Source organism: Rhineura floridana, chromosome 15 (genome assembly GCF_030035675.1).
Source record: "Rhineura floridana isolate rRhiFlo1 chromosome 15, rRhiFlo1.hap2, whole genome shotgun sequence".
NCBI classification, from domain to species: domain Eukaryota; kingdom Metazoa; phylum Chordata; class Lepidosauria; order Squamata; family Rhineuridae; genus Rhineura; species Rhineura floridana.
Window position 1 is genome coordinate 11734568 of NC_084494.1, and position 288358 is coordinate 12022925.

Sequence of the window (288358 nt, forward strand, 5' to 3'; positions counted from 1 at the left end):
GATCCAAAGAACTCTGTAATTCACTGTATGCAGCCAATAGTGGCATTGGACTTGTGCTTCAAAAATCAGCCAGCAGGGCACACACATCCTGCCAAGTGCCACAAGTAAACCATTTTGGAAGTGTCAAAAGCTGATTGTGATATGAAGTGGAGATCCTGATGCTCAAGGTCAGAAAATCTCATCAGCTGCACACAAGCAACATTGGTGCCTTTCTACATCAGTTCTTGGAATCCTGGCTATAAAGAATATGAGCCATAATGCCCAAGTAGTGTAAAACACAAAAATGCTCCACTGTGTAGCCGTGCTTTTTTCTTTTGCATAGCGTTTTGATGGGTTAACATTCTGCTCCATAGTGGCATTTGGAACAGTGCAGGGTGAGGGAAGTAAAAATAAAGGGATGGGATACTTGATTTGACATTGGAAGCACAAGCAGTCAAGTCAGTATCACCCCACAAGCTGTGAGGCATTTGCAATAAGGGGATGTGCTTACAAAGAAGGTGGCATGGCTATACAGGACACAGGCTAAGTTCAACTGTCCATAAATATAAAATATATCGTTTAAGACAACGATCTGAAGTGACAATGTGGTTTCAGTATAGGAGATTATTTCCTTCTCCCGCCACATACCTGCTTTCGTACTAAAATGGGACAAACCTGCCAGGAATGACTAAGTACAGGCCAGAAAACCTCCAACCTTTCAAGCACAAGATGCTTGTTGTTGCAGGTATTTCAGTATGAAATTCATTGTCATGGGGAACAGAATGGATTTCTCTTGTGAATACAAAACCCAAGATCTACATCAACATAACAGAAAAGTGCATGTTGTTGTCCTGATCCAAGGAAGAGCCAGGTGGGGTGTGTGTTTGTTTTGGCAAGGGGGAGAATCCCATTCCCTGCCCCAAATACATAAAAAAATAAAATGGCAATAATTAAAAGCATCAGAGACCATCGGGGTGGTTTTCAGAATATGACCTAAAACCTCTGGTAGGTGTAAGAAAAAGAAGCTGTTCAAGGAAAATACAGGAAAGAAAAATAAGGGCTTTGTGGATTGCAGCTCAATTAATGAAAAAGAAGCCAGCCACACACTAATCTCTATCACTCCAACTTTAGTACAAGCGCGGCCAAAGCAAGCAAGCAAGCAACATTCCCCCCCCAAACTCCACAATCCACCACATACGCTATATGAAAACTGCAAAGGCTTGAGAGATGGGGCTGGGGGAGCATAGTGATGTAAACACTGAGAATACGAGTGATCTGAGTAAGTTTTGGCAATAAGACTTGACATTGTATAAAAATAACACTTGGTAATAAAAAATTTCATCTGCATATAAAAAAAATCAGGACATCAGTTGATAATGGAGTTCTCGTTTGTGCTCACGAGGCAGGCAAAACATTCTCTTTTACATACCCCATTTGTCAGAAGTGTTAAATAAATCCACTCAAGAAATACATCAGAAACAATAAAATCAACATCAATTGAAAACAAAAACAACAAAAACAGGTTCTATCAGCAGCTCTCCAAATTCATATGTAATGTTAAAAGTGCACAGAATTTTAACCCATCATGAGGCTGTGAGCTAACACGAAACTGTAAGCTTTGTGAACATTATAAAGAGAACTCCTAACACCTTCAAGATGGAGATTTGGACCACCACCACCGAGACAAGAGTATTGTTGGTTTGCTTTTCTTTTTTCTTCCTTTGAAAAGTGAATGAAGGTTAACATTTTGCAGCGTTGCAGTAAGGCACTCGCCCATGGTTAAGTATGTGACTGTTGCATCAAAAGAGCAGGCAGCTAACCCACTTTTAAAACAGGCGGAAGACAAGTTTCCTTTTCGGCTTTGTGGTAAGTGCTGGGGGTGCCTTACATTATTATTATTACATATAAAGGGGAGAAAATTCATTTTTCTTCATGTGGGAAGGGTAACAGTGTTAAAATTAATCTATAAACTACTGGCTTTTTCTTCTTCACCAATTAAAGCATCTTGTATCCTAAAATATTAGTTTTTATAAATCTAGTCATCTGTTTTAAGGCTCTACAAAATCCCTTTCCCCACCCACCCACCCACCCAAAACAATAACAAACTAAACCTTACCAGCGTTTGATTTGGCATTGGAGAACCAAAAAAAGTTATTTCACAGTCACAAGTCTAATATTGCGTCCCCCGCCCCGGTAATGAAATTCTGTTTTCTTTTGATCGGAAGTTGGACCCCTTCCTTGGATTAAATACTTGTTTTGTGTGTGTTTGGTCAGGTAACTAGAAAGCCTGAAAAACAAAGACAGTCTCTTGCAATACTACAAAGGTGTGTCCATCCAGTTAAGCGGCTCTCTTGCATTTTGTCCCAGAGGATGCTGGCTTCCTGCCTCCAACGCCGTTTGCGCCCTGCAGTGATTTCTCATTGGATGCCCCGCAAGGTACTCCCAATGCTTCCTTTTTTATGGCTCCTACAAATCTGAAAGCTTTCTGGAGTGAGGTAAAAAAAGTTAGGCTTTCAAGCAAAGTACATGGTACGTAAAGTGTCCTGATGAACTTGTACGGCCTTGGCAAGGGCCTGAGGGTCTCGGCCATTGCTCTGGCCAGATATGTGACTGCCTTCTCCGCTGAAAGTGGAAAAAAGGGAGGGGGAAGAAGAGATCAAAGCATTAGTTGTTAACATATAAAACCACTGCTTATTGTTTCCACTGTATGTGTGTGTCTGGGGAGGGGGGATAAGTCTGCTAGTAAATCAATTATTTCTGTATGCTGTAGCAAGAAAACAGTCTTACAATATCATAAATATCCAGATATCCACAAAGAATTACCATATTGGTCTGAATATAGGCCACACTCACCCCATAAATCTGGTTTGTATAAAACCTGAGTATGGCCTGTAATCACACTCTTATAGGCAGAGAAGCCATGATTTAATATGAGACCTCAGGAACCATGCAGAACCTCAGTAGTTTTTGAAAAAGGATCACTCACCCATCTTGGCAGCCGGCACTGGTTGCTCAGTGAGTTATTCACTGAGAGACAAATCTAGAGGTCACACATGTTTTTTTACATGGTGAAAAGCACTACATGGTGCTGGAGAGTTACATTTTTGTTTTCTCCTTTCAAGGAGATGGAAGAGCTAACACAGCACCATCTGTTGCCCCCATCCAGCCATGCCCACCAGGAAGAAGTGGATGAAAAGACAACCCTGATTTGTAAACTGAGAAATAAACAAGGAACTAGCAACCTATCATCAGCTACTTTTAATGTTATCAACTCTATCATAGGATCTGGTATGATAGGCCTGTCCTATTATTTGAAGCAAGCTGGCTTTCCATTAGGAATATTGCTGCTCCTGGGTGTTGCTTACATCACAGATTATTCTATTATCCTGTTGATTAAAGGAGGGAACCTGTCAGGAATCTACCTGTGTGAGTTTCTGCAAGACCTGCTCCCTGCATTTCTGGCTGATTTCCACCTGGCCCGGAAGGGCGGGGCCCTGTCTCTCTCCAGCTACAAAAGCAGCAACTGCTGAAGGGGCCAGAGACCATCTACCTGTGTGAGTTTCTGCAAGACCTGCTCCCTGCATTTCTGGCTGATTTCCACCTGGCCCGGAAGGGCAGGGCCCTGTCTCTCTCCAGCTACAAAAGCAGCAACTGCTGAAGGGGCCAGAGACCATCTACCTGTGTGAGTTTCTGCAAGACCTGCTCCCTGCATTTCTGGCTGATTTCCACCTGGCCTGGAAGGGCGGGGCCCTGTCTCTCTCCAGCTACAAAAGCAGCAACTGCTGAAGGGGCCAGAGACCATCTACCTGTGTGAGTTTCTGCAAGACCTGCTCCCTGCATTTCTGGCTGATTTCCACCTGGCCCGGAAGGGCGGGGCCCTGTCTCTCTCCAGCTACAAAAGCAGCAACTGCTGAAGGGGCCAGAGACCATCTACCTGTGTGAGTTTCTGCAAGACCTGCTCCCTGCATTTCTGGCTGATTTCCACCTGGCCCGGAAGGGCAGGGCCCTGTCTCTCTCCAGCTACAAAAGCAGCAACTGCTGAAGGGGCCAGAGACCATCTACCTGTGTGAGTTTCTGCAAGACCTGCTCCCTGCATTTCTGGCTGATTTCCACCTGGCCTGGAAGGGCGGGGCCCTGTCTCTCTCCAGCTACAAAAGCAGCAACTGCTGAAGGGGCCAGAGACCGTGTGTGTGTGTATGTGTGCGTGAACCTGCTGCTCGGGATGTCTATAGACTACTGGGGTTTTGTTTTGTATTATATGTTATATTTTACTCTATGTTATATTTTAGTCTATGTACGCCGCCTAGAGTGGCCGTTAATTCGGCCAGATAGGCGGCCTAGAAATAAAATTTTATTATTATTATTATTATTACAGCTACCAGGCGCTGGTCAATAAAACGTATGGTTTCGTAGGGTACCTAATTCTCTCAGATCTCCAGTTTTTATACTCTTTCATTGCCATGATTAGCTACAACATTATAACAGGAGATACTTTGACTAAAGTTTTCCAAAGAATTCCTGGAGTTGATCAAGATAATTTGCTTATCGGCTGCCATGTCATCATACTGTGTGTTACCATCTTCTTCACCCTTCCTCTTTCTCTTTATCAAAATATATCAAAATTGGGGAAGGTAAATCATTATAGGAATTAAAACTTCTCAATATTAGTTAATAATGGAAATAGCCTTAGATCAGCCTTCCTCAGCCAAGTGCTCTCCAAGATGTTTTGGATCACATCATCCCCAGCCAGCACAGCCAGTGGTCAAGGATGATGGGAGTTACAGTCCAAAGCATCCAGAGGGTACCAGGTTGGGAAAGACTACCTTAGATGATGATTGGGTCAGGGTTTTAATGGACTCATGGGAGGGTCAAAAGTTAAGCAGATCTGTTATGTATTTCAAGTATGATCAAAGTGTCATGTTGCATGGCACAAAATTGCAGAAGGTGTTTCTGTTTATAGACGTGGTTGCAAATGCAATTTAGCTGGCTTTGAGGAGACTGGAATTTAACACAGAAAATGCAGTTACTTGTACCACGGATAAAGCCACCATTAAGAGCTACTATGTGTATTGGGAGGAATACTCCCCTGCTGGCAGGAAGGGCGGGATATAAATCAAATAATAAATAAATAAAATAAATAAATATAATTCCTTTCCGTTTCCTTTCACAACTACGATGCATTCGACCCCCAGGTGCTATTGGGCTTCCATCACACAGCAATTGTTAAAGAAAGAAGACAATGGTCACTGGGGCCCATTGGAACTGGTAGGGAAGGAAGCAGGGAGACCGAAACAAGCCAATGACAGGCAGAGCCAACTAATTCTAATTTTGCTTCTTCCCTGCTGAGTTCTAGAATGGCAACACTGAGACTAAGGAGGAGGAGGAAGCTGGCAGGCAGCATTCCCAAGCCCCCCCTGCCCCGGTTACAGGCAAGAAGGCAAGCAGGTGGGGGCTGGCCAAGTGTAGGCTGAAGCTGGTGAGGCAGCTCCCCATTTGCCCTAATACAGGAGCTCCTAAATTGTGGTCAGTAGACCACCAGTGGCCCATGACCTTCATTGGTGGTCCGTGGAGCGCCTGTGGATTTGTGATTTAAGAGTGGGACAGCCCATCTGCCACAGTAACTATTCACCCTTTTACTTGTATTTTTATTGCTTCTTTTTATTTCTTACATTGTATTTTATCGTATTACAGTTTGAATTCTACAGAATTTCAGTTGTAATATAATAAAACACAATAGGTAAGAAATAAAAAAGAAGCAACAAAAACATTATTGAAATCGATAGACAGCATCCAGCACAGAGCATTATGATTGCTGCAACAGGCAGGAAAAATAATTAAGGGGTCTGCGAAGACCCTCAGCAATTTTCAAATGGTCCATGTGCGGGGGAAGATTTGGGAACCACTACTCTGGTAGCTTCCGCTAAAAGCAGGTGATGCCAGAGCAACACAATTGTCCCGATCTACCCTGCTGCACAGATGGGAACAAACAAGAAGAGGTATTGTACACCAGCTGCTCACCTGTCATGCTCTTTGTCTACAAGATGATACCGCGCCCGAAATGCCACCAAGCGGGCATAGTATGCTGGTGCTGGGATAGAGACTGAACGGGTGCAGCGGACATAAGTGTGGCAAAGCTGGTAGGTGAGGATTTGAAGCTCATCTGCTGTAAACCGGTTGTCGTCCCAAAGAACGTAGTAATGGGAAGGTCTGCTTGTACCCTGGGTGGGAAGAATTGGAATCAGTGAGGTGCGGAGGGAGGAAGGATGATACCTTCCTAATGCAGTGAGCAAAAACAATCTTTGACAGCAGCACAGGAAACATGGTCTATCTATTACGGCAGGGGGATGGCTACATGTTTCAGTCTGAAGGCTGCATGCCACAGTTGGCTATGGCCAAAGTGGCCAATGCACACTCAGTCTGGCAGCTGGTGATGTTAGACAAGCCCTCCTCTCTCTCAGCTTCAGATCCCTGTCAGCATTATGGGTATACTAATATCAACCTATCTACCCTACCAAGCTATTGTAAAGATTATTGGGCAACACAGAAGTGTTTTGTGCATTCAGGAACCTTTGCATAAATGCCAACCATCATCACTTTGATCTGTAGAACTGGCACTGTTACAGGTGCCACATGATATTAGTTCTGCACTTAAAATAAATCAATCTTTTGGTGTGGCAGCATCTACACTTTGGAACTCCCTGCCTATTGACATCATGCAGGCATCTTTGCTGTACTCCTTAAAACATTTTTGTTTAGGCAAGCTTATCCAGACACACAGATGTTGACAAGTTTTAATCTGTTTTTAGCTCACTTTTAAAATGTTTTAATTACTTGTTTTGTTGTTGTTATTATTATTGAAAAACAGTGAGGGTTTTCCCCCCGAATCAAGCCATATATAAATATCGTTAAATAAATTACTGTAAATTCCAAAAACCAAAGACCACCATCTCAGCTTGGTCCCTTTGTTTTACCTTCCTCTGTGGTCACCTCCATGTACCAGAGCAAACTGCTACTCCTTCCCCGGATCTACAATCCTCACATTACCTCAGCTACAGGGGCCCACAGATTAAGCGGGTGCCCATACACCAGCTCCCTCCTCACCATTGCCTCCCTCCACAAAAAGAGAACAGAGATTACAGGAATGGTTAAATTGAAGTGCATTAACAAACACACACACGCATACAGAGCAAGGCTGTTAAAACAGTACCTGAATGCCAGCATGACTGCACAGGTAGAAGTCAAACTCAAAGGGATGAGTAATGTTTGTATCCACTGTTGTTCCTGCTGGGATGTTCCCACTTTTGCCAATCTGCAGAATTTATTACATAGAAAACAAAAGCATAAGCACTGCAGCAAGAGCAATTTCCTGGGGTGCTAAAGAAGGGTGGGGATCCTGCCTATCACTATCAGTTTGGGATCTTAAACAAGTCACTTAGGGAAGAGCTGTGGCAAACAAAACAAAATTTTAAAAGAGAAAAATTAAATCAGCTTCAAAACTTAAATCTTTGGGGCTTCATTAACATGATCAACCCTCCTGTGATAACCTTGGTGATATATATTATTTCATATACTGTGCTTATACAATAGAAGCACCAATTTTTTTAAAAAAAATAACTGAGCTTTACCCTCTCGTTCTTATCTGCGCAGAAGAGGCGAGTGTGATGTCGTTTCTGCACGACAATGTAAGTAATGCCCGGCTGGTAGTCCTTCTCCAGTTTGATGCAGGCATCACGGATGGCCAGCAGCTCATAATGAAGGATCTAAGAGAAAAGCAGCCGCAATACATTAAAAAGTAGAAGGTAGAAGAAAAAAGCCATACTGACTCCACTCCTGTGCCTAGAAAGAAGATAGCAAAAAATTGAGAAGTAAATAGACTATCATGTGAAGAGTAATTTTAAGCATTTTTTTAAAAAGAGAGAGACACTTCACCAAAACCATCTTAGCATCACTCAGGGTCACTCAGTGAAATGAACTAGAAGTAAATTCAGCACAACAGCAGCAGCAACAAGAATGTACAGCAATGCATAACTAATTTATGGAACTGACTACTTCAAGATGTAGTGATGGCACTAGCTTTGGTGGCTTTAAAAGAGGAGGAGACACAATCATGAAGGAACAGCTATGAAAACCTAAATGAAGCCCCCATGTTCAGGAGCAGTTTACCCCTGAATACCAGCAGCTAGGGAACACACAGAGAGGACTGCCACCTTCATGCTCTGCTCCTAGGTTTCTCGTAACATGTGGCCCTCTAGATTGTGTTGCATTCCAGCTTCCATCAGCCCTAGCCAGTATGGCCAATGGGCAGGGATGATGGGAGTTGTAGTCCAACAACATCAGCAGCAGCAGGGCCACAGTTACCTCGCCCTTAGACCAGATGGACCTTGAGTCCAGTTCAACAGAAATTACCTACCATTCAAAGCCCATCATTAACAACAATTCCTGACCTGTACCCTCTGTGTGCCTCTGCCCTTTCTGTGTAATGCGGACTGACACCATATATATGGAATCCTTTTGTGCATGTGTGTGCAGCACCTAATATTCTGCTGGTATTACTGAGGAAGAAAGGACTAATCCTCACCTGTGGGAGCTGTCCCTCTGGCACTCCATCACGGTAGAAGATGATGCGGGTGGGTTTGAAACGTGTAGACTTGTAAAACTGGATGAGGAGCTCTCTCACCATGTACGACAGGTCCTCGATGATCTCCTGCCGAGGCCGTTGAACCCGCACGGTGGCACAGTAGCGGCTCGGGTGGGCATCCATGCTGCCTACCACCTGCAACCGATAAAGAGCAAAGCAAAGCAAAGTGTGAAGCTTGCCTGCCAGTGAAATTGAGGAGAAATGGGTGGCGTTTAGAAGCAAAGCAAAAAACTTTGCCCTGCACAATTTCTGTCTTGCTTGGGGAGGGGGGGGCGCAAGTGTGATGGAAGTGAAAGTCTGTCAACTAGTGCCTCTCCTTACCACCGGCTACTTCAGAGGTGGCTCCCTAGACCTCAGTGCTAAAATACACCAACACAAAGCATGCGTGCCTACGCAAGCTCAGTAGATACTCACTGCACTCCATCCTGGGGAAGTAGGTTGGTGCACAACAGGGATGGTGGCTGATGAGAATGTGGACACCTGTCTTATACCGATGGCCCATCTAGCTCAGTACCGTCTACAGCAGGGATTCTTAACCCTAGGGGGCCCGTGGATAGGCTTCAGTGCAAAAAAATAAATGAATAAAAATAAACAAACAAATTCCCAATGCACCAAAACAAGCTGTATTTATTTATGGGGGTCTACAGCTTTCACTAGATTATCAAAGGGGTCTGTGACCCAAAAAGGGTGGTGTGATGTAGTGGTTATAGATGGGACCTGGGAGGCCAGGGTTCAAATCCTCAACAGCCATGAAGCTCACTGGGTGACCTTGGGCCTGTCACCGTCTCTCAGCCTAACCTACCTCACAGGGTAGTTGTAAGGATAAAACGGAGAGGGGGAAACCATGTACACCACTTTGAGCTCCTTGGAGGAAAATAAATGTAATAAATAAAATAATAGCAATAACCAGTGGCCTACATGGACAGGCAAGTACCTCTTCAGGGTTTCAGGCGGGGGACATTCCCAGATTGAAGCTGGGACCTTCTGTGTGCAGTGTAAATGCTCTGCCACTGAGCCACAACCCTTCTCCTTCCTGATGGTCAAGGCTGACCCGCCCACTACCTTTCACGAACCACGAAGTTTGAGGCAAAACTTACAGCTGTTATGGAGGGCTTCTTGCCATCACCTGCCGGCGGATGAGTCACATCAGCTCCAAGGAATATAACTGGCTGCTGAAAGACAGCAGAGCTGGGAACAAGATGGAGTTGAAGATTTAGTACCAAGTACTAACAGAGATTTCTTTTAACTAGTATTATTATTAGTGCTGGTAGGAACATTGCCAATGTACAAAGGCTAGTAGGCCAACATTAAAGCAACAGCTATTGATGAGCTAAATAGTCATGGTTGCATGCTTTTATCTCCCCCTTCTCTCCCCCCCCAAAACCAAATTCAAGTTCAGTCCCAAGGAACCGCAAAACAGCCCGCTCAGAATAAATTCCACAACACAGCCACATACATACATAGACGGAGGGGTCAAATTGCGCCGCAAGGACTGAGGGCAACAGAAATTGTGGGAAGAGGCAGAGTGTGGGGAGAAAAAACAGCCACATACATGTGCAGGCAGACAGAACTAACAACTGGGGGAGTTGGGAGGAACTGTAGAAGGCCCCTGCTCCTCTGACCATAAAGGCTTGTTTGAGGCTGAACAGGCAGGGCTGTGTGCATTACACTTTTGCAGCTGCATGATTAAAGATGGCAATATATGGTGTCTAAAGCAGCCTCTCAAAAATGTGTGTGTGTGTTTGTTCACGATAGGGGACCTACGATGGTTTCCTATTGAAAATCACACCTCCTGCCTCAGCTCCTATTTGCCCTCGAAAGGGGGGATTGGTGACCAGCCCTATCCATTCTTTCAGAATAAAAATGGACACAATACAACACACATGTAAAAAAAAATTGCATGGTTAATATATTTTATTTTATTTATTTATTAGCCGCCCATCTGGCTGGTTGTCCAGCCACTCTGGGCGACATACAAAATAAAAACATACAAATACATTAAAACATTAAAATCTCAACAGTAGTAATAAAACCTAACCCACCCCAAAAGCCTGCCTGAAGAGCCAGGTCTTCAAGGCCCGGCAGAAGTTCGTCATAGCAGGGGCATGACGGAGATCGTTTGGGAGGGAATTCCACAGAGTGGGCACCACAACTGAAAAAGCCGTCTCCCTAGTCCTCACCAGTCCAGCTGTTTTAACTGGTGGGATGGAGAGGCGGCCTTTTGAGGCTGATCTTGTTACGCGGCATCCTTGATGAAGCTGGAGGCGCTCTTTCAGATAGACTGGGTTTTAAAGGTCAAAACAACACCTTGAATTGGGCCCGGAAAATAACCGGCAACTAGTGCAACTTCTTCAGCACTGGAGTGATGTGATCTCGCCGGCAGCTGCCTTTGATCAGGCGAGCCACCGCATTCTGTACCAGTTGCAGCTCCCGGACTGTTTTCAAGGGTAACCCCATGTAGAGCGCATTACAGTAGTCTAGGCGAGAGGTGACCAGGGCATGTCCCACCGATGGGAGCAGATGGGTTGGGAAGGTAGTGGCACAGCCTCCGTATCAGATGGAGTTGATACAGCGCTGCCAAGCTCTCAGCCGAGACCTGAGCCTCCAATGGACAGCTGGGAGTCAAGAATGATCCTCAGGCTGCAGACCTGGTCTTTCAGGGGCAATTGTACTCCACTGAGGACCAGGTCAACATCCCCCAACCCTCCCTTGTCTCCCACGAACAGTACCTCAGATTTGTCAGGGTTCAGCCTCAGCTTATTCCTTCCCATCCAGCCACTCACCGACTCCAGGCACTTGGACAGGGTTTCTACAGCCAACCTCGGTGAGGACTTGAATGAGAGATAGAGCTGCATGTCATCCGCATACTGGTGACACTGCAGCCCAAATCCTCTGATGATTGCCCCCAGCGGCTTTATACAGATGTTGAACAGCATCGGGGAGAGGATAGAGTCCTGTGGCACCCCACAAGTGAGAGGCCAAGGATCCGAAACCTCATCCTCCAACACCACTCTCTGGTACCTACCAGAGAGGAAGGAACGGAACCACTGCAATACAGTGCCCCCTATGCCTAACCTCTCCAGACGGTCCAGGATACCGTGGTCAACGGTATCAAAAGCCGTTGAAGATTAAGGAGAACAAGGAAGGTGCATTCACCCCTATCCAGCGCCCTCCTCATATCTCATCCACCAAGGCGACCAAGGTCGTTTCAGTCCCATGTCCAGGCCTGAAGCCTGATTGAAATGGATCCAGATATTCCGCTTCCTCCAAGTGCGCTTGCAACTGCTGCGCCACCACCCGTTTAACCGCCTTGCCCAAGAATGGCAGATTTGAGACGGGGCAAAAGTTGTTCAAATCTTGGGGATCCACGGAGGGCTTCTTTAGAATCGGTTTTATTACTGCCTCCTTGAGGGCTGATGGTATTACTCCCTCTTCCAGGGAAGCATTTACCACCACCTTGATCCCCTCGCCCAGTCTATCCTTGCAGCTCATAATGAGCCACGATGGGAAGGATCGAGTAAGCAAGTGGTTGGCTTTAAGGTTGAAAGCACCTTGTCCACTTCATCAGAAGAAAGAAGCCGAAGCCGATCCCACAGCACCAGAGCACCACTGGCCGCCTCTGGCTCGCTCACTATGTCCACAGTGCACGGAATAGCACTCTTAATCCGATCAATTTTATCTGCAAAGTGCTTTGCAAACTCATCACAGGAGGCCTTAACATGTTCCATCAGTTCTGGGGCAACTAGACCAACCAGGCTCCGGACCACTTGGAACAGCCTCCTGGGACAACACTCTGCGGACGCAATAGAGGCAGCATAAAAATCCTTCTTTGCTGCCCTTATCACCACATGGTAGGCTGCTGCAGCTGCTCTAACCCATGTCCGATTGTCATCAGAGCGAGATTTCCACCACCGGCGCTCTAGCCGTCTCACCTCCCGCCTCAGAGTTCGCAACCGTGGAGTATACCATGGTGCTGTCTGAGCTCTATTCAGAGGGAGAGGGCGTTTCGGAGCCACCTGAATATGACATCTGCTTTGGTCCTGACACTGAAAACATGTGGACTGGACTGTTTCTTGTTACTTTTCAGAAGCTGGAGGAAACACCAGGAATAACTGCCACTCCTTTCGTGCTCCTCTGTCACAGGAATTGAAAGTCAAAACTGCATCTGCACTATGAATCACTTTTCCTCGCAAGGTGCATCAGGGCCCCTTACCAAGAATTTCCCATCACTAAGAGAAATCCTGACTTTTTCACTAAGCTTTTCCTCTGGGCTGATTTGCTCTGATTTTAAACTTTCAGGTGGCTCTTTTATTACTGTTTAACTGTAGAGTTATGACTTTGTAGAAAAAATGTATTTTTAAAAAATTCTGGATTGTAAATTCTGGAGAAATGGTGGAGAATGTGGCCAATGAAATATTAGTATTAATTAGTTGTGCAAAACTGAGCATACAGAATTCTACATAATATGCATAAAGGACACAGAATGTGATTTCTATGTTAAAGGGAACGGTTCTGCAGGTGGAGAATATATAGGCTGCAATCCTATGGTCCCTGGGAGGGCCTCCCAGGGACCATAGGATAGCACGGATCTCCTGCTCTATAGGGAAAGAGGGAGATCTGTGGGGTAGAGGTAGAAGGCTCACCCACAAAGGTATCCTTCTTGCAACCACAGCCATCTCCTTCTCTGCCATCAGTACTCCAACCAGGGGTGGGGGGGAAGAGATTACATTTCAGAGGAAAGGCAGGGATGGATCAAGCAAGGTCTCCTGTTCCCTCGAAATACTGGGGAGGGGGGGACAGTATACCAACCCTGGAGATGGCATACTTCTTTTCCCTTCCTTTGGGTTCAATGGGACAGAACATTTGAAAACAGGATGACAGAGGACAGGTTAAAAGGGGGGGGAGGCACACACACATACACAACCTCCTCTCTTCTGCCCTGCCGACACAAGCCCAAATGGGCTTTGGATTTGACAGCCTGTCTGCCTCTGGTTCCCCTTCTCTGACCTTCTTTCGGGCTGCTCTGCCCAAATGCTTTGTGTGACGATCAGGCTGATATTTTCAGGGCTGCCGAGTTCACATTCAGCTGTGCAGAATGGTAGGATGTGTCTGAGTGTGTGCGTGTGTCGCAGCATCACTTGGGGAAAGGAAGAACTCACAGAGAACAGTAGTGTAGTGACACATTCAGAAGTGCAGGGTCCTTTCATGATAGACATGTCATGCCCCCTCACTCACTCTCAGCTGTCATCTCTACACTCCTCAGTTCTTCCTACGTGCAACTTCTCCCACAACAAAAGTCCCTAGGAGCCAATCAGTATGAAAGGGGAGTGTGTTAGCTACTGAGAAGTGTCTTCTCAGTGGCTGACTCACCTCCTTTCTCTCCGATTGGCTCCAATCAGCAGGAAAGGACAAGGAAGCATGTTAGAAGACACTTTTCAGTGGCCAACACACTCCCCTTTCATGCTGATCAGCTCATAGGACGCTGGAGACATAGGGACCCTGCTCTCTAAGACTCCAAGACCCTGGACCACTACACCCCTGATGGGGAATAAATTGTGTGTGTGCATGCGTGCGGGGGGGGGGGACACAGAACCCATGGGTCATGAGGGAGGCTGCTTCCTTTCCTTTCCCCTCAGCAAACATACCGCTGGTGGGGTACCAGGATGTTGTTGATCCCTCCGAGCTTGACGTTGATCTTGAGGCAAAGGTTGGAAAGCGTCTGCGGCGACGTCTTCACCACGTTCTTGACCTGCACGCATTGAGTGGCCATCCCCAGGAGTGTGTCCCCCACCCGCTTGACCTCCGCTGGGGACAACAGAGTAACATGTTAAAGCAGCAGGCACCCTGTAGGTCCTCCTTGAAAAGACTGGCAGAAATATGGCCTCCTCTGCACATTATACCACTTTAAAATCATGGCTTCCCCGCAAAGAGTCCTGGGAACTATAGTTTTTTAAAAGGGTGATGAGAGTTGTTAGGAGACCTCCTGTTCCCTTCACAGAGCTACAATTCCCAGAGGGGTTTAACAACCTATCCCTCTTCCCATGGAACTCTGGGAATTGTAGCTCTGTGAGGGGACTCCTAAAAGCTCTCAACACCCTTAACAAACTACAATTCCCAGGATTCTTTGGGGGAAGCCATGACAGTTTAAAGTGGTATAATACTGCTTTAAATGGATAGGGCAGATTTGGTCTATAATTGGAAAGTTTGATATGTCGGGAGATAAGGCAACAGCTCAAGTAGGGAGCAGAATTCTAGAGCCGATTCAAAACATGCAAAAATATTTGTTAGACTTACCTGGGCCGTATCACTTCAAACTACAAACAGTGCAGAGGTGCCAATGTCAAATATCTGATTTTTTTTTATATTGAAAACATGCTCCTGAGCTCCCCAACTATAGAGGCTGGATTACTGTAATGCCCTCGATGCGGGGCTACCCTTGAAGATAATCCAGATGCAGAATAGTGCAGAATGCTGCAGTCCAATTCCTAACAGGGACATAAGAACATAAGAGCAGCCCTACTGGATCAAGCCAAAGGCCCATCGAGTCCAACATCCTGTTCTCACACTGGCCAGCCAGATGCCCCAGTGGGAAGCCTGCAAGCAGGACCTGAGTGTAAGAGCACTCTCCCCACTTGTGATACTCAGCAACTGGTAAAAAAAGAAAGCTCTTCACTACTTCCTGTACACTCTGCATTAGAAACTCCCTTGCATGGAGTCAGACCATCTAGCTCAGTGTTGTCTACACTGACTGGCAGTGGTTCTCCAGGGTTTCAGGCAGAAGTCTCTTCCAGGCTTACCTAGAGATGCTGAGAATTGAACTTGGCACTTTCTGCATTCACAGCATGTTCTCTACCATTAAGACACAGCTCTTCCCAAGAGGCTGGATTTATCACACATATTCTCAAACAATGTATGTTTACAATATTATCTCTGGTGCCTCTTCCCTTTCTAAATCCAATTTGGATGTCTGGCATTTCTCGCTCCATATATGGTAAGAGCCTTTGTTGCAGAATCTTGAGCATTACTTTACTTGCATGGGATATTAAGGCAATAGTTCGATAATTACTGCATTCCCCTGGGATCCCCTTTCTTTGGAATTGGGATATATATTGAATTCTTCCAGTCTGTGAGCCATTGTTTAGTTTTCCGTATTTGTTGACAAATTTTAGTCAGAATTTGGACAGATTCAGTCTCAGTAGCTTGTAGCAACTCTATTGGTATGCCATCTGTTCCTGGTGATTTGTTTCTTCCAAGTATTTTAAGAGTAGCTTTCACCTCACATTCTAAAATTTCTGGTTCTTCCTCATATGGTTCCTCCATGAATGAATGTCATCCTTGCATCTCTTTTATAGAGTTCGTCAGTGTATTGCTTCCATCTTCCTTTTATTTCACCTCGGTCAGTCAGTGTGTTTCCCTGTTGATTATTCAACATCCCTACTCTTGGTTTAAATTTCCCTTTCATTTCTCTAATCTTTTGGAAGAGGGCTCTTGTTCTACCTTTTTTGTTGTCCTCTTCTATTTCTATTCAATAACTATTGTAATAGTTCTTTGTCCCTACGTACTAGTCGCTGTATTGTTGCATTTAGGGTTCTGACTGTGTTTCTCTCTCCTTTTGCTTTCCTTCTTTCTTCAACCATTTGAAGAGTTTCTTCAGTCATCCATTGAGGTCTTTCTCTCCTTTTAACTAGAGGTATTGTCTTTTTGCATTCTTCCCTGATAATGTCTCTGACTTCAATCCATAGTTCTTCTGGTTCTCTGTCAACTAAGTTTAAAGTCTCAGATCTGTTCTTTATTTGATCTTTATATTCTTCTGAGATGTTTAAATTGTATTTTTGCATTATGATTGCTTTGTTGTTCTTCTTTAGCTTTACTCTGATTTTCAATATGACCAGTTCATGATCTGTATCGCAGTCTGCTCCTGGTCTTGTTTTTGCAGAAAGTATGGAACTTCTCCATCTTCTGCTACCAATTATATATGATTCCTATATTGACCATTTGGTGAAGTCTACGTGTACAGTTGTCTTTTCAGTTGCTCAAAACATGCGTTTATAAGAAACAAATTACTGGCTTCACAGAATTCCATAAGTCTTTCTCCTGCTTCATTTCTATTTCCTCAGCCCCATTTTCCCACAACTTCTACTTCTTCTCTGTTCCTTACTATTGCATTCCAGTCCCCCATGATTATCGGAATATCTTGTTTTGGTGTGTGATCAATTTCTTCCTGTACTTCTGCATAAAATCTGTCCAATTCCTCTTCTTCTGTGTTTGCCATTGGAGCATAGACTTGGATGATGTTTGTGCTAACAGGTTTCCCATTTAATCTCATTGATATCACTCGCTCAGACCTTGCGTTGTAGCTCCTAATTGCTTTTGTTACGTCACTTCTCACTATTAAAGCAACCCCATTTCTTCTTAATGTCTCATTTCCTGCATAAAATATTTTGTAGTTGCCTGATTGAAAATGTCACACTCCTGTCCATTTTAATTCACTCACCCCACATATTGTATGTTGATGTGTTCCATTTCTTGCTTGACAATTTCTAACTTTCCCTGGTTCATGCATCTCACATTCCATGTTCCTATTGTGTGTGTCGTACAACTCCGGACTCTCCTTTCGCATCTGTGCGCATCAGCCTCTGGGCTTCCATTCAGTTTTGAGACAATGGCATCATTAGTCACAGCGCTACTCGTACTTGTCCATTGTTCTTCCCCAGTAGCTCACTGAGTGCCATCTGACCTGGGGGTCTCATCTTCCAGAACTATCTTGTGTTGCATTTTAGATATTCTGTTCATAGGGTTTTCATAGTAAAAGGTATTCAGAGATGGTTTACCATTGCCTTCCTCTGAGTCTGGATGCATCTTAGTCTGATGTCTCAGCTTTGACAAGGTACCAAGGAAGAGGTACCAGAGATCATATTGCAAACATACGTTGGATAATGGAACGGACCAAGGAATTTCAGAAGAAAATCACCCTGTGCTTTATAGATTACAGCAAAGCCTTTGACTGTGTAGATCATGAAAAACTATGGAATGTTTTAAAAGAAATGGGGGTGCCACAGCATCTGATTGCCCTGATGCGCAACTTACACTCTGGACAAGAGGCTACTGTAAGGACAGAATATGGAGAAACTGACTGGTTCCCAATCGGAAAGAATGTGAGACAGAGGTGTACTTTATCACCCTATTTGTTTAATCTATATGCAGAACATATCATACGGAAAGCGGGATTGGACCATGATGGAGGTGTGAAAATTGGAGAAATATCAATAATTTAAGATATGCAGGTGATACCATACTACTAGCCAGTAGTGATTTGAAACAGATGCTGATGAAAGTTAAAGAGGAAAGCACAAAAGCAGGAATACAGCTGAACATCAAGAAGATTAAAGTAATGACAACAGAAGATTTATGTAACTTTAAAGTTGACAACGAGGACATTGAACTTGTCACGGATTATCAATACCTTGGCACAGTCATTAACCAAAATGGAGACAATAGTCAAGAAATTAGAAGGCTAGAATAGGGAGCACAGCTATGAGAGAACTAGAAAAGGTCCTCAAATGCAAAGATCTATCACTGAACAAATGTCAGGATCATTCGAACCATAGTATTCCTGATATCTATCTATGGATGTGAAAGTTGGACAGTGAAAAAAGTGCGTAAGAGAAAAATAAACTCAATTGAAATGTGGTGTTGGAGGAGAGCTTTGTGCATACCATGGACCGTGAACAAGACAAAAATTGGGTGTTAGAACAGATTAAACCAGAACTATCATTAGAAGCTAAAATGATGAAAGTGAGGTTATCATACATTGGACACATAATCGAAAACATGATTCACTAGAAAAGACAATAATGCTGGGGAAAACAGAAGGGAGTAGAATAAAAGGCCAAAAAAGAGATGGATTGATTCCATAAAGGAAGCCACAGACCTGAACTTACAAGATCTGAACAGGGTGGTTTACAACAGATGCTACTGGAGGTTGCTGATTCATAGGGTTGCCATAAGTCGTGATCGACTTGAAGGCACACAACAACAATTCTCAAACAATGTCACTGGCTCCCAGTCCAGTCCCAGGCTCAGTTTAAAGTGCTGGTGCTTATGTATACTGTTTGAGACCCAGATACCTGATGGGTTATCTTCTCTCATACTCACCTGCCCATGCACCAAGACATTCATGTGAAGTACATCTCCAGATGCCCCACTAAAGTAAGGCAGGCAACGACAGGAACCATGGAGCATGCCTTGCTTGTGAAATTCCCACTGGAGGAAGGCTCTCCTGGCTCCTACTTTATTGTCATCCAAATATCAGGCAGAAGTAGGTTTCTGCTTTTACTGAAGGCCATTTATTTATTTACTTACTGGTGTTGCACTGTTATTCTTGTGCTCATTTTGATGGGATTTTGTTTGTTTGGCTCAAGAAATGCCAACTGGCATTGAAGGTGCAGGGTAATTTTTTAGAAATACAGAAATGTAGCATGTCAAGGAAAAGGGTTTAAACCTAGTTGTCTCCCTGTTGCATTGTTACATGCAAAGACACAGATTATTCCTTTTTTAATATTTGAAAGTGGTGGATTAATAATGGTTCAATGGACCCTCTACCCTCTTCCCAGCAACGCCCTTCCTTCCTGTTGACGTACCATAAACTGGTGTCTTCCCTGGCAGGATGACTATGATGAGCTGGAGCCCTGAGTAGGTGTTCTTAAGGTGACGGAACATGGGCTCCACGCTGTCCGCACCTTGTGCATATTTACAGAAACAGGGCTGGCCCTGGATTGGCATCCCCGCATCCTTGGAGATTTTGCGCAGCTGGTCTGTGAAGTTCCTAAGGCAGTGGATAAAGAACACTGGGTTCAATAGGAGGGTGCACAAGGAGCTTCTCACAACTGCTTCTCACTCTACCAAGCAGTGCTTAAGCAGCCCAACTTAGAAGTACAGCACACAACGGGGACGGGGAACCATCAGCCCCAGTCAGCATGGCCAAATGGTGGAAGCTGTAGCTGTAGAAACATCTGGAGTGCCACAGTTTCCCCATCATTGGCACATAAATGGTCCAGGGGCTTGCAAATCCATCTCACAGGGTTGCTACTAGCCTTTGAGCCCACAGGAAGCAGAGGCGGCAGGGATGGCGAACCTGTGGCCCTCCAAATGAAGTTCAACTACAACTCCCATCCTCCCTGACCACTGGCTATGCTGGCTGGGGTTATGGGAGTTGGGACTCCAACATCTAAGGTGGCATTCAATGCAAGTCCTATTCAGAGTAGACCTACTGAAGTTAACAACCGTGACTAATTTAGGTTCATTCTGAGTCTACTCTGAGTAGGACCGAGTTGAATACAACTCCTACAGGGGAACCTGAGGCATGAAGGGACCATCTCCCAGAAATCACTCATAGGCCCAGACGGGACTGCTGACCATGTAACACCCAAGGAACAAGGCTCCAGTTCCTACAACCGCTGAGGAGCTGCTGCAGGCTTCTTCAACACTAGCCCTCCAGGGTCATCCCTAAACTGATGGAAAAAATGCTGCACACCTTTTGAAGGATGTGGATCACTAGGAGGCCATTACACTGCTGCTCGAATATGTGAACTGGCTCCCTATTAGGAACATATGAAGCTGCCTTACACCATTGGTCCATCTAGCCCTATATTATCTATACTAGCTAGCAGGTCCTCTCTCAAAGTCTTTTGAACTCTACCTGGAGATGCCAGGGATTGAACCTGGTACCTGCTGCATGCAAAGCATGTAATCAACCACTAAGCTATGGCTCTTTGACAGCCTGGTTTGGTTCCTTAAAAACACCACTCACTTACTTCAGAACTTCTTCCCTGCATTGCTTCTGAGGGGCAAAACAAGCGATGGCCCAGACTTTGATCTCAATTCCATTGTAGAACTGCTTCCCCCTCATGTCCCACACCCCCTGGTTGGGTGTGGCAATGGCACGGTTCTGTAGGACAAGAAAATCGTTTGTCTTCCAAAATAAGCATTTGTCAGCATCATGCAGAGTGTTGTTTTATTTATTTTGAGTAGAGATATGTTTGTAGTTCTTTCCATATTTTAGAATTGACTCTGTATTTGATTTTACTTATGTCTTTATATATACTTTTGCAGATTGCTCTCCACAAAGGATTATGTCAACACCCGAAACGCGTTGGGATGCAATAAAAATTCCTCATTTTTCATTCTCTGCTGTCTGCTGTTTTGGCACCTTGAGGGTCTCCACCTCTCTTTGGCTGGAGCATCATGGGGTGCCTCCCTCTTTGCTTTTTTGCTTCCAAAATAAGCCACATCTACCCAGGGTACCTTTGAAAATTATTTCAGAGTTTTACCCTACTTTTACACACAGGTAACCATTTTAAAGCCTGGCTAGTGGGGTTTATCTGGTGTCAGTTTACAAGATTAGTTGTTCTATTAAAAATATTCCAATATGTAAAATATAAATACAGGTGGGCCCCGCTTTATGGCGCTTCGCCTTTTGGCATTCCGCTAATGCGGCGACTTTCAATTAGGGAAAGTCCCTGCTTTAAGGCGCTTGTTCCACTTTTACGGCGGTTCTTGCTCATCACGCGCCATTTTGCATCATTTTCACATGACGTGCACCATTATCATCAATGGGTTCCACTTTTCGGCGGCAGTCTGGAACAGAACCTGCCGTATAAGCGGGGCCCATCTGTACTCACATTCTGCCGGAGCCCTTACTATATTGTTTTAGATGGCTGCTAAAATCTTTTTTGTTTGCTTGCTTGAGCAAATCCTACCCAGACACGTGATTTGGTTACCTAAATTTGTTTTAAAACTTTTACTGGTTTTATCTTTCTTTTTAATGATGATGGTTTAGGTATATTCGTTTTTACTTGGTTTACGGATTTTAGCTTGTTGTATTTACAATTTTATTTGTACACTGCTTGAAGATCTCTTTGATCAAGAGGCTTATAAATAATCTAAATAAGTAAATAAATAAAATCCCAACTTTTAGCCCCTCATAAAACCAACCAACACACACATGCACACCGGCAGCTCACAAACATCAGTTAACACAATATACAATCAATAAAGCAATTCAAACAAAGAATTAAAAACAAAAATCAGCAGCTAAAGATTGCAAAAGGGAAGAGATGCTGAACCTAAGCTGAAACAGAGAAGTTCCAACAGCGTGCTGAAAACCCAATTAAGAGGGAGCCAGCAACGGCAGCTGGGGAAGGGAGGCCTACAACCATGACACCAGGTTGAGGTTTACCTACTAAGAAACAGGTTGAATTTTTTCAGGGTGGGGTTCGGTAATCAGGGAGCAGCCTGACTTTATTTTCTGCAAGTTTTATTTAGGGACCTCCTCATCTGGTTCTTGCACAAAGCAAGACTAGACATAGGAGCAGGTCTAAGCCAAAAGGATGCAGTGTGTTAACCTAGGCCCCATCCTTACCTTACATTTAAAGCACTCTTATACCACTTGAAACAGTCATGGCTTCCCCCAAGGAATGCTTGGAACTGTAGTTTGTTAAGGGTGCTGGCTGAGAAGTGTTAGGAGACCCCTATTCCCCTCACAGTTCCCGGCTAACTGAACAACTCTGCTGAGGAGCCGAAACAGGACCCAAGAGATTCCAGAAGAAAAAGAAGGGAAAGCTGTACTAAATTCAGAGAGTTTGAGTGGCTTGAGGCCTTGCTACCTCTTTACCTGAAGGACCCCCAAGTTCTGGTTCATGGGGGATGGCACCTGCCACACCAGTCATTAATTTATTTAAAATGTTATGTCCCTCCTATCTGCCTAACAACCACCTTACCACCACCCACAAGGAAAAGGCCTGTGAGTGGGGTTGGGCCTGTGCAACATGAAGGATGGTCTTCACTCATACCAGCCTGCCCATACTTTTAAAGGTCAACAACAGAGGCCCTTCCCATGTGCCCCCTTCTAATAGTAGTTAGATCAGCAGGCACTAGAGAGACAGCCAGTGGTAATAGCTATGAGGACTAGAAACTTAGGGTTTTATTCAGCTAAATCCTACTCAGAGCAAACCTGTTGAAATTAATGAACCTAAGTTAGCATGTCCATTAACTTCCGTGGGTCTACTTTAAATAGGACTAGCATTAAATACCACTCTTATCTCCCCTCCTGTTTCCCCCCGTTTCTTCCTTATTTCCCCTTTCTTCTTTCTTTAATGAATTTGCAATTAAAAAACAAAAATAAAGTAAATAAAATAAATTAGCAGATGAGAGTCTCCAAATGCCAATTTCTGCAGAACAGTTTTGTTGTTTTGGGCCTACCCAGGATCTATGAGCCCTTCAAAACTGGATGTTATTTGTGGGTATATTCCACAACATGCCATTGACCCAGCAATAGTTCACCAGTGGCAGATTTATACTGGACCGTCCACACATTATTCTGTTTTATTACTTGTTCTGTGATGCTTCCCCAATGTTATCACACTACTGTTGCATGGAGGGGCACTCTTGTGCTATAGGGCAACACATAAAAAGTCACAGGATATCAGCAGGAAGCGACAAGACAGGCATTAACTGGAAATGAAGCTGTATGTCCGCCCCTGAAACTTCTGTAGGCGCAAGTAGTACTGAAAATAGGATTGTATATATTGCCCTAGTACCATCATGAGAGCAGATCATGAATGCACAATAAAAAGGGTGTCTGGAGGCGCTTTAAGACTAGCATCACAAACCACATAACCGGCACCCACAAGGAAAAGGAAGAGCACCCACAAGAGGCTCTTTCATGCTTACCCGTCCTCCATACTGCAAAATTGGGGCTGGCAGGACACGCCCGGTCACTTCAGTCATGTCATCCTTCACCTTTATACCAAACTCCTGAATGTACGGGTCCAAGTTGTAACTGGCATTCTTCATCTGAAAGGCAAGGAGGGTTATGTTTTATTGGGCACTTCAGTTTCTGCACCAAATTTCACCTTAGTAAATGGACTGCCTTCAAGTCGATTCCGACTTATGGCGACCCTATGAACAGGGTTTTCATGGTAAGCAGTATTCAGAGATGGTTTACCATTGCCTTCCTGTGAGGTTGAGAGACAGTGACTGGCCCAAGGTCACCCAGTGAGCTTCATGGCTGTGTGGGGATTCGAACCCTGGACTCCCAGGTTGTAGTCCAACACTCTAACCGCTACGGCACACTGGCTCTCAAAAATTTCACCTTAGTTGTCTTCTATTTTATGTGTTTTTTTTAAAAATTGCCTTTTTGCCAGTCTTTCTGCTTTTGTCCTTTTCTTTTCATTTTAAGGGATTTTATTGTAAATGGTATTTTGTATTTTATTAACTATATCAGGGGCAGTGAGCTAGATATTTAGCTTCCCCGACCCCCCCCCCAATGGGTCAACTCTTACATTAGGCAACTACTTCAAAGGGGCTTGCTCTCATCTACAGAGTTCAACAAGTTGCCAAAAATAACAACAGAAACAACACCGTAATACTTATGTTTTATGCTGGGTTTACGGTGATCTTTGGGCTGGTACAGGTGTTTTTGTATTGTTTGTTTTTTGTTTAGACTGTATTTGTATTTTATTGATTTTAAATGTATGAACCACCCATCTGGCATGGTTAATTGGGCGGTATATTGAAGTCAAATATAAATAACACAAGTTAAAATGTATTGATTTACATTTTAAATTTAAAGCATTCAAAGCACATCAAATAATCTGTTGCTGGACTTCCATAAAGTATTATTCATTGCTTTTTGCAACAAAAACAATGTTTTTTATAAATGTTATTTAAACACGACTTCCAATCCACCTTGGAAGGATTTCTATCCTCAAAGGCAGGATATAAATAACTGCAATAAAGCTTAGACAATATCTGTGTTTTATTGACAATTTTATTATTACACATGCCACTTAAGAGTTTTCTGATTAACTGATCTATAAATATTTCTAAATTTATACAGTTATGCGCTCTATGTGGGGCTACCCTTGAAGTTGGTCAGGAAGCTGCAGCTAGTGCAAAATGCAGTGGCGAGACTGCTCACTGGGGCACGGTACTGCCAACATGTCTCAGCTACTGAAAGAATTGCACTGGCTACCTATTAGCTACTGGGCTAAGTTCAAGGTTCTAGTTTTGGTGTACAAAGTCCTATACAGCTGAGGACCAGGATACCCGAAACACCATCTTATCCCTTATATACCCAGTCTGCATCTCTGTTGAAATTGCTTTCTTATATGTTTTTAAACCTTTTCTTTTTTTAGCAAGAACATGTTAAAGACGTTTTGTTTTAATATATTTTAAAGTCTGTTTTTATGATGTTTTAAAGTGTTTTTAGTGCTTTTGTTTGCTGCCCTGGGCTTCTACTGGGATGAAGGCGGGATATAAATCAAATAATAAATAAACAAACTAAATATTACCTCTATATGGGAGGCTGAAACAGGGAAAGAATGGCTTGTGTGAGACCACTTAGAAAGTACATGGTCAGAATGTGATTTGAAGCAGAGAATCCCCTGAGTTGCTGCTCACTCTTGCAGAGCAATCAAAACCTCAGCTAGGCGGCAGCAGAGCATGACACAACAGTGTAGTCACCTCTGCTGCCCTGTCACTCCTGCTGGTTGGGGAAGAAGACAGGAAGGAGAGAAAAGGCTGGTTTGGGTTATGCTGGCCTGGAACTAGCCTGGTGCTGTCAAGTGAAAACTGTGATCAGGATACAGTGAATCCCAGGCCAGCTCAGCCACTCCATGTTTCAGGGCTTTATGCAGGCTACTGCCAGGGGGAAGAACAGGGAGCTGCATGCCAATGGCGTGATGCTAGCATCACAGGAAGACCTCTGCCCCATCCAACACTCCTCCCCCCCCCAAGCACAGCAGATTGGGGGTTGAATCACACCCTTTGCCGCTAAGTTACAATCGCTCTCAATTTCTCAGTAGGGGTTCACAAACTCTCAACCCCAAGTTACCAGCCCAAAGAACAGAAAGCTCATAAGCACCCACACCCCATCCCTGCTTCTCTCCTGTAAAAGAGGAAGAGGCACATACCAGCCGGCTAATCTCCTCTTGCCTATCTGGAGCAGACCTCGCTGTTGCTTTGATCATGGTAGAGGTCTGATTGTCCGTTAGTTTTTTGATGCACCGCTGGCCAGCCACAATGTTACACACCTGCCAAACGTGGGCGACAGAAATCCAGGCATTTATTTTTAAAATGTATTACTATCCTGCCCTGTGGCTCCATAACAGGTCCTCCAGGTGGATCACAACATTGAAAGCACAAAAATAACACACATTTAACATACCTAAAACCCAGATCAATAATGACAGTAGCAGCATATAAGAACGTCTATGACAAACAGCAGCAGCATCCTGTTTTCTGGATCAGCCTGACCCAAACGCCTGGTGAAACAAGGAATCCTCAGTACTCCAGGACTGTTGCGCCTTCTTCAGAAGGAAGTTCTACAAAGCTGGCACCACTACAGACAAGGCCCTGCTTCTTGTGGCAGCCAGCTTAACCTCTGATGGTAGAGGAACACAAAGCAGGATCTTTCCAGGGGATTGCAATGTACAAGGAGATTCATGTGGCATATACATTAGGGGAAAACATGTACTTTACCTGCCTACAGCTATGGAAAGACTTTCAAAGAGAGCCAAAAAGTGTGAGCTTCGCTGCTGGGAGTTCCATGTTAATATTAAGCCATGTTTGCAAACAAAGCTACGGTTTACCATGAACAAGCAGTGTACTGATGCCTGTCACTAGATAGCACCCGCTTCACTCCTCCCTTTCCAGAGCCAGGAAACAAAGCCATGCAGAAGGTTACCATCTCATGCAAACCAGCGTTCATGGGTTTCTTCTCCCAAATAAACAATAAGTGGTAAGCTAAGAACAAATCTAGGCTTCTAGTAGTTTAGAGAGAAATCACAAGCACTGGTTCACACACAATGCTAAACCAGCCACTCTGTGGTTTCTGTTTCCTACTCCTGGAAAAGGATCGGCAAAGCAGGCATGATTCAGCAGCATGCACCAGCATGCTACTTGTTCCACAGTAAACTGTAATTTGTCTCAAATTATAACTTTTCAGTAGATGTGAACCAGGCCACTGTAACTGAGCATTAAGGAAGCTTTGTGTTCCAATTTGCCATGTCCCTACTAGTCATTGTGAAGTACTATCAACCACTGATTTGAGCTGGGCAGGGTTTGTGCTGGGCACTCCCCATGGAAAGATAGAAAGGAGCAAGGGACATTATGTTGTAGCCAATGTAGTGCTATGTTAAAAGCCACTTAGCGGTATATTTGTTCTTCTGGCAAAACATTTTGCACCAGAGGAATGTTGTTGTGCAAGAGAATGCAGAAGCAGCTCACTGGTAACTTGGTTGCACAACAGACTGGACAACCTGTTGCCTAATGAGTTTCCACTAGCACAACTGTTGCAAGGGATCCTACTGTTGTGCAACATTAGAACTCACCTGTCCGCTAACGCAAGAGCCCTTGTCCTAGTGGACAGAGAAGACACAGCCTGTTGGGTTGAAATTGTTTGCAAAGTGGGCTTGAAAAGGCGAAGTGAATGGGTTGGATTAGGTCTCCAATGGAAGACATGACTGCAGACATTCTTACGAAGGCGTTGAGCAAAGTCAACCACTGCAAGCTGCGAGACAAGATGAACCTCATGGGCTGAACCAAACACTCTTTGAGAAGAGGTGTTGGAAGTAGGGCAAGAGCTTGGATATTTGCAAAGAAAAGCAGGAAGGGATTTTAAAGATGCTTCCTTGCTTTGCCCTCTCTAGAACTCCCTTTCCCTTGTTATGTCTTTCCTTTTTAGTCTCTAACATGAGGGTTGGGCCTGTGTCTCATTTCTGATTGACTGAAGTTGCTTTGGAAGACAATATTTGTCTGAAATGCAGGATAAAAACCCAGCACACTTTTGTTAGCGCCAGGATATATATTTGTGACACAGAACTTCACCCCCTCTCATTCCGTTGTGCATGCCCCACACCCTTCCCAAATCTGCTATACAGACTTGTGGGAACCTACAGAACAGATCTAGGTTGTGTGGGGTGGGGGGAAGGAGAGGGGAGAAAGTTCCTTTGCACAAAGGTAACTCCTTGTGCTAACGGAACAAGTGACTTACTGCTACATTGGATGCAAGTCAATACACTTTAGAAGGTGTGCCAGGCTACTATGAGCCTATGGGATAGATTGGGCTTTATGTTTAAAGCAAGCACTCACGATTGGCTGAAGAACTACCTAGGCTGCCCACACAGTGGGAGGAGGGAGAGAGAAATTGCAGCTTGAGCTGGTGGGGGCCAAAGCACAAAAAGTTTCAAAAGGAGAAGGACACTTCTATAAGGGCAATGCCTTGCGGTATTCCCAAGCCATCTCCCCATCGCATTCTGAGAATGAGCTGTCACCTCCAGAGGCAGGTATGTGTGCTTCTGCTCTTGGCCGACTTGAAGACACGGCAAGTGAGGGTACTTCAGCTGGAGGTTGTATTTCTGCTTGAAGTATTGTGCTACCGTGCACTCCACTGTCTGACCGCTCTCCAGCTGCAAGGGGAACCTACGCAGAAGAAAACCGCAGCTGCTTAGAGAGCCTGTACACAGCTAGGAAGAGACTGAGCCCCCTCCCCCCGACAGGTGGATTTTGTGGGTGTATTGTACAACATGCACTAGCAGTGAATTTATATTGGACCATCCACATGTCATTCCACTTTATTAGTTGTTCTGCTATGCTTCCCCGTTATTGTCTGGAGGGGCACTCTTGAGCTACAGCGCAACGAAAGGAGGACTCCCACCTCACTGGGTTGAGGTCAGAGCTTGGAAGATTACTTTTAAAAACTAATAAATTACAGTTACATGGCCCAAAAAAGCAGTAATTACTGTTACAATTACAATTGCTCTGAAAGTAACTGATTACTTTACTTTTCCTCCAAAGTAATCACTACAATTACATTTCAGTTACTTTTTTAAAAAAATGCCTGCAAGGTGCTGGCCTTGGCTGCTGCACATCTAAGTAACCTAAAACAACATTAAAAATAAACACACAGATATAGAGGTAGTAGAATAATTATTTTTATTCATAAGATAGCAATGGTGGTGGGGAGGGATCCCCTGAGATGCAAAAAAGTTAAAATACTGCAAACGCAGCACAGTAGCCAGAGAGGGTGGTGGAGGCCACTTTGTGTGCCAAGTGCAAACACAGTATTCACACACACACACACACGCGTTGTCATCTTTCACCTCCACGGTTCTTTATCTCCATTCTGCTGCTGCCTCCTTCTCCTCCTTTATCTATGTTCTTGACCTCTGGATCCTTTTTCCCTCCACTCCATTCTTCACCACTACTATCTGTTTTTAAAATAATTGTTTTCTCCACTCCACCCGTCTCACTCTCCACCTCCTTCCTCGTCGCCTCCTACCCATCCACAGAGCATGAGGAAAGAGCGACACTGCACAGAAGACCAGTTTGAGGAACATGATTTTCATCTACAAATCAGAGGAGCAGAAGACTTCCCCTGCTCCCTCCCAAGTAATGCCCAAAAGTAATTCTGGAAAAGTTACAATTACTCCACAAAAGTAGTAAAATTACTCCTAGTTCTATTACAATCAAAATGTAAAGGAATTACCCACTCGTTACTCAAAAAAGTAATGAATTACAAGTAATTCGTTGCTTGTAACCAGTTACTTCCAAGCTCTGGTTGAGGTACACAATGAAATAAGTAAGATTGCAGAACAGACAGTCCAGCTGGTATCGGAATTAGTGTTGTTAAATCTATTCATAAATGAAAATACTGGATTGCGAAGTAAAAAATCACTGAGTTTTATGTTAGCAGCTCCCTGTCAGGTTATAGTGGGATGTTGGAAAGATCTAGTGGGGGTGTCAATAGACTGATGGTATGGAAAAATATGAGAGACAGCATTGTTAGAAAAGTTAACTCAGAAACTGAAATTGAGCAAAGGGTTAAAAAAGAAAGACACATTCATGAAGTGTTGCCAACCATTTATTCTCTTCACATCACATGCTGTTCACATCACATCACTCTTTATGTAATTGTGGAGATCATGATTACCTTGTGTATAAATTGTGAAATGAGTGAGAACAAGAAGGATAATGAATGATGAAGTGCAAAATATAAGGGTATGGATAAATATGGATATGGAGCAGTGTGAGGTGGGGACAGATGTCATGTATGGGGTGTATAAAACAAAAGAAAACCAATAAAGTATATTAAGACAACAACAAAAAGCAAGACAAAAAAAGCCCCAGAACATTTGTGTTATGGAAAGTTACAGGATTTCAGCAGGAAGCTACAGAACATGCAACTGATTGGAAGCAAAGCAGTGTGGCTGTCACAAAGCTTGCAGGGAATAGAGACAGCATGCCTCTGAATACCAGCTGCTGGGAACTTCAGATGGGAGGAAGTGCTACTGAGCTCCAGTTATGCTTGTGTGGGCTTCCCATGGGCATCTGGTAGACCACTGTGATCACAGGATGCTGGTCTAGATGACCCTTTTGCCTGATCCACCACGCCCTTACGTTTTTATCATACAGAGTTGGAGAGAATAATCTTGCCTTGAGCACAGTACAGTAGGCTAGCACCATAGGAAGATGCATTATACCAAATCAGACCACTGGTCCATCTTGATCAGTATTGTCTACACTGACTGGCAGCATCTCTCCAGGGTTTTGGGCAGGAGCTTTTCCTAGCCCTACCTGAAGATGCCAGGGATTGAGCCTGGAACTTTCTGCATGCAGAGCAGATGCTCTGCCACCGTGCTACGGCCCTTCCCATGAGTTTTCCTCACATTAACAGTTGAAAGAAGTCACCTAACAGCACAACATTCTTCTCCCAAGTGTATGTGCTTGAGTCAGCAACAGAAAAGTTGCAGAAGCAACTGTGCACTATACCACCAGCCCCTCCTGTTGAGTTCCCACGGCCTCCGTCATCATCAGGCTATCAGTGCTCTCTCCTATTCTCCTTCCTAAATGCTACCCAAGAGATGCTAAATGTCACTGTTATGTAAATTTGTATAAATGAGCAGAGATCGTCAACGGTCTGAGATGCGTGCATGCCACTGTGTGTGTTTACCTAAATGGCAGTCTTTTACCCTGCATTGAGATCACTGAGACTTAAGACTTAGTAAAATAAGAAAAGCTACTTTGTTTATAGAAATGCATAGTAGATAGGAAAGGTATACCTAGTTCTAGCTAACTAAGTTGGAGGTGCAGTGCCCAGACGTGGCTCAGGAGAGAGAGCAAAGACAAAGATGTCTCCTCTCTTTCGGACAGTCGAAGAACAGAAGAACAAAGGGCAGAAGGAGGAGGGGCAGATAAGCTTCCCTAAGCATATCAGTTGACAAGGAAGTTAGTCAAAGCATAACACAGGTAAAGGTAGGTAAGCCTAGCCAGCTGGAGGACCCGAACTCTATCTTCCTTCTGGAACACAAACAAAAGAACCCAAACAGGAATTGCTCTTGCCCCACTTCCAACAGTCACAAGGTAACATAGTCCCTCTCCCCGAAACACACATACACACCACAAGAGTCTCTCCTCACTCCCACCCTCCCACAGCTGGCTGCCTTACGTTTGGTGGCTAGCCGGCCGTCGGGTAACATTGCACACACGGTATTTCCTCTTCATCTGCCCACAGTGAGTTACCTCCACTTTCAAACCTATCGAAAGAAAAAGGCATCTGAAGTCAACGAATGAATTAGTCAACACATATACCCATTAGTGTACATAATAAGATAGAATTATCAAATATCTCTTAACAGATAGGAAAACATGGTTAGAATTATCTTCACTGCTCTCAACAGGAATTGAGCTATAGTTTCGGTAACGACCTTGTTTGTATTGGAAGGAAAACATAGTATTTGTCTGTTTATTATTAAATTTATATCCCACCCTTCCTCGCAGAAGGAGCCCAGATGATCTTCTAGGATTATAAAGTTGTTACGTGATCAATCAACTCTTTCTTGAGAGATTGATACAAAAGTTACAATCTAATATAAGGCGCTGCTCACTGTTTCAACTGCACGTGCAAACACTTAAGAGTTGCACTCTGCTCAAGCTATTCCCCGCTGCCTAATTTATTTTAATTCTTATTAAATTACAGTTTATACGGTTCCCAACCAAAAACAGTAACACAGAGAACATTTATTTATGTATTCATTTATTTAATATCTCACCCTTCCGCCAAAAAGCCTTACTGCTGGATCAAGCCAAAGATCCATCTCAGTTCAGCATTGTGTTCTCACAATGGCCAACAAGATGTCTGCCTACGAGGAACCCGCAACCAGGACATGATCACAGTAGCGTTATCCCCACTTGCGATTCCCAGCAAGTGTTATTCAGAGGCATACTCCCTCCGACAGAGAAGGGAGAACACTGCTATCATCACTAGTAGCCTCTGGTGTAGCCTTTCCCAACCAGTGTGCCTCCAGATGTTGTTGGACCACAACTCCCATCAGCCTCAGCCAGCATTGCCAATGGTCAGGAAAGATGGGAATTGTGGTCCAACGACATCTGGAGGCACACTGGTTGGGAAAGGCTGCTCTAGTGGCCTTATTCTCCATGAATTTGTCTAACCCTCTTTTAAAGCTGTCTAAGGTGGTGGCCATCCCTACATCTCATGGTAGCAAACTGCAAAGCTTATCTAATTTGACCCTCTTGTACTATTTTTAGGTTATTTGAAAGACTCAAGAGAGAATTGGAATAATCTTTTTTTAAAGCTTGCTGATGAAAACGGCAGGGTGGGTACAACGCCAAAGAAAGCCCTGCCAAAAATGATCAACATTGATCATTGGTTAATTTGGAAAATCCTATCATCAAAGGCAGGTATCATCAAAGGCAGGGAGGAGGCACTACAGCAGTTGTGGGGAATCTTTGGCCCTCCAGATGTTGCTGAACTACAGCTCCCCTCAGCCCCAGCAAGCATGGACAGTGGCCAGGGGTGATGGGAGTTGTATTTCAGCAACCTGGATGTCTAAAGGTTCCTCACACCTGCACTAGAGGTATGTGCTGGTAACCTCCAGGCTGGATTACTGTAATGCGCTCTATGTAGGGCTGCCCTTGAGGTTGGTCCGGAAACTGCAGCTGGTGCAAAATGTGGCAGTGCAACTGCTCACTGGGTCAGGATAGGGCCAATATGTTCCCCTACTGCTGAAAGAACTGCACTGGCTGCCCATTAGCTCCCAGGCCAAGTTCAAGGTGCTGGTTTTGGTGTACAAAGCCCTAGGTAGCTTGAGACCAGGATGCCTGAAAGATCATCTTACCCCTTATATGCCCAGTCGATCACTGCGCTCTGCAGGTGAGGGCCTCCTGCAGATACCATCTTATCAGGAGGTTAGTTCTGCTCAACATAGGAAACGGACCTTTAGTGTGGCGGCACCTACCCTGTGGAATTCCCTCCCTTTGAATATTAGGCAGGCGCCATCTCTACTATCTTTTCGGCGCCTTTTGAAGACATTCCTCTTTCAACAAGCCTTTTAAGTTGAGACCTATCCCAGTCTGTGTCTGTGTCAGAATTGTTTAATATGTTTTTAATAATGTTTTTAACCCTTTTTTAAAGTTGTTTTTTATTTATTTATTTATTGGATTTATTAGACGCCCATCTGGCAGGTTGTCCCGCCACTCTGGGTGACGTACAATAAAAATATCTAATACACTCAATATAAAAACATATACACAGAAATTAAAATCACAACTAATAACTGCAAAACCTGTGAAACCTAACCCACCTCGACAGCCTGGTTGAAGAACCAGGTCTTCAAGGCCCGGCGAAAGCACATCAAGGAGGGTGCCTGGCGGAGGTCAATTGGTAAAGAATTCCATAAGGTGGGGACCACAACTGAGAAGGCTCTCACCCTAGTCCTCACCAGTCTAGCTGCTTTAACTGGTGGGATATAGAGTAGGCCTTTCATGGTCAATCTTGTTACATGGCATCCCTGGTGATATTGAAGGTGTTCCTTTAGGTAGACTGGGCTGGCATCATAAAGGGTCTTAAAAGTTAAAGTCAATATCTTGAATTTGGCCCGGGCGATCACCGGTAACCAGTGCAACTCCTTGAGCACTGGAGTGATATGACCTCGGCGGCGGCTGCCTTTAATCAGATGGGCCGCCACATTCTGCACCAGTTGCAGCTTTCGGACCGTTTTCAAGGGTAGACCCATATATAGTGCATTACAATAATAAGCAAGAAGAAACCAAAGCATGTACCACCGAAGGGAGCCAATGGCTGGGGAGGTAGGAGTGTATCCTTCGTATCAGATGGAGTTGATACAGCGCTGCCCGACTTACGGCAGAAACCTGCACCTCCATAGATAGCTGAGAGTCAAGAATGACTCCCAGACTATGGACCTGGTCTTTCAGGGACAGATGTACCCCGTTGAGCACCAGATCGGTGATCCCCAGTCTTCCCTTGTCTCCCACCAGCAGAACCTCAGTTTTGTCAGGATTCAGCTTAAGCTTATTCCTGCCCATCCAATCACTCACCGACTCCAGGCACTTGGATAGAATTTCTATCGCCACCAGCGGTGAGGATTTAAATGAGAGATAAATCTGCGTATCGTCCACATATTGATGGCATTGCAGGCCGGATCTCCTAATGATATCTCCCAGCGGCTTTATATAGATGTTGATTAACATCGGGGAGAGGGTAGAACCCTGCGGCACCCCACAAGTGAGAGGATCAGAAGCCTCTTCTCCCAACGCCACTCTCTGGTATCTCCCAGAGAGGAAGGAACAGAACTACCATAGTACGATGCCTCCTATACCTAACCTCTCTAGGCGATCTAAAAGGATACCGTGGTCAACGGTGTCAAAGGCCGCTGAGAGATCAAGGAGAACCAGGAGAGTATATTCACCTCTGTCCAGCGCCCTTCTCATATCGTCCACCAGGGCAACCAAAGCTGTTTCTGTCCCATGTCTGGGTCTGAAACCTGATTGAAATGGGTCAAAATGGGTTTTTTTAAAAATGTTTTTAATGCTGTCTTGTTTTAATGTATTTTAAGATTTGTTTTTATGATGTTTTAAAGTGTTTTGGTGCTTTGTTTGCCGCCCTGGGCTCCTGCTGGGAGGAAGGGCGGGATACAAATAAAATAAATAAAATAAATAATAATAATAATAAATAATATACTCAGTCAATCACTGCACTCTGCAGGTGAGGGCCTCCTGCAGATACCATCTCATCAGGAGGTCTATTCCACACAACATAGGAAGCAGACCTTTAGTGGTGATGGCATCTACCCTCTGGAATTCATTCACTCCCTTTAAATATTAGATAGGCACTATCTCTGTTTTTCGGCACCTACTGAAGACCTTCCTCTTTCAACAAGCCTTTTAAGTAGAGGCCTTATCCCAGTCTATGCCTGTGTTGGAAATGCTTTTCAATATTGTTTTAAAGATTTTTTTTTAAAAAAGATGTATGTAAGATGTTTAGTTTTTAGATGTTTTTAGAGTTTTGCTTCTTGTTTGCTTCCCTGGGCTCCTTCTTGGAGGAAGGTCAGGATAGAAATTTACTAAACATCATCATCATTAACAACAATAATGTTATGTAGAGAAGATAGAATCTGTGGCATGCAAAGTGGGAAGAACAGAGAGGCTGGTGTAAATCCTGACTTTCAGGGCAAAAGCCAAGGAACTGCAGATAATAATTCAAGCTTGGATAGATAGATTGAGGAAGCACAGAATGAAAGGCAGAGATGGGGCATCTCATCCTTTCTACTATAGCCTCTAAAATACTGTCCCCCTAATTTTGCCTTTTCCTTTGCTTATTTTTCCTTCCTATCTTCTTTCCTTTGTGGCCTGGGAAGAAAACTAGTTGCCAACTTTGGGCCTCTGAGAGTCTCTGTCCTCTTTTACCTTTGATCTCCTTGGTGAAGCGAACTCTCTGCGAATCAGTCAGGGGCTTCGGTTGCTCATCAATGTTCCGGATGTCCAGCACCTCACACATGAACTCAATCACTGGCTGGGCCTTGTAGAATGCCGTTGCTGATACTGTTAAGGGGTTAACAGATAATAGTTATGGTCAGCCAAGACAAGACAAGCACAAGCCCCACTGTAATTTCTCACCCCTCTTTCTCTAGGGGTGACTCAAGACCAGCCTTCACCAACCTGGTGCCCTCCAGATGATTTGGAGTACAACTACCATCAGCCCCAGCCAGCACATGGCTTGTGCACTTTAGGCTTCTGCATTTAATGTGAATTCAAATGCTCTGTCACTCGAGCACAACAAATCCACTTTTTAAAAAAAGCCACAGGGAAATGCACAGCAAGCATGGAATAAACAAATGACTAACGGGAAGACATGTAAACGCTCCATAGGTAAAGCAGGATGAATGCAAAACGAATGCTTGTGGTCATATAACTGTCCCAAAAACAAATCAGATGAAATGCCCAATAAAGACCATACAGTCTAACCACCACACAAGCCTTGGGCAAGGAAATCAGGACGAATGCTGAACACACAGTCTGAATGAGCCCTAGATCCTCGTCGTTTAACAGAATGGGCAGGGTACACATCTATCCTTCCACTACAGCACATCTACGACTTACGTAACCAAAAATCCTGCAACCTTGCAGACTGAATTTTTGCTAGCTATTTATCTCAGAGTTTGCATGTTGCCTTTCAGGAGAAACCCTCCCAAGGCAAGTCACATCAGAATCAAACATAAAAAACCACTAGTACCAAGTTCATCATGAACATAATACAAAGCACAGTCAGAATTAAAAACTAAAAAACATTAAAACAGAAGGAGTGAACACACATTACAGAGCACCACGTATATTAATTACACCAAAGACTTCTGAGGAAGCTTAGCAGTCATGGAATAAGAGGAGAGGTCCTCTTGTGGATAAGCAATTGGTTAAGAAGCAGAAAGCAGAGAGTAGGAATAAATGGACAGTTCTCCCAATGGAGGGCTGTAGAAAGTGGAGTCCCTCAAGGATCGGTATTGGGACCTGTACTTTTCAACTTGTTCATTAATGACCTAGAGTTAGAAGTGACCAGTGAAGTGGCCAAGTTTGCTGATGATACTGAATTGTTCAGGGTTGTTAAAACAAAAAGGGATTGCGAAGAGCTCCAAAAAGACCTCTCCAAACTGAGTGAATGGGCGGAAAAATGGCAAATGCAATTCAATATAAACAAGTGTAAAATTATGCATATTGGAGCAAAACATCTTAATTTCACATATACGCTCATGGGGTCTGAACTGGCGGTGACCGACCAGGAGAGAGACCTCGGGGTTGTAGTGGACAGCACGATGAAAATGTCAACCCAGTGTACGGCAGCTGTGAAAAAGGCAAATTCCATGCTAGGGGTAATTAGGAAAGGAATTGAAAATAAAACAGCTGATATCATAATGCCGTTGTATAAATCTATGGTGCGGTCGCATTTGGAATACTGTGTACAGTTCTGGTCGCCTCATCTCAAAAAGGATATTCTAGAGTTGGAAAAGGTTCAGAAGAGGGCAACCAGAATGATCAAGGGGATGGAACAACTCCACTATGAGGAAAGGGTGCAGCATTTGGGGCTTTTTGGTTTAGAGAAAAGGCGGGTCAGAGGAGACATGATAGAAGTGTATAAAATTATGCATGGCATTGAGAAAGTGGATGGAGAAAAGTTTTTCTCCCTCTCTCATAATACTAGAACTCGTGGACATTCAAAGAAGCTGAATGTTGGAAGATTCAGGACAGACAAAAGGAAGTACTTCTTTACTCAGCGCATAAACTATGGAATTTGCTCCCACAAGGTGCAGTAATGGCCACCAGCTTGGATGGCTTTAAAAGAAGATTAGACAAATTCATGGAGGACAGGGCTATCAATGGCTACTAGCCATGATGGCTGTGCTCTGCCACCCTAGTCAGAGGCAGCATGCTTCTGAAAACCAGTTGCCGGAAGCCTCAGGAGGGGAGAGTGTTCTTGCACTCGGGTCCTGCTTGCGGGCTTCCCCCAGGCACCTGGTTGGCCACTGTGAGAACAGGATGCTGGACTAGATGGGCCACTGGCCTGATCCAGCGGGCTCTTCTTATGTTCTAATGTTTAACCCCCTGTACCACTACGATATAGCTAGCTGCATGCAATGAAGTTTCTCCTTGTAGACCAGAAATAGCCAGCTCCCATCATCCCTGATCATAGGTCTTGCTGGCTAGGACTGATGGAAGTTGTAGTCTACAATATCTGGAGGATACAATGGTGGCTATTCCTTTTCTAGACAGCAATTAAAAATATACAAGAACCTCCATTGCAAAAAAGACTGGCAATCCCTGGATTAGGAGTGATCCAGAATGGGATTTAGGTTGCATCTGCCCACCCCATCATAAATCTCTGCTTTAGCAAGTGGGAGCTTTTCAGTCCAAAACATTAAAAGCACATCTCCTCGGCAGCAAATTCCATAAAGCCCAATGGGACTCATTTCCCAGCATCTGCACATAGGGTTGCAACCTGAGACACGATAAATTATATGTCTGAGTAACTAACATCATTATATCTCCTTAGCTCTTGTGATATGAGTATCAAAATTCATAAATCTGCAACAAGAAACACTAAATTCATCAGCCAGTTTAGGATACACAAATCAATTCAATCTGCATGATTTCTCCAATTATGCACAATTTATTCTGCCTCCCATGGTGTGAAAGGTCACGGAGCCAAAACTTCACTTGCACCTCTGAAAACCTTATTCAGACATCCTTCCAGTATCTGAGATTTCAGAAGGTTTGCCCACATGCTTTTAATCATAGGTTCCAGAATTTGCTTTTTAAAAACAACACAACAATGATGAAGAAATCTCAGTTCTAGGGCCAACACAACTTTTTGTGGCTTTTCTGTAATCTCATGGAATTGTGGCACAAACAGCCCTGGTGATCTGTCAAAGTAAAGACATCCTGATCTGAAGCACTCTAGAACAGGGTTGTGGAATCTAATGCCCTCCAGTTATTGCTGGACTCCAACTCCCATCAGCTGCAGCTAGGATGACTAATAGTCAGGGATGATGGGAGTCATAGTTGTGTAATATATGGAGGGCCACAAGTTCCCCATCACAAGATCTAGAAACAAGATTTTTAAACAGATTTTTAAAGCAACACCACACTTGCAGAGAACCAGATAAGTTTATTTATATTTACTGAAAACATTTCCACTCTGCCTTTCAAGAGGCTGCTTAGTGAGACTCTAACCATGTATGCTGGTAGAAAGCTGCTGTAAACTGTGAAAACAAACACCATAATGGAAGCTGAAATTTGACCGGGGTCTTAAGCTCTACTGAACCTATCACAACAGTTAATCCAGATCTCTGGGGAATAGGTTCCTGCAGAACACAGAGGTATAGTCAACAATCCTTTTTCAGCCACAGACCCCCGGTTGGGTTTGAGTATTCTGAATGTTTCACAATGATATATATCAGAGTTACATTTCTGCAAGCAATAAGTTACCATCAATATTCAGCATCATCTTCCACATAGCAGGCCTGACAGACTGGTGGAAGCCAAACCAGACCTCCCGGCCACCTCCCAGTGGGTGATAGTATCCTTCAGGGGGAGAAAAGAAAGAACGGCCCACTGGCGTGTACCTGGGGAGGCCAAAGAAAATGAGGATCATTAGTCCAAGTGACACCCATGCAGAACAGCAAAAATTCAGTGAGGCACAAAAGAACTTCCCCAGGCTTCAAACTTCCCTCCTAACAGTTCTGCCACAAGTTGTTGCCTCCATATCTAGGCACTATTTATTTCAGGTAGGTGGACTTCAACATTGCAAATTAGGGGATTGCCTTATTACATACACGCCAATTCAATCACTTTGATCTGCAGAACTGGCACTTCTGCAAGTGCCACAGAATTCCATTCTTTATTTGTAAGAACTCATTCCTTTCATATGGCAGCCCCTGTCCTTCAAGAACTCCCTACCTCATTAGGCAGGTTCCATCTCTGTACTCTTTTAGATGCCTGCTGAAAACATATTATGATTTATTAATTTGTTGCTTGATATCCAAAGGTCCCGAAGTGACTTACACAATGTCAAAACAGAAACAAAACACACTATAACAATGTAACAATATACAACAACAAAACAATAACAACAGCACTGCCACACAGGAAGGTTTGGCAGCATATTAAAACAAAATATCATCTCAATCTATCAAATGTCTGGGAGAAAAGGCACATCTTTACCTGGCGCCAAAAAGATGTCAATGAAGGTGCCAGGCAGACCTCACTAGGGAGCATGTTCCACAGATAAGGAGTCACACCTGAAAAGGCTCTCTCTGCTGTCATCACCCTCCGAGCCTCCCTCAAAGGGGGGACCTGGAGAAGTGCTTCAGAGGAAGATCTAAGGGTCTGGGTGGGTTTCTGTTTCAGCAGGCCTATCTACACTCAAGATTTCATTACACTTCTTGTACTCAATTGTTTTTAAATATTTTTAACAGTTTTTTAAATATGTTTTTATTTTATCTTTAATTGTACTTTTTACCACAGATGTGTTTGCCGCCCTGAGCTCCTTTGGAAGGAAGGGAGAGATATAAATTCAATTTGTTCTTGTTATGTGCCTCCAAGTTGACTACAACTTATGGCGACCTTATGAATGAGCGACCTCCAAAAGCATCTGTCATGAACCACCCTGTTCAGATCTTGTAAGTTCAGGCCTGCGGCTTCCTTTATGGAATCAATCCATCTCTTGTTTGGCCTTCCTCTTTTTCTACTCCCTTCTGTTTTTCCCAGCATTATTATATTTTCTAATGAATCATGTCTTGTTGTTTTGTAGAACCCTGTGGTGTACCAGCTCGAGCCAAGTGCAAAGCAGTGGCTTAGAAAGCCGGGGTGGGGGACATGCAATCAGTTTACTAACGTCATCCGGGTTTGGATGTGAAGCATTTGGATACTGTTACTTGACCTATTTGTGAGAAGTATGATCACTTAAATTTTGATGAACTTTAAATGAGCTGCTAATAATTCTTGCTCTTAGTGTTTTGTCGTAGTGATATAGTTTTATTATGTATTGTTGCTATAGCACTGTGTTTTTACTTTGCTTTGAGCACAGATGTATTTGTGGAAAATGTTTATTATTTTTATGATGTACGCTGCTTAGACATTTTAAAAACATGTAAGTGGTTTATAAAAGCTTTTAATAAACCAACGTATAAAACAGTGCTTTTGTTGAGGGGTGGGGGAGTAAAAAATGAGGTGCCGGTACTTATACCTTGATAAAAGTGCTGTGGGTGCCAGCACAGAATGGCTGCCAAGGGCAGCAAAAAAAGGTGGCGGTACTCTGTACTGATGAATACTGTCACTAAAAATGTACCCATATAATTGAACTATGACTATCACTATGGCATGCACTTAGCATTAGGAACAGGGCGTGTCTATCAGCCCATGAATTTGTTTTCAGTACCGAAAACTAAGCTCACAGTCCTTTGAAATGAAAATCCATTCCTGATCCCCCTCCCCCAGAGGTTTCTTCACTTCAGCAACTTAATTTGAGGGGCGAAAGTTGTTGACATTGTTTAAAGATTTGGGAGTCAGAGATCCTTGGTGATCTACTAGAAACCACCCAGACACCTATCAGTAGATCCTGATCTGCCTTCTGCCCACTTAAAACACTTAGTCGTCACCCTTCATCATATTAGAATTCAGGATGTTGCATAAGGGTAAACACCAGTTTACATGCAGGATTTTAACTCCTCCACATGAATTCTGGGAAATGAAGTTCTGTGAAGAGGCTTGAGAGTTCTACTCCCTGTAAGAACCCCCGAGAATGCCACAAAAATACAGCTCTCAGGGTTCTTTGGAGGAGGCCATGTTGGCTAAACGGATATGATGTATGCGTGAAAACAGGAAAAAGATGGGCCCAGAGTCATGTGCATCTCCCCTTCCTTGCTTTAAAAAAAAATCCACAGCTGAGAAACAAAATTACCTCATGGAGGCCAGGTGCCTCATGGCAACATCAAGCGCCTGGACAGATTCCAGAGGAACAGGGATCTGCCCACTCACCAGGGCCTCGTGAAGCATCCTCCAGCTCACAATGGCCATCCACTTGATAGAGACCTTAAATATCCTGTCTTTGCCTTCCCCAGGAATTGTCACCTCAAAGTCAACCTTCAAATAGAGAAAATAAATATGAAAACTCTATTAAGCTCACCCGGGAGAAAGGCAAGGGTTTTGCACTAAACTATTCTGGACAAAAATAGTGCAATCTAAGGTTAGAGCAAAGAAACTGAGGTGTAGAGTTGTTTCCCTCAATCTTCCAATCTCTGGGGTACCCTTTTTTCTGAATGAACTTTTTTTAAAAAGCTGTTATTTAGCTTTTACAATATTAACAAGAATTTCTGAACTAACATTACAGACAAAACTCAAACACAATAAGGGTTACTTTCAGAGTACGGAAGAGAAATAACTTCCAACCCATGATAATTGCACAAATCGCTGTTCATTATTTAAGGCAGGGGTGGGGAAACCACTTTGGGCAGAGAGCAAGATCCAGAAGTGGGCAACCCTCCACGGATCACACTGACAAGTTTGCAGTCAGCACCAAATTTAAACAGCACTGAATGCAAGTTGTGGTTGAAAAGAAACAACCAGGAGTGCACTTTAAAGCTCCCAATTGCTACTTTGCAGCTGTGGTTTTACCTGTGCTGCACCTAGAGATGTGAAGGTCGGGGGGGGGAGGAATTGGAAAAATTCGGGGGAGAGGACAGGTTTTTTTCCTTTCAATTTTTCCATTCCCCCCCCTTCAATTTTCCAGGAAAAAAAACAATTTCCCCATTTTTTTCTGGCCCTTCACATCTCTAGCTGTACCAGATATCATATGACATCAAGTGAGCGTGGCCTGGCTAACCTGGGTGACCTATTGCAGGCTGGAGGTCTCCCTCTGCCGATTTAGGGGTTTGAGTGCACTGTGTCCATCAGTGTGCTGATGAAACCCAACTCTACTTCTCCTTTTCATCAAATTCAGGAACTGGTAACAGACTGGATAGTGACCAATAAAACAAAGCTCCATCATGGTAAGATGGTGATGCTGTTGGTAGAAATTTGTTTTAGGGGTGTGCATCAGAATCCAACAAATCCTCAATGGAAGCGGAATGACTCAGAGGGATTTTGGGTCAGAGGTGAAAAGGTATCTGTACAAAGTGACACAGGTCAAAAGCAGTGACCCCTGAAGCACTTTATGACACCTTGGTAATCCAGACATTAAAAAAAATCCCATGGCAGACAAGTGTCTGCTGAAAGCAACAGTAATATCTCTAAGCCTGCCATATAAGGAATAAAGCCAGATGGGGTGATAGGTGGAGGGAGAGTGTGGAGGGAGGAGTGTGGAAAAGGTGGAAGAACTCTATTGTGAATGACAGGACAAGCTTGCAATCAGAGGAGCTGGGAATGATTTTGGCCCAGGCATGTGGAATTAGACCCAGCAGGATCCAGTTTGGCCTGTGAGGCTGTTTTTTCCAAGCCATGCACACCAGTCCCACACGTGATGCCATATATGACATCATGTGTGGGGGAGGTAAAGATGTGGCTGCAAAGGAACAATCAACAGCCTTAAAATGTGCTTCCGACTGCATCTTGGCAATCAGAGCTTGCATCTACCGTCTTTTAAATTTGGCACCAATGCAAGCCCTATTGGAACTCCCGAGCTGAACTGATTCCAGACAAAAACAGTGTCTGAAGTCATTCCGTCATTCCCAGTGGGCTTGCAGTCACCTGACCGGCGCTGACTGTGAGCCCCTTTCGGTAGCAGTTTGAGTTTAAACCAGGCTGCAAAGGGAGAATGGGGAGCTCACAAGAGTATGCTCCCAATTCTTCCTTTGAAGCTGTGTCACCTGGCATCATGGTGAAGTCATATGATTCACAAGTGGATTAACATTTCTTTTTCAGTTATTGTCATGTGGGATAGACTGCACATGGCTGGAAAGAGACAACAATACGATCTTCAGGCTTTAAAAAGGAGGACACCGTAAGCTACCCACCCACCCAAGATAACTTCCTACTGGGAGCAAGGGCAGAATATAAATCTAATAAATAAATAAACTTTCTTAAAGTATTTATTGATTTTCAATGAAACACATTACATTAAAAAAAGATTAAACTAAAAAATCCTTCCCTCAATCCCACCTCTCCCCCACCCTTCAGCATCTACTAAGGAAAATATAAATTCAGTATTAATTTGAATGTTCACCAAATGTGACATAGAGTAAACTATAATCATATTAACCCATAATTGTCCATGTATCACTGGTGGAGCTATGAGACTCGCAGTATTACAAATGTTTTTAAAAACACCATTGTTCAACGAAGTCGTCAGAGTTGGTGTCGTTCCTTTGTGCTTTTGGCTGTTTTACTGAATTCCCCACAAGTGCTGTTGGCCAACTTTCTGAACCCACTGATCCCAAGTCAAGTTTGAGGCTTTTCACTGCCACTGCTCAGCACACCCGAGAGAACATCACCCTCTTACCCTTTCATTGCCAATGGGCAGGGCAGTGACAGTATAAATATTCTTTTTTCCATCATATACCGGCTTCCTGTCTCCAAAGATTTGAGGTTTGAAGTGTTGTACCATGTATTCCACAACCTCCCTGCAGAAAGACCAAGAGGGAAGGAGAGGGGGGAAGAGAGAGAAGCTAGAACTGGCTAATAGGTTCAACGTTCTCATAAATTACTAGTAACTTGCATGTAATTTATATCAAAAGCCCAACAAAAGGGAGATTTTACCCAGCATCTACATGAATGTAAAATTGTGGTGAGATGCATTTCAGCAGAGAAATCATTCAACAGACATGGAGCCACCACCAAAAATGCTCTGCCATGCACACTTGCATTATGTCTCCTTTAACAGAAGGACCACAAGGAAAGCCTCTTCTGCTGACCTTAATGCAAGGCAGGTTGATATGGGGAAAATGTTCTCTCAGATATTTGGACCCAGGTCATTCAAAACTTCAAATATCAACATAATCACACTGAACTGGGCCCAGAACATAACTGGCAACCAATGCAGCTGTTTAAGAAAAGGAGTTAAGAACATAAGAAGCTACGTTACAATTTGATTTTCACTGATGCAGTGATTTGCGTTTATGTTCTGTTGTGAGCCATTTTGAGCATATTTATATGGGAAAGCAGCATACAAATTTAAATTATCATCCTCTGACATGTTGCCCTTTGCCACTGATAACTGCTTTTATTCCTGTTTGAGAGATGCCTGCAGTAATAAGCAAGTGGCCAGTTGGGGGCACCCTTGCCCCTTAGCCTTCTGTAGCCAGCACTACCACACACCCGTTACCAGAGCGCAGCCAGAATTATTCATGTTAAAGAGAACTGGTGCAAAATTTGCTCAATTGTTGCACGTTCACACACACACACACACACACACATATATGTGCTTCAGAATTTTCAATCTTTTAGCACACATTACTCTCAGTCCTGACCTTCCCAAAGGCTTAGGACAAGTCTCACACAGCAGCACCATTTACCAAAGTTTAAGGGTGGCTATTTTAAAAGTCTGGGACCGAGGCCAAGATCACACAGCTGCTGTAAGCTGACCAGCGATCGAGCCCAAAGCCCAGTTATCTCCTGAGCTTCTGCCACCAGAGCATGGCCAGAGATGGAGAGAGGAGAGACACACAATACCCAGCGTGGGTGGGGAGGAAATGAGGAAAGATAGAGATGGTACCGGAAAGCCAGTTCACTGCTGGTCCAAGCATTGGCTTGCAGGATCAGCTGCCACCTGTGCAAAAGCAGCAACTTCAAGCAGGGCAAAGCTGAATAGCGCCACATAACCCACTAGGCAGAACCAGCTGCAACAGGTGTGATTGGGAGTGGGGGCTCTCAAAACCCGTAGCAAGGGAAGGGGAGAGAAGAGATGCAGGGGCCTTGCACACATTTCCTCCAAGGTGTTTGGCTTCTTCCCAGTTAAAGGGCTGGACGAGAGGAGAAATGGCTAAACGCTAATACTTGCCTTACCTGTTGACTCTGCGTGGGCACTTGTCTGGCTTGATGTCGACTTCATAGTGATAGACATCGATCTTGGGAATGTCTACTTCAAAGTAGTTTGCTAAAAGCTTGATGGGCTTCCCGACAGTTCCTATCCCGGGCCGGCGAGGAGCTTGAAATACCTGCTGCAGGGGTGGCAGGTAAGTGCCAGCAGCAGTTGCTAAAAAAAGGGAGAGATATTTGAAAACTTAACATCTGCATAATGCCTTAGAGTAGTCTTCAATCTTTTCAAACAGAGGATCCAACTTTAGCCTCCACATTGCCACTGGAGACCCCACTTCTTAATATTTACTATATATTTGATGATGGGTGTGCTGCTGTTGTAACCCATCAACCAATGAGTCCCAACCCACCAGCTGGACCAACAATTTAGAGCGCCGGTGGTTAACCTGTGGTCTTCCAGATGTCTCCATCAGCCCCAGCCAGGATGGCCAACAGTCAAGCATGATGGGAGTTGTAGTCCAACAACATCTGGAGGATCATGGGTTTGCCACCCTGGTTGTAAGGCACCCAAGTGCTTTGTGGGGTTATTTTTAACACTGGTTACATGCCTCATACACTAGTTGTCCAGGCTTTGCACATATCAGTTAAACGCATACAATAAAGTAAAAATCGACAATAATGTTAAGAATGTAAGCTGCTTACAGGCTTGTGTCTATTAAGAGGTATGTACATTTTGTTAAATAAATAAATAAAATTAAGATCCGACAGCATAAAACCCAAATATAAAAAGAAAAGCAAAATATAAGACACAGCACAGCAGCTAAACCACCCCGTAAATAAAGGAGCTAAAACTACAAGCGATATCACAGAGACTAAAATCAAAAGCATCTGCATCTCTGTTAGAATTGCTTTTAATATGTCTTCTTTAATTTTTTTTAAAACAATATGTTTTTAAAGCTTTTAAAAAAATGTTTTTAAAGCTTTTTAAAAAATGTTTTTAACGTTTTGTTTTAATGTATTTTAAGGTCTTTTTATGATGTTTTAAAGTGTTTTTAGAGTTTCTGTTTGCCGCCCTGGGCACCTGCTGGGAGGAAGGGTGGGATATAAATCAAATAATAAATAAATAAAAGATTGTAACTTTCCTGGGAGAACAAGAGAGTCTTAAGAGCACTTCCAGATACCTTTTTTATCGTGCATTCATGAGTTGTAATCATAATGGCAGTTACACACGATCTCACTTTCAATACAGTTGGCACCAGGAAAAGTTTTGGTGTGCTCATACTGCTTCCTTTCCAATCAGTGCATGTTTTATACCAAAAATGTTTGGGGGGAGGGGTGTCCTGCTTTTGTTGCGTATAGTGCAAGAGTGCCCCTCCCAACAGCAATAATGTGGTAACAATGGGGAAGCATCGCAAAGCAACTTATAAAGCAGAATGATTTGTGGATAGATAAATCTGCCACTAATGCATCAGTGACATGCTACAGAAGACACCTGTGAAAGGACACCGGTCTGGGCCCTTAGCCTGATGCTGAAAGGACAACAGATGAACTGTCGTAGGGAAAACGTTCCATAGCCAGGGGCCCACCAGCAAAAAGCCTCCCCCTCTCTAAGGCTACCCTCTCAACATCAGATTAAGGAGGCACTTGGAGATGGGCCTCTGTAGATGACCTTGGAGTATGGGAGGAGGCAGTCCATCGATAAAGAGGTTCCAAGCTGCACAGGGCTATAAAGCAGCCCCATGAGGATGTTCAGGTAAGAAAACATTGTTTTGGGTAAAAATGTACGCCACTGTTAGATTTTATTTAATTTAACTTTTTAGTCACTCTGTATTATTCTAAGTGCATTGATATTTGTTTAATACTCAATAAAAAGTTGGGGGGGTTGAGGGGGGGGAAGCAACACCAATAATTGGGTCCCAAAATGAATCACAACCTGCTGAAAGTAAGAAAGGACCAGCCTAACATTACCATCTGTTGCCTTCCAGATGTTGTTGGACTAACACTAACTCATCCCTGTTTGCAGAATGCCTTCCCCAATGGGGTAGGGAGTATCTTCATCACCCCCTATTGACTTTCAGGAGAAATTTGAAAACATTCCTGTTTACCATGGCATTTGACGGCTGAAGGGGACTGTTCCTGGTGACATGAAGATCACCAATTAAATAATGTTTTTAAGCTGTGAATATTTTTTAGAATGCTTTTCTTTTTCTTGCTCATTTGCTTTTGTTGATATGTTTGCCTCCCTGGATTCCTTGAGGAGGAAGTGCGGGCATAAAGTCAGTCCACCATCATCATTCCTGAAAACTGGCCATGCTGACTGAGTCTGATGGGGATTGGAGTCCAACACCATCTGGAGGGCACTAGGTTGGCAAAGGCTGGTACAGAGTGCAATACATTCTCACAGTTTCACATACTGAGTAAATATGAAACAAAATTAAGTTTACTTTTCGTTAAAAAAACTACTACAGTAACTTAAAATGTATTGAAAATGTGTCTAACGAAACCAAATTAAAAAACACAACACCTAATTTGGTTTTGTTAGATAGAAAAATGTAAATCTGTGTCTATTCATTCTATGTCATGGGCTTCTTTGGAGTCTTTTTATGTATCTCCGTTGTTTGGCTGGAGTGCCCTGGGTCCAAGAACATATCTGGAGGGTTGACTTTCCACCATCAATTATGTTGGTTACAGAGGCTTGGAGGCAGTTGGCTATGCAGTACTCATTTGACCCTTCCTCATATGAGGAACTCACTTTATGGTGTAACACCTGTATTAAAATTGGGGGCAGAATGATGTTATAGAAGAGTTGGGGGCTGGGGGGCTCTCTACCTTGGATCAGCTGATAAGAAAAGATGGGGAACCTCCCAAAACATCAGTTTAGGCTGCCATCTTCAGTGGAGTGGCAGCATTTGCAGCTGCAGCACCTCTTGGTCTCGACCTATGGTCCAGCAGCCTTGAGTGCTTCTGAAACCCCAGATTTGTTGCAGGATCTGATAGCTTCAATGCAATTTTCAAAACCCACAATTGGCTTTTATAAAACGTTGTTGAGTGCTGAGAAGTTTGATATGGGCGGCCTTATAGAGGACTGGAACATCCCATACATTTGAGAGAATGGCAATCAATATTGACCGCTGCAAGGTTCTGTTCTCTGGACCTTGGGCTACATCTTACCCAGCAGAAACTCATTTTTCAGGTTTACTGGATCCCCCAGTTACTTACTGGATCCCCACTTCTGTTAGAAGCATATTACATCTACTGATGCATGTTGGCATTGTAGCGAAAAAGGGGAATCACTGACACATACAAACTGGTCTTGCCCTGTAGTGGCCCCGTTTTGCCCAAAAATCCTTACTCACATTAACCTAGTCCTAGGAACATCTCTAAAATTTTCAGATGTTGATGTATACTTCACTATATCCCTATGTCTTGTGGTTTGACAGAGGGACCCCATTGCTGGATCCTGCATGCTTTATTAGTAGCCAAGTCTTACAGCACTGGCAGGATTAAACGTCTCCCCCGATTGTTCTTTGGTCAGAGGATCTTTCTTCCCTTGCAGCATATGAAAGAGCTACTTTTACTCAGAGGCACAAAGGACATAAATAATCTGAGATCTGGGGCTCCTACTTGCGAGTTGTTTGCATGATCAGTATGCCATGTGCGGCTCTGCTGGAGCCTATTTCCTTCCCTTCTCCTCCGATTTGTTTAATAATTTTTTTCTTTCTTCTCTCTCTCTTTTTAAAACCATACATATGATTTTCTTAATGGTATTATGACTTGGCATGTTTTTCCCCTCTTTTATTGTTCATGCTTGTTACTTGTATTGTTATAGAAAGATTTGCAAAACCAGTAAGCTATGCATAAAAAAGGAGAAAAATGTACAGTATCTCATGCGTACATGTTTTAAACACACACAAACATTTAAATTCTTGTAACTTGATAATTGTTTCATAGCATACTCTAGACTTTGTTATCTCATTTCCTATGTATGTATATTTATAGCGCCCCTGAGGAAGGATTTGTTCTCATTTCAAGTGCTCAGAATATTTTCCACTTAGGCGAAGTTGGGAGAACTGAGGGTGCTTCCAGACAGTCGCTATTTTCGGGTAGGACACAATTGCATACTGACAAATTCAAGTTCCGCAACTAGAGGTAATTGGAAGGCCTTGCCAAACAAACCTGCTTCCTTAAAAGATCAGACCTTTTGCGATAAGAAAAGTGATGGGAAAATGCACTTGAAAAGTGATGGGAAAATGCACTTGAGCGCGTGGGATAACGATTGCTTTGATGCAACATCATCTAACCTCCCCACACACAAGTCAGGATGAATCCTCGTTAAAGAGCCAATATTCCCCTAACCCATTCTTGTTGCATATACTTTTTTTGAATAAATGGCCGAATTGGATTTCTGGGCTGTTCTGGATTCTTAACACACTCAAGGGCTGGTTGTCCTCCCATATGGCTCAGGCTGCTTGTGCTATGCAACTAGGAGAGCAGAAGGGGAGACAGGCTGAAGTTGACAAGCAGGAGACTTGGAATTCAGGTCCCTCTACTCCCAAGGAGACCACTATAAGTAAGTAGGGCTCCTGCGCCCTTGCCACAGGAGATACATAAACCAGTGGTGGCAAATGAGGGAAGAATGGGAAGGATCCCCTGGGACTACAAGGCTACCCTCCAGGGTTGGCATCGGAGCAGGGGCTGCCCTACCATTACAGGGTACTGTGTATGTAAAATGCACCATTAACCTGTCCTCTAGGTAAACAGACTGTTCCATGAAGCCAGCTGCTTCATGTAAGAAGCTGTGGACTTTAAGCCGGCCACTCATGGACATTGAAAGAGGAGCAAAACAGGACAGTTCTGCCAGCCTCCTAAAATAAGAGTCCTACCATTAATTTCCCTGCAAGGAAATCAGGATGAATGCTCGGGTCACCTGGAAGCACCCAGAGAAGAGATTTTTTAAACTTTGAGCGGCAAGCTGAGGTCAGCCCCCCAAAAAGCAGCTGCACAACTGGAAAAGAAGAGCAGGGATGTGGCATGGCAGGACCAGGGAAAGGCTGAGAGGGCCTCTGAAAGAGGACCAGACTGGGGCTAGAATTGGAAGGTCTGGCCCAAAGCGTGGAGAGTTTTGCTTCCTTCTCAGGGACTCCCGTGGGGAAGGGTGTAAATCTCAGGGTAAGAAACCATCATTGGAGGCTGCTGGGAATCACAAATCTTGTGCTCAAGTCCTACTTGCGGGCTTCCCATAGGCATCTGGTTGGCTACTGTGAGAACAGGATGCTGGGCTAGAAGGGCCACCGGCCAGCAGGAAGTCTCCTCTTAGTTTTATGAATTGGCCTGTACTTGTGAAGTGCTACCAGAAGGGCTGTGGAGTCAGTACGCCAGACCTTCGACTCCGACTCCTCTATTTTTCTACTGTCCGACTCCTTCATAAATGGCAAATGTATATTAACTAGTAATAACAAATTTACTGTAGTAAAATGGTAGCACAAGGCATTTCATCACCACCACGCGAATCCAGAGCTTGGAAAAGTTACTTGTTTGAACTACAACTCCCACGAGCCCAATCCCTGGGGCTGATGGGAGTTGTAGTTTAAAGAAGTAATGTTCCCAAGCTCTGGATTCACGTGGTGGTGATGAAATGCCTTGTGCTACCATTTTACTACAGTAAATTTGTTATTACTAGTTAATATACATTTGCCATTTATGAAGGAGTCGGAATTGAAATCGGAACATTTCTACCGACTCCGACTCCACCCAAAATTGCTCCCAACTCCGACTCCACAGCCCTGGCTACCAGCACTTCTGCCAGCAACGATGCTGGAGATGCAACAGGCCATGGGCCCCTCATTGTCAAGTTTGGCCCTCAGTTCATGGGTGAAGCAACTCAGGGCTTTCAAGCTACCTAAATCCTGAGTCCTAATCCCTGATGCTCCAAGACGATATTTAAGGCCAGTACCAAAAGCATTAGAAATCAGTTGCTGGGGAATACAAATGAGAGAGTGCCGTTATACTCACGCCCTGCTTGCAAGCTTCCCATAAGGTACCTGGTTGGCCTCTGTGACTAGACAATCCTTTGGCCTAATCCAGTAGTGGTAGGTATTTCCCACAATTCCAGGATGCAGTCTTAGAACCCCTCTCGGGGAGTAGAGTAACTGAGCAATGGACACCCACAGAGGCACAATAAATCAGTCTGAATAAGTATGGGGAAAAGGGCAGTCATTTTGCACAGGAGATCATCAGGAAGGAGAAGCTTTTTTAAAAACACCATAAAGGCTCAGCCCTGTTAGAAATCACCCCCGAGTTTCAGTCTGGGCCTCAGGAGACCTGCAAATCCTTCAGGGCACAGTATGAGAACTGCATACCTAGAGCAACTTTGCTGAGCAAATGCTCTGAAAACAAAAATAAGGTGGCTGAATTCTAAGGTGGTATGAACAGTACTACTTCAGATGCAGACAGTGAGAATACAATTTTGTAAAAGCTCTTCTGTGTTTAATGAAAAAACACCCCGTAAGATGACATCTAGCACACCGGGGAGAAAGGGGTTCCAGACCCCTGACATGCAGGTTTTCCATGTGCAAGGAGCTTTTTTGTGTTGCATCCTCTGCCTGTAGTCTGAACTGCTATAGTCCCAATCTAAGGGCTGTTACCACCTCATCCTGTTGCAGGGGTAGATCAGGCCAACATCGATTAACAGGAAGAGTAAGAGTGCATACTACACATGTCTACGCAGAAGTATGCCCTGCTGAGATTTTATTTAAGGTATTTACATGCCATTTAATTACCAAAGTCCTAGATAAATGGGGTTAAGACTGTTGCCCCATAAAGAACATTGGCCAATTATGGGGCAGGGTACTATAAAGAGATGGTAAACCTGGAGTTCAACTCTGCCTTTGAGAAATAACCCCAACACTGAAAAGGGGGACAGCACTGGATTTTTAAGGCCGCACCTGCACTATGATACCACTTTATAACAGTGATGGCTTCCAGCAAAGAATCCTGGGAACTGCTATTTGTTATGGATGTTGAGAGTTGTTAGATCTCTATTCCCCCCTCACAGAGCTACAATTTCCCAACTTCCCTGGGAAGAGGGATTCCGAGCAATTCTCCGCACCCTTAACAAACTACAGTTCCCACAGTTTTAGAGGGGGAAGCGATGACTTTTTAAAGTGGTATCATGACCCTTTAAATGTATATGGCAGATGTGGCCTAATAAGCTTCCCTTTTCCAACTAATCCTGGCAGGATGCACTCCCACAGCAACGTTTCCTTAAATCTAGCAATCCACTGGATGGCTTTTGCCTACCAAAAGCAATTTCCCAGTTCCCAGTGTACTTTCCTGGGGCGTCTGGTTGCAAAGTTTAAACATGATCTGCACTGGGGGAATGGCAAACAAAAAACTTATAACGACAGGCTCTCTTCCCAGGCTATTTTTAGGGCTGTCAAATCTGCAAGTTGTGCTCAGACAGACATAATGCATGCACCTTGATGGTGTGCAGAACACAAACATGCAGTCTGGAAGGATGGAGAGTTGTTGTTCAGCAAATTTGAAGGCCAGGAAAACAAAAGGCTCACATCAAAGAGTCGAAATGGACTGATTCAGAGAACAAAAATGTACTAAAACAAAAAGCAACCCCCGAAGGTCTGGTTTTTAGGGAACTGGATTCAGAGCTAGAATTTCCTGGTGCCAACAATATTGCATAAGATCCACAGTGGCAAAGGAATCTGCCCAAGACACTAGGATTCAAACCACATCCTCACCAAAGGGTTCTTAATAAAACTACAAGCAAAAGGGTATGGGAGATTTCAAGCACAATTCCCAGATGTTGGCTCTGGATTGCTTGTGAAGATCTGGGCAAAGTGTGATGATGATGATGATGATTCAAGGAAGGAAGGAGAAATCAGCTCTCTTTGACTCCTCTTCCCAGAAAAATAATGCTTGGGAAGAGTCAAGTGTATGCTGTTCTAAGTTTCTTCCCCCCAACTAAGTCACGCACAAGTGATTCCAGGCAGCCATAGGTTCCACCCCACAATCAATCGCAACCTGCCCTTTAACCTAGCAGCTTCTCCAGTGAACTGATTGTGGAGTCTGTTCCCTTCCAATGTCACCCAGAGGTCAGCGTCCATCTCTGAAGCACCCTGTTCCATCCCATAAGCTGCTATTATCAGGCCTGAATCTCATTCACCGAACACGGCTCTCCAGAAATGCAACATGATTTACAAGCCTCACTGAGGAGGGAGGTTTGGTGTGGGCAGAGAAATTGCTGGGGGATGGGGTAGGGAGAAATATGTCACCTTCCGTGGTGGTCTCAATCAGTTGTAGGTCAACCTTTTTTTAATATGACATTTCAAAACCTCAAGTAAAAGCATTGTTAGTTGGTGGTGGTTATGATGGGTAGCTATTCGCTGGAAACACGAATCTATCTGTGCCCTTTGGAAATGGATGAATGGACATATGTATCTGGATTTTTAATACCAATGGAAAGAATAAGGGTTCGATTCAAACATCACAATAGACCAAGATTAACACAGCTTAATAATACTGTGAATCAGGAAGCCAAGGTTTACAATGTGCCAGCAAACTTGAAATCAGAAACCATGGCTTGAAGAGTTGTTGGGTTTTGCGCTAGTCATGGTTTGGTGCTTTGAACTAATAATCCATAGTTAAGATCAGGGCTGAGGAGTCGGTATGTCAAACCTCCGACTCCGACTCCTCTATTTTTCTACTGTCCAACTCCGACTCCTTCAAAATGGCAAATGTACCGTATATTCCGGCTTATAAGACGACTTTTTAACCCCGGAAAATCTTCTCCAAAGTCGGGGGTCGTCTTATACGCCGGGTGTCGTCTTATACGCCGGAATATACGGTACTTCGCCAACTGAGGCATTGCTGTCTTCTACAAGAAACAAAAGTGGGTGGGCCGAGGAAGGGCTCCCAAACTGACCCTGGAGACGCTTGGCGGGCAGGTGAGTCTAAAACATTAAGTCTACGGCTGCAAACGCCGCCAGAGTATCGCCGCGCCTTACACCCTACGGGTGGCGCAGTGGTCCAAACACAACTAAGGGAGGAAGAAGCCAGCCAAGGAAGGAAGGAAAGGAAGGAGCAGAAGTGGTTCGCGTGCCTGCGCATAGGAGGCGGGGGGGGCAGCTTGCGGCTGCCTGTGGTAGGGAGTTAAAAAAAAAAAACCAACCACAAACCGGCTCGCCGCTGTGAGGGAAAAAAGCACCAGGTGCCTTGGGCGGCGGTGGCGGAGCCTTCTCCTCCTCCTCCTCCCCGCTTCGGCCATGAGCGTCGCAGCGCTGGTTTCTCCCGCGCTGCTGCCGCCGGGGCCTCTGCCCCCGCCGCTGTGCTGCCCGCCGGCACGGGCCCCGCCGCCACCACTGCCGCTGAGAGCTTCGAGGAGGAGGAGCTGGACAGCCCCGCCGACGAAGAGGATGGAGAGCGCAGCGGCCGCGCGCGGGATTCCGACGAAGGTGAGGCTTTCTCCTTGTCTCTTTCCCGCCGATGACCGGTGGCGCCGATCCAGTGTCGCGCCGGCCTTCTCGGGCCGAGTTCTACCGGGCTTGCTGCCCGAGTCAGTGTGCCTGCGGGGGTGCCGTTCAGCCCTGCTTCGTCCTGACTCGAGAGTAGCCGCATGGAAACTAGTAGAGGTAGCTGGCTTAGTTGCACCAGTTTCAGTGGGTCTCTTCTGAGTAGCGTCGGATGCAGCCCTAAGCACCGCCAGGTACCATTGGGTTTACTCTTGAGTCAGTGCGCACATAGGATTTTATCCAGTGTTAGTTCTACCCAGAGTAGGAAACCAATGGGGCCTGTCTAACTGAGGCCCTTCAGTTGGTTTATGCCAAGTAAGGGCCGAACCCAGGAAAATCTTCTCAAAAGTTGGGGGTCGTCTTATACGCCCAGTCGTCTTATACGCCGGAATATACGGTATATTAATTTATTAATATTAATAAATTAATATTAATATTAAAATATTAATCTTATTTTGAAGCTGGAGTCAGAACATTTGTACCAACTCCAACTCCGATTCCACCCAAAATTGCTTCCGACTCCGACTCCACAACTCTGACTCCACAGCCCTGGTTAAGATTATTGGTGGAGCAACCTCTGGATGTGGGCTGTGAAGGTGGGGGAGCTTACAAATGTACAAACTTACAAAGGTGGGCACTGAGAGAATGGAAAACAAAGCAGAGCAGCAGCTCTAAACCATGGTTTGTCTGATATGTTTGGAAACTCAAACCATGGTTTGGGTTTTAAAACATGGTTAGTACAAACCATGTTCTCAAGCTGAATTGAACCAGTGTGGCCAGAAGAAAGTCTACCTACCCCAGCATAGCTTTGAAAATCCTGAAATACTCTTCTTGTTACAAGCTGTTTTCAGGAATCCTTATCCATGACTAGGCCTGGATGCCAGGCTTCACACATTCTGTGCAGTCTGGCATAGCCATCAAAATGCACTTTTCTAGCATACCTTATAGAATCACCTTCCAAGAATGCCCCTTCCAAAAGTACATATAAGACAGGGATAGCCAACTTGGTACCCTCCTGAGGTTGCTAGACTCCAAGTTCCATTGACTCCAGACATCATGCCTAATGGTTAGATTATGATGGCAGCTGTAATCTACCAACATTTGGAGGGCATCACATTGCCTACCCTGTTTCAGTCAACCCACAGAGCCGGTTCATGCTTAGCATCCCTAATTACCTACAATGCCAACAGCGGAAATCCACAAGTAAGACAGAGGCAAAGAAATAAATCCAAATAGTGCCAGGAAATATTCCAAAAGCATTAATTGCCCATCCAATGTGCAAAAAGAAATCCACCACATTTAATCCTGCGCTCCAACCTGGAACTTATATTGGGCCACATCCCATTCCAGCTGTGGATGTACAGGAAACAATGAGTTGGATCCAGCCCAAGATGGTTGAACTTAGTTCCTACTGAAATCAAAAGGACAAGTTAGTCATGACTTAAAATTAAGCCATGACTGACTTGCTGCTTGCTGTCTGCCAAGATTTTCCCAAGGATGATAAGGACTTGTTTTCTTAGAGGTAAAGCCATGTTCCATAAAGCAGGGGTGGGCAGAGGGTAGACTGGGATCTACTGGTAGATCTCTAGGTGATTTGCAGTAGATCAGCAAGGGTTTCTGATCCGCAGTTGTTTAACAATTAGTACCATCACCATGATTTTTTCCCGCCTAAATTAAGATGAAACGAAGAAAGCTAATCAGGAGTGGACTTTTGTGTAAAAAGACTGAGCTCATTTCAGCTCTGGAACTGAAAACATAAGAAAAACCTTGCTGGATCAGACCAATGGCCCATCTAGTCCAGCATCCTGTTCCCACAGTGGCCAACCAGATGCCCATAGGAAGCTCACAAGCAGGGCCTGAGTGCAAGAGCCCTCTCCGCACCTACGGTTTCCACAACTGCTATTAGGAAGCATATTGCCTCCAACAGTGGAGGCACAGCATAGCCATCGTGGCTAGTAGCCACTGACAGCCTCACCCTCCGTGAGTCCTCTTTTAAAGTTGGTGGCCATCACTGCCTCCTGTGAGAACATGAGCATACATGCTCAGAGGTACACTCTTCTTTAACTCAAACCGTACTTATTTTGCACCTGGCTCTGGTTGGTAGATCTCAAGGTTCTAGTAAACCAGCCTTTCTCAACCTTTGGGTCCCCAGACGTTATTGGATTACAACTCCCATCAGCCGCAGCCATCATGGCCAATGGTCAGGAATGATGGGAATTGTAGTCCAGCAATATCTAGAGACCCAAAGTTTGAGAAAGGCTTGATCCGACAAGCCTGAAGTCTGCTCTTTCATCTAGAGGTCATTTAAACACAATGCTGCAATACCTCCCAGCAGAAGTAGAAAGCTACTGGTTCAGAAGGTACAGCTAGCCATTTCTCTCCTTAGGGCAGGTTCCCAAGTAACACACACATTCACACATCCCAAGGACCAATTCTGGGATAAACTAAGAACGGTCCATTGACCTTTAAAGGATACTCCTACTGAGATGGCTGGTTTCTTACATCTGAGAGAGCACTCGATCAAGACTCTTGGCAGCTTTGCTCTCTTAATTTCTCACATCTCTTATTTTCTCCTTCCCACTTCAACATCAAAATGTACTTTACTGCATCAGGCTGTCAGCAAAGAAGAACTGTGCCAGTGCCTGGTCTGCTGCCCACACTGATCCACAATTTAACACCCTTACTTGGAGTAAGTCCTGTTTAATATAGTGAGGCTTATTTCTGAGTAAACACACATACTCATTTGAACAGTATGCCCCTGAACAAGCCATCAAGTGGCTATTTTGCCTACCATTACTCATACCTAATTCGTCCACAATGAAAAGTGTTGCACGATCTCTCAATGGCCATTTTGCACGCTCCCAAGGACTGCTTTTCCTGCCATTCCCACTACAGCTAATGCTTCTCTGTTAGTTGGTCTATAGAAGCCAAGAGCATCACTAAAGCCAAATGAATAACAATGCTGGGAGTGATACCAGAGCAAGACTAGTGCGCAGCTGGCATTTATGCACCACATTCCACCTTAAAAGCCCTCTGACCCCAACGCCCGAGAGGAACACGTAGAGAAAGTCAAGGAATCCTCTTATCCCAAGCCAAAATGCTGAACGGAGGTTTCTGGATTAGCATTATACTCTGGATTACTCTGCTGTGAGACTGCCATTACGTTTCCTTTCAACACACTCCAATTCCTCATTGAGAGCAGTGGTTTTCAAAACTTTTCTTCCCTGCAGATCACTTGAAAATTGCTGGGTGAAGTCTCAGCAGACTACTTAATAAAACCTTTTTGGTTCTACAAATCAAAGCACATATATAACTCATATTTTAAAACCCATAGTCTTTCTAAAGTGACAGATGTGCCTGTTTTCTGAGCTAAGATATTCATTCATATCTCTCTCTTTCACTCTCAAGAGCAAGGCCAAGTACACAGCTATTCTCAACTGTTCCAAAACTTTTCTGCAGGCCACATTTTGAGAACCACTGATATAGAGCAGGGGTGGGGAACTTTTTCTGGCTTTGGGGGACAGATCTTTATCTGGACCCATCCCATGGGCCAACTCTGACAGGTGGGTGGGGCAACCCACCTTTCAATCACACATCACTATACTATCATGATTGACAGATGGGTTGTCCCACCTACCTTTCAAAATCCCTTATGCAGGGTTCCCAAGTTTGGGAACCACAACACAAGGGGCTTCACCAGCCACCTAGTGCTTCTTCTTTCCACCTCAGGTGTCATGTATGTCATCAGGTATAAGGTGGGCAAACGTGGCTTCCCCAAAAAGGCCTTGGTGGGCCATATTTGGCCCACGGGCTGGAGGATCCCCACCCCAATACAGAGGCATCAGGCTCACCTTCCTCTCTGAAATTGCAACAGAGCCACCCTAAGAAGCATTGCTGGGAACATTTATTTAATTTACTGCATTTATATCCCACCTTTCTTCCAAGGGGCTCAAGGTGGCATACAAACATGATTCTCCCCCTCCCAATTTTATCTTCACAACAACCCTGTGAGGTAGATTAGGCTGAGAGAGGTCATCAAGTGAGCCTCATGGCTGAGTGGGGAATTGAGCCCTGGTCTCCCAAGTCCTAGTCTGACACTCTGACCACTATACTACACGGGCTCTCATTACAGAAGACTTCCCCAACCCACGGTTGTATTCAACTAAGTTCTACTCAGAGTAGACCCATTCAAATTAATGGACCCACATGAGTCATGTGCATTAATTTCAGTGGATGTAATTTGATTACGACCAGCGTTGGCTACAACCCTCAATGCCCTCTAGATGTTTATAAACTGACTGTTGGGTGCTTCCGCTGTTCAGTACAAGCTTATTTGTTCGTTCAGGCTTTCCTAGAACACAAGCACTGTGCCCTTCTGCTCTGTTATCTGTGATATTGGTTTAATCTATATTTTACTTTTGGAAACCGCTTTGAGCTTTCTTTTAATGTAAGCGGTATAGACATCAGGGCTGTGGAGTTGGAGAGTCGGAAGCAATTTTGGGTGGAGTCGGAGTCGGTAGAAATGTACCGACTCCGACTCCTTCATAAATGGCAAATGTATATTAACTAGTAATAACAAATTTACTGTAGTAAAATGGTAGCATAAAGCATTTCATCACCACCACTTGAATCCAGAGCTTGGAAAAGTTACTTCTTTAAACTACAACTCCCATCAGCCCCAGGGATTGGGATCGTGGGAGTTGTAGTTCAAACAAGTAACTTTTCCAAGCTCTGGATTCACATGGTGGTGATGCAATGCTTTGTGCTACCATTTTACTACAGTAAATTTGTTATTACTAGTTAATATACATTTGCCATTTATGAAGGAGTCGGAATCCTGGTGTACTGACTCCACAGCCCTGATAGACATATTACCAAATCAATAAATAAAATAGACCACCATCAGCCTCAACCAGCACAGCCAAGCACTTCACTGAGAGAAGCTAATTTGCTCCAATTGCCAATGACTTTTAAGAGACAGCTCACTTCCCATTCTTGTCCATTTCAATAAATGGCTGCTACTGTTAACTCATCTGTTTTTTGCTCATCTGGTTTTGATAGCATTGATGTTGTACATTACACACACACACACACACACACACAAAAACACAACCAACTGTAATCAGGACGCTTTTGGATTCTTATTCCATCTAGACAAACAACAGACATAATCAGAGTTCAAGGGCACGTTCCAGGCGGACAAAAATATACTTGAAGTGCGCAGCAGGGCCAGTGAGCGGTGTAGCCTGGGAAGAGTGCTGAGGGCCACATTCAGCTCCCAAGCCTGAAGTTCCTCAATCCTGACATAGGTGAAGTTTTTTTTTTAAAAAGGGTGTAATTTCAAAGCTCACCCTCACGCAAACACCCCGCAGCTAAGTCTCCCCTCTGCACCACGCCATCACTCCACACTCTGCAGGGCTGGATACAAAATACTTTGGGTGCAAGGATTTGGAGGGCGGAGGAGGGAGTTGAATAACAGAAATTATGTGGTCGGAACACACTTTGCAAGACTGCACGGCTAAGCTCACAGACTTTAAAAAAAGAACAGACTCTTCAACACACCCGGGGTGAGAACAATCTGTGGCAGGGTTCCTGCCGCGTCACTGCACACATTTGCAGGACAAAAATGAATGGACAAGGCACAGCTGTGGACTAGAGACACACAATGGGGACCAAACTCTCACTGATTCCCTCAGGGCTTCTTCTTTTCAATGGATCTTCCCTGCTCCCTCATGCTCCCTCCCCCCCAGCCCACCCTCCACCTGCAATACAGATCAAGTTGAAGATTAGCTGTTGCTTTTTCTGCAGTAAAAATCCCAGCCCGATGCTTTGGGACATTTCAAGGGTCTTAAAACGAGAGAGCCAGAAAGAGAGAGAGAGAAACTGCTGTGGGGTTGCCAAGATGCCGCAGAGTTTCACATAAAACACAAATGCAGATTTGCTCCTGCTTTCGGAACATCGCCAAGCCGTCTCTTGAAAGACTCGCAGATTAATTAATGAAGTCAAGGAATCAGTGCACAGATTAAAAGTGGTTCCCCGCGAACGACACAACAAGGGGCTGGCCGGTGAATTACGGCTGGCCGGCAGACAAGGACAAGAGGGACCATGATGCCTAAATTAAACCTCAGCACCCCAGCTGGCAAAATGATAGCCAAGGCATTAGCTACACCACAGAGAGCTTCGGCTATAGGGCGGTATATAAATACAATAAATAAATACACCACCACCGCCTGACATTCTAGGCCCCGCACCCAGCTGCTTCCTCACCCCTCTTTCTGCTGCCTGTTATATTGAACCCATTTTAGGTTACCTGCAGAAGACATAAGGGACTTGAGACACCACCAAGGAGCATAGGAAGCTGCTTTATACCGAGTCAGACCATTGCCCCATCTGGCTAAGTAATGTCTGCACTGACTGGCAGCAACTTGCTAGGGCTTCAGCCGGCGTTCTCTCCCAGCCCTACCTGGAGATGCTGAGGATTGAACCTGGGACCTTCTGCATACAGAACAGATGCTCTATCACTGAGTTACGACCCTTGCAGACCAAGATAGGGAACTGGTCCTGGGTTTCTGTACATTCTCCCCCACTCTAACACATGTGGAACGTATCCAAATCCAGATCAGGTCAGGGACCACACTCATTGGAACATATTCAAGTCTGAATGAATTTTTTAAAAAAAAAAAAAACCTGCCCTTGGTCCATTCAAATGCTGCACCAGACAAGGTGAACTCTGTGACATAAATAAATTATGCAAACTGATCACGTGTGCATACTTTACACATCTTTTGAATGATTTATTTGGCATTTTGTTCTTTTGCATAATTTATTTCAATTTTGCTACATGTGGGAGCAGTAAGGATGTTAAAGCTCAACCCCAATCACTGAACAGGTTGTTCCACCAGCTTTCTGGCTTTTCAAACACATACTTGCAAGTCATGGAAGCTAAGCAGAGATTCTTAGAAAGCTAAATCCTGTGCCAATACAAGATTTGGAACTTTGTTCAGTGCTCCTACAGAATCACAGCTCTGGTTACGCAGCATGCACAGTGGTAGGGGCAGAGAAGTGGGTGAGGAGGTCCGAGAGCCCAAGATCCACTCCTAATCTCAGCAGGAGGGCAGATTCTTTAGGGGAGGCATCTGAACAAGCCTTTTATGTCTTGTCAGGCTCCTAAGAAACCAAGCTTCCAAATCCACAACTGTGATGGCAAAAATACCCAAGGTTCCCAAAATGAGACAGCCAAGTTCAATTGGTTTTCTCTATTTTCACAAGGTAAAGATTTTTCATGGCCTGGCCACAGCATTTCAACTCAATCCTCAAGGCAACAGCTTCTGAATAAATATTGTGGAATAATAAGCCCAGTGATAAGGACAGAAACGGCCAACTGTTCATCATCTGCTACGTGCAGGAATGTGCTATGCAAATTATGCTCACTGCAATGCAATTAAAATGTGTTAGAAATATTATTTTAAAACCATCTTGCAGGAGTACCATAACATTTATGTATTTATGCATTTGGGGGTTATGATCTGCTTTTCAACTAAAATGAGTTCTTATGGCAGAGAATATTAAAAATGCATACACCATAACAGACACACACACTAAAACCCTAAAAATGTTCAAGGAACACATAAAACTGGCAATATTATAGCCATGGGACTCTTCTCAAAAACCAGATCAAACTTGATCACACTTGGAGGTTAAAACCATGCTTAAAAACAGAGGGAAGTCCCTTAATCCATCAAGTGGTCTCTGTTTAGATGGTCTGTTTAGATGAGAGGTGGAGGCCTGGCAGGCCCCCATTTGGCACGCAAGGCCATTTTCCCCAAACCACACACACTTGCCCCATATCTGCTGTGGCATCAGGTCTAGGTCAGGAAGAGACAAAGCAGCCGATCCTTGCAGAAAGCTGATAGGTAGGGAGTTCAAATATGCTTGGTCGCTATCTCCCCCCAACCCATCGGCCACCTTTTGACACGTGGGCAGGACAAACCAGCTGTCAATCACCTGGTATCATTAGGACGTCAGATGATTGGCATGTGGGTGGTCTCACCTGTCAAAGTTGGCCCACAGATTGGGGGTGGGGAAGGTTTCCCACTCCTGATTTAAATAGTCTATCAAGACTTTTTTTAAAAATAGAGTATGTGTTTGAATCTGGCCAATCTCTGATGATCTCTTAGCTGGAACTCTAGGACTCTAGAAATAAAAAGGGGATGATAATTCTAGAAAAATCATCCTCCACTTCTTGAAGGAAGGGCAGGAAGTTAAGTAGGACAAGCATTTTTAAAGATTTTTTTTACTGTCTTATCACAGTTGCATGCCACCCTGGGCTCCCTTTGGCAGTAAGGGTGGGATAGAAATTTATTTAATAAAATTAAAAGGTAAAGGTGTCCCTGCACTTGTAGTGCAAGTCGTTTCCGACTCTTAGGGTGACGTCTTGCGACGTTTACTAGGCAGACCGTATATATGGGGTGGGATTGCCAGTTCCTTCCCCGGCCTTTCTTTACCCCCCCAGCATATGCCGGGTACGCATTTTACCGACCACGGAAGGCTGAGTGGACCTCGACCCCTTTTACCGGAGATTTGACTTCCTCCTTCCATTGGAATCAAACTCCGGCCGTGAGCAGAGCTTCGGCTGCATTACCGCCGCTTACCACTCTGCGCCATGGAGGATCTTAAAATAAAAATAAATAACAAAAATAAAGACAATAGGGACTTATGTATCCCACTGTGTCATATATCACAGTGAGAGCCTGCCCTACACACCCCTCTCACTTTCTAGGCTTCAGTACTCTTATCTGTAACATGGGGGCCAATAACCCAATAGAATGGAATCATGAAGGAGGAAATCTGAACCACAGTGAGGTTACATTATCGGATGCAAACACAACTTCCTCTCATGCCCTTCTGCTCCATCAAGATGGGTGAGAAGCCCATGGCACATTTTTTTTTTTTAAAAAAAAGATTTATCACCTGATTTTCTAGCACACGCTCCACAAAGCTGCTCACTACAGAAATAAAATACAAAGCCAAATACAAAATAAAACCATTTAACATATTAATTTTATAACAGTAACCTTAAAATCCGGCACAAAATAGGCAATAAAACAATAGTTATAAAAGAAATCAGTAGACTTCGGCATAGAAGCCCCCATTCATAATCCCAGCTTATATTACATAAACACCTTAGCAAAAAAGTAGCTCTTCAAGGTCCATGTACAAGTAGCGGGGCCTGCCTAACTTCGAGAAGGATCTAATCCACACAAATGTGGAGCCACCAACAAGGCAGCCCCATTACAAGTGCCACCCCACCAAATCATCTTCCTCAGCAGGCCCTCTGAAGCAGATGAAGGTACAGGCAGGCCAAGGTGGGTGTAGGTGATGCTTGGGGTAACCCAGCCTCACGCTGTTCATGGCTTAAAAGGTCATAACCACACCACAACCACAGTTACAGTAACTGCATATGAAAAATGCAGGGACGGAAGCCAGAAGGAGACTGGCCTGCGACAGCCACCCCTTTTATCAAGATCTGCCCCTTTCTGCCTGGAAACAAGGGAGTGCCTCTCCCTGCATACCTCCTCTCACCATGGCAAAGTTGCATTAAGTCTCCATTTTGTCATGCAAATGAGTATGTCTCAGCAGCGGGGCAGACTAGGGGGTGGATGGGGTGGACAGAAGCCTATTTCCAGTTTGAGCAGACTTTGCCTTTGCAAGTTCAGCAGAAAACTTTTTCTGCTCACCGGAGGCAGGGTGTTCCAAAGAGAACTTCCAACTCTGGCCTTCCCGTGAAAACCACCCTTGTCCCAAACATCTTTATTTGGGTGTGGGGAGAATTCAAGGCTGAACCTCTGCTTCAGATAATCACCATCCTAAACAAAGGATTTGTCTTAACAGCTGCCAGCCAGCTCTAGATCAACAGCTGCTTGATGGAGGCTGCCCTTTTAGGCGGGCATGAAATTAACATGTGTCTATTTAGATTTTTGCCCCCCAACACGGGGGGGGGGGGAGAGAGAGAGAGAAAACGGGGATGCACCAATGATCCCAGACAACACAGACACATGGAGTAGTTTCTTTTCATAGCGGTGCTGGGATGGATAAACTGCCACCTCAGCCCAAACGCCTTCTCTCCCACACACTCTCCTGCTGTTTCAATAAATTAACTGGGGGAAAGGAGAGATGCAGGCTCCAAGATGTGGGCTCCCAGAGAAGAAAGGGGGCTTAACTCGCATCTGCAGGCACATCAATCACTCAACTAAGAACCGGCTCACAATCTGCAGGTCCAAATGCACACAAAAGGATATAAGGTGACGTTCCCCATTAATAGAAGGGTATCCAGCACCACTGGAATAAAATGCCCACCCTAACTTCTGGTAAGGCTGGTATATGAAGGCAGGGGGTCTAGAAAAATGATTCCTAATTCCTGCTACGTTCTAGTGTCCAGTTTTTAGAAAATGGAATCTCATTTTTTAAATTAAACTTACCCTGCACTCCTGGGCGCCCACGTTGTTTTGAAAAACAGGAGCAATCAGAGGTTATGCAATGGACACATTGAGTAATGAGCAGGTGCTATTTCTGATACCCCATTTGTACCTATTCGTCACTTAGTTAGGGGAAGTGGGACTTAACCTGCAGAGCTGATTTTTTACAGCTGCTCAGGATAGCTGCTATTTTATTTTCCCCAGAAATGTTGTTTTAGTTTATTTTAAATTTTTTAAAAAACATGATTTTCTTTAGAACATAAACTTGAAGTGGCTTATAAAAAAAGCTGAAACACACAGTATTTACAGTCCAAATTACCCAGAATGCCCCTAAATAAACCATTCTGGTGGGAAAACACAGCCACCATTAGGGGCCGCCATTTTTCCTCCGTGAAATGCCTCAGAGTGATGCAATGTCCAGGGAATTCTGGGATAATTAAGTGGTCACAGCTGAGGCAACAAAAGAGAACAATCTGTCAGAATGAAGGAAACATTAAATGAATGACTAGGAGAACTAATGTCATCTTTATGAATGAACAATCAAAGGACCGAGGTCTTTAACAAAGCAAAGAAATGAAATAACAAAACAAAAACATCTTGTACACCTTTGTCATCTAGGCACTTGGGATTATTCAGTCCTAAGCATAACATATAGCACAACCCAAAAGTTGAATATTATACTTTTATCCCGTCTTTTTTCTACAGAGCTCAGGTAAGCATAACTGGCTTTCACACCAATCTCATTTCGCTCTAACAACACAGTGAGCAAGTTGGGCCCCATCTGCACTATACATTTAAAGTAATATCATACCCCTTTAAACAATCACGGAGAGCCAGTGTGGCCTAGTGGTTAGAGTACTGGACTATGACCTGGGAGACTAGGGTTCAAATCCCCACACAGCCATCTATTTATTTATTTATTATTTGATTTATATCCCGCCTTTCCTCCCAGCAGGATCCCAGGGCGGCATGAAGCTCACTGAATGACCCTGGGACAGTCACTGCCTCTCAGCCTCAGAGGAAGGCAATGGTAAAACCACCTCTGAATACTGTTTACCATGAAAACTCTATTCATAGGGTCGCCATAAGTCGGCATCGACTTGAAGGCAGTCCATTTTTCATTTAAACAGTCATTGCTCCCCCCCCCAAGAATCCTGGGAGCTGTCATTTGTTACGTGTGTTGAGAGTTATTAGGGCTGTGGAGTCGGTATGTCAAACCTCCAACTCCGACTCCTCTATTTTTCTACTGTCCGACTCCGACTCCTTCAAAATGGTAAATGTATATTGTTTCTACTGTCTGACTCCGACTCTGACTCCTTCATAAATGGCAAATGTATATTAATATTAATATTAAAAGATTAATTTTATTTTGAAGTCAGAGTCAGTACATTTCTACCAACTCCGACTCCACCCAAAATCGCTTCCGACTCCAACTCCACAGCCCTGTTAGGAGTATCCTATTCCCCTCACAGAGTGATAGTTCCCAGAGTTCCCTGGGAAAAGGGGCTGACAGGTAAACCACTCTGAGGATTGTAGCTCTGTGAGGGGAATAGTGCAGATGGGGGACTGAGAGACAGTGCATTGTATCGACCCATTGAAATTAATGAACCTCACTTTGGTCCATTGAGTTAAATGAGTTTACTTTGAGTAAAACTTAGTTGGATATAACTCAGTGCAACTAGCCCCTAGTAACCCGGTGAAGTTTATGCCTAAGTAGAGCTTTAAACTGGAGCTCCCCTGGCCCTAGTCCAATCCTCTAACTGCTACAGAGGCAGTTGCGGCCTGAAGAGAGAGAATGCCACATCTCCAAAGCTTGTTCTATGAAAATGACCGCAGGAAGCGATTCAGGGTGTGTCCAATTCACAAGGAGAATCTGTGAGTTGCCCTTCCATTACACCAGCAGCAGGGAGCCTGGGGCCCTCCAGATATTGTACAACTACAACTCTCATCAAACACTGCCAGCATGGCCAATGATCAGGGCTGATGGGAGTTGGAGCCCAGCAACACCTGGGGGACCACAAATTCCCTAACCCTTAAATTACATATTGCTTGAAACTGCAAGAAACTTCTTGTAAACCTGGGAGAATCGATACTATCTGTGGTATTCAATCTTATCGACACATGCAGAATAGATCCACTGAAGTTAATTAGATACAACTAACGTAGGTTCACTAAGTTCAATGGGTCCACTCTGAGAAAACCCTTCTTCCCATCTGTGGGCTTCAAAGATTTTGTTTTTTTAAAGAATGAACACTTCCCTCTAATTAGCATTGATAGCAAATTTTGTTTGATTAGACAGGGGCAAGAAGAAGCTAAAATACACACATACAAAACTAGGCATTCAACAAATCCAAAATCCAGCAGGTTCTTTGCTTTTATTGATTGTGCATTCTAAGCAAAATTGCTAGGAGGTAACTTGAGCCATTAGTGCAGCATGAAGATGGTGTTTAAGCAAGATACCTAGAAGAGAAATCTATGCAGATGGATAAAAGCCAAATTCTTCTCTCACCCAAGAGCTGCAAAGCCACAAGTTTGCACTTGCTGTCTGCTGATAATTAAGTTAACGTTAGTTTGTTATGGACCAATTATCAGACTGGAAGTGTGCAATGGCCTGAGATGGAGGAAGAAGGGATCTGAAGATTGCATTCCAGTCTATGATGAAGAAACACATAAAAAGAAGCAGCCAAAACCTCATTTAGGGCTGAGGAAAACCACAATCTCCTCCAAATAAACGGAATAACAAGAGAGTCTAGATATCAGCAAGACAAGAAACACAGCACATAAGAAAAGCCTGCTGGATCAGGCCAGTGGCCCATCTAGTCCAGCGCCTGTTCTCACAGTGGCCAACCAGATGCCCCTATGTGAAGCCCACAAGCAAGACCTGAGCAAAAAAGCACTCTCCTCTCATACTGCCTTCGACTGTGGATAAACTTTGACCATGATCCACAGAGACATCTCAAAAGAAGTCTGTACTGCCAAAATGCTGAAGGATGGTTCTTTAAGGCAAGGGTGGCCAACCTGTGGCCCTCTATATGCTGCTGGACCTCTAATTCTCACCAGCCCCAGCCAGTTTAACTATTTCTGGAGAACCACAGGCTGCCACAGCCTGCCCACCCTGATTTTAAGGAGAGTATAGAGGTTAGGGCTCCTGTCTGAAAGAAGAAATTGTAGTGCACATGCCTTTCATGCAAAAGAGCTCAGATTCAGTCTCCAGTAACTCCAAGTGAGGCTGGGAAAGAAACCGTGCGTGAAGCACTGGAGAGGTGCTGCCCGTCAGTGTTAGATGGACTATCCATCCTGAGTTGGTATTTAGAATCCCTGCTGTGTGCATGGAGGACAGCATACAGAACTCTGGGTGGGCCCAAAAGTTAATATTATTTCCAGAATTCAGACTGGTTCAGAAATAATGCTATACCAAAATCAGTTTACAAATCACAGAACCTTTCACAACCTTGGGAAACACTGCTTTTTACTTGTTTCAAAGATAGCAAAACTGTCATCTTTCCAAAGAACTGACTGGAACTACAGATAGAGAGGGTCCATTAAAGCAGGTTTGTAGACAGCCAATTCCTTGGTAGCCTGTGGTGAGCAACAACTGCTTCTATGCAAACGTTGTGTGAAATTGGAAGATAGCTGTTTTCTTTGCCTTAGAATGACTATCCGAAATCAATGTCTATGTCTTGCAGTGGCTCTAAAGGGCTATGGACAGTGCACAAGTCCCCTCCCCAAAGCAACCTTCCCATGCCTTTTATCATCACAACAACCTTGTTAAGTAGGACAGGACAAGACCAAGGCACTCAGTAAGCCTTGTGGCTCAGCAGATCTGAATCCACTACAGCATTACTTGAAAACTTCTTCCCACTCCCTGCCACAAAGCCTTTCCAAATTAGCCCATTCTAATTCTGCAGCTTTTTATTTATTACATTTATATCCTATCTTTCCTCGAAGGAGCTCAAAGTAGTATACATAGTTCTCCCCTTCCACTCTGATCCTAACAACAACCCTGTGAGATAGGTTAGGCTCAGAGGTAATGACCTTCAACCAGGTGAGCTTCATGCCTGAGTAGGAATCCAAACCCTGGTCGCTCAGGTCGTAGTCCAAAACCCTAACCATTATACCATACTAGCGCTCTCTCTCTTTTAATTCTTACTGGCTCCATCTTTTTAACATTGTTTTATGATTTGTACATCGCTTGGGTATTTTTTAAAAAAATGTAGTGTCTCATTTCCAGAAGAACTCAGCATGTTGAATTCTTCTTGTGAACTATTGAATACACAGGCAGATTACAGCTCACCCGGACCAATTATTTTTTAAAGGTCTTCTCTAAGTGGGATCAATCCCTGCACAACCTTGTATTCTGAAGCTTTTATCCAACAGTGGAACTAAAGTCAAGCCAGTGTTCACTCCCAAGTAGGTTCATAATATGGTACTTTAATGGGTTCAGCTATAAGAACCAGTGTGGCGTAGTGGTTAAAGTGTCAGACTGTGACCTGGGACACCAAGGTTCAAATCCTTGCTCAACCATTAAGCTCTTTGGGTAACCTTGGGCCAGTCACTGGTTTTCAGCATAACCCACCTCACAGGGTTCTGGTGAGGATAAAATTGGGTGGGGGACAACCATATTTGTACACCGCCTTGAGCTTCTTGGGGGAAAGGTGAGATCTAAATGTATTAATTATTATTATTATCATCATCATCGATGCTCATGGGAAGTGGGTACCATCTCAAGAGACAGGCATTCTCTGTTCATTCTTACACAGCTAGGAGAGTTTCAAACGGGAGTACCTTCAAAGACTTGCAATGAAGCATGCATTGGGGAAGGTCCATAAATCAGTGATAGAGCATCTGTTTTGCAGGCACACGGTCACAGGTTCAATCCCTGGCATCTCCAGGTAGGGCTAGAAGAGAACCCTGTCTGAACTCCTGGAGAGCTGCTGTGAGTGTAAACAATACCAGGCTAGATGGCTGAATGATATTAGGCAGCCTCCTATGTTCCTACCAGCAACAGTCAGTACCACGTAATTAACATTCCCTCCTACTTAGGGAGAATGCCTCTTGTTACATGGCACCTGCCATTGGCACTACCTGAAGGTGTAGAAAGCTAATCACCAGCATCCTTTCTACTTGATGAAGGCCAGTTCCAGGGCTCTCCATGAAATTACTATAGCCCCAAGTTGCACCTTAGTTTGATAGTGGGTCTCTCCTCCCCCCAGCTCTCTCAGGTGAGGTCCACACTATCTACCCACCATGAGTTGTCCACCCACATGCAAATTTAACCAATGGTGACCAACAGAGCTATCTTCCCAATTTTCCATCCAATCTCTGAAAGAAAAATAAATGATACTAATTCCTGTGAAAATGAGTTCCATGGGTTAATTATAAAGCTGGGAAGAGCGGCATGTGCAGCTGCAACAATCTCAGGGTATTCCTCTCAACCTATGATAATCCATGCTGCAGGCGTGCAGGAAGTGAGGGGGGAGGGAAAGGCAGTGAATCAGCGGTAGAGCACATGCTTTGCATGAAGGTTCAATCCCTGGCATCTCCATACTGGGCTGGGAAAGACCCTTGCCTGAAACTCTTGGGAGCTGCTGCCAGTCAGTGTAAACAATACTGAGCCAGGTTGCCCAATGATCTGACTCTGAATAAGGCAGCTTCCTCTGTTCTCAGGTGGTGCTGAAGCAGTTCACCTTGTGCCAACCTTGTGCCCTCCAGATGTTTTGGACAATTCTCATCAGCCCTAGCCAGCATGGCCAGGGATGATGGGAGTTGTAGTCCAACACATCTGGAGGGTACCAGGCTGAGGTATCCTACTGGGAGGAAGGCTGGGATATAAATTTAATCAATATTTATTTATTTATTATTAATTATTTAATTAAATAATAATAATAATAATAATAATAATGATAATCATCATCATCCACCCAGAGAGCTTTGGCTATGGGGCGGTATACAAATCCAATAAATAAATAAATAATAAATAAATATGCGGACCAAGAGTCTGACTCTGTATAAGGCAGTGCCTCTTTTCTGCCCAGGAAACACTGAAAGGGGAGGGGGAAGGAGGGAGGGGGAAGGAGGGAGGGGGGATTGTGTAAAATGAGGGAATAGAGGCAGGTGGCTATTTGCAAAGCCAGCAGAGCTGGACACTTCATCCCAGAAAGAAACTGGGGCACAGTCCTCCTTAGATGGGCCATTCCCTTCCCATCCAATATTTGAACTTTCTTTCCCCCCCTCCCCCCAAGAAAGGTTGGGAAAGACTCTCTCAGCACAAAAGGGATAAGAGGATTCAGTCATGGGGGGGACGAACCCTACGCTCCTTGATGCAGCAGAAGCCAGAAATTCACTCAGGAAAATCCCTATGCAAATTAGAAAGTTTTCTGATGCAAATTACTCTGATGCCCTACAGAAGAGGTGGAAAACTGGATCCCGAACTCTCCCACCTCCTGCAGGCCATTTCAACATGTGAGCCACAATCACTGGATATCACAGTATTCAACAGCAAAGGAGGAATAAGAATGTGCTCCCAATAATTCTTCCTTTCCAGGCACAGGAGACTTTTTCCCTTAGTGATCCTGCTTTAATTTCAAGCCATGGCTGTAAAGGAAGAATCAGAAGCCTCCTTTCAAGGGCATTCCTGATTCTTTGGTCACATCCATATCACACATTTTAAGCCCATGGCTCCCCCCCAAAAAAAAGAATTCTGGGAACTGTAGTTTAACCCCCTCAGAGCTACAGTTCCCAGCACCCTTAACAAACTACAGTTCCCAGGATTCTTGGAGGAAGCCATGTGCTCTAAATGTATGGTGTGGATGTGACCTTACTATCCAGATGTAATTCTGTGCTCTTGGGTTTGATGCCTTTTTCTGTTGCTGAAAGTAAACAAAAAAGTGCCAAATTCTACCAGTGGGTGGAACAGAAGTATTGGGGAGGGGCACTTTCTGTTCAATTTGGGTTTGCTTTGTTTACCTGACCCATCTGACATCTGATGTCATATGATGCCAGGTGATAGGCAACAGGGCATGGCTTATTTTATTTATTACTTGATTTATATCCCATCCTTCCTCCAGCAGGAGCCCAGGGCAGCAAACAAAAGCACTAAAAACACTTTAATACATCATAAAAACAGACTTTAAATACATGAAAACAAAACATCTTTAAAAACTTTTTTTAAAAAAAGCTTTCAAGACATCTTTTTTTTAAAAAGGTTTAAAAACGTTTTAAAAAGCAATTCCAACACAGATGCAGACTGGGATAAGGTCTCAACTTAAAAGGCTTGTTGAATGAGGAAGATCTTGAATAGGTGCCGAAAGATAACAGAGATGGCCCCTGTCTAATATTTAAAGGTAGGGAATTCCACAGGGTAGATGCTGCCATGCTAAATGTCTGTTTCCTATACTGTGCAGAACAGGCCTTCCTGATAAGATGGTATCTGCAGGAGACCCTCACCTGCAGAGCGCAGTGATCGACTGGGTATATAAGGGGGTAAGACAGTCTTTCAGGTCTCTGAAGGCATCTGGCAACTTTCTCCGATCATTCAGTTCACTGCATAGGCTCTTACCCTGCACAGAAACTACACATGAGCCATACACCCTCCCTACTACCAATCTCCTCCAGGTAGATTAGATAGGAAGGAAGTAATGGTTTAGGGAAAATCTGGAGAAGTCTGGCTCTCTAATTAGGCCCATGGGTGACAGCAATGCTTCCCAAGTGTCTTCCCCCCCCCCGACCACTTGAAAATTGCTGAGAGTCTTGGCAGACCACTCAATGATTTTTCTGCCTGTTGCAACAATTGTAATGCACTGTGGTAGATGCTCTATGTTTTTTAATTGTATTTGAATTGCTTCTTTTATTTCTTATACTGTATTTTATTGTATTGCTCGGAATGCAAACTGTAATACAATAAAAGGAATAAAAAAAACTACAAATACAAGTAAAGATCAATATAAATATTTAATGCAACGGATGCGCCATCTTCTGCCTTCAACCTCAAATCCACACACACGCCACGGAGCACTTGAATGAAGCTCTCGGACCGCTGGTAGCCCATGGACCACAATTTGGGAACACCTGGGCTAGAGGTTCCCCATCCCTGCCCAAGAGAGCGATCTAATTTAGCATCTTTATTTTACTTGTTATTAGTAAACAAAGCAGCACACTTTGGAATTGCCAGGCTCACCAAATATTGTATTTGCAATTGGCATCCATTCATTCTGTCATGAGCCCTGCTGAAGGGGGACGGACAGACGAGGACAAAGTGGAGGAGGAGGACTTAAGAGTGGGATGTTCGAGCTGGTGAGGGGCCGAGCGGGGAGTGGGACACAGAAGGCGCCCCAGCTCTGGACTTGGACAGTTCAACCCCAGCACCTCCAGATACCCCTGTGGAGAGGCAACCTGGCCAGGTGGTTGTTTCCCAGCCTGATGCTTCCCCACTCCCTGCACCCGCATCACCAGCAGGCAGCCCCCCTCCCTCGCATGGGGAAGACAGGACGGTGCCGGAGGCTCCGCCTTCACCTCACACCAGGAGGCAAATGCACCACAGATTCAACAGACACAGCTGAGGCAGAGTCTCCGCCTGCACACGAGCTCCCAATAGTGACAGTTGGCACACGCAAGCAGGGTGCCCGCCCAGCCTTATTAAGCCAGGCGAGGGGGGGAGTAGTTATTGAGTCAACATCTTAGTTCTGCAAAGTTATGCTTAGTTAATCCTACAGAGATGCCGAGTTCTGCATAAGCCACAGGTAGATTCACGAAGTGCTGCACTGAATTGAAACGGTCTCCTTAATACAATAAAGGAAAAAACTACAGCTGTGTCTGAGTCTTTCGAGTTCGAACAGGACTCACTCTTTCTAATGAACTTGTGAAACAGAAACTTTACGGCCCCACATCACCAACTCCCATCCACAAAGATTGCTTGGCAGCCTATGATGTGGTTGTGAACCAGCATGGCTTCGTATGTCACAATTCTGCAGGAACACAACAAAGCTGCAGAATTTAACTTCGTAAGAATTTTAAGCTTCCATCGCTCACCCAAGACAGATGGGTTGATCTAAAGTGATAAAAACGATGTATAGTACAATGAAGTAGACTGCTTGGCAAATCATTTGTACCGGAAAATTTGATCTCCCAAGAGCACTAATACAATGTTAGACCTTCTCAGAATAGACCCATGTCTAGTTTCTGAAAGAGATACAGAAGTAAGTCCTTCCAACATGACAACTGTCCAATGCAATCCTAACCATGTCCATTCAGAAGTAAGTCCAAGTGAATTCAGAGAGTACAAGTGAGTTCAGAGAGGTAAGTGGGGTTAGGATTGCAAACTTCATTGCACAAATACTTTCTGGATCCATTTTCACAAATTAAAACCAGAACGAGAAGCAAGCCACCCTTCAATCTTGGGCTCTAACTTAGTTATAAGAATATTAGTACAGGAATACCCCGCATTAATGTATGCAATGGGTCCAGAGCAAGTACGTAAACCGACAATGTACTTAAAGTGAAGCACTACCTTTTTTCACTTATCGATGCATATACTGCACTGCAATCGTCATATACGGGCATAACTAATGTAAATAACGCATTTATAACTAAAATAAACACAGTAGGCCTTCCAAGTTTGTAGTTGGAAACTAACCGGGCGGTGGCATCATGCCGTTAAGTGTCCGTTCTTGCGAAGCGAGCGTACGTAAACAGGGGAATGGTGATACTGTAAATATGTCCGTACTCGCGAGTGTCCGTAAAGTGAAGGTCCGTATAGCGGGGTATTCCTGTACACATTTGTATTCTGACATCTAGATGACAAATTCTAGGAAGAACTGCCACGTGGAAGATGTCAGCTTGGTATGCCAGCAAACCCTATCTCCCTCTCACCAAACTGATTGGGACACAACTGGATAAAGGACATCTGGGAGAGCCAAGATGCAGTGTCACACCTTCTAAGTAGCGGCCATGTCCACACATCATAAGCCTGACCTTCTAAGTTCACTGAGGATAAGCAGCGGGCAAGCGCCCACTTCCCCACCGTTTCCAATTCATTCCTCTGTTGGCACGAGCAGAACAAACGAACCAGAAAGCCATGACTTCGTTATACCCAAACCAGTGATCATGGCTTGTTGTTGCCATAGCCAACACGACTGCGGTTTGTTAGGGTGAAAAACACAATCCCGGGCTTGGACATTACGCAAAGACTGCTGGTTTGTTTATCCCACTCATGCTAGGAGAAGAGCAAAGGAGAAGCAACCACGTAGCATGCATCAGCACACTGCTCATTCTCTGTAAACCACAATAAGCCCCCCCCCAAAATACCTCAGGCTGTGTACACACCATACACTTAAAGCACAATTTCTCCCCTAAAGCATCCTGGGAATTGTAGTTTGTGAAGGGTGCTGGGGATTGTATCTCTGTGAGGGGTAACCTACAATTCTCTGCTATTTTTTTTTTAGGGATATGGTTTAAATGTATGGTGTGTACTTAGCATCAGTATTATAAGGACTGTCTTCTACGCAGAAAGTCCCAGGATGGTTTCCATTCCATCCAGAGCTGGAAACATCTCATTCTGAGCCACTGCCAAGTCAGTGCTGACAGCACCGAGCTAGATGGACCAAAAATCTGAGCTGAAATAAGGCAACTTCCCAGTTCTATGTCCCCAAAGCCTGGCCGAGTCCCATGAATCCGGCCAGTATGTGATGGCCATGGGCATATGACTCTCACCAGCCTGAGATCCCCCCCCCCGCTGTTCTGAAGAGCAGTGACCCAGCCTCACAGGGCTATTGGAAAGACAAGGAAGTAAGAGACCACAAAGCACTTCCCACCAGCCCTCCTCTGTGGAAGCTAAACAATAGATTTTGCTCTCCTAGCTTCCTGCAATGTGCTATAGAAAACTTAAAAATATTTGAAAAAAACACTTTAAAATGTGTTGGAATTGTTTGAGATGATTTTAAAGCTTGTTTTTAAGGATGCTTTTAATGATATTTTGTTTTAATATATTTTAAAGTCTGTTTTTAAGATGTTTTAGAGTGCTTTTAAGTGTTTCATTTGCCACCCTAGCTCCTTCTGGGAGAAAGGGAGGAATATAAATATAATAAACAAATAAATAAAAACCCACATTTGAAAAGACTTCAGAGAAATCAAGCATCATTTCTTTTTCCCATCAAGACAGAAGCAGGGAGGAGCAGTTTCAATTTTTTTTAAAAAGGCAATGAAAGAAAACACAAACGCTATTGATAAGTTTTAACATACACCCTTCTGATCACTCCTTGTGTAGACAAAGCAGTAAACCAGCCACTGCCAAGCTGGTGCCCTCCAGATGTCTTGGACTACAACTCCCATCAGCCCCAGCCAGCACACGCTGGCAGGGCGTGATGGCAGTTGTAGTCCAAAACATCTAGATATGACTAGGCTGGCAAAGATTACAGCAGAACGTGCCCTCCTCCAGCTGTCCAAAGGCTACTGGGAGCTTGTGCAATGTACATCTCTTCCTCACCCCCCCCACCCCCAAAGATGCAAACCTCTTAGATTGGAGGGGAAGCCTGGAGGAGAAGGAGAGGAGAAAAAACCCCTCAACAATGCCCCAGCTGCCACTCTCTCCCCTTGTCCTAACAAGGGATAGTTATCCTTCTGACCCCTCCCCCCTTCAGATATGCTTCACAGCTCAAATCTCAATCCTCAGCTTCCCTGTAAGACTGGGGGGGGGGCTGTGCATGAATGCACCTCCTTCCTGTGTATGAATGCACCTCCTTCCTCCAGTCCCCTGAAAAACCCAACCCAATAAATTCCCAAAAACTTACTGAAGCAGCAATGTGCCTTCTTGCAAAAACATTTGTGCAAAGATCCCACATTTCCTTCCCCGCTCCTGCCGACTTTCTGCAATGGGTCAGTTGCTTCTATCCCTCTTTACACCCTGATCTCCACAACAAAGCAAAGCAGGCAATCACCTCAAGCCAGTTTTGCTCCTAGCAACATCCAGATTCTGCTTTAAACACATACCAGGGGATCCAAGGCATGGAAGAGCCCCTTTTGCGCTCCTCTAGATGAGGAGCTGGCTGGTTTGCACAGGAGAAGTGAGCCTTCCACCCACGCACCACTGGAGAGCCTGCAGCCCCCCGCCACCCACCCTGTCCTCTTTCAACCCTTCCTGAACCCCTCAATGCACAGCAAATGCTCTCCATCAGTCTTCTTTGCAACTTCTCCCTTGCAAAAACAGAAAGGCATTTCGTACAGCTCCTCTCCCTGCTTTAAATCACAACAATCCTACTTCCAGAGGACAACTTTTTTCCTCTTTCAACCGCCCCCCCGTCCCCCTCCACATCCCCTTTCCTCTACTTCCATCCCATGCCTTGCACTCCAGCCTACCCCTTGGCAGATTCCTCTTCTCCCTCCACTTGATCACCCCCACTGCACACCTCAGGATCCATCCCTGTCATCCCATGCAGCCTCTCCGAGTAGCAAAGCTGCTCATCCACACAAGGGGCCACAAACACACCATGCATTTAGAGCCTGTGGCTTCCCTCTCCCGTAAAAAGAATTCTGGGAACTGTAGTTTTCCCCTTGCAGAGCTGAAATTCTCAGCCCCCTTAACAGACAACAGTTCTCGAGATTCTCTGGGGGAAGCCACTTGCATTACCTGGATGGCTGTGACCACACGCACACTGTGACTCCCCGCACATCAATGGCTCCTCAACAGCCCACCGTTAAGTCACCCTTGCCTCCTCCCACCCAGTCCCACAGGACAAGGTGCCCCCCAAACCCCCTCTGTTTTGTCTTGCTGCTGGGGTGTGTGTGTCCAGATTTGCCCTCAGCCCTTCTTGTTCCACTGCTCTGCCCTTCCCCAGTTGCTCCTGCTTCCCCCATAAGAGAATCCTCCTACAAGTGCTCTCGAGCCCTCACCCCTCCTACGGGCCTCCGGATCCCCTGTTCTTCCCAGCGCTCCCTTCTCTCGGCTCCCGAGCCTCTTGCCTCAGCTACCCTTCCTCCCTCAGTCCCCCCACCTGAACCCCTTCCCACGACTCCCCCTCCACTTTCCGCAATGACTTGAGGCTCCCGAAGCCCCGCTCCCTCTCCCCACCCCAACTCCCCACTTCTCCTCCTCCGAGGTTTCCTCCCGCTCCCCCTCAACCGCACGGGCTCCCCCATGTCCTCAGCCTGCCTGAATCTCGTTCCCCCGACGTGTACTGCAAGCCTCCCCCCCTCAGATTTCCCATTCCGCTCCTCGGCAGATCTGTTCGACCCCGCACTTGCTGCCCTAAGCCCCCCGCCCTCTGCACCCGGCAGCAGACCCTCCTTTGTAACAGGCCCCGTGTCCCCCATCTCTGCCGTCGCAAGGCCTCTCGGGCTTCCCTAAGCCCCCTTCCCTCCATGGCTCCCCTAAGCCCCCCAACCCCACTCCATCCCCCGCCGGCGCATGCCCGCTCTTCCAAACTCCCCTCCCCGCACTGCGCACCTCCCCCTCCCTGAGCTCTCAGCCCCCTTCCCCTCAACTGCACTGCTCCCCCTAAGCCCCCAAACCTACTGCGGCCCACAGTATCTCTGAGGCCAAACATGCCGCAACCCCCCCTTCCCCAAGACCCTCGGAGGAACCCTTGACTCTCTGCAGAGCACCTTTTGCTCAAAGCTCCCTCCTCTCAATTGCACTTGCTCCCCAGCGTCCCCGAACCTATTGCATCTCCTCCCACCCCCCCGATTCCTCATTGCCTTCCCTCCTCCCCCGATACCTGCTCCCGAGGGTCCTGCTTCCATCCCATCCACGCGGGCGTCGCCCCGAGCCTAGCGGGGAGAAGAGAAAAAGTCCGGGCGGGCGCGGGGGGAACTGATACCCGCGAGCGCGCGCCAGGACTAGGGCGCCGCTCGCGCTGCTGCAGCCGCAGCCTCTGCCCGGGACGAGGCAGGCGCCTGAGATTCGCAGACCGCGCATGCGCAGCCTCGCGGCCAACCAGCAGCGTCGGCAACGCGTCACGGGAGGTCGCTTCTCTGCCCCCGCCCTCCCCTTTCTTCGCCAAAGAGATACAGAGCACACTCACCGGCTGCCCCTCCGCAGCTCCCGCTTGTGGTTCCGATTAGGACTCCTCCATGTGCGGGGTTAAGAGTGTTGAGCTACATAGGGGACTCCGTGGAAAAGAAGCAAAAGGAAGCCTGTCAAGTTGCGCTCCTGTGCTATTTCTCTCACACCTTTTTTTTCAAGCTTAGAAATTCAGTAAAGAGGGCTTTCTCCTGCTCATCACTGCATTTCTTTCTACTGAATTCCTGATTGTTATTGTGGGATTTAACAGTGCGGGAGAGGTGAGAGATGTCATCCTTGCCAAGCTCCTTTTGCCCCCTTAATACTTTATATATATATATATAAGAGGAGATTATTATTCAAAAAAACACAGCTGAGAAAAGCTTAGAAAGAAGATCTAACCCTCTTTGCCCGGCACATGGAGGATTCAACCAACTGCAATTGGGAACCGGAAGTCTTAACGCTGAGCCATTAAGAACGTAACGGCGTAGCCCCTCGCTCTTTCCCTTCCACTCCTGTTGCCAACAAAGGAGGGGAGAGAATCCTGTGGGCGCCCCCTGGCGGAGAGGAACTGCACGAACAGAGTGAGAAACGGGGCTGTATAGGTAGGGCATATGCCGCACGGGGCCATTTTGAAACCAGAACGAGTCTATGGGGAAGTCCCAAAGGAACTCTTAATGGTTTAAGTGCCTAATAGGGCTAGAGCTACACATATAGCTGTAGGGTTGCCAGGTTCATGGCCTGAGACTTATCCTGTATCTTTAGGAGAAGAGAAAGTCAGCCAAGCGCAGGTGTTCTTGCAACCCTGTAACAGGAAAAACCACAAGGTGGAATTCTCCCTTCGCTCTGCACAACTTTTAAAGATACAGAAGACCTCCTGGTTGCCAGGCCAGGCCCGGCCTCCAAGAGGTCTTCTGTATCTTTAAAAGCTGTGCAGGCGGAAGGGAGAATTCCACCTTGTGGTTTTTCCTGTTACAGGGTTGCAAGAACACCTGCGCTTGGCTGACTTTCTCTTCTCCTAAAGATACAGGATAAGTCTCAGGCCATGAACCTGGCAACCCTATATAGCTGACTTAAGTAGCAGAGGCCTAAGATGGGGGATAACATTTTTTAATGCTCCCTTTGCATTTTTTTAAACACCTCACAAGTAGAAAACTAGCACAGCAGGGAAAGGGTTAGGCCAGCGTCATTATTTTATGTTGGGCAAATTTTCTGCTTGCAGATAGTCGCTGCTGGTTCAGTTTTGTAGTTAGTCTACTTGCCCGACTTGGGGAAGGATGGCCCAATGATATTCTCCACCTTAACAGTCTGACAGCAGGCTTGTCACAAAAAGACTTGTAGCACCTTAAAGACTAACACAATATGGCATAAGGGCCCCCTCTAGGATGCACACTTTAACATGGTGAGGGGGTTTGAGAGTGTCAAAGAAGCTGACAGCAATGCCATCAGGGGTTTAGTCCAAGCGGCTAGACTCCACCGGACTAAGATGCATCCAAACTCAGAGGAAGGCAATGGTAAACCACCTCTAAGTACCTCTTACCACGAAAAGCCTATGAACAGAATATCCAAAATGCAACACGAGATAGTGCTGGAAGATGAGACCCCCAGGTCAGAAGGCACTCACCAACCTACTGGGAAAGAACAAAGGACAAGGACAAGTAGCACTGTGACTAATGACGAAGCTGGGTCAAAGCCAAAAGGAAGCCCAGAGGCTGATATGCAGAGATGCGAAATGAGAGTCCAGAGTTGTACGATGCACACAATAGGAACATGGAATGTGAGGCGCATGAACCAGAGAAAGTTAGAAATTGTCAAGCAAGAAATGGAATGTATCACCATTACAATACTTGGGGTGAGTGAATTAAAATGGAAGGGGAATGGGACATTTTCAATCAGGCAACTACAAAATATTTTATGCAGGACATGAGAAATTAAGAAGAAATAGAGTTGCTTTAATAATGAGAAGTGATGTAGCAAGAGCAATTAGGAGCCATAACACAAGGTCTGAGTGAGTGATATCAATGAGATTAAACGGGAAACCTATTAATATAACCATCATCCAAGTCTACGCTCCAAAAATGCAGAGAGGAATTGGAGAGATTTTACACAAAAGTACATTTTGCACAACATTTTATGCAGAAGTACACGAAGAAATTGATCACACACCAAAAAAAGACGTGCTGATCATCATGGGGGACTGGAATGCAAAAGAAGGGAACAGAGAAGAACTAGGAATTGTGGGGAAATGGGGCTTAGGAGATAGAAATGAAGCAGGAGAAAGACTTATTAATTCTGTGAAACCAATAATTAGTTTCTTGCAAACACATTTTTTTAGCAACCGAAAAGATGACTGTACACATGGACATCACCAAATAGTCAATATAGGAATCAAATTGATTATATAATTGGTAGCAGAAGATGCAGAAGTTCCATACTCTCTGCATAAACAAGACCAGGAGCAGACTGCAGTACAGATCATGAACTGGTAATATCAAAAATCAGAATAAAGCTGAAGAACAACAAAGCAATCATAATGCCAAAATACAATTTAAATAATATCTCAGAAGAATATAAAGATCAAATAAGGAACAGATCTGAGGCTTTACTTAATTGACAGAGAACCAGAAGAACTATGATTGAAGTCAGAGACGTTATCAGGAAAGAATGCAAAAAGACAATAAACACCTCTAGTTAAAAAGAGAGAAAGACCTCAATGGATGACTGAAGAAACATGGTTAAAGAGAGAAGGAAAGCAAAAGCAAAAGTAGAAACACAGTCAGAACCCTAAATGCAACAATACAGCGACTAATACATAGGGACAAAGAGAACTATTACAATAGTTATTGTACAGAAATAGAAGAGGACAACAAAAAGGGTAGAACAAGAGCCCTATTCCAAAAGATTAGAGAAATTAAAGGGCAATTTAAACCAAGAGTAGGGATGTTGAATAATCAACAAGGGAACACACTGATTGACCGAGATGAAATAAAAGGAAGATGGAAGCAATACACTGACGAACTCTATAAAAGAGATGCAAGGATGACATTCATTCATGGAGGAACCATATGAGGAAGAACCAGAAATTTTAGAATGTGAGGTGAAAGCTACTCTTAAAATACTTGGAAGAGACAAATCACCAGGAACAGATGGCATACCAATAGAGTTGCTACAAACTACCGAGACTGAATCTGTCCAAATTTTGACTAAAATTTGTCAACAAATATGGAAAACTAAACAATGGCCCACAGACTGGAAGACTTTAATGTACATCCCAATTCCAAAGAAAGGGGAGCCCAGGGAATGCAGTAATTATCAAACGATTGCCTATTCCAGAAGATTAGAGAAATGAAAGGGAAATTTAAACCACGAGTAGGGATGCAAACATAAGATTTTATATTGGTGCAGCCCAAGGAATGGGGAACCTGTGGCCCTCCAGGTGTTGGTGGACTACAGTTCCCACCATCCCTAACCATTGGCCATGCTGGCTAGGGCTGATGTAAGTTGGAGTCCAAGAACATCTGGAGACGCACAGGTTCCCCACCTCTGCTGCACCCATACACACAGCTTAGGAGAAAACCACTATCAGAGGAAGGGCAGACAGAAGAGACTAATCTCTAGCTCTCAGAATCAAATGCTAGGATAGGAACTTGGAAGGCAACCACTTTTAAGAACATTCAGCATGTAAACTTTGTAATATTTTTTTTTAAAAGTCTGGAAGGTGCTATGCCTCATTTTCAAGTTAGAGAATTATGTGGAAGAGAGACTCAACTTGAGGCAGAGGATTCACCTTCCCAAACGTTTTGCTTTAAGCACACGTTTCTAGACTATATTGATGGAAATATATGCCTGAAAGCACATGGGCAACAGTTAAGACTTCAGAAAACAGGTGACTAAAAATTCAGCAGCTTTGTCTGCAAAAACGGTATTATACGAAGTAGTAAAAAAATAACAAGACTGTCTCTATTTGCATGTTTTAAATGCATTGCAGAATCAGCTTCTTTTCATGCAGAATTTTTGTGGTGCTGAAACCTCTTGCGCATTGAATGGCACCTGCTCTCTTCTCACAGCTTTTGGTCATGCATCCAACAAGGAGGATGCACTCCTAATACCCAAGAGCCCTATAAGTAAAGATTGGTCTAGCCCAAGATCCAGTTTACCACCCAAAGGAGCAACCAGATTCTTGTGGAAAGCCTAGAGACAGGGTATGTATGCAACTTAAGTAAGTGCCATATTGCCCCTGATTAACAACCACAGAGATATCTATCCCCTTCCATGAATTTGTCAAATCCCTTTGACATCTATGCGAGTGCCCTTTAAGTCTTGGGCAATGAATTCCTTTAAGTCAGCTATGTGGTGTGTCAAGTACCTCTTTTTGCATGTTGTGAAACTATTGCAAATTTACCTCTGCTCAACTCAAACGTTCTAGTATTATACGAGGAAGAACTTCACCCCACGTTCCATGCACGACTTAATAAATTATGGCTCTTTTTCCTGCCCTGTATTTAGTCAGTCATTTTTTCTAAACTATGAAACCCCATATATTTGTGCATTCTTTTGTACAGAAGGTATACCAACCTTTTCTCATTTTAGTTGCCCTTTTCTGTATCTTTTTCAGCACCCTTTTTTTATATGGATGATCAGGGCTGTGACACAGCTATGGTATGGATTTCAGTATTAGAATACTGAACATTTTCTTTCTCTTTCTTAATAAAACCCTGGCATAGAATTTACCTAGACTGCTGCCATGCAGTTAAGATTTTATTCAAGTTTATCACCAGAATTCAAAGATCTATTGCCTGGTTGGTCACTGCTAATTCAGACCTGCGTGTATGTAAAATTAGGAGTTTTGGCCACAATTTAACTGAACTTCACAGTACCTCCTCCACTTACTTCCACCTTTGCTCTTACCCACCATATGTCTCTATGCTTAAAAATGGCAAATTCTGTTACGTTCTCAAGAATCTGGTTTATAACCAAGCATGCAAACAATGACATTATTTAATATTCAGTATCATACAGACTGTTTCCTTCATGTCATACAACAAATTGTGTTCAGAATTTGACAGAAAGATGCTTCTCTTATATGCACAAGCGCTATATTGCAGGCTGTTTATCATTATACACCAAGAAAGAAACAAAATTGGCACACAAATGCCTTTATTTTTTTGGACACATGAACACAAAATCCCTGCAGGCTAGAAAAGAAAAAAAATACATTGCAGTTGTACACGGCCAGCATATTATCGCAACGGGGGGGGGGCTATTAAACAACCCTCCCCCAAACAGGGCAGTTGTTTTTTTTAAAGAAAGAAGTACCTCGTATTGCTATAGACATACATCCAGTCCAATTTTAATAAAATACATTTTAAAACATTACAAGTCTAACAATATAGAAAGAAAACGAAAAAGAAAAATACATCAGAAGTCAAAAATGGAACAAATGCAAACAAGTTTTACATACATGTTTCAGGCTCTAGACAGAAATATCACCAAAATGTGTCAATAGCAAGGTATAAAGAAACTCTTAAGTGATATTCACATGTGATCTTTCCTCAGATTGCACAAGGGAAAAAACCTTGCAGTTCAAACAGTATTGATACAATGCCCTCTGAGCTCTACTTTCCTAAAATGGAAGCGGAGCAACTGCCTTGCTATTGAGCAAGGGGGGTGGGTGGAAATCTACAACACATCCACAAAGGTAGTTCTTTGGGGGGGGGGGAGGGATTGCAGGCTTGCTAACCTGTCAAAATGGCCTTGTCCCCAACAGGTGGATAAAGGCTTTTGATAGAAGTGTCAGATGGGGTGGAGTGAGGTGGGGAGGGCCCCGCTTATACGGCAGGTTCCATTCCGGACTGCTGCCGAAAAGCAGAACCCATTGAAGATAATGGTGCGCATGGTGTGAAAATGGTGCGCAATGAGCAAAAACCGCCGTAAAAGTGGAAAAAGCGCCTTAAAGTGGGGACTTTCCCTAATTGAAAGCCGCCGCATTAGCGGAACACCAAAAGGCGAAGTGCCATAAAGTGGGGCCCGCCTGTACTGGATTGGATCATGATGATGCATACTGCATGGAACATCTCTTTTGCATCCCTTTATGGATGTCACCTTAAAAAAAGGCGAGGCCATGTCACAGCCTTCAGCTAAGAGAAAGCAACCCCAGCCTGCCCCCCCAATCTGCTACAGAGCAAAAGCTTTTTTAGAGCCTCTTCGGAATTTAAGTGCTCACAAAAAGCAGAACAGGAGAGGGAGAAAAAGGGCAAGGCATTTTGTTGGCTCCATAAACACCAATCGCTCCCTTTGATTCTTCCCCTCCTCCCTCCCAGTCCAAAATTTGCTACATTTGAAACTCCTCCACAACATACAGCTAAACAGTCGCCAATAACAGGCTTAAAAAAAACAACCAAACACCTTAAGAACCTACAGCTACAGAATGCACGTCTTCCCATTGATTGACACATGCATAACAATTCAGTTCATCCCACTGAGAGTGGGGGGTTAGTTCCAATGAGCAGAGTCAAGAGATTCTGCCGTACAACAGTGTTGCTGCAACTGGATCTTACTGTCATTAGTCTTGAAGATCTTATGCTGCTGCTGTTGCCACCCACACCCCTCCTTCCATAAATCCTCATCTTTGAAACACTCCCCACCCCCATCATCACACTTTTCAGCAACAGAGAGATAACTGAACATTTTTTGCACATAAAAGATTCCAACAGGGGGGGAAATTAAAGGAAAATTCATGAAAAATTCCAAGAAAGTGCAAAAGTTGGCAAAAAAGTTTGAGACTTTTTTTGGATATTTTTTTGGGACAATAATGCATTAAAAAGAATCCTGCTTACATATATAATTTTAACATACAGAAGACTTCAAAAGATAGTTGCGGTCTGTAAAACACAACAAAGATATAATTATCAGAACGCGGTTTTGTTTTCCTATGATAGAAGACAAAAAGGACCATTTCATGTAGTCCTGGCCTATTTTATTATGAAAGAGTCAGCCGCAAGTTAAGATGCCTGCCTGTCTACACAGTTCAGGCCAAACTGCAAGTTATGTTAAGCACCCACTTATTTTTTTTAAAAGCATGCTTACAACTGGCCACTAACTCTCTTGAAAGCAAATGCAGAGAGGGAGAGGGAGAGGGGGGAGGAGAGAGAGAGAGGGTTGGAAGGGCGGGATCCAGATTTGTCTTTGGTGACAACTTTCAGGAGGAAAATGAAGACTTAACCCAGAGGTAGGGGACCTTCAGCCCACTGGCCTAATTATTTATGTCTGCCAGGTCATTTGGGCAAGCCATTATCTTTCCGCTGGTCACATGTCCACACCTGATGGAAGAACAGAGAGCACACTCAAAATGTACTCCAGATTCTTCCTCTTCATCCAGAAGTAGGTGCTTTTAAAACATGACGCCTTTTTCTATCCCCCGCACATTATCCCACCAAGCCAGAGTCCTGATCTGGATCTGGAAGCTCAAGCTGCTTTTTCTAATGAAGAAGAGTGGCCAATAGTAAACACGTACTTTTAAAAAAGGCGTGCTTAATGTGTTGCTTGACTCTGATGTACGAAGGAGACAGACATGTGCAGACAGGCACATAAGAGCTTCTCTTGGCTCCATCCGCACTAGGAGCGCTTGTGGTGCTAGGACAGCTGTTTCTTTACGTACCCTCTCACTCATTCTCAATTCATGCCCTTACCTAGTGCAAAAAAATTAAAAAAATGCTACACACTCAACAGGTGCTTACTCTCTTCAAGGTGCCTCAGTTCTCCATATGTTGGGCAACAGGAGTTCAATTCTTGCATTTTCTCCCTGAACAAGTATTTAAAAAAGAAAAGAAAAGCAGCAGACTAACTGAAGCAGCGGTCACTCTCCCTTCCCACATGTCCTGATATTTATTACACAAGTGAGGTATTCTTAAGGGGGAGGGAATGAAAGGCTTAAATACATTTAAAGAAGTCTGCTATCTAAGCCTGTTCACGCTATGTGTCAGAGCAGAGTTCGCTTCACTCCTGTTTGAGTGGGAAAAGGAAAATTTTATAAGCTGGGTCCCACCGAGAGACACAGTTCTGGGACAAGCTTACAAAAACTGCTTTTTGAAGACTAACTTCAGTGTACTCAGGTACGGCTGAATGACAGTATTTAGAAATGTAAACTTTCCAAGTATCTATTTTTTTTCAAAAGACTGAAGGAAAACTCAAAATCATATAGCATATTGCTGACCTTGAGGTCTGGATCTGAAAGTTCACAAGGTCACATGACTTTGCAACACCACCTGTTCATATCAGAGTGCAATTATTGGCAAAATCCCAATCTTTCACAGTGGCGTCATCTCAGTTAAAAACTAGAAATTTAAAGCATCTCACAAGCTAGTCTCAACGCAACACTACTATCGTCTGCAGACCCCCTCCCTTTTGCATTACACATTTTAGTGGAAGAGAACCAAGCAAGTAGGAGCTCTAATTTATAAAAATGGGTCAAGGTAAACATTAAAATTTACACTTCACACATGCTAGCGAATACTGCTGTACATGCGGGCAACCTAAACTCTCAAAGAAACAAAGTTTTAAAATGCTGGTAAAAGTCTTTGATTGCTACTGTCACACTATATATAGCTGTACATATTGGCAAAGCCTTTCCTATATACGGAACACCTACTTTCCAAGCTTATAAAAAGGGGTAGACAGACCAATGGTGAATATAAAACAGTTAAAAATAATCATTTGTAAAAAGCATGAAGGGAGCCTTTTCTGATCCATTTAAGAACTAATTTTCTCTTCAGCAAAGTCAACCTACACAAGAATGTTGGCTGTAACCCATGTAAAGTATTCAGCTAGAAAAGTTACTGCCAGGGTATTAAAAAAAAATTATTGCCAAAGTTAAAACCTTCTATGAAAAAGAGTATTAAAAATGACCTCAATTCATCAAACACAGCAGCATAAAATGGGCACTTTCATAATGTCTGAAAAATACCTAAAACTAATCTTTTAGAACTTAAGTCACATACTTTTTAGAGTGGGAAGCAGTTCAGCATTCTGAACCAGACAGCGGCAGTTGTGTGTAACCATTATGATTTTACTAGACCTGCCAAAGGGCATTGCTATCTGCTTATGTTACACATTCACAGAACAAGAACCACCAAGTTGAATTCGCAGTTATAGTGCAATTGCTTTGCAGCCCATGACTGCAGAGAGATTTACAAAAGACTAATAAAGCTTGACAAAGCAAAACAAAAAAAGAACAGCAGTACCTCTGAAACTTAATGTTTGTTTAAAGATGTTTACAGTAAAAGTTCCATTTATAAAGTCTATATGGCCCCACACAGTAGAACAGTGGAGTAAGACGGTTTGCCATATCTGGAGACTCACTAAGAAGTATGAAGAAGCCCAGGAGGAATTTAGCTTCTTGATTAGCTTAATGGGGACAAGGAGGTAACTTAAAATTGATTAGCAAAATATTTCAATAAAAACCTTTCGTGCCAAGTCCTTTAAAAATTTTTTAGGAGGATCAGCCTTTTGCGCTTTGAGGTAAAAATTCAGTCCAATGCAAAGACTGTTTATGAAATTTCTATTTACTGAAACAAACAAAAATGGCTCAATTGCGCCTGCATCAGATTTTGCTGCGTCGATTCAGTGCAACTGTCCCAAGCTGCTGGTGGTGGACAGCCTGAATTAAAACTGAGCCCTAACCACCAGTAGTCGGTGGCTTCTGCTTCTGCTTCATCTTCTCAGATTCTCATCAGGCAAAATACATTGTGTGCTGGGTATCATGATGGATCTGCACTGCCTTGGCTAGTGCCTGAGGGTCACGGCCATTGCTCTGTCCTGAAACATGACTGCCTTCAGCACTGGGGGGGGGGGGGAGACAAAAAAGAAATTTAAGAGGACAACCTTGTCTCAATTAGTCACTTTTTGTTATTTAAAATATTTATACACCGCTTGACAAGAGATTAAAAAAAGTATACAGTGGCAACCACCAGAACAAAGCAGCATAAAATATACTTCACAGTGACAGCAGGAAACAATAAAATGCTTGACCAACAGCTACTCTATGAAGACTTGGATGAAAAGTCTTTAGTATGTACAAAAAACAAAAGATTGTTGGTGCAGGGGGAAGAGTATTGCTGCCACACTAAAAGCCCTGCTCCAGGTGGCCGCAGGATGAAAAAAAAGAGCCTTGCCAGTGGATCAGGCCAAAGGCCCATCCAGTCCAGCATCCTGTCCTCACAGTGGCCACACAGATGCCTATGGGAAGGCCGCAAGCAGGATGAATTTAGCAGACTTGTAACACTTCAGCACTGAGCAGGTCTGCCAAGGAGAACACAGTTTCTCAAATAACCTGGTCCCAAGTTGTTCAGGGCTTTATATACCAACACTAAAGCCTTAAACCTGATCCAAAAGCATATTGGCAGCCAATGCAGTTCCTTTAACAGGGGTGTTGCATGCTGGCAATAGCCTGCTCAGATCAGCAACCTAGCCATTGCATTCTGCACTGGATGCAGCTTCCAGACCAACCTTAACAATGTTGGGAGTAAAGCATCAACACTTGTAACAAGTAACCTGAAACATTGGGGGGGGCAACAAACAAAAAGGCAACCTTTTCTTCCCTCGCCGATTCCTTCTTTAAAATAAGAAGGAAATAGGAATATGTGATGCACAGATTGTTATTCTCAGGCTTTACTTCCTCTTTCTTCTTAATAGTGTTGGTGTGTGTGATGACTCTACAACAGCCACAGAATGGCTTTCTTTCCCAAGAGTAATAAACCTTAAGTTTTCTTTAAATTACCAGTCTTACCAGATTATTCATTTCTGCACACCACTGCTATATATACCAAACTCCAAGGGCAGCCCCAGAGAGTGCACTGCAGTAGTCCAATCTTGTTCCTCAACCCTTCTCACCCCTGTACTGCAAGTCCCATGTGCCATTTAACAATGTTCACTTAACACAGGGGACCAGCAATCTCCAAGTCTGGAGCAGAGCTTGTTTCCAGATATTCAAGCAATGCCAGAAAGTTAATCCAGGATCTTCTACATGTGACACACACACACACCCTACCACTACACTACGGATTTTTCAAACACCCCAAACTTTGAGCAACTACAGTGTATGTTTCAGCCACAGTACAGCAAACAGGTGGAGCTAAAGAAAGACATCCTGCTAAAGCAACCGGAGAAACTTAAGGCTCCCCAGGAACTTATTTGGAGTACGCACTGGATCAGCTTGGCAGAAGCAGCTTCTTTCTGTCATCCTCATCCAGTGCACTCCAAACGAGGATGGAATCCACTATTGTAAAGCAGGAAAGTAGTAAGCTGATCCTTTTATGAGGGCAGCCCCAGAAATGTTGCCTGTACAACAATAACAGCAGCAGTGTGGAACAGTGCAAAACAGAAAATTTCCTTTTGAAACTCAGATTACTACACATGAAAGAGATTGCACTGAAAAACTACTAACTAGTTCTCTGCAGATAAAGCCAGCTGAAGTCTATGATAAAAGATTGCAGAGAAAGGTGACCAATCCTGATGCATTATTGCCATTCACACGGAAAGCAATCCAATGTGTAGGGTGGGGAATCTCCAGCCTGTGAGCTGAAAGTGGTCCTGCAGGCTGCCCTTATAATTATCCCCAAGCCATGCCACTTCCTGGTCAGGTCCCCGCTCCCCAAGCTATACCCTTCATCCTCCTCAGGTACTTGTGCATGGCTGGAATGCGTCCTTAGGCTGTGATGTTGTATCTTCCTTTCCTGGGTGGAGCGATATGTTGGGGAGGGGGAAGAGTTGTACAAACCTCTGGCTTTCGTGTGGCTGGAATTCAGGTAAGACTCACATCTGCTCCGCCCACTTTTGCCTCTGGCCCCACCCATTCCTGGCATGCAGCCCCCAGACGGCTGCCTATAAGAGAACACGGCTCTTGGGCTCAAAAAGGTTATAGTTCATGGAACAAAAGCACAGATGCCGCTCCTTGACTGCTCACCTGTCATGATCTTTGTCTACAAGATGGTATCTTGCCCTAAATGCTACCAGCCTGGCATAGTATGCAGGAGCAGGAATTGAAACAGACCGTGTACACCGGACATACGTGTGACACAGCTGGTAGGTCAGTAGCTGCAACTCATCAGCAGTGAAACAGTTGTCATCCCACAAGACTTGATAGTGAGAAGGGCGGCTGGTTCCCTGTAAGAAGAGAAGGCCAGTAAATCCACTAGGATGTTAAAACAGATGCATAACACAAGAGGAATTACTGGGTGCCTGCTGGGGAGTCCCTTTTCTCTTTCTTCAATCCATACCTAGAAGTCAAGAACCCTGTTTATTATTGTTCTTTTCCAGGTCTCTTCCCTTCCACCCAAAATGCATAGAGATCTTAGCAAACAGAAAGTTTCTTAGTTCATGGGTGTAGGATGTTTCCCGAGGGCAAAGGCAGAAGGGCCTACGCCATTGACTCAGTGGCACAAATGCTGCGGACCTGCCGAATTAAAAATACGTTCATACATTCTCTCCTTCTGTCAGAGTTTTAATGGCTTAAATGAAGCTGTAGGGCAATCCCAGCAAACGTAGATGAACCTCCAAAATATCAAGACATCCAAACCAAATAACCAAAGCTGCTGATTACCTGAATTCCTGCATGGCTACAGAGGTAAAAGTCAAATTCAGAGGGATGTGTGATTGTGCTGTCCACAGTTGTGCCTGCTGGAACATTGCCACTTTTCCCCACCTATTAGAAACATCAATAAATGAGCACCTTAATAACTGCATGTGTGGCACAGTCTCAAGGCCAATAAAACCCAACAGTTGTCTTCTTGGGCCCTTATTAGTGTAACACCCTTTAAAATTTGCCTTCCGCCTGGTTCTTTAACTTTGTCTAATATATCAGCTAGGTCCAGATTTACATAAAACAATAGTGAGTATAGCTGTGCAGTAAGAGTCGAACCTAAAGCATTCAATTGCTCTATACAACTGCTCTATTGCAGCTATTTTTGTTGTGATAAAAATGGCAGAATCATGTATGCTGTCATGAACTCCTTAGAGGAAAGGTGGGATGTAAGCTAACTATACCTACTATTCTATTTGGCTTTTGGACACCTCCAATTTTAGTTTTGTTGTTCAATCACTTTTCAAAGTTTTAAGTTTTGAAGTTCAGGAAGAACTACTGGTTGTCTTATAGCTATAGTATATTTCCCTAGAGCAAGGGTGGGGAACATCCAGCCTCCAGGGGGTCCAATCTGGCCCGTGGGGCAAATCCTGATAAGGATCTGGTCCGTGGAGCCAAAAAGGTTCCCCAATCCTGCCCTATAGCTTAGAGTTGCTATACTACTGAGGGCAGAGTTGCAGAATGGCCAAAAGGCAGTGTAAGCCAGAACCTGGGTTCCAGTTCTCACTGTAGCCTTCTGGCACATCTGACCAGGGCCGGCTCCAGGAATGCCTGGGCCCTTGGGCATCAGCTTGCCCTAGGCCCCGGCATGTGCACATCTCTGCCATCAACTAAGATGGCGGCAGGGGCTTCAGTACCATAGGGAAACCGCGGCCGCCATCTTTGTTAAGAGCAACGGTAAAAGACAGCAGACAGGTCAGTGGGGGGACATGGGGGCTCTGCAGATCACAGAAGGGGAGCAGAGGGGTGGCTGAGGGGCCCCCTGTAGCTCCAGGGGCCGTCGGGCCAGTGCCCAACCTGGCCGCCCTTTAGAACCGGCCCTGCATCTGACCATTGTGTTACTGATATATTTTAAGAAATTAAGCACCAACCTCAATTCATCATGTCCACCTGTATGACATGCTCTTTTAAATCTCGCTGTAGCAAACAATGAATAACCTTATGAAATGTGCTAATGCATCCCCTCTTTCCATTAAGAGTTGTTTGGCACCCTCCTGCAAGATATAGTCTAGTAAGATGGCCTGCCATCCCAAAACGAGCATTGCTTACCCTTTCAGATTTGTCAGCACAGAAGAGTCTTGTGTGATGCCTTTTCTGCACAACAATATAGGTGATTCCTGGTCTGTAGTCTTCTTCCAAGCTAATGCAGGCCTTCCGGATTGCAATGAGTTCTGGCCAAGCCACCTAGACATTTTAAGTGTTTGACATCAACTACTGATCTGGATTCTACAAGGCAATTGTTTTTGTTGGATTCCTCAAGTACGTACAGTTTGGGAAATAATTCATGACTAGCTGCTTTCCTTAAAGGGAACAGATATGGACATTTAAACCAGTGCTTAGATGATGGGCCAGATTCCACTGGTCCTTTAAGTTTTCAATTTAAACACCAAGGATTATCATCGACGATGAAGCACACTTTAGTAAAATACAACTGGCTCTGATGTGGAGGCAGGCAGCCTGCTCTTTCAGCAGACAATGAATGGGGAAGAACCCTAACCAACAAATTAGGACAAGGCCCAGTTATTTCTAGTATTAGGTTTCCATTCTTAAGGGGGAAGGCAGCATCTTTTTCTAAAAATAAAAGTCCCTCACCCTCTTCATGGTCAAATAATGGACTATCCAGAGGGTTGCAGAATTTGAAGGACAGTGGAAAGGCAGGACAGAATTTAAACAAAAACAAATTAGAATATGACCAATTAAACATGGACAAATTGTATGTGGATTTTATGATACAATTGTTCCCTTGGGGGGAAAAACCATGGCAGTTCGTTACTTGCCCAAATTGTTACTCCGGAAAAATGCAAAGCAGCCACCAGGAAGGAGCCATTTTTCATAGGAAGCTGCCTTATATGGAGTCAGGCCACTGATCCATCTAGCTCAATATTGTCTACACTGACTGGCAGCAGCACTCCAGAGTTTCAGACAGGAATCTTTCCCAACACTACCTGGAGATGCCAGGAATTGAACTTGGGGCCTTCTCCATGTAAAGTGTGTGCTCTACCACTCAGCCATGGCTCAGGGTTTTCAACCAGTGCTGCATTTATTTACAGGGAGCAGCATTTCATTGAGGTATATAATGTGACATGGTCTGAATGCCTCAGATCTCAAAAGTCACTCCAACAGGACACTCTGCACGTGGTACTTCTACTGGATCTAAAAACTGGATGATCAAGCTTCTGAACTAAATGCATTTTTAGGACAGATCTCCTTTCAGGCCTTCTTGTGGCACAAGGTTCTCTGTGAAGAAATGAAGGGGGATCTCCTAGACTTGGCTAAGTGTGGAAAGCAAAACATCAATTCAATGTAAGGATCATAAGACCAATACCTGTTTCATCTGCCCTTCTGACACACCTCCCCTATAGTAGATGATCCGTGTGGGCTTGAATCGAGTGGACTTATAGAACTGGATCAGCAGTTCTCGCACCATGTTGGTCAGGTCCTGGATCACTTCCTGACTGTACAGCAGCTCTTGGGATGTCTCCTGACGGGAGGTCTGCACTCGCACTGTAGCACAGTAGCGGCTAGGGTGGCCATCCATGCTGCCTACGACAGCAGCAATGGAAGGTTTCTTCCCATCCCCAGCAGGTGGGTGAGTGACATCTGCTCCCAGAAAGATCACTGGCTGCTGGAATACAGAGGGCCTGTTAAATTAAACAGGAAAAAAGCTTCAAATGGAAATCAAGGAAGAGCTTCCATCATCACAAACCCTTCCTATTATTTCTGGCTTTTAACATATGCGTTGATGCACACAGGTAAAAATAATGTAAAATAAAAACCTGTATAGCATCAGAAATAGAGCCTAAAGTCAGTGTAACAAGTTTGATAGTACAATGTAATGGCTAGAGAGTTTGGCTGGGATGTGCTAAGTTATAAAACTCATGGGCTGATTATGCACAAGCACAGAGGCACTGTACTAACATTTTTTGGTTCTAGCTCAGGTCAAAACTCACCGATTCTGAACCAATTAGTTCAAAGTTCCAATTCACAGATCTGTAAAAACAAATTTACACTGGTTCTAAGTACACCAGATTACAGATTTTAAGAACCATCAAGAATTGGTACAGGAAGGGTCTCTACCTTTTCCACTCTTTTGTGTATACCATTAAGAAGCTTGTCCACACCAAACTTGCATGTGTATTTCACTAGCTGCATCACCATGTCCGTGAAGAGGCTCACAGCAGAGTATTAAACCAAGCTTTCACATATCGAAGCTCAGCTCTCAGGCTACTTACACCACACTGTCAAAGTAGTTACGAAGACTTTAATTTCATTTACAATTCTGCACAGGGCTGTTTCCATCAGAATGAAGAAATGGCAAACAGACTTAGTTCTGATTCCCACAAGTGTTAAGGCAACATACATAAACCTGTAAGCTGTTCCAAAGCAGTAACAATTATATCAAGGAGAATGTGACTACAGCATAAACTAAGTTTTAGAAATGGACTTTAAACTCTGGGGAAAAGCTATGGCTGATGAATATGCAGCTATGGAAAGCGAAGAAAAAAGAGAGGAGGCAAGGCCTGTGCGGGGCTGCCAGCCTTGTGACTTTCTAGGCAGATTTACTCAAGTGCTTTAGGATTCATTTTGAACCTGGCTCTTACTTTGCAAGTGCATAAGCAGCTGATTACAAAAAGGCTGCTCCTACCCCTCAGCCTCATCAGTTGGCCCTAATGCCCAGAAGCATAACTGCATTTATCTTGTTCCTTAGCTCTGGAAAATTTGGACATCCTTTCCGTTCAGCTGAACATTCTGCTGCTTCCATGGTCAAAGTAACTTCTTGCCCAAAGCTCAGATAATATATCTATTCTGATCACTGTTTGACTCCCCCATTTCATGCACCTGGAAATTTAATTCCCATTCTTGCCTTGGGAGATATTATTCTGGTGAATTTTTAGCCCACCATCGAGCAACAAACTCAGGATAGCACATAGTCAAGTAAGATTAAAATAAACCACAATTACAAAATTAATACAGCAGAAAAAGTTTCCCAGCACCAAGCATGCAGAACAGTTGGGTCTCAAGATCTTTAGTGGCTTTAACAGGTATACAGGTAAAGCTGTGTTAATATTGGCCCCTATGCAGCAACAGCAGCTAAATGAAATGGGTTAATATGGAACACTGTATGGTAGCAACTGTATATAATGCTATAAAGTTCAGTAAACAATGAAGTCACCATGTGAAAACACAGAAAAGATTTTACTGGCATTTGGATGCCTGCCCTAATAGACCAAGAGGGATGTTTTATGCTTCTCAAGAACTTGCATATGACTACCTAAAGTAACATTAACTGGACAGACGCTGTATATTAGAAGTAAAAACCATTCTAAACAATTGTACCTCACTTTGCTTCTCAAACAGGATCACCAGAATGCCTGCTACAATAGATTCCAACAGACATTAAGTTTAATCTGACCTTTGATGTGGTACAAGCACGTTGTTTATCCCACCAAGTTTTGCATTTATCTTCAAACATAGGTTGGACAGAGTCTGCGGAGAAGTTTTTACCACGTTTTTCACCTGAACACACTGGGTGGCCATTCCTAGCAGAGTATCCCCAACACGTTTAACTTCAGCTGTAAGAGAAAGCAAGAATTTGCTTCAGGTAATCTTAGTTTAGACTTTATCTCACCCACTTCCTGTGGCTGGCTTAGACTTTATCTCACCCACTTCCTGTGGCTGGCTGAACTGGGCTGCTCAGCATTTTGATTTTTTTTTTAAAAAAAAAGACTGGGTTGCATGTTGCATAAGGAACATTGAGGAAAAGGTGATGCTGATGATGTCAAATATATCATGCACATACATTAGCCATTAAGATTGTGTTGGAATGGCTAGTTGTATGAAGTCTCATCTTCCTTACCATAGACTGGTGTCTTTCCAGGGAGAATCACCACAATTAGCTGCAGCCCAACATAAGTCAATTTTAAGTGTTTGAACATGGGCTCCACACTGTCCGCACCCTGTGCATATTTACAGAAGCATGGTTGGCCCTGGATTGGCATCCCTGCATCCTTGGAAATTTTGCGTAGCTGATCGGTAAAACTCCTATAAACATAAATTAAGCCTTTCAGGGTCAGTGGCACAGCAATTCAACAACTTAAAATCCTGCAAAGTTTTCATCTCTGCTATGCTGAGCACCACCATGGGATTCACCGCTACAAGACATGGTGGCCACTACCTGAGATTGCTTTGAGAAAGAAGAATTAGACTAGTCTTTCCCAACCTTTGGGTCCCCAGATGTTGCTGAACTACAGTTCCCATAATTCCTTACCATTGGCCATGCTGGATGGGGCTGATGGAAGCAGCAATCCAGCAACATCTGGGGACTCACAGGTTGGGAAAGGCTGGCCATTCTTAAAATACAAACGGCTGAATCCTGCAGCCATTTGCTGTGGTAGCTAACTTAAGCATCTATGTGCATAACTCGGAATACCAGACGCTAGGGATGAATGGGACAGCCATTCCCTTCAGGCCTTCCTTAATCTTCTGGAGGACTTCGGCTGATGATTGTTGGAAACAGAATACTGGAATAGATAGATTTTTGTATGATTCAGCACGGCGATTTTTATGTTTTTAATCTGAAATTCTTAATCACAGTAAGTGAGCTATATTACAATTCATATCTAAGATTTTGGAAATAACTACCATTACACTTTCAGAAACCCAAAAAATGCTCTTGCTCTACCTCTCATGAGCAGGCGTATCTGACAAAGGGCCCCTCATTGGCCCAGCCTGCCACCCAATCACGTACCAGCAGACCCAGGTTGAGATGCGAGGATACTGCTAGGGAAACAAACTCAGCTTCCACCTGCAGTGGCCACCTAGCTACTGGCCACCACCTCCCCACCAGCTGCATCCCCTGGCTCTGAGAGCCAAGAGGGGGGCCCTCTTTGGAGACATGCATTCTGGGTGAGATGGCCAGGAAAATGCTTGCCCCGCTGCCACAATGGCTAGAAAGTTTTTTTTTTAAAAATTAAAAGGACTGAGTTTAAAAAGTGTTTCTAGCCACAGCAGCAAAATGCAACAGCACGCATTCTCCTAGCCACCTTGCCCAGAAATGCCTGGTTCCGAAGGACCCCTTCTTTGGCTCTATCTCACATCCCAGAGGTGGGAGAGAAGCCACCAGTACTGTCAGTGTTATTGCAACAGAGAAGAATTTGTTTAAAAGTAAAAGGCAGCGGCATTGCTGCTGCTGTAAGTAGGACAGAAGCATGAGGGGTGCCTCCAGTTGGGCCCACTGGCCATTCCAAGAGCCCCTGAAGTCTGGCGCTGGCCCTGTTCATGTGTACATTCTTATGTACTTTCTGTTCTGCAAGCTGATTTATTTCCATGTAAAGCATAATGTACTCAAAACAATACTGCTCGAAGAGTGCCTTCAGACAGAGAGACTTAATATTTCAAACACATCACTGGCAAGCGTTTTTTTTTTAAAAAATAGATTTTTTGTGGAAGCTGTAAATCCAGATATAAGAGAGGTGGGGGAAGAATATGGGCTGGTGTTAATGTCATGTGGACATTGCAGAAAAACCACCCTGCCTGCCTCAGAAGTACCAATCCCACAATAAACACCCATCTTGAAGCAGCGATTGTCAGCAGTTATCAGCTGCAAGAAAAAAGCACTGAATATTCAAAGTTAGAAGCTGCTTACTTTAACAAGTCTTCCCGACATTGTTTCTGAGGAGCAAAGCAGGCAACAGCCCAAACTTTAATTTCAATGCCAGCATAGAATTGCTTTCCCCTCATATCCCAGACACCCTGATTTGGCGTAGCAACAGTCTTGTTCTAAGGAAGATACAAAACAAAGCAGTTTTTGCCATGGCTTTTATACAAAGCTTTAACCTAATCTACAAGTATTATTTAGCATTATTTTCTAATTTAAAAATATTATTTATTATTCCAAATTTATAACTCATCCTTCCTTCCTGAAGGGAGCCCAGACAACTAATAATAAAAAACCATAAAGACAATCTAAAGTAACACTCAAGGCAGCAATTACTTCCTGCAGTGAAAAAAAACACATAAAACTATCTTCCAAGTCTGAATAAATAAAAAGACAAATAATTGGGTGTTAGAATAAATTAATCCAGAACTATCACTACAAGCTAAAGTGATGAAACTGAGGTTTTCGTACTTTGGACACATGAGTCAAGACATGATTCACTAGAAAAGACAATAATGCTGGGAAAAACAGAAGGGAGTAGAAAAAGAGGAAGACCAAACAAGAGATGGATTGATTCCATAAAGGAAGCCACAGACCTGAACTTACAAGATCTGAACAGGGTGGTTTATAACAGATGCTGCTGGAGGTCACATATTCATAGGGTCACCATAAGTTGTAATCGAGTTGAAGGTACATAACACACACATATTATTTTGTTAAAACTGTAGAGAACTTACCCTGCCTCCATATTGCAACATTGGCGCAGGCAACACCCTGCCTGTCAACTCCGTCATTTCATTATGGACAACGATACCAAACTCCTTCAGATATGGATCAGGACCGCCCACCATGCTATTACTCTTCACCTGGAGATACGGAGGATATCTCTTGAACATACATATTGACTCACCTGGATGTTTTACTTGTGGAGGTGTGGCTCAATCACACCTAATTAACCCTATCAGTTTCTGGGTGCTTGCCATTCTTTGCTCCATCCATGTATGTCTACATGGACCAGAAAATATACTTTTACACTTTGTCAAAAAGTAACAACCTGGTTATTTGTTGTTATACTCTGTCCCCAGACCACAAACTGACACAAACCTAGTAAGTCCAGTGGCGAGAAATGGCTGTTAACCTTTGACCTAAGTAAATGGTTTGGAACACTAACAAAAAAAAGATCCTGTTATATGCACAAATGTGATCACTATGTTTGTAGCTTCTTATTCCCGTAAGATTAAGTTAAGAATTACTCACTAGTCTACTAATTTCTTCCTGCCTGTCAGGTGCAGACCGTGCCGTTGCCTTGATCATCGTTGACGTCTGATTGTCTGTTAGCTTCTTGATGCATCGCTGGCCTGCTACTATATTACATACCTAAGATCAGAAAGATGGCATGTAGGCAAGCATATTGTAATACAATGGGACTGAAGTAAACTGCCATGTTTATTTACCTCGAGGGGTAAATACGTGTGTTTCTGCTCCTGCCCTACTTGAAGGCATGGAAGATGAGGGTATTTCAGCTGCAGACTGTACTTCTGCTTAAAATACTGAGCTACTGTACACTCCATAGCCTGTCCATTTTCCAACTGCAGAGGGAACCTGCGAAGGGAAATATTGCTTTGATTAGCATTCACAAGAAAAATATTTGTCTATTAGAACAAGAACAGTCTGCTGTAGCTAGTTCCATATCACCTTGTACTGTTATTAAAGATATCTCTGTAAGAGAAGAACAATTACACAAATGACTATACCATATCTATCTGTCTATCAATCTATCAGTTTGGAAACTGATATGAGATGGTAAGAGACAAAAATTGATTGAATCTTCCAAAAGCTATAGTCAAACGGTGCCAAAGTTGGCTATTCAAGATGAAAGGCCAACATACTCCCATACTGCCCTGCGGCTGAAATCAAGAGGCCTTTCTACAGGTGCTTGGCTGCCAGAAGGGGGCCTTCGCTCTAGCTGCACATGGATTATGGAAACCCCCAAAAGTGATATCTGCCTTGCGTTTTTGCTCTTATCCTTTATGTTTTTGGCAGGTAATTTGATTTGCTACAGATGGCATCTCTGCTTGCTGTTTTTAACACTGCTTCTCACTGATAATCAGTATTGATTTTTAACTGCTACTCTTTGGGTGATGGTTCTCCTCTGTTCTCAGCTATATATAATTATGCATGTTTTTTATTTGTTTCTGTAGGGTTCTTTGATATGTTCACAAATACATATGCATGTTTAGTTATGTTAAATCCTCATATCAGTCAAGTTTATAAAACAACTTTCCAAGGGAGGGACAAAACAAAAGACTAAGTCACTCCGAGTTTAAAGTTGCTGGACAACTGTCTTTTAAAATGGCCACATTTTCAATAGTTTAAACTTTTAAAAGATTCATCTTAGAAGCAAAGGATTTTATCCAATGTTACATGACCAGCTTGGGTCCATTAATTTAAATGGGTTTACTCTGAGCAGAACTTAGCTGGATGCAACCCAAGGAATGATCATACATACGTTTGATGGCTGGCTGGTCGCCTAGTAACATTGCAAACTCTGTATTTTCTCTTCATCTGACCACAGTGAGTAACCTCTACTTTTAGACCTGTAAATCCAGAACACACACAAAATACACCAATAAATAGGAGGTCAATGTGATAGAATGAGGAGGCATTTGGGGTTTTCTGTGGGACCCTAGGTTCAAATCGTTGCTTTCTACATGGGGTAACTGCCTACCTACATTAGAAAGTTGCTATGAAGTCTACTTTATTTAAGCCTGCCCCTCTCTAAGGCTCAGGTTGGCTTACAGTTTCAAAATCCCAGTCAGGAATCAAAAATATTTGCTGAAATATTCCACCTACTAAAAGCTTAAACCTGGTTATCATCGGCCCAAGCTGAAAGGACAGAATGTTTCCAACAGCTCTGCAAGCTGAAACTTATCAGGAAGAGAGTGCAATAACATAAATGAGAAGAACTAACAGCCTACTGAACAGTGTTACAGATGGTCCAGGCCATCATATCATTTTTTTCAAAGATGGGAACATACCCAGAAGATGCTTAGGAATCAGGTTTTTTTCTTTTTTAAGTTCAATGTACATGAAAAGATTTTAATTTACGCCAAAGATTCACCTCTGATTTCTTTGGTAAACTTAACACGCTGGGAATCTGTAAGGGGTTTTGTTTGTTCATTGATGTTCTGAATATCCAAGACCTCGCACATGAACTCAATAATAGGCTGGGCACGGTAGAAAGCGGTTGCTGATACTAAAATAGAAAACAAAACAAAAAGATACTGAGCAAAGATTTATGGAAGAGATTTAAAGCTAATTAAATCACAGGAGATTATTCCATACCATCTATGTTGAGCATCATGTTCCACATAGCTGGCCTGACAGACTGGTGGAAGCCAAACCAGACCTCCCGACCACCTCCCAGTGGGTGATAGTATCCTTCAGGGGGAGAGAAGAAGGAACGGCCCACTGGTGTGTACCTAAGAAGAATGGGGGAGTATCAGTGTTGTTCCCTCAAAATGAAGGGTGAGAGGAGTTTGAGGAATTCTGTGCAATACATTACAAATATTAAGCATTAATCAAGTGGGACTTGCAAAAAAACTCTGCAGTGTGGAATACTCCTGTTCAGGCTTCCAGCTGGCCATGCCCTCAGCCAGGATATTCCATTCTACATCCCATCAACTCAGTCAGTCTTCTGTGCTGACCAAGTATGCTTAGTCCTCACAGGGCTGTTTTGGAGGTTTGAGATAGGGGTTAGAGGCACAACAACAAAAGACAGCTTAGCTAGCCTTGGCTGTGAAAAGAATGAAAATATATCATAGGAGCTCACCTCATAGAGGGAAGGTGCCGTGTGATGACATCAAGTGCCTGTACAGAGTCTTCTGGGACTTCATTGACATGCCCTGCCAGAGCTTCCAGGAGCATCTGAAGGCTGACCACAGACACCCACTGAACGGACACTTTAAAGGTTTGGTCCTTCCCTTCACCTGGGAGTGTGACCTCCATATCCACCTGAAGAATCAATTATGAAAGTTAGCCACATTGAAAAACTGCATCAGTTTCAGCTAACTTTTATAAAGGCTGAAAATGTTCAACAGCATCATTTGCACTCCATGGAAACCTGGCTGAGATCAGTTTAAATTTAGGGCTCTTTTAATTAGAGCAGATATTTCTGCAACAAAAGAATCCGATGTCTACTCTGTGTGGAAGCCCTAAAGAAGCGGTAGCTAACCTCTGGTCCTTCAGATATTGCCAGACCACATCTCCAATTATTCATGACTATTGGCTATGCTGAACAGGACACATGGGAGTTGTGAAGTCCCAACATAGGAAGGGCTGCAGGCTATCCACCCCTGCCCTAAAGGTCTGAAGCACTCAGAATAAAGATATGGGAATATCTCAATAACCCCCAGAATATCATCAGTTTCATTATTAAGTCTCCCCCACTCCAATCTACAGCAGCAGATTACCACTCCATACAAGTACAGTAAGTCTTTTAGAGCAAATGCAGATGTTTCATTTAACGTAAGATGTTGTTTCAAATGAGGCATGAGAAGTGGCCCTCTCCAGAAAGCAGCACGTATACTATTTAACACTTCATGGCAATGGTCACATTCAGACATAACACTAAGCTATAGCGTATGGTTTATTTTACCACACTGCACATGAACAGTGTGCTTGTGTATGCAGCTCAAGCTATCCCACTTTGCTCCTCCCTTAGACAAGCAGGGAAACAAACCAAGGAGTGGCTGGGCTTAGCATTACACCTTCTTCTTGGCTTCCCAAGTGTAGTTTGTTTGGAAAGAAACCAATCACAAGCACTGGTCAGAGCATAACACTAAGCCATGGTTTGTTTTCCTGCTCAACTAAGCAAGGAGCAAAGTGGGAGAACTCAAACTCATTCATAGTAACATTAAACAAACTGTACCTCAAGGTATAGATATGTCTGAATGGGGTCAATGAAAACAAAAACCAGTTATAACATTACTTCTGCAGAAAGTTTACATAGCATTGTTGCAAAACCTAGAACTAAATAGGTTTTTCAATACCTCATATTCCTGTAATGTTTAAGGCTGAGCATGACATCATTAGGATGTAGGCAATGGATCACTGGATTCAGCAACTTCATCTTCTGAAGGCCATTCATAAAGTCACTTACCCTATCCCTGCCAATAGGCAGAGGATGTGCAGTGTACATGTTCCTTTTGCCATCATAGCCAGGCTGCCGATCCCCAAATATCTGCATCTTAAAGTGTCTCACCATAGTATCCACCACTTCCCTGAAAAAAAGTTGCAAGTTTAATAGAGGTGAGGACAGACAAATGGAAAAATTAATGACACACAAGTATTTAACAGCCTTGATCCAAGCTGCTGGCAGAGCCAGAATAAGTAAGCATTATTTTAATCCAAAAACAAGCGATTTCTACAGTATCAGGTTGTCACTAAATCTGTTGTTGAGGAGGGTGCAGGGCAGTTCCATAGTACTTCCAATTTTAGTACTCAAATGCTCACAGCATACTTTAGTTCTTTACCCAAAAAAACTATTTAAAACTGCTATTGATAGTAGTCAGAGAACTGTTAAAAATAGGCTTGAAACTATCAAGTTGGCCTCACCTGTTCACCCTCCGGGGACGCTTTTCTGGTTTGATATCCACGTCATAATGATAAACATCAATTTTAGGGATCTGCACTTGGAAATGATTGGCTAAGAGACGGATTGGTTTCCCAACTGTTCCCAGGCCTGGGCGACGGGGTGGCTGAAAAAGGTTGGCTGGTGGCCCTGTGAAAAATTGAGAGATTTAAAACATCACCTAGCAAACATTGCTACCCTAAGCATTTTAGAAATTCCAACTGAACTTAAGGGTGTGCCCCATTTAAAGAGAACAAAATCTGAATTTACATGCATTGCCCAAGTGACAAGGTTTTACTACATATTATTCCAAACAGCTCTAACAGTTTTAGCCAATACTCGCTGGTACAGCACACACCCAAAACAAAGACCAGCAATGTGATCTCAGTGACTATGTGCTATCTTGTTTTGCATCTTTGATCTGTAACATCAAAGTGTATCATTCTGTGCAATTTCCCCCTACTTCAGTTAGGAATATATTTATTTATTTATTAGATTTATATCCCGCCCTTTTTCCCAGCAGGAGTCCAGGGCAGCAATAATATTCTGATACCACTACATAATTTTATATTCTACTGTTATTTTAATTGCTTTAAAAGCAGAGATGGAGAACCTTTGGCTCTCCAAATGTTGTTGGACTCCAGCTCCCATCCTCTCTGATAATTGGGCCCTGTTGGCTGGGGCTGATGGGAATTATAGTCCAACAACATCCGGAGGGTCACAGGTCCTCTACCATACTTTAAAGCAGGGATAACCAATGTTGTGTCCTCCAGATGTTATTGGACTACAACATTCACAGGGCACCACATCGGCTATCCCTGCTTTACATTCACAGGGCACCACATCGGCTATCCCTGCTTTAAAGTAACCCAAATGGATTTTACTGATTTCTAATTAGAACACTGACAAAACTAGTATTTAAGAAGAGTTTGCAGATTCTTTTTTACAACATACAAGCACCAATGTTTCACACCCAACACTGACATTCAGCCTGCAGAGCATATTCTGCCCACATGAGACAGGTCTGCCAGCCTCAGATTTATCAAACATTCATGCTAGTGGCATGAGCATAAACAGACACCAAAAAAAAATAAGGCCAAGACAACCTTATTTTTTATGCTTTTACATTTACACTATATTTTGTTCTTTTGTAAGCCACCCTAGTAATCAGATTCAAAGGCAGTATAAAAACATAAGGTCTGACTTACAGAGCTCATACTAACACCAAGGAATATGCATTTTTATTCTTTTGATTTCTCACATTCATATACTCCAGTAAGTTTACACTCTCCTTGTAAGGATTCAGCCTCCAGTTTGCAAGTGGTATCAACATGCTTAAATCTAATTGACATTCCCAATCAAAAGCTAGGTTATATAGGTGTTCTTGGGAAAACTAACATAGTACTGCAAGTCAGAACTAGACATTACTGGAGACGTGCTTAAATCTCATATCATTGACTTCTCTCTCTTTGGTGGCATCCAAATGTATAAAGTGATGTCAGAATGCGATAAGTTTCTCTGTCAATCATAACTGACACCCAACGAAATGCAATAGGGAAAAACTTGTAGTGTGGTGATGTTATACAGAATATGTAGTGTTATGGGATTTTACTGGGGTGAGAGGAACAGGCAACATGAGGCTGCTGGTTTTGGTGGTAGCTCTGAATCTCCCATGATGCTAGGTTCCAGCCTGATGCCAAAAAAAAAAAAAAAGGAAATTGATATCCCTTTTTTAAATTAAGATTATCTAGACTTTGCAGCATAATTTATATCTAAATTAGAAGAGCAGAGACTCCAAAGTGAAGAATATATTGCACCACAGCCAACAATATCTTACCCTTTTCTGTTTATTATGTTGAAGAAACTGGCAAGTATTTTTGCAGGAAGGAATGTTTTCTACACAACTGGATGTCATCATGTTGACCAACACATTTTCAAAGATGTCTGCATTCTACATTTTAGCTGTGCAATATATCCCAAGGCATTATTTCTTTTTGCTTCATTGCTAGTCGGAGAGGCACACTAGAAAAATCTGCACTGAGAATCTGACAAATCTGTTGAAACAGACCAAAAGGTCCTGTTCGTCCAACATTCTGATTTCCACAGTAACCAATCAGATGTCTCTGGGAAGATTAGGCAACAGTCCTCCCTGCTCTCTGTCCCTAATACTCAGAAGTATACTGTATCTAAACCTGGATGTTCCATTTAACTCCCTCAACAAATAAGCCTTTCAATGGGCATCTTCCATGAATTTGATTAATTTCTAAACGCCATTTAAGCTATTCGCTATCACCATATAGAAGTACAGTAATGCATTTCCTAGGTTAATTACATGTTGCACAAAGATGTACTAATTTTTTGTTGTTGTCATGCAAACTCCTCTAAAGACAACTGGAGAGCCAGTATGCCACTACTACTGAAAAGACCCTATCTCTGGTCACCTCCAGACCAGATCTCTGAGGGTGGTAGAAAACCAAAAAGGACCTCTGAAGAAAATACTATTACACATAGACATGCTTATGTGGCAGGAGACAATCCTCAAGTTACTTGAGTCCTAAACTATTTACTGCTTTATCAATATGACCAATTGCAGTTGTGTTTTATTCAAATTAATTCAAAGCTTTACTTAAGAGTTTTTATTGGAGTGGCAGTAAATATTTTATTGCTTTGACAACTGAAAACATTGTTTAAATTTTAAGGGGGGAATTAAGGTACTAAAAGCTGTTAACATACCAATTTTGACATACTCAAGAGCTGAACATTTTATATTTACCACTCCCTCTAGGAACTAGCTTTTTAGCAATTTTTTTTTTCATGGAAAATGTATTAGCAGAAAGATTCCTGGAATACAGTATCGTCTATTACGGAAAAGTTCCCACTCAAAACTACTTTTTTCCCTATGCTAAAACACACATGAACGCTTTAGCATGTCCTATGGAAAGTACTCCAAGTTCAACTGCTCACAAAACTGGTTTTATTACAGACTTTCATATCACAAAGTCAGCATAAGATGCCATTTTTTGCTTTCAAAAAATTAAGCCTCTTGTCTATCATGAATCAAGGACAATCAAAGTTTAATTACTTGGATACTCAGGAGACGACTTGCTAATCCTGCGCTAATTGGTCTGAAGTAGCATAGTTTTAGTGAACCAGTGATCTGCTCAGAGATATTACATGGAAAATATGTTGATGCATTTAAAAATTTTGTAGGTTCAGTATTTGAGCTGATCAGATTAAATTACTTTCAATACCCCCTCATTTTTTTATGTAATATTTTTTATTTATAGAGCACTTTTTCTTAAGTACAGCATATACATTACTCTTAGTAACCCTCACAAAACTCCTGAAAAACCAGTATTACCCCCACATTACAGAAAGGAGCCAAGGCTAAGTGATAACTTGCAATTTAGTTAGCCCATGGCTCAAGTGAGATTTGTAAGAAGAGAATATCTAGAATAAATCACAAGTTCATTTACTATTATTACCATTACTATTATTATTATTAAATTTATTTATATATTGCATTTTCCACAAATACACGTGCTCAAAGCGGTTCACACAAATAGTCCAAATGCAATAAATAGCACAACACATAAAAAGTATAATCACTACATTAAGAAAAAAATATATACATCAAAGCATAAATGACCATAAAGCTCAACAACAAAGGTAAAGGTGTCCCCGCACTTATAGTGTGAGTCGCTTCCGACTCTTAGGGTGACGTCTTGCGACGTTTACTAGGCAGACCGTATATATGGGGTGGGATTGCCAGTTCCTTCCCCGGCCTTTCTTTACCCCCCTCAGCATATGCTGGGTACTCATTTTACCGACCACGGATGGATGGAAGGCTGAGTGGACCTCGACCCCTTTTACCAGAGATTCGACTTCCTCCTTCCGTTGGAATCGAACTCCAGCCATGAGCAGAGCTCCGGCTGCATTACCGCCGCTTACCACTCTGCGCCACGGAGGGTCTCCTCAACAAAGCCAAAGCAAAAATATTTAAAAACTAACCTCCAAGCTGATACAAAAATCTCTTCCATCCCCCCAACCCCCACAGCTCAGCCCAAAGGGCCAGAAAGTCTTCTGAAAGAAGCTGCGCTTGAAGGCTTCCCGGGCTGGATGGTGGGGCAAGGCAGGTGGAAACAGCCCTCCCCTGATGACAAACCGAGTCTCTCTCCCATCATCTACTACCAGAGTCCAGGCGTTCCACATCTAGGTGTTTTTTGTTGTTTGGGGGGGTGGGGTTTTTTTGGTAACAGAAAAATTAGCCAGAGACCGGTAGAACCAGGAGCTCTAGAAGGCCAATGTGACTCAATAAGTAGCGCAGGTTGTGTTTCACTATGTGAATCCCAGGTTCAAATGCCTACCCTTTGAGCTAAATGACCATAACGATCAGTCTTAGGCAAGCTGCTTTGCCTGGTCAACATAATGTTATGAAATAAAGGAAAGAAACTGTAAAAAGTGACAAAAGCTAACAAAAGCAATTTTGGAAGGGGGGGGGAAGACAGATTCAGTAAGCGTGGCCCAAGATAGCTACTTTGCTCACTCAGCCTTTTTAAGTGCAAAATTGATCCAGTGAACAGGAATATACTTCCATTTAGGTTTTCAAGCAAAACTTACCCGATTCCCTCAAACGACACAGGTTGGGTGAATTTCAACCCACCGTAAACTTTATGGCCAATCAATTGGTATATTTTTAGTTGTCACCATAAACATGTTAGCCCTTCTCAGGCTTTTCAGCAGGGCCACACTTGCTCACCCGTCTTCCTCCGTCTCTCCCCAGGCATCACCTGTTAACTTCTGATAGGGAATCCAGATAAGCCTCCACCCCTCCCCTGACCGTCATATAGTTTGTGTGGTAAAATGTGGTCCTTCAGTAACCAGGTCCTACATAGCTCGGGGATTTAAAACTAATCACCAAGAGTTTGACTTGCATAGTTGCTTGCTACCCTGGGCTCCTTTAGGAAGAAGGGTGGGATATAAATTTAATACATACTTGAACATTGTTAAAGAAAGCATTAGTAGTTTTACTTCTTCCTGTGGTAAATTTGATTGAACCAGAATACCCAAAAAGCCTTCACAATGGCAATTCATTACACAATCCCAAGGCAGGAATTTCTCTTTATTATGAACCATAGTAGTTAAGAGGGTAAGTTAACCTACAACTAAAACTTCACTTTATCAATTGCACAGATTAAACCTTGCAGTTTTAGTATGACCACAAAATGCTTTGCATTTTACTATTTCATAAGTGTTAAAGTACACATGGCAGCGAGAGCCAGTATGGTGTAGTGGTTAAGGTATCGGACTACAACTTGGAAGACCAGGGTTCGAATCCCCACAGAGCCATGAAGCTCGCTGGGTGACCTTGGGCCAGTCACTGCCTCTTCAGCCTCAGAGGAAGGCAATGGTAAACCACCTCTGAATACCGCTTACCATGAAAACCCTGTTCACAGGGTTGCCATAACTCAAAATCGACTTGAAGGCAGTCCATTTCCATTTTACATATGGCGGCATGGCTATGCCTTGCCCTAGTCTGTCCCTTTAAGATGTCCAAGTTCTCTATTCCTCCTTCACATCCAAGCAGACACCATCTAGCATTTTCCTAGTGGCATGCAGTCTCTCTCATTGACTGCTAGGAGCCACTTGTCAATCAGATCCCACCATCTGGAATGCTGTCGTAATTATTTGTCCCTCATCCTGTAACTAACTCAAAGCTACCAACATTGGAGTGACCATAAGAGCAAATTTTGCTGTATTAGTTTGCCTCTAATAAGATCAGTTAGACCAGCCTTTCCCAACTAGTGGGCCACCAGATGTTGTTGGACCACAACTCCCATCAGCCTCAGCCAGCATTGCCAATGGTCAGGAAAGATGGAAATTGTGGTCCAACAACATCTGGTGGCCCACTAGTTGGGAAAGGCTGAGTTAGACCAATATTCTGATTTAGAGTTTATTTTTCTTGATTATGCATACTTGCTGTTTCTTCCCCATCCCCTTTTTATGCTCCTCTTAAATACACTGCCTAATTGGATTTCTGGAATGTACTGGTTTCCGGACACACTCTAGGGATACCTATCCCAGATACTCCTGTTTCAAGCTACACTACAGATTTAAAGGGCCTGAGAGATTAGAAGGGGTACAGGCAGGAAACTTGGGATTCAATTGGCAGCCCCCCTACTCACAAACAGACCACTGTAAGGCAGCGAGAATCCCACACTTTTCCTAAGTGACAAATAAGTGACTGGCTCCAAGGAAAGGGAGAAGCGGTATGAGTCAACTGTTGCTAATGAACTGCCCTACCAGGTTAGCATTGAAACAGGGTGCTGCCGTCCTTCACACAAGTGAACATCCTCACAGCAGATCTTGCTAAAATGCAGACATCCTAGAGCCAATAAGTTAGCACATTTCAGATGATAACCGACACCTATGTCATGCAACTCAAAAAACCATATCCCAAAGACTCAAGCATATCCATAACCAATTTAACTCCTGTCCATATTTGTCTTGATCAATTTAAGAAGCCTTTTTATATTTAAGTATCAATACATATTATTATTATTATTATTTAATTTATTAGTCACCCATCTGGCTGGTTGTCCAGCCACTCTGGGCGACGTACAAGATAAAACAATACATTAAAACATTAAAATTTAAAACCATAACAGTAAGAAACCTAACCCACCCCAAAAGCCTGCCTGAAGAGCCAAGTCTTCAAGGCCCGGCGGAAGCTTATCATAGAAGGGGCATGGCGGAGATCATTTGGGAGAGAGTTCCACAGGGTGGGGGCCACTATTGAAAAAGCCCTCTCTCTAGTCCTCACCAGTCTAGCTGTTTTAACCGGTGGGATCGAGAGAAGGTCTTCTGAGGCTGATCTTGTTGAGCGGCATCCCTGATGATGCTGGAGGCACTCCTTCAGATAGACTGGGCTAAAACCATATAGGGTTTTAAAGGTCAAAACCAACACCTTGAATTGGGCCCGGTTAACAACCGGTAGCCAGTGCAACTCCTTCAGCACTGGAGTGATGTGATCTTGCCGGTGGCTGCCTTTAATCAGACGAGCCGCCGCATTCTGTACCAGTTGCAGCTTCCGGACCGTTTTCAAGGGTAACCCCACGTAGAGTGCATTACAGTAGTCTAGGCGAGGTGACCAGGGCATGTACTACCGGTGGGAGCAGATGGTTGGGAAGGTAGGGGCGCAGCCTCCGTATCAGATGGAGTTGATACAGCGCCGGCCGGCTCACAGCCGAGACTTGAGCCTCCATGGTCAGCTGGGAGTCAAGAATGACCCCCAGGCTGCGGACCAGGTCTTTCAGAGGCAATCGTACCCCATTGAGCACCAGGTCCACATCCCCCAGCCTTCCCTTGTCTCCCACAAACAGTACCTCGGTTTTGTCAGGGTTCAGCCTCAGCTTATTCCTTCCCATCCAGCCACTCACCGACTCCAGGCACTTGGACAGGGTTTCTACAGCCAACCTTGGTGAAGATTTAAATGAGAGATAGAGCTGCGTGTCATCCGCATACTGATGACATTGCAGCCCATATCTCCTGATGATTGCCCCCAGCGGCTTTATATAGATGTTGAACAGCATCGGGGAGAGGATGGAACCCTGTGGCACCCCACAAGTGAGAGGCCAAGGATCCGAGACCTCATCCTCCAATGCCACTCTTTGGTACCCACCAGAGAGGAAGGAATGGAACCACTGCAATATAGTGCCCCCCATGCCTAACCTCTTCAGGCGGTCCAGGAGGATAACATGGTCAACGGTATTGAAAGCCGCTGAGAGATCAAGGAGGACAAGGAAGGTGCATTCGTCCCTATCCCACGCCCTCCTCATATCATCTACCAAGGCTACCAAGGCTGTTTCAGTCCCATGTCCAGGCCTGAGGCCCAATTGAAATGGATCCAGATAATCCGCTTCCTCCAAGTGCACTTGCAACTGTTTTGCCACCACCCGCTCAATCGCCTTGCCTAAGAATGGCAAATTTGAGACTGGGCGAAAGTTGTTCAGATCTTGGGGATCCAAGGAGGGCTTCTTTAAGATTGGTTTTATTACTGCCTCCTTGAGCGATGATGGCATTACTCCCTCTTCGAGATATGTATTTACCACCATCTTGATCCCCTCACCCAGTCTATCTTTGCAGCTCATAATGAGCCACGATGGGCAAGGATCGAGTAAGCAAGTGGTTGGCTTTAAGGTTGAAAGCACCTTGTCCACTTCATCAGATGGAAGAAGCTGGAACCAATCCCACACCACCAGAGCACCACTGGTCACCTCTGGCTCGCTCACTGTGTCCACAGCGCACGGAATAGCACTCTTAATACGATCAATTTTCTCCGCAAAGTGTTTAGCAAACTCAGCACAGGAGACCTTAGCATGTTCCATTGGTTCCGGAGCAACTGGACCGACCAGGCTCCGGACCACTTGGAACAGTCTCCTGGGACAGCACTCTGCAGATGCAATAGAGGCTGCCCTTATTGCCACATGATAGGCTGCCGCAGCCGCTCTAACATGTGTCCGATCGTCGTCAGAGCGAGATTTCCACCACCAGCGCTCTAGCCGTCTCATCTCCCGCCTCAGAGTTCGCAACCATGGGGTGAACCACGGTGCCGTCTGAGTTCTATTCAGGGGGAGAGGGCGTTTCGGAGCCACCCGGTCTAATGCCCTGGCGATTGCGACATTCCACCCCTCCACCAGGGTCTCAGCCGAGTGGCTGTGTGCATGCTCCAGAGAATCCCCAAGCGCATTCAGGAATCCATCAGGATCCATCAAATGCCTGGGGCGGACCATTTTAATAGGTCCTCCACCCCCACGGAGGGTTTGTGGCACCGAAAGGTCCAACCTCACCAAGTAGTGGTCTGACCATGACAAGGGGTGATGGATGTACCCCCAGTTTTCAGATCACTCCCCTCCTCTCCCGAGACAAACACAAGGTCAAGTGCATGACCGGCTACATGGGTGGGCCCCATTGTAATAAGGTGCAGCTCCCAGGAAGCCATGGTTTCCATGAAGTCCCGAGGCACCCCAGTAAGGATGGCCTCTGAATGTACACTGAAGTCCCCCAATACCAGCAGGTACATATCCCAATACATATCCAGCCACTTGCATCTTCAGAATATGCCAATATAGAAGCCAAAATGCCCAGATCTGATAGCTCTTCACAAAGCACGGGGCAATCCATACAATATGAAGAGCCCTGCTAGATCAGGCCAAAGGCCCACAAAATCCAGCATCCCATTCTCAGTGGCCAACCAGATGCCTATGGGAAGCCTGCAAGCAGAACCCAACTGCAACAACTCTCCTCTTGTGATTCCAGCAACCATTATTCAGAGGGACACTACCTCCAGAACTGGAGGTTAACCATCATGACTAGCCTTCATTGATAGCCTTAAATGCCATGAATTTGTCTAATCATCTTTTAAAGTCGTCCAAATTGGTGGCCATATGTGGGAGCAAATTCCATAGTTTAAGTATGTCCTGTGTGTGGTCAGCCTGCTTTCTCCCTCAGTGCTGAATGCACTATGCTCTGAATGTGGCAAGAGCTCGTGTAATTGTTTAAAATGAGCACAAACCACAAGTCAACCCACTTGGGTAGGCCTGGGTTCATGAGCAAAATTGTCATCTTGCTAATGACACAAGATGCAGAGGACTTGTTCATCATGTGTATAATGCAATATACATGTAGTGTATATATTGGATGGAAAAAGCACCCTTAAGTTTTTTTGTGAATCAGCCTCACTACATCTTTAGGCAGCATGGCATGGTGGCTAGAAGGTTTGCATGTGGAAAACCCAGGTTCAAAATATTTCTCAGGGTAGCCTTGGTAAGTCGCCACTAGTTCTCAGCCTTGCTCAACTCACATGGAATCCCGTCTGCCTGCCTCACAGACTTGGATAATATTGAGTATACCCATCACCCTGAGTTCTTTTAGAAAGGAACCTCCTTATGAAGTTCCTTCCTGGAAGTAACAAAGGAAGTGAAATGACAAGGGACCACTGAAGTGGTGCAGTCCCTGCATGTGAACTTTACCAGCTCTATGAAGCTTGCTTAAACTCTTCATCACATTTCACAATAAAAAAAGGTGACAACTTCAAGGACTATCAACTATCAGCTTTAATCTCAACCAATACTGGATCCCATATCAAGAAATTATTAAGGACACTTTAGGAAAAATTAATCCCATGGCTTTATTTACTCACTTGTGAAGTGGCAACAAGTTGCCAAGTATACAATCTTGGCAAAATTATCCACTGCCAAGAAAACATTGGAGATCTATTTTAATATGAAAATGTATTGACCGAGTACCTTTTAGGTGCAAAAGCAAAGGGGCTTACAGGGATTTAACACATTTAAAAAAAATTCAAAAAAATTTTAAGTATCATTTCGGAACAAGCTTCTAACAACAATGAACAGCAGCATCGTAATACAACCTTATACAAACTTATCCTGACACACGGACGTCCTCACTGGAACACATTTGGAGGGCTGGAGGGCCACAACTGAGGCATCAACACTGTAAAGACTTGTTTATAGTGGCACTGAAAGCAGTCTCTTTTGTTTATTGCAATTCACAGTTTACGTAGAGCAGAATATATACGGGAGAAGGTGACCTTTAACGTATCACAGAGAAGACTAAGGTTTTATAAGCTGAAACCAGCACCTAGAGTTTAATTCAGAAACCAAGTGGCAACCAATGGCGTTCACAAAGGATGACTGTCACATAGTCACTGAATTCTGACAAAAGCCTTACTACTACTGGACTTGGAAACTTCTGCTGGTCCAGACTGTCCACAAGGGTAGCCCCATATAAAGCACATTACAATAGTCATGTTGAAAAGTTACATAATATGCATGACTGCAGCCAGGACCTTAGTCTCCAGGAAAGGGCACAGCAGTCATATCAATAAAACAAACAATACATTTCTAACAAGATCTACCACAAGGACATCCTAAAGAAAAGCCAGACGCAAGACAACAACCCCCAAACTGAAAACCTCCTCTTTAAGGGAGAGAGAGACCCCAAGAAGAGGTGGCATTTCTCTTAGATCCTGACCAATACAACCATCTACCATCAGCTTCTGTCTTGTCAGGACTGAGCTGCATTTTTTAAAAAATTCTGATCCAGTTCATTACTCTACATTTCAGTCATTCATGCACCACATTCGATACAGATGAAATGGAGAAATACTTCAAGTGCCATCAGCATAATGACTGCACTGTGCCCCAAATCTCCAGATAACCTTGTCCGGCAGTGTCATGCAGATATTAAGATAAAACCCTGTGGAACCATCTCCAGGAATATGCCTGGAGTTAACTCCCACAAGGTGGCTGGTGTGACCAAAGTATTTTCTATCCTAAATCCCATCCAGAATCAAGATTTTAAAAGAATCTATATAATGCATGTTATTCAGAAAGACCTGTAGCTGATTAGTAATTGCCCACTCAACCACCCTGCCAAAATGGGAAGAATTTATTAACAGAAGATGGATCTAATTTCTCAATCCAAGGGGATCCAAGGAGTCTTGCAACCACCTTTAAGAGAATGCAACATCACTCCTTCCCACAAAGATCCACAGATAAATTTCACAAAACCAATTTTGTAGTCTCCTTTTTACTAGCAAGACCAAAAAAGGACTGAGTAAGCAAATTGTCCGGCAAACCACTCCAAGCTCCCCATATGCATCTTTGGCCATTAGCAATTGAAACTCACCTAATAAAACAGGAGATGAAGAGGCTCTCTGAACAATTCTGCTATTAAGTGTACCTACAGCAGCATTCAACATGGGATGAATGAACCATTTAATCTGTGGTGTGCTAATAAGCGCTTTAAAAGCCAAGCTAAAAGTGAGATAGGCTGATCTCAAGGCAGACCATTTCTTAGACAAGGCAAGTAATAAAAGAACGTTGTTATCTTTATGGACCTCAGCAACAAACCTTCCCCTGCTCATTGCTTCTATGCTGCTTCTGAATGGAGCACCCAGCTGGTAGCAATTGATCCCAACCAAGTCTTACTTCATCCAGCAGGCCTCTAATACACACCAGGTCAGCCTTCTCTTCAATGATTAAATCATGAATTTTATTTTGTACTCACCGTACATTCAAGAAGAGCACTTTAAAGTGCAACAGGACCCTAACCAAGCAACATGGAGATGAAGCGTTAGAGAGCCAGGAGAGCTCAAAATTGTATGATCCTTCTTTCCTAACGTATTGTGAAGCTCCTTCATGTGAAATCAACAGAGAACACCAATTCTTACCTTTCATCACCAGATGCACACCCACTAGTCTTTGGTCAAAACATCTAGACCAAGGGTTCCCAAACTGTGGTCCATGGACCACCAATGGTCTGAGAACTTCATTCAGGTGGTCTGCAGCATGTCTACATTAATTACTACTATTGATTTTAATTGTATTTTTATTTCTTATATATTTATATTAGAATTTGAATTCTATGAAACTGTAATAGAATATACTATAAGAAATAAAAGCAGCGATAAAAATACAATTAAAAATACAGCATCTAGCACAGTGCATTACAATTGCTGAAAGAGGCACAAAAATCATTAAGTGGTCCACCAAGACCTTCAGCAATTTTCAAGTGGTTGTGTGTGTGGGGGGGAGAAAGTATGGGAACCACTGATCTAGATCTCAAACACATCAGCCAGCAGACCAAGGAGCTTCAAAGAGAGAGAAAGAGGGGAAAGAACAGAAAAGAACTGCTACAAGAAAACAGACGCCTAACCAGGCAAATCTACAACTATTATACGCTACATACCATGCTTCTGCTCTCACCAGGAGAGAAAAAGAGGAAGAAATAGTCCATTCACCTTCTCTCAACTAAATAAAACACGCTCTCCCTGCGCATATTAAAACCAGAAAAAAAGGCTGGCAGAAATTGGCTAACTGTTCAAGCAAAGAGACCCCAAGGTCTCAAGTCCTCTTCTCACACCCTCATCACTGACCCACAGGAACAATCCTTTCGATGTTGTCCCTTTGTCAGTGACCCACCTGTGAAAGCTGTCTGAGGCTAAACATCCATCCCACAGCAAAAGCTCACCCAGTCAAATATAATTATAGTGACTGCAAGTGGGTTGAGCAACTCACACCACTTCCGGGTGAGGATTCAGTGAGTGCCCAACAGAAGGATCTCAGTGAAGGTGCTGGCTGCAAATTGAAACTATGAGGAGGATTGAGCATGGCAACAGTCTTAATGGCTGGAGTTAAAACATAGCATGCAATTATATGTATGTATATTATTGGATACTTAGCTGTTCTGAGGGCTCATAATGCATCAGAAGGTAGGATAAAAATATAAAATGCAATACAAATGACTCATCTAAGTAACAGCTTTCACACCTCACACAGTTCAGATACAGAGAACAGTAGCACAATTCCGCATCCATCAATAACGTACAGACAAGGTGAGGATGACATACCTTCAGTGAACGATTTAACTACCAACGACAACAAAAGTCCAGATTACCCAAGCCAATGCAAGACTGATTATTATTAAAACTACAACAGCTACTACTACTACTACAACTACACACAGAGGGCTGCCTTATACCGAATCAGACTACTGGCCCATGTAGCTCAATATTATATGGCGGGTTACATTCCAGATCCCCACCGAAAAGCGAAAATCACCAAAAAGCGGAACTCCGTCAATAAAATGGCACCCGACGCTCAGCTGCTGAGCGTGCCATGCTGAAGAACACAATAAAAGCGGAACAAGCACCGTATGAGTGGGCCCTTACTCTAACTGAAAACCGCCATATTAGCGGAATGCCGAAAAGCGGACCACCCTACTGTACTGACTGGAAGCAGGTCTCCAGGGCTTCAGACAGGGAATCTCTCAGCCCTACCTGGAGATGCTGGGAATTGTACCTGGGGCTTCTACATGCATAGCAGATGCTTTCCACTGAGCTACAACCCTTCCCCAATCAAATGCCAGAAATGTCAAAAAACCCGGAAGTACTGTACAATATATACAAAAAGAACAGACCCTGAGCAATGGGTTTATAATCCATTACAACAAGATACCACAAAAATAAGTAAAAAATGGAAACCAAACACAATCAGAAATATTGACTAGGAAAAAAAGGGTTTAAGAATCTTCTTTAAAGGAAGAGAGCATCAATTGAACTATTTCATAAGGCAAAAGCCTAGGTGAGGCAGAAATCCAACATCTAAATCCAGAACCAGTTACTAACCTCAGTTGTTTCCTTCACAAACACAACTCTTCAAACTTCCATCTATAACATGAAGGTTAAATTTACACTTAGTATCTGTCCAAATGAATCAGGTCTTAATACTACTGCATCTCAAATCAGTCCACTCCTCTACCATGCTGAAGCTGGACAGGTCACTTCTGGTGCCCAATCTGAGCAAAAGTGAAGTTCATCACCAGGAGTACTGACACGTACTTTAACTGATCATGCAGCTTGGCATCAGATCCCAAAAACATCACTTGGCCACTCAAGCCCCACATCTCCTTATCATCAACCAATATCTTCTGCAACAGGTGCCAAGGCTTTCCTGTTTGAGCTTACATTCAACAGCAACTGTTGGTGGATATATAAATAAAATAAACCTGCCCAAGTGTTCCACTTCCCCCACTCTACTTAAATTATTACCTACCCAGAATTCTTGGGAAAGGAGCATATTAAAATACATACTTAAACTACTCTCAGAACGTATTCTGTAATATTAGCCCAGGGTGATACTATGCTATAGGCTTACCCATTTTCTTAACAAGCCTGGTCAGAGTTCCCTGCAGGGCTCAGTTCACAATGAGCTGCAAAAAGACTGACTTCACACATTAATTTCTATCCACACATCCAAGTTTTTTTTTAGAAGTATCTACCTAAAAACATTACATGTTAAAGGGGGGAAATGCAAATGCTGGTTATCACACAGGTAGACTTCATCAAGTAGCCGTTGACTGACCACAGTTCCTTGGCTTTTGTGTAAGGAAACTGGACTAAATAAGTGTGTGAAATAGTTCTCAAAGACAATGGGTCATCCCTGCTTTCAGGCTCTAAGGCTGCAATCCAATAACACTTACCCAAGACCCACTGAACCCAATGGAGTTTACTTCTGAGTAGACTTGTACTGGATTGCAGCCTTAGGCTCCGTACACACCATGTTTTAATAGCACCCCCCCAAAAAAAAATCCTAGTAACTGTAGTTTGTTAATGGTGCTAGGAATTGTACTTCTGTGTGGAATAAACTACAGTTCCAAGGATTCTTGGGGGGGGGTGCTTCTGGTGTGTACGCCGATTCAGTCTCCTTTCACCTAAACAAACTAGCGATTAAGCAAGCCTTTCTTCCTCCAAGGCTCCTCCTAGAAGATATACCCATATCAGCTCCATGGCCCAGCCCCACCCCTTTAAAAAAAATCACTCCCAGCGCCACCTATACGGCCTCCCCAACCCAGAATAACCCCCACTTCCAATGTCACTCAAAGCAAAGCACGCAAAGACAAGGACTCCTTCCTTCCATCACATCCCTGTCATGACCGACGTCCTCGCCGCCCCATTGACCTCCCCATCAAGACTACCGCCGGACCCCTCCAGGTCGGCCCTCGTGGCGCCTCCCACAACACACACAGCCTATGCATACATACACATGAAGGCCACCCTCTCCCAGCCCACAGCCTCTCTTCTCTCTCTCTCACCTGGTCCCAATGCCTCCATGGCGGCGACGGCCTCGCTGCGGTCCCCTCCGGCCCCGGCCGCCCCGGGCCCCGCAGCTCCGGCCGCCGCCGCCGCCGCAGCGTATCTCTTAATTTCAGGAATATTGGCTCCGGTGTGAGGGTCGGTACCGGGAACTGGGGGAGAGGGGGAGGCGGGGGGAGGGAGAGTCCCCGCCTCACAAACAGCCCGTCGCCGCCCCGACGGAACCAGCCCGCCGCCCGACCAGGGCGCTCGCTCCCCCACGGCACCAAGACCACCTCCTTCCGCTCCACGCTCGGTCGCGCGTGTCTGGGTGTTGGAGAGCACGCGCCTTCTCAGCCACGAGAGCGAGAAGACGGTAAGCAGAGATGGAGAGAGACTTAAACGTTGCGCACCCGCGCCGCGGCCACTGCCGCTTGCCTTTTGCCCAGGCCCAGGCCGTGCGAGTATATACGCGTGCGTGCGTGCGCGCTCCCTGAAGCCCCTTCATCAGCACCACCACCTCCTCCTCCTCTCAGCTGTCACCTTAGGCGCGAGCGCGCGACTAGCTCCACCCATTTCAACGAACACGGCTGTAGGGGGGAGGGGGAGGGAACGGCTGAGGCGAAGAGAGGCGCCAGGCGCGGTACTGCGTCGTTCTTGTCGCCTCAGCTGTTGCGATGTGTGTATGTTTATATATATAGTGTGTATGAATGTGTGTGTGTGTGTACGTTCAGATTGACTTCGCATCCGCCGCCACGCCTCCCTCCCCCCACTTCCCGGTCAGGCAGAAGAACCTGACGGGGACGCGTCCGGCGCGCCTCCGCCGCCCCAGGAAAAGAGCGCGCTACCCGCGCGCGTTATCGCCTGTCTCTCGCACGCGCGTGCACACGCACACGGAGCCGCCGCCCTCAACCAGCCAGTTAAAGGCATTTAAACGAGCGACGGCGTCCATGCGTTCAGTTGTTCTCCCTCCGCAACCGATGAGGGTGTAAATAAATGACCCCACTCTGCGGGAGGGGGGGGGGAAGCCCATGCCGCGCCTTCAGACAGCTCATACCTCAGCTCTCGAACCATGCCTTTGAACATGGGCAGAGTGCGTTCCTTTTTCACATCTCACCCCCAAACACAAGCGCTACTCTCACCTATACGCCTACTTGTGGTGACATTAGGGGGGGGGAGAGTCCCCGTACCTCTCTTTTACAAGAGGTGCTATGTACACAGAAGCATTTAATTCAATGGGACTACTATTGTTGCTGACCTGGGATTAACAGTACTGTATTGTCATTTCTTCCCATTACATAAACTGTACACCTGATATACATGTAGCAACTACATGGAGGTATGCGTGGGAGGGGGTCAGAATACACTCTTGCTTACAGGAATTTATCTGGTGGGTTTTTTATTAAATCAACTCATTTTGTCAATAACCACTGTTAATGCAGCTACCACCTTCTGTACTTTTCTGGATTTTTGTTCCCTTCTGACTTCGCTATATACAATCTAATATATACCTGCAACTCAGGATAACAATATATGTGTGTGTGTGTATTATACTCAATTTGTTCATCTAAGATAGATTTTGCTACAAGAGACTAACACAACTACCTCTCTAAAAATAATAATAAATAATATTTCTTATAGAATTTGTGCATCACCTGCACAAGAGCCTCCAGGTGACTTAGGGTTAAAAATAAAACGATATCACACTATGATTTTTAAAAAATACATGAACAAATCACCACAATCAAATACCCAATAACAAAACTCCTTTTCAAGCTCTGAGGAACATAGTTAACTATACAATGTGCAATCATCTTAACAGTGCTAAAAAGACTAGGGGAGGGGGATCTTCATTTGGCAGCACTGAAAAAACTGTAAAGTGAGTGCCAGGTGAGCTTCCCTCACAGGCAGGAGGGGCCATCACTAAAAAGGCTCCTTCTCTTGTTGCCATCCTCCACATTTCAGCAGGAGGGGGCACTCTGAGGAAGTCCTCTTAGATAACCTTAAGGTCCAGGTAGGCTCTATAGGAAGAGGCATTCCCTTCAGGTACTAGGGTCCCAAGACATGCAAGGCTTTATTGGTTAAAAACAACACCATGAATTGGGCCCAGAAACTCACTGGCAACTGTGTTAACAGCAAGTTTAAAAGCTGACTAGTCCGCATTAAAAGTTCACTATTATCCTCCTAATCTATTGCTGTTAAACCAGTTTCTTCCCTAAAGATGCACACACAAAAATGAATGATACAGCTCTGTGTAATAAAGGGGGGGGGCGAGTAGCCTTAAGAAAATCATCTCCCTGACACAAGCCCATTTTTTAAAAAAATGAAAATAGTTTCCAGCAGACATTGTGGGACTACTCCTCAGTCAGGATAAGTCCAGGTATTTCTCTGGGTTTATCTATGTATTAAGCATTTGTACTAACAGGTTATCACAGATACCCCCTATTTTATTACTGTTAGGGAGGATACAAGCTTGTAGTGGTTTCATTTTGCTATCATGGCTTCCCCTGAAGAGACCTGGGAATTATAGTTTGAGGAACATACCAAGAATTTCATTCATAAAAACGTAAGAACAAAAGCAGCATCAGGGAGAGCAAGCAGGAAGGCTAAATAAAGCTGAGAATGAGCTGAGGTTAGCGAGAGATGCTAAAAGCACCAAAAAAGCTTTCTTCAGGTATTTCCATAATAAAAGACAGAGAAAATAAATGGTGGCACAGCTACTCAATGAGGATGGCAAAATGACAACAGATGACAAAGAAAAGGCAGAAGTGCTCAATTCCTACTTTGGCTCAGTCTTCTCCCAAAAAAGGGTCTATGACCCTCCCGGGAAACATGAAGTAGAAGGGGCAGGATTGGACCTTGAGATTGATAGACAAATGGTAAAGGAATGCCTAATCACTTTGAACGAGTTCAAATCGGCAGGGCCCGATAAACTGCATCCTAGAGTATTGAAGGAACTGGCTGAAGAACTCTCAGAACCGCTGTCTATTTTCTTTGCGAAATCATGGAGGACTGGGGAAGTGCCGGAGGACTGGAAGAGGGCTAATGTTGTCCTTATCTTCAAAAAGGGCAAAAAGGAGGAACTGGGGAACTACAGACCAGTCAGCCTAACATCAATCCCTGGAAAAACTCTGGAGCTGATTATAAAGCAGTCAATCTGTAAGCACCTTGAAAACAATGTAGTGATTACTAGAAGCCAACATGGATTTATGAAGAACAAATCCTGCCAAACTAATCTTTTTTTTTGATCGGGCAACTTCCCCTGTGGGAATGCTGTGGACATAATGTATCTCGACTTCAGCAAAGCTTTTGACAATGTGCCCCATGATATCCTGATCAGCAAGCTAGCTAAATGTGGGCTGGATGGAACAACTATCAGGTAGATCCATAACTGGCTCCAGAATTGTTCTCAAAGAGTGCTTCTCAATGATTCCTTATCAAACTGGGCAGAAGTAACAAGTGGGATACCACAGGGCTCAGTCCTGGGCCCAGTGCTCTTCAAAAATTTTATTAACGACTTGGATGAGGAGGTACAAAGGATGCTTATCAAATTTGCAGATGATACAAAATTGGGGGGCACAGCTAATACCGTGGAAGACAGAAACAAAATTCAAAGGGACCTTGATAAGCTGGAGCATTGGGCTGAAAACAACAGAATGAAATTCAACAGGGATAAATGCAAAGTTCTACACTTAGGAAAAAGATACCAAATACACAGTTATGAAATGGGGAATACTTGGCTCAGCAATACGACATGTGGGAAGGATCTTGGAATTGTCGTTGATCACAAGCTGAATATGAGCCAACAGTGTGATGTGGCTGCAAAAAAGGCAAATGCTATATTAGGCTGCATTAACAGAAGTATAGTTTCCAAATCGCATGAAGTATTAGTTCCCCTCTATTCAGCACTGGTTAGGCCTCATCTTGAGTACTGCATCCAGTTCTGGTCTCCGCACTTCAGGAAGGATGCAGACAGACTGGAACAGGTTCAGAGGAGGGGAATAAAGATGATCAGGGGACTGAAAACAAAGCCCCATGAGGAGAGACTGAAAGAACTGGGCATGTTTAGCCTGGAGAAGAGAAGACTGAGGGGAGATATGATAGCACTCTTCAAGTACATGAAAGGTTGTCACACGGAGGAGGGCCAGGATCTCTTCTTGATCGTCCCAGAGTGCAGGACATGGAATAATGGGTTCAAGTTGCAGAAAGCCAGATTTCCACTGAACATCAGGAAAAACGTTGTAACTGTTAGAGCCATACGACAATGGAACCAATTATCTAGAGAGGTAGTGGGCTCTCCGACACTGGAGGCATTCAAGAGGCAGCTGGACAGCCACCTGTCGAGAATGCTTTGATTTGGATTCCTGCATTGAGCAGGGGGTTGGACTTGATGGCCTTACAGGCCCCTTCCAACTCTACTATTCTATAATTCTACGATTCTGTGTGCCCCCATTTTCAGAAAGAGAGGTGGAGCTGCACTGGAACCAGCAGAACAATAGGTGTCTCTCTACTCTCTGTCTGGCCTTTGGGAGTCTTCTCAGCCACACCCCTTACAGGCCTTTCTTCACAGCTTTCTCATTTGTCAGCCAGATCATTCTCTTTTTCCCTGGTGAGGTGTGAACATTTATGCACATGTATTTTCTAAGCATGCTTGTATACGTAGTAAACATGCAGCTACTGCTTGCCAATTTTGCTCCCCACTTTTGTGTGAGTTTGTACTGCAGGCAAATTAAACTTAACCTGGAAAGAGAGAAACCAGAGGATGGTAGCATCAAAAAGGATACTTTTCCTACTCTGATCATAATGATTCTATTAATCTCTTGGGGGGGGAGGGGAAAGCATTTTAACATCTTCAGGATGTTGACCCATCAGCAGTTCATAGCTAAACCCGCTTTCCCTCTGAAAATCAGACCAAATTTGCATATATACATATAAAATAGCATATGCACATTTGCATCACAGACTAGTACCCCATGTCTTTTAAGGCATTGCCAATTACCTAATTATAGCTCCCCAAGACGGATGACTGCAGGCTCCTTCAGTTCTGCTACGCAAATACCCTGTTAACAGACAATATCGGGTCAAAATCAGGCCTTCTGCTTGCTTCCCCTATTGTAAAGGTCAGGTTCCTGTGGGCTGCAGAATCTCAACACACAATCCCTGTATCTATTTTTTAAAAAGTCATATAGTAAACAGGAGAGCCAGTGTGGTGTAGTGGTTAAGGTGCTGGTTAATCCCCACCCAGCCATGAAGCTCACTGGGTGGCCTTGGGCCAGTCACTGCCTCTCAGCCTCAGAGGAAGGCAATGGTAAACCCCCTCTGAATACCGCTTACCATGAAAACCATATTCCTAGGGTCACCCTAAGTCAGAATCCACTTGAAGGCACCATTTCCATTTCCATAGTAAAAAGAGCTTAAGAAATTGTTCATCTAGACTTGATCTAACAAAGCAGAAAAGCTACAAATACAGTCAACCAAGAGAATAAACTATGAAGTCTCCTGTTAAAATCTCACTTAGCCATAACTCACTGAAGTTGCCTTAGACAGGTCATTATTTCTCAGCCTCAGGTCTTCCCAACTCAAGTCTGGGGACAGCAAGACTGACCTAACTGTTGTAAGAACTACTGAGATAACATAAGACATTTTAAAAACATATCCATGTATGCAGTAGTATTTTGCTGAGAATCCACATTTTGTACGTGCAGATCTGAGCAAGAACATCCACACATATGCAGTTTAGATGTTCTGTCTGAATTCGTAAAGTCATCTTTCCCATCCATCTTTGTAAGGTGTTTCTGGTGGGATGTATCTGCAAAGTGTTCTTTTGCCTACCCCTCAATAACTAACTCCCTGTCCTCTATTCCTCCTCAAAGTGGGCATACATATGTTGTTGTTGTTATGTGCCTTCAAGTCAGTTACGACTTATGGCGACCCTATGAATCAGTGACCTCTAAGAGAATCTGTCATAAACCACCCTACCCTGTTCAGATCTTGTAAGTTCAGGTCTGTGGCTTCCTTTATGGAATCAATCCATCTCTTGTTTGGCCTTCCTCTTTTTCTACTCCCTTCTGTTTTTCCCAGCATTATTGTCTTTTCTAGTGAATCATGTCTTCTCATTATGTGTCCAAAGGATGATAACCTCAGTTGCATCATTTTAGCTTCTAGTGATGTGATAGTTCTGGTGTAATTTGTTCTAACACCCAATTATTTGCTTTTTCGCAGTCCATGGTATGCACAAAGCTCTCCTCCAACACCACATTTCAAATGAGTTGATTTTTCTCTTATCCACTTTTTTCGCTGTCCAACTTTCACATCCAGACATAGAGATTGGGAATACCATGGTCTGAAGGATCCTGACTTTAGTGTTCAGTGATACATCTTTGCATTTGAGGACTTTTTCTAGTTCTCTCACAGCTGTCCTCCCAGTTCTCGCCTTCTGATTTCTTGACTATTGTCTCCATTTTGGCTAATGACTGTGCTGAGGTATTGATAATCCTTGAGAAGTTCAATGTCCTCATTGTCAACTTTATTTTACCATAAGTGCATAAATCTGTACAGGTTCCAGTTATCTGTACATGTGCACTTTTAAAAGAAACACCTGGGTGCCCTTCTGGGCATACTCAGATATCTGTTTACCTGCATACACATATCTTTTCCAAAAATGTTTATGCCCCAGAATTGTGCAAAACTACATCTGCAAAGAAAGGAATCAGCCCATTTCTTCATTCCATGCTTGCCACTAGAGACATGTTCACCGTTGTTCCTCATCTTAAGTTTGTTCTTACACTTTCATGTTTAGATTTAAGAATCTTACCTGTACTTTCAAAATACATGGTAGTACCATTTCTTTCAAAGTCTCTTTTAACATCAACCTGTCTTCAGCTAAGAACTCAGATAACTACCTTATGCCTTCATCTAGTTCAGTACTGTACACTAGTAGTAGCTTTCCAGTATTTCATTCAGGGATTTATCTTAGTTCTGTTCTGCCTGGAGATGCTGGGGACTGAATCTAGGACTTTTTGCATGCAAAGCACACTATACCCCTGAGCCACACCTGTTTCACAATCTATGTTCTAACCAACACAACATCCTATATATATATATAACCTTTTGTTTCAGCAGTATATGCAAATTGTAATAAGGCAATTCAGGTATTTTCAATTTCATTATAAAGTATTCTAAGGGTGCAATCCTGTGTATACTTGGCTGCAAGGAAGGCCTATTGAATATATTGGGACTTACTTCAGAGTAAACATGCACAAGCCTGGTACATATGACAGAACTCCTAACCACACTTGATTGCAAAGGAAGGTGGTACCATTGAAATAACTGGAACTTACTTCCAAGTAAGTATGCTTAAAGGTCAGGCTGTAGTAACCCCTTTACAAATAAATTTTATCTATAATTTGAAGCCCACCCTATAGGATCACAGCCTCAGGATCCCCATTTTAATTTCTCAGCATTTAACTGTTTGTAATTAATTGCAGAGTGTGTATGTGTGTGTATGTGTAGATTTGCTGTCCACTGATAAATGTGATACCTCTTCTCACTGGCATTAATGATTGATTAGTGCCCAGCAGCTAATAGTTAACACAGAGAGCAGAGATCAATAGCAATCATGGGATGTCACTCAGAATTTGGCAGGAATGAGAGACACTGGTAGGGAGGAAATTAGCTGGTACCATTAGCCCTTGAGCAGTTAAAAATAAAATAGGCCCCAATCCTGAAAAGGCATTAAACACATGCACAATTCATCTTTAAGGCTCAGTCTTTAACACACTTACTAGGAAATAAGGCCCAATGAATGCAATGGGACTTAACTTTGATGTCAAACATGCTACCCACTGAAGTTACACAGGCTCCAGCATTGTATGCATTTCATTGCATGTTAAAAGCTTTATTATTTTATTTGTAGACTTTACTGGAAGGATGAGTGTACTTGTGGCCAGCGTCTGATTATTTTTTTTAAGTAACTCTTTCAACTTGTTTTTACTTGCTTTATTTGTATTGTTGCATACTGCTATGGCATTTTGTGAAGTTTAAGCAGTTTATAAATATTCCTAATGCTTGTACTCAGAAGAGACCCATAGAAATTACTGACCATAGCTAACAGGTCCATTTATTTCAATGGGTCTACTCTGAGTAGAAGGTAGTTGAATACAACCCATGATACCTTGTGATGTTTAGCAATTTATAAACACTCCTGATAAATAAATTACTTAATGAATATACATGGGTTTGTGTTTTAAGAGTCTGAAGTTGCAATCCCATGCTTTCTTCCAAGTAATCCCCTTAACATTATCAAGGCTGCTCCAGAAACTTCTGGATTGCAGCTGTATTTAGATGATTCATTATACAGACTTGAGTCTCGTTGCACCTTATGGTGGCTAGCGATGGGGGAGAATATTCATTAAATCAGATTTATTGCTGGATTTTGACATAATCTGACAATCCACATTGTTTTTGGACCGGCATTGATTTCTTGCGGTGGGTTGTGGCTGTCATCTGCACGGTTTCCGCTCCAAATTTTTTATTATTGTCTTTGTAATCAGCTTTCCTAAGCTGATGCATTCTTAACTTAACTCACTGGAACAAGTGCCTACAGCATAAGCATTTTCATTAACATTTTCATTAGCAATTAAGTTATTTTTTTGCTGGAAAAAATGCCAATCAGCAATTGCACAAACAATCAGGAACAAAATAAAGGTGGATCGGTACTGAAAGCTGGACTGTCAGCATTCAAATGGATAGGAACCAGCAAACCCCATTCCTAATAGTGGCATAAGGTTCCAGAATGCATTGAAATTAATGGAGCCACCTCTGGTGGTACAGTTGAATATATGGGCAGTACCTATTGTTGGTATGTACTGAATTTGTACTTAATATTGGAACTTATAATACAGTTGACAAACATTCTTGGTCACATCCACACCATACATTTAAACACTCTTATGCCACTTTAACAGTCAAAGAATATCCTGGGAATTGTATTTTAAGGATGCTAGGGATTGTAGCTCTGTGAGGTCAGCGCCCATAACAAACTACAGTTCCCAAGATTCTTTGGGAAGAAGCCACGATTGTTAAAGTGGTGTAAGAGTGTTTTAATTGTATGATGCAGAGGTGACCATATCTGTACATTTGAAAATTGTACCGTAAGTTGCCTCTTCCCCACTTTGAAATCCAAGGTTTGCAAGGTACAAGAATATCAAAACCCAAAGCACAAGAGCAATTGCGGCTTCTTTAAGTGTTCTACAGAAGGAGATTTCAGAAGGCTACCTAGTTACATAAAGTCAGTTGCGAAACAAAGAGGCTTGTGTTAAACCTTAAAGACAAACAGATTTATTATGGCATGGGTGTTTTTGGACTTACAGAGCAATCCAACTCGGGTAGGGTTGCCAGGTTCATGGCCTGAGACTGATCCTGTATCTTTAGGAGAAGAGAAAGTCAGCCAAGGGCAGGTGTTCTTGCAACCCTGTAACAGGAAAAACCACAAGGTGGAATTCTCCCTTCGCTCTGCACAACTTTTAAAGATACAGAAGACCTCCTGGTTGCCAGGCCCGGCCTCCAAGAGGTCTTCTGTATCTTTAAAAGCTGTGCAGGCGGAAGGGAGAATTCCACCTTGTGGTTTTTCCTGTTACAGGGTTGCAAGAACACCTGCCCTTGGCTGACTTTCTCTTCTCCTAGAGATACAGGATCAGTCTCAGGCCATGAACCTGGCAACCCTAAACTCGGGATGCTGGCAGAAAGGTTGCCAGTGGTGGCACTGGAAGGAAGCTCCGTAGCATCCATGTGCTATTTGGGAGCTGCTGGGCCATCTGAATGTCGGCTCAGCCAGGAGGTGCACATAGGAACGGGTGAGTAAGCACCCCCCCAGTGACTTCCATTATAATTATTTTCTTAAGCTGACCTTTTTCTTTGTGTAACTTTGAACTTCAATATGCTGATGATAATGTAGTCTCCGCACATTCAGAGGAAGGTCTTCAAACTATCCTAAATGTCTTTACAGGAGCATATAAAAAGCTTGGCCTCTCGCTTAACAAACCAAAGTGCTTCATCAGCAAGTGCGAACCAATCCTTCTGTAGCACCATCAATCCAGCTTAATGGTGCGACGCTGGAGAATGTCAATCACTTTTCTTATCTTGGCAGCCATCTCTCTGTAAAAGCTGACATCCACGCTGAAATTCAGCATAGTCTGAGGTCTGCGAGTGCCGCATTCTCCTGAATGAAGCGTAGAGTGTTCGAGGATCGGGATATTCTCAGGGAGACCAAAATGCTTATTTACAAAGCCATTGTACTACCGACCTTACTGTATGCCTGTGAAACATGGACCATCTATAAACGCCACTCCCAACTTCTTGAAGGATTCCACCAACGCTGCCTCCGGAAAATTCTGCAAATTATTTGGGAAGATAGGCGGACTAATGTTAGTGTATTGGAAGAAGCAAAGAAGACCACCAGTGTTGAAACAATTATCCTCCTACATCAACTTCGCTGGACCGGCCATGTTGTTCTAATGCCTGATCACTGTCTTCCAAAGCAGCTACTTTACTCCAAGTTAAGGATGGAAAACGGAATATCGGTGGACAGCAAAAGAGGTTTAAAGATGTTCTCAAAGCCAATCTAAAAAAATGTAACATAAGCATCGAGAACTGGGAAGCCTTGGCCCATGAGCGTCCCAATTGGAGGCCGGCCATTATCAAAGGTGCTATGGATTTTGAAGAAGCATGAGTACAGGGCAAAAGGGACAAACGAGCTAAGCAGAAGGCATGTCAAGCAAATCCTCATTGTGACCATCTTCCATCTGGAAACCTGTGTCCTCACTGTGGGAGGCTGTGTGGATCCAGAATTGGCCTCTGTGATGTTCCTGTAGGTTAAGCATCTGTAAATATGGTAAGTGCTGGTCTATTAGGTGATGTATGGTAATTGACTGAGAGAGAAAGGGGGAGTACATGGGTGAGAAGCTGAAGTATGCTGGATGATGATTGGCTGAGTGGTTGGCCGGCTGAAGGTATAAATGGAGGTTTGTGAGTGATGAGGAGGAGTTGGTTGGGGAAGAGTTGTTGAGTTGGTTGGAGTGAGGTCGTTTGGTGAGGGTTGGTTGGCAGAGTTCTGAGGGAAGTTTGGATTGTATTTGGCTGATATTTAAAGAGTATATATATGAACAGAAACATAAAGAGTGACCATATATGAAACCATATGCTTGTGAAACATTCTTAAAGTAATCTTGTTATTTCCTGTTGTTAGTAAATAAATACTTATTTGGTTTACCAAAGGCCTGACCCTTGGCTGGGGGAATGTACAGACCAGAAGGGAGGGCAAGGTAATTACCAAGGCTGAACAGAAACTGTATCTAATGGTGGCAGTGGTGAAGGGAGATATTGTAACAAGTCAAGTGTCCAGAGCAACCCAGAGTTGTATGCTTTATATATAAAGATACAAGGGGGTTGGGAACAGCATAGGCACACAGTCACAAAGTAACAAGCTACAGAGAGACGTAGGCAAAGTCTCTGGGAGTATTGGTTACAAGACGTGACTGGTGGTGTTGTCTAGCAGTGGGATCTAGTGAGATCTGTGCTAGAGCGGAGTGAGAAACCATATAAAGGATGGTCCTGACTGGTGGTGTCCCTGGTGGTGCCTAGTGAAAGGCAGTAGCCACAAGCAGGTGGGAACCTGACAGGGAGAACCAGGGAAGGATGTCACAGCCTCCAGTCACTTACGGACCCACAGTTAAAGACCTTATCTTGGAAGATAATCTTACTCGGCCACGAGTGATCGCCAATGAATGAATGAATGACCCAAGTGCTGATTGATGCTTTTGGCACCATCAACACCAAATAAATCCACTTGGGCCCATTTACTGAGAAAAAGCCTCACTAGAGGGCACTTTGTCCAGGGGATGTTTCTTGAAACCTTGATTCATCCCTGAGTAAGGCAAATACTTGCTACTATATCTCTTATGTTCCCCATATTGCATAAGTCCCACGCTCAGTCCAGACAAACCTTGACTGAAATTACACATCCAGTTTCCTTGCCTATGAACTCAAGGATGTGATGGGACACCTGAGGTCATGTTTAATGTTAACTACATCAATTTCAGTGGGTCTGTTCTGAGCCAGTGTGGTGTGAGAGCCAGTGTGCTGTAGTGGTTAGAGTGTTGGACTAAGACCTGGGAGACCAGGGTTCGAATCCCCACACAGCCATGAAGCTCACTGGGTGACCTTGGGCCAGTCACTGCCTCTCAGCCTCAGATGAAGGCAATGGCAAACCACCTCTGAATACCACTTACCATGAAAACCCTATTCATAGGGTCGCTATAAGTCAGAATCGACTTGAAGGCCGTCCATTTCCATTTTTCATTCTGAGTATAATAACTTTGTTGGATAATGTTAGTTAGCAGGGTGACTGGGATAAAATGAAGGAAAAGTCACTGATAATACTTTACTGAGGGTAAACTGAACAAAAACAGGGTATAGAATATGAGCAGAAATAAAATAGACTTTCTTAGGTCAGGGCTACACAGGGGAAAACTGCTTCAGAACCACTTTTCCTGCCAACTGTCAAATCTTCAGCCTTCCTTTCCAGCCAATCATAGTCTGCTGTCAGCTAGACCAATAACAGAATTAACCCCTTAAGTTACAGACTGAATGGTCTCTGCTGTAGTACTTCCCATAGATGCAACCCTAGCACATTTACAGTACAAGACTATGCATGTCTGAATAAGAATGCAGCCTTTTTGAGGCATATGCTTTGATGGATTAGAGAGCACTTCATCGGATGCAAAATGACTATGATGAAACAAAAACAATAATGACAGCTCCCTCTAATAGTAAACTAAGGTGGTTGAGTGCCGACACATATAGAGCCAAAACAGGGCAACAGTGAAAAAAGGGGGAGGTATCAGGATGGTTGGGAGAATACATTAAAGAAAAAAAAGTTGTAAAGGGGGGGAACATGGCATAATAAACGGAGCAATATTGTTATGTGCCTTCAAGTTGATTAAGACTTATGGCGACCCTATAAATCAGCGACCTCCAGTAGCACCTGTTATAAACCACCCTGTTCAGATCTTGTAAGTTCAGATCTGTGGCTTCCTTTATGGAATCAATCCATCTCTTGTTTGATCTTCCTCTTTTTCTACTCCCTTCTGTTTTTCCCAGCATTATTGTCTTTTCTAGTAAAGCCTGTCTTCTCATTATGTGTCCAAAGTATAACCACAGTTTCATCATTTTAGCTTCTAGTGACAGTTCTGGTTTAATTTGTTCAAACACCTAATTATTTGTCTTTTTCACAGTCCATGGTATGTGCAAAGCTCTCCTCCAACACAACATTTCAAATGAGTTGATTTTTCTCTTATCTGCTTTTTTCATTGTCCAACTTTCACATCCATACATAGAAATCAGGAATACCATGGTCTGAATGATCCTGACTTTGGTGTTCAGTGATACATCTTTGCATTTCAGGACCTTTTCTAGTTCTCTCATAGCTGCCCTCCCCAGTCCTAGCCTTCTTCTGATTTCTTGACTATTGTCTCCATTTTGGATAATGACTGTGCTGAGGCATTATAATAATAAATAATAAAATTTTATTTAGCAGACACCCATCTGTCCGACTGAACGGACACTCTGGGCGACTTACAATATAAAATACAATATAAAATACAGTCTACTCATATACATAATCATCACATTATTAATATCATAACATCTCATCTGAAGACCATCTTACATTAATACAGTGTAAAACCTAACCCACCCCAGAGATCCCATAGGCCTGCCTGAAGAGCCAGGTCTTCAAGGCTTGGCGAAAAGTCAGCAGGGAGGGGGCATGCCGAAGGTCAAAGGGAAGTAAGTTCCAGAGGGTGGGGGCCACGATCGAAAAGGCCCTCTCCCTGGTCCGCACCAACCTAGCTGTCTTAGTCGGTGGGACCGAGAGAAGGTCCTGTGAGGCTGATCTTGTTTGGCGGCATTGATAATCCTTGACAAGTTCAATGTTCTCATTGACAACTGTAAAGTTATTTGTTTCAGTTTAAAGGTGGGAGGAAGAAATGGGGCCAAAGAGGAAAGGTGGGAGGAAGGAATGGGGCCAAAGGCCCCCCCAAAAATCTAGAGCTGGTCCTGAGCCTGCTTTCCCACAAAGGGTCCAGCTTCAGCCACCACGTGGGAAAAGTAGGAGAAGTAAGAGTGAATCACTTGAAGGATTAATGACCATAGAGAATAGAGCATCCGATGATCAGAGAAGCTTGGCGCTACCCATCGAGGCATGAAATAGACTTGGTATAAACTCACATGGCGAGGCCAACTTCCGGGTTCAATTTTTCAATTTTGCTTCTCAAGTCCCCATAGAAATCAATTGAGAAATCAGTGATTTTAGCATAGTTATGTTTAGGAAGCAACAAGCAAGCCTTAAGCTCTCCCATGAAAGGTAACAGCAAATGCAGGAATTCATGTGCTTTCATACTCGGGTCTTATTTTATGTGGAAAAAGTGTTGTGTGGAGTTCTAAAAGTTTAAAAATGCAATGAGCCTACACGAGGAGAGCATAATGTGTGTCTCGGGGGTGGGTGGGGTTTTTTTTTTTACAAAGGACTTCTGAATACCACTGAGGTCTGCGGTTGAGCAAGTGGGAAGGGGTTGAGAATTTAAGAAACGTGTCTTTTCCTACAACCTGAAAAATTCTTTTATGGAGAATTTTTGACTGGAAATCTAAACCAACCTCACCCCCTCACCCCACTTTTGTATTGTTGTATTTGCTTAAGCTTCAGTTTGACCCCTAACCTTGCAATTAACTGAACTGCAAGACTATGGGAAGTCATTCTAGCGACACAAACCCATATCAACCTGCAGTATGAATATTCCTCCCCCGCCTCCCCCTTTATTTCTTATGGGCCAAGCATATTATTGCTTCTTTTATTTGTTACGTTGTATCACACTTTTCCACCACAGGGACAAAAAAAACACAAGTTATAATCAAAAGGGACCATTTTTGGTCATTCTTTTCATTATACCTCTATATTCCTACTATGAAAGGGGACGTGAAGGCGGTGCCGCAGAAGAAACCCTCATTCTTAGTTGGTTCGTGTCAGGGCGACAGCCAATAAGCACGAAGAGAGGGCAGTCCCGTACGGACGGAGGCAAGCTGTGATTGGCTGGGGGCTGAGAAGTGGGAAGGGGGCAAGCCCCAGCGAGAGCGCGAAGACTCGAACTGAGCCTCGCCAGGGCAGCTTTGGCGCTTGCCGTTCGTTTTTCTCTCCCGTCGGTGCCGGCGCCATGGCAGTGGCGGCGATGGCAGAGGTGAGGCCTGCGTGTGTGTGGAGTGCGGCTGGAAACAGCCGACTGTGAGCGGCCGCGGTGAGGGAGACGGCGCCGGTCACTGGTGGTCGGCCGCCCCGCGAGAGCCTCCTCAGGAGACAAGGACTACGACTCCCAGCGTGCACTGCAGCTACGCTGAAGTGTCCCGGGAACCCCGGTCTCTTACTGCCTGCTCCGTGGCAGAAGTTCCACCTTGTTCCTTTCCAATCTTTTAGGGCGGTGGTTCCCAAACTCCCCCCCCCGTCACTTGAACGTTGCTGAGGGTCTTGGCTTAATGATTTAATGACTTAATAATTTTAACAACTTAATGATTTTTCTGCCTGTTGTAGCTCTTGTCATGTACTGTGCTAGATGCTGTATGGTTCTTCGTTTTGCTTTTATTGCTTCTTTTCTTACCTTGTATCTTATTGCATGACAACTTGCTTTGCATAGAACTGGAATTCCTGCATTCCTGCATTCATTCATTCATTCATTCATTCATTCATTCATTTTTAATTTTATATCCCGCTTTCCCAGTAGGGGAAGAAAAGCCCAGAAGCGTCTAAACATTTTTCCAAGTAGATCACAGTTCAACCAAATGTAGACTTGAATACATGTGTCTAAAGAGTGTTTTTTAAGGAAAAATTGGCCAGCAGTGTTGAGGGTATATTTATCTCCCCTCGGGAGGGAGTCCTGAAGGTGTGAGCACACTATGGAGAAAACCCTATCCACCAGGCTAATGACTCACAGGTGTGCGGGTTTCAGGCACTGATCTTAATGCCTGAGCAGACTCATATTGCACCCCACTTTTCTTTGAAGGATCTCAAGATGGCCTTTATGGTCCTCTTCCCTTCTCTGTTGCATCCTTGCGACAACCATATAATATAGGCTTGGCTGTGACATAACCATTTTGGCATCTCATTTTTTTTAACCTGAAAAGCAATATATAAATGCTTTTAATAAATAATGACTAGCCCATTGTCACTCCATGGTAAAGTGGACATTTAAACCTGGGTGTCCCCAGTCCTGACCCTACATTCTGAGTTACTACACCATACTGGTGTAATGAGTTTTTTAAAAAAGAAAACGGCTCCCTGCAAGTTAAAATCTAGGTCATCAGAGAGGAAAGATTCTGCTTTGTATTGTACCAGTTGTCTTCTTGCAGAGATCCTCCCCTCCAAAAAAACAAGGGAGCATTCAAAATATGATTTCCCCACCTGCCATCTAAAATGGTATCATTCCTTTTGGAGTCACAGTGCTGGTCTACACATGCTGTAGAATGAGGTAAAGGAGTCTTGAGGTGGCAGAACTATCGTTTTCAATTCTGGGTTAGGGCTTATGTTTTTGAATGCTTCCCAGTTTAAAATATGCTGTACTGCTAGAAAACTACCAATCGAGGAGTGGGTGGGGATTGAACCTTTCTCCCCTAAGAGCTGGGGTGGTAATGGTGTTTGCCTAGAGGAAGCTGGGTACATAGAACAATTAAAAATGGCACTATCCCCATCTGTAGTCTGAAGTGGCATAGTCTATTCTACAGCCTTACTCTCTTGCTTGTGTAGACTGGGCCTTGTAGTCTTTGTCTGGTATGGGTGGTGTTATGTCCCTTCCTGCTTAATGTAAGGACTGCAACAAGATAATTATGCAGGGTTGCTGAAGAACTGTTTTGCTGTTAAGCCCGGTGACACTGCTAGTAAGGAATAGGACAAAAGGCTGATGCCACTGAGTGGCAGTGATGGAAGAGCCCTCCTCCAGTGTCCTTAATGGCAGGAGACGGGAAATACAGAACAGGAGGGGTGGCATATTTTATGAAGGTTTTAAATCTAGACAGACATGGATGAATGTTAATAGTCACCTAAATGAGGTTGTCTGAATTTCCTTGTGTATGTCCAAAATTCATTTGGGAATGTTGGGTGTGTAGGCATGGGGTGTTGACACTGTGGAATGTCTGCACCTTAGGATATGACTGAAATCCACTCAAAAGTGTGGGAGATGGCTGAAGAATTCCACCTTCCCACACACATACTGCAGCAAAACTTATAACCTTCAGTGTCTTCATTCTGACTCATCACTCTCCCATGCCCATTTTATTTAAGTTAAAATTCTAAGTGCTTGTTTATAAATGAAACAGCAGCTTCTGTTTTGTTAATGAGAAACAGAACCAGATGTCATTGGTGTACTGATGGTGCCAGATCTCCTGTCTGAACACCCTCATCATATAGTTTCATATAGACTATCTAGTACAGCCTTTCCCAACCAGTGTGCCTCCAGATGTTATTTGACCACAACTCCCTTCAGCCTCAGCCAGCATTGCCAATGGTCAGGAAGATGGGAGTTGTGGTCCAACAACATCTGGAGGCACACTGGTTGGGAAAGGCTGATCTAGTAGGTACAGATCTCGGTTTCCAAGGGCCTGGTCTTACTGCCTTTGCGGTTAGGAAATGAATAGCACTGGACTGGGTTTCCATTTTAAAAATCCATAATTAAAACATTTATATGTGTTTGTCTCTTTTTTCATACATATAAATGTGTTCTTGGCTTGTAGATTCACTTGGATGTCCAGGATCTGAAATCTCAGGAAACCTCTGACAGTGATTCAGACAGTGGACAGGGCAGCTGCGAAATGAGCTCTCCAGCACAGATAAACAAAGGAGCTGATGATGAAGGTCAGTAAACTTATTGCCTCTTAAAAACCAATATGGCATTCTAGAGATCAATGCATTGTTTCGAAGAAATCTCATATATAGCAGTAAATATGCAGTTTCATCTTACATAAATATAACATACTGTCAGTGTTTGTTTTAGTTTTTTTTTAAGAAAGAGGCTACAATCTAACTAATCTAATGTGACACACACAGTTGGTTAATCAATTTTTCCATTGCAACCTTTCTTTGTACATCTTACACCCAGGTTTTGAAAGCCTTATTTGATATGATGATGCTGAAGTTGATTTTTAATATATTTTGTTTGTTAGTATTTTCCAAAGTGACAATCAATAGAATTGAACATTAAAAGACAAAACATATTGATGAAGCTGATTTAACAAGGAAGGAACTGCATGCATATATCTGGCCCCTTCTGCTCCTATGAGCTGCTGTAGTTTGTGGATTGTCACCAGAGAAGGAAAAATTGTACCTGCAGGAGCTGAATTGCCCAATAAAGTTTAATTAAACTACATTGGGTTCAGTCTTACTTGTCCTAGAAGCTGTGTGTAACTGAATTAGCAATATTTCAAGCGAGCAAAAGAGGGGAAGACGTGTGTGTAAACTGCATATGTGGGTGTTTTTTTTAAAAAAATGATGCATGCCATAAAGATGTGAAACATATGTTGTTGACAGATTCAGATGGAGAGATTTATGTGAGTAAGAGAGTCAAATGTAAGAAGGTTCTCTTAGACAGTGACAGTGAAAGAGAAGACCTTGTTCTTGAGAAATTGGACACTGCAGCTGGAGATGTGGAAAGCATGAAGGAAAATGATGATACATTTGCTGCTAAGGAGAATAAATCCAATGCAATCTGCCAGGCTCTGCTAGGCAGCAACGACAATGATGAGAACAACCTGTTCCATAATAAGAACCTTGGAACAGACCCAGAGCTTGGCGTGCGTGAACATAAGTTGGAGAACTCTGGGGGGAAAAACAAGAGCCAGGGAATTAATTGTGTAAAGGAAATTGATGGAAAAGAAAAGGGTGTTCCAAGGAAAAGGAGAAAGGAGAAAGAGAAGAAAATGAAGGCCATTAGACAGATGATAAAGAAGGGAAAAGCACAAGAACCGAAGGTATGATGGGACTGAAAAGGACACTTTAATGGAGTGGGCTTTAATGGAATTGCAGTGTGTGTGCTTGTGAGTGTGTGTATGTACATGCAATGTAACGTCCTTTTTATGCCAAGTTATGTACTTGCATTTCATGATTCATGACCCATGTTGCGTAGAGTAGCGTGTACACAAATGTTTTACCAGCTCCACTGTAATAAAATGCTAGGTGTAGTGTTGTGTTAACCCAGCTTGTGCTATAGCAGCAGAGAATAAGACCCAGTCTAGATAAATGGCTCATCATGCTGTTCTTGTATTGTGTCACTTCAGACGGCATAACTGAATGCTCCCCTCTATTTAAAAAAATCTCTCACACATGCACTACTTTGTCTATAGGATATAGATGACAGGTAGAAGCAATCTAGCTAGGCTTTTCTTGATATACCAATTTTCAAAGTATAAACATTGCTTGAATCCTCCCCACACAAAGTATACAATTCTTTGCTCAAAGTCTGTAGTAGTCCAATTCAGGAACAGTTTTTATTGCATGATAAGTTGTTTGTCTGAGCCAGAATCTGAATGCTCTGGATAGAGGGATTGGGAATGTGTGATGCTCCACATGTGTTTGCCCTCTCAGCTTCCATCAACCTCAGCCAGCATAGTTGGTGGTGAGGAATGATGGAAGCTGCACTCCACTAACATCTGGAGGGTCATAGGTTCTCCACCTCTGCTGTAGCGCATGGTACAGCATAGAGTTTTGTGGTATTTGGCTTGATTGTGCGAAGTGTGAAATCATGGTTTGTGTTTGAAAAATTGTTGTGTTCTGTCAGTTTAACCTGAGCTTTTCTGTTCATGTAGGAATCAGCTTGTAACTTTTTCTTGAATTCTACCTTTCTTGGGCCAGGACAATGGTGATCGGTTTTCTTTCAATGACAGTGGGTGTCTGCTGGCTGATAAAGACCTCTTTGAGAATGGATTGGAGGAGGGGGAGGATCCCCTTGTTCAAGATGAAGAATCTCTAGAGTTGATAAAAGCTGCAGGGAAAGAGAAAGTGAAAAAACGGAAGGTAAGCGGCACTAAACCTTCCAAGGAAACAATACAAAGTTTTTTTTTCTTTATCCTGAACTTACTTTCAATCAGTTTTATTGTGACCCCAAATTCTATATGGCTAGTGACAAGACCGAGCCTTTTCAGTGGTCTTGCCCCATTTGTGGAATTCTGGTTTAGATCCTGGCATACTGGGTTAATGTACTTTTTGCAGGGGTGAGTCACAGAGAGTTGAGCCATTTAATTTCTGTGCTTACTGAAGTTTTCAGACAGTTGTCAAGGATAGAGCCATAGAGATGTGAGATGTAAGGAGACCAGTTTGTTGAGGGAAGGGTTGTGGGAAGAATCCAAATGGAGTACCTTCAGAGCACAGCAGTCCAGTGTGCTAGACCAGGTGAGGGGAACCTTTGGCCCTCCAGATGTTGCTGAACTCCCATTTCCCATCATCCCTGGCCATTGGCCATGTTTGTTATGCCTGATTGGAGTTGTAGGTCGGCAACTCCTGGAGGGCCAAAGGTTCCCCTCAACTGTGCTAGACAGAAATCAAGGGGATTTGCAGCAAACACCTCAGAAGCCTCAGAGAGAAATATTTGGATAAAGGAAACTAACATTGTGTGTGGTACTTGGATAAATGATTCTCTGTATAGCAGTCTCTTCCTTAATATTACATTTAACGGCCTCCCCCATGAATGGTGGTCCAAACAGCTGTTTTCTGAGAGTAAACATGACAAACGTGATGGATGAATATGAGGAACCACTGTTAAAGGAACATAATATGGTGACCCTCTCACATATTCATTTTTTTAAAAAAATACTACCACAATTTTTTAAAACTCATAGTACTTAACAGCACCTCATCTTCCATCCTGAGCATGTCTTACTTTTAGTTATATTGAAGTCACATGCAGACTTATTACTTTTTAAACTGATTTACAATTCCAAAGTTGTCCTTTCTTGTTTGCTAAGGAGCGAAAGGCAGCCAAGTTAGGTAAGGAAGCCATCAAACAGCTGCATAGCGAGACTCAGCGACTTGTCAGAGGTAAGATTTCAAACTTTTTTACGAGATTATGTAAACCTTTAAGATACATCTTGAACATGGCTCTGGTTTATACAGAAACCCATTGATGAGCATGAACCCTGGAAGCAGGGAAAGGGAGCTAGAGTCCTGCATAGAATCAGCCAGGGAGACTGACTACCCCTACTCTGCCCCACCCCAAAATAATTGGGCAAAAAGGACTCTGTTGTAGACATAAGAAGGGCCTCTCAGTCCTTCAGTTGACAGTGGCAGCTTCTCAGCGTTCATCAGGCCCTAAAGGGTGCTGTAGTATTTGGTAAACCTTTGTTCTTGTACATCTCTGTGGTTATCTGATTTCCTGGCTGCATTTTATAAGGACTGGGCAGTCAGCTTTAATTTTTTTTAAAAAAGCCTAAGGGAAAAGAAGGCTGTGGTAAGAGCAGCGCTCATTCTGAAAGAAACCCCCCAAAATGGGCATGCAAATGTTTCCCCTCCCTCCCATGTTGCATCCATAGGATATCTTTGTGAAAGGATTTTGATGGCTTTCATTCAAGCCACTTTTGACTGAAAAGTGGCAAATATGACATAAACACTGCTCTTGGCAATTTGACTCATCCCTGTTCTGTTCAGCTACTGATAGTTTATAATCTTGTAACTGAAGGAGACCTCTGATTCTATACCAGCCTTCCCTAACCTGATGCCCTCCAAATGGGGTTGGACTACAACTCCCATCATTCCTGATCATTGGCCATGGTGGATGGGGCTGATGGGAGTTGGAGTCCAATAGCATTTGGAGGACACTAAGATAAGGATTCTATGAGTTAGCAGTTGAGATATGTGGCACTCAACCACAAATGGAAGCCTAGGCTGTAGACCTTAAATTTCCATCTTGCCTGCTTCTAGGAGGAAGAAATTATTTTGTATACAGCTACAGAAAAAATGTGTCACGGATGTATGAAAAAATGTAGTAAATTGTTGGAAACTTTCAAAATTCTTTGCTATTTTTTGTGTTAATTGGTGAAGGGGCCATAGCTCAGTATCAGCGTTTGTGCTTTACACATAGATGGTCTCAAATTCTCAAACCCAGGCATCTCCAGTTTTTTTTTTTAAAAGGAACTGATTACAGAACTTGGAATTACCTCTGCCTGGGAGATAAAACTGCTAGACAAAGTAGGCAGTACTGTGCTTGACAGACCAATGGTCTGATATGGTATAAGGCAGCTTTGTATGTTCATTTTAAGATTTTTGTGTTTATATAATAAAGTTAATCCAAGGCCATAACAATCAAAGCATTCCTTCACTGAACTACTTGGGCCAGTTTAATCTATTTCTTTCCCCTCTGGTAGAAGCTACTGTGCCTCTCCCATATCACCTACCAGAAGCCAAAAGTGTCCATGAATTCTTCAAGAGCAAACCTCGTCCTGCCTTCCAGGGAAGTGCTATGGCTTTGCTAAAGTAAGTCCAGCCTGTTTTGACCTATGTCAGGAGTTCCCAAACTGGGCTGTGGACCACCACTGGTCCACCAGCTTCACTCTGGTGGTGCATGGTCTGTCTGTGCAGAACAGCAGGAGCAGCAGCTGTGAATAGCAAACAGTGTGCATTAAACATCATTGATTTTTAATTGTACTTTTATTGCTTATACTGTATTTGAGTATTTTATATTATATGGAATTCAAATTGTAATAGAAAATACAATATATAAGAAGCAATAAAACACAATTTAAAAACCATAAAGCATCTGGCAGAGCACACTACAATTGCTACACCACTCTTCTAATGTCTTGTTGTTTTTCATGATATAGATACAAGTTTGGGTTGTTCCAATTTTGCAAGAGTGCTGATTATTTATTTATTTATTTGATTTATATCCTGCCCTTTCTCCCAGTAGCAGCCCAGGGCAGCAAACAAAAGCACTAAAAACACAGGGGAACTCCCCCAGGGCATTCAGGAATCCAGTGGATTCCATTAGTCTCTGGAGGTGGACCATCTTAATCTGCCCATCACTCCTGCAGGAGAGGATCGGAGCCATAAGTCTAAACTTCACCAGGAAGTGGTCTGACAATGATAATGGGGTGACATCCACACCTCCATCTCCAGACCTTTCCTTTCTCCATCTGGAGCAAAAACCAACTATGCATCGGGCCGGTGACAACTTGAGACAGCCCCATGATCGTCATGGAGGCCATGAAGTCTCGAGCCGGAACAGTAGAGGCAGCCTCAGCATGGACACTGAAATCACCCAAGTCTATCGTTCTGGGCTCCTCCAATACCACAGCCAAGATGGTACAGCATTGGGTGTAATACCAGATGCAGAATTCATCTTCTCAGAAACTCTGGGTTTCATTAAAATAAAAGCAAGTTTCTAGACCTCATGGCTGAAAAAGTATGCCTGCTGAAATTTCAGAAGCCAGAAGGGTGGCTGAATGAGATTTTCCAGAGGTCCAGATCTGGGTTTCAATGCCCTGCCCAGTTCTTGCTTTTCCCTTTGACTAGCAAACCCATAATATATCAAGCAAAGTAAACAAACTTGTATAATTTTATTTTATTTATTATTTGATTTATATCCCGCCCTTCCTCCCAGTAGGGTAGTTTCTCAGTTTGGACAATTTATACAAGCCTTGGGATATGTTTTTTTTTTTTTTTGCATTTCTTGGGGCTGAATTCAAATTTTATTTTTAGCACTAAATCTACAACTGCCCCCTTTTAATCAAATGTGTCATTTATTCTCTGAGCCTCCAGTTTAGGGTATTTTTATATACAACAGTATCATTTACCCCAGGTTAGAGAGGGTTAATTCATGTGACTCATTGCAATAAATGAATGCACCCAACCCATTCTTTTATTTGCTTTGGAATCCTGTGGAAAGATGCAGAGACCCTTGTGTGGAAGGAAAAGGAGAGGCATGAAGGGACTGGCTTTCTTATTACTTTTTTTGCCCTGCATTGAGGAGGAAAGGAAATGGATCCTGCCTGCACTGGCCTATCCTGACTTGTGCTCACAGCACCAGCTTCAGCTGCTTCCTGAAAAGTGAAGTGTTGTGACACTGACAATCGGCAGTGATGGTGGCTCTCTGCAATCTCAGTTTCCTCCTCAGTATGGGAAAAGGCAAACAATCTGTACAAGCCCCTCCTTCCTCTCTGCTTGTACTACATCCTGATGGAGGGGACTCTGCTTCCTTTCCAAATATTTTTTTGGGGGGTGGTGGTGGTCCCTTTTCATTATGATTATATTGAATTGGCTCAAAACGGGCTGAAATAAAAAAAAGTGTCAGTAGGAGACATTGCACAACTTACTCTCCCACCCCAAATGAGGGGACACTATGCACTTTACTGTGTTTGGCTATTGGCAGCTATCCACAATAATTCTGAGAAAATTGTCTATTTCCTTTTTCTTTATTCAGGGATAAATAGGCAAAACAACTATGTTCTGTCTTTAGCTCAATTTCTTCACATTCTCAAGGGAGCGTGTTAAGGGTGGTAGTGATCTGACAATTGTTTTTTCTTGACAGATCAACTAAATATCAGCCCAGTCTAGAGGAAGAACGTTCTGTTCCAAAGAACCCAGGTACTGACTTTAGTGAGAGTGGGAGAGGACAGCTTTCCCAATCAGCGGTGGGGGAATCAGGAGCAGGACTTGAACTGCAAGCTTCAGCCTTTGCAAACCCTACTTCTGCCAGCACAGATGGAATGTCTGCTGGAGAAGTGGAAAACGTGACGAAAAATGGTCTTGAGGAAAATGGACAGAATGGTGATTCCAAAACTGGATGCCTTAGGGAGGAGTTGAAGTCTGGAAAGCAAGAGAAGCCTAATCAAATCCCTGCTGAATGCATCAAATCAGTAGAGAACGAAGTGGAAGAAAACTTACTTGAGCTAACGGAAGACCAATCCCTGGAATCGTGTGTAAAGCCCAAAGATGTTGTACAGCCACAGGGAGTAGCATTGCTAGCTCCTGGTGAAAAAACAAAGAACTTGAAGCTGGATCGGCTTCGGAAGCTGGGAGTGGACCTGACCATCAAGCCTAGACTGTGTTCCAGGGATGATTCGTTTATTAATCTAGATGAGCCGGAATCTAACAGAGGTGGGGTGCCAGCTTCTAGCATCTTACTAGGCCCTGTTCCTTATTGACTTGTTACTACATATATGGCAAAAGATTGGCAAGTGTGCTTGACTAAACACCCCACCTCCCTATGCATTGGCATTAATTTGCTGGGGGACTGAGAATTGTTTGGGAGTCGGGGAGGAAGGTATAAAGTAACATTCTTCGATCTTCCATTGCACCTTCTCCTAAAATGTTTGAGTTCACCAGTTCAGCTGCACTCTGCCACTTTCTGTACTGAAATCAGTAGCACTTGTTTCTGTGTAATGTGTCTAGAATCATGGCATGCTTTACTTACATCATTTTATTTAGTAGGCCCACATAGCATTTTCATTTAGCATGATTTACGTAACTCTCTTGCTCACATTGAAGCAAGGATGCTTTTTCACAGGCTTGCCTGCCAAGTGCCAGTCATTGTAGCACATAGCAGGCCTGAGAGGGGGGAAAAACATGAACCAGCACAAAGATAGGGACCTGCCTTACACGGAATCAGACTGTTGGTTCATCTAGCTCAGTATTGTCTACTCTGACTGGCAGCAGCTTTCCAGGGTTTCACGCAGGAGTCTCTCTCAGTGCTACCTGGAGATGCTGGGGATTGAACCTTGGACCTTCTGCATGGAAAGCAGGTGCTCTACCACTGAACTACAGCCCTTTCCCAACATTAATAGTTGGCACTTAGGAACAAAGGAAGCTGCCTTATCCTGAATACTAGCCCAGGCCTGCTGCAAGATATCTCTAGGTTTCCAGACAGGGGGTCTTTCCCAGCCCTAACCTGAGATACTGGGGATTGAACCTGGAACTTCTCGAAGCAGATGCTCTACCACTGAGCTTCAGCTCTTCCCCTTAATGCTTCTATACATGCTTCCCATCATGGTTGGATATAAGAGGTGGATATAAGTCTTGATAGCCAAGGTTCCATTTGAGGGATGTTCCATCACTGGAATAGCTCTCCTTACACAAGAGGGGTATTTGCACAAGCACAGCAATCTTTCATTGGATTTCTTAATTCCACAGTTGTGTCTTGTGCTTTATTCCATTTGCTAGGGAGCAAGTTCCTCTCACTTTCAGCAAGAATTTCAGAAACCCCAGCAAATGCTGGTACAGTGTTAACGATTTAACAGGAAGGCTCCTATTTTTCAACGTGATCCAATTTTGCTGAAGTGAAATCAGTTGCCTCTTCAAAAAGAAAATTACAATATCTTCCACAAATAAGTGATCATTGTGTTTTTTCCTCTTTTTTAATTCTTAAAACAGAGCTGGAAGCTTTGAAGGAACGTTTTGTGAAGCATGCCCTTCACACAACCAAGCCAAAACCAGAACGTACGATGAGCTTGAATATTATTCGTAAAGAGACAACTAACGAGGGCAAGGAGGAGCTGAGAGCAGATGTGGTGGCAGTGACTTTGGCTGCAGAGACTGTAGAAGGTGCAACCCACACCAAGCCAGGTATGCTTGAGAGAGAACAAGTGCGAGGCTTACTGGGTAGTGTTCGCTCTCCCAGTGCTGGGACACTTGCTGTAAATTAGAGCTGCAGTGTTGAATCAACCAACAGAGACTACTCCATTTGAAAACATTTTTGATATTCTAAAAAAGTGCCCTTGATTGGAAAGCAGGTTTTTAGTTTCTCACTTTTTTTTAATGTATGTTCTCAAAACTGCTAATGGCAAGTGCCATCTTAAAGATGGAACTGGTTACTCTAAGGTCACATTCACACCAAACATTTATTCCACTATTATTCCACTTTAAACAGTCATGGATTCTCCCAAAGAATCCTGGGAAGTGTAGTTTGTGAAGGGTGCTGAAAGCTACTAGAAGATTCCTGTTCCCCTCACAGAGCTACAAATCTCAGAGTTTTCTGGGAAGAGGAAATGACTGTTAAACCACTTTGACAAACTGTAGCTCTGTGAGGAGAATAGGGGTCTCCTAATAACTCTCAGCACCCTTCACAAACTACACTCCCCAGGATTCTTTGGGGGAAGCCATGACTGTTTAAAGTGGAATAAATGTCTGGTGTGAATGTAGCCTACGATGATGCCTAACTGCAGCACAAGCATGCATAATTAAAAAACAAACAAAGATGGTATGCTTCTTCATTTAGAATAATCAATCATTGTGGCCCATGCAGGTTTGATTGATTGACTAACATTTCTTTAATCATCTGAGTTTTAGTCAATTGGATGGCCATCCTTGACCCAAGTGATGAGTAGCTCTGTCCTCCTGGTGATGCCGGGCCCCATGGTGCTGTGCTAAAGTCTGCAGCATATATAAGAGCCCAGAGAGTACAACAGCTGGACATCTTGGGCAAGAAGTAAGAAGCACAGAGTCATCTTGACTGAGCTGCGTTTGTAAACTTGGCTTACCCTAGCGCAGGGGTGAGCAGAAGGTAGATGGGGATCTACATGTAGATATCTGGGTGACTGAAGTAGATCAGCAAGTGTTTCTGACTCCCAATTGCTTAACAAAGGCAACAGCAAAATGACTCCCTCCCCCCAAATTATACTACTGGAATGAAGAAAGCTTTGGGAAGGTGTAGTGGATTTTTTTGTGTGTAGAAGGACTGCGAGTTCAGTTTTGGTACTCAGAACAAATTCCTGGCCTCAACATTCTTTAATTCTAGGTATGTCACTTCCACCTGGCTCTGGTTTGTGAATCTTGGGTTCTAGCAAAAAACAAAATAGATCCCACAAGTAGGAAGGGTGCCCACTGCTGTCCTAGCCAGAAGGGTTTCTTCCCTTAGTCAGTATATGAATTCGTGAAACTCACCCTCTGGGTCAAATAAACTAACATTGCTTTTTACATCATTGGTGGGTTTCTTTGTTAAAATGCTTGCCTGGGGCAGTGAAGCTTCTGTGCATAAGTTGAAAAGTGCATCTAAGTGTATTCATGCTTTCCTGGCTGCCCAGGTGAAAAGTTACAAATGCTTAAGGCTCAACTGCAGGAAGTCATGAAGCTCCGCAGGATGGAGGAACGCCAGAAGCGGCAAGCATTGTTTAAACTGGATAATGAGGATATGATGGAAGAGGAGGAGGAGGAAGAGGAGATGACAGATGAGTCTGATGAAGAAGAGGAGGAAGGCAATCAAGAGGTCTTCCCTTTGTTTCTTTTTACTTTTTTTGTTGTTGCCAATTTGGGCAAGTTCTAGGGTATTGCTTATTTCTCGTAAAACTGTCCAGAAACTACAAGAATCAGGAACCTCTTCCATTTTTAATGTTGGCTTCTTACCAAAGACACACTACTTTGAAATAAAAGTCACTGAAATTAAGTGCGGCTTCAGCTGCCCAGAGCTGGACACTGAAATGTAGGCTTTTATCTTGTCCATTCCACTGTTAGCAATTTTGCAGCCAGAAACCTCATGTTTCAATTTAATCATGAAGCAATTTGCCCCCCAAGAAGCACAAACATTCAAGCATCCAGCCACAGACTCCTGAAATGCCACCTCTTACTTTTCCTCATCATGTATCTCTCAACAGCCATACGGTGAGGCTACGAACAAGAGACTGTAGAAAATGAGGCCAAGAATAACATGGCTGTGCCCTGCCCATCTAGCAGTTTATCTTAGCAGCTCTCTCCCAAGGAAATGGAGCAACAAACAGTTGGGTTGCGAGTGTCAGGGACCAGGAGTCAGATTCCTCTTCATCGGGTGATGGAGGCGAGGACTCTGAACCTGAAAGGCACACAGGGCCTGCTCCAGAGGCACTGCTGCCTGATGAACCTATGCCTGTACCCCTGCCCTGGTCTTAGGAAATGGCACTGTTATCCTCTGACTCCAGGGACTCCACTGTAGAAGACCCTGGAAGATTGAGCCTCTCCTGCTCTGTCACAGTAGAAGAGAAGATCAGGCCCCTTTAAGTAGAGCAGCATCTTGGAGCACAGGTGGTGCTAATAACTAGGCTGTACCTGGTGCTACTACTAGCTTGTTCCTTGCTGGAGCAACCTCAGAGCTCTGTGTTCCCCAGAGCACAGCCTTGTGTCCAGCCTGAAGCTTGTCCTGCCTTGTGGCCAGCCTGATCTTTACTTGTCCTGGTTGAGCCTTACCATGCTATAGAGCAGGACTGCAGCTCTCCACCCCTGCCAATTCTTTCCCCCCAACACACATGGTAACCTTGCAGCAGTTGCCTCTTTTGGATGCCTCCCTCCCTAAGATGTAGAGTGGAGCAAAGCAGGGGAGATAGTTCAGGATTCCATAAATGGGTACCTGACTTGTGACTATCCCCTCCTCTCAGCTTTATGTTGGGTGTAGTTATTGGAGGTGCTTGCGGCTTCAGGATTGTGCCTTTGGCTCTTAAATAGTTTATTGGGTGCCTTCTCCCACTTTTCAATCCCCTGCAAAGCCAGGCAGAGTTGTGATGAACAGATACATTCATTTGCTTTAAATACACAAATCTGCTCCCCCCCCCCAAAAAAGCCCAATTCTACAGGTGTTTACCACAAGCAGAATAAATTAAACAAAGGCAACAACTGTTTGATCTAATTTCTGGAGCTCTGCATCACCCTGGCTTATTAAGGAGAAACCCTTTTCAGAAGTAAACAGGTTGAGTATTTATTTAGATCATTTGAAACGTGAGTTGTTATCTGAATCCTCAAAGTGAGATACAAAATTAATGTAATTTGAAATCTCTAAAATGGGGCAAATCCATGAGAGCAGCCAGTGAGCTAAAAAACCAATGTGAATGCCAAGTAGCCCGCAGGTTCCTGTATCGCAGAGCTCATGCCATCTGTGATGGATCAGGTCCAACTGCAAAATAGGACATCTGGCTAGGCTTTATTTGTGCTCACACTGTGTCCTGGCACCTGTTTTTAAATGCTAGGGATTGACCCCGGAAGACAGAAAACAGGGAGGTACGTGATTCTTCACTGCTGAGTTACTGTTGCAGCATGTTAGGAGGAAGGTTTCTGAATCGGAAGGTAGTGGCTTAAGAGAGACTTACACACCAGAAGCTGTTTCTCTAGAAATTAAATGTTAGCCTTCTGGATCAATTATCCAAAAGGAGGAATGGGCAGGCAGTAGGGACAGGGAGCTGTGAAAAGTGACTACTTTCTTACCCTTGTTGCTGACCATCCCTCTTGGACATATTCTAATCTGAGCTTTTGGCAGATACTGGCTCCATCTTTTTAAAAGTGGTTTCTGTATATATAAGGCAGGTGTGGGGAACCTTTGGCTTTCCATATGTTGTTGAACTACAACTGCGATCATCCCTGGCCATTGGCCATGCTTCCTGGGGCTGATGGGAGTTGATCCAGAAAGAAGAGACTAAAGAAGTCTACAGAACTGTATAAGAATTTTGCTGGATTGGATAAGAGTCTATCAGGTTTAGTATATTGTTTTCCACAGTGCCAAGTCAGATACCTTTGCAGAAGCAAGACAGGAAGGCAACGTTTTCCCCCTGTTGTCTCCTGGCAACTGGTGTTCAGAACCTGTGGGATCATTTTAGCTTCTGTGGCTAATAGCCCCTGAATTTTTCTAATCCCTTTTTAAAGCCATGTCTTGTAACAATGAATTCAGGGAGAGATTTTACTGACCTTATAAAAGAGTATGTGCTTTCAAGCCAATATATTATATGTATTTAAGCAAATCATTCTTTTTCACTCACTGTGGAATTTGGTGTGTGTGTGTGTGCGTGTATTCCATTAGACACTAGAGAATCTTCTTGGTGAGACAGAGGAAGATAATGAGGACCTGAAAAAGCAGGGCCATGCAGATAGTGACAAAGAATCTGACAAAGAATCAGTTGATGAGGAACGAGCAGCAAATTTTAGTGCTGTTCCGAAACCTTCCTCCACAGAGTCTACATTGCTGCTGTTCAAGGACAACTCTTCAAAAACAGGGTAAACCTTTACCTATTACTGGACAAGGACATAATTTGGTGTCCACCTCAAATGCTGTGAGCCACCACAAAATGTCTATTTCAAATATTGTTAGTTAATGCCATCAATATCTTGACAAACAATAATTCATTAACACTAGTTTACATACCCTCTGTATGCCGCCATTTATAGCAGGGGTAACCAACATGGTGAACTGCAGATGTTGGACTCCAACTTCCATTAACCTCAGCAAGCATGCCCAGTTATTTGGGATGATGGGAGTTATCCAAAGCATCTGGAGGGCACCACATTGACTATCCCTGATTTAGAGAGTGATCCTGATTACCTTTTTTAAAAACACGATTATCCTTCATGTGGGCTGTAATTGTTTCTTGCAGGTGTTCTCTTCCAGGTGAAAAAGCTGAGATGGAAGAAACTGTGGGCAGAAAACAAAACAAGCCAGGTAAAATAGCTACCCATCTGCAGGTGGTGCTCTCCATCTTGCTTGTTTCTTCATCCTGTGCCTTTTCAGTTTTGAACAATGTATCTCTTTGTAGTTATCTTCTCTTGTAACTAAAAGAGTTGCACTGGTAACTTTTGGAATATGTCTGTTTTTCTGCTTGTTTGTTCGTTTTTTGAGTGAAACTGTGAGCAAAACATTTTATATTATGGGAGGTTTTGGAGGCAACCACATCTGAGACAGATGTGGTCCACTGGTTGCCTAGCTTGTAAGTCTGTCTTCAAACTGTGGATTAGAATCCCACTTGACTTGCTGAAAGGAAAAAAGTAAAGTTTTAAATTCCTGAATACTAAATACATTGCTGGAAAGAAGCAGGGCATGGAGAACTGTGTATGTAGTAGGTGGAACTAGGAGCAAGATGTGTGGGATATATTTTTATTTATTTATTTTATTATTTGATTTATATCCCCTTCCTCCCAGCAGGAGCTCAGGGCAGCAGCTGGATGGTAGTAACTGGATGAGTTATACATGGGCGGGGAGTGAGCAGAAGATCTTAGTTTTGATATGGGCTGATGCTGTTTTACGTGTCTTGAGGAGCTATATCTTATTCCATGCTTGTACTTCTGAACATTTTTAGTGGTTTCCCTCCAACGTTGCAAAGGTTTATCTTGTTGGTGACTTTTGTTTCAATGACTCACTGGCTTCCTCTGGCTCTAAAACTTCCTTGTTAAAATATCATTCCCTCTAATAGACAGCTCAGGTAACTGCTAACTGGATTAGAGCCAAAATGAGGCTACAGAGAAATAAAATGGAGGTATTGGTGTGCTTGGGTGAACCCTGAAGTACACAGAAGTATAATTTTGAAAGGAAGCAACCTAAAGGGGGCAACCCTCAAAAAAACCCCAGCCAAATCAAGATTGAGCATGCACAGCAATCTCTGTGAACCACAGAATGTTACGTGGGTTGGGAGAGGAAAATGGAAGGGGGAGGAAGAGAAAAAAGAGTGGACTGGCTTGTTTGAGAGCCTTATAGCTTAGAGTATCCGACAGGAGGACATGGCTGTCTGGCTAAAACCTTGAATAGGAGCACCATGGAGAATAAGGACACACTTCAACACTTCGTTGCAGTTTTCACTTTTTTATATATATATCGAAATTAGACTAAGGAATCTTGTCTGCTGCTATAATAGATAAGTCAAATAAATCTGTGTGTTTATGTCTGCGAGCTCATTGTGTGGTGATGAGCAGGTCTATGTGATCTCTGGCTGCATGCCATTTATATTCTAAATTCAGCTGGGCTGAATTTGACTTACAGGACAAGAACAAAGTATCTGGCTATGAATTAGAGTTTTGCTTTAGAAGAGTGGGGTCCTGGTTTTATAGGGTTGGGAGATTGCAATGGCCCTTTATAGAGTGTGAAGTGGCAGCAGTATTGGATTTGACTATGGGGAAAAGAACCAAATCTTTGCTAATCCACAAAGATTACTGGTTAACTTTGGATGAGTTGTTTTATTTATTTATTTATTAAATTTATACCCCGCCTTATGGCCAAAAGGCCCTCAAGGCAGCTTACAAAAGAAAATGAACATAACAATACATCAATAGAACATAATACTTCAATAAAATAATACAATTCTCAAAATTAAATAACAATTCTCAAAATTAGATAACAAATAACATTATTAAAAGCAAATTATTGAGCAAGTGTTACTTTAAATACTTGTATATACATGTCCACAAGGCAAGAACAAGAATAACTCTGGCAACTGTTTTCTTTGTTATCATTCAAATTACTCATCATTTCCACAGTCAGCTGGGTTCTTCCTTTTCAGACATTCAAATTCTTCGGTCCCCCAAGAATAAACAAGGTAGGTTATGATGAAGGGAGGGGCCACCCGGAAGACCGGGGTTCCCACAAGTCTTTCGGCGTAACCTACCTCACATGGTGATGGTTGTGGCTAAAATATTGCTTTTCTCAGTCCAGTGGGTGGAAGCCATGCAGACTTGTACAGTCTCCACCTACAACCCAGGCCAAGCAGGGTCATGTGACACTGATTTGAAGACCTAGGATAAAGTATTGTGTGGTGTTGTGTGGATAAAGTATTGCTCAATGCTTCTTGGGATACAAATGAAAGTTAAATAATACCTGTGGCCTTTGGGCAATGTGTGCTGAAGGGAATATTGCACTGGACTAGGTAAGTACACCTTTTGGTTCTGGCCAATGTTAGGCATGTTAAGCATCCAGACTTTATAAACACCATGTTCTATAATGGTTGCAATATTGTGGATAGTTTTTCTTTCCTTTGTTTTGATTCCTCTAAAATCAGTAGGGGTTTTTTCCCCTCACTTTTCTTTTCCTTCCCTTAGAAGATGAAGATTCATGTCTACTGCCAAACTTGGCAAAGGAAAACAGCCACAACAGCAGCTTTGAGCTGATTGGTTCCATGATTCCCTCCTATCAGCCTTGTAATAAGCAAGTGGCACGTGGGGGCAACTTTCTGTCTGCCATTGGAGTCGTCCGCTCTCCTTCTCCTGGCTTTTTCAAAACAAGCTTTATCAGTTCTGCTTCTAAGGTAAGCCTTTTGATCCTTTGGAATCTTTAACTGATTCTAGCCTGTCACTAGAAAAGCAATTAGGTAACTTTCAGAACTGATAACTGAATTTGCTTGTTTTCCTTGTCCCTCTCTACCCTGTTTTCCTTTTGGGAGCATGTCTGTTAGATGGCGAGTTTGCAGGCAGGAACTGTTGTTGTTTTTAAATCTCTGCTGCAACACCCAAGAAAATGTTTAAACATGGTTGCTAGCAAGTGTGTTTGTTGTGGAGTCCTCCCCTATATACAAAAACTTACACAAACTCTAGACAGAATTCTGGTCTTCCTCTGCACCCTTCCTTTCCCCCTCCCAATTTGAATTTTGGTTCAGGTCTGCCTTTCAATCATCCTTTCATGAATCTAAATGTGTTCTATTTGGGATCTGTGTAGAGTTCAGGAAAGGCATCCGAGCCTTCCCTACCTATAGACGATTCCCAAGATCTCTACAACACTACCCCTGAAGAGAAAAGCCCAATCACAACAGCTGGGAGGTTCCAGTTTCAATTCTCCCTTGAAGATGACACCCAGAGTCAGTTGCTCGACGCAGATGGGTATGTAAGGTTGGCTCTCTCGTGCAGGAAGCACTTTTAAAATAGGCAGAGAGGCTGCAGTCCTAAACGCACTTCCTAGGAAGTAAAGCTGCATTAAACACAGTGGAACTTACTTCCAAGTAAATGTGAATAGGATTGCATAAACAGGGGAATTACATGTGCCCACTCTTCTGTGAATAGCTTCTCAATATCAGAAATGGAAGCTGCCAGTTTGCTGTTGCCTATGTACTCAGTAGCTTTGCAAGATGCCACCTTCACATTTGATTAGTTTCTACTGGTTGCAGAAACATTCAAGCTTTCAAATGGCATTGATGAACTCTTTCTGAGGCAAACCAGAGAGGGAGTTTGTTCACTTTCAGAAGTGATGCATGTGGGTATAGATATATGAGAGAGAATGTGCAAGGTTAGTTTATGGATGCAGATATTCAATACTACTTGTAAATACAGGCTTGAATCCTGAAATCCAGGAGTGGAAGGAAGCTTGCAGAAGAGACCATCCCATTTGCAATCCCTGAAAAGCCCCTCATGAGGGTTGGGGTGGGGCATGGGGTGCTACTGGGGAAGGAGTGAATTACCCCAAATCAGGTAGAAATACCTTGTGTCAGCAGAGCTTGCTACAGGGAGGAGTTGGGTATGAAAGAGTAGCTAACTTTCACTACTCAATCCTAGCCATGCTGCTTAAATCACCAAGTCACTGGCTCCATGACAAATCTTTAATCAGCAGGCCAAACCTTAGGTTTGTTCAGTTCTCATGCTTGTTGTAGAGCTGTGTGTGTCTTGATCCTTTTGAATATTGGTAGCTCCATTACCAAAGCAATTTTTTTCCAGGTCCTGTGACCGTACCAAATTTTAACCAAAAGTTTTAAAAATTTGTCTATGGTTTGAAGGGAAATTATTTTGATTTATACTTCACCGTTAAACAGGTTCACAAGGCAGCTTACACAATAAAATCAAAACAATAACATTAAAATGCCACAGTATAAAAGCAGGCAGTGGAATTATGCCAAGCAGCATAGTAACAATAAACAGAGGATTCAAAATCTTGGAAAAATAAAAACGGCATCAAGATCAGCATCTGGCAAGCCTTCCTGGGGAAAGCATTCCACAGTCAGGGTGCAAGCACCAAAAAGACCTTTATATGAGATGCAAGCCGTACTTCAGTGTTACACCTATGTTTTGGATTTCTGTATGCAATGGAATAGCTAAGCCTGAGTGTATGTACTTATTGGTAGATAATGTCCAATTTCTTGTGGAGTCTGATTCTCTGTGAGGAAGTAAATTGTGGCCAAATATCCATCTGTCCCTGTATGACTGCCTGGAGAATAGTAGTTCATGAAACACAGAAAGTTCTTTATTTTTACCTTAACAGTCCCCTTCCTCGTGTCTGTCTGCTCTTAGATCCTGCTATATTTTGTTTAAGCATTTTTTTATCCTGCTCCTCTGCAGAAAAGCCTTCCTGAACATCTCACATTAGACTGATAAAAACAAGACAGTTCCTTTCCATAGGCTTGCAATCTAAAAAGAGACGACACAAGGAAAAAGGGTTGAAGAGGGAAGACTGCAAGAAGCAAACTCAGATGCTAATTCTTAAAAGTTACATAATAGTTCTTATAATGCCAGCTAGAATGGAAATGGTTCAGGGAGAGGAGGAGCCTGATGGAGCCAGGGAAGTGGCCCTGCTTCCCATCTCTCCCTCTGCTGCAGCCTGATGGAATGGCTGCTGACCACTGAGAGAGGGAAGAGCTCCTCCAGTCATGACCCTCAGCTGTCTGAAGGTCTCCTGCTTGTCCCTCAAGACTCCTGCTTTCTCCCTTACTGCCTTTCAGGACACCTGTGTGAGGCCACTTCTTACTTTCTTCAAACACATCCTCGCAGCCTACCTTTTCTGTGAAGTCTTTGGCTCAAACCCTTTATTCCTATGCCATTCTGCAATTAAGGCTGCACTTCTAACCCTGCTTACCTGGGAGGAAGCCCCATTGGATTCAGTAGGAGTCACTTCTAAGTAGATGTGGTTGGGATGCAGTGTAAAGCAGTAACCCGCCTAAGCATGTGCACCTGAAAGAATTCCATATTCTCTTTCTGTTTATTCCCCTGTCCTGTATCCACTCCCCCTCTCATCTGCTTTCTCTATATCTAGGTTTAGATTGTAAGTTCCTTGTGGCAGCAGCCTGTGCTCTGTAAAGCACTTTCACACTGATGGCATTATCCAGTAGGGCCCCACTTCTTGGTGCCCCCCTTTTTGGTGTTCTGCTAATACGGTGCCAGCAGGGTGATCAGCTGGAGGGGGTGCTGGTGCAATCAGACTTCTGCACTCCAGCTGATCGCCCCGGAGGAGGGGAGGATCAGCTGTAGCATGCTACAGCTGAGCTTCCCCTCTTCTGGCGTGATCAGACTCCTGCTCGAGCAGATCATGCCCGAGGAGGGGAAGATCTGATCTTCTCCTCCTCTGGTGTGATCAGCGGGTTAGGTTCCAGACCTCCGCGCTACAGCTGATCCACTTTTTGGCAGTTTTTGCTTTTTGGCGGTGGTCTGGAACCTAACCTGCCGTATGAGTGGGGCCCTACTGTATACACAAATAAGAATTGTAGGTAGGTCCCAAAGTACTTGCTGAAACGGAGACCTGTGTTCTATGCAATTTTTCTTGTGAAACCATCTGAGCTTCCTCTGAAAACAGTTGGCACTTTATAAAGGCAGTTGTTTAATTTTGCTCTCAGGTTTTTGAATGTTGGCCATCACCGGAACAAATATCAGTCACCCAAGGATCGCCTACCTTTGGCTAGCATGGATGAGAATGCAATGGACGCCAATATGGATGAGCTCTTGGATCTGTGTTCCGGCCAGTTTGCCTCCCAGAACAAGCATCCACCCAACACTTACAGTGGCAAGAAGCGAAACATGGAGGAGCTGCTTGGCCTTTGCTCTGGAAAGTTTACATCTCAGAGTGAGTTGTGGGCCTTGCTGTTCATAGCAAGAGCTGGAGTTGCGCACTCCATCATAGAATCGTAGAGTTGGAAGGGGCCTATAAGACCATCAAGTCCAACCCCCTGCTCAAAGTAGGAATCCAAATTAAAGCATATAACCTTCAGTAGGCTTTTGCTAAATTCTCCATCCAAAATATGTTCAAACCAAACGAAAGAAGGCTAGAGAGTAGCTAGCCCTTTCTTTTGTTCTGTCTCTTTCCTTTAGTAATTTTGTGTTCTTTCTTTCTAGTTTAGTTTTCTATGTAATCGTTTGTCCATTGGTTTTTCCTCTTCCTTGTTATGAAATAGAGAAATTCTTATTCAAATCTACATAGTATTTATATTAATACGTTTTAAACATGACTTTTATATATATTATAGGTGAATATTGTATTGTAATTGTACTGTAATGTTTGAGAAGTGTTTTGTATATGATCTCTATACCTGAAAGAACATCTCGCTCCTTATATATTCAGTCAATCAATGCAGTCTGCAGGTGAGGTCTGTGACGATCCCACCTTTGACTCCCCCTATCAGGTTCCCACCTGCTTGTGGCTACTGCCTTTCACTAGGCACCACCAGGGACACCACCAGTCAGGACTGTCCTTTATATGGTTTCTCACTCCGCTCTAGCACAGATCTCACTAGATCCCACTGCTAGACAACACCACCAGTCACGTCCTGTAACCAATACTCCCAGAGACTTTGCCTATGTCTCTCCATAGCTTGTTACTTTGTGACTGTGTGCCTATGCTGTTCCCAACCCCCTTGTATCTTTATATATAAAGCATACAACTCTGGGTTGCTCTGGACACTTGACTTGTTACAATATCTCCCTTCACCGCTGCCACCATTAGATACAGTTTCTGTTCAGCCTTGGTAATTACCTTGCCCTCCCTTCTGGTCCCCCAGCCAAGGGTCAGGCCTTTGGTAAACCAAATAAGTATTTATTTACTAACAACAGGAAATAACAAGATTACTTTAGGAATGTTTCACAAGCGTATGGTTTCATATATGGTCACTCTTTATGTTTCTGTTCATATATATATATACTCTTTAAATATCAGCCAAATACAATCTAAACTTCCCTCAGAACTCTGCCTGCCAACCAACCCTCACCAAACGACCTCACTCCAACCAACTCAACAACTCTTCCCCAACCAACTCCTCCTCATCACTCACAAACCTCCATTTATACCTTCACTCAGCCAATCATCATCCAGCATACTTCAGCTTCTCACCCATGTACTCCCCCTTTCTCTCTCAGTCAATTACCATACATCACCTAATAGACCCGCACTTACCATATTTACAGATGCTTAACCTACAGGAACATCACAAGGGCCTCTTGCAGATACCATCTCATCAGGAGGTCTGTTCCACACAACATTGGAATCGGGCCTTTAGTGCTGCGATACCTACCCTTTGGAATTCCCTCCCTTTGAATATTGGACAGGCACTGTTTCTGTTGTCTTTTCGGTGCCAGCTGAAGACCTTCCTCTTTCAACAAGCCTTTTAAGTAGAAACCTTTAATCAAGTGTGCATCTGTACTGGAATTGTTTCTAAGATGTTTTTATTGTTTTATCTTGTTGGCTGCCCTGGGCTCCTTTTGGGAGGAAGGGCAGGATCTAATCTGATCTAAATCTAATAATAATAATTTAAGTAGCACAACTTATTTTAAAAAATGATTTTAAATATTTTATATAAAGGCTACAGACTGTAGAGGGGGGAACTGCTGTTTCTGCAATAGTAACCATCATTTTACAAGTTTTAAGGGCTGAGGACAGAAACAGTTGAAGGGCCAGGGTGATGGCATGCCTTTTTTAAAAAAAAAAACCAGCCCAGCTGAGCGAGGGGTAACTTTAAACATCTTTCCCATTTCCCCTATTCAAAGTTAATCCATTTTTCCTTAAGCTAAGCCAACACAACCTGATGTACAAGTTATCACAGCCCCACCGTTGTTATTGTGCCACTTACACTGCCAGGTGAGACAAGAACGTCCTATCTAAGGCAGGCTGGATTGTGCCTGTGGTCTCCAGTTGGACCCTTTTCAGATGGCACCTCCTTTTTGCTTCCTTTCTCAGATTCTCCCATTTGCGACTCTTCAGCAACCCCTAAACTGGAAAAAGAGAGCAGCACTGATGATCCAATGGCTGAGGCAGTGGCTCTTTGTTCTGGCTCTTTTTCAACTGACAGGTGAGGCTTGAAGATGTGCAAGTGTTCCAGTTCTCCAAAGGCTTTCCTGTCCCCTTCAGTGGAGGGAGCGTAATGCAGAGCTGCCCCTTGCAGTGAGATAATAAGGGGACGTGTCCTCGTGCAGCAGGGCTACATATGCTTTCTTGCTTATTGTATGCTCCAGGTTCTGGACTGTGGGTGGATGCCTTTTACTAGGGTGCTAGACTTTGCTGCTTCCAAATATAATAGCTTTTCATTTGAGCACAATTCTTCACTGGCCTGTTCTCCAATTTTACAATTTATCTTTTTAGGGCGAATTAAATTCCAGAAGAATTGGCCACAGCTAGTCTGTGACAATGAAAATATGCTAAGTGTGGTGATGTCATTTTGTTTGTGTTTTGTCATGGTTAATTAGGTGTAACAGGCTGTACCACTGGGGTAGGGAGCCTGTGGCCTTCTAGATGTTGTTGGACTCCAACGCCCATCAGCCCCAGCCAGCATGGCCAAAGGCCAGGGATGAGGGAAACCACAGGCTCCCCACCCTTGCTGTATAGCAATCACATTTATGTGTTCAGTTAGCTACATACCAAGTTCTAAGTAAGCAGCTTCCCCCCCCCCTGTTTTTTAAAAATCTCCTTTTGTTGTAGGGAAGTGGAGGAGAAGTATGAAGAAGAAGAATTTGGAGATTTCCAGCTCTTAACAGATGACCACTCCTTTGATAGCGAAGAAGTGAGTACTGCACTCTGTTGCAGTTACTCCAGAACTGAACATCAGCTATGCATTCCAGTCAAACCCTTTTCCCGCTCCCATTTCTGCAGCCAAGGTTCTACTCAATTAGTCACCTCTGGTTCCTCTATATTGATCAGTTTTCAGGCAAACAAGAAGCTAATGGGCAGATCTGTGTGTGCCCCACAGTAAATAGATGGGAATTCTGCATGAAGAGAAACGCCATTCTGCAAACTAAATAAGAAATGCATATTAAGCAAATCTGTATATTTTTTTCTTACTTTGCTTAATTTATTTTGCCTTTGCTAGTCATAATAATAATTTTTATTTTTCAGCCGCCTATCTGTCCGGGTTAGGGACACTCTAGGCGACGAACAACAAGAATAAAAACAATACATATAGATCAACATAATCAAATTTTAAGCTAAAAAACCATTCATTAATTCAATTGTAACATAAGTTAATCTGTCCCAATCTTGTAGGCCTGCCTGAACAGCCAGGTCTTCAAGGCTCGGCGATAGCTGGACAGGGAGGGAGCATGTCTGAGATCGAAAGGGAGAGAGTTCCACAGGGTGGGGGCCACAACAGAGAATGCCCTCTCTCTGGTCCGTACCAGCCTAGCTGTTCTCACCGGTGGGACCGAGAGAAGGTCTTGCGAGGCTGATCTCGTCAGGCGGCACAATCGGTGATTCTGGAGGTGTTCCTTCAGATATACTGGGCCAAAACCATATAGGGTTTTAAAGGTCAACACCAACACCTTGAATTGGGCCCGGTAGACAACTGGTAGCCAGTGAAGATCTAATAACACTGGGGTGATATGATCCCAGCGACGGCTATGCGTAATCAAGCGTGCCGCCGCGTTCTGTACCAGCTGTAATTTCCGGACCGTTTTCAAGGGTAACCCCTGTAGAGCGCATTGCAGTAGTCTAAGCGAGAGGAGACCAGGGCATGTATCACCTGAGGGAGCAGGTGAACAGGAAGATAGGGACGCAGTCTCCGTATCAGATGTAATTGATACCAAGCTGCCCGGCTCACTGCTGTAATCTGAGCCTCCATGGACAGCTGGGAGTCAAGCATGACCCCAAGACTGCGGACCTGGTCCTTCAGGGGTAAACTTACCCCATCAAGCATCAGGTCAGTAATTCCTAACTTCCTTTTATCTCCCACAAGTAATACCTCAGTCTTGTCGGGGTTCAGCTTCAGCCTATTCTCTCCCATCCATCCACTTACAGATTCTAGGCACTTGGACATGGTATTCACAGCCAACTCCGGTGAGGACTTAAAGGAGAGATAGAGCTGAGTGTCATCTGCGTACTGATGGCACTGCAACCCAAAACTCCTGATGATTGCTCCCAGCGGTTTCACATAGATGTTGAATAGCATGGGAGAGAGGATAAAACCCTGTGGCACTCCACAATGAAGAGGCCAAGGGTCTGAAACCTCATCTCCCAATGCCACCCGTTGCTGCCTATCCGAGTCATGGGGAGGAGCTATGCAAGGCACTGAAATCCCATGCCTAAACCCCTCAATATTTTGTTCAGCCATCCCTCGGGGTTCTTTCAGCAGACATCGCCCCATGCTATTCCAATTCCATCTTCACTACTCTTTTTTTCCCCCCCTTAATGAAATTTCTCATGAAGCTGTATGCTGTGCCCAGTAGCTCATTCTATGGATTTTCCATGTTCCCAAACAATCATGATATAGACCCCAGTCCTAATCGTGGCGTTTAAATAAAAAGAGCAAGCTGACCTCCTAAAGGAGGTGATAAGATTCTGAATTCATTATTTTCTGGATTGATAGGATGAAAAGAACAAAGGAGAAGAGGAGAAGGAGGAAGAGGAAGAAGAGAATGATCAGGAAGAAGAAGAGGGTGATGATGAATTAGACGATGATGAAGAGGAAATGTTGAGACGAAGAGAAGGAATGAAGAAGAAATTGTAAGCAAATCCTTTTAGCCTTACCAACAAAGAACACTACTGTAGTTTTGCTATAAGCTGGATCAATACAGTAGCTGAAGCCAACTGAAAAGCAAAGCTAAGGGGCAGGCTTGAAAAAGCTGGCAGAAGAATCTTTCCAGAGGCTTGTCTGGGAACTTTACTGGACTTTATGAGCTGGCAGAGGTGGTGGTGGATAACCCTCCCTCCTCAGCTGATCTGCATGGAGGAGAGATGTGCATGTGAGTGTGGCCTGGTCACACACTTCGCTGACCTGAAACCCCTGAAATGTTGGCCCACAATGACTCTCAGGGGAAAAAATTTAGCCATCCCTGACTTAGATCATGGCTTGATGTAAATGGGACGCGGAGGTGAAGAGGTGGGGATGATTAAGCCAAATCTGCCTTTGTGCCGAATGGTTCATGTAGATAACGAAGAACATCAGTAGGCTTACGATTGTGCTGTTAAAGACTGGGATGATGTTGGAAATCTATTATATGCTGGGATATCTCCTAACAAAGGAATTGCAATATTTCCTCATATCTTGAAGTTTTGTTCTCCTGCACTGTGGTGTAGTTCAGTGACTTAAGCACGTGCTATGCCTGTATGCAGGCCTCACCTTGGCTTCCGCATCACCAGGTATATATGTTTTCTTCTAGAAAGGCTGAGAAGAAAGTCTTAAAGAGCTGGATTTGAAACTTTATGCCAGCTACTGTTGGCGGTTTGGGGCAAGATGAATCACTCGTTTGTCACGGTATACAATAGCTCCTTAAAAGCTTCTTAAAATTCAAGTTGTCCTCCTGCCTTTCTGCATCTCTCCTTCCCCCCCCCCAAACCTTCCAGCAAGTTGCAGGACTTCATGGAAGATGAGGCCGAGCTGTCAGGAAGTGAGGTGGGAAGTGAGGACGAATATGATGGCGAGGATCTTGATGAGTATGAAGAAGAAGTCCTTGACGAGGTCCTTCCTACAGACGGGGAACTCCAGGACCAAGTCAACAAAATACACATGTCAGTAGCTGTAGATACATCAGTGTCTGCACTTTAAGTTTGTGGCTGTGCTGTTTTGGAAGCACAGCCCCACTTTTGAATGAAGGCTAATCTGTTTCCCTCCCTTTTATATGGGCATTCTTTAGGAAGGTGATGCTGGACGATGACAAACGGCAGCTGCGCTTGTATCAGGAGAGATATCTTGCTGATGGGGACCTGCACAGTGATGGCCCTGGGAGAATGAGGAAGTTCAGGTGGAAGAACATAGGTATAATGCTAGCATTATTCTAGAGCAAGCCTGCATAGCTGGTGTCCCATCAAGCTGAATCAGCCATGTATGATACAGGTGGATAATCCCTGTTTTTGTGACCCCAAGTAGTGGGGGAAAACCAAGGGGTGGCATTCAACTAAGTCCTATTCAGAGTAGGCCAACTGAAATAAATAAACCCAAGTTAGTCACATTCTTTAAATACCATCCATGGAGGCTTACTGAGGCCCTAGAGGACCACTGGACAAAAAGGTCAGCTTAGAGGGTCACAAATTGTCCTAGACAAATACCTTTCCTCTCTAACGTATTGATCCCCAAGGTTTGTGACTGAATATCTTTCTGGAGGAAAGTTGTTAAGCGCGTTCATTAAGCCCTGGGCTGTCAGTCATGCTTTAACTGGGGAAGAAAACAAAATTATGCATTGGTCAGAACTCAGTTGAACCTGTGGAACCATCTGCTACTAGAAATAGTAGAAATGGCTAGTGATAAAAGCAGAAAGATTTATGGAAGATAGAGAGAATACTAGGGATGTTCATCCTAAGGCTCTAGTGCCCCCTCCTCTGCAAATCCATTGAGAACATCAGGGTATAAAATGGTCCCCTGTGTTATACTGATGAAACTTTGTGAAACGTTTATCTAGTTGCATTTAAGGGTAGGATCCTATGCTTGATTGATCGTTGGTCTGACCAAGTGCAGTTGATCTCATTCATAGTCTTCTTTTTGCATGACTTTAAAGCAAGATCTAACAAATATAACAGCCCTGTTCCTTGTGAGTTGGTCTTCTGCTCTGCAGGCTATATTGGTAAACCCAAATTCCCTAACAGGAGTGTCTTCCCCTTTTCTCTGCCATCGTTATTACAACTGTAGAGGTGGACTTTGAACCCCAGTCCAAATCCTCATCATTTTTTTCTACTGGGCCATGATGCTTTTCTGCAGTTGTTGTTTGATGTATTACTTGCCCTTCACCCTCAGGCTCCAAGGTGGGTTGCAACACTTTTATGTAGAGCATTTCAGGTTACAGTGACCAGAACCAATTCTCTTTCTGTCTTTGTTGTTAAGATGATGCTTCTCAGTTGGATATGTTTGACAATGATGTGGACAATGATGATGAGAATGAAGATCATCTCGATGAGACAGAGGCCAAGTGGAGGAAGGAACGCTTTGAGCGGGAGCGGTGGCTTCGGGAACAGGTAGCCCAGCCTTGTTGATGAGTTTCTTTCTGGACCATTTTGTTTTGCCTGCTTTATCCAAGCATGACAGACTGTGTGATGAGAACTGAAATCATTCCCCCTGTCTATCCTTGGTTACAAGTCATAGAAGTGTGATATTATTGGAGGGTGTGAACTCTCTAATGTTAAGAAAATTGATAATAAATTTAGATAGCGTCTTCCATTGGGCCGATATCTGTGGCAGTCCTCATGTCTTATAAAACATCAGGATAATGAAGTCTGTGTGGGTTTGCGTCATTGCTGGTCAAACAGGGTTTAAAACACTACTGTGTAATGGCTTCTAGAGTAAAATCTGTGCTGGTATGTTGCAATTCAGGCTGCCACCAAAGGCAAAATTTCAGTAATAACTTTGTATTTTATGGGCTGTTTCACATATGTATGTTTTTTTAAAAGGTGTGCACCTAACTTGTTTTAAGTATACGTCTAAAATGTAGTGTATGAACAAGGCACAAGCATCAGCCTTATTTATCCGAGAGATTGCATTGGCTGAAATTCCCTGAAGAGGGCTTAGGGACAACTACAAGTTTGCAGCCATATAATGTGTGGAATTGGCCCCTAAATCCAAAGTGGTTTTTTATTTAAAAAATAAGTATAACACTTACTAGTAAAAGTGGCTTTCATTTAAGGCCCTGCATCTTTTTTTAAATTTACTTTTTGTTGCATGCTTAGAACTACCTGATCTAATGAAAGTTCTGCTTATTTACAGTCTGAGAAAGGGGAAGAGGAGGATATTAATGAAAGCAGCCAGTTCATGAAACTGGCAAAGAAAGTCACTGTCAAGTCCTTACAAAAGAAAGGTACGCCTGTTTTTCACTGAAGAACTAAGAGTGCTGTTGGAATGTTGGTTTAGGATGAGGTGTGGAGGATATTAAATCCAGCACTTAAGCTCCAAAATTCCATGACCAAGCCAGCAGATAGATTTATTTATTTTATTTATTTATTTTATTCCACTTATATACCACCCTTCATCAAGAGACCCCAGGGTGGTTTACAACACAGAACGGAAAAAACAATATATATCAATACTTAACATCTATACAATATAAAAAAATAAAGATTGAAAATGTTTTGCACCCTACTGACACTTCGATTTCATTTTAAACACTTGTAGGCTATAAAGCAGCTCACAAAAATAAAATTTCTAAAATACTAGATCAGAGTCCTTAATACTTCTTGGTATAATTGTAAAGCAACTTAAAGACAGCAGCCTTGAAGCAGCCAATATGACATAAAACAACTGCAGTCACAGCAGATCAAACTTAGCCATCAAAAGTCTTTCTGTAAAGGGGTGGGGCTCCTTTCTTTACTCCTCTGGAAAGGACTCTCCATAAGTAGGGTGCCACAGCTAAAAAGGCCCTGCCCTGTATTGTCACGTGCTTTGTCTCTGAAGGTGGGGACACCTTGAGAGTGGCCCTGTTGCAGACTTTAAGGGTTTAACAGGTTGCTGCATGAGAAAGTGGTACTTCCTATGTCCAAGTCCTAAGTGGTGGGAGGGGAATCGCCAGATATGTCTTATCATATGCCACAATGCTTGGACTTCCTCTTGCAAAGTTGCAAAGCTTTCTCTGTCTCTCTTCTGTTCTCCTAGCAACCTCTGCTATACAGGAAACTAAATTGCTACCCAGAAATCCATTTGAAACGTTCTGTCCTGCCAGCAAACCACAGGTCAGTAGCTTAGTAGCATAAAGTCTGAGAATGGATTATTTCTTTTCTTTTTTTAAAATTATACTGCTTTTAAAGCTTTCTTTAAAAATGAAGGTGGGCCTCATTGTTTGAGTTAGGGATGCCAAATTGCCCAGCAGATTGTATCCCACATTCAATTCCTGGCTTCTCTGGTTAGAGAATCTCAAGGCTGGAGAGGAGTCTTACCAGGTCCATGGAGAATTGCTGCTGGCCAGAACTGATGATACTGGGTTTGATTATGATGATTGTCGTTTGTTGGTCACCTCATACCTGTTAGAGTACTGCTAAAATTAGCAGAGTTTGGCTGAGTGTAGCTTGCTCAGCGTTTCTGCACAGAGTGAGTGTGTGCGGTTTACCTGGGATAAAGCAAGGTTTTACCTTCCTTTGAATTACTGAGACTTTAGACTTGGTTTCAAAATAAGAAAAGACTACTTTATTAGAAGAAATACATAGTTGATAGGAAAGGCTCTAGTTCTAGTTAAGGTGGAGGAGCAATTGTCAGTCTTGGTCATTGCCCCTATGCTAGAGGAGAGAGATGAAAGGGAAGATGCCTGCTCTCCCTTAGCTGGTCTGAGGAGAAGGCTGGAAGTGAGGTCAGCTCCCTCAGTGTATCAGCTTACAACAGAAGGAAGACAAGTAGAGGAACACAGGTAAGGATAGGCAGCTGGAGGACCTTCTCTCTGTCTCCCCAACCAAACAGGAATTGTTCTTGCCACACTTCCAACAATACCCAATGGTCTCTAGGTGACTTATAACAGATTTAAAAGCATACAATATAAAAACCCAAATGAAAGAAAGATGGACCAGTGACCTGATACTCAATATTGGGCAGCTTCATATGATCCTTACATGTTTCCAGTGCAGTTCATATGTATTTTTTTTTAAAATTGCAAACTAAGAAACACAGATTAAGTGGATTGCTGTTCCTGTATTTTTTCTATGAGAGAAGTCAACCTGACTGGCAATTCCTAAGGCTTAGTGTATTTAAGTCAGGTTGCTTGAATGTTATGCCTCTTGATCCACCTCCCCTTTTTTTTTACAGTTGAAAACTGGATCGTTGCTGAATCGGCCCAAAGCAGTCCTACAGAAACTGTCAGCCATGTCAGACCTCAACCCGAATGCCCCCAGGAACTCACGAAATTTCATTTTCCAGACACTCTCCCCAGTTAAGAGCGAGGAAACGAGGAAGAAGTCCAAACCCCAGGTTAGATATCTGTTGATATATTTGAACAGAGTCAGATACTTAGACTGTATTTAATTTTCTTTTATTCTCTCAGTTGCATATGCCTTGATAAGAATAGTATGGGGCAGAATTTGTTTTCTTGACTGGCAAGCAATTTGCAAGACTCATGACTTGGATCCAAAGTACAATCATATCATAGGATGAACAGCTTGGATGTGGCCTTCATTCATTCTAATTATTTACGTCCTCGCTTCCAGGATACAAATTTTTCCAAGGCAGTTTGCAAAAACACACTAAACTACATTTGTTGAAAACCTCAATAAGCCTCAAGACCCTTCTCAGAGGACAGCTGGTGTTAAAATGGTCCTGGAGAAGGAGAAAGTCTAGCTGAAGCAGGCTCTGAGATGGTCTTTGCCTGCCTTCCATTCTCTATCCTGGAATCCTCCCTACAGGGCAAACGATAGAACATCGCAGGAGGGTGCATGTATGTGGAAGCTTAAAACTCCTGCTTGGTCCTATAGATCAACATGCATCTTCATTTTACACAGCCAATAATCCAGCCCTTTCATTAAAAGAGCTTGGATAATAAGGCTGGGAAACGCCTCTGCCCCAAATACTGAAAACTGTTGCCAGTCCGAGTTGATGACCCTCGGTTTGAGCAACCACAAGCTTGCCCTTCATATGCTGCATGCGTCCTTGTGTTCCTTAGCATGCCAGTGACCTTGTCTGGAGACTCACTACAGCTGCTGTAGGGCAGGTTAAGCCTTTCTTAGAGGCTCCCTATGAGTTCAGAATCCCTTGTTCCAATAACAATATTTCATTCCCTGTTGGGCTTGTCAACCTCCTTGAAGAGTGCTTATTGGGGACTCATTAGTGCTGCTTGGAGGTTAGGAAGAGCAGGGAGAGACGCATAGTGATAGTCTGGCGTGCTAATGATGGGAGAAAGCTGGAGAAGGAACAGAAACGGGCAGCTGAAATAATCAAGGAAGGAGTATCATCCATTTGAAGAAAGATTTAAGAAGTTGGGTGCTTACAATTGAGACAAAAAGCACGTCTGTATTTGGGGGATGCATGACAGAAGCTGTTAATAACTAGCAGATATGAGGAGCAAAGATGTAGTGACTGTTAAACCTTGCTTTTGACCTTCCAAGTATATCTGGCAGGTAGTGGTTGTGCTGGATTAACGTTTGGTCTGATCCAGCAAAGCAATTCTTACATTTTGCATGCTAGGCATCCTTAGGAAAGGCATTGAAAATGAAACTGCTGTCGATATCTTCAGGCCATTATACCAATCTATGGCACGGCCGCATTTGGAATACTGCGTATAGTTCTGATCGTGTCACCTCAGAAAGGATGTTGTAGAGTTGGAAAAGGTTCAGAAAAGGGCAACCAGAGTGATCAAAGGGATGGAGCGACTCCCCTATAAAGAAAGGTTGCTGCATTTGGGGCTTTTTCGTTTTGAGAAAAGGCGAGTAAGAGGTGTCATTATAGAAGTGTATAGAATTATGCATAGTATGGAGAAAGTGAACAGAGGAAAGTTTTTTCTCCCTCCCTCATAATACTAGAAGTCGTGGACATCAAATGAAGCTGAATGTTGGAAGATTCAGGACAGACAAAAGAAAGTCCTTCACACAGCACAGAGTTAAACTGTGGAATTCGCTCCCACAAGAGGCAGTGATGGCCAGAAACTTGGATGGCTTTAAAAATGGATTAGACAAATTCGTGGAGGATAAGGCTATCAATGGCTATGATGCTCTGCCTCCATGGTCAGAGGAAGTATGCTTCTGAAAGCCAGTTGCTGGAAACTGGGAGATGAGAGTGCTCTTGTGCTCAGGTCCTGCTTTAGGGCTTGCCATGGGCATCGGGTTGGTCACTGTGAGAACCGGATGCTGGACTAGATGGGCCACTGGCCTGATCAAGCAGGATTCCTTATGTTCTTAGTTATCTATCTCCAGTGGTTTCCCACCAATTAGCAGCTACCCTGCTTGTCTTACATGTGACAAAGATGCTACTTGTGTGCTGGTGTCCCATCAACTTGGGTCTTGACCTAGCCATGCTGCCCATGGCTGTCTTAGCAGGAAAGGCCTGTTGCCATTCTGTGGACCATAATGAAATACCTTTGCATCTTGCCAAGTTTGGCTTGTCTTAACGCAGACTTTTGAAAATAGCCACTTGTTCCTTTGTCTGTGGTAGATATGAATAGCCTCCAGGGGATGTAAGCAGGAATCCTTCTTCTAATTGAGAATACATTGTTTCTTTTTGTGGTGTCAAATTACCTATAACATATTTCTGAGCCTATTTAAGTTAGTAAAAATTCTCATGTGCTAGAGTTTTTGTGGATTGACTTCGGTTGTTGGTCTCACGGCTCCTGCCACCTTCTAGGTCAAGAAAAGAGCTCCTGTCACCACTGCAGCACCTTCTCCCAAACGGCCACGGCATGATAGCATTCAAGAAACTCGGAGTATATTCCAGTACTTGGAGCGATAAAAGATGGCAATGGATAGCGCTAGTTGCTGTGGGCCTGTTCCTGTTCCAGCTGCTGTCTATGCTATGCAGACATCTCCAGGCAAGGAAGTGATGCTACTCTGTGTAGTCTGGTACCATTTGGAAAATAGATGCCTTGAACATCCTATGCCGGGGCTCATCGCTTCAGCTGAATTCTCGCTTCTTGGGTACAAATAAGAGAGCAGGTGAAAGGGTTTGCTCTACCTGTTGGATGCAGCTCCAGCTGGAGTACTAATTGAACCTGCACTTCTCTGTATTGGTCTCCTCTTCAACTTATTTAGTCTGTGTTGCATTCCCATGAAGGGCTCCAGGTTGAGCAGGCCAGTCATTAAAGGCTGTTTTTTCATGCTTTTTTCTTTTTAGTAATCACTATGAAGGCTGAATATCTCTTTCCCCACTTGTTTCCCCAGTTAATAATAATATGTATCTCAGAAGGTTCTAGGCACCTTGACATATATCTCAGAAAGTTGTAGATTATTTTCAAATTGAGTTTTTTTTACTTTTCTAAAGGCAATTTTGTAGTAGAACAGGATAAATACATACTACTTCTGTTCCTCCACCTCATTTTCATGGCCAACTGCCCCGTCTCCCCCCCCTCAACTTTAAAAAACAAACAAACCTTGAATTTGCATTGAGGAAGAAAACTGAGGCAGGGAATATCCTCTTATCACAACTGCCCTTCCTTTTCAGTCTTCCATAACTTTACTTGGACACTTTAAAGCTTTTAAAATGAATAATAGAGGACTGGCAAATATAAAAAAGGGATATTGTTTACAGCTACATTCAGTTTTGAGGCCGCATTTGAAAGCTGGAAGGTGAATGGAATAATGCAACATGTTTATGGCTACATTTAGAAAGTGTTGCACCAAAGACATGGTTCAGCAGCATCCTGCCTGACGAGTAATCCTGATTTGTAAATCTATTCTGTAAGAGTGTGTGTGTGTGAGACTAAGTATTGTGCAAACAAAAATAATGGGTGTGTATGATGTCTATAAAAGGATGTGATGCTTTGCAGATTTTCCTAATAAACAAGTGTTTTTAAAATATATATTTTGGAATGTGTTAGGCCTAATGTAAAGATTCTATAGGAAGTCCTTCAGATTGCTTTCTAGGAAATGAAGATACTGAATGCCCTTTCTTGTTTTAAAAATCAAACTTTTTGTTAAGAGCATGCATATTAATTTTATTACATTTATCTCCCACCTGTTTTCCAAGGTGGTGTACAAGGGGTTCCTATCCTGACACACATACAGACCTGCTAAGGTTTAGCAGGCTTGTTAAGTGTTATACCTTCAGGCAAGGGTCATCAGCATAGCACCCATGGGTGCCATGGTGCCTTTGACATCTTCTCCTGCTGCCTGTGAAGCCTCTCACACACGCACGCACACATTGACCCCTTGGTCATGAGGTTCTAAGGATGGTTACCCTTTTCTCCCTTGAGAAGCACACAGAACTAAGGAAGAAGTTGGAAAGGTGATGCATAGGAAATGGAAATGTGCAAATGCATTCATACATAGACACGTAGGCTAACTTTCACTTTGGTATAAGGACTTAAGCAGGTGTGTGGAACCTCCAGGCTATGGGCCAAATTTGGCCCGGCACAGGTCCCAATTTGGCCTGTGAGGCAGTTTTCCCCAAACCATGCCTATCTTCCCCACACTTGACATATGTGAGCAGGCAGAGATGTAGTAGATTGGCTGCACAGTCAAGTTCCGTGTGATAAACTTGGTCACACAGCTGATCTCTGCAGAAAGCAGCTCTGCCAGTCCTGTGCTCCGTACTTCCCAAGTGCTGGACATAAGGGTGGCAGAGCCCCTTGCTCTTCCTAAGCACCTGAGAACCAATTGGCTGTCGGGTGCTTGGGAAGTGCTGGGCAAGGGATTTTGATAGGTGTGCAGGACAACCTACCTGTCGATTTTCTGATGTCAAAATGATATCTGGTGATTGACAAGTGGGTTGTGTCGGCCACCTGTCAAAGTTAGCTTGTGAGGGTGGGAACAGTTAAGGATTTGACCCACTGGGCAAAAAAGTTCCCCACTCCTAGTCTGAATGATTAAATCAAAGGCTTTACTGAACAACTTTGAAGAGAGAGAGAAACATGGCAGCTATGAAGGAGTTCCAGGCCCAGGGAGAAAAAATAACTATCGCCTGCTCCTGCTAGTGGTCATCCTGTTATTTAGCCTGATAAGATTGTCATGTAATTCTGGTGAGATACCTCTTGCTGCTGGCTAGCATCTTAATACTTCTGATAATAGGTGTTATTTGTTGTTGCTGTGAATGGAAACAGGAAGCACTCTTTGCTGTGTGCCCAAGAAGATCTGCTTTGTTTTAATATTTTTAATCATTAGCTAACAGGATTTCTTGCTCTGCTTTTCAGTCACAGCGAACAACAGCTTTACATAAAAGCAAACACAAAACAGTATCAAACCAAAAGCCTTCCACAGGTAGAGTATGCTATAATTCTCCACTTTCAAAGGAGCTCATCTCTGTTTCTCTCTTTTTTTCCTTCGGTTATATTTTCAGCCACTTGAGGGCACTGTTCAGAAGTGAGAGCTGTTTGGGTAGGGCCTGGGAATAAGAACTAGACAAGATAATAGGTTCCCTTTTATTAAATAACATATTGAATAACTTCTAACAGGAAGTAGCAGCTACTGAGATTTGCCAAACTGCTCTTTTCCATACTTCTGGAATGCTTGAAATGTTGCTTTCTCTTCCACCAAGGAAAATTAGTCTAGCAAGCCTCATTATTTATTATATATTTATTTATTTATTATTTAAATTATTTAAATTTTTAAAATTTATTTATTATTTGATTTATATCCTGCAGGAGCCCAGGGCGGCATCCTATTCTTGGGTAGTGTTGAACGCAGTCTTATAAGCCCTCATTTATTTGGCCAAAACAAGAGGTATGGTGTAGTGATTAGAGTATTGGACTAGGGCCTGGGAGACTGGCGTTCAAATCCTCACTCAATCATGAAACTTACTGAGTGGCCTTCGGCCAGTACTTGTCTCTCAGGCTAATATACCTGACAGGGTTGTTGTGAAAATAAAATGGAGAGGGTGAGAACCATGTAAACCATCTTGGGATCTTTTGGAGGAAAGGTGGGATATATATGCAATAAATTAAATAAATGCCTAAAATATTTCTAGGCCCCACCTTTAAAGAAATACTAAGACATTTCATATACAAAAGAAACTAGCACTGAGCATGTACAGAATGCCTTCCCTTCACTAATGAGCAACTGGAACCTGTTCCTACACGCTGACTCTTAAACCTCAAGCCTTCCATGTATAGGGTAGATGGCAGGGCCCCCACATGGGCCTGAGTTCTGGCACTTTGCTCTTTAAAAGGAAGCAAGTTTTGCACGCATACAGAGGATGGTTGACAGATTGACCCTCATCTTCTGAAGTGAGGGAGGAGTACTCGAGATCCCAGCATCTCCACCTGCTTACTCATAGCAGGAGGAGTTCACAGTTTTTTGAAAAATGTTTTCTCCTGTTATGGCTTGCAGACAAGCCTAAGACTGCATCTGGATGGCAGCTTCCTCTGTATAATAGAGCTATGGCACCCTTGACCATTGGCCTTGCTGGCTGAGGCTGACAGGAGTTGTAATCCCAAACATCTGGAGAGCACAAGGTTGGGGAAGGCTGATCTAAACAGTGTTGCCTTGGTTCTGTTTTTAAGTCATGGTAAAGTATGATGAAAAGCCAGCTCCCAACTTTTTATTTGTTTTTTATTAGAAAGCCAAAGTGCTGTACAAGGTCATACTGTGTATGCCCTGAATATTATGTTGTGTGTACTTACTATAAGAAGAGCCTTGCTTGATCACCCAGCAGTGGTGCCGTTGGGGTAGGATATTGGGCAGAGGCCCGGGGCTCCCACTTGGCAGAATACGCAGGAGGGGGCCCAAGCGTAACAAGGCTAGATCCCCTACAGTTTGAATTAAGTGATGTGATGCACATTTATTATCTACAAAGGGAAGGGCTCTGTAAGACTATGGGAGTCCAGAGTCAAAAATTACCAAACTGCACACAAGAAGTCCACCTAATCTGGCATCCTGTTCCCAGCAGCATCTAGCTAAGTGCCTTCAGGAGCCTGCAAGCAAGGCAGCGATGTCCTACAGCCTTCTCCCCACTTTTTGTCCCATGCAGTTAATATTCAGGGGTATATTGCCTCTGTACACAGAAGCTCCATTTTACTACGGCTACTAATCATTGATAGGTCTGTTGTCCACAAATTTTCTCTTTTTTAAAAGCCACTTAGATTAGCAGGCATAATCTCACCTGTGCAGCTCATGATGGGACTTGCTAGGGGGAGGCAAGCCCGGAGCCCCTCCACCACCATAGTTTCCTTTAATGGCTTTTCCCCCTAATAATGCTTTAGTTTAGCTACTTATGTAAAGGGCAGATAAAATGCCTCAAGATTCACTGAGCACTACTACAATGAAGGAACTTGCAATCTTTAGGTAATAGGGACTGTAGAAAGCCAGAGAGCTCTTAACCTGCTGGCCTTGTTAGCAGCATTGGTTCATGGGAATGGAAATTAAAAGGCGTTTAAAAGGCACGGGGGCTTGCAGCGGCCCACAGTCGGTGTTAAAGGTTAACATTGCAGACACGTTCCTAATCATCACTCTCGCTCCCTGCTGCAATGGGCCCTCAGGGGGCTGGAGGCACTTGCTGAATGATATTTGCTTTTGTTTCTTTCCTGAGAGGGGAGGGGGGCAGAGGCAGGGAGGGGGGAGCAAAAAACCCTATTTGTTTGTCTTGTCTAATTTAATTTATGTTATTTATCAAAGAGACAGGCTATTTGAGAAACCAGATGGACCCAGGCTAAAAATGATCTCTTATTTTCAAAACGTGAAAAATGGCTTTTGAGTGGGCAAGCCATGAAGAAGCTTTTTTGTGTGAACATTCTTGCGCTCCTCCATCCTGGGTCTTCAGCAGCCCCCTCTCCTCCCCCAGTTCCTGGCCAGGGGGTTAAAGGACAAGAATTGTGCTTCGGGGTGAGGAGGACTTTGTGTGTTTTACAAAAAAAGAGAGATTGACCCTCTCACAATTTTAGTTTCAGTTGTTAGGAACTGTCTCATTGCTTTAAACCTCTCAGGTGAATGATGGATGGGACATATCCTTAGAGCAAGGAAATATGTATTAAAGTAGGAACTTCGGTAGCACCATGCAGGTGCAGAAATCAAGTCTCCCTCCCCCCACTTCCTTTGGGATTTTGAAAAATAAACCCAGGGGCAATGGGTTATGTAAAATATACACATACAGTTAGCTTTTAGTTTTTAGCTGGTAGCCGTTGGATGTCTTAATTGACAAACTTGTTTAAATGAGTGAAGGATGGAAAATATTTGACCCCCCCCCAAAAAAACCCCTGCAACACGTTGAATGTGTCATCTTGTGCTATGCTATGGCTGTTCCGCTGCGACTGTTGGCTCCTTTGTCTACCCCTCCATTCTGCTCTTAAGCGCATCCTCTGTCCTGCCTGTTCTGGGACAAACTTATTCTATTTATTTATTAAACTTATATCCCACCTTTCCTCCAACTTGCTCAGGGTGGCACACAAACATGGTTCTCTCCCTCCTGATTTTTATCCTCACAACTACTCTGTGAGGTAGGTTAGGCTGAGAGAGAGAGACTGGCCAAAGGGCACCTAGTAAGGTTCATAACTGAGCAGGGATTTGAACCCTGGTATCCCAGGTCCCAGTCCGACACTCTAATCACTATGCCACTAGCTCTGTCTCTTTCCACACTCTGAAGGCAGCTAACAGTGTGGTTTAACAACAACAAAAACTCCTACTGGGAGGAAGGGCGGGATATAAATTTAATAAATAAATAAATAAATAACAACCAATAAAAACAGTGACTGGAGGTCTCGGTTAGCAGGGTTCTCCACTTTGTGGGGCTGCTGTTGTCAAGGCCTTGCCCCTCCTTATTCAGGTTCTCACACTTATATCTAGCAGAGCTTTGAGAGATGCTCCCTTCCAGAGCACCCTAATGTTAGACTTTAGACCCACAGGGGAGTCTCTGGCGGGGCGAGGGTCTATATCTTAATGTGGGGGTGAGCAAACCACATGCAGCCTAATTTTGTGGTGTCTCTGGAAAAAAGTGAGATATTGCATTTCTCTTCGCTTTAGGAGGCCTTGAGGTTTTTTTGTTTTTTTAAAATACAAGGTCTAGCTCACTTATCTGCGGAGCAACAGACTGCTGTCTGGCACCCACTGTTTCACTTTACCAAAGTCCGAAGTAGAAGCTGTGTCTGATTTGGGGCAGGGGTGGATTTGGGTGTGTGTGCTGACCTGACACTTGCTTTGAGACAATCTACTATTGCTTGTGCCAAGCGTGCAGGAAAATCTGTCACAGCAGAGCCTGATGGCTGGGAGGAAACTGTAGGAGCAGGGCAGGGGGCTGAAAGGGATGGAGTAAGGAGGGCAAAAAAAGCCTTCTGTAAGTGATCAGCTTGGACCTCTGGCGAGAGCAAACAACCCCCTTCCCCATGCTTGGCAAGGAAGAACATAAAGACAACTTCCCCCAGCTTCCCCCAGGCACCTGGTTGGCCACTGTGAGAACAGGATGCTGGACTAGATGGGCCACTGGCCTGATCCAGCAGGCTCTTCTTATGTTCTTATGTTATGTTCTTACAACAAGAAAACGGAGATGGAAAAAGAGGAGAATACCTGCCCACTTTTGGTTTTCGCACCACCCACTGCGAGTACGTGCCCCCTCAGGAAATCACCTTTCATGGGAATTTTTATTATTACATTTATGTCCCATCTTTCCTCCAAGGAGCTAAAGGTGGTGTGCGTGGTTTTCCTCTCTATTTTATCTTCACAACACCGCTGTGAGGTAGGTTAGGCTGACAGACTGTGACTGGCCCTGTGACTGTGAAGGGCACCCAGCAAGCTTCATAGGTGAGTGGGGATTTGAACCGTGGTCTCCCAGGTCCTAGTCCAACATTCTAACCACTACTTCACGCTGGCTGTTCAGTCAACGTGTCCTGTGACAGAAAAAATGGTTCCCCGCTCCTGTTTTTTTAAATACATAATGTATACGTGGTGTGTGTGTGTACAGGCAAGTCACTGATACCCAGTGCTGGTGAGTAATGCAATAATAAACTGTTCGACCCTATTGGAAGCATGTGATGGTTCCACATTGACCGGATTATGTAGAGAGAACAGTTCCCGCTGGACTTGCTCTTGGGTGAACAGGAGGGCAGTGCACTGTGTGGCTTGCAGGTATTGGATGTTGTGGTTGAATACTTCTGAGCCCCTTGGAGAAAACTCCCAGTGCAGATGTACTTTTAGGGTCAACGTCAGGCAGAATGTTTACAGCAGCCTTTCCCAACCAGTGCGCCTCCAGATGTTGTTGGACCACAACTCCCATCTTCCTGGCCATTGGCAATGCTGGTTGAGGCTGATGGGAGTTGTGGTCCAACAACATCTGGAGGCACACTGGTTGGGAAAGGCTGGTTTAGAGGCTTAGTGAACCTGTTGCAGGCAGCAATTCCAAATGGAATCCAGGAATGGACAGGCCACAGACCTGAGGTTGCATCTGGCATCCTGCAGGTTAATACTCATGTAGCAATGTCATAGGGTAGGGCCTTGTGATGTCATGGAGCTGCCGATTCAAAATATAAAGACCTGATCCCCAAAGTGGACTCAGCATGGAATGGGTATAATTTAAAATGTGAAAACCCAGAAAAATGTGGGGCTTTTTTGAAATTAGTGATATTTTTTCTTTAAAAAGATGTGATTTTTAAAAACAGCATCTTTAAACAATTCTCCTGCCAGACTCCTTGATCCCAGGTGCAAAGGTAGCAATCTGAGTAAAGAGGCTGGTTTCCACCCACGGACCCCAAATCTCAGTCTTTGTGTTCATGTAGGCTAACACTGCAGATGTTGTGGAGCCTTTGTACTGACATGCCAAAGACAGCCTTGCAGTAACAGGGCCTCCCTGACACATCATCTTGCCTGAGGAGAAGGAGAAGAGGGCGCCCCTGCCATTCCAGGTGCAGAAGTTGACCAGACTTGCAGCTTCCACATTGGTGACGAAGAAGTGCCCTTCACTGCATCTGAGAGCACATTATCCTGCAGTATCTCATCCTTGCCCCTATCCCAACATCTGCCACGTGAAGTGACTGCCTCACACTGCCTAACGCTAGAGTTGGGCCTCACTGGGTCTTTTGCAGGCCATTTCGGGCAGTGCCAAGAAAAAGGAAGGTGCTTTACTGAGCCTCTGTCGGCTCATGTTTGCTTTAGTGGACCTCAGGTTGTGCAAGCTTGGACTAGCTGTTGGTGATGTACAGCTTTGTACTGACCCTTAAAAAACAAGAAAACAGCTCTCAGTGTGTGACTTTATTAAAAACAAAGTGGGAGTGAGGGGACCCAACGTTAGCCTCCCTGAGATGCAGTGATGAGAATTGATGTTGCATTTTTTGCTAAAGGAGATGATCGTGATTCAACTTCTGCAGGCAAACCTGCCACCCTCTCTTTCCAATGACTATGAAATGTTTGGCCTCCTAGCCATGTAAGGGCCATTTAGCCCATCGTATTAATCTGCCTCTGACAGGCTGCAGGGATGATCAATTTATCACTGCCCTGTACTGGGAGCCTTGATAAAGTTAATGCTGTGTCAAAAGGGGGCCCTTACTGCATCCCTTTGACTCCTGGTATATGTGCACATTTTAATAAATGGCCTGGAGTTGGAAAGGGAAATTGAAATTTAACGGACCGGTGTCTCTGCTTGCCCCCGCCTGAAGCTGGCCACAGAGCACGCATGAGGCAATCATTTTGAGTCCACACTGGAAGAGTTGGTTTGTTAAAAGGAACCTGGAAAATACAAGGAAAAGAGGAAACAGTTACTTCTTCTGTAGCTCAAGGACAACAAATGTCAACAGCAGGAGCCACACAGGCAATGCAGCCTCAGGGCAGGAATGGCTGTGGCTCAGAGATGGAGCACTTGCTTTGCATGCAGAAGGTCCCAGGTTCAATCTCCAGATAGGGCTGAGAAGGAGCCCTTTCTGAAATCCTGGAGAGCTGCTGCCCATCAGTGTCGACAATACTGAGCTAGATGGACCAATGCTCTGTCTCTGTATAAGGCAGTTGTCTACATTTGTAAGGGATCAGATCCTAAAGCATCTGAGTCGAAATCCCAAGTTCCTAGTTCCCAAGGCTACAGATGCAGATTTGAAAACCACAGGGCTGTGGGTGCCCTCTCATAATTGTCTGTGTGGCACCTATAGTTAAGGAGAGGTCAAGGCTCCATGGAAAAGCTCAAAAGAAAAGCCCACATTCAGCTCCCGGCATCTTCAGTTAAAAAGATCAGATAGCAGGCAATGGGAAAGATCTTCCCCAGCGAAGACCCATTTCTAACCAGAATATACAATGTTGAGGTAGATCAGGGGTAGCCAATGTGGTGCCCTCCAGATGCTGCAACTGCCTGTGTTGGGTGGGGTTGATGGGCACCATGTTGGCTACCCATGGAGCAGATGGACAAATATATCAGGCCAGACTAAGGCAGCTTCATGTGGCTTTGAAGGTTGATGTTCAGCCAGTGGTGCTTTGCTCCCAGGCAGCTATGTGGATGTTGCTGCTCTGCTTAGTTCTCAGCATGCATGGACTGACTTCTCCTGGAGCTGTTAGTATCCTGCTGAACTTCATTTCCACATCGGCGAGCAAAGCAGCAGCCCATGCAAGAGTGAGTCTACGTCTGTTTTAGAAAGACTCAAAGCTATAGCTGTCATGCACTAAGAGGATTGTGACCAGCAGCAGCTGAAGCACCTTGGACAGCTCCTTGAAAGGTTGGACTAAAACCCAGAGCAGATTCTACTGCTCCAATGACATGGAACCCCCCCCCCCCATTGTGCCATAACAAACCCAACAGCTGGCCATCACCAGTTCTTGGTGTGTTCTGCTGTGTTAGTGGGAGGGAGACCAATTTGGCATTTCAGCTCTCAAGCAATAAAACAGCTGTGGCTCAGCGGTAGGAATGTAAGGAGGCTGAGATTTCCATCCCACCTTGGGTTTGTGGCAATTGGCGCTGTTTCCAGTTCCAGTACAGTTTGACTTCTGCTAAAAGCTACATTATTCATCTCGTTACTTGCTATGGCTGAAACAGACATCATTAATTTACAGTGCATTTCAGTGGAAGGGAAACATCAAAAATAATGCAGAAGATAGAACTATTTACATAAAGTTTGCAGACAAAAAAAAAACCTTGTGAAAAGTGCTTGTATGTTTTCTGTTCCTGACCTCTGATAAACATGTACATTGCAGGGATTTCTGCTCCTCTTTCTGTTCTTTGGCCACTAGATAGCAGCATCATATCACTGCCAGCTTCTGCAGTCTAGGCCAGACACAAAGTGCAGGCTTAGGGGGAAGGCAGGCATGTGTTACAAAGAAGCTCACAGGGCTGTGAATACACTCTGCTCTTCTTTTAATGGCAGCAAATAACAAGCTGGCCACTGATATAATGGGGGGAAACTGTAGCACAGCAGTAGTGCACCTGCTTTGTGTGTGCCATGTGTCCGGTTCAATCCTCGACATCTCCAGGTAGGGCTAGGAAGAGATCCTTGTCTGAAATCCTGGATAGCTGCTGACAGTCCATGTAGAAAATACTGAGCTAGATGGACCAATGGTCTGACTCAGCACGAGGATAAAGTCCTTAAGGAAGGGTTGTGGCTACGGCCATACTACCCTGAACATGCCTGATCTTGGAAGCTAAGCAGGGTCAGGCCTGGTTAGCACTTGGATGGGAGACCGCCTGGTAATACCAGATGCTGTAGGCTTAGAGGAAGGCAATGGTAAACCACCTCTGAATACCTCTTACCATGAAAACCCTACGAATATTTTTTAAAAAAGATTCATAGGGTCACCATAAGCCATAATCAACTTGAAGGCATATAACAGCAGCAACAGCAGAGCATCCATGTTGCATGCAAAAGGTCCCAGGTTCAATTCCTGGCATCGCCAGGTAGTGCTGGGGCTGTCCCCTGTCTGAAAACCTGGAGAGTCAGCACTCCCAGTCAGTGTAGACCAGGTATGAAAACCCTCCTGTGGCCCTACAGAGGCTGTTGAAGCTATCAAAGCATCATACAATAAGGTAAATGGGGTAAAAGACAAAATATGCAGATTCTTTAAAAGGCATGAAGCCAATGCTACAGCTATGCTATTAATATTCCATTAAAATGACTGGGTTACACTTTAGGGAAAGCCTTAAAACAAAAATGTCTTTGGTAGCTTCCGAACTGCATATCCCACCATCCATAGCCAGCAAGGCCAATGGTTAGGGGTGATGGGATTTGTAGTCAGGCATGTAGTCACTTGGAGTCCTGGGGGGTCTTAGACCCCTTTTTTGGGAGCCGGGTCCCTATGTCTCCAACATCCTATGAGCCAACCAGCATGAAGGGGAAGTGTGTTAGCCATTAGGAAGAGTCCCAATAAGGGTGAACTGCAAGCCAGTCATTATGCGTTCCTACTTCAAAAAGCCAAGACTAGTTGTGGAGAGAGAATTCTGTAACTGCAGAAAAAGAGACAGTGAATCCTGATGACAGCATCCCATCTACATCATCCAAGCAGTTTGGTAGCAGCAGGAGATAAATGTGTAGATACAGAACTTGGGAATTCAAGCAATATCTCAGTGAGGAAGCAGAGTCAAATGGTGACTGACAGAGAAGCAGAAAGCAGTATTCAGGCCTGACCAGATTAGCCTATAAGTTTAGAAAGTTGTATAACTTAGAAGGGGGAGTGGCTGTGACTATTATGAAGGGACCCTGCACTTCTGAATTTGCCACTACACTATTGTGGTCCAGCAACATTTGGAAAGCCACAGGTTAAGCTAGATGGACTGTTAGTCTGGCCTAGTAGACGGCAGCTTCCTGTGTTCCTAAAGGCTGCTTTGGACATCTCCAGAAGGAGGCAGAAAGCAGGGCACAAGTTCTACCACAGAATAAACCAATAAATAGGCTACAGCTGCTATCACCAGCCTGGCACCCTACAGCTGTTTTGGACTACAACTCCCATCAGCCCCAGGCAGCACTGGCAGGGGCTGATGGGAGTTGTAGACCAAAACAGCTGGAGGGTGCCAGATTGGTGAAGGCTGGGCTACCATCACTGACTACACTGACTGGTCCCTGCATCCTTGCCATCTCCTCCTCCTCCTCCTGTCAGGAATAGGTGGTTTTATAGGAGGAAAGGCTAAAATAAATGCTTCTGTTGGAATAAAAGAGAAGAAAGTGCATTTTCTTTACAAAGCAGGGCAAGTTCACCAAAGATGCCTCAGGGTTGTCCTCTGTTCTGCTCTGTTGATAGGACAGTTTTATTCCAAAGGTACTTTTTTAAAAAAACAAAACAAAATTAATATACTGCCTGATTGTGAAAAATCTCTAAGCAGTTTACAAAAAATTACATTTCTAGCTTGCCTTTTCTCCAAAGAGCTTCAGACAGCTTATGCTTTCTTTTCCTCCCATTTATCTTCACAACAATCTTGTGAGTATTGTTAGGCCAAGAGAGAGTGATTTACATATGGTCACTAGGAAGGGAGGAGAAATTTGATTCAGTTTGCATTTAAAGCCGAATCTATCAAATTTGCACTTCCCCAAACAAGATGAGAATCTGATACAGCCATCCTTTGAAATTTGCACTTATCCGAATGTTGTGATGCAGTTCTCCAACTGAGCAATGTTTGCAAAAATGTGTATATTAGGGGAAAATGTGCAAAAAAATGAATATATGAGTGAAAACAAAATGCATTATATGATGAGAAATTACTTGCAAAAATTGTGTAGATTGGTCAAAACTGCACACAAAAATGTGTATAGTAGAAGAAATTCACACTAAACTGCTGGATAATTTCCATACAATTTTTTTTTAAATACCTAATTCACACTTTCTGACACAATACACAAGCTAAAAATGCAGATAATGTTTGAAATTCATACTTTCCCCCAAAAAATTATGCAGTTCTCCAGTCTCAAAATGTGTATTATTAAGGGAAATTATTAAGAATGCATTATGTTAGGGGGGATTCCTTGCAAAAATGTATGAGTAAGGCAAAACTACATACAAAAATGGATTTATTAGGAAAAAATTATTTTATGTATTTAACTCCATTTATGAATTGCTTCCCGTAAAATATCGTAAAGCAATTTCCCAATAAAAATACCAACAATATAAAACAATTAGTTTTATTTATAAGATCCTCCGTGGCGCAGAGTGGTAAGCGGCGTTAACGCAGCCGAAGCTCTGCTCACAGCCGGAGTTCGATTCCAACGAAAGGAGGAAGTCGAATCTCCGGTAAAAGGGGTCGAGGTCCACTCAGCCTTCCATCCATCCGTGGTCGGTAAAATGAGTACCCGGCCTATGCTGGGGGGTAAAGAAAGGCCGGAGACGGAACTGGCAATCCCACCCCATATATATGGTCTGCCTAGTAAATGTTGCAAGACGTCACCCTAAGAGTCAGAAACGACTCACACTACAAGTGCAGGGACACCTTTACCTTTACCTTTAGTTTTATTTATAAAAATGATAACAATTTTAAAACAATTAAAAACAATTTCATCTGTAAAAACAGTTTCAAATCCAAAAGAGATACATAGAAATGCACACTAAAATGCTGAGGAATTTTCATGAGGAATTACCCTGTTAGAACCAGACTCAGAATCACTTGCATCTGTTAGGTTTACTGAGAAATTGAACTCTAGAGCATGTCGTAGATCAGACTACAGACAACACAGGATTCTGTTACTCTGCAAGGCATAGCTAGGCATGGCTACTCAAGCAAAGACATTGTCACTAGGGTTGCCAAGTTCAAGTCAGCCAAGTGCAGGTGTTATTGCAAAACTGTAATGGGAAAAACTGCAAGGTGGAATTCTCCCTTCCCTCTGCACAACTTTTAAAGATACAGAAGACCTCTTGGAGGCTGGGCCTGGTTGCAAGAACACCTGCACTTGGCTGACTTTCTCTTCTCCTAAAGATACAGGATCAGTCTCAGGCCCTGAACCTGGCAACCCTAATTGTCACAGCAACTTGACATGCTCCCGGAGACCACTTAAACAGGCTTGGGATGGGGTCACTGCTTGCACTGTAATGGTATCTCGGTTTGGGTCTGGACCTGCAAGCAGGCACTCCTTTGCAGGGGCTGGGGAGTGGGTTCAGTCTGCTTGTGTCTGTACAACTGCTGATGTGTCCTTGGCAGCAGGAGAGGAGTCACATCAGCCTGTTCTTTAGTCCCCTCCTCTGGCTGCACCTCCTGCTCCTCCCTACCTGGAGGCGATGTTGGAGGCAGCTCAGGAGGGTGGAGGGAGTCAGGAGGCATGGTGGGGAGAGGTTCAGCATCTGACACAGTCACTGGCCAGACTACTAAAGTATTCTCCACTTTCATCTCACACCTTTTGCAGTCCACTGGGGCCCTCCCCTGGATCCCAGACCTCCTCCTTCTGTTCACCCTGCCAGGAGTTCTCTATGGGGCCTATGACAACTTTTTTTTTTTAAGTTGCAGAAATGTGGTGAACTGCATTTAAGACTGGAAAAATGAAAAACGGAAATTGATGGATTTATCCATCCCTGCCCTCCAGTATTTAAAGCCTAACAGCATGTTTGGAGTTAGCACCCTAACCTGGAGTTTGTGTGTGAAATAAAGTTTCAAATTTTTGCATGCATTCCCACTAGTGGGAAGAAGATTGAGGCTGTCCAAGGTAGAACCTGTCACCTGTTTCAGGAAAACATCTCCACATTTCTCTCCCTGCAGCCAATCTCAATGCGGCAGTCATAATGGCAAGCACAGATGAGAACAGCTGTGATTAATTAAAAGGAATCACAAGTCCTTATCAAGAACATCTGGTGTAATATCCCCAGGGTGAGAGCAGTCAGGAAACATACACTTTCCCCAAAATGAACCTGGTAGAATTCAACCCTGCACCCCACCTCCATGTAGCCTCACTTTGGGGAGGAGGTGACGGGAGACCTGCTGTTCTTCAGGAGATCTACTTGGTGTCTTGGTGCTGCATACACACAACACTACTCTAGAATCAATGCAAACTAAGTACTTCATTCTTCTCTGTGTAGTCTACATACACATCTGAAAAGTGCTTCTTGAGAAACTGGTTTCATTCTGAAAATAAAAGCTCATTGCAGATTACCCTGCAGTGTGTCCTGTCAGACCCCTACTCTGGGTTTGGTCTCATCACAGATCTCTCACACTGGCCCCACCACAGGTCTCTTACGATTCCACTACTAGGTGCCACCACCTGACACCCTGTAACGCAATACTGGCCTGAGACTGTGCCTTAGTCTCCCCCCCCTCAGATTGGTACGTAGTGTCTGGGTGCTCTTAACAGGCCACAACCCCCCTGTATCTTTCTGCCTTTAAAGATTAAAGCTCTGGATTACTTTTGGATACCTGCTGCTGTTACACTGTCCCTTCACCGCTGCCACCATTGATACTGTTCTCAGCTTTGGTATTTGCTCTGCCCACCCTTGTGGTCTGTAATATCCCAGCCAATGATCAGGCATTTGTCAAACCAAAACTATTTATTTAATAACACAAGGAATAAACAAGATTACTTTAAGGTCAGTCAACATGCGTGTGGTTACATATAACTTATTTATTTATTTATTATCATTATTTTTACCCCGCCCTTTTCCCAAAACTGGAACTCATGGCGGCTTCCAGATAAAAGCACACATATAATTAAAAACATACAAAAGTCTAGATTAAAATCAAATTAAACTATGTATTTACAGTATTAAAACCATTCATACATACAGTTAAAATAATTCAAACTCAGTTTAAAATAATACAATTAGACAACAGCAATGCAGCACCCTTCAAGTCCTGTCCTTAACAACTTTCAATTCCAAAGGCTTGTTGAAATAAAAAAGTCTTTGCTTGCCGATGGAAGGACTGCAAGGAGGGGGCCATTCTTGCTTCCCTAGGAAGGGAGTTCCAAAGCCTCGGGGCAGCCACCGAAAAGGCCCTATCTCGCATCCCCACTAGTCGTGCTTGTGAGGATGTAGGTATCGAGAGAAGGGCCTCTCCTGAGGATCTCAGGGCCTGGGCAGGCTCATATAGGGAGATACGGTCTGACAGATAGCCTGGACCTAAGCCATATAGGGCTTTATAGGTCGTCACCAGCACTTTGAATTGTGTCCGGAAACTGAGTGGCAACCAGTGGAGCTTTTGTAACATGGGAGTCGTATGGTCCCTGCAACCAGCCCCAGTTAACATTCTGGCTGCAGCACGTTGCACCAACTGAAGTTTCCGAACAGTCTTCAGAGGCAGCCCCACGTAGAGCACGTTATAGTAATCAAAACGGGATGTAACTAAGGCACATGTCACCGTGACCAGATCAGACGGCTCAAGGAACGGGCGCAGTTGGCGCATTAATCTTAATTGTGCAAAAGCATATAATATTTTTTCTCTTTATATATCTTAGTCCTAAAACCTGCCTCACTACCCTCCTAAACACAAATCTACCCCTTCAAAACCCAGAACCAACAACTAACCAACCATTCTCCAACTGTCATTCTCTCATTTATACCTTCAACCACCCAGACGCTCAGCCAATCACAACTCAGCATTCTTCAACATTCCAACCCATGTACTCCCCCCTCTCACTCACTCTACAAACCAAATTTACCCTACAAAACTGACACTCACCATAATTACTGTACAACATTTTCAGGGGCATCACATGTCCATCCGAAAACAGATGAAGGTGGTCCTGGAAATTGGGGTGTATGTGTATCTACCTGCCCAACGAAGTTGTGGTTGGGTGCAACCATGATTGCAATTACCACTTCCTTCTCCATCTGTATGTGCAGGCATGCAAAAGCATGGATAACCTAATCAAGGGGAGGGTTTTCAAACCTGTAGCCGCACCTAAGCTTATGGATGACAGGATCTAGAACCAATCTAGATTGAAAGCAGCTTGTTGAGGATGAGCATGTATGATTCCGGATTGAAAAAAATCTACATTTTTGTGCTACAAATGGGTTACTGTATACACAGCCTTGCAAAGTCCATTCCACCTGAAGCAAAACTAAAAGGGTGCGGGTATAACGTGACATCCTTCTGTCAATTATTCAAGTGGCTCGCATGGCTTGGGATTTTTGTGAAGATCACCAAAAGAAGAAAAATTCCATACCTGCCTATTCTTGTTTCCCAGCTAGGCCAAGCTTTGAACAATATCAATACAAAGATGTTCAGGGGGCAGATCAAGGGTAAGTAATTTGGTTTAACTCCCTGATTGTATATGCTATAAAGGCAATTGGACAAATTCATGAGCAGATTGAATGGTATTCTTTAGCCAGGACACCTGAAAGATTGTCTCACCCCTTATATGCCCAGCCAGTCACTGCACCCTGCAGGTGAGAGGACCTCCTGAAGATACCATCTTTTCAGGAGATCCATTCTTCACAATATAGGGATCAGGCCTTTAGTGTGGTGGCACCTGCCATTTGGAATTCCCTCCCTTTAAATATTAGACAGGCCCCGTCTGTGTTATCTTTTTGATGCCTGTTGAAGACCTTCCTCTTTCAACAAGCCTTTTAAGTAGAGATCTTTCAAGCGCTGCATACGAAATAGGAGGCTGTCTTATACTGAGTCAGACCATTAGTCCATCTAGCTCAATATTGTTTATGCTGACTGGCAGCAGCTATCTAGGGTTTCAGGCAGGAGTCTCTCCCGGCCCTACTTGGAGACACTGGGGATCGAACCTGGGGCCTTAGATGCTCTGCAGTGAGCTATGACCCTTTCCCAACATTAATAGTTGGTATGTAGACACATAGGACGCTGCCTTATACTGAGCAAGCCATTGGTCTGTCAACTTCAGTACCGTATGTTGGAGAGTCACGATGCTGGGAACAGAGAGTACTGAGCGAGCTTATGTGTGTGTTTGTATCTTTGCTAAAGATCATACCTTCCCTGCAAATTAGTCAGAGACTTTAAGCTTTAAAATAAGAAATAACTACTTAATTCTGGAAGTACATGCTTGATAGGAAAGAGTCTTATATCTAGCTAAATAGCTAAGTTGGAGCTGCAAACACTGAGCCCAGTGCTTGCCCTCATGCTTGGAGGAGACGGAGAGACAAAGGAATATGTCTTCTCCCCTCTCAAGAGAAAGAAGAAGACTGGGAAGGAGGGAAGGAACTGGGATCAACATCCTCTGCATATCAGTCTAGCAGGAAGGAAGAGACAGCAGGAGATCAAAGGGATAGGTATAGCCTAGCAACTAAGAGGTCTCCTCTCTAGCTACCCTTTTTAACCCCGCGCAGCCTCAACCCACAAGTTGGAGTTGAACCACATATATTCCAACATCGTATACAATGAATTTTCAAGGTGTCAGGCAGGGAACCCTCCCAGCCCTACTTGGAGATGCCTGGTTTGGACCTGAACTTGGGTTCAAGAACTATAAGTGTGTAATTGTATTCATGATTGTCTGTGTGATTTGTATGATTGTAGTCATGATTGTTATCAGATTCACTTTTGTTTCCTGTAAAATATTTTACAGGCAGTTCTAAAGCATTTGGTTTTCATCTATCCCCTGCTCCATGAGCAGATAATTTCACTCGGCTAAGGAAAAATACATTTAGAAATGCTTACATTCAGATAAAACACGTATTTTATGAAATGTGTATTTAAATATGAATATTCATACATATCTTTTTAAAAAACAACAACACAGATTAAGGTCCCATCTGCAGCATACACTTAAAGCACTCTTATACTACTTTAAACAATTGTGGCTTCTCTAAAAGAATCCTGGGCACTGTAGTTTGTGAAGGGTGCTGACAGTGTTTAGGAGACCTGTATTCCCCCTCACAGAGCTACAATTCCCAGAGTTCCCTGGGAAGAGGGACTGTCTGTTAAACCACCCTGGGAAGTGTAACTTTGTGAGGGGAATAGGGGTCTCCTGATAACTCTCAGCACTCTTCACAAACTATCGCTCCTGACCATAGTGCTGATGAGGCCTAATACAGAAGCGGGCTTGAATGAACATATGCAAAATTGACTCAGACCAGATATAGACAGACGCATCCCTAGTTCTTACATTATGACATGATTTTATGCTTGCAATCGTTTGTGTTTTAATACGTTGCGAGGCAGCCAAAAAAGCAAATATAACTGAGGGTTGGATTAATTGGCCCTCTGTGGTTTCTGTACACCAGTCTCTGTGCAAAACCAGTAATGTGTTAAGGATTTCCCAGCCTTCTTTAAGTAATATCTAACATCTTCCTCAGTAAGATAGCTCTAGGCTGGCAAGTAGGGGGTGGTGCTAGATGTTGGAGAGCCCCCCCCAGCTTCTGAACAGTGAGCAAGGAGTAGGGAAAGGTCAAAGGTCTCAAATGCCCCTCTAGGGACAAGCTTCCATCCTTTGACTGAACATTTCACCTCAGCGAGCTGTGAAGAGGCCCACGGCAGCAACTAAAGCAGCCATCCATCAGCCTCTGTCACTGAAATCAACCAGCCTGCCAATCATCCCAATCAAGATGATGACCCCCCACTCCAAGACATTTTATGAGGTATGTGCCTACCTAAGTTACAAATTCCAGGTCATTTCCAGAGCTGGTTGCTAACCTTGTGCATTCTGCTGATTCTCCTGTTGCCTTGGAATATTTGGGCCGCTGAACTGAGCAGATGAAAAGGCAAAGGGTATTTTTTAAATTCCCCTGAAGGGGTGTGGGTGCCTCCCTCCTCCCTGATTTTACTTCCGGTGTCAGATATTATAGCCTCTGAGGTCATGTCCTAGGTCCCTCCGAGGGTCTGTTGGCTGCCTCCATTTCCTTCCTAAGCACCAAAAGAGCAAATGCTTCAATCTTGCTTCTGTTGACAGAGGGAAGGTGGCCATGTGTCCTAGTGGACAGAAGACAGCCATCTGTTGGAAGGGTTGCCCAGGAATTCTAAGGGACCAGAAAAATCAGTGTAGTTTTTAAATCAGTGGTTACAATCAGTGCTGTTTTGAAAGGTTCAGTCCACCATCTTGACTCAAAATGGTGTCCAATTGTATCTGAATATAGACAAAAGTGGTCTCCTAGATCTCAAGAACCATCTTGCAAAATTTGCTCTTGATAGTTTAAGAGGTGTCCAAATGCATCATGAACAGACAGACAAATAACCTTTCAGAATATAGAGTAGAACAGCCATAAAAAGGGAGAGCAGCAGGTGCCTTCAAATAGTTGCCCATCAGCAACTGGACAGCAGACTGAACCGGTATAAAGATCACACACTTCCCAACAATGGTGAGATACATTGCATTTCTAATTAAATTAGTCATCATTTCTAAATTTGCCTCCATACATATAAATCAGCCTATGCACATTCTATGCAAATCTGTGCCCCCCCTTTTTTGGTGATGCATTTCCTCTTTTTTGGTGATGTGTAAGTGGTCATCTTAGGTTTAAGTTACCCCTTTGGAGGCAAAAAGAGTCATTCATTGCCTACAGCATGTAAAGAAAATCGGTCCCAAAGGCACACATTTATTTATTTTTATTGGTGGTTATTTACATGCTGCTTTTAGACCAACAATACGCCCTCCCCTCCAAATCAGAACATGTTCAAATCTGTAATTTATTTGTTACATTTTTAGCACATCCATCCTCCAAGGAGCTCAGGGTACATAGTTCTGCTCCCCTCCTGCCCAATTTTATCCTCACAACAAACCTGTGAGGTAGACCAGGCTTAGAGATAGTAATTGTCCTCAAATGGAAATGGAAATGGACTGCCTTCAATTTGATCCCAACTTATGGCAACCCTATGAATAGGGTTTTCATGGTAAGTGGTATTCAGAGGGGGTTTACCATGGCCTCCCTCTGAGGCTGAGAGGCAGTGACTTGCCCAAGGTCACCCAGTGAGCTTCATGGCTGTGTGAGAATTCGAACCCTGGTCTCCCAGGTCGTAGACCAGCACCTTAACCACTACACCACAGTGGCTCTCTAATTGTCCTCAAAATCACCCATGAATCCCATGGCTGGGTGGAGATTGGAACCTAGGTCTTCCTAGTCCTAATCCAACACACTGCTATATCACGCTGCTACAGTAGATGCAAAATTGATCTTGCCCTCCAGCATGATAAGCATTGGTTCCTCTGAGCTTGTAAATTAGGTCACAACCTGGCCAAATTTAAGTACGGTAACAGTGCAGTCCTATACATACTCAGTAAGCCTCATTGAGAGCACAGGCTTAAATATCTTTCCACTGAAAGAAATGGGACTTAAATGGCTAGATTGTACTGTTAGTTTTCAGTCTAAACAGATTATATCTAACAGTCTGCTGGGTCAGGCTAGTGGCCTATCTAGGCCAGCATCCTGTTCTCACAGCGGCCAACCAGATGCCTATGAGAAGCCTGCAAACAGGACCTGCGTGCAACAACACTTTCCCCTCCAGTGGTTTCCAGCCACTGGTATCCTGCCTCTGCTCCAACAGTGGAAGTAGAACATAGCCATCGGGGTTAGCAGAGTTTGCAATTCCTCTGTGTTTAGTTATAAATGCATTCCATGTAGGAAAACGAAGACATAGTCAACAGGGGAAGCAGCTAACCCAGGATGTTAAGCCAAATGGGAGTCTATTTCAGAGGCAGTAAATGAATAAGGGTCAACATACAGTGCCCTCAATCTTAATACATTTGGGTAATCGGGTCATCCTCCTCCTTTACACACAACCTTTGTTTAAATATTCATGCAGGAACAACTGTGGACATCATCCCTGTTCAGACACTTAGGCCACATCCGCACTTTCCACTTAAAGCACTATTATATCATTTTAACAGTTATTGCTTCCCCCAAAGCATCCTGGGAAGTGTAATTTGATAAGGGTGCTAAGAATTGTTAGGAGCCCCTCAACTCTCAGCACTCTTAACAAACTACACTTCCCAGGGTTCTTTGCAGGAAGCCATGACAGTTAAAGTGGTATAAAAGTGCTTTTAATGTAAAAAAAAAAAAAGTAAGGTGTGGATGTGGCCTTATTGACACAGGAATGTTCCAGATCAGACCATGGCTCCATCTGTCCCTCAGTTTTCTGCTTTGACTGGGAGTGGTCTCCAAGGTCTCTGACAGAGAGAGGTCCTTCCCATTAGTTGCAGCCCAAAAGCCTTCTACTGGATCCACAACACAGCTTTCACCAACCTCGTGTCCTCCACATATTTTGAACTACAATTCCAGTCCCAGTCGTCCAAACCAGCAGCACACCTGGAGCTGGAGTTGCTGAGAGTTGTACTCCAAAACATCTGGAGGGCACCATATTATTTATTTATTTATTCGTTACCCAAACTTCACCAGTAGGTTCCAAAGAGGGTCACAATGATATAAAATTTGTTATGAAAGACAGTTTAAAACAAATTGCATAGGGACATAAGAAACGGACTTAATACCAAGTCAGTCTGTTGGCCCATCTAGCTCAGTCTTTTCTATACCAGGGGTTTACCAAATAATTTTCCCCCATGGACCACTTGAAAATTGATGAGGGTCTTGGTGGACTTCCTCATCATTTTTCTGACCGTTGTAGCAATTATAATGAGCTGGGCTTGATGCTGTATGATTTGTAATTGTATCTTTATTGCTTCTTATATTTTATTGTATTACCATTTGAATCCCATAGAATTCAGATTGTAGTACAACAAAATATAAATCAAGAAATAAAAGTAGCAATGAAAATATAATTAAAAATCAAAATGAACATTTAATGCGGACACACTGTGGGCCACCTGAATGAAGCTCACAAACCACTGGTGGTCCATGGATCACAGCTTAGAAACCCCCAGTCTACACTGATCGGGAGTGGCTCGCCAGGGTTTCAGACGGGACATTCCCAGCCTTACTTGGAGATGGTGGGGATTGAACCTGAGGCTTTCTGCATGCAAAGCAGATGCTCTACCCTTCCCTTACTAGCCCAGGTCGGCGAAGGCTGCCAATGCACCAGTTGGCCTGTGCGTGAGTGAGGTGGAGGATGGGCCCCATTGCTTGCTTCTCTTAACGTCCTCCTGCCAGGAGCATTGTTGCTCAATAAGTGCCTGAATCAGGGCAGAGGCCCCAGCCTCCAATATCAGGGACAGGAAAGCTCTCCAGTCACTCCTGGACTACAACTTCCATGGCCCCTGAGCATTGGGCATGCTGCCTGGGGCTTCTGAGAGCTAGAGTGGTCCGACAATACCTGGAGGACCACAGGTTCCCTGTCCTTGATCTTATACAGTCTCTGTCTGCAGCCAAGGGCTACTTTGGATGAAGACATGCACTTTTTGTGGACTCGTAGAGACCAAATTAGCCAGCACGGCAGGAACAAATGCAATTCTATGAAAATAACAATTGAAGCAGTTAATTAAAGCAAGAGGAGGCTCAGCCTGACATGTGTTCCCCATTGTGCTTGCACTGAGAGCCAGGAGGGTCTTGGAACAGCCCTCCATGAGAATCGCTCTCCTGGGGAAAGGATATCAAAGCCTTATCTGGCTTTGTTATGATAGCCTCTGTGCTCTCATCTGCCTCTCTCCCTGTGCATATGTTCATGGGAAGTGTCTTACACAATCCAAGAAGTATGATAATACATCTAGGAAGAAAGGCTTCCTTTTTCCGGCCTTTGGTGATGGTGGGGTGTGAGGATGGCAAAACTGCACCCAGAGTAAAAAGGAAGCCCTTCCACCTCCTCAAATAGATGAGTTTCCTTATGCGATGCATGAGACGGGTCAGTATGCCTGGCTGAGGCTGGGGAGTGCTTGAGGTGGCCTGGTTCGGAATGTGGGCGCACATGGGTCCTACTTTTCAGAGCACAACCCTCTGTTTCACAGGTGGGGAACCTAAGGCCTGGGGGCCGAATGTGGCCCTCCAGGCCTCTCTATTCGGCCCCACAGGACTCTCACTAGGCCACACCTCTCATGGTCCCTGCTCCATGCGCTCCACAAGTGTTTTTGCCTGGCCAAAATGTGTCCTTGAACTGTGATAATGCCTCTTGCTTGCCTGAAGAAAGAATGGAGGGATGGTGTTGGAATATAGACACGACTGGTTTTTGTGTGTCTGGAATGCAGCCTGCTGTAGAAAAATAAGTATTGTATCCATTGATCTGCCCACTTTTGCCTCTGGCCTTGCCCACCACTTGCATGTGGACCCTTGGAAGGTTTTCTAGCAGGGAATGTGGCCCTTGGGCCCATGGCAGCTGGTGGTTCAATGTCAGTGGACTAGTGGAATCTGCTCCAAGGAGCACCATGGGCAGCTCCTTGAAAGTTACTTGGAAAAGTTACTTTTTTGAACTACAACTCCCACCAGCCCAATCCAGTGGCCATGCTGGCTGGGGCTGATGGGAGTTGGAAAAGTTACTTTTTTGAAGTACAACTCCCACCAGCCCAATCCAGTGGCCATGCTGGCTGGGGCTGATGGGAGTTGTAGTTCAAAAAAGTAACTTTTGGCAGCAGGGTCCCAGCAGGGTCCCAATGTCTCCAGCATCCTAGGAGCCAAAGAGGAGAAGAGCCTTCTAACATGCTTCCGTGCCCTTCCCTGCTGATTGGAGTAAAAGGAGATGAGTCAGCTACTGAGAAGACTCTTTTCACAATCTAACCCTCCCCCTTTTCATGCTTATTGGCACCTAAGGACATCTGTTGTATGAGAGAAGACATTTACAAGGATCTCATTCTCAACTCAGCAGTAAAAAAGGGGGGGAGGGGGCATGGCTGTGACTATCATGAAGGGACCCTGCCCCTCTGAATTTGTCACTACACTACTGACCACCAGTCTTACCAGAGTATTTATTTCTATACTCTGCTACTTTATATATTCACTAATAGGCAAAAAAACCTTGCAGTTTAAGAATGTACCTATAGCCAGCAGATATTTCTATCAAGCTTTTAAAAGCAGGGAAATTGGGCAGCTATAGTAAATGCACCAGGGGAGCAGGAGACCTGACCTCCTCTCTGAGATATTGTACTGCCCTACAAATTTGTAAAAATGCAAACACAATTTGGGTTGGTCATTCACTGTCCAATCCACTTTCTGTGTAGCTTGGAAGAATTTGGTAACATGTGCCCACAGCAGGGGTGAAAGTGTTAGCAATCCCTTAACCAGTCTCTGCAGTCTCACTGTTGCTTGGGCACATTTGCTTGGGCGCATTTGCACAATTAACATCATGCCTGTTTTATTTCTTGATTTATTTAAAAATGTATATAACACCATTGGTTAAAAGGCCACAGGGCCACTTACAGTGCTAAGATGCTGTGTGATTTTTAATTGTATTTTTAGTGCTTCTTATGTTGTATTTTAATGTATTACAATTGGCACTCCATAGAATGTAATAAAATGAAATGCAATATAAAAAATAAAAGAAGCAATGAAAATACCACTGGAAGTCAATGTGAATATCTAATGTGAACATGCCACAGACCACCTGCACAAAGCTGATGGACCGCTGGTGGTCCACAGGCCACAGTTGGGGAACCCCTGGCCTGAAGTACTCACAATGGCTCTCAAGCCAAGCTGTAACTCGAGGAAGCAAAGGCAGTAAGGATGTAAGAGCCCTCTTGGATCAGACCAAAAGGTTCATCTAGCCCAGCATCTGGCTTCCAACAGTGGGCAGCCGGTTGTTTTTGGGGAGACCACAGATCTCCCTTCCCAGCTGGTTGTTTCCCCTGCCCCAGCAACTGGTACTCAGAGGAATTCCACCTCTAAAGCTAGTCCTCCATTCCTGCTCTACTCTTTGAGGACTCCCCACCCCCGATAAGGTTCTAAGGAAATCCAAGAACCCAGCTGGAAGCCAAGAGCCCGTATTGACAGCATGTTCATCTGATGCATTGGGTGGGTTGGTGTACACACAGACACACGTGGGTGCCCTAGTAAAGCCTAGATAAAATGAGCACTCATGGGGAGACTCCAGACAGAGCCTCTGAGCTTTATGTTTGCCCGTGTTGACTTGGAGAAGGCAGCCTTCCCCTCCAAATTGTTGTTGTTGTTGTTGTTAGAATTAGAATTAGAATTTATTACCCATCCTTCGCTCAGAGGTCTCAGGGAAGGTTACAACAATTTAAAAACATAATTAAAACAATTAAAAATAACCTTAACAACATCACAGAAAACAGAGTAAAAATATATATCTCAGGTGTCGAAGGCCAGGGTAATTTATACAATGATATTGCCAGAGGCACCTCAGTGGGGAGTTCCACAGCTTAGGGGCCGCCACAGAGAATGCCTTCTCCTGGGCCGCCACCACCCCGAGCTTCTGAGAGTGGCAGAACTACCAAGAGGGTGCCCTCTGCTGAATTCTGTTACTCCTTGTAGGCCTAGTGAGCTATATACAAAGCCAGCTTCTTCATCTCACTCTGAGACCATATTCCTCAGCTTAATAAGTCTCTATTAGGGCCTCTTGTAAGGCAACAATCGCAGGATCACATTGTCACAGCATCCAAAGGACAAAAAGAGTTGGTGGAAGAGAGAGACAGAGACAGAGACAGAGACGCTGATGGTGTTAAGTCCTGAGCCCCCAAAGGTTGCTTTCCAATATATTCCACCCTCTCCTGAATGGGTATGAATAAATCATTGTTTTCGTAAAGGGAAGCAGCTGTTTTTCTAGATGTGGAACACCCCCCTCGGTATCCATACAACCTTTGGGTCGCACATGCTTCGACTCTGAATCTCCCATTGACAAGCTGTGAGGCATGGAAATTTATATACATCCAGTTCCCCAAATCCTATTGAGTCTGGCTTTCTTGCACGAGCGGGCCTGAAAACAGCTAATTCACTGCTCTTTTTGTGGCAGGGGTTAAGTGGTTAAGTGTGTTTGTGTGCGATGCCACTGCACAGAAAAAAGGGGCCCTTAAGTCCATGAAAAGCTGTATTTACATTGTCACCACACCAAAGAACCATTTAGGACATTCAACAGATGGCATAGAAAAGGCGACTGATTGTTGTACAAGACACTCCAGAATTCTGCCCCCCCAGACCTCCTCCTGAACAGAAGAGGTGATTATGTCTCACAGCCAGCTGCCAATAGGGGAGGGGGAAGCAAGGGTGCAAGCAGCTCAGATCCATGGAGTTCAGCACATAAACATTGGCTTCTTTATGTAGCTCTTCTGCTGATAGTGCAGGGCAGGGCAACACCTTTCACACAACAGTGTCTGTGGGAGATTCCAGAAAAGACGAGGGAAAGCAGCCTGGGGTCTTTGACTGATCCTTCCTTCCCTAAGCTGTTCTCTTGGTTTCTTATTTTACCAGTCTTCAATTCAGCTCTCCACATTTCTGCCGCAATTTGGAACTTCGTCATGAAAATTCTTCAGCATTTTGGTGCAATATTCTACTAAACACATTTGACTAAGGTACACATTTTTGCAAGCAGTTTCTCCTAATGTTATGCACGTTTGTAACTTTCACCAATATGTTCATTTTTTATGTACGCTTTCCCCTAATATGTGCATTTTTCTAAACATTGGTTGGAGACATGCGTTGCAAAATTCAGATAAGTGCATATTTCAAAGGATGACTATGTTTCAGTTCTCATATTGTTTCGAAAAGTGCACATTTGCTAGATTTGTCGTTAAATGTGAACTGAATCAAATTGATCTCTCACCCCTATTTTAGACAGACACTTTAAAAAAAAAGCCACCCACCTGTCTTTTAAGGCCAATCATAAGTGATGTGGAAGATCCGTAACAGCACCTTGTGATGGGTTTTTGTTTATTTTAAAACCAGCACAAGGGACTCCAAATCTAATGCCTTCACACACTGTTTCCCTTATCTAAATTCCCCACCCTCTTGACGTTGCAAAAGAAGAGGAAATACAGGTATAGCTAAAAGCAGCTTGAAATGTGTGGGCTGGGGGATTTAGATCCAGGAGTGTGAGGGATCAGATTTGGAACCCCCTGTGCTCATCTTAAAGTAAATAAAACCCCATCATGAGGTTCTCTTAGGGATTTTCCATGTCAGTTGCTGCTTTGCTGATCAAATATAGAGCGCCGACCCCCCTGCTGTTTAAAGCTAAACAAACCTCCAGAGAATGGGGCTTTTCAGTGGTGGCTCTGCGCTTATGGAATGCTCTCTCCAGGGAGGCATGCCTGGCACCATTATTGCCTGGTTTTAGGTACCAGAGAAAGACATCTTTATTCACCCAGGCCTTTACCCCTTAATCTGGAGGGCATGTCTGTGGCCTCTTTTTGTTATTCTTTCAGTGGGTTGGGTTGGATCTGCCTTTATATAAATATCAATGGATGCACTTTAGGTTCTTATTTTCTTCTTCTTCTTACATTCGGTTTTAATGTTTCTCGTTATTTCTATTCTTACATTGTAAGTCATGCTGAGACATTTGTGTGTGAAAAGCACTGAATAATAATAATCTGGTCCTGGGTTCCCCACAATCGTACTGGGGTAGCTCAATGTCATCTGTTCTGAGTGGGAGAGTTAGCATTCTTACGGTTTAAACCTGGGGCTGCTCTGAAACATTTTAATATAAAAGAAGAGGAAGAATTAAGAGGTTGACATTTTTCCCCTTCTTTAAAATTTGACATATCTTTTGACATTTCCTATAAAAGAGGGTTCCTGTCATGGCCATACTCCGCACCCAACTGTATTCAAAATAAAATATCAAGAATGTTGAAGTGAAATGTCACACTGTTCATATAGCTGATGCTCTTGACAAGTGGATGCCTATCCACCCCCCTCACCCCAGTATCCCAGTCTTTCCTTCTGTCTCACTGTTATACTTCCATCCAAGTTGACACCTCTGTCCTTCCCTGCTACACCTTCTCTCCTGAAAATTGGGCAAAACCCCAGATTTTACATTCAAACAAACTATTAAACACCTCTGGGGAACTGCATGCCATTCCCACTTCCCCCCAAGCACAGTCATATTTTGCCACAAAAGGGTGTCACCCTTGTCTGTGAATGATGGTTGTCAACAGTTGATTTCTACAAGAGTCCTGGGGCTTGAATACATTTGGAAGCCCCTTCCTCCCCAATTTTCAGACTGTAGGGCAGGAGCAGAGCTTGGAAAAGTTACTTTTTTGAACTATGACTCCCATCAGCCCCAGCCAGCACGTGCTGGCTGGGGCTGATGGGAGTTGTAGTTCAAAAAAGTAACTTTTCCAAACTCTGGCAGGAGTGAGGATGACATGGTCCTCCAGATGGAATCCGACATATGGAGAAGGCCTGCAGCTCAGTGGCTCATGTAGAAGTTCTCAGATTCATTCCCTGTCATCTCCAGGTAGGACTGGGAAAGTCATCTATGTCATGAGTCCCATGGGCTGGCAATGGATCCATGAGGAGGAGATAGAGGAAACAGACTTGGACCAATGGGAAGGTGCCAGTGGCATGCTCCTGGATGTGGGTGAGCTTGAAGGCTCCTGTGCTTCTGACAGTGACAGGTCTGCCCCTATTGCCCCAGTTGCTACCAGGGAGGCACTGCCCAGTCAGGAAGTTTCCTTTGCTCTCCTTCCTCACTCACCCCACCACCACCCTCCACATTGAGCAGGGCCCCTCCTGAGAGCGATGCTGAGGAGGGAGTCCAGCTGCTCTCACCAGGGACCATAGGCTGTGGCACCAGCAGGCTCAATGACTTCCTACTGTCCCCCTGAGGAGGAGAGTTCATCTGCATGTGCGCTGTCCACAGTGACACTCAGTTCACACAAGTAGAGTGCCTGCCTATCCTTACTTCAGGTCGATAAGGTGTGTCTAGCTACTGCAACAACGTCTTAGTGCAGTGTAGACGTGTCTTCACTATAAAAACAATGCAACATTAACACCACAATCATATACATGTCTATTCAGAGGTAAGTCTCACTGAGTTTCATGGAGCTTACTCCCAGAAATATCGGGAGAGGACTGCATCCTTACCATTCATTCACAAAAGCGAAACAGCATAAAATAGCAAGAAAAGCCACAGTATATAAAAGCAGAGAAAAAAATAATGGATGATATCCAACAATCATAGTCATGAGTAGACCCAATGAAATTAGTATAGTCTTAATTTGTTTTCAGTGGGTCTATTTTGAGTATGACCAGCACTGGATATCACCCAATGACTACAACTTTTTTGGTAGGTATTGAAAAAGAATCTGGGAGCTAAGCCCTGGCTTCTGATTGGGTCCTAATGATGATTATAAAGAACTTTCAGAGACTGGAGTGCTTTACCAATGGTCCCATCTGCACTATGTATTAAAGCAGTATCATATAACTTTAAACAGTCATGGCTTTCCCTAAAGAATCCTAGGAACCATAGTTTGTTAAGAGTTCTTAGGAGAGCCCTATTCCCTATACAGAGCTACAGTTTCCATAGCAGTTTGACACTCAGTCCCTCTTCTCAGGGAACTCTGGGAATTGCAGCTCCGTGAGGGGAATAGGAGAATCCTAACAACTGTCATTGCTACATCTTGTAGGAGTGAAATCCATAATTTAACTATGTACTGTGTGAAGAAGTACTGTCGTTTATCTGTCCTGAATCTCCCACCATTAAGCTTCACTCTTTGTCCCTGGGTTCTAATATTAGGGGAGAAGAAGAAAAATTTCTCTCTGACCCAATGGAGGCTGGTGGTTCTGATGACAGTGGGGCAGTGAATTCACTCCATGTTTTAGTCTGAACTTTCAAGGAGCTGTCCAAGGTGCTCAGCACAAAATATACATGTACAAAATGTGTTTTATCTCAATGTACACATTTAGAAACATACCTTATCCTAAAATATGCATTTTTAATATATTTTGCATCGAGAACGTTGTCACAAAATTCAGAGAAGTGCAAACTTCTCACATATTCCTAGTCAGACTTCACAAACAGATTAGGGTCTTGTCGGTTATGGCTCCCCATCTGTGGAATGTGCTCCCCTGTGAGATCCGCCCAGTGCCTTCATTGACATCCTTTTGGCACCAGCTAAAGACTTACTTTTTCTCCCAGACATTGGACAAAGTGAAATGTTGTTTTGTTTTTGCTATGCTACGAAAGAGTCCTGTGGTTCTGTGTGTGTGTGTAGGGGGCTGTGTAGGTGCAATGCCAGGAGTGCCAGATTGGCTCCGTTGGCATGCCTGCACAGTCCTGGCCTCACCGCTGCCCTGCCCTATCCCCATACAAGCAAGCAGTTGAGGAGAAGACAATGGAATTAACATGTGTTACTGCACCAGAACAGCCACCAACGTCAGGAAGGGTACTGTATGGCTCCATCACACCACGTGGGCAGCTAGTACCTGAGGGTATATGTAGATGATGGATAATAATTAGAGCTTCTAGGAATCCCTGGTGAGATATGAATGCCTCTTTCGAACTTTTTGGATATGTGCAGCTTTTCCTGTTGGTAGCCAAGGACAGAAATTAATTATTTTTTCTAATTATCAGTTATAAACCTGGCTTTGCTTGATATGGGGTTTACAACAGAACAAACTTAAAAGCTTTTTTTATTGCACTCTGCAGCTGTATGGAAATTGTGATTTTAAGCGTCAACACTCTAGCAAACGCAGGGGAGGAAAAGGCTGGTTTTTCTTAACTGGGCAAAACAGACACAAATAGTGCAGGCTTGATCTACTTTGAGGTGATGGCCACCGACCTGGATGGGGTTAAAAGAGGATGAGACAAATTCATGGGGGATAAGACTATCAGTGGCTACTAGCCATGATGGCTATGTTTAGCGATAAGAGAGAAATTCATTTAGTATTTATAGGCGAACCGCCCTAATTCACACTTTCTGAAACAATAAGCAAACCAAACACAGCCATCCTTCGACATTTGCACTTTTCCAAATTTTCAATACAGTTCTCTAGTCAGGTGAAGTGTACAGACATGCATATAATAAAGTGTGCATAAAAATGCATATAAGTGAAAATAGCATAAAATGCATTATAATAGGGAAAATCACTTTGCAAAAAATGTGTATATTAGAGAAAATTGCATACAGAGATAAGTATTTGCACCAAAATGTTGAGGACAAGTTTTTTTAAAAAATTTTTTTACAAACTGATGTAGAAATGTGGAGGAATGAACTTAAGAATGGAAAAATGAGTAATGGAGAGAAATCCAAACTGAGAGTCACCTAACTGTTCAATTCTGTTTCCACTGTATATCTCCGTTTACCAGTTGTTGAAAATCACAAGTGAAGAGAGCACTACTGTTGCACTCAGGTCCAGCTCGTTGGCTTCCCATAAGCATCTGATTGACAACTGATCAAGCAGGAATGCTTATGTTCTCTTCAGAGCTTGGAAGTAACTAGTTACAAGTAACGAATTACTTGTAATTCATTACTTTTTTGAATAACGAGTGGGTAATTCCTTTACATTTTGATTGTAATAGAACTAGGAGTAATTTTATTACTTTGGTGGAGTAATTGTAACGTTTCCAGAATTACTTTTGGGCATTACTTGGGGGGAGCAGGGGAAGTCTTCTGCTCCTCTGATTTGTGGATGAAAATCATGTGCTTCAAACTGGGCTTCTGTGCAGTGTTGCTCTTTCCTCATGCTCTGTGGATGGGTAGGAGGTGACGAGGGAGGAGGTGGAGAGTGAGATGGGGTGGAGTGGAGAAAATTATTTTAAAAAATGGATAGTGGTGGTGAAGAATGGAGTGAAGGGGGAAAGGATCTGGAGGTCAAGAACATGGATAAAGGAGAAGGAGGCAGCAGCAGAATGGAGATAAAGAACTGTGGAGGTGAAAGATGACGTGTGTGTGTGTGTGTGTGTGAATACTGTGTTTGCACTTGGCACACAAAGTGGCCTCCACCACGCTCTCTGGCTACTGCGCTGCATTTGCAGTATTTTAACTTTTTTGCATCTCGGGAAAATGTGTGCTTGGGTGAGTGTTCCTTAGTTGGTGGCAGGGCAGTGTCCGGGAGGTGGTTAAGTGAGAGAGATTATGCTGGCTGGCTGAGTGGGGGGGGGTTGCACTTGGTTTGATGTGCAAAGTTCTGAGTAGTGGCCTCAGCCTCCCTCCCCACCACCCTTACCAGCGGAGAGACCACCATTGCTATCTTATGAATAAAAATAATTATTCTACTACCTTTGTATGTGTTTGTTTATTTTTAATGTTGTTTTAGGCTACTTAGATGTGCAGCAGCCAAGGCCAGCACCTTGTAGGCATTTTTTAAAAAGTAACTGAAATGTAATTGTAGTGATTACTTTGGAGGAAAAATAACGTAATCAGTTACTTTCAGAGCAATTGTAATTGTAACGATAATTACTACTTTTTTGGGGCCATGTAACTGTGACTGTAATTTATTACTTTTTAAAAGTAATCTTCCAAGCTCTGGTTCTCTTGCTTAGTCATAGGAAAGAAATCAGAGAGCTGGAAGCTGAGATTTGTAAGGTAAGGTACCATCTAGCTGCAGGATAACTATAGTGAGGTCACTTGTCCAAGTGCAACCGACACATAATCACAATCAACATGGTAGGTAACCAAAGAGAGACAGATATTTAACATTATGCTAAATTATATGTTTTCTTTTCAGTTTGGAATATTTACACGTTTTCAAAAACATATTGAAAAAGACAGATATTAGCTTATTTGACGGATTAGCCCAGACAACCAATTAGTGTGTCCCAGATTCTCCTCGCCCCAGAGCCTGGAGCCTGATAAGTAGCGCACATTCAGTCACTTAGAAGGTGAACACAAGAGACACTTGATGGCAGCAGCCAGTGGAACCCCTCCCCGCTCACTAGGGACAGAGGAAAAATTCAGTTCAGTTCACATTTAAAGAGACACTTACTTAATTCACAGTTTCCAAAACAATGTGCAAACTAAAACAGAGCCAGCCTTCGAAATTCACATGAGAACATCAGAAGAGCCTGCTGGATCAGGCCAGTGGCCCAGCTAGTCTGGCATCCTGTCCTCACAGTGGCCAACGAGGTGCCCACAGGAAGCCCACAAGCAGGACCTGAGTGCCAAGAACACTGTCCTCTTCTGTGGCTTCCAGCAACACTTCTTTCTTGCAGTGCAAATTTTGCAGCACAGCTTTCCAGCCAAGTAATGTGTATAAAAAAGCATTTGTTGTTGTTATGTGCCTTCAAAGTTGAGTTCGATTTATGGCGACCCTATGAATCAGCGACCTCCAATAGCATCTGTTATAAACTACCCTGTTCAGGTCTGTGGCTTCCTTTGAGGAATCAATCCATCTCTTGTTTGGCCTTCCACTTTTTCTACTTCCTTCTGTTTTTCCCAGCATTATTGTCTTTTCTAGTGAATCATGTCTTCTCAATATGTGTCCAAAGTATGATAACCTCAGTTAAATATTTTGTGGTTGCCTGATTGAAAGTGTCCCATTCCCGTCCATTTTAATGTTGATGCATTCAATTTCTTGCTTGACAATTTCTAACTTTCATGCTTCTCACATTCCATGTTCCTATTGTGTGTGTCATACAACTCCGGACTTCCTTTCACATCTGTGCACATCAGCCTCTGGGCTTCCATTCAGCTTTGAACCAGTGGCATCGTTAGTCACAGCGCTACTCGTACTTGTCCTTTGTTCTTCCCCAGTAGCTCATTGAGTGCCTTCTGACCTGGGGGTCTCATCTTCCAGCATTATCTCGTGTTGCATTTTGGATACTCTGTTCATAGGGTTTTCATGGTAAGAGGTATTTAGAGGTGGTTTACCATTGTCTTCTTCTGAGTCTTAGTCTGGTGTCTCAGCTTTGACCATTCTGCCTTGGGTGCCCCTGCTAGGAGTCTAGCCTCTTGGTCTAGACTCCTGACGGCATTGCTCTCAGCTTCTTCAACACTCTCAAACCCCCTCAAGTGTAGGGATGGGCGAATCTAGTGACTTCACTGTCTCTCCATTTGTCATTTTGCCATCTTAAATTCAGTTTTTATTTCCACAGCAATATCCTTTTTAAAAAAAAAAAAGCATTCTAGTGCACATTTCTCCTACTATACACATTTTAATGCAATTTTACTTAATATACACATTAAAGTAATGTATTTTTAATATTATTTTCACCTTTATATGCATTTTTATCCACATTTACCCTAGTATATACAAAAAAGCATATACTAGTGTAAAAATGCATAATATTAAAAATGTGTATATTAAGTAAAGTTGCATTAAAATGTGTATAATAGGAGGTATGTGCCCTGAAATGCCTTTTTTTTAATTGCAAACTGGTGTGGAAATGTGAAGAACTGAATTTAAGATGGGAAAAATGAGAAATGGAGAGACAGTGAAGTCACTAGATTCGCCCATCCCTGCCCTTCTGCAACTAAGCCTGGGCTTATGTGTCTGTTTCAGTGTCCCTCAGACACCAAAAGGACACCAAAAAGGGAAGAACAAGAGCCCTATTCCAAAAGATTAGAGAAATGAAAGGGAAATTTAAACCAAGGGTAGGGATGTTGAACAATCAACAGGGGAACACACTGACTGACTGAGATGAAATAAAAGGAAGATGGAAGCAATACACTGAAGAACTCTATAAAAGAGATGCAAGGATGACAATTCATGGAGGAACCATATGATGAAAATGGAAATGGACTGCCTTCAAGTTGATCCCAACTTATGGCGACCCTATGAATAGGGTGTTCATGGTAAGCAGTATTCAGAGGGGGTTTCCCATTGCCTCCCTCTGAGGCTAGTCCTCCCCAGCTGGCTAGGGCCTGCACAGCTTGCCACAGCTGCACAAGGCAACCCCTTCCTTGTCTGCAACTGCCAGCTGGGGGGCAACTGGGCTCCTTGGGACCATGCAGCTTGCCCACGGCTGCACAGGTGGCAGGGCACGTAACCCCTGAGCCACTCACTGTGTGGGTGAACTTTAACTGGCCCTTGACACCCAGAAGACATAAGCGGAGATTTGAACTCACAGACTCTGGACTCCCAGCCAGGCTTTCCTCCCCACTGTGCTATACCAGCTGTGCAAAGACCCAGAAATTTTAGAATGTGAGATAAAACCTGCTCTTAAAATACTTGGAAGAAACAAATCACCAGGAACAGATGGCATACCAATAGAGTTGCTACAAGCTACTGAGACTGAATCTGTCCAAATTTTGACAAAAATTTGTCAAGAAATATGGAAAACTAAACAATGGCCCACAGACTGGAAGCATTCAATATATATTCCAATTCCAAAGAAAGGGGATCCCAGAGAATGCAGTAATTATTGAACTATTGCCTTAATATCCCATGCAAGTAAAGTAATGCTCAAGATTCTACAACAAAGGCTCTTACCATATATGGAGCGAGAAATGCCAGACATCCAAGCTGGATTTAGAAAGGGAAGAGGCACCAGAGATCATATTGCAAATATACGTTAGATAATGGAACGGAGCAAGGAATTTCAGAAGAAAATCACCCTGTGCTTTATAGATTACAGCAAAGCCTTTGACTGTGTAGATCATGAAAAACTATGGAATGCTTTAAAAGAAATGGGGGTGCCACAGCATCTGATTGTCCTGATGTGCAACCTATACTCTGGACAACAGGCTACTGTAAGGACAGAATATGGAGAAACTGATTGGTTCCCAATAGGAAAGGGTGTGAGACGGGTGTATTTTTAATCTATACACAGAACATATCATACGGAAAGTGGGATTGGACCAAGATGAAGGAGGTATGAAAACTGGAGGGAGAAATATCAATAATTTAAGATATGCAGACGATACCATACTACTAGCCGAAACCAGTAATGATTTGAAACGAATGCTGATGAAAGTTAAAGAGGAAAGCACAAAAGCAGAACTACAGCTGAACATCAAAAAGACTAAAGTAATGACAACAGACGATTTATATAACTTTAAAGTTGACAATGAGGACACTGAACTTGTCAAGGATTATCAATAATTCAGGACAGTCATTAACCAAAATGGAGACAATAGTCAAGAAATCAGAAGAAGGCTAGGACTGGGGAGGGCAGCTATGACAGAACTAGAAAAGGTCCTCAAATGCAAAGATGTATCACTGAACACTAAAGTCAGGATCATTCAGACCATGGTATTCCAGATCTCTGTGTATGGATGTAAGAGTTGGACAGTGGAAAAAGTGGATAAGAGAAAAATCCACTCATTTGAAATGTGGTGTTGGAGAGGAGCTTTGCAGATACCATGGACTGTGAAAAAGACACATAATTGGGTGTTAGAACAAATTAAACCAGAACTATCACTAGAAGCTAAAATGATGAAACTGAGGTTATCATACTTTGGACACATAAAGAGAAGACATGACTCACTAGAAAACACAAAAATGCTGGGAAAAACAGAAGGGGAAGGGGAAGACCAAAGAGATGGATTGATTCCATAAAGGAAGCCACAGACCTGAACTTACAAGATCTGAATAGGGTGGTTCATGACAGGTGCTCTTGGAGGTCACTGATTCATAGGGTCACCATAAGTCGTAATCAACTTGAAGGCACATAATAACGTGTCTGTTTCAGTGTCTCTCGGTTTCCCATTTTTCCAATCTTAAGTTCACATATTTGCATCAGTCTGTGAATATTTATCAGCATGAACATTTATCAGCATTTTAGCATGCATTTCCCCTAATATACAGATTTCTGTATGCAATTTTGTCTAATATACATATTTTTGCAAAACGGTTTCCCCCAATATAATGCATCTTTGTACATTCTTTTCAGTAATATTGATGTCTTATTTATTTATTTATTAAATCTGTATCCCATCCTTCCTCCCAGAAGGAGCCCACCTTTCTGCCGTGAAGCACCCAAGATGGATAATAATAAATAAATGCACCCCAAATTTAAAAAAGCCTACTGTAAATTAAAATCACAGATGTCTTTTCCAGCTTTTCCAGCTTTTAAGCGAAACTTAAAAATAACAGTAATCTTCATTCCATCCAGCAAGGCAGTCATAACTGGGGAAGAGCCATCGTTCGGTGATAGAGCATTTGCTTGCAGGCAGAAGGCCCCTAGCTCAAGCCCAAACCTCCCCAGGTGAAGCTGGAAAAGACACCTGCCTGGAGAGCCACTGCCAGCCAGTGTAAGCAACAGGGAGCTAAGAACATAGGAAGATGCCTTATACCAATTGGTCCATCTACCTTAGTGTTGTCTACAGTGACCGGCAGAAGCTTTCCAGTGTTTTAGATGGGGGAAGTTCCCAGCCCTATCTGGAAAGTGAACCTGGGACCTTCTGCGTGCAAAGCAGATGATCCACAACTGAGCTATGGCCTTTCTCCCAAATGGACCAATGGTTTGACTCAGTGTAAGGCATCTTCCTAGGTTCCCATCCCCAAGACCTAGGAGTTGCATCAAAGCAGATTTAGCATGAGTTGAAGTGGGGTGGGGTGGGGGTGGGAGTAGGGTTGCCAGGTTCATGGCCTGAGACTGATCCTTTAGGAGAAGAGAAAGTCAGCCAAGTGCAGGTTTTCTTGCAACACTGTAATGGGAAAAACCGCAAGGTGGAATTCTCCCTTCCCCTGCACAACTTTTAAAGATACAGAAGACCTCTTGGAGGCCGGGCCTGACAACCAGGAGGTCTTCTGTATCTTTAAAAGTTGTGCAGAGGGAAGGGAGAATTCCACCTTGTGGTTTTTCCCATTACAGAGTTTTTTGGGGGGAGGTACACACAGGGAAATGAATCAGCTGCAAGCCTCCTTTGACCTGTTCTGTTCAGCAAGTTTCCAAAGGACCCTTCAGCAGCCAAGCCTTTCTTCCCTTTCTCTGCCCTGCTTTTCTGCTGAACATATTGTTTGAATTAGCGTCTCGACGAAAAGGATATTGTTGGTTCCTGTGTGGAGATAATAACCTCTGGTAGCGCCGGGAATTTCACCCATGCAAAGAGAATTTACCAAACTATTTCAGCCATTGCTCCGTAGCCCTTGCAGAAAGATCCATTTACTCTGTGGCCCAAACAACTTAATGGAAACAAACTTGCCACCAGGAAGTATGAATTTAGGGTGGAATGTTGCTATAATTGCTAAAAGCCCATGTTTCCACAAACTGAAAGCGGGCGGCCCTTCTTCCAAGCCTATAGCTTTAAAGTTAACAGTGCTAAGCTGGGCCAAGAGATCTTGATTCTCACCCACCCTAAACCCCCTTAAAATATATGTGAATGACAAAGAGGGCTGATATATTAGAAAACAAAGCACAATGACTGAAAATGGAAGGTCAATGAAAGTTGCAGCGACTGGGAAGAAGGAAGAGTTGCTATCTTTCTTTTTTCCCCTTGTTGTGATCTTGCACCTTTCATAGCTGAATGTCAGGCAGATTTTAAGCAGGTGACCTGCCCCCCTCCATTGCCACATCTCCACGCCAGGACAAGAAGCACTTGTTCTTTCAGTGCAGTTAGAAGACTACGGTTCCCCGCCCGAATGTTTTTTGTGTGTGGTTGTATTCCACATTATGTCATTGATGCAATAATAGTGCTTTAGTGGTGAGTTTATACTGCACTGTCCGCACATCATTCTGCTTTATTTGCTGTTCTGTGATGCTTCCTCAGTGTCACCACATTATTGCCATTTGCAGAGGCACTCTTGCGCCATAGCACAACTCTTGCGCCATAGCACGACTCTTGCACCATAGCACAACTCTTGCACCATAGCACAACAAAGGCAAAACACCACATAACATTTGTGGCAAGGAATTTTACAGGATTACAGCAGGAAGCTACAGAACATGAACAGAATGGAAACAGAGCAGTATATCTGCCCTAAAACATCTTGCAGCGTAAACAGTATTGAAAGCGGGATCACGTAAAATATCATCGTGTGAGCACAAATCACCAAGTCCACTGTTCCCATTTCAGATCTCCAAGGGAGACAGTGAGAGTCAATTGAGATCAATTAGGGGAAGAGCGGTAGAGCACAGGTTTTTCACGCAGAAGCTTCCAAGGTTCAATCCCAGGGACCTCCGGGTAGGGCTGGGAATATCTCCTGTCTGAAATCTTGGAGAGCTATCGACAGTCAGTGAGGACAATATTGAGGAAGATGGACCAATGATCTGATTCTATATAAGGCAGATTCCTATGTCCCTAGTTCAAAACTCAACTGTGTGTCTCTGCATCCCTTTCTCAAACGGCAATCTTTCTTCACCTGGATTACCTCTGCTAGAAAGGCCATCCCCTTCTGTGCTGGGCTTTGCCTGAACAGGACATTCCTAATATTATCCTGTATCCAAAAGCAATATGCTATTTAGTTCCCATAGCAACATATCACCTGTGTTTGCCTAACAAAGGGATGCACCAAGCCCATCCTTCTGGTTCATTAACTCTCTCCTGCCCCAAACCCCAAACTAACAACAATATTGCACATGATCTGTTGTAAGACAATTTAATGCTATATTCTTAAGATTGTTATATATTAAGTACTAGTGTAGTGGCAAAGAGACTGAGCTGTGAACCCTGGTGCAAATCTCACCTCTGACATGAACTTACTAGGAGATCCTAGGCATGCTGCTGAGTCTCCCCTTATTGAGTCTCCAACTTATTGGACAACAAAGTTACCAGCAACCTGCTTATGCATTTTTTTAATGCAATGTCACAAAACAGTCTGCCAGGGGAACGAGCATACTGTTAAGGGCCTTTAACGTAGTGCTACATTGGGTGTAATCCTCCAACACTAGATTTAGATATTTGGGGAAAGGCTGTAGCTCAGCGGTACTGCATGCAGAAGGTGCCAGGTTCAATCCTCAGCATCTCCAGGTGGGCCTGGGAATGTCTGTTGTCTGAAACCCTGGAGAGCCAGTGTCAGCCGGTGTGCTGAGCTAAGTGGGCCTGATTCACTACAAGGCAGCTTCTTGTATTCCAGTTTCCTGCCCATGTTGGCCCATGCCCGGTTTCTCATGATGAGCATGGGAGAAAGATGCCAATCATTCCCACAAAATCCTTGGGAGGTCACTGTTGTTCTCCTGACACAACCAGGACCTTGCTGTCTGAATGCACCCACGAAACAAAGCTTTTGCGGAAAAAGATGACTAAATGTAGGAGATGTAAGAAAATTAAGTAGATTTCACAAAAGGGGAATTTTTTTTGTCATTACCTTTATCCCGCTTGAAATGGACAGATGTGTCTACTGCCTGCTCTAAAGATTTAGGAGCTCAGGAACTCTCTTTTCCCTTTTTTGTTCTTCCATAGCAATCAGACAGCCACCAGGAAGCGACGGAGCCACGGATCTCTCTCCCAGCTGTTTCTCTGCTGCCTAATAGCTGCTCTGCTTTTTCCAAGTGGGCATATCACCATTTTTATGATGTGTTTAAAAGCCAGATATTCTGACTTTCTGAAGAGGCAATAGTGGCCTCTTAACAGGCTGCCCAAATGTTATGCTCTTACTGGATCTCGATCAGCAGCCTCCCCTACATCTCTTGTAGCTCTGCAGTTGCGTTAATTTTGGCCTAAATAAGAGATAATGGAATGCCTGATTGTCCTGGTTTGGAAGGCTAATGGTGTCAAATAATTCACTGAATGTACACAAAGATCCCATACACCCCTCCTCCATGGTTATATGTTGCTCATGCTAGGGTTTAAAGCCCTAAACAACTTGGGCCACAAATATCTGAAAGACCACCTCCTTTCCTGCAGACCCTCTTGGGTGCTGAGATTGGTAGAGGAGGCCCTTTTGGTAATTCATGTGCTCCCAGAAGTTTAGGGGTAGTGACAGACTGGGAGAGAGCATTCTCTGTGGCAACCCCAAGTTGTGGAATATTCTCAGAGGTGTGTTTGGTGGCACCTTCATTGCTGAATAATAATAATAATAATAATAAATGTTTCCTACACATGTAAAGATGGATCAGGGTTCATTTACAGAAGTGAGACACCTTCGAATAAAGACCTGGAAGAAATACAGAGATGCATCAGACAAGAGACAGTATGTTGTGATTGGTGGCATTTCCTTGGGGGGGGGTGTTTTAGACCCCTGCCTAAAAACCTGGAGAGCCACTGCCAGTCAGTGTAGACAGTACTGAGCTAGCATGTGTCTGACTCAGTATAAGGCAGGTCCCTAGGCCTTTCCTTTTGCTTGTGTGGATGGAAGATGAAGAGGTGTGTATGAGGTATGTACCTTACAAGGCAGGTATACAAGGAAGGGCGTGAGCAGGCTCTCCTAGCCTTCCTCCTTCTGTTACAGTGTCCTCCAGAGGTTTTAGGACTGCAGTGCCCATCATGCCACATTGGCTGGGGCTGATGCGAGCTGCAGCCCAACAACCTCTGGAGGCCACTTTTGGAATTGTGGGAAAGCATCTAGAATTGGGTGTTTGCATGCCACAGGGGACAGAGAGAATGAGAGAGAGTGAGAGAGTCCTTCAGGTGGTTAGGCTGTACCTCTCTTGCTAGTCTTCCTTCCTGTAAACTGATTCTCCTAGGGAAGCTGGTCATACATTTCAAGCTTTCCTTCCTGCTTCTTCTTCATGGCTTGAGGAGAAGAGACATATTTCCCTTGTCTCTCTCACCTGCATCATAAGGGCAATGACCATGTCTGGTCCTTGCGCCTCCAATATAGCCAGCTAGTTAGAATTAGATGCTCTTTACTATCTACTATGTATTTCTTTCAGTAAACAAAGCTTTTCTTATTTTACCAGAGTCTGAACCCTCTGTGATGTCAGCAGAGTAAAAATCTGCTTCCTTCCAGTAAAGTCACACACGTGCTCTCTCAATCCACTGCTACTGCTGATCCATAGCCAAACTGCTTCTTAACAGGAGCCATGTTGGTTACCCTGTCCTAATCTCTACAAAAGCTTCTTGATTGGGCTTTGCTGGCTGGTCTCAGCAATTAGGAGTTCTGGTCTTGCTGGCTGCAGGTTGGGTGTAGTGGTTCCTTGCCTTTGTTTGCTTGCTCCTCTTGGTTCGCAGGAGCCTGGTCTGACAACTAGTTCTGCTGAGTTTCCATAGCTCTGTACCCTAGAAAAACCAAGACAAGCATCTAGAACGAACGGGTGAGGAACATTTTTCACCCTGAAGGCCACATTTCCTTCTGGGCAACCTTGTGGGAGGCCACCGTGGGCATGGAGCAACAAATGTGATTTTTACCGTTGGAAACTAAACTGGCTTCTGCACACACCAGACACACCTCTCTGTCCTCCATTCAGCTAAGCAAGCAGCATTATCAGAGATAAACACATGTTCCAGGCAGGTAAAAATACTCTGGGGGAGCGTGCAAAGTAGGCCTATTCATGGGTGTGTCCCAGGGAGAAAGGGAGGTAGCTGGGGAGGGCATATTTCTTTATTTTATAAATGGATAAGCTACATGAGGCCTTCAAAACGGTGCGCAAGATACAACTGAAATACAATACAAAAAGAGTGTCCCAAGGACCAGTCAGAGAGGCTTGTAGGGTCTCCTTTGGCCCCAGGGCCTGAGGTTACCATCCCTGAACTAGAAGTAGGACTAGAACTCTGGTAACTGACATATGAATGAATATGTGTTTGGCACGACTTGTGAGCACCTACTGGGCAATGGCTACGATAATTAGCACGTTCTCCCATCGGCAGCTGTTTTGGAATATGATTCTTTTGGAACATGGCGCTTATTTACATATCTTCATGAGTTGCTCATGCAGCCATTTTAAGAGGAAAAAGATGCAAAGAAATGATAAGCCCCAAAGGATTTGTTGGAGGAGCAAGAGACTCAAGGAAAAAAACAAAACAAAAAACCTATTAGTAAGAGAGAATTGAAAGAATTGGATAACAAGGCTTAGAACAACACATGGGGAATTATGCAGCATCCCTAAAGGATCGGAGGGGAAAGAGGTGGCTGTGTTTATTAATGTCTAGACTGGATCAATATTAGGAATGTCAGTTGAGCTGTCTAGACTCGGAAATACGTTTTGTCTTCAGTCTACTGTGGGTCCTGAAAAAAGAGGCTGCGTGATATTCTTATAAAACTTTATAATAGCCTTAACAATTATTCCAGCAGGCAGTATGACAGAAGCTGGAAATTGTGATAAATCAAGCCTATGTTTGATTGCTGTCAAACCGTTTCCCTGAAGCATTATGCAAATGCAGATCTCTGAAATACATAACTGCTGTTTTATGGCAGTGAATTATGAACTATTGTTGGGGTTTTCCTTACCTTTGTTCTTTTTTTATAAAGACCAGACAACACACATTAGTAGGTTATCTATTTAAAGTAACAATTTGAAGTCTATAGATGCAACTGAAAAAAAAGATTATACTGAGCAATACAAGTTCTTTCACTGGCCCTACATTGTAAAGTATTTTGAGGCCTTCCAGATTGGTGGGGTTTTTTTTGGGGGGGGGTATATTCTGCAGCATGTCATTCACAAAATAATAGTGCATAAGAAGTGGATTAATACTGGACTGTCCACATATCATTTCACTTTATTAGTACTGCAGTGCTTCCCCACTGTTACCACATTATTGCTGTCTGGAGGGACACTAGTGCACAAGAAGTGGGACCAAAACCCAGAGCTAAAGCAGGACATTTGTGGCATGAAAAGGATTTCAGCAGGAAGCTATAGGACATGCGCTGCTTGGAAACAAAGCAGTATGCCTGTCCCAAAACCTTTGCAGACATAAATAATATTGAAAGCGGAATTGCCCATAATTGCCCCTATACCATCCCAAGCACAAATAATCCTGAATGCACAATAAAAAGGATGTCTGAAGGGGCCCATAACTGCAGTTCATCAGTTAGAGATGGTGTTGTTCAAAATGTAAAAAGAAAATTGGAGTGGGGAACACAAAGTTTAAATGATAATTTAAAGACCCTGAACAATGGAGGAGGGTGGAACAGTGGCCGCGATAAAAGGAGCTGAGGAATGTTTTGTCCAAATGACTTCTTGGCAGTACTAAGGAACATTGTGGTAAGGAAATTCCCATTTAATAGGGTACAAACTTTAGTGTTAAAAACCCATGTAGTACACCACTGGAATATGACGTGATATTATCTGCAAATGGCATTGGTTGTTAGCATTATGTATTAAGATAGAGAACTTTGTGTATAATAATTCTATTCTGGTCTTTTCTTGCTTATCTCTTTCAGCATCATATGCTGGTGAAACAAACTCCAGTGCTTGGAACAAACTAGTTTGGTTTGAAAAATTTGCTGGGTGAGGTCAATATACTCTGAACTACACCTTAAGAAGTTCCCATAATTGATGGGTAAACTGAATGTGAATTACGTTTGTTTTGGGGTAGAACTTTGAATGATTCCTAATTCATCTTCAAGTTCCTTCTGTTGTATTTTTTTTATGCTTTACACAAGTGGTTCCCAAACTTTTTCTCCGACAGCCCATTTGAAATCTGCTTGAAGGTCTTGGCAGACCCCTTAATAATTTTTCTGCCTGTTGAAAAAACTGTAACGTGCTGTGCTAGGTTCTTAAACATATAAATTAATATAAGCCCTCCAGATGGTTAAACTTTTTAAAAATCACACAAAGACAACTGTATAGCCGGAACATGCTCCGATATACCTGGTTCTACTGTTAAGAAACAGTTGATTGGTGCATGTTGATCAAAGCCTTCCCTCCTCTAGTTCACAGCCAACACTGATGTTGTTATATGCCTTCAAGTTGATTATGACTAATGGTGACCTATGAATCTTTTTTGGATATATTCACAGGGTTTTCATGGTAAGAGGTATTCAGAGGTGGTTTCCCATTGCCTTCCTCTAAGCCTATGGCACCCGGTATTCCCATCCAAGTACTAACCAGGCCTGATGCTGTGCTAGGTTCTATATGACGTTTAACTGCATTTTAACAGACATGGACCACCTAAACAAAGCTCATGTCATGGACCACCAATTCTCCATGGACCACAGTTTGGGAACCTCTGCTTTAGACTCTTGAAGCCATTAAGATTAAAGATTGTATAGAAAATACATTAAATAATTCACCTTCTGCTCTGTGTATGTGTGCTGATATTTTTTAGTCTTCTTAAGTATATTTTATACTTCTGCACAGCACCTTATAACATTCTGAGTGCTGACTCTTTTTTTTTACCCCTGAGGATCATTTTGCTGAACTTGAACTGAACATGAGCCAAGCTACTCTTTTATGCAAAAGGGTGAACATGAACTGGAATTAGTTTGTTTTTGGACATCTTGAACTTGAACTAGAACAAGCTCCCTTTAAAAACAAACTTTCCAAGTTCTGATCCATGTATATGGTGATGGGGGCGGGGCAGGGCTAGGACTGGTGTGTGTGTGTTGGGTAACAGATTTAAATGCACCAACAAAAAACTAACTATAAGAAACCTAGTAAGTTATTTACAATGCAGCCCTATTGGTGTCTACCAAGAAATAAGTCTCATTGTTCAATGGGGCTTACTCCCAGGTAGGGACGGGTGAGAAATTCGATTCAGTTTGCATTTAAAGCCAAATCTATCAAATTTGTACTTTCTGAAACAGTATGGGAACTGAATCCTTTGAAATTCATACTTATTTGAATTTTACAATGCAGTTTGCCAACCAGTGTTTATAAAAATGTATAATTAGGGGAAAGTATACATAAAAATGAATATATGAAAAAATAACATACAAAATGCATTATATGATAAGAAATGTCTGGCAAAAATGTGTATATTAGACAAAACCGGCAATAAAATTGTGTATATTAGGAGAAATTTGCACTAAAATGCTGGTGAAGTTTCAGGAGGATTTATATTTTTAGAAAAAGTCACAAAGTGCTACAGAAATGTGGAAAACTGAATTTAAAATTGGAAAAATAAGAAACTGAGAGAACAGACATTGACAGATCCTTGAATCCCTACTTCCAGGTAAGTGGGTATAGGATTGCAGCATTAATTCATTAATGCTCAACACAATTAAATTTTAAAAATGCTAAGGACCCACTAATTTCCTTTCAAGCCTATGCACTCATTGACCAGAATTTTGGAACCAGTGTGGCATAGTGGTTAGAGTGTTGGACTACAACCTTGGAGACCAGGGTTCGAATCCCCACACAGCCATGAAGCTCACTGGGTGACCTTGGGCTAGTCACTGCCTCTTCAGCCTCAGAGGAAGGCAATGGTAAACCACCTCTGAATTACGCTTACCATGAAAACCGTGTTCATAGGGTTGCCATAAGTCGGAATCAACTTGAAGGCAGTTCATCGTCATCGTCATCAGGAACAAGTTTACTGCATAAGGACCAGCTGGATAGAATATTGCCTGCACAATTTTCCTTATATTCATTGAGAGATGGTTTACTGTAGCTGCTAAAGAGATGGAGCTACAAATTAGGAAGTCCTGGTTTCAAATTTTGCCTCTGTTGTGAACTCAACAGTAGCAAATGTTCCATTCCTGGGCAAGGTCCTTGAATGAGTGGTGGCAGTCCAGCTCAGACAGTCTGGATCCATTTCAGTCGGGTTTCAGGCCTGGTTTTGGCACAGAAACAGCCTTGGTCGTCCTCTATGATGACCTTTGTCAGGAGAGAGACAGGGGGAGTGTGACTCTGTTGATTGTTCTTGATCTCGCAGCGGCTTTCGATACCATCAACCATGGTATCCTTCTGGGGAGACTGGCTGAGTTGGGAGTGGGAGGGACTGCATGGCAGTGGTTCTGCTCCTACTTGGCGGGTCGGCTCCAGAAAGTGGTGCTTGGGGAACATTGCTTGGCCCCGTGGATTCTCCAGTATGGGGTTCCACAGGGGTCAGTTCTGTCCCACATGCTGTTCAACATCTACATGAAACCGTTGGGTGCGGTCATCCGGAGCTTTGGAGTGCATTGCCATCAGTATGCTGATGACACGTAGCTCTATTTCTCCTTTTCATCTTCTTCAGGTGAGGCTGTCAATGTGCTGAAGCGGTGCCTGGCTGCAACAATGGACTGGATGAAGGCTAGTAAACTGAGTTTCAATACTAACAAGACTGAGATGCTGTTAGTGGGTGGTTCTTCTGGACCGGATGGTGGATGTCCAACCTGTCCTGGATGGGGTTGCACTCCACCTGAAGGAGCAGGTTCGTAGCTTGGGGGTTCTCCTAGAACCATCTCTGTCACTTGAGGCTCAGGTAGCCTCGGTGGCATGGAGTGCCTTCTACTGACTTCTGTTGGTGGCCCAGCTACGCTGCTATCTGGACAGGGATAACCTGGCTTCAGTTGTCCATGCTCTGGTAACCTCCAAGTTAGATTACTCCAAGGCACTCTATGTGGGGCTGCCTTTGAAGATGGTTCAGAAACTGCAGCTTGTGCAAAATGCAGTGGCCAGATTGGTTACAGGGACCAGACGGTTCGAACATATAAAACCGATTCTGGCCTGCTTGCATAGGCTGCCTGCAGAGCTTGGAAGATTACTTTTAAAAAGTAATAAATTACAGTTACAGTTACATGGCCAAAAAAAGTAGTAATTACTGTTACAATTACAATTGCTCTGAAAGTAACTGATTACTTTACTTTTCCTCCAAAGTAATCAGTACAGTTACATTTCAGTTACTTTTTTAAAAAAATGCCTGCAAGGTGCTGGCCTTGGCTGCTGCACATATAAGTAGCCTAAAACAACATTAAAAATAAACAAACACATACAGAGGTAGTAGAATAATTATTTTTATTCATAAGATAGCAATGGTGGTCTCTCCGCTGGTTAGGGTGGTGGGGAGGGAGGCAGAGGCCACTACTCAGATCTTAGCACATCAAACCAAGTGCAACCCCCCCCCCACTCAGCCAGCAAGCATAATCTCTCTCACTTAATCACCTCCCAGACCCTGCCCTGCCACCAACTAAGGGACACTCACTCAAGCACACATTTTCCCCTGAGATGCAAAAAAGTTAAAATACTGCAAATGCAGCACAGTAGCCAAAGAGTGTCGTGGAGGCCACTTTGTGTGCCAAGTGCAAACACAGTATTCTCTCTCTCTCTCTCTCTCTCTCTCTCACACACACACACACACACACATACACACACACACACTCACTCACTCACTCACTCACTCACTCACTCACTCGTCATCTTTCACCTCCACAGTTCTTTATCTCCATTCTGCTGCTGCCTCCTTCTCCTCCTTTATCCATGTTCTTGACCTCCGGATCCTTTTCCCCTCCATTCTTCACCACCACTAACTGTTTTTTTTTTTTAATTTCCACTCCACCCCGTCTCACTCTCCACCTCCTCCCTCATCGCCTCCTACCCACCCACAGAGCATGAGGAAAGAGAGGCACTGCACAGAAGCCCAGTTTGAGGCACATGATTTTCATCCACAAATCAGAGGAGCAGAAGACTTCCCCTGCTCCCCCCCCCCAAGTAATGCCCAAAAGTAATTCTGGAAACGTTACAATTACTCCACAAAAGTAGTAAAATTACTCCTAGTTCTATTACAATCAAAATGTAAAGGAATTACCCACTCGTTACTCAAAAAAGTAATGAATTACAAGTAATTCGTTACTTGTAACTAGTTACTTCCAAGCTGTGGCTGCCTGTATGTTTCCAAGCTCGATTCAAGGTGCTGGTTTTAACCTATAAAGCCTTACACTGCTTAGGACCACAATACCTGATGGAACACCTCTCCCGACACGAACCCACCTGTACACTATGCTCAACATATAATGCCCTCCTCCAGGTGCCTACTCAGAGGGAAGCTGGGAGTCTGGCAACAAGGGAGAGGACCTTCTCAGTGGTGGCCCCCAAATTATGGAATGATCTCCCTGACAAGGTGCATCTGGCGCCAACACTGTTATCTTTTCGGCGCCAGGTCAAGACTTTCCTCTTCTCCCAGGCATTTTAGCATGTGTTTTTAAATTGCTTTTAAAAATGTGTTTTTAAATGTATATATTTGTTTTTAATGTTTTTAATTGTTGAAAACCGCCCAGAGAGCTTTGGCTACAGGGCAGTATACAAATGCAATAAATAAATAAACTCACTAGGTGGCAAGCATTGCCCCACTCCCCATTCCTGGCTGCAAGATGGGGAATAATAATATTAACTTACAGCAGAGGTGGGGAAACTTTTTCAGTCCATGAGCCACATGGGGAATGTTCTGTGGGCCACTTGCCAGTGGTGGGTGGGGCCAGAAGCAAATGTGGGTGGAGCCATGGATGCGACTCTTACCTTTGTACAGTAGGCTATACATCTCAGGCATGCAAAAGCCAGAGGTTTCTACATGCAAACACATGCACACCCTCTCCATCATTCATCCAGGCACGCAAGATGCATCACCATAGTTCAAGAACACATTCCAGACTGGCAAATGCAGTCAAGCAGAGGGCAAAGTATGTATGTTCAGCTCTTTGAATGTTCAGACTAAAACCCAGAGTGGATTCCACTGCCCCACTGACATGGAGTCACCAAGCGTCACTTCCTAGAGGGCTGCATTTAGTCCCTGGACTAAGAGTTTCCCATTCCCTGCATTACCAAGTTGTAAGCATTACAACTAGATGATGCACATGAAAGTGGCATACAAATATATTATTATGTCCACAGCTAGAAGAGCAGGAGACTTAGGTGGCTTCCAGATGACCTATTTAATTTTTCAGCCTGATTTGTTTGTAGGGAAATTAGACAAAACCAGCTGTTTAATGAGCATGCATTCTGATTTCTTTGCGGGGATGTTGCATTATGTTTTGTCAAAGCAAGTGTTATCCCACACTTTCCTGAGCATTTCGCCATCACTTTCCTTATCACAGAAAGTGCAATATTTTGGGGAAGTGGGCTTGTTTCACAACAGCTCCATATCAGCTTTAATCGCACAGCCAGAATTTGCCAGGATTTGATTGACTCCCACCTGAAAATAGTGACAGTCTGGAATAGAGATGGAAAGATCTGTCAGCTTTGGTTGTCTCAGTTTCTCATTTTTCCAGTCTTAAATTCAGTTCTCCATATTCTGCAGCAACCTGCAATCTTTTTTAAAGAAAATTCTCATGAAAATCCTCCAGCATTTTTGCGTGGATTTGTTCCAATAAACATATTCTTGTGAGCACTTTGGACTAACGTACGCATTTCTACAAGCAATTTCTCATCATGTAATGCACTTTTGTATGTTACTTTCACATACTCTTTTTAAAGCACACTTTCTTCAAATACACGCGTTTTTGTAAACATTGGTTGAAGAAGTGCACAGCAACATGTGGATAAGTGCACATTTCAAAGCAGGGCAGTGTTTCGGTTCTCATATTGTTTCAGAAAGTGCAAATTTGACTGATTCAGCTTTAAATGTAAACTGAATCAGATTTCTCTCCCCTCGCTAATCTGGAAGCACCTCTCAGTTAAAAATGACAAGAAACTGAAAGGTAAATATTCAGCTAAGGGGGCCTTATTTCTGCAGCCCCTCACCCATGCCATGTGCCCATGCTCATGTGCCAGATTCAATGTACAAATCTGGTTGCGCCAAAGTGAGAAAAGCAGGATCCCAACGGACGAGTGAGCAGTGAAGCCAAGCAAAGTATCCCCGCTCACGTGCTCCGAGAAGCAGCATTGGCTCAGCTGGAGCATGGAACGGACCCTTCCCCTTCCTCCCCCTTTTGTTTCAATTTCCGAAACAATTTCCTAATCAGACCTTTCTGTCTGGAGTTTATTAGCAATTCACAGAGTGAGAGGAAATGGTAGATTCCCCCCTCCCCTTTTTTCTTTTTGGACCCTGAGTTAATGGAAGGGAAGGAGCTTGCATCAAAGTTCTTCTTTTGTAGCGGAGCGACAGATAAAACCACAGAGGAAGCCTCTAAGGGACACCAGGCCTTCCTCCTGGCAGGCTGCTTTGGCTGGAGTCAAGATCTGTTCCACTCTCTACCCCACCACATTTCTAGGAGGGGGGTCAGAGAAGAGAGGGAGTTAAGAAAGCAGAGAGCACAGTAGGGAGTCATCTCCCTGAAAACATTAAGTACTTTGAAAAGTTTTTATCTTTTTCTCCCTTTTACTCTTCCAATGGAGAGTCAGCTAAGGGCTCTATGGAGGGATAGGCAAAATCTATCAATTTTGGTTTCTGTCAGTTTCTCCTATTTCTAACCTTTAGTTAGTTCACATCAGTTTGCAAATTTTTCTTTTAAAAAAATGTGCTCCAAAGAACCCCATATGTGATTTTGCATGGAATTCTCCCAGTATATGCATTTTTGTACACAGTTTGGCCTAATAGATGTATTTCTGCAAGCAATTTCCCCTAATGTAATGTAGTTTTCTTCACCAATTATCTTCATCACTATATGCAGCCTTGGTGCACATGTTTTGGTTAGAGAAGTGTGAATTTCAAAGGACAGCTGTGTTTTGATTGGCAAGGTGTGAACTAGGTCAGTTTGCATGAGAATGTGACCGGAATGAATTTCTCCCCCATTCCTAGGTCTGTGTATCTGGCACCACTGTACAACAGAGACCGAACACAGAATGTGGCATTGGCCATGCAGAACTTGCATTCCTGAGAATTTTAACTTTTTTAAAAAATAGGAAAACAAGTTTCTAGCCCTTATGGTTAAACATTGTATGCAGACATTGCCTGATAAAAATCTGAGAAATCAGATGGGTTGCTGAATATGTTATCCTCTGTGTGTGTGTGTGTGTGTGTGTGTGTGTGTGTGTGTGTGTGTTGTGGGTGAGAGTCAGAGCCTGAATTGCTGCTCACCCCTCCCTCCTTGTGACTGCTAGATTCAGATACATTTGTGGGGAAATGAAAAATAAATTATGGAAAATAGGAGAAAGGCTGCAGATTTGCTTAATTTTTTTCATGTGGTACAGGTCTCAGAAATTCAGATAGAGTATCTTGATTATTGTCATTATTTCCCCTGGGAGGAATTTTGAGAGAGTGGCTGAGGTGTGTAATATATGGAGGGGCCTGTTGATGTTTATAGTTAGAGTGGGTGATAGGGCCCTTTCCATGTGGTTGGGGAGAAAATGGCTGATTTATAAGGCCACAGCCCCATTGTACATTTAAAGCACTCTTACACCTCTTTAAAGAGTCATGGCTTCCCCAAAGAATCCTGGGAATTGTAGTTTAAGAGTGCTGGAGACCCAATTCCCCTTCCAGAGCTACAGTTCTCAAGAGTGGTTTATCAATCAATCCCTCTCCTCAGGGAGGGAATTGTAGCTCTCCGAGGGGAATGGAAAAAGATGGATTGGTTGTTAAATCACACTGGGTGTGAAGATAACAATGTTTATAGACCATTTGGCACATAGTCCAGTGGCCTTCCAGATGTTGGACTCCCAACTCCCATCACTCCCAGAGAACATGGACAATGTTCAGAGATGGTGGGAGTTGTAGTTCAGCAGCATCTGGAGGGCCACAGATTCCCAATCCCTGATTTACCATCTTGCCCACAGAACTAATGGGTGACAATGACTGATCTACAAGGCTCGTCTGGAATCACTTATAGGTCTTTCTGACCCACCATTTGGAAGTGACTATACTTAGACCAGGGATGGATGGATTTGTCAATTTCACTTCTCTCAGTTTCTCATTTTTCCAATCTTAAATTCACTTCTCCACATTTCTGCAGCGATTTGTGAATCCTCATGAAAATTCCTCAGCATTTTAGTGCAAATGCAATTTTGCCTAATATGCAATTTTGCAAAGCAATGACCCCTGAATTGAATGCATTTTTGTACATTATTTCCACTAATAGAAAATTACCCTATTATATATGTTTTTGTACACATTACGTGCCTGGAGAAGTGCATTGCAAAAGTCCGAGAAGTGCAAATTTCAGAGGATGGCTTGTGTTCCATTTCATGTATAGTTTTGGAAAATGCAGTTTATGTAGGTTCACCTTCAAAGGCAAATTGAATTGAATTTCTCCCTCATCCCTAATGTAGACACTAAATTATGCTTTGTGAGGCATTTCCTGGTTGATTTGCTCAAAGTTGAATCTACAATGCTCACCGGACCTCTTCCAGGGAATTTTAGGGGATCAGCTGCCTCTCGTTGTCAGTCGCCAGTGTGCCTCCCCCCCCACTTTTCCCTCTCCCTGTTCACATGGGGGATTTCTTTTCCCTCCCTGGGAGATATTTCCCTGCTCTTTTTCGCTCATGCATTAATGGCCCTCTTTGGCACTACTACCAAATCCTGGCGTATTTACCGAATGTGGTTACAATTAAATAAAATTGCCAAACCGTCTGTAAGCGTAACAGGAGGGCCCAAGTCAGCAGCAGGGCAACGGAGGGCTGGAGGTCACAGCATTGTTTACTTTAATTTCTATGAAAGCTTTTTGGGAGATTTCTCCAGCTCCCCTCTTGCTTTATTAAATTCAGATGGGGCATTTGGGGAAGGTTAGGTTACAGATGGTCTGGGATGTTTTTAAAAAATAAAACTGAAGCTTTAACCCATTAGTGAGGAGGATGAGTCTGTCTGGATGTTTCTACACAACAGTTTTGAACTGGTTTGCAAATCGCTTTCATTTGTCATCGTGTCACATGGCTTAACCTCCAGACCCCACCTGTGGTGACTGTGAACTGCAGGGTCCCATCAAGTGCCACAGCACGCAAACCCTTCTGAGATATACTCTGAGGAGGAATGAATGACTGTTGGAGGAGGAAAAGGCTGGATGGATCCTCTGAACTTGAGTCTCATGGTACAGATTTCTCATGTGGGCATCTCAAATCACTGGCCCCTCAGCCTACCAGTCACCTAAGGCAGGGCAGCAGTGATAGAGATGGGTGGTGGTGGTTTTAAATCCAGTTCACATTTAAAGTTGAACCTACCTAATCTGCACTTTCCAAAACAAGATACAAACCAAAACACAGCCATCCTTCAAAATGTGAACTTCCTTGAATTTTGCAGTGCAGTTCTTCTGCTGAGTAATGTGTACAAAAATGCATATGGCGGAGTAAAATGTGCATTAAAAATGAATCCATTAGTGAAAATAAGATACCAAAAATGCACTATATTAGGAGAAATTGCTTTATAAAAGTGTCTACGTTAGGCAAATGCATGTAAAAGTGTACACTGTAATGCTGATGAGTTTTCATGAGGACTTAAAAAAAACTGCAAACTGTTAAGGAAATGCGGAGAACTGTATTTACGACTGGCTGAGGGCCACATATTTTCTCTGAGCAACCTCCCAAGAGCAAAAGTGGGTGGAGCAACAAATGCAAATCTTGCCTTTGTACAGTGGACTAGTTTCTACACACGCTCACACATTCCTCTATCCTCTCTCCAGCCAAGCAAGAAGCGTGATTGAAGTTCGAGGACACATTCTAGCCAGCAAAAATACTCCAGGAGGATGCGAAGTAAGGGTGGTGAGGGTGTGGCCTAGAGAGAGGGGATGTGATTTGGAGAGAATTCCGAGGGCCAGACAGAGAGGTCTGGAGGGCCACATTCAAGCTCCAAAGCTGATGTTCCCCAGCCGTGACCTAAAGCCTCCTCTGGAGGAGACAACAGGCATTAAACATATGCTATCCAATGGTGTCATCAGTAGGGATGGAAGGATCTGTCAATGTTGGTTCTCTCAGTTTCTCATTTTTCTAATCGTAAATTCAGTTCAGAAATTTGTGATTTTTTAAAAAAAGTCCTCATGAAAATTCTCTGGCAATTGAGCCTAAATTTTCCTAATATATTTCTCTATGCAGTTTTGACTAACTTTTTTTTTTGCCAGAAATGCATCCTAATATAATGCATGTTTGTATCATATTTTCACCAATATATTCTTTTTGTGCACACTTTCCCTTAATATTTGCATTTTTGTAAACATTGCTTGGTTTCATGACTGCATCGCAAAATTTGGATCAGTACTAATTTCGAAGGATGCCTATGTTTCGTTTCTCACATTGTTTTGGAAAGTGCAAATTCAATAAATTCAGCTTTAAATGTGAACTGAATCAAATGTCTCTCCCCCCCCTCCAGACAGCATTAAGCTCCAACCCATGACACCTTCAACAAGGGGGAGTGGGGAGAGGAGTATAGGAATCATCATCAGGTCTCTTCAGGCTATGTAAAAATATTTAAAAATGGATTAAATGGGTTCTTTGTGCAGGTGATTTATTTATTTATTTATTACATTTATACCCCGCCTTTCTTTTCATGATTGAAACCCAAGGCGGCTTACATATGGTTCCCAAGCGGTCGCCCATCCAGGCACTGACCACACCTGACCCTGCCTAGCTTCAGCAGGGAGCTGGCCTCATGTGCCTTTGGAGTCTGTGAAGAATGGCAGGAGCAGCAGCTGGGAACGGTGGACACAGCATATTAAATATTCAGTGGTGGGCAGCGCCAGAGGCAGAAGTGGGCGGAGCAACTGATTTTACTCTTTACCTTTGTAAACTTTTTACCTTTGTGTACCTGGCCACAGGTTATAAAATACTGAGGGATTTTGGCTCCTATGGCTACTATTCAATGATTACAAGAGGTTGATAATGGAAAGATAATGATTTGGAAAGATGGGCATCACTTAAACTTACTATTTGGGGTAAGCTTTATACACTTAGCATGACTATTTTGCCACAAATAATATATATACTGCATGGTATTTGTTTACATATTCCCCAACCATATTTCCATATGTTTATTTGGGGCAATTCTCTACCTTGTATAGCACTTAAAAGAATGCTGTTGTCTATATTGGAAGGAGGATTAACCTTTCCAGACATAAGTCTTTACCATAAGGTATATGCCAGCACAAACAAATGAATGATTGGCAACAACAGATTGTTTCTATTAATATCCCAGCATGGGTAATTTTAGAGGCTCATCTAGTACTTCTTCTTGGATGGGCAGCCCTGGGGTCTAGATATATAAAAATGAAAGGATTTGTGCCATCTTCAATTTAGGGACTAGAGAGACGTGCCATATATTGGCTCGGCAGTTACAGTTTGATCCACATGCTTATGCTAAGTTGATTTTTATGGGGCAACCAAAATTTGAAGATAGGCAATCTGATATCCTGATAGGAACAGATGGAGAATTTTTGCAGTTTCCTATATTGCAGTTTAGATATAATTTACCAGCAACTGCCGAATGGCAATATTTACAATCACAACACCTGTAGGAGTCCATCTATGGCCTGTCTGTTTGAGTGCCGCAGCATTCCCTAAATTATTGGAAGGAATAATTGGATATAGAAAACCAAACCTGCTTCATTTATAAATATTTAATGGAGGCACATAAAGGGAAAGTTCAAGAACTCAAGAGAATCCATCAGTATTTTACTGTGTATTTTTCCTAATATGCACATTTTGTTTGAAATTCTGTCATATATGACAAGCAAGCAATTCCTCCTAATACGTATATGTATGTACTGTGTGTACTGTTCACACAGACATACATACAAGCAATTCCCCCTAATATAGTTCATTTTTGTATGTTGTTTTCACTAATATGCACACTTCCTCCTGTGCACGTTTATGCACACTTCCTCCTTTGGGAGGAAGGCAGGCAATAATTATTATTATTAGCACATTTTTGTATGCAGTTTTGACTAATGTACACATCTTTGCAAGCAATTTCTCATAATGCATGTTGTATGTTATTTTCATTCATATATTCGTTCTTATGCATACTTCCCCTAATATACCTATTTTGGGCTTGATTGGAGAACTGCATCGCAAAATTCAGAGAAGTGCGATGTAAAAGGATGGCTGTGTTTTGGTTCTCATACCTTCTTGGAAAGTGTGACTTTGATAAATTCAGTGTTAAATGTGAACTGAAACTAATTTCTTCTCTATCCCTACCGAATTTTTGGTTTTTTTATTGTATTCTATTTGTGCATTTTTAAAACGGAGGTTATCATACTTTGGACACATCATGAGAAGACATGATTCACTAGAGAAGACAATAATGCTGGGAAAAACAGAAGGGAGTAGAAAAAGAGGAAGGCCAAACAAGAGATGGATTGATTCCATAAAGGAAGCCACAGACTTGAACTTACAAGATCTGAACAGGGCAGGTCATGACAGATGCTGTTGGAGGTCACTGATTCATAGGGTCGCCAAAAGTCGTAGTTGACTTGAAGGCACATAACAAATATGAAACTGGTTTAGAAATGTTTTAAAATAAATAAATAAATACTGTGGGACCCAGGATGCTGGACTAGATAGGCCAGTAATGTTTGCTCCAGTATGGTTCTACTTACAACCATGCTTTCTGCAATTTGTTGGACCCCATGAAAAAGGACAAAATAGGTTAATCTTGGGCTAGTTCTGTAGCTCAGTGGTATTGCATCTGCTTTGCATGCAGAAGGTCCCATGTTAATTCCCTGGCAGCTCCAGGTACGGCTTGGAGAGAGTCCTGTCTGATCACCTGCAGAGCTGCTGCCAGGGGTGTAGTCATCTGGGGGGGAGCATAGACCCCTTACTTTTTTGGAAGCAGGGTCCCAGCCAGGTGCCATGTTTCCAGTATCCTATGAGCCAATCAGCATGAAAGGGGAGTCACTGGGAAGAGTCTTCTAACATGCTTCCTTGTCCTTTCCTGCTGATTGGAGCCAGTCGGAGTGAAAAGAGGAGAGTCTGTTCTGAGTAGCTAACATTCTCCTCTTTCATGTTGATTGGCTCCTTGCGATGTCCGTGGGGGAAGGACTGAGGAGTGTGGAGATGATGACAGAGAGCAAGCAAGCAAAGGGGGTGTGGCTGTGAGAGGACATGGCATGATGATGAAAGAACCCTGCACATTAATTGGATGCTATGCTACTTGCTGCTGCCAGTCAGTGTAGGCAATACTGAGCTAGATGGACCATTGGTCTGTCTCAGTATAAGGCAACTTCTATGTTCCTATCTATGCTGGGGCTGATATTGTTTGAAGCATGGAAGGAAGGACGAGTTTAGACTAAGATGGCTTTTATGCAACATTCCAGCCCTCCAATGTGCTGGTTTTGTCCTCGTCGCTTGTGCCTAGCTATATCCTTCTTCAAAGCTTCCCTCACATGCGGGATTGGTTAGGCCTTGATTATTCATCCTTCCTGACAGAAAAAGGTTAGAGCAACAGGCTGTCGTGACACATGCTGACGTCATCAGGCTGTGGAGTGGGATCTTGAGGCCTCTGCTGGGAACAATTTGGTTCAAAGGCACATTGGACCAGATTGGTTAATGGAAAACACAACAGATGAAAGGCAGGTGGGGGGCACACTTGCTTGCACGAATCTTGGAGCAGGTCTTGAACTGAGCTGTTATCTCTAGTGTGAAGCAAGGAACATGCCTGAGCGTCAGGGAGTCATCGTATATGATCTTGGCAGAGGGTGCCAGCTCAAAATTGCAATAAATTGAGAGGGATTCTGCAGCGTTCTGGATTTCTTTGTTTTGTAAGTAATTTTTCTAAGCATTTGACATTTAATAATACATTGTACTCAATGTAGGCATCAGTACATATTTCAACACTGTGTTCAAAATTGAAATCAAAATAATCACAAAACAAAATTAAACCAAAAATAAGACATTAGCTGAGTCAAATAAAAATATTCCAGCAGGGTTAAGAGGAAACTGTTCCACTGTTTACAAACTCTCACAGGCATTAATTTGTCATAATGTTAGTTTTTTTTACAGGGATGGAAACCAAACAACCGATCATGATAGGTGAAGGGAGCCTACCAAATCAGCCGAATCCACCTGAATGCTGGTGGCAAGCTTTCTCAATTTATTGGGACCACACTAAAATAACTTAGATCTGAAATAATTAGGGAGGGAAAATGCTCCCGCATAATCTATCAAATTTACCACAGTTGTGCCCTCATCCAGCTGGATTCCAGGCCCAGTTCAAGGTGCTGGTTTTGGTTTTTACTGCTCAAGTGACACCTGCTTCTCTGAGACTGCCTTTCCCTAAGTGTCCTGGCTTCCTCCAACAGAATCAGACACCATACTCTCAGTTGAATTACCGCCAAGGGCTTTAATCCATAGGTTACCATGACTGGCACATCGGTCAGGATACAATTTACAAGGTCGACAATCACCACATGGCAGGAATAGGTGTGGCTACTCAAGGGAAGGCGTTGTCACCCCCTGAATCCCCTTAATAAAGGATGGGGCGGTCATAGTGACTTTTGTGGGTCTTTTCTTTCCACTCGGGACAGGGCACACAAGCCCATATGTATTGCCAAAATCTATAGGAATGTAGGGTTTTCGTGGTAAGAGGTATTCAGAGGTGGTTTACAATTGCCTTCTCCTGAGTTTGGATGCATCTTAATTTGGTGTCTCAGCTTCAACCATTCTGTCTTGGGTGCCCCTGCACTGAACTTTTCAAGGATTAATACCTCGGCACAGTCATTAACCAAAATGCAGACAATAGTCAAGAAATCAGAAGAAGGCTAGGACTGGGGAGGGCAGCTATGAGAGAACTAGAAAAGGTTCTCAAATGCAAAGATGTATCACTGTACAGTAAAGTCAGGATCATTCAGACCATGGTATTCCCGATCTCTATGTATGGATGTGATAGTTGGACAGTGAAAGAAGCTGATAAGAGGAGAATCAACTCATTTGAAATGTGGTGCTGGAGGAGAGCTTTGCGCATACCATGGACTGCAAAAAAAGACATATAATTGGGTATTAGACCAAATTAAACCAGAACTACCATTAGAAGCTATCATACTTTGGACACATCATGAGAAGACTTGATTCCCTAGAAAAGACAATAACGCTGGGAAAAACAGAAGGGAGTAGAAAAAGAGGAGGACCAAACAAGAGATGCGGAAGCGACAGACCTGAACTTACAAGATCTGAACAGGGTGGTTCATGACAGATGCTCTTGGAGGTCTCTGACTCATAGGGTTGTTGGCTTGTGTGCGTTGTTGTGTGAAACACATACATATGGTAGATGGCTACCATAGCAACGGCCCTGGCAGTCCGTTCCCAGACAGGGCATAGACATAACTCCCCCTTAACCTCAGTTACATCTTCAAACTTGCAGGCTTCATGGAAAACTACTAGAGACAGTAATGCCTACTGGTCACCCAACAGTCTCCCCTTTTTCCATTAAGACTGCAAAATACACATGAAATACATCTCCATAATACATAGTCATACAGTCATACATTTCTACAATACCTCTTGCAATACATTTCAGTACATTGCATCATACATTTTCAGTTCTGTACAGTTCAAATTTACATCTCAGTACATTTCAAAACTTTATTCACTCAAACTTTGGTTCATTCCAAGCCTTGTCACCAGTTTGCCAAATTTCTCCTCACACAAAGGCTTGGTCATTATGTCAGCCACCATGTTGTTAGTGTCACAAAATGTTAGGTTAACAAACCCCTGCTGCACACAATCCCTTACGTGAAAGTATCTGACACTAATATGTTTTGTTCTCTTGGTATGAGCTTCTGATGTGGCTATCTTAATGCAGGTCTGATTGTCTTCATATACAGTAATCGGAAATTGCATATCAATGCCTATCTCCTGCATGAGCATTGCGAACCATTGTAGCTCATTACAGGCCTGTGATAGGGCCACATACTCGGCTTCTGCACTTGATGTTGCAACCACATTTTGTTTCTTGCTGCTCCAGTCAATGCATGACCCGTGCCACATCACAACTATGCCAGAGGTTGACTTACGACTGCTCAGCTCCCCTGCATGATCTGCATCCACAAAACATTCAAGACCTCCTGTCTTTGCTCCTGACAAAACCAAACTCTTTGTCTTCGTGCCTTTCAGATAACGCACTATCCTTTTTAATCCCTTGCCAGTCAGCCTCTGAAGGATGCTCTACCTTCCGGCTTAAAATACTGACTGCATTACATATGTCTGGGCGAGACACCTTCACCAAATATTGCAATTTCCCTATTATGCGCCTGTACTTCTCAGGATCTGTACAAGGCGTCTCCTGCACATTCTGTTGGAAAGCCACAACCATTGGAGTCTTCACAACATTGCATTCTGTCATGTTGCATTCTTCTATGATCTGATTTATTTTACTTTCCTGACTCAATGTTATGCTTCCGTCTTCTGTATGCACAATATCCGTGCCTAAATAGTGTGTGACAGGCCCCAAATTCTTTGTGTCCACCTGCCTGCCCAGTTGCTCATTAAATTCTTGTTCCTCTTGCTGCTCATGATAAAAATACATGATGTCATCAACGTAAACTGCACAGAACGTGGTTTTCATCCCCTGTCTCTTTATATACACACATGGATCTGCCTTGCATCTTTGGAATCCCATTCCATGCAACACTCTGTCCAATTTCTCATTCCAGCAGCATGCACTTTCCCGCAGTCCATATATTGATTTATGCAGTTTACACACGAACCCTTCCTTTGACACAGAACCCGGAGGCAGTTCCATATATATCTCCTCTCTTAAATCACCATGTAGGAATGCCGTCCCTATATTGTAGTGATTTACACTCATGTTCTGCATCGCTGCCAGCTTCAGCAGCACACGAATGGACTCATGTTTCACAACCGGGGCGAAAACAGCATCATAATCTGTCCCATGCTGCTGGGTGAATCCCTTGGCAACCAAACGTGCCCTGTACCTCTGTACTTCCCCGGAACTTGCTTTCTTCTTCTTAAACACCCATCTGCAACCTATGGCCTTTTTACCCATGGGTAACTTTACTAATGTCCATGTGCCATTCTTTTGCATGGCTTGTAATTCTTCCTGCATGGCCTGCTGCCATTTGTGCTGCTCTGCCTCAGGCATCAGCCTGATTGCTTGAAATGATGCTGGCTCTTCTAGTTCTCTGTGAACTTCCTCCATCTGGGCAGTGAATACCGACGGCATGCCTTTTACGGCTGTTTGTTTACAGCCCTGACCGTCATTCCCTTTCCGCCCCATTGAACTCAAGGCATCAGCACACTTCACACCCATGGACATTTTAAACTGTGAATCATTAAGGCTTCCCTGCAAACACACTTGATCTCCCCTCATTACAAAACATTGATCTTTATGAAACAAAATTGAATAATTACAACTCACCAGTTTTCTAACTGATAAAATATTATGAGCCAATTCTGGAACAAACAAACAGTCTGACATTATTCCAAGCTTGTCAAATTTCACCAGACCTTTAGCTTTTACGGATTTCCGTGATCCATCAGCAAGTAAAACAAAGTCTTTCACTTCTTCTGAAACGTAAAACAAACGTCTGTCTTTAATTAATATATGGCTTGCTCCGCTGTCAAGAATAAAGTTAATTTGTTCCAAGTCTTTAGACTTCTGTTTACAAACGAAGTTCACACTTCCCTGCTTCAAGCCTCCGTCCCTGGAGTTGCGCTTGATTGCACAATCTTTACGGAGATGCCCACGGGCCCCACAGGCAAAACAAGACTTCAGCCGCTGCTGCTCCCGCTTGATTTCCTGTCTGCTTTCGGCAGCCTGCTCCGGTTCGGCACATTTCTCCTCCTTGCTTCTGACAGCCTCCACCGGCTGGGCTCTCTGCGCCTCCTGCCTCCGCTGCCATTCCTGGGACAAATCCTGCAATGCGTCCCACATCTGTTTAGCCAACGGCTCATCTCTCACACACATCAGTTGAGAATCCGATAGAGCCAAGATTATAAATGCCTGCGCCCTCTGGTCTCGATGCTTCCAGGCTGCGGTCAATACCGCCAGGGTTTTTTCCTTAATCACATCCCATAAATCTTCTGTTATCAGCAAAGCCCGCATCCTCAGCTTCCAGCTGCCATAATTCTTTTCATTAAGCCGTTCCATCGGCAAGCCTTCCCCAGACAGGTTTACAGCCATGTTGCTCACCTCTGTCTGGTTCAATCAATCAAGCTGCCCTCTCTGGAACTCCGTCTGCCGTTCAGACCAGCAACTTACTCCCGTGTAATGCGCTGTGGAGCGCAACCATCCTCTGCTACCACTGTTGGCTTGTGTGCGTTGTTGTGTGAAACACATACATTACGTTGGAGTTAAGTTGAGCAAGAAATTTCTTCAGAGCATGTTAAGAGTCTTTATTGAAAGACATTAAGGCCAGCGGCTTAAGAGTAAATACATGTAGAGATTCTTCAGTCACCCCCCTTCTGGTACATCTCTCTCCATAGATAAACACAAAAGACAGCCTCTCAGCTCAGAGGCATAATTCAGAAGACGACAACACATAGACTCTGTTAGAACTTTCCCAGTCGCTATCAGATGGCTACCATAGCAACGGCCCTGGCAGTCCGTTCCCAGACAGGGCATAGACATAACTCCCCCTTAACCTCAGTTACGTCTTCAAACTTGCAGACTTCATGGAAAACTACTAGAGACAGTAATGCCTACTGGTCACCCAACAAGGGTCGCCATAAGTCGTAATCGACTTGAAGGCACATAACAACAACCACAATAGGAATGTAGACAGCGGCCTTATTCCAAGTCAGGTCATTGGTCTGTCTTGCTCTGTACTGTCAGCTACTTTCCAGGGTTTCATACAGAGATGCAGAAGCCGGGAATTGACCCTGGGGCTTTGTGCATGCAAAGCAGGTCCTCTATCACTGCGTTACAGCCCTTCTCCAAAGAGGAATATCCCTTTTAGAAATTAAAGAAAGTTTAGCATAACTTACAACTGAATGCACACTTGTTGTTATAAAGTCCATGGTTTTGTGTTTTCTTATTCCTTTTATAGTAAGCATACCCGAGTTTGAAGCAATGATTTGTTATTGTTGTTATGTGCCTTCAAATCTATCACGACTTATGGCAACGCTATGTACCATTGACCTCCAATAGCATCTGATAAACCGCACTGTTCAGATCTCGTAAGTTCAGCTCCGCGGCTTCCTTTATGGAATCAATCCATCCCTTGACTGCACGCTAGTACTGGCCCTCGTGGGGCTAGAACGGGGCGCCTTAGCCTGCCTAGCACGAGGCCGAGGCTCTTCCTCGGTGCTGCTGCTGTTGGAGGAGCTGGTGCATGGGCGGCGGTGCCCAGCTGTCGTGCTCCCAAGCGGCGGCCCGGGCTGGCGGGCTGGCTGTAGAGCGCGCCATGCACGACTCGCCGGGCGCGCTCTCTCCTCCTCCTGCGCGCCAGCAACAGCTGCCGCCGGCACGGCCTCGGCTGCTCTCGGAAGCGGGCAGCGCGTGACGCTTTCCTGCCGCTCCACTGCTGCCTCCTGCGATTTCCGCCCTCCACCAGCTCAGCCGCAAGAGAGGAGGACTAAACCGCCCCCGTCGCGACTAATTTCTCCGCAAGGCTGTGGCGGTGAGTGGCGGTTTCATGCCCGGTTATAGACAGCGGGCCGCGAGGGGCTGGCGCAGTCACACGCCCGCGCAGACCGTGGCGGGGTGGGGGCGTCTGCATGCCACCAGATGCCTTTCTGGACCAGTGCGGGGGCCCGCCTGCGACCTCTCCTTCCCTCCGAAGGGACCTTGGAAGCCTTGCTGCGCCACCGCTTGCGTTTGGCAGGATGCCAGATTGACGCCTTCCTTTCGTAGCGCTAAAAAATCCACAGCGTGGGATGGAGAGGAGACCGGGACCAGCGGGTGCTTACGGGCAATATCGCTGCAAACCCGGCAGGCATTTGGGGGCAAGGGCGGCACCTGCTCGGCTCGCTTTTTTCCAACCACGCTTTTATCTTGGTTTTATTTCCAGTACCTTTTTTACTCCCTTGCCTGGTGTTGCCACCCTAGCCTGTACATGACAGGGACGGGAAGCTTTGGCCTTCCAGATGTTGGTGGACTCCCAACTTCCATCATCTGAGTCCTTTGGCCATGCTGGCTGGGACTGATGGGAGTTGGAGTCCAAAACATCTGGACAGCCACTTGTCGTTTGCTGTGTGGTGGCCTCCTCCAACCTGGTGCCCCCCCTGATGTTGTTGGACGAGAAGCTGGGAGTTGTCCAACAACTTCTGGAGGGCACTAGGTTAGAGAAGGCTGTTATATGAGAGTTGGGCACTGCAGCTGAGTAACAGAACTGGTGTGCTTTCTCTTGCTCTGTCTCAGATGCTGTATTTATAAGCCTCCTCACCATCTGTTCCAGTCCAATCTCTCCATGAGCTGCTTAATGGTCATACTACAATCTTCAGCCCATTGCCAGGGCCCCAAGTTCACTGCCCTTCCCTTGTTTGGTCTGCTTAAAGGCATGAAAATGCTTCAATAATGTTGAACTGAGCTGTTTTTCGGTTGTGGCGCTGGGGATTGAGCCTGGGGCCTTATGCATGCAAAGTGTGTGTTCTACCCTACTGGACAGTGTAAACAAGAGGGTTTCGGGAAGACTCAGGGCCCTTCCAGATGACCTAATCATGGAGCATACATTGTAATTTGCTAGCACAAAGCTTCCATGCAGATTAGAGTATTTCTGGGCTTTACTAAGCATTTGTTTGATTTGCTTGTAGGCTGTTTATACATCTTCCCTTTAATTATTTGTTCATCTTGCACTTTTCATTTACCCCATCATTGCAAAAAAATCATTTGCGATCAGAAAAGTGGATTTGTTGTGACAGAGTGCTTTAAGCCCCTTTAATTGGGCAAACCTACATTTCCCAGGATGTGCTTAAACCCCTCTCACAAAATACTGAGTCTGGAGGCACCCCTTCAGTGGCACTTTTCTGCACTCACATCCACACCATAGATTGAAAGCACATTTAAAGCACATGGCTTCCTCGAAAGACTGCTGGGAACAGTCATTTGTTAAGGGTGCTGGGAGTTGTAGCTCACTGAGGGGTAAACTACAGTTCCTGGCATTCTTTGGGGGGAGCTGTGAGCTTTAGATGTGCTTTCAGTCTATGGTATGGACGGGTTGATGCATAGCCATGCTGGCTGGGGCTGATGGGAGTTTGAGTCCCCAAACTGCTGGAGGGCATCTCATTGGGAAGGGCAGCTGTGGAGAATCTTTTGAGGGTGTGCAGGTACTTGTGGAGTGGAGGGAAGAAAGAATGGGAAGCTTTTATTCCATGACCATCTCGTAAGTTAACTTATCCAAGGAGCCAAGCCTATAGATTAAAATTGTTTGTCATTCCCTCTCCATAGGAACTGAGCTTTATATGCAGTGGCACCTAGGGGCTCCATGTCACTGGGGCAGCGGAATCCGCTCTGAGTTTAGGTCCAAACTTTCAGAGAGTTTGAACTGAAAGCTGGAGCAGATTCCACTGTCCCACTGACATGGAGCCACCAGCTGCCACCATTTATATGTGTAGTGTAGATGTGACTTGCACGTTGATTACACATTTGCTTCCTATATATTCTCTCTCTTTTCTGGGAGGGTGTGCAGATGTTTGCTATGTACCAGCCAGAGATACCCATCAACCCCCTGTTCAACGAGGCAAAGGAACGCTCTCAACTGGACGTGGCTTACCTTGGTGGGAGGGACTGCCGACCAGACACAAACCTCAACTTCATGGGCGAGGAATCCTATGACAACAATGAAAACTGGAGCCAACACAAATCGGGGATCTTGACGCAAGGGGAATCTGAGCAACGAGGTGATGACAACGCACCCGAGGCATCTGATAATCAACGAGTGCTTACGGAGAGGCAGAAAGCAACGAGCCCACCTAGGGATGTTCCCCAGGGCTTGAAGTGTGATGGCATGTCCTTTGGCTCTGAAGAAGAGGAGGAAGAGGAAGACGTCCGCAGTCCTCCAGAAGGGGCAGAGGTCAATGGCCTGGAGCTTGAGAAAACCACCACCGAGGAGAGGATGAAAGAAAATAGGAAGCTAGCCAGCTCCCCTTTGGAAGACAATGGTTATGCCAGCAGTTCTCTGAGCATCGACAGCCCTGACAGTGGGGGTGCTGCAGGTGCTTGGGACATGACCACTGTTGCCACGGAAGAATGGAAAGGTCACACAGAGCTACTGTCCCCTGTGGATGCTGAGGCAGAGAACTCTCCTCCGAGCTCCGAGACCCTCTTCCCGGCACTGGCCGAGGCTTTCCGGAACCTCCAGGACAAGAAGAAGTTCAAGGAGCGGGAGAAAGAGAAGCATCACATCCACTTGGTGATGTATCGCCGCCTTGCTTTGCTCCGCTGGATACGCAGCCTCCAAGAGAAGGTTGTCGACCAGCAAAACCGGCTGCAGGAGAGCTTCGACACCATCTTGGACAACCGCAAAGAACTCATTCGATGTGTCCAGCATGACATGGGCTATGCCAAGAACACAGCTCAGGCAGAGATGTAAACAACACGACTCCCTGCTCTTTCTGTGGACTCTGCGGCCTGTGGGCCCTGCAGTCGCCCAAGAAGGTGACTACAGATTTCCATATTTGCATGGGTGGGAGACTTTTTTAAATGTTTTATGTTCTTCCTGTGGTATACCAGAACATCACCAGCCCATTAAGCATGAGCACCTTGAGCCCTAGCACATGGGCCATATTATTTATGCATAGATGCACTTTTCAAACTTGTTTCACTCTACAGTGTTCTGCATGGCTTCTCTTGGGTGAAAGGCAAAACACAACGCATAACAAAAATTGAATAGGGAGAGTTTGATCCTATGATGAGATCTCAAGATCGTGAAGGAAAATTGGGCAGGACATTGGCACATATATGCATAGCAGTCTAATGTCAGGGACCGGGGAGGGGGGCTTGAAAGAGGAGCCCAGTGGGTCAGTTTCCATTGGCCTATGTGCCCTGTGCCTGTGGCTGGAGAAGGGAACTGCCCTTTGGCTCAAACCGTGGCAGAAATGCTTTGCAATGGAATTCTCATGATCCTGAACATCGGGTGATGCAAGAGAGCAAATCTGGAGTCACTCCCTGCCATAGCTTCTAGTCCCACTGGTCTCCCTGAGTCTGAGCAGCATGTTTGGCTACCCCACTGTGCTTCCAGATTGTTTTCCTGCTGTCTGCCTGTCACGCAGCCTCCTGGTCATTTCCCTGCCTTGTTGGGCTTACCAGCTGCAGAAACAGTGGTGCTGGGTCGGTTTTCTATCAAGGCCTCACACTCTCTATTCCAGCCCATTCTCTCTGCTTCCAGATCCTTGCAGTGTCTTCAGTCAGTATTGATCCTCCTGGCCCTTAGAACAAGGGGTTTTATCCAACGCTAGTCCTACTCAGAGTAGAGTAGACCTACTGAAATTAATGAGCATGACTAACTTAGGTCCATTAATTTCAGTGGGTCTCCTCTGAGTAGAACTTCATTGGATGCAGACCCAAGGTGCCTGAAACCAAAGGTTCTGGAGAGATTTGGAATGATCACGAAATGACCGATTCTCCTGATTACTTTTCTGCTTTTTCTTTTTCTGACTATATATATATAACCTTTGTTTGATTCCTCCCCCCACCCCAGTTAGCACAGGTTGACTTTGGCATACACTGGACGCTGGTCTTCTGGATGGATCAATGTGTATCCAGAACACCTTAACTCACATGCAACCCAGCCCAAAGTTGTCAAGTCTTGTGATTCTGACCTAACCCTTGATATGTGCTGAACTATTTCACAAGCTTGGGTTTACAAGTCCAAATGCATAGTTGCACTGACTGTAAGAAGTGCGGTCTTCATGGATGTTGTCATTATTGTTATTATTAAATTTGTGTCCTGCCCTTCCTCCCAGCTGGAACCCTGGGCTCCTGCAAGAAGTAGAGATGGCCTCTAACTTGGATGGCTTTAAAAGAAGATTAGAGAAATTGACGGAGGATAAGCGGCGACGGCTACTAGCTGCGGTGGCCATGTTCTTCCTCCACTGTCGGCGGTAGTATGCCTCTGAATATCGGTTTATTTATTTATTACATTTGTATGCCGCCCCATAGCCGAAGCTCTCTGGGCGGTTTACAACAATTAAAACATTAAAAGCAAATATACAAATTTAAAAACACATTTTAAAAAAGCAATCTAAAAACACATGCTAAAATGCCTGGGAGAAGAGGAAAGTCTAACCTGTCGCCGAAAAGATAACAGTGTTGGCGCCAGGCACATGTCGTCAAGAAAATCATTTCATAATTTGGCCACCACTGAGAAGGCCCTCTCCCTTGTTGCCATCCTCACAGCTTCCTTTGGAGTAGGCACCCGGAGGAGGTCCTTGGATGTTGAGCGTAATATCGGTTGCTGGGAATCACAAATGGTGAGAGTGCTATTGCGCTCGGGCCCTACTTGAGGGCTTCCTGTAGCTTCTCGTTCTAGTTGGCCACCATCAGATCAAGACGCTAGACCAGATGGGCCTTTGGCCTGCTCCAGCAACAAAACTTGTCTTATGGTCTTGATGGCTATTTCCTCCCCCGGCCCCCCAAAATAAAACTGAAGCATGCGTCAGTGTTAGATCCAATCAGGTTTTCTTTTCCAGAACGTATATGTAAGGATTACTCACATCTGGGGGCCAAGTTAGACTTTACATGCAGTTGCTTGTAATTGTATCCTGACTTTTTATAAAAATCCAAAAGCAGCCTTGAATTTCAGTAGAGGGACAACAGGAGGAGAAAGGGCTGCTTCACCCTTTCCCCTCCCATCTCTTTTCCTCCTTAGAATCAGCAGGGGAATGGAGGGATTCCTATCTCACTCTCCTAATTCCCCATTGCTCCATTTTAGCAAGCATCAGTCCTGTTTTCCCTCTTTCAGCTCTTTAAAAGAACAAACACCTCCTCTGCCAGACGCCATATGCATCTGAATCCTAGCTGCTGGATATCGCAAGTGGGGGCAGCCGCTGTTGCGCTCAGGTCCCGCTTGCAGGCTTCTCCTTCGGCATCTGTTTGGCCGCTGTGAGAACAGGATGCTGGACCAGGTGGGCTTTTGGCCTGATGCAGAAGTAAGGCTCTTGCTAGATTAACACCAACTTTTGTAACAAGGCACCTCCTGACCCTAGAGAGGCTACAGTATAGTAAACTAAGCAAGTGCATACTATCTGTATGCAAAAATCTTATTCTTGTTGCGCAGTCTCTTTGAAGCTGAATTTTTTTTTTAAAAAAAACATACACACACACTCAAGCTGTTCCCACCAGGTTTTACAGTGAAAAGGGACTTTTCACAGTGACTTTACAGTGACTAGCGCTATGTGATGATCCTCCGTGGCGCAGAGTGGTAAGCGGCGGTAACGCAGCTGAAGCTCTGCTCACAGCCGGAGTTCGATTTCAACGGAAGGAGGAAGACAAATCTCCGGTAAAAGGGGTTGAGGTCCACTATCCGTGGTCGGTAAAATGAGTACCTGGCATATGCTGGGGGGTAAATAAAGGCCAGGGAAGGAACTGGCAATCCCATCCCATATATACGGTCTGCCTTGTAAACGTCGCAAGACGTCACCCTAAGAGTCGGAAATGACTCGCACTATAAGTGCGGGGACACCTTTACCTTTACTTTAGCTTTATGTACCCCTCGTTTCCAGAAGAGAGAGGTGGAGACGCACTGGAACCAGCAGAACTGTCCTACTCTTAGGTTTTTTTAAATGTTTGTATTTTGCATTTGCTGTACCAAAGATAGAGGCTAATATACAACCCCAGTTGTCTAGGATTTTAGAGTTAATGCTTTAAATGTTTTTCTTAAAGAAATTAAATCAAATCAAAATTTTTTTTTGCACCAAAAGGAAATTTCTTCCCAAGAAACACTGTGGACTAGAGGTTTTCTGTTTTTGTTTTTTGTATGATGATGATGTTTTGGGAAGGTATCAATCCAGATGCAGAATTGCAAAAACACACCATGTTGGATCTGTTGGTGTGGTGCCATGCGTACTGACAACTGGCTGTCATGTGGCTCAAAACCTATGAAAACTGGTTGGTGTATGTCTCACATGTTCTTCATTGCCAAAGCAGCAGGTTCCTGCCCATTCTGCGTGTGAGAAGCCAAATGATTTTAAAGATAACAGATTAGACATGTCTAGCCTGCTCTAGAAGAATGGACAAGATGCCCTGTCTCCGAATGAAATCTCTTGTGATGTGTGTACAGACCGACCAGTCCTATCTGGTAGAAATGGTGTCAAGTGCAGCAAAGTTTATTTGGCAAGGAGGGAGGTTCCTCCTTCCTGTCAGTATTTCCAATTATTATATTTTTTATCCATCTTAGACTTGCAGCTATCCAATATATTCAGGATGGGCCTGCTTTGGTAAGAGTGTCGGGGCTGGAACAAGCAGTCAACTGGTCAAACATTGTCAATGGACCACTTATTCAAAAAGTGTCATATATTCCATGAAGACCAAAGTGTCCTTGGTGAAGTGGCAATCTCTTTTTTTTATTGCATCAGTGTATTATCTGATAGCAGTGGCAGGAGTTTCCATACTGAAATGCTCTGAAGTCCTGCAGAAACCAGGCACATGCACTTGCACCCCACTTAGGAATAGCCACCTCATGCCCCATCCTCTCCAGAGAGTTTTGGCCCTCACCTCTTCCAGTTGTGCTGCATGGTCTAGCTTCTGCTACTGGGCCATGACCTGTAACTGCAGGCATCTCTGAACAGAAAGGAACACAGGATTTGGGAGGAAATAAGAAAGCGAATTAACACAAGTCACAAAAAGCCCAGAAGTATGTTCTTAAGGTGCTTTCAAAAGTTCCTTGGAATCTTCTAAAAGAGAGTGATTTTTACAAGTCACAGCATTATGTCTGAGCTTTGAAAAATATTCTAAATTAAGGCTCTAAATCAGGGATGGGGAGCCTGTGGCCCTCCAGATGTTGGTGAACAGTGGTCCATCAACATCTAGAGAAGCACAGGTTCCTCCTCCATGCTGTAAATGCTTGGGGTATTATTTCGCAAAATTCAACTTGTGAATTGACCGAGATTTTTGTTTTGCTGCTGCTGGTTTTTTTGTTTTGAGTGGTAAAAAGCCAGTCTTAACATGAAAACGTCTCCCAGGATTGGAATGAATGGGGTTCCATTGCTTGTGGGAGGCTGCATTCATTCATGGAGCTTTGTGAAGGTTTGGATTATGTCCATAGGATTGTATCAGTCATTAGCCATGCTTTGAATAGACCCACTGAAATTAATTTGTGTGACTAACTTCGGCGCATTAGTATCATTGGATGTACTTGGAGTAGAACTTAGGTGCAGATAATCCATAGTCTTTAACTTAAGTCTTTGACGTAAGTGCTTAAAATTGCTACCCCTGTGACCTCAACTTTGTTGAACTTATATCAAAGTTTTATTCGTTATATGCAGATTTTTAAAGAAATGTCATGATTTAAAATGTGTTTAGTTTTACACTTTTTTTAAAAAAAATACAGATGGCTCTACTTATATCTATATTTTAAACATGTTATATCAGGAAACTCAAATCCTTCTTAAATGGAGGCAGGTATCCTGGAAACTGGATATTTTATCAGGTTGACGACAATGAAGATTGTGTGTCTAAAGAAGGGAGAGGTTTTGATGTGAATGGAATGTTGCTGTTGTATATTTTTTTACAGAACAAATTTATTGCATAGTATATTGGGAGACTGGATAAGGGGTATGAATTAGTATTGCCACCTGTTAATAGTAGTTGGTATTTGCAATCAGTAATGCAAATTAGGAATGACACTGTATAAGCAACTGAAAGAGGTAAACAAAATTCTGTTCCAATTATGGGCATAACATTATTTGTTTCATTTTTAAATCAGCCCTCATCCTGTAAGATCCTAGGGTGGTTCACAACACAACACAGATAAAATACGACCCCACAGAACAATATTTAAAACAATTAAAAACCTTTTTACGAAAACACATAGATGACATAGTCATCAATTTCTTAGCATGTGCAGTGCTGATCTGATGATCTTCACCTCTTATAGCAAGTGTAAATCCATAATTATTGTTCTGAATGAACTAATCCACAAGACCACAAAGTGAGAATTCACCTTTTATTCCCTGGGAAAGGCATTCAATGTGGACTTTGCATAAGACATGCTCAGATATTGGGGTAAATGCAGCACGTAAAGATTTGCCTCTTAATCTGGAAGTTGTTGAGAGTTGAGGCTCCATTTTAAAATAGTCTTTATGTGATGATTTATTTATTTTTTAAATTTATATCCCTCCCTTCCTCCCAGCAGGAGCCCAGGTTGGCCATGAATAGGATCTTTCTGCTGTGGGTGATGGTCTAGGCAGGTACGATGGAAGATTCTATAGCTACACTGTTGCTTTCAGCTTACTTAATTATCATTCCATCTTCCCAGGGAATCCTAGGAATGTTGTTCTCTGGGTGTGTTAGTAGGGATCACTTACACATTCCTGAGCATCATTCAAAACTGCAGTTCCCAGGGTCCTTCACTGGAAGCCATTAGAATTAAACGGGTAAAAACTGATATAAGTTTGTAGTGTAGTACAGGTCTTTATGTGTAAATGGGGTGTTTTTGTATGTGCAATAAGTGTGCATATGTATTGCTTGTCTGTTCTTCTATACTTAAAACAAAAAGTCCATGTTTGCCCTCAAAGTTGCACTTTGGTTGTAGGATGTTGTATATTCCAAAAAACCCACAGCAAGGAAATGTGATACTTTTGATCAGATAACTTTTGCTGTTGTGATTGCTGCGGGGATTGTGGATGTTTAAGAGTGCCATGGGCACCTACTATGCTATTACTAGTGACAAGTGACAACCTATTCTTCCCAGACCTTTCCACCACCATCACCAACAACCTCAAATTTCCTTGCAGTCTTTTTTTTATTAGAAACACCTTTTTACTATCTGTTACCTTATGTACTGGAGACTTATGATAATGATGAATATTGGTAAATTAATGGTAATTACAAAAACACAGTGCTCCCTAGAGCAGTCTTTCCCAACCAGTGTGCCTCCAGATGATGTTGGACCACAATTCCCATCTTTCCTGACCGTTGGCAATGCTGGCTGAGGCTGATGGGAGTTGTGGTCCAACAACTTCTGGAGGCACACTAGTTGGGAAAAGCTGCCCTAGAGTCGCCCAAGGGTCCTATGGTTGCCAGATCATTTTCCTCTTATCCAAGGAAGAAGATCTATTTAGTAGCTAGCTTTAAAGCAGAGAGGGGGAACCTAGAATGACTAGTGTTGTGTTTGTATGTAGGAGCCCCAAGTTCGTCCCCACTTGACCATGAAACTCACTGAGACCAATCGCTATATCTCAATTCTAATAATCCACAAAGACTTGTTGTGAAGATAACATGGGAGACACCAGTCTGGAGAAAAGAAATTCAGTAAATAAATACAGCTAAATGTTTTTTGAAAAATATTTAACAAAATTTGTATACTGCTTAACAGAAAATAACACTTCTAAGCAATTTACAAAGAATATAAAATATACATTGAAATGTCCATAAAAATCAAGGTTGAAGAAATTATGAAAAAGCAAAATGAATAAATCATAATGAAAAAAGCATTATAAGCTAAAATTACATATTAAAATAAATGTCAGTTTCACGTGATATTGTAATTTGATATAGTATTGCGGAAATAATGTCTTATTTCTGGTCTGCATCACTTTTCCTCACATTCTTTCATAAGTCTGTTCCATTTTTACATTAAACTGCAATTTTTAAAAATATGTGTTTCTGATTGTATTGTCTCTCAAAAGATGCATTTTAAAATTCATTGTATTTGCTGTTTGAGCTTAACTTTGCTTTGGAAATTCGAAGAATGCAGAAGTCAATGGATAGCTTAAGTTCCATTCTGCACATTAGTCCAGGATCTGGGGCCCATTTGCAACATACATTTAAAGACATATCATACCCAGGGCCGGATTATCCATTAGGCTTAGTAGGCTGAAGCCTAGGGGCCTGCAGCTCTTGGGGGCCCGTGCAAGAGCTTCTGAACTGCCTGCCATCCCCCTGCTTCACTTACCTTTTTCTCCGCTGTTTTTTGCGGTTTGCCATCAATTAAGATGGCGGCCAAGGTTTCCCTGAGGGGCTGAAGCCTCTGCCGCCATCTTGGTTGATATACGGGATGGCGGGCGGCTCAGAAGCTCCTGTCCTGCGATCCCTCCTGCAGCTGTTTCTGTGGATCTGCCTAAGAGGAGAAGGGCCCCCCAAACACCAATCAGCCTAGGGGCCCTCCTCAGCTTAATCTGGCCCTGATCATATCACTTTAAACAGTGCCCCAAAGAATCCTGGCAACTGTAGTTTGTTAAGGGTGCTGAAAATTGTTAGAAGATTCCTGTTCCCCTCACAGAACTACAATTCCCAGAGTGGTTTAACAATCAGTTCCCTTCCTAGGGAACTCTGGGAATTGTGGTTCTGTGTGGGGGTCTCCAAACAACTCTCAGCACCTTTAACAAACTACACTTCACAAGAGTGCTTCACAAATGTACACCAACAACAACTGGAGGGACATAGTTTCCTTATGTTTTATATCACTTATTTGTTTACCACCTTGGCAGAAAGGTTGTATATGGATGCAAGAAACAAAATAAATTTTGCACTGGAAGTCACAAAGACTTAATTCCCTAGGCATCCTTATAAATGACCAAATGTGGTTGGGTCATGTTTTGTCAACAGAGCTTTAGCAAGGCTTCAGGAACCCAAGGAGTGGGGAGCCCACTGCTCAGTAGCACAGCACAGGTTTTGAAAGCAGGTGGTCTCACCATCCTTAGCACAGGAATAGCCAACATGGTGCCCTCCAGATGTTGCGTGACTACAACTCCCATCACCCCTGAGCATTGGCCATGCTGGCTGGAACTCAGGGGAGTTGAAGTTAGACAATATCCTTCTACTACCTGTGGGTCTCCATAAATAAATAAAGATCTGTCAACTTCGGTTATCATTTTCTCACTTTTCAAAGCTTTAAATACAATTCCCTGAATTTCTGCAGCAATCTTCAATTTATTTTTTAAAATCCTCCTAAAAGTCTTCAGCACTCTTGTGCTCGTCATGTGTTGGCCAGGTGGTATTGTCATAAGAACAAACAAATCTGCCTTACTTAGAATTAGACCATTGGTCAGCACTGCCTACACCAACTCCAGGGTTTCAGACAGGAAGTCTCTCCCAGCCCTACCTGGAGATGCCAGAGATTGAACCTGCATGAAAACCAGATGCTGTCCCACTGAACTATGGCCCTTCTATGGAGAGCATGCACATCCGCTTCTTGGGGGCGCAGCTGGCCCATACATTCTCAATAGTCTCTTCACGCATTTGGTACCCGTGGGAACTGCTGCGTAGGACTCTTGCTTCAGCTGTGGCATGGACCTCCAGCGTGCAACTGTTGCCTGCATCCTTTGGGGGGGGGTTCACCTTGGTTTAAAAAGCCAAGGTATATGTGTCCTACAATAAAGAACTGGTATGTTTGTATTACAGAAGGCAATTGACTGAGACCCACCATTTAGAAAGGTCATAGTGTTGCTGAGAGAATAGCTTTGCTAACTTGAAATGTGCCAATGTACTAAATGTTCTAGGATCCCACTACCTGTTGTTGCTGTAATTCACCCACAACATCAAATAAGGAACTTTATATGTATGAATAAAACTTAAAGAAAACATTGCCTCTTTGACCAGATTTTTATTTCCATTTTCCTCTTCACAGTTCTCATCCAAAGGAATACTCCAATTTGCCATCCACATTATGTCAGTTTGCGTAGACTTGGGGCCCAGCTGCGGCCCTCTAGCACTCCCTTTCCTGGCCCTTGGGATTCTGTCCAAGTCATACCCCCTCCGTAGCCACCTCCTCTCTCCCTAGGTCACACCACTTACCAGCCATCTTTGCCACCCTCCTTGAGTGCTTTTGCCTGGCTGGAATGTGCCCTTGCACTCTGACAATGCTTCTTGCTTGTATGAATGGAGGACAGAGAGGGGTGTGTGTGTAGGAACTAGCCTACTGTGGACTGCCTTCAAGTAGATGCCAACTTGTGGCGACCCTATGAATAGGGTTTTCATGCTAAGCGGTATTCAGAGGGGGTTTATCATTGCCTTCCTCTGAGGTTGAGAGGCAGTGAGTGGCCCAAGGTCACCCAGTGAGCTTCATGGCTGTGTGGGGATTTGAACCCTGGTCTCCCAGGGCACAGTCCAACACTCTAACCACTACACCACACTGTACAAAGGGAAAACTCACATTTGCTGCTGTGCTCACTTTTGTCTCTGGACTGGACCTACCCACCAACAGCATGTGGTCTTCGGAAGGTTGTCCAGAAGGGAATGTGGCCCCATGCCTGATATATGTGATCTACTTTAGTGCCAGGATCCAACACATCATGAAACTAGTTCTGCAAACTCAAGGGAGATTTTCTTTTCCTTGAAACGTAATGTAACCATCTCTGCCCTCTGCCACATGACAAGCTGCTTTTGAAACTGCAGAGTTTCTCAAACAGTTTGTTATTGGGCAAGGGCGAGGAAATCACCTCTTTCAGGGTAGCTAACCTAACACCATTTGAGGTGCAGCAGCCCTCAGCTGTTCCACTTAAGTCCTCTGGCCATTCTGCTGAGTTGCCACATGGCAGATACGGCTGCAGACACACCATACATTTAAAGACACAACTTCCCCCAAAGCATCCTGGGAACTCATTCCTTAAGGGTGCTAGGAATTGGCCCTCCGTGTGGGGTAAACAATAGTTCCCAAGATTCTTTGGGGGAAGTCATGTGCTTCAGATATATGGTGTGTAGGTAGCCATATCCATTACAATGTTGGGGTCAAACCATGAAAGGAGATGGCCAGAGGTAGTAGGGGGAGATGTGTTTATAACAGGGACGGGGAACCTTTGGGGCTCCTGATGGTCCTGGCTGCAGCTCACATCATCACCCTTCAGCTGATGGAAGCTGAAGCCCAACAACATCTGGAGGGCCAAAGGTTCCCCATCCCTAGTTTCAAACATGGAAGGGCCGGGCTTCAAGATTTAGAATATGTGAGATTTTGTTTTTCACTTACACCACTGACTGTAGGATTGGAGGCTAAAGGTACTGATAGAAATCATTCTGGAAGTGCTACATTTATGCACAGACATTCAAGAGCAAATTCTTCCAGAGAAGAGTGGATAGAGAACCCTTGCTGTCTCTTTAAATGAAACTTTATCCATGGCAAATTCCAAATATAGGTTGTGTGCTTGGCTTTAGCATCCTTGAATTTCAGCAGGGTGAAAAGGAGGAAGGGGACGGAAAACAAGGTGAAGGAAGGCTCAACTGAGTGTTTGAATAGTCAGCCTTCACAAAGCCTTGGGCACAGTCACCTTTAAGTCACGGCTCAGGTGTTTATAGACCCCTCTAGTAAGCTACCTATCTCACCTTGTTAACCAACAGCCCCAGGGCAGGTAGGGATCAGAGAACCTGAAGAATTTAACCACCGGAGTGCTGCAAACCTCTCTTGGGAGCCTGTTTCATCACCCAGCTGTTCTTATTGTACTGAAGTTTCGTCTGTAGACTGATTCACACAAGCATGGATATCACTTGGTTTCCCAATGAATGTGTGAACTGGTTCCACGGGAATAGGTGCTGCACGGTTCAAGGTGCTGCAAGGCAATAGAAATGTTCTGTTTGTGGTCTCTTTGATCTCATCTTCATGTACATGTCACTGCTTGATGCTGAATTCATCAAGGGATGCACATGCATATATGAAGTGAACTGGCCCGTAGCGACTCGCAATTTAAATGCTGCAAGCAGCTGCCACTCAAGAAAAGACTGCATTTCAGGTGATACAGGGCAGCCTTTTCCAACCGTTTGGTCCACAGATTCTGCTGGAGTGCAACTCCCATCAGCCCCAGCCAGCATGGCCAATGGTCAGGAATGATGGGAACTGTAGTTCAGCAACATCTGGGGATCCAAAGGTTGGGAAAGGCTGGTTGGGAAAGGTTGGGATAGGGTGACGAAAGCTTTGTTATGTGCAGGCAAACTTTGCAGTCTTCCTTTCTTTTACAATAATTTTTTATGCAAATTTTCATAAAACAAACAAAACAAAATCAAAAACATAACACAATAAAAATAAAAATAAAAAATTTTGACTTCCGACTTGTCACAGATCAGCTATAAATATATAATATATATCAAACCTGTCCCTTAATGCATACAAAATCACTTTTCTCCATAGTCTATCTTAATTAATCGTCAAATCCCATTATCATCATTTCATTTTTATCTTTCAACAAAAAGACTAAGAGAGGCTTCCATTCCTTAAGAAATGTATCTGTCGATTTTTCTCTAAGTAAACATGTCAATTTATCCATCTCTACTAAGTCCATTAATTTCAATAGCCATTCTTCCGTTGTTGGTGTTGATTCCATTTTCCACTTTTGTGCATATAGTAATCTTGCTGCCGTAATCATATATAATATTATTCTTCCATATTTCTTTTCTAATTGTTTATCCATAAAACCCAATAAAAAAATTCTGGTTTTGACTGTATATTTATCTTTAGAATTTTTTGCATCATCCTACCTATCTGTGCCCAAAATAATTTTGCCTGTTTACACAACCACCACATATGATAAAATGATCCTTCTTGTTGTTTACATTTCCAACAAACATTAGAAACATTACTATACATTTTTGACAACTTTTCTGGAGTCATGTACCAACGATACATCATTTTATAGAAATTTTCTTTAAGATTATAGCATAATGTAAATCTCAAGCCTTTTTTCCACATATTTTCCCATTGATCCATTTGTATATTATAACCAAAGTTTTTTGTCCACTTTACCATACACTCTTTTACTTGTTCTTCTTCCATATCCATTTTCAGCAAGAGTTTATACATTTTCGCAATTATATTTTCATCATTTGTACACAAACCTATTTCAAAATCAGATTTACTTATTTCAAACCCATACATTTTCTTATCCATTTTATATCTCTCTAACAATTGTAAATAGGCAAACCATTGAGAACTATATCCTTCCTTTATCAGTTGTTCTCTCTCTTTCATTATATATTCTCCATGTACATTTTCTAAAAGTTCTTGATAAGTTAACCATTTCTCTTTTCCAGCCATTTCTCTTCTATAAAATGCTTCTTGACTTGAGACACATAGTGGTATTTTCGAATAAAACCTTGGTTTATATCTATTCCATATTTTCAACAGAGGACGTCTTATAAAATGATTATTAAAATCCACATTAACTTTTACTTTATCATACCATAGATATCCATGCCATCCCCACTTCAGATTATGGCCCTCCAAATCCAATAGTCTTTTATTCCTCAATAATAACCATTCCTTTATCCAGACTAAACAACAGGCAGCATAATAAAGTCTCAAATTTGGTAATCCCAGTCCTCCTCTTTCTTTGGCATCTTGTAATAATTTAAATTTAACTCTTGGTTTTTTTCCCTGCCAAACAAATTTAGAAATATCTTTTTGCCATTGTTTAAAAGGTAAATCAGAGGATATTACAGGTATTGTTTGAAACAAAAACATCATTCTCGGCAATACATTCATTTTTATCACGGATATTCTGCCCATTAATGACAATTGTAATTTATCCTATCTTAACAGGTCTTTCTTAATCTCTGTCCATAGTTTTTCATAATTGTTATGAAACAACTTTGAATTTTTATTTGTCATAATAATACCTAAATATTTCAACTTTTCCTCTATTTTAAAATCTGTCTTGTCCATCAACTCTTTTTTTTCCCTTGAAGATAAATTTTTCACCAACATCTTTGTTTTTTTATTGTTGATCTTAAATCCTGCTAATGGTCCAAATTCTTTTAATTTGTCCATTTTGGGGTTCGGGGAGGATATCTTCTGAGATAGGTAGAAGGCAGTTTGCAAGGATCCTTGCAAGGATTTTACCTGCAGTAGCAACAAGAGAGATGCCTCAATAGTTCCCACAATCTGTTCTATCACCCTTCTTAAAAAGAGTGATAATTATGGCATCCCTAAAGTCTTCTGGGATCTCCTCCATCATCCAGATCTTCTCAATGAGCTTATGGTTCTATAAGTTCAAGCCTTCTTCTTTAAAGAGTTCAGCAGGGATCCCATCAGGTCCACTAGCCTTTTTAATTCTTCATTTGATTAATGGCTTTACTGACTTCATCCAAATTTGGGCATACTGGAAGCTCGTCTCCAGATTGTTGTTGCAGAATTTGCAAGAAGACCTCACCAGCAACAATACTATTAAGGAGGTTGTGGTACTGCTCTTTCCAATGCAGTGCACTAGATTCTTTATCCTTAAGTTTGTTGGATGAAACCGATTATCTAGATCCATTTCAATCGGGTTTTAGGCCCGGTTTCGGCACCGAGACAGCCTTGGTCACCCTGTATGATGACCTATGTCGGGAGAGGGACGGAGGGAGTGTAACTCTGTTGATTCTCCTTGATCTCTCAGCGGCTTTTGATACCATCGACCATGGTATCCTTCTGGAGAGGCTCGCTGAGTTGGGAGTTGGTGGTACTGCTTGGCAGTGGTTCCGCTCCTACTTGGCGGGTCGTCTCCAGAAGGTAGTGCATGGGGAACACTGCTCAACACCGTGGGTTCTCCAATGTGGAGTCCCACAGGGGTCAGTTCTGTCTCCCATGCTTTTCAACATCTACATGAAGCCGTTGGGTGCGGTCATCAGGAGTTTTGGAGTGCGTTGTCATCAGTATGCTGATGACACGCAACTCTACTTCTCCTTTTCATCGTCTTCAGGTGAGGCTGTCAATGTGCTGAATCGTTGCCTGGCCACGATAATGGACTGGATGAGAGCTAACAAACCGAGGCTCAATCCAGACAAGACTGAGATGCTGTTGGTGCATGGCTTCTCTGATCAGGTGGTGGATATACACCCTGTCCTGGATGGGGTTACACTCCCCCTAAAGGAACGGGTTCGTAGTCTGGGAGTCTTTTTAGATCCTTCCCTGTCACTTGAGGCTCAAGTAGCCTTGGTGGCACGGAACGCATTCTACCAACTTCAGTTGGTAGCCCAGCTACGTCCCTACCTGAGCAGAGAGGACCTCACATCAGTTGTACATGCTCTGGTAACCTCGCGATTGGATTACTGCAATGCGCTCTACGTAGGGCTGCCTCTGAAGACAGTTCGGAAGCTACAGCTCGTGCAAAATGCGGCGGCCAGACTGATAACGTGGACCAAGCGGTCCGAACACATAACACCTGTTCTGGCTCGCTTGCACTGGCTTCCAATATGCTTCCGGGCCAGATTCAAAGTGCTGGTTTTAACCTATAAAGCCTTATATGGCACGGGACCACAATACCTGCTGGAACGCCTCTCCCGATATGAACCTGCCCGTACACTACGTTCTACATCGAAGGCCCTCCTCCGAGTTCCGACTCATAGAGAAGCTCGGAGGGTGGTGACAAGAACTAGGGCCTTCTCAGTGGAGGCCCCCGAACTGTGGAACAGTCTTCCCGATGAGGTGCGCTTGGCGCCGATGTTACTATCTTTTCGGCGCCAAGTCAAAACCTTCCTCTTTTCTAAGGCATTTTAATCTAACTTAATCTAGTTTTAACATGTGCTGTAACTGTTTTTAGTTTTTTATTCTCTTATATTTTTGTTGTATTTTATTATGGGATTTTATTGTATATATTTGTATTTCTTTGTTGTACACCGCCCAGAGAACTATGCTAGTAGGGCGGTATAAAAATTTAACAAATAAATAAATAAATAAATAAGTTTCTTAGTTTGTTATCCAATAGTTTGTTCAGATGCTGCAATAATGGAAGTCTTCAGTTTAATCCAGTGTTCATCAACATTTTCAGGGAGTTCCATAGGTAGATATTTCTTAAGCATTGTTTGAAAACAAGCTTGCTTAACAGGATCTTGAAGAGTGTAGATGTTCATTTTACGCCTTGGTTTTCTTCCTTGGAGCCTATGCTGAGGAACAATATTAATGTCTGCAATGGATTGAATTAATTGGTGATCTGTCCAGCAGTCATCAGCACTTGTCGTGGCCCTAGTGAGGAGTACATCACGACTATCTCGGGCATGGACGATTACGTAATCCAGGCGATGACAATGTTTCGACTGCTTCCATTATGTTTTAAATTTATTTTTCTGGTGAAAGAGCATGTTTGTAATAACAAGATTATGCTTTGCACATTTAGTCAGAATTCCATTCAGGTTGCTATTGCCAATTCCTCCTTTGCCAATGGTTTCTGGCCATAAATCAAAATCACGCCCAACTCTTGCATTGAAATTGCCCAGGAGGATAATTTTATCCTCCTTGGGTATCTCTGATAAGATGGTGTCCAGCTGGGTATAAATTTTTTCTTTGATGTCTTCATCAGCATCTAACGTTGGTGCATAAGCATTTACAATAGTTGCCTGCTGGCTTTTGGCAAGTTCTAACTGCAGAGTTGAGAGCCTTTAAAGGCAAAACTGAATCAAATTTATTCCCCATTCCTATTCCTAGCCCTGCCTGGAGATGCCATGGATTGAACTGGATATTTTCTGCACGCAGAGCAGATGCTCTACCGTACAGCCACAGCCCTTCTCCTGTGGCAAAGCTGTCTGAGTTGGGTTTCCTTGTCATATTTACAGACCTAGTTCATGGGTTTATTTTGTTAGCGGGTTATTGAGCTGTTTATTGCTTTTGGACGTGGAGTCTCTTGGATTAAGTTACATTAGGCCTGGAGTTCATGCTGAATTTGATTTCTCCATGAGGAAAGGGCTGGGGTTCTTCCGTTTGCTTTGGTCAAGTAACAGAAACAGACACTTGTTTCCAAACCAAATTTTGTGAGAGAGCTCTGGTTATTTTTTCAATCAAGTGAAAAATAACTCAGGAACTCTTATCAAAGCTGTGAAGCTGCTCCTATAAGCAAGCAGCTTCCTGTCATGATGAAGACCAAAACCTAGGACAATTCACAAGCTCCAGTTAAAAAAGCTATTCTAGAAACATTTCTTGATCAAATAAAACAAACCTGCTTAAAAAAACACTGGAATTTTTGCAGGAAGGTGTATGATGGGAAAATGAACTGAAAAGCATAAGATAGGGATGGAAGGATCTGGCAATCAACATTTTAATGCACGTTTCTCCTAATTAACACGCTTTTGCATGCACTTTTGACTGATGTACACTTTTGTGCAAGCAATTCCTCTTTGTGCGCACTTCCCCCCAAATACATGCATTTTTGTAAACATTAGTTGGAGACCTGCACTGCAAAATTTAGATCAGTGTCAATTTTGAAGGATGGTTGTGTTTTGGTGCTCACATTGTTTCAGAACGTGAGAATTTGATAGTTTTCACTTCAAATGCAAACTGAATTGAATTTCTTCCCCCTCCCTAAGTGATTGCTTGATGCAATCTCATATAACCTCCCTGCAAACAAATCAGGATGAATAATAAACAGGTCATCTGGAAGCGACCAGGATAAAGACAGCAATCCCTCAGGAAATTCTTTATTTTGTTTTAGCCATGAGGTATCCAGGCCTGTATAGTCAAAACATAGGACACACTAGAAATAAATTACTGGAGTTTCTCAGATAGGCACTGAAGCCTATAACAAGAACCTGACTGTGAAGCTTTTTCACTTGAATCACTAATGCAGAATTCTGCAAGCCTAATCAGTCAGGAAGTGTCAACCTCACTCTTGTCTTCTTTGCTGTCACAAAATGGCCTGGAGTGATTTTCTATGCCTTAGGGTTGCCAGGTCAGAAGCATTCCAAACCCTGATATTTTGCGGGTGGGCCCAAATGATGTCATGGGGCAGATCCAAGTGATGTCATTAAGCATGATACATTAAGCATCAACCACAGTTGCTTGGCGCATACAGTTCATACAAAAACATTTATCTGATTGGAAATTAAGATAGAAATCTTAGCTAAACGCGCTCTACGTAGGGCTGCCCTTGAAGACTGCTCGGAAACTTAAATTGGTACAAAGAGCAGCAGCCAGAATGTTAACTGAAGCTGGATTCAAAGAACATACTACTCCTTTGCTATACCAGCTCCACTGGCTCCCAATCTGTTTCCAGGCACAATTCAAAGTGCTGGTTTTGACCTATAAAGCCTTATACGGCTTAGGTCCAGGCTATCTGTTAGACCGTGTCTCCCTCTATGAACCTGTCTGGATTTTAAGATCATCCGGTGAGGCCCTCCTTACTATTCCATCTTTCTCGCAAGTTCTTCTTGCCGAGACACAGAATAGGGCCTTTTCGATGGCTGCCCCTAGATTGTGGAATTCCCTCCCTAGCGAGGTTCGGTTGGCTTCCTCGCTATCATCCTTTCGCGCCCAGGTGAAGACTGTTTTATTTAGGCGGGCTTTTAACTGAAAATGTTATAGTTTTAATCTATTTTGATTTAATCTATTTTTAATTGTTTTTAACATGTATATTGGTTGTTCTGATTGTTTATTGTTTTAATTGTGAGCCGCCCTGAGTTCCTCGGAAGAAGGGCGGGGTATAAGTATTTTAAATAAATAAATAAAATAAATAAAAGATGGAGCCTGGGTAGGGAACATTTAATCTAGCCAATTTGCTTCTGGTAAAAAGGGTTCAAGTGCCCTCAGGCCAGGCCAGGCCAGTCACAAGAAGGCCATTGAAGGAAGAAAGGAGCCTAGTGTTGTGGAGATGTTAGATGGGAGTACTCAGGAGTAAAGATTGATGCCCTAGAAGAGCTGCAATTCTAAACACACTTACTGAGGGACTAAGCTCCATAGAATTCAGTAGGACTTACTTCTCAGTAGATATGCTTTGGATTGTGTTGTTGGTAAAGCTTGACTAGGGATCCACTGCAAAGACATCCATATCCAAGTAGGGTTGGCAACAACCTGCCAGGAATGCCCTGCCCCTACCTTTTAACATCTAAATTTCTTTACAGATTTGACCCTTCACTTCAGAAAGAGGCTGAGTAATGAGTAAGAGGATTCTCTACCCTTTTCTGTCTTCCCTGTGGGCTGCTATAAACTCACTTCCTCAGCCAACCCAATTCCAGTGAATATAATTGACACATTGGTCAGGGGTCTGATAACTTTTGCAAGGCATTGTACGTCTGTCGTGGGTGAATGAAAACTAGCCTGCCCCATTCCTACCACTGACAGAGCCTACCCTTTGGAAATGGGATCCTAGAACCTGTAGGGTGTCCCACTATGCATTGCCCCGCAAACGAGCAAAATGCCTCACCCAAAAATAGCACAGATTTACATAAAATTTGCATATGGCAATTTATATTTATTGATGCTGATTTAGAAATAGATTTTACATATTTCTATAAATTTAATGGAAACACAGTCCATCTCACCATAGTGGGGAAGACTATGGACAGCCAGGTAACGGGTGTGCCTGCTCGGTCTGCTGTCTAGGGACTGCTAATTGTTGATGGGCAACTCCAAGGCCCTTCCTGCTCTTCCTTCTTAGGGTTCTTTATCTTGAAACATGTTGTTGTGTAAATTTATATATTTGTTAAGCAGAGAATAACAGCGGTCTGAAATGCGTGTGTGCCAGTGTGTGCGTTTACCTAAGAAAGCTGGCTTTTACCCTGCATTGAGATCACTGAGACTTAAGACTTATTAAGATCAGAAAAGCTACTTTATTTATAGAAATACATAGTAGATAGAAAGGCATACCTAGTTCTAACTAAGTTGGAGGTGCAACGCCCAGGCTTGGGAATTGCCCTCATGGCTAGGAGAGAGAGAGCAGAGACAAAGGCGTCTCCTCTCTCTCGGACAGTCGGAGAAGAGAAGAGGAGGAAAGGGCAGAAGGAGGAGGGGCAGATAAGCTTCCTTAAGACTTATCAGTCTAACAACGGAAGGAAGTCAGTCAGAGCATCACAGGTAAAGGTAATCAAGCCTATCCATCTGGAGGACCCTAGCTCTATCTCCCTTCTGGAACATAAACAAAAGAACAAAACAGGAGTCGCTCTTGCCCCACTTCCAACAATACTGAGCCTGGACCAAATAGCCCTTCACAGTTTCAAAGCGCATTTTCCCTAATAGTTATATTTTCATTAATATAATCTATTTCTGTATGGTATTTGCATTAATATATGCATATATGTGCACACTTTACCCTAATATGTGCATGTTTTTTTTAAAAAAACATTGCTTACCTGGAAAACTACATTGCAAAATTTGGAGAAGTGGGGATTTTGAAGGATGGCTGAGTTTCAATTCACATATTGTTTTGGAAAGCACAGACTAGTTATATTCCCTGTTAAATGAGAACTGCATCAAATTTTCCCCATTCCTAGGTGGAAGCACCACTCTGCTATGGGAGAGGAATTCTGTAAGTGACCCAGTGGGAGTGAGGAGTCTAAAATCCTGAAATCAGGCAACCTTGCTACACACCAGCTGCATACACATGCAGTGCTCAAGTTGTTTCTAATTTTATTGGGGAGAAGGGCATGCTCCTACCTCCTTTCCAGCTTCTACACCATGCGCTTCATAAATGAGCAGAGAACATATAAATCATAGAATCATAGAATAGTAGAGTTGGAAGGGGCCTATAAGACCATCAAGTCCAACCCCCTGCTCAATGCAGGAATCCAAATGAAAGCATTCCCAAGAGAAGGCTGTCCAGCTGCCTCTTGAATGCCTCCAGTGTCGGAGAGCCCACTACCTCTCTCGGTAATTGGTTCCATTGTCGTATGGTTCTAACAGTTAGGAGGTGTCTCCTGATGTTCAGTCGAAATCTAGCTTCCTGCAACTTCAGCCCATTATTTCATGTCCTGCACTCTGGGACCATCAAGAAGAAATCCCGGCCCTCCTCTGGGTGACAACCTTTCATGTACTTGAAGAGTGCTATCATATCTCCCCTCAGTCTTCTCTTCTCCAGGCTAAACATGCCCAGTTCTTTCAGTCTCTCCTCATAGGGCTTTGTTTCCAGTCCCCTGAAGATCCTTGTTGCCCTCCTCTGAACCTGTTCCAGTTTGTCTGCATCCTTCTTGAAGTGCGGAGACCAGAACTGGACAAAGTATTAAAGATGAGGCCTAACCAGTGCCAAATAGAGGGGAAACAATACTTCACTCGATTTGGAAACTATATTTCTGTTAATGCAGCCTAATATAGCATTTGCCTTTTTTGTAGCAACATCGTACTGTTGGCTCATATTCAGCTTGTGATCAACGACAATTCCAAGATCCTTCACACATATCGTATTGCTGAGCCAAGTATCCCCCATCTTATAACTGTGCATTTGGTTTCTTTTTCCTCAGTGTAGAACTTTGCATTTATCCCTGTTGAATTTCATTCTGTTGTTTTCAGCCTAATGCTCCAGCCTATCAAGGTCACTTTGAATTTTGTTTCTGTCTTCCACGGTATTAGCTGTGCCCCCCAATTTTGTATCATCTGCAAATTTGATAAGCATGCTCTGTACCTTTCTCATCCAAGTCGTTAATAAAAATGTTGAAGAGCACTGGGCCCAGGACCGAACCCTGTGGTACCCCACTCATTACTTCTTCCCAGTTTGAGAAGCAACCCTTGATAAGCACTCTTTCAGTACAATTCTGGAGCCAACTGTGGATCCACCTGATAGTTGTTCCATCCAGACCATATTTAGCTAGCTTGCTAATCAGAATATCATAGGGCTATTTGTCAAAAGCTTTGCTGAAGTCGAGATATATTATGTCCACAGCATTCCCGCAGTCTACAAGGGAAGTTGCCCAATCAAAAAATGAGATAAGATTATGTATGTGTATGTGTCCTTTTTTGTTTTCAGGTCATCTCTAACCTTTTTGTGAAGCCACATTGGTTTCTTCTGCTGTTTTTCCCCTTTTTTCCTTGTTGGAATTGCTTGCCATTGCACTTTTAGAATTTCCTTTTTTAGAAACTCCCACCCATCTTGGACTCCTTTTCTCATTAGGGTCACTTGCCATGGAACCGTAGTTACAATTGTCTATTAAAATCAGCTTTCCTGAAGTCCAGGGTCAATTAGGTCTCCCAACACCAGCTGCATCCACTACACACAATATTGCAGGGCTGGCATCAGCAACTGGCATCCTTGGGCAGGCCTCAGGGCCTCAGCACCCCAGCAGGACCCACTGCTGACTCCTGCCCTGGCCCTCCCTTTTTAAAATGGCCCATTGCTCAAAGCAGCTCTGATTATGCTTCTAGCTAATATATTAATCCACAACAATCTTCCTGACATAGCATAACTTTGAAGGCATTGTGGGGACTTTAAATGATGGCTAGACTCAGACACCTGGGGCTGCTCAGAACACTGCTGCCTCCTGCCACCAGATAAGCCCAAGAGACCCCAGTGGGAGAGGAGGGGCCCCACTAGAGGTCACTTTGCCCAGGGACCTCTCAAACCTGGAGCCGTCCCTGCCACCCTGACCCTTCATCTTCCTTTCACCCTTTACAAGCTCCAGTCTTATGCTGGATCACAATGATGATCAGGGCCAGCCCTACCATTAGGCAAAGTGAAGTGAACAACTCAGGTGGCAATTGCTGGATGAGGAGCAGCAGCCCTCTGGCTGTTCTTCCTAAGATCCCCCCTCTGTTGGACAGCAGAGATAGGTATGCAGCATGACTTGTCCTGGTCTCATTAAACTAGCCTGCTACCTTAGGTGTGTGACCATTGTCCTGTCATCAGTAGGGATGGACAAATCTCTCAATTTCAGTTTTTCTCAGTTTCTCTTTTTTCCAGTTAGGGGTCTCCAGATATCTACATCAGTTTAATCACTCTTTTTTTAAAAAAAGCCCTCATGAAATTTTATCAGCATTTTAATGTGGAGTCCTTCCAATATATGCTTCTATGCAGAGCTTGGAAAAGTTACTTTTTTGAACTACAACTCCCATCAGCCCAATCCAGTGGCCATGCTGGCTGAGGCTGATGGGAGTTGTAGTTCAAAAAAGTAACTTTTCCAAACTCTGCTTCTATGCAACTTTGCCTAATATACACATTTATGCAAAGCAATTTCCCCTAGAATAATGCATTTCTGTATTTATTTCAGAAATACATGCATTTTTATGGGCACTTCACCCCAGTGTATACATTTTTGTATACATTACTTAGCCGAAGAATGGCACTGCAAAATCGGAAAGGGCAAATATCGAAGGATGGCTGTATATCGGTTCTGATACTGTTTTGGAAAGTGTGTATAATTATGTTAGCCTTTAAATGAGAACTGAATTGAATTTGTCTTCCATCCCTAGTGATCAGTGTTGAAGTAGAGTCAACTGCCAGTCTAGTCAGCTTTTGTATATGGAATGGGGAGCAGGCACCATCTTGTTCTTCACCTCAGGTATCAAAATGACTAGTGCCGGCCCTGATGACAGCGAAGCAGCGGAGTCAACAGAATGTTGTCTGGACTGTCTGGACAGCAGCATAGGGGAAATGCATGGAATTTTAGTGTGTGTCTGACAGGGATGGAAAGATCTCTCAATTTTCGTTCTCTCAGTTTCTCAGTCTTCCAATCTTAATTTTGGTTCTACACATTTCTGCAGCAATTTGCACTTTTCTTTAAGTCCTCATGAAAATTCTCCAGCATTTTAGTGCCAATTTCTACCAATAAACACATTTTTGTAGGAAATTTCTAGTCATATAACGCATTTTTGTATGTTATTTTCACTTATATATTCAATTTTTATGCACACTTTCCCCTAATACAGTAGGGCCCCGCTTTACGGCATTCTGCTTTAAGGCGTTCCACTGATGCTGCGGCTTTTGTCTTTAATTTAAAAGCTATTTTTTTCTCTTTTGCGACATTTTGCGACATTTTCGCATCATTTTCGCGTGACGCGGCCCATTAAAGTCAATGGGGTTCTGCTTTACGGTGTTTTCCGCTTTATGGCGGGGGTCCGGAACGGAACCTGCCGTATAAGTGGGACCCTACTGTACATGCAGTTTTGCAAACATTGGTTGGTTGTCGAACTGCATTGCAAAATTCAAATCAGTGCAAATTTCAAAGGATGGCTGTGTTTCAGTTCTCATATTGTTTCGGACAGTGCGAATTTGCTAAATTTAGCTTGAAATGCCAACTGAATAAAATTTCTCCCCCATCCCTAGTGTCTGATGCCAGCTGATATTTGCAGATCTTGAATGGCAGTTTTAAATGCGTTTGCTCTCCTGTCATCCAAAAGAATCAATAAATCCTCTGAGAAAGGTTGAATGAGATGGAGGGATTGGGGTTGCAGGGGCAAGCACGGAAATTCAAAATCCCTGCATGATTTTGGAATGAAGAGCAAACAAACAAAAAATAAACAAAAGATGAAAAGGATCTCATGGAACTGATCAACTAGCAAGGAATGAATCTCCTTAGCATATACACTGTACAAAGAGGTATATATATATATATATATATATTAAGGGGGAGATAGAGAAAGATTTTATTTTTTTAAAAATCCATATAAAAACCGGGAAACCACAAAAGAGAAAGATAGGTAGCCAGTAGACCTGAGACGAAGTCTGTCTGGTGTTGATACTGTGTAGAATTAACTCACAATGGTCTTGCTTATGGCCAGAGGGGAGACAAGTCTGTCCCAGTGGAGAGGGACCCCTGTCTGGGGTGAGTGATGTGGAGCTTTGGATTGATAACCCGACTCAAGAGGGAAAGAGGGAGAGGGTGGGGCCCGCCTCTGGGCCGAAAAGCCTGCATTTATCCTGGCGATAGCAGGCAAGCCAGAGCTTCAGGCCTTGCGGCAGAAAATGGCTTACCCCACCCGCGTGCTCCATTTGTCAGGCAGCGGAGGGGGAGGGGGAGGCAGGACTACTTGAGGGAAAGAGCCTGAAAACAAATGGAGTGAATTTATGCCACTTCTGGCATCATGAAGTATGCAGGTGCCTCCTCTCCTTTCCTGTGTGTATCAGAGCACCTTGTCACACTTTACGGGGACAGGATGGGGTGTTGCTAGGGGGCACCTGAGGGTGCTGCAAAGCTCTGCACTGGTGAGGCCACAGACACTCACCATCTTAATGGGCAGAGGACCCAATCCACATACAGGGTACTGGGCCCAGAAAATGTTGCTGGCACCCCATAGCTCAGTTGAAGCCCAGATGTCACGAACCAGAGTTTGTTCGTTTGTTTCCCTTCTGAAAGTCAGCTGCAATTTGCATCGCTGTATACATACATTGCATCTATATTATGCAAGTTTGTATCATGCAACTGTACCCAAATTTTAAGCACCCGGTAATGCCTCTGGGAGAGTATGAAACATGATGAACATTAGCCCTTACTCACAGGTAAGGTAAGATGAATATGTAAGTGGGACTGTGCTGAGTAGATCAACCCCTGACATCACATGTGCCATATAGTTCTGCCCCCTGACGTCCATGAGGACAGCGGTGAAAGGGTTCTAGCAGGCAGGGCCAGTTCCTGAGGGCACTGCTCCGGTGAGCCACTTTGACAGGTGGACAGCGGCTGCCCACTGCAAGGTTTATTGTAATGTGCAGCTGGACACGTTTTGTGAAGTGTCAAGTTTTTGTGCAGTTGAGCATATGGGATTTAATAACGAACTAGGTAGTTTCTAAAAAAGAAATAGATAAGAAAAGATAGAAAGAAATAGAACATGAAGATAAATACTGGTTCTTTTTCAATCTTCATAACCTTATACCACTAGTCAGTGCTTTTTTGATTAAAAAAGGAGGTGCCAGTACTCATATATTGATAAAAGTACTGTGGGTGCCAGCACAAAAAGGCTGGCATGGGCAGCAAAAAAAGAGGTGCAAGTACGCCGTACCGGTGAACATTGTCACAAAAAAGCCCTGCTAATAGTATATTATGGGACAAATTACTTGACTAGTCTGGGGGTAACCAGTATGCTGGTTGCTTGTGTAGTAGGAAAAAAGATAAAAGAAACCCTGGCACACCTACCAATCACCTGACATGACCATGGCATTTCCCCTTTGCAGTGTGGCTGGAGTTCAAGTTGTGCTGCAAAGAAATGCCCTGGTTGATTGAACTGGGGCTTGGTCAGTGCCGGTCAGCTGATCAATACTAACATCAAACCCCACAGGAGTCAGCTCCACTCAGGAGTTTCCAAGCCAATCCCAGCAGAGCTTGCATTTAGCACTAAATTGAAAAGGTTTTATTGGGGTTTTTAGAATTTTAATTTTGAAAAAAAGAAAACAAGCCCTGTTTGCCAAGGATAGAGATGGGGAGAAATTTGATTCTGTTCACATTTAAAGGTAAGGCCATCAAACTCACACTTTTCAAAACAATAAGAGAATTGAAACACAGCCATTGTTCAAAATTTGCACGTATGAAAATAACAAAAATGCATTATATATCAGGAAAAGTGCTTGCAAACACATGTACTTTAGTCAAAACTGCACACAAAAATGTGCTTATTAGGAGAAATTTGCACCAAAATGCTGATGAATTTTCATAAGGTTTTAAAATAATAATAATAATTGCAAATCGCGGCAGAAATCTGAAGAACTGAATTTAAGACTGGAAAAATGAGATCCTTCCATCCCTAGCCAAGGAACAATAAGGAGCACATTTTAAGATTCCTGCTTGCTCTGACCTTTGCAGCTGTGTTTTTACCTATCCCACATCTGGCATCCTATCTGACATCAGGTGTGGAGTTGGCGGGCATGGCTTGGGGAAAACCGGCTTCACAGGCCAGATTAGGACATGTGCTGGGCCTAACACAGGCAGAAGATTCCCCACCACTGGTGCAGAGTATGCACAAAGCCTCCCTCCCTGCAGACATTCACAATGTATGTGCAGGTGCCAAGAGGTGGCGCTAGCTGGCATGCATAATGTCAGGTGCAGGGCTATTCTCTACACGGCTCTGCTCACACGGTCGCCCTATCTGTAAGTATATTTTTTCTTTTCCTTTTTTGGAAAAAAAAATTTCTTACAAATTGTAATTTTGAAATAACAAAATAAAAGAATATGAGTTTGATTTTTTTTAATGCCTGAAAAGGGCTATATAATGTGGCATATAGGTGCCATAAATAAATAATTATCATTCATTGACTTGATGCTGGCATTGATGTAGTTTTCATTAAGAAGGGCCAGATAGGTGGTGGAAAAGTGGCATTATATAGCCAAGAGAGTGGCTGTATACTACAGCCAGCATGGATTTTTTGCATTCTCCAATGATAAATTGAAAATACCCCACCCATGCCAGTCTGATGCTTCCCATAAGCTCATTACACTAGCAAATCTCAGCACCCTTCAGTAACTACGCTTTCCAGGATTCTTTGGGAGAAGCCATGACTGTCTAAAGTGGAATAAAGGTCTGGTGTGCATGTGGCCAAGGACAGCTTTGGTTTAAATTTTTGTGGGAGACTACATGTGGCTGCTGTAGAATAAAAAGGTGGGGGAAACGCTGAAAAGCAATGATACTGTTCACAATGTTTTCCTTTTGGAAAGGAAAGGGGCTTCCCCTCTGCCCAGTGCCCACCCACCCAATCTCTTCCTCTCTCACTCCCCCTCCCCCTTACCAAATTCTTCCAAGCTACACAGGAAGCGGAGTGGACTGTGGAAGACCAACCCAAATTGTGTTTGCATTTTTAGAAATTTGTAGGGTAGTACGATATCTTAGAGAGGAGGTCAGGTCTCCTGCTCCCCTGGTGCATTCACTATAGCTGCCCAATTTCCCTGCTTTTTCCCCAATTTCCCTGCTTTTTAAAGTCTGATAGAAATATCTGTTGGCTATAGGTACGTTCTTAAACCACAAGGGCTTCTTTTTTGCCTATTAGTGAATATAAATAAAATTTAAAAGCACTCAAGCAGGGCCTGCTTAAACCCAGCCCTTCTCAGGCTTCTCTGATCCGCTACAGAGAGAAGAAATAATTATTCTCTACAAAAGAAAAGAAGAAATAGTTATTTTCTAGAAAAGAAGAGAACAACACCAAACTCCCGGCCACCTCGCTCCTCTCCCTCTCCTCTCCAGTAAGCAGTAGCTTACTGTGAAGGGCCGAAACTCAGCGGTGCAGCATTTGCTTTCAATCTGTGGCAGCTCCAGGTAGGGTTGGGAGAAGTTCCTGCCTGAAATCCTGGAGAGCCCCTGCCAGTCAACGTTGACAATACTGCGCTAGATGGCCCAAGGGTCTGATTCAGTATAAGGCAGCTTCCTATGTTTTCATGTTCCTCAGCTGTTGGGAGGTTGGGTGAGCATCACTGCCCTACCAATTGTTGGTCTGGTCTAGCGGTGTGTTTCTCAGTGGAGGCCAGTCCGTTGGGGCAAACTGGGCACTGCCCCACCAACCTCAGCCAGCTCCCACCTGCCTGCCCTCTTACTTACATCCAGTCCACGGAGTAGCTCTGGCTGTCTCCTTCTTCCTCCCTAATGTCAGTTTTGCCCTTCTAGAACTCAGCAGGGAGGGCTTGCTCCTGCCTGTCATTGGCTCTGGCGCCACCTGCTGTTGGCCTTTCTGCCTCTCACCCTACCAGCCTCAATGGGCAAGAGCCACCACTTACATTATTTATAAGTGGGACCTTGCAATATATCCTCCTCACCCCCTAGCAGGCATGCTCCTGTTCGGGTTTCCTCCCAAACAACCATGTCCTTCTGTGGCACACTATAGGCTGTTCAGGGTTCAAGCAAGACACTCCATTCTTTCCCCACCTCTGTGGTTTTCCATTACTTTTCCAGAATTTTGCTTCTCTGTCGGCTGTTTTGTTTTTGCAAATGTGACACTTTTGCATTCCCTGAAGATATCAGCCTCCTATTGCTGAGAGGCCCCAGTTTGGTTCCAATCCTCTGGGCACTCCCCACCTGAGTTTGTGATTGGAGGGAGGCTATAAGTACACCAGTAGCCAGAGCAAAGTGTTCCGTTAGCCACACTTGGAGGGGGGAGAAGCTGATCTGCGGATCAGTTACAAAATCTGCCTGAAGCTGAATTAAAAAGCAACAACTCAAGCTGCTCCCATCAGGTTTTACAGTAAAAAGGGGTGGGGTTTGACTAGCGTCATGTGCACCTGTTTTCAGAAAAGAGAGGTAGAGATGCAATGGAACTAGCAAAATAGTGTGTGTTCCTGCCTGGAATGATGAAGTGAATAACCAAAATTGCAGTAAGAAGCACCTTGTTCAGAGGATGAGGGAGACCAGTGATTAGATCCCATCTTGCAAATACATCATGGTGACAGGGAAAAGCTACAGAACCGTGCTCAAACAAGATCTCTCACAAGCTTCCATGCAGAGGGAATTTTACCTGACAGCACAATGCAGCAGGCAGCAAACTCAGAAGCTTTGCAAGTGTGGTCATAACTATCTGTGCAGGCACAAGGGGTGGGAAAGAATTTCTATAAGCCTGGTAAGTCACGTACCAAGATATTTTGTGGTGGATACTTGGGAAAGGCTGTAGCTCAGTGGTAGGGCATCTGCTTTGCATGCAGAAGGTCCCAAGTTCATTCCCTGGCATCTCAAATTAGGGCTGGGGATGTCCTCAGTCTGAAATCCTGGAGAGCCTCTGTCAGTCATTGTAAACAACCCTGAACTAGATGGACCAATCATCTGTCTCAGTACGAGGCAGCTTCATATGAACCTATGACTGTCTATCTTGTACTCCCTCTAAGATCTACCAGATGAACTTCTGCCAAGCATAATGGAGCAATCCCAAAGTGGTTTTCAACCTTAAAAGACAATCAATAAACAAAATTTAAAGCCAGTAAAAATGCATTACAGTAAGTAAAAATTAAAATACAACCATCAGTGCAGTAACCAGAACAATTCTCAAGACAAGAAATCAGTAATCCCCATAGACCTGGATGACTAAATGGGTTTTCAGAAGGCCCCAAGAACTCAGCAAAGCCTTTATTACTGGGAGGAGATGTTTGCATAAACTAGGGGCCATGACAGAGAAGGCCCTCTTCCGTGTTGCCACCAGATGTATTTCTGCAGCCCATTACACAACCAAGAGGGTCTTATCCTGAGATCTCAGAAGAGGGCTGGTCAATATGGGTGCAGGCATTCTCTCAAATAACCTGGTCCCAAGTTGTTTCATGGGTTTATAACAGCAATCCAGCTTCAAGTTTGGCCTGCTAACAAATTGACAGCCAGTGCTGCTCTTTCAACAGAGGTGTTACACGATCATGGTCAACTGCTCCAACATAACCATTAGCAACATAACCGTCACATTTTTCACCAACTCTAGCTTCCAGACAACTTAAGGGCAGCCCTACATACAATGCATTAAAATGGTTTGGCCTTGGTCGCCAATGCATGGATAACTAGGCCAAGCAATCCCGGTCCTCTGTAAAGTAGGACACATGGCCACCCTACTTCGGAAAGAAGGGCATGTAATCTGGCATTCCAAACTCCAAGGAGAGAAAATTGGATGATGAACATTTTGGAAGTTTACATACCGAATCAGACCATTGATCTATCTAACTCAGTAACCAGGAATGGGGAACCTGTGACTCTCCAGGTGTTTCTGGACTCTAGCTCCTATCCTATCATCCCTGATCATTGGCCATGCTGTCCAGGGCTGATGGGAGCTAGACTCTGACAACATCTGGAGGGTCACAAGTTCCACTTTCTTGGTCTACACCAGGCCTTTGTTGTTTCTGAACTACAACTCCCATCACCCCCAGCAAACATGGACAATAGCCAGGGATGATGGAAGTTGTATTTCAGCAATGTCTGGAGGGCCAAAGGTTCTTCACACCTGGTCTACACTGACTGGCAGTGGCCCATCAGGGTTTAAGACAAGAGTCTTTCCCCAGTCCTATCTGGAAATGTTGGGCATTGAACATGAGACCTTTTGCTTGCAACAGAGATGCTCTTCCACTATGTATGGGGGAGAAATTTGATTCAGTTTGGATTTAAAATTGCATTATGTTAGGATAAATTGCTTGCAAAAACTGTACATTAGTCACAGTAAAATGCTGAAGAATTGTCATTTTTTAATTGTTTTTTTTTAATCATAAATAGCTGCAGATGTGTGGAGAACTAATCAAGTTTGGGAAAACGAGACATGGAGAGAACCAAAACTGGCAGATCTTTCCATCTCTATCTGCCACTGAGCCGTAGCCCTCCCCTTCTGTATTTGTCACAAAAATAGATGGGCCAACATTTTTCTACAAGATTTCATGGGTAGCATTTCAAATTCCATGTGTATTATATGCTTGCTGTGAGGTTTTCTTTTGACTCCCTCTTGCTTCCCCCTTCATACCTTAACAACAATCAACCTGCATTGGCTGATCCAGTTTTAATCACTATGTTTATTGTCAGTCGCTTTGGGGTGAGATTAATCAACAGGGCAATTTGGAAGGAAGCTTTGCCCTACAGGCTCGCTTTGATCTGAAAGCAGCTCTTCAGAAAGTCCCACCTTTTACAGCGCTGGACTTGCTCTGACACATCTCATTACCAGAGCTGAGGAATGGCCTTCATAGAGTAGGGACAGTGGGCCCCAAGGCCCTCTGGGGTCCAGCAATCAAAAGGAAATGTGAACGGCAGCTAGTCAGCCTTGCCATTTGGCTAAGCTGCGCTGGGTTGCAAGGCAAGGCCTGAGCTTCCCTGTTTGCCAGGAGCTTCAGAGATGATGCTGGAGCAAGTGATAAGGGCAGGAGATGTGTCTGAACTACGGCTCCCATCACCCCCAGCAAGCATGGCCAATGGCCAGGGATGGTGGGAGTTGTTGTTTAGCAACATCTGGAGGGCCAAAAGCTCCCCATACATGTAATAAGGGTAAGGCTGGCCCAAGACATTTTGCTGCCTGAGGCAAAGGAAATAATGGTCTCCTCTACCCACATTCTACAGAGAGAAGCTGAGTCTTACTTCAACACCTGCAATGGGACAATGGACTGTCCCAACAGTTGCACTAGCAGAAGCTTGTTGCCCAACAGCTGATTCTTGTGCAATAGCTGGTTCTTGTTGTTCAGTCTGTTGCACAACGGTATTTGGTAAGGTACTTGTGTTTTCCCTTGCACAGCTCTCCCTGCAGAATATCTAGTTATTAAAAGACGCTATAAAATCTTAATTAAAGAGAAAAAGAAATCTCATCAAAGGGAAGCCTGGCAAAGATTAATAGAAGCCTCCAGATTAAAAGATTCAGGAAGGTTTTGGAGGCTGGTCTCCAGAGGGTGCCAGTCTGTTCCGCCATGTATTGAATATCACATACCGGCCAGCAAATGGGAATCTTACCTTGCTGACATTTTTGCCAAGAGCTACAATACTAATAGTTTACCGTGGGACGATTTTAGTACCTTACCCAGCTGACCCCCAGTTTCCATCTGTGAGATACCCACACTTATTAATAATCTAAAGATGGGCAAAGTGCCAGGTGTCGATAACATCCCCCCAGAATTTCTTAAAGAACATCTAGATTGGTGGGCACCTATTCTGGCGGCCTTGTTTACAGCCATAGATCAATCAATCTGTATTCCTGATGATTGGTGGATGGCTATTGTTGTCCCCATATATAAGAAGGGTAAAAGCGGATCCATCAAACTACAGACCTATTAGTCTTCTTAGTGTCATCAGCAAACTTCATGCTAGCCACCTCCTTGAGAAGTTAAGCTCTTGAATGGATAATGAAAATCTTCTGGCTGACAAGCAAGCTGGCTTTAGATTGGGTCGCTCTACCGTGGATCAGGGTCTTGTCCTTCAGCATTTGGTTGAAAAGTACTCCTCTTGCAAGGGGGGAGCACTTTTCACTGCTTTTATAGATCTGAAATCAGCTTTTGATCTAATACCCCAGGAAAGACTCTGGGAGAAATTAAAGAATAGAAATATTGATAGACGCCTGCTCTGTTTAATCCGCTGCTTGCACGAGAAGACCCAGCTAAGAGTCAGATGTAACCAGGCTGGACATTTGCCCACACCAACTCCAACGTTTAATGGAGTAAAACAGGGATGTGTCCTCACGCCCTCTTTATTCAATCTTTATATTAGTCCATTGGTTAAATGTTTACTGGCGGTAAATTCACACACCCTCAATCTGGCAAGGAGACACCTGTCTTCTCTATTGTACACTGATGACATTGTTCTTATATCCCAAACGTCTGTGGGATTGCGTCGCCTGCTAAGAGAACTTGCCTTATTTTGTACTGAAGAACTTTTGAAAATTAACTATGCCAAATGTAAGGTGTTAGTTTTCTCTAGAAGAAGACACAAGCACCGGTGGCTAATTGATAATCATCCTATTGACCAAGTCGATGCCTTCAGTTACCTTGGAATACTGTTTCATTTTTCGGGCTCCTGGAAGGCACATCTGACCAGGACTGCTGAGATTGCTCAGAAAACGGTTAAAGCTCTGCTCTCTTTTTTTTATACAAAGGGTGGTTCATATGTGCCAGCAGCTGTACAGGTATTCAACGCCAAGGCTCTCGCCCAATTACTTTATGGGACGCAGATCTGCAGCGGCGGTAACTATACACCGCTGGAAGTTGTTCAGTCTAAATTCCTGAGGTCTATATTGGGCATCCCGAGCTGTGTCCCTAATGTGGTCATACGTTTAGAATTGGGGGCCCTCTCAATTGAGACCCGAGCCTCGATGTATAGATTCAGTTATTGGCTGAAACTTTTATTTGTGCCCACGGGATTGGCCCCTTTAACTCTGGTAGATACCTTCCAGTCCCAATGGAAGCAGGCACTGACAAAAAAATCGGAAACCCTTGGTTTCTTGCTCCCGGCAATTGGGGCCTTAGGTTATATGAGGGCTAAAACAACCATTATTCAACGGCTCAAAGACATTGAACTTCAGAACAATTTGAGCCTGGCCGCTGCATATTCTCTCTGTTACATCAATGTGAAACCCTTTGTCCCCGTTAATTATATTTCAAACTTGCTCAATCTTAAATATAGGAGAGCATTTGCTTTAGCAAGATTTGATGTCCTCCCCTCAGCACTCTTGGAGGGTAGGTATAAGGGTGTTCCCCTCTCCAAACGGACTTGCCCTTGCGGAGCTGAGAAGGTGGAGTCCATACAGCACATATTGCTGTATTGCCCTTTATACTCGGACCTTCGCCATAAATTTATTTACCCAGTTTTGGATGATTTTCACCCGGTTTTGGAGGCGGTTCTCTTGCAGCGCCTATTGGCAGACTTGGATCCCCAGATTACCGCGAAGGTTGCTTCGTTTTGTGTTGCGGCCATGGCCCGCAGAAAGGAATTAATGAGCTCTTTGTAATCAATTTTTAGCGCTGTTAACTGTCTTAATCTCGGTTACCTTGTTTTAAATTTTAACCCTTATTTTTTTGTTTCCCTTTTAATATTTTGTTGTCACTTTCACTATATTCTTTTGTATTGTGGTACTTTTGCTGGTCATGGACCGAAATAAATTTATTCATTCATTCATTCATTCTTGCACAACAATGCACAACCAGTACACCACTAAGTGACTTTAACTTAGTGCTACATTGGATACAAACCAATGTCTTCCATCACCCCTGGGGCAGCAGACTAGCTTCATGGGAGCAGGACAGGCCAGGTGGCACACAAGCTCTGTCCTCCAACACCTCCCTGTCACTCCCTATCATCTTCCTAGTATCTACTGCCTGAGGCAGCTGCCCTTGATGGTAGGGCCGGGTCTGGCTAAGAGAAGCTGTGTGTCTGGAACAGTGGGATGATTTGAAGGAAGTGTCTTGACAAGGCTTTGGCAGTGCATAAGTCTGTGGTGTACGGATGGGCTCCGTTAACCAGTGCAGGTTCAAAAGCATTCAGTTGACTGAACAGGCCGCTATTGATTCAAGTTTGTACATTGTCCATGATCCAATGCTTTTACCAATCTGGGTTTTCCCCCTCCCAAAAATATTGATATTAATACTGATAATTTTGAAGGAAATATCGATATTATAGAAGGAAATATCAACAAATGAACGGAAATATTGATAAAATTATCATTCTTTATATCAATATTTTTGAACTGGATTTTTTTAATATTACCAACCAGTTCAGAGATTTAACCTAGAAACTAGAACTTAGGATCATCCAATGAAGTTGAATGCTGAAAAATTCAGGACAGACAAAAGGAAATACTTCTTCCATGCAATGAATAGTTAAACTGTGGAATTTGCTCCCACAAGAGGCTGTGATGGCCACCAACTTAAGAACATAAGAACATAAGAAGAGCCTGCTGGATTAGGCCAGTGGCCCATCTACTCCAGCATCCTGTTCTCACAGTGGCCAACCAGGTGCCTGGGGGAAGCCCGCAAGCAGGACCCGAGTGCAAGAACACTCTCCCCTCCTGAGGCTTCCGGCAACTGGTTTTCAGAAGCATGCTGCCTCTGACTAGGGTGGCACAGCACAGCCATCACGGCTAGTAGCCATTGATAGCCCTGTCCTCCATGAATTTGTCTAATCTTCTTTTAAAGCCGTCCAAGCTGGTGGCCATTACTGCATCTTGTGGGAGCAAATTCCATAGTTTAACTATGCGCTGAGTAAAGAAGTACTTCCTTTTGTCTGTCCTGAATCTTCCAACATTCAGCTTCTTTGAATGTCCATGAGTTCTAGTATTATGAGAGAGGGAGAAGAACGTTTCTCTATTCACTTTCTCAATGCCATGCATAATTTTATACACTTCTATCATGTCTCCTCTGACCCGCCTTTTCTCTAAACTAAAAAGCCCCAAATGCTGCAACCTTTCCTCGTAAGGGAGTCGCTCCATCCCCTTGATCATTCTGGTTGCCCTCTTCTGAACCTTTTCCAACTCTAGAATATCCTTTTTGAGATGAGGCGACCAGAACTGTACACAGTATTCCAAATGCGGCCGCACCATAGATTTATACAACGGCATTATGATATCAGCTGTTTTATTTTCAATACCTTTCCTAATTATCGCTAGCATGGAATTTGCCTTTTTCACAGCTGCCGCACACTGGATCGACATTTTCATCGTGCTGTCCACTACAACCCCGAGGTCTCTCTCCTGGTCGGTCACCGCCAGTTCAGACCCCATGAGCGTATATGTGAAATTAAGATGTTTTGCTCCAATATGCATAATTTTACACTTGTTTATATTGAACTGCATTTGCCATTTTTCCGCCCATTCACTCAGTTTGGAGAGATCTTTTTGGAGCTCTTCACAATCCCTTTTTGTTTTAACAACCCTGAACAATTTAGTGTCGTCAGCAAACTTGGCCACTTCACTGCTCACTCCTAATTCTAGGTCATTAATGAACAAGTTGAAAAGTACAGGTCCCAATACCGATCCTTGAGGGACTCCACTTTCTACAGCCCTCCATTGGGAGAACTGTCCGTTTATTCCTACTCTCTGCTTTCTGCTTCTTAACCAATTCCTTATCCACAAGAGGACCTCTCCTCTTATTCCATGACTGCTAAGCTTCCTCAGAAGTCTTTGGTGAGGTACCTTGTCAAACGCTTTTTGAAAGTCTAAGTACACTATGTCCACTGGATCACCTCTATCTATATGCTTGTTGACACTCTCAAAGAATTCTAATAGGTTACTGAGACAGGACTTTCCCTTGCAGAAGCCATGCTGGCTCTGCTTCAGCAAGGCTTGTTCTTCTATGTGCTTAGTTAATCTAGCTTTAATAATACTTTCTGCCAGTTTTCCAGGGACAGAAGTTAAGCTAACTGGCCTGTAATTTCCGGGATCCCCTCTGGATCCCTTTTTGAATATTGGCGTTACATTTGCCACTTTCCAGTCCTCAGGCACGGAGGAGGACCCGAGGGACAAGTTACATATTTTAGTTAGCAGATCAGCAATTTCACCTTTGAGTTCTTTGAGAACTCTCAGGTGGATGCCATCCGGGCCCAGTGATTTGTCAGTTTTTATATTGTCCATTAAGCCTAGAACTTCCTCTCTCGTTACCACTATTTGTCTCAGTTCCTCAGAATCCCTTCCTGCAAATGTTAGTTCAGGTTCAGGGATCTGCCCTATATCTTCCACTGTGAAGACAGATGCAAAGAATTCATTTAGCTTCTCTGCAATTTCCTTATCGTTCTTTAGTACACCTTTGACTCCCTTATCATCCAACGGTCCAATCGCCTCCCTAGATGGTCTCCTGCTTTGAATGTATTTATAGAATTTTTTGTTGTTGGTTTTTATGTTCTTAGCAATGTGCTCCTCAAATTCTTTTTTAGCATCCCTTATTGTCTTCTTGCATTTCTTTTGCCAGAGTTTGTGTTCTTTTTTATTTTCTTCATTCGGACAAGACTTCCATTTTCTGAAGGAAGACTTTTTGCCTCTAAGAGCTTCTTTGACTTTGCTCGTTAACCATGCTGGCATCTTCTTGGCCCTGGCGGTACCTTTTCTGATCTGCGGTATGCACTCCAGTTGAGCTTCTAATATAGTGTTTTGAAACAACTTCCAAGCATTTTCGAGTGATGTGACCCTCTGGACTTTGTTTTTCAGCTTTCTTTTTACCAATCCCCTCATTTTTGTGAAGTTTCCTCTTTTGAAGTCAAATGTGACCGTGTTGGATTTTCTTGGCAATTGGCCATTTACATGTATGTTTAATTTAATAGCACTGTGGTCACTGCTCCCAATAGGTTCAACAACACTTACATCTCGCACCAGGTCCCGGTCCCCACTGAGGATTAAGTCCAGGGTTGCCGTCCCTCTGGTCGGTTCCATGACCAACTGGTCTAGGGAATAGTCATTTAGAATAGCTAGAAACTTTGCTTCTTTGTCATGACTGGAACACATATGCGGCCAGTCTATGTCCGGGTAGTTGAAGTCACCCATTACTACCACATTTCCTAGTTTGGATGCTTCCTCAATTTCATATCTCATCTCAAGGTCTCCCTGAGCATTTTGATAGATCGTTCCCAGTATTAAGTCCCTCCTGCGGCATGGTATCACCACCCACAACAATTCTGTGGAGGAGTCTGCCTCTTTTGGGGTTTCGAGCTTGCTGGATTCAATGCCTTCTTTCACATATAGAGCGACTCCGCCACCAATACATCCTTCCCTGTCCTTCCGATATAGTTTATATCCAGGGATAACCGTATCCCACTGGTTTTCTCCATTCCACCAGGTCTCCGTTATGCTCACTATATCAATGCTCTCCTCTAAGACCAAGCACTCCAGTTCTCCCATCTTGGTTCGGAGGCTCCTAGCATTAGCGTACAGGCACTTGTAAGCAGTGTCTCTCTTCAAGTGTCTTTGGCACTTGTGGTTTGGCCTGTGGTAATTTTGCTCTTCTGAATTTATATCCTGTGCCCCTGCTCTCACAATGCCTACTGCTAGGCCTACCCCTTTTAACATTTCATCATTTCTTTGGTTTTTATCCCAGGGGGGAGGTTTATTCCGAACCGGACCTTTCTCAGCTCCTGTCGGGTTTCCCCCCTCAGTCAGTTTAAAAGCTGCTCTGCTACCTTTTTAATTTTAAGTGCCAGCAGTCTGGTTCCATTCTGGTTCAAGTGGAGCCCGTCCCTTTTGTACAGGCCCGGCTTGTCCCAAAATGTTCCCCAGTGCCTAACAAATCTAAACCCTTCCACCCGACACCATAGTCTCATCCACGCATTGAGACTGCAAAGCTGGGCCTGTCTGGCTGGTCCTGCGTGTGGAACCAGTAGCATTTCAGAGAAAGCCACCTTGGAGGTCCTGGCTTTCAGCATCCTACCTAGCAACCTAAATTTTGCTTCCAGGACCTCACGGCTGCATTTCCCCATGTCGTTGGTGCCAAAGTGCACCACGACCACTGACTCCTCCCCAGCACTGTCTACCAAACTATCTAAACAACGGGCGATATCCGCAACCTTCGCACCAGGCAGGCAAAACACCTTGCGGTCTACACGCCCATCACACACCCCACTGTCTATGTTCCTAATGATCGAATCACCCACTACAAGGATCCCTCCACCCCCTGGAGATATATCCTCGGCACGAGAGGATAGCTGCTAATCCCCCAAGGAATGGGTCCCTTCTAAGGGATCGTTTCCCTCTTCCTCAGCTGGATGCTCTCCTTCCCCGAGACCATCGTTCTCCATGATAGCAGGAGAGTTATCATCGCTGGATGGCCTTAAAAGAAGATTAGACAAATTCATGGAGGGTAAGGCAATCAGTGGCTACAAGCCACAATGGCTATCTTCTGCCTCCACTGTTGGATGTGTTATGCCTCTGAATACCAGTTTCTGGGAATTGCCAGTGAGGAGAATGCAGATGCGCTCAGGTCTCGCTTTGGGGCTTTTCATGAGCATGCCACCCTGGGCTCGTGCTGGGAGGAAGAGCGGGACATAAATCAAATAATAAATAATTAATAAATAATAAATAATGAGGCTTGCTAGACTAATTTTTCTTGCTGGAAGAGAAAGCAACATTTCGAGCGTCCCAGAGGTATGGAAAGAGCATACTGGCTTGCTACTGTGAGAACAGGATGCTGGACTAGATAGGCCAGTGGCCTGACTCAGCAGGGCTCTTATGTTGAAGATGGAGCTGAGCCTTGGAGCATGATAATGCTAACAGGTCACATGAACAACCCTTTAACAAGGCATCCTACTAAAACAAGAATAGGAGCAAAACAAGGATTGTGATGTTCTAGGAGCAAGGAGCACGGACCAGGAATGAGGGCCTGTCCATAAATAAGGACAGCTGGAGTGTAGGTAAAGATCAACAGCCTCTTTTGCATCCCATCATCTTACTTATGCTACCTGTGAGAGGGGCCCAGAATGGATACAGCAAGCCCACAGTAGAAGAGTGGGCAGGAGACAGGCTGGCAACTGTGGAAAGGGAGCAGGCAGCGAGGCCTTGCTGCGTCTGGTGGTCCTTGTGAATCCCAGCAGCTAATACCTGTCAAAATGCAGGCTTAGCTTCGCCCATGCTTCATAATCTTCACGGTCCACGGCGGGAGACAAAGGGCCCAGCTCTTCAATGGAGTTCTTAGAATAAACCCTAAACCTCATCAAATCCAACCCACCAATAAAAATCACGCATGACAAAAGGCTGGCAACTAAGCTGCCTTTTTGCTGCGCTAACAAGTTTTCACAAGGCTGTTTATCCGCACAGATTGGAATGACATTTAAAATCTCTAATCCCAAAAGGCGTGAAAGTGATCGGCCCCAGCCCTAACCAGGTGTATTGTTCCTCCTCTTCCCCCCCCACCCCCCACCCTGAGCTGCTGGCGTGGTGTTTGAGCGCCCATTGGGAGTTGTAGGGAAATGGGGCAGCTGCAGTCTGAATGCTTCCCTGACCTCAAAGACGCTCCCCCTCTGTTTCCCTTCATTTTATCCACCCCCCCGCCACCCCATTCAGCCTGTGTTTCTTTTTCTTTTCTTTTTTCAAATAAAGGAAGCAAAATGGTTACAAGGTTTTTTAAGCAGCAAAGCAAGCAAAATGCTCGACAATAGGTTGGGACAAAAGGAAGTTCAGGGTTTGCTACCTAATCCACAAACAGATGATAATGAAGTGTATGGAACGATGAGGCTAGCCGAAATTAAGCCTGCCATGAAAGGGGGGCTGGAAGCTTAGGACGGTGTTTTTCCCCTCCGGCATGTTAGGAATTGAGAAAGATCTTTCTGCCAAAGAAGGATAAGAGGTGCTGGTTCTGTACTGAAAAAATTCACCGCCTTTTGCCTCCCTGCCCCTCATTCTACATTTATCTTCCGCCCAACCGAACTTCCTTGGCATGAACAGCATTCGTCTGATTGAGGGAAACGCACCAGTCCGTCAGATTTTTTACTGCTTGTAGCCAATGGCCACGACAATGTGACTGCTGAACAGCAAACAAGAGAATTCAAAAGTTAAACAGGGGGAGTTTCAGAAAGGCAAGTTGTTAAAACTTAAAAAGGTAAAGTTCCACAAATCACTTTGATTTTTAAAAAGCTGCTGGATGATCAACACAGTTTTGGCTCAAAGACAGTTGTCCCTAAGTTTCTCAGTGCTGGTGCGTATAAGGCTATCCCATAGCTAACAAAGACAACACATGCATTATCTATCACACAACAGACCAGGCAACAGAACAAAAGTCAAGGGACGCCTAAGTAAATAATTGTTGCCATGTGCCATTTGTCACATTTTTGCCATGGGGTGTGTTGTATTTATAAAAGCAGTTGATCCTTTCACTTAAGAGTTGGGAACCTTTTTCAGCCTGAGGGTCACATTTCCTTTTGGGCAATCTTCTGGGGGGCACTTGCCATTGGAGGGCAGGGCCAGAGTTAAGACAGTGCAGAGCAATAAATGTAGATTTCACCTTTGTGCAATAGGCTAGTCTCTACACTCACTCACACACTCGCTCACACTCTCTTCTCTATCCTCCATTCAGGCAAGAAAGAGGCATGATCAGAATCCGAGGACATATTCTAGCCAGCCAAAACACTTCAGGAGGGAAGGACTGAGGAGACACCTGGGGGCAGTTAGGGAGGATGGAAGGCAGCATTTGGCCCCAGGACTGTTTCCCCACCACTTGATTTAGCTTTATAACCCGGTGTGTACTTATGATCAGAAGCAAAGGGAAGCAGGGCTTCTCTGTTTTTAATAGCTGGGCAAAAGTTATATAATTTTTATTGATTTGTTTATTTTAAACATAAATATTTTATACCATTAAAGATTAATATTCTTATAAAAATACCTACAGTTCATATACACACAGAGACGTACAAAAACAACCTCCCCATAATCGCCACAGGAAACTTTGACATCGGTCAGCTCCGTCCATCAAAAGCCTCAGGGGGAAAAGGTAGGTCTTTACCTGGCACCAAAAAGGTGTCAGTGAAGGCTCCAGGTGGGCCTCGCTGTGGAGAGCATTCCACAGATTTGGAGCCACAACTGAAAAGGCCCTTTCTCTAGTCAATAATGCTGGGAAAAACAGAAGGGAGTAGAAAAAGAAGAAGACCAAACAAGAGATGGATTGATTCCATAAAGGAAGCCACAGACCTGAACTTACAAGATCTGAACAGGGTGGTTTATAACAGATGCTACTGGAGGTCGCTGATTCATAGGGTTGCCATAAGTCGAAATCAGCTTGAAGGCATATAACAACAACTAGTCATCACCCTCCTGTCACCACTTCCTGTCAGCTTTCCCCCATCTTTGCTTATCAAACGGCACTTACCAAAAACCAACTCCATCATGCAACTTTCACAGATACAGGAGGCCTGTCTTTATACAAATATTTGAATATCAGTTGCTGGCTAAGGAGGGGAAAATCAAAGGCAAAGCGGAGACTGTTGCATTCATGCCCTGCTACTGAATTTTCCAGAATCATCTGGCTGGACACTACTAGCAGGGGTGTTGTTAGCGGTGACCCAAGGGTGTAGTGGTTACAGGGTCGGACTTGTTGGAAGTGGGGCAAGAGCAACTCCTGTTTTGTTCTTTTGTTTATATTCCAGAAGGGAGATAGAACGAGGGTCCTCCAGATGGATAGGCTTGATTACCTTTACCTGTGATGCTCTGACTGATTTCCTTCCATCTTTAGACTGATATGTATTTAGGGAAGCTTATCTGCCTCTCCTCCTTCCTTCCTTTCCTCTGTTCTCTTTTTCGATTGTCCAAGAGAGAGGAGACACCTTTGTCTCTGCTCTCTCTCTCCTAGCCATGAGGGCAATTCCCAAGCCTGGACGTTGCGCCTCCAACTTAGTTAGTTAGTTAGAACTAGGTATGCCTTTCTATCTTCTATGTATTTCTATAAATAAAGTAGTTTTTCTTATTTTACTAAGTCTTAAGTCTCAGTGATCTCAATGCAGGGTAAAAGCAAGCTATCTTAGGTAAACGCACACACTGGCACACATGCATTTCAGACCGCTGTTATTCTCTGCTTAACAAATATACAGATTTACACAACAACAGGATTGGCACCTGGGATACCAGGGTTCAAATCCCTGCTTGGCAATGAAGCTCACTGGATGACTTTGGGGCCAGTCACAGCCTCTCAGGCTCTCACAGGGTTGTTGTGAGGATAAAATCGGGAGGGGGAAAACCCATGTCTGTGCTCCACCTTGCGCTCCTTGGAGGAAAGGTGGGATATAAACGTAATAATACACATACATACAAGGTATCTCAGCCTTTTTGGTATTTTGCACTGGGCCTTGGATCTTACACACCCCCTTTTTAAAAAAGCTTGTTTACAGCACGGATGGAGAACCTTTTTCAACCCACGGGCAACATTCCCTTCTGAGCAACCTTCAGGGGGCTACATACCAGTGATGGGCAGGGCTAGAAGCAAAAGTGGGTGGGTCAAAGAATGTGAATTTCATATTTTGTACACTCAGCTACTTTCTTCACTCTCACCACATCCCTCTCTATCCAGACAAGCAAGAAACACTGTCAGAATTCACAGACACTTTCCATCCTGAAAAACAAATCCTTCAGCAAGGCTGGTGAAAGGTGTGGCTCGGGATGGTGTGGGACCTGAGAAGATGCCTGAGGGCCAGACAGAGAGGCCTGAAAGGATACATTTGAACCTTGGGCCTGAGGTTCCACCCCTGCTTTACATGGCAAATTGCTGTTAATCGGGATCCAACCAGGGCTCATACATACCATGCCCAGAGCTTGGAAGTAACTTGTTACAAATAACGAGTTACTTGTAATTTTTTTTTTTTTTAAGTAACGAGTGGGTAACTTCGTTACATTTTGCTGGTAATAGAACGAGTGGTCATTTCCTTACTTTTGAGCTGCAACTGTAACGTTTCCAGCATTACTTTTGAGCGTTACTTGGGGGACAGCAGGAGAAGTCTTCTGCTCCTCTGATTGGTGGACAAAAGACATGCGCCTCACACTCGGCTTCCACGTAGCATTGCTCTTCCCTCATGCTCTGTGTTAGGAGGCCATGAGGGAGGAGGTGGAGAGCCAGACAGTCGTGGAACGGAGAGAGAGAGAGAAAAATGGCTTTGAAAATGGATGGTGGAGGGAGAAAGCCGGAGGGCAAGGATGAAGGAGGAGGAGGCAGCAGCAGAATGGAGATGAAGAGCTGTGGAGGTGAGTGATGATGATATGTGTGTGTGAGAGAGAATTAGGGTTTCCGGATGGTGGATCTCCACTCACCCTCCCTCCCCCCCACCCACCTACAAGTCCACTCACTCACTCTCTCATTCGCCCCCCCACTCACTCACTCGGCCTACCACCCCCGTTCTCTCACCCCTGCTCGCTCACTCCCTCACTCACCCTACTGCCCCCTGCCCTCTCTCCCCGGCTCACTCACTCGCCCTACCACCCCCTGTTGATGCTTGGCGGTTCTTGCATGAAACAACACGTTACGTTGGATGTAAGATGGTAAAGAATCATCACAGAGGCTTGAGAAAGTTTAAGAGTCTTTACTTAGACATTAAGGCCAAAGGCTTAAAAGTAGATACATGTAGAGTTCCCCCCCCCTTCAAGGAGAAGCTCTCAGTTCAGAGACAAGACACAGACAGCATAACACAGAACAGCAATAGAAAGCAACTAGAACTTTTTCCCAAGCTGTTATCACCCGTTACCATGGCAACATGTCTGTTTCCCAGGCCAGTCTTAGCTGATAACGCTGCTCCTGCAGACACATGCTTGTAACTCTTTCAGACCTGATGAAAACATCCTTAGGCAGTATGGCCTAATGCCTACACCCCCACCCCTGCTCTATCACCCCCTGCCTACCCCCTGCTCACTCCCCCCACTCGCCCACTCCCCCTACCACCCCCACTGCTCTTTTGCCCACACTCACTCACTTGCTCACTCACCCTATTGCCCCACCCCTGCTCTCTCATCCCTGCTTGCTCACTCACCCTACTGCCCCTCACCCCCACTCTCCACCCCCTGCTCGCTCACTCGCTCACTTGCCCCACTGTCCCTGCCTGCTTGCTCACCCCCTACTCGCTCACTCGCTCTACTGCTCCCACCCCCTCTCGCTCACTTGCCCTACTCCCCTGATCCCCGCTCACTCACTCCCCCCCCACACTCCCGCTCTCTCGCCCCAACCTGCTCAGAAGTTCTCTTCTGCTCTGGAATGATTTCTCCTCTTCCTCCACTTTTTTGTTTGCCTTTCCTTGTTCCAGTAATACAGGTTTCTTAAGGTGTTTGATGCAGAGGTACGCGTTTTATGTTAGTTCCATTAAGGACAATATTGCTTATCCCTGAAACTTTTTAAGGTAAATGGACACTGATTTTATTTTTCCTTGTTGATTGTACAGATGAGCATCTATTGTAAATGTCTAATTTATCATTGTACAAAAGGAAACAAAAAAACCACCAAAATTTGGTATTTAATTTTTGTATCAAAATATTTTTTTTGTTTTATTAATATTAAAGTGTGTGGTGTGGCAATGGGTTCTTTCCTGTCATAATGCTCAATTACTATTTATTATGTGGCTTTGAGTGTTCAAAGCACTTAAGACTCACAAAATTGAAGGGGAGATGTGTAGGTCATCTAGTCCAGCCCCTACTTGATGCAAGAGAGCCAGAGAGAGAAGATCCCCAACAGATGGCTGACCTACTTCTATTTGAGGACCTCCAAAGAAGGGGAGGGAGCTGACCTTGGGTACATGGTCCAACTATTAAGCTGTTCTTATCTTTTTGGGACATTTTCCCCTCAACTAAAATCTACACTCCTGTAACTTAAGCCCATTAGATCCAGTCCTAACCCAGAGGTCTTTGTACTCTTCTGTGTGGCAACCCTGGAGTTACTTGAAGACTACCATCATGTACCCCCACTCAAGCCTTTTCCAGAATAAACCTACCCAGTTCACTTAAACTTTCATCATAGAGCTTGTTTTCCAAACCCCTGATGATCTCCATTGTTGTCCTCTGAACCCATTCCAATTTGTCTAGATCAGCACCCAGAACTGGATGCAATGCTCCAACTGAGGTCTGACTAGTGCAGAATTATGTGAACGTTTACTTCTTATGACTTGCAAACTCCAGTTCTAATGAATGCAGCCTAAAATTGGTTTTGCCTTTGTGCTCCCACTGGCAGGGCCGGTTCTAAAGGGCGGCCAGGTTGGGCACTGGCCCAAGGGCCCTGGAGCTACAGTAGCCCCTGAGGGGCCCCTAAGGGGCCTTCTGCTCCCCTTCTGTGATCCGCGCCCCCCCCACACCCCCACTTACCTGTCAGCCGGCTTTTTAGCATTGCCCTTAATGAAGATGGCAGCTGCAGCTTCCTTAAGGTATTGAAGCCGCTGCCGCCATCTTAGCTGATGGCAGAGATGTGCGTGTGTAGCATGCACATGCGCCATCAATAAAGATGGCAGCGGAGGCTTCATTCCCCTTAGGGAAACTGCGGCTGCCATCTTCATTAAGGGCAATGGTAAAGACTAGACTGGTGTGGGGGCCGCATGGGGGGCCGTGCGCGTGCGTGTATGCACGCGCACACACATGCACACCCACCCATCCACTGGGGGGCCAGGGCAAGCTGATGCCCAAGGGCCCCTGCATGCCTGGAGCCGGCCCTGCCCACTAGGATGAATGGGAGCTTCACCCCAAGCAAACTACAGGGGCAAGAGTGATGCAGTTCAAGACTCAAAGGGCTAAATGCCTCCACTATCACACCAGGGTCCCAATCCATGTCAGACCTCCACACTGGCTATTTCTGAAAGAAAAAAAGTGCACTCAAGGACAACCCATATGATTAATGTCATGTGTAGATTAAATCAGCCCTCAGTGGCTCTCTCTGCCTGCTTGTCTTGTCCCTGGTTCTACTACCCTGTGTGTGTGTGTGCTTATTTTTAATGTTGTTTTAGGCTACTTAGATGTGCAGCAGCCAAGGCCAGCACTTTGTAGGCAATTTTTTTTTAAAAAAGTAACTAAATGTAACTGTAGTGATTACTTTTGAGAAAAAGTAATCAGTTACTTTTAGAGCAATTGTATTTATAATGGTAATTACTACTTTTTTGGGCCACGTAACTGTAATTTATTACTTTTTAAAAGTAATCTTCCAAGCTCTGACCATGTCAAATATAGAATGTATTGGATAATTCCAGCCTCCTGATCCAGATTGCTGATCAATATAAAAGGCGTATTCAAATTTTGGTTTAGTTAGATGTTCTTGTAAGGGGAGGGGGAAATTTGAACCATTTATTTCTCTTTTAAATGACAAACATGAGATTAAGTTTGAACAAGCAATTGCAAGGCTAAGAGAGGGATGTGTTAATTGGAGATCCTCAGCTGTATGTGGCTCAAATTACCAGGCTAGTGGGAAGGACAAAGGAAAGGAGAAAGCCCCTCCCAAGAGCCAATCACAAAGGTGTTTTACCTGTGGGAGGTGTTTTTCTGCATTAGATAAGAAAGGATTTGCAATACATTTCCAGGATGGAAAGTGTACAGTAACCAAAGATAATACTTTGTTTGCACAAGCTTTTGGAAATGATGGTGTTTATGAACTGAGTCTTTCAGCTGAACAAGCAAATGCAGCCATAGTGGATAAGGATGAGACCAGCATAGAGCTCTGGCATCTGCAACTACAAAAACAGAATCTTGCAACAGGTATCAAGATAAACTAAGAGTACCATGATAAAACCATCAGGTGTGTAAACTGCATTGAAGAAATTATTATTATTATTAACAACAACAACAACAACAATAATAATATACCACATTTTCCACAAATACACATGTGCTCGAGGCGGTTCACACAAACAGTCCAAATGCTGTAGCACAACACATAATAAAAAGTATAATCACTACACCATTAAGAAAAAAATATATATACATCAAAGCATAAATGAACATAAAGCTCAACAACAAAGCCAAAGCAAAAATAGTTAAAAACTAACCCCCAAGCTGATACAAAAATCTCTTCCATCCCCCCAACCCCCATAGCTCAGCCCAAAGGGCCAGAAAGTCTTCTGAAAGAAGCTGTATTTGCAGGCTTCCTGGGCTGGATGGTGGGGCAAGGCAGGTGGAAACAGCCCTCCCCTGATGACCAACAGAGTCTCTCTCCCCTCAGAAATGGGTGTTAGACCATCACTTCCACCAAGAACAGAAAAGAGAAGCACCAGGGTGCTAGATCTCAGACACAGTCACCTCTGTGGGCCATTTAATGTACCCTCACTTGGGAAGAACAGATATGTTCTAATTTTTGTGGATGATTTTTCAAGGTACTGTGTCACCTACCTACTAAAAGAGAAGAGTCAAACACATGAGAAGCTGAAGAAATATATCTCAGTGGTGAGCACGAACTTTGAGAGGAAACCAAAAGCTCTACAAACTGACAATGGCGATGAGTTTATATTGCACCAAACACAAAATTCCTAGGAGAACAAGGAATTTTGCACAGGAGGACTGTCAGTCATACTCTGGAGCAGAATGGAAGAGACTTAGATCTCTTCTGGAACTGACTAAATGCATGCTTGCTGACGCTGATCTAAACAGCAGATTGTGGGGTGATGCGATCATGGCTGCAATGTATATCCAGAACAGGGTGCCAACCAAGGGCACCACACATACACCATTCCAATTGTGACATGGCAGAACTCCAAACCTAGCCCATATCAGAGTGTTTGGAAGCATTGCTTTTGCCTACATAGCAAAACAAAAGAGGCAGAAGCTAGATGCTAGAACAGAACAGACTGTTTTAATAGGCTAGGCTCCTGGTAGCAAAGGCTACAGAATTGTGAACCTGAAAACAGGTGAAGTCAGCAAGAGACATGTTGTCTACTTTGATGAGCAACGCAGAGCTGACAAAAGAGGGACTGTGCTAGATTTCTCGGAAGAGCAAGAACACCACATCCAATCTCTCATAGGTATGCCAGTACCCACATACAGAACACCAGTGACACCACAGACATCTACACAACCTGAACCGAGCCTTGAGCAGGATGAAGAAGCAGAGGCTACAGAAAGTGATGACGAGGCTGAGAGTGGTACAGACACAGATGAGGATGATGAGATGACCGGACTGGAAGATGCTGCAGAGCCAGACCAGATCGCAGAACAGACTCCTAGATGCTCATCGCAAACCAACAAGGGTGTACCACCTCCACGCCTGTCCTACCTCGCAAAGTTGGTGCTACCTAGCAAACCATCAACTTGGGAGGAGATTAAGCAGATGCCAGCATCTGAGGCCACTTAGTGGAGAAAAGCCGCTCAGGAGAAGATGGATGCACTGCACAAGAATAAAACGTGGACCCTGACAAAGCTTCCACCAGGCAAGAAAACCATAGGGTGCAGATGGGTATACAAGGTGAAGCAAGATGCGGGAGGAGAAATTGAACGCTACAAAGCAAGACTAATTGCCAAAGGTTTCCTGCAGAAATACAGAGAGGACTATGATGCTATTTTTGCTCCTGTTGTCAAACACAGCTCAATAAGTATGCTACTAAGTGTGGCAGCCTCCAAACAGATGTACGTCAGACACCTTGATGTGAAGACTGCTTTTCTGCATGGAGAAATAACAGAGGAATTGTACATGCAGTAACCCCCAGGCTTCGTGAACCAGAAGCAAGCACATCTTGCATGTAAACTTAAAAAGGGCTTGTATGGACCCAAATAAGCTGCAAGAGCCTGGAATGAGAAACTGGACAAAATGCTCAAGGAGCAAGGCTTCAAGCAAGGTGAGGTAGACCAATGCCTGTACACCAGAAGCAAAGATGGACATTTGACTTATATCCTGATTTATGTTGATGACTTGATCGTGGCAACTCAACGAGATCAAGACTACACAGAAATTGTATATCATTTAAACAAAGATGTTGAGATTAAAGAATTAGGCACTGCAACATACTACCTAGGCATTCAGATTGAAAGGGAAAGAGATGGCTCCTACCTTCTCAACCAAAGGCAAAAGATTGTTGATCTTTTAGAGACTCTAGAACTCAAAGAGGCCTATCCTGTAGCAACGCCCATGGCGACAGACTTTCATAAAGACAATTATGCAGGTGAACCTTTACCAAACAACAACCAGTACAGAACAGCAATAGGAAAGCTTCTGTACTTAACCACCAACACTAGACCTGACATAGCAAGTGCAGTAGGGATTTTATGTATGAAAACTAGCACACCCACACAAAAGGACTGGATTGCTGTCAAAAGGGTGGCTAGAAACTTGAAAGGAACTATGGACTTTAAACTGAGATTGCCAGCTAATAGTAATCCAAAACTTGTATGTTACACTGATGTAGACTGGGCTGGAGACAGTTCAGACTCCAAATCAACTAGTGGTTTCCTGTCTCCTGGGCTAGCCACAAGCACGATATAATAGCATTTTCTTCCACAGAATCTGAATACGTAGCTGCTGGAGAAGCATGCAAGGAAGCCATTTGGCTTAACAGATTGCTAAAGGACTTTGGAATAAGAGTGCATAAACCAATTCAGATGATGGAAGACAATCAGAGTTGTATTAGACTTTCTCAGACTGAGAGAATCACATCACACACTAAACATATAGGGATAAAGTACCATATTGTGAGTTGACAGAGAAAGGATTCATCAAGATGAACTACAATTACAGAAATGACAGCAGAAATCTTGACAAAACCATTGCCAAGAGACTGTTTCCAGAGAATTTGGGTCAAGATGGGACTTTTGGGTTCTAATATTCCAGCTTGAGGAGGTATGTTGGGTTTAAGCAAGCTTGCATGGCGCCCCCTTTGATAGGAAGATGTTCCCTCTAACCAGTATTGGGGATATCTCTATATGTTTGTTTACCATGATGTAACTTCCTTAAAGGGTGGGGTTATTTACCTTCTTCTTCCTCCTCCTTTGGGGATATTGATCCTTTTTCATATTCTCCATTAACCTCTAGCAGAGGGAGCAGGCAGATGCTCCTTCCAGGAGCATCCTCACCAATGACTGAACAATGGACTGAGTCTACAGATTATTTCTGTCTAAACTAGAGCCTATGTTTTCTTAAACATATGAAGGTTGTGGGTAAGTACTTTAAATCTTTTTACCTAAGAAGATTGTCTCTATTATTTTTTTGATTAACTAGTATGTCTGAGAGAAGGTGTGGGACTAGTTATTCTCTTTTTTTTTTCAATTAATTTTTATTCTAATTTTCAAAACCAAAATAATACAAAAAGAAAACAACACAAATCAATAACTAATACAATACAAAAAAAATACATATATATAAAAATATTGACTTCC

The 288358-nt window shown here is 43.8% G+C and overlaps 4 protein-coding genes across 12 annotated transcripts; 2 read left to right on the forward strand and 2 right to left on the reverse strand.

Moving 5' to 3' along the window:
• Nucleotides 1-2069: 2069 nt before the first annotated feature.
• On the reverse strand, nucleotides 2070-79375 carry LOC133370262 (protein argonaute-1). 6 transcript variants are annotated; one of them, XM_061596320.1, is made up of 21 exons: nucleotides 79160-79375; nucleotides 45482-45671; nucleotides 43980-44100; nucleotides 41445-41626; nucleotides 38972-39108; nucleotides 35402-35536; nucleotides 34345-34479; nucleotides 33280-33342; nucleotides 31125-31212; nucleotides 27952-28099; nucleotides 25591-25710; nucleotides 23348-23470; nucleotides 20431-20564; nucleotides 19258-19442; nucleotides 14263-14422; nucleotides 9715-9805; nucleotides 8558-8752; nucleotides 7605-7739; nucleotides 7187-7288; nucleotides 5998-6197; nucleotides 2070-2601 (listed from the first exon to the last, which is right to left on the reverse strand). In XM_061596320.1, the coding sequence occupies exons 1-21, from the start codon at nucleotides 79182-79184 to the stop codon at nucleotides 2493-2495; spliced, it is 2778 nt and encodes a 925-aa protein (XP_061452304.1). In that variant the 5' UTR covers nucleotides 79185-79375; the 3' UTR covers nucleotides 2070-2492. The 6 variants fall into 6 exon arrangements, with proteins under 6 accessions (XP_061452304.1, XP_061452305.1, XP_061452306.1 ...); XM_061596321.1 differs by having other exon boundaries at nucleotides 34405-34479; nucleotides 79160-79374; XM_061596322.1 differs by lacking the exon at nucleotides 33280-33342 and having other exon boundaries at nucleotides 34405-34479; nucleotides 79160-79373.
• Nucleotides 79376-84583: 5208 nt separating this feature from the next.
• Nucleotides 84584-127249, reverse strand: LOC133370217 (protein argonaute-4). Of its 2 annotated transcripts, none has more exons than XM_061596138.1 (18): nucleotides 127059-127249; nucleotides 104571-104736; nucleotides 104116-104236; nucleotides 102787-102968; nucleotides 102300-102436; nucleotides 102076-102210; nucleotides 101464-101551; nucleotides 100409-100556; nucleotides 100212-100331; nucleotides 99692-99820; nucleotides 98943-99076; nucleotides 97155-97339; nucleotides 96711-96870; nucleotides 94623-94938; nucleotides 93347-93481; nucleotides 92039-92140; nucleotides 91403-91602; nucleotides 84584-89279 (listed from the first exon to the last, which is right to left on the reverse strand). In XM_061596138.1, exons 1-18 carry the CDS (start codon nucleotides 127075-127077, stop codon nucleotides 89171-89173), a joined length of 2586 nt encoding a protein of 861 aa, XP_061452122.1. In that variant the 5' UTR covers nucleotides 127078-127249; the 3' UTR covers nucleotides 84584-89170. The 2 variants fall into 2 exon arrangements, with proteins under 2 accessions (XP_061452122.1, XP_061452121.1); XM_061596137.1 differs by lacking the exon at nucleotides 127059-127249 and adding an exon at nucleotides 120265-120722.
• Nucleotides 127250-134646: 7397 nt separating this feature from the next.
• Nucleotides 134647-171542, forward strand: CLSPN (claspin). Of its 2 annotated transcripts, none has more exons than XM_061597327.1 (24): nucleotides 134647-134666; nucleotides 138074-138194; nucleotides 138867-139306; nucleotides 140187-140348; nucleotides 141296-141368; nucleotides 142691-142799; nucleotides 144853-145421; nucleotides 146694-146885; nucleotides 148343-148524; nucleotides 151072-151265; nucleotides 151643-151707; nucleotides 154071-154276; nucleotides 154684-154844; nucleotides 157559-157785; nucleotides 159889-160000; nucleotides 160627-160708; nucleotides 162506-162642; nucleotides 163483-163647; nucleotides 163773-163894; nucleotides 164954-165084; nucleotides 165830-165920; nucleotides 166712-166788; nucleotides 167849-168010; nucleotides 170372-171542. In XM_061597327.1, exons 2-24 carry the CDS (start codon nucleotides 138152-138154, stop codon nucleotides 170474-170476), a joined length of 3807 nt encoding a protein of 1268 aa, XP_061453311.1. In that variant the 5' UTR covers nucleotides 134647-134666; nucleotides 138074-138151; the 3' UTR covers nucleotides 170477-171542. The 2 variants fall into 2 exon arrangements, with proteins under 2 accessions (XP_061453311.1, XP_061453310.1); XM_061597326.1 differs by lacking the exon at nucleotides 134647-134666 and adding an exon at nucleotides 135287-135534.
• Nucleotides 171543-235021: 63479 nt separating this feature from the next.
• Nucleotides 235022-244632, forward strand: C15H1orf216 (chromosome 15 C1orf216 homolog). 2 transcript variants are annotated; one of them, XM_061597398.1, is made up of 2 exons: nucleotides 235022-235188; nucleotides 237187-244632. In XM_061597398.1, exon 2 carries the CDS (start codon nucleotides 237196-237198, stop codon nucleotides 238096-238098), a length of 903 nt encoding a protein of 300 aa, XP_061453382.1. In that variant the 5' UTR covers nucleotides 235022-235188; nucleotides 237187-237195; the 3' UTR covers nucleotides 238099-244632. The 2 variants fall into 2 exon arrangements, with proteins under 2 accessions (XP_061453382.1, XP_061453381.1); XM_061597397.1 differs by having other exon boundaries at nucleotides 237196-244632.
• Nucleotides 244633-288358: the final 43726 nt, after the last annotated feature.

Bases quoted from the DNA above. Each gene is read 5' to 3' on its own strand.
- LOC133370262 (XM_061596320.1), bottom strand. From the start codon at position 79,184: ATGGAAGCAGGACCCTCGGGAGCAG. The intron at 35,537-38,971 runs GTAACTTATTGC...ACCCCTTAACAG, and splicing joins GATGATGCTGAATATTGATG to TATCAGCAACGGCATTCTAC. The intron at 14,423-19,257 runs GTACGTCAACAG...TGTTGTCCCCAG, and splicing joins AGGGAAGACACCAGTTTATG to CGGAGGTCAAGCGGGTGGGG.
- LOC133370217 (XM_061596138.1), bottom strand. The intron at 93,482-94,622 runs GTATTGGTCTTA...TAAAATGTCTAG, and splicing joins CAGAAGGGCAGATGAAACAG to GTGGCTTGGCCAGAACTCAT. The intron at 91,603-92,038 runs GTAATCAGCAGC...CTCTTCTTACAG, and splicing joins GTAGCCATGCAGGAATTCAG to GGAACCAGCCGCCCTTCTCA.
- CLSPN (XM_061597326.1), top strand. From the start codon at position 135,511: ATGGCAGTGGCGGCGATGGCAGAG. The intron at 135,535-138,073 runs GTGAGGCCTGCG...CTTGGCTTGTAG, and splicing joins CAGTGGCGGCGATGGCAGAG to ATTCACTTGGATGTCCAGGA. The intron at 151,266-151,642 runs GTAAACCTTTAC...TGTTTCTTGCAG, and splicing joins GACAACTCTTCAAAAACAGG to GTGTTCTCTTCCAGGTGAAA.
- C15H1orf216 (XM_061597398.1), top strand. From the start codon at position 237,196: ATGTTTGCTATGTACCAGCCAGAGATACCCATCAACCCCCTGTTCAAC.